General features: G+C 43.8%; 4 protein-coding genes and 1 long non-coding RNA gene across 18 annotated transcripts; 2 read left to right on the top strand and 3 right to left on the bottom strand.

Annotated features, from left to right (window-relative positions):
* Positions 1-18,067: 18,067 nt before the first annotated feature.
* MYCBPAP (MYCBP associated protein) lies at positions 18,068-99,125 on the bottom strand. 3 transcript variants are annotated; one of them, XM_056549427.1, is made up of 19 exons: positions 99,019-99,125; positions 94,321-94,448; positions 86,849-87,008; positions 85,532-85,638; positions 83,840-84,014; positions 82,993-83,108; positions 82,170-82,320; positions 81,969-82,078; positions 71,263-71,378; positions 71,069-71,177; positions 61,471-61,663; positions 58,354-58,541; positions 49,880-50,023; positions 46,847-47,050; positions 43,166-43,287; positions 40,960-41,075; positions 27,744-27,883; positions 19,704-19,892; positions 18,068-18,269 (listed from the first exon to the last, which is right to left on the bottom strand). In XM_056549427.1, exons 1-19 carry the CDS (start codon positions 99,053-99,055, stop codon positions 18,138-18,140), a joined length of 2,637 nt encoding a protein of 878 aa, XP_056405402.1. In that variant the 5' UTR covers positions 99,056-99,125; the 3' UTR covers positions 18,068-18,137. The 3 variants fall into 3 exon arrangements, with proteins under 3 accessions (XP_056405402.1, XP_056405401.1, XP_056405403.1); XM_056549426.1 differs by having other exon boundaries at positions 98,882-99,019; XM_056549428.1 differs by lacking the exon at positions 18,068-18,269 and adding an exon at positions 22,385-22,493 and having other exon boundaries at positions 19,758-19,892; positions 98,882-99,019.
* LOC130297226 (uncharacterized) lies at positions 99,032-149,907 on the top strand. 9 transcript variants are annotated; one of them, XR_008849455.1, is made up of 6 exons: positions 99,032-99,129; positions 106,092-106,191; positions 127,679-127,822; positions 145,338-145,467; positions 147,148-147,229; positions 149,665-149,907. It is a non-coding gene; the product is annotated as an uncharacterized LOC130297226 (long non-coding RNA). The 9 variants fall into 9 exon arrangements; XR_008849453.1 differs by lacking the exon at positions 99,032-99,129 and adding an exon at positions 99,136-99,334; XR_008849449.1 differs by lacking the exon at positions 127,679-127,822.
* RSAD1 (radical S-adenosyl methionine domain containing 1) lies at positions 102,137-142,211 on the bottom strand. Its single transcript, XM_056549432.1, has 9 exons — positions 141,960-142,211; positions 138,991-139,124; positions 136,652-136,856; positions 127,720-128,085; positions 124,842-124,905; positions 114,247-114,394; positions 110,629-110,683; positions 106,075-106,178; positions 102,137-102,627 (listed from the first exon to the last, which is right to left on the bottom strand). Exons 1-9 carry the CDS (start codon positions 142,089-142,091, stop codon positions 102,498-102,500), a joined length of 1,338 nt encoding a protein of 445 aa, XP_056405407.1. The 5' UTR covers positions 142,092-142,211; the 3' UTR covers positions 102,137-102,497.
* A 10,233-nt stretch (positions 149,908-160,140) lies between the features above and the next one.
* Positions 160,141-234,226, bottom strand: ACSF2 (acyl-CoA synthetase family member 2). 3 transcript variants are annotated; one of them, XM_056549422.1, is made up of 16 exons: positions 234,070-234,226; positions 220,339-220,534; positions 211,033-211,161; positions 207,764-207,817; positions 205,506-205,624; positions 200,437-200,599; positions 199,731-199,829; positions 199,500-199,648; positions 196,599-196,687; positions 195,100-195,176; positions 168,098-168,205; positions 167,868-168,019; positions 165,231-165,372; positions 165,037-165,147; positions 161,569-161,637; positions 160,141-160,503 (listed from the first exon to the last, which is right to left on the bottom strand). In XM_056549422.1, exons 1-16 carry the CDS (start codon positions 234,159-234,161, stop codon positions 160,453-160,455), a joined length of 1,800 nt encoding a protein of 599 aa, XP_056405397.1. In that variant the 5' UTR covers positions 234,162-234,226; the 3' UTR covers positions 160,141-160,452. The 3 variants fall into 3 exon arrangements, with proteins under 3 accessions (XP_056405397.1, XP_056405398.1, XP_056405395.1); XM_056549420.1 differs by lacking the exons at positions 160,141-160,503; positions 161,569-161,637 and adding an exon at positions 164,503-164,706; XM_056549423.1 differs by lacking the exons at positions 160,141-160,503; positions 161,569-161,637; positions 234,070-234,226 and adding an exon at positions 164,491-164,706 and having other exon boundaries at positions 211,033-211,157; positions 220,339-220,461.
* On the top strand, positions 176,781-185,981 carry CHAD (chondroadherin). 2 transcript variants are annotated; one of them, XM_056549425.1, is made up of 4 exons: positions 176,781-177,949; positions 179,290-179,453; positions 179,543-179,688; positions 185,197-185,981. In XM_056549425.1, exons 1-3 carry the CDS (start codon positions 177,173-177,175, stop codon positions 179,682-179,684), a joined length of 1,083 nt encoding a protein of 360 aa, XP_056405400.1. In that variant the 5' UTR covers positions 176,781-177,172; the 3' UTR covers positions 179,685-179,688; positions 185,197-185,981. The 2 variants fall into 2 exon arrangements, with proteins under 2 accessions (XP_056405400.1, XP_056405399.1); XM_056549424.1 differs by having other exon boundaries at positions 179,543-179,728; positions 185,197-185,977.
* Positions 234,227-257,099: the final 22,873 nt, after the last annotated feature.

Raw genomic sequence — 257,099 nt, 5'->3', positions numbered from 1 at the left:
ACTATATTCCACTATTTAAATTAGAAAAGAATCTATAAGAATGCTATTGATCATCTGGTACAGAGCTAGTACAGACCATTGTTATCCATAGTTTGGGGACACACTCCTCGCTGTGCCGCCAATTGCACAAATCAAATTTCCCGTCCTACGACACATGACATAATACCAGTATCCCCCCCCCTTTGTGCCCCATTATTCTCCCCCCCCCAATTTAATTCCCCCCTTCATCAGTCCCTGTCCCACATCATTACACCCTTCATCCTCTCCTGTGCCATTTCATCCCCCCTCTTGACCACCCCCGTCCTATGCCAAATCATTACCCCCTTCATCCTCTCCTGTGCCATTTCATCCCCCCTCTTGACCCCCCCCCATGCCAAATCATTACCCCCTTCATCCTCTCCTGTGCCATTTCATCCCCCCTCTTGACCCCCCCCATGCCAAATCATTACCCCCTTCATCCTCTCCTGTGCCATTTCATCCCCCCTCTTGACACCCCCCCATGCCAAATCATTACCCCCTTCATCCTCTCCTGTGCCATTTCATCCCCCCTCTTGACCCCCCACCCATGCAAAATCATTACCCCCTTCATCCTTCGATGAATTGTGAGATCGAGCAATACCAGGTGTGTTATGCCCTCTGATTTTCAGGGCCGCAGGCGCGCTCCACTGAACGGATTAGCGTGTCTCTATCTTTCATCGACCGGTGCTGGTAACCCGCTAACTCCCGGAAAGGTAAACTGCCACGAAGCAGGTGGTCTCCCCCGGGCACGTTTGGCTCCAGAATTGGCTGACTGCCAACCGTGCTACCGCCTTGCTGACTCAAGGGTAACTTGCAACTCTCTTCTCCCGATGATGAACCCCCTTCTCCTGAGATCGAGCAATAACAGGTGTGTTATGCCCTCAGATGTCCGGGGCCGCAGGCGCGCTCCACTGAACGGATTAGGGTGTGTCCATCTTTTTTTGTAGCACCCGCAATCCAAAAATTTTAAATTCCCAGACCCAGGCCCCTCCTCTGCGGCATCAGGAACCCATTTATTGCCTGAAGGACAAAGCCTGGAGTTGGCTGATGCACCAGTACACACAGGGCTTCACAATCCGCCCCAAAATCAACAAAATTGTATACATTGTTTTTTTAAATTGACAACTTTGTGTAAGCACAAGCGCATATCCAACATTTCAGAAGACTCTATAAGGCAGGACGGTGGACCACCCAAAGACTTTCTTCTCAAAAATAATGAACCACACAATTGCTGAATTTTTTTTTTTTTAAATTGAAATTCCTAGACCCAGGCCCCACCTCAGCTGCATCAGTAACCCATAGATTGCCTGAAAGACACAGCCTGGAGTTGGCTGATGCACGAGTACACACCCGGGCTTCACAATCCACCCCAAAAAATGCAATTTTTTTTTAAATTGTCTGACAAAATACCTTTTTGTTAAAACAAGCACATATACAGCAGTTCAGAAGACTCTATAATGCAGGACGGTGGACCACCCAAAGACATTCTTCTATAATATAATAAACCACACAATATGTTCAAATTTTTTTAAATAATTGAAATTCCAAGACCAAGGCCCCACCTCTGCTGCATCCGTAACTCATATATTGCCTAACGGACACAGACTGGAGTTGACTGATGCACGAGTACACACTACACACCCGTCACCCGGGCTTCATAATCCACCCCAAAAAAACGCAAAATTTTATCAAAAATTGTCTGACAAAATACCTTTTGTTAAAACAAGCGCATACACAGCAGTTCAGAAGACTCTATAATGCAGGACGGTGGACCACCAAAAGACATTCTTCTCTAATATAATAAACCACACAATATGTTCAATTTTTGGCATTGGACCACCCCATTATTCCCTTCATTACCCCCTTCAAATCATTACCCCCTTCATCCTCTCCTGTGCCATTTCATCCCGCCTCTTGACCACCCCCTATGCCACATCATTACCCCCTGGGCCATATAATTTGCCCCTTGGTCCTCCCCTGTGCCATTTCAGCCCCCCCCCCCTTGACAATCACCTTTATCTCCCACTATGCCCCTGCATTCTCACCTGGCCTGTGTCCCTCGTTTCGCTCTGGCAGGCTCAGGTAAAGGCTCGGCTGGTCTGGTGAGTGACGACCTGCACGGCTCCTCGGCGCAACATCAGGGGTGTCACTTAGGCCCCTTTCACACTACAGGTATCATCCTGTAAAAAACCTCCATTATTCCTCCCGGCAAAAAGTCCTGAAAACGTCCGTGAAGAATATATCCAGATCTGAAAAATGCTGCAAAGAGTAAGAACATTGCTTTATGGTAAAAAAAAAAAAAAAAAAAAAAAAAAAAAACTGTAATGTGACTAATTCTGGAGCAGAAAAAAAACATCCAATTCAGGTGAATGGGATTTATTGAACATCCTTTTGCATCAGGCCATGTCCGTTTTCGATAATGTCAGTTATTTTTGCCGGCAAAAAAGACGGTGCATGCACTAATTTTTGGTCCGGCAAAAAAAAAAATGGTGAAAAACCGGATGTTAAAATTTAACATTGAAGTCTATGGGTACAGGATGTTTGAAAAAAGAAAAACATCAGTTATCATCAGTTATTGTCAGGTTTTTCAACATCCGTTTTTTGTACTGAGCATGCTCAGTACAGCTTTACAAAAAAAAGGGTTAAAAACCTGATTTAAAAAAAAACGGATGTAACTGGTAATAACGGATGATAACAGATTTTTAAAGAAAAAAAACATTAAAGATAACGGATGATGGTCATCAGTTTTCATCCGTTATTGTAAAATAGCAGCAGTAAAAAAAAGCAGGATGATACCTGTAGTGTGAAAGGGGCCTAAGGTGGGTGTTAGTCCTGGTCTAGTATTAGGGGTCAACAGCTACAGTCTCCTATTAACCATCAGTTCTGCCCTTATAATATTTCTGTATTTATTTATTAAATTATTTTGAAAACATTTACATATTTATTAAACAAATGCCAGCATAGAATACAATGTCATGTACAGTAAATTTCAGAGCATGTGTTTTTACATCAGAGGAAAGAATCAGTATGTAAATGATCCATTTAGCAAAAGATCCATAGGAAATTTCGACAGATTTTATGCCATAAACATAGCTCAATTAAAAAATAGGCACAACAGGTCAATTTCCATAAGATTGGCAAAAAGGACATCCATCTGCCCGCTACTGTAATCTGCTGCAGAGTTTATGTGCAAAATAAGAGGAAAAAATCCACAGCATTTCTGCTACATGTGCCCTTGACCTTGGGCACCCTTTAGGCTGGGATTCCACACAACTTTTGTGTCTTTTTTTTTAACCTGAAAAAAAAAAAAAAAAAAAAAAAAAAAAAAAAGCACAAAAAACCTGCCGCTCTTCTTGCACTAACAAGATTTTAGTTTTTGTGGTGTTTTTTTCCAAAATAGTGGCTTTTTAGTATAAATTGTTTTTCTGTGGCATATTCCGTTTTCTTTTTTCTATCATGTGATTCATTCATGGAATTTAAAGGGGTACTCCACTGCTCAGCATATGGAACAAACTGTTCTGAACGCTAGAGCCGGCGCCTGGAGCTCGTGACGTCATAGCCCCGCCCCCATGATGTTACGCCCCGTCCCCTCAATGCAAGTCTATAAGAGGGGGCGTGACGGCCATCACGCCCCCTCCCATAGACTTGCATTGAGGGGGCAGGACATGATGTCATGAGGGGGCAGGGCTATGACGTCACGAGCTCCCGGCGCCGGCTACAGCGTTCGGAACAGTTTGTTCCAAATGCTGAGCAGTGGAGTACTCCTTTAAGGCTTTTTCAACGGCATATAATGATCCGCAATTGACTATTAGTCCGGCACTTGTGATAAAAAAGGCAAAGTCACTTGATGGACTGATGTAGAAAATGCTACCCACAGTTTTTAAACAAATGCAAAGTTCAACCTCACCCTGGCTACTGGTCCCGTTCTGCGAGGGGCCGATGGATGGAATTCTATATTAGCCGCAGCGATCCCGGCGTGAGAGCCTAGATGGACAAATGGCTCCGGCAGAAGACTCTCTCGGGAGCGGTCCGTGGTATCGGCAAATACCTAAATGTATGTGGGACCCTCGCTGGAGAGATCGTGGCTGGGTTCTGGTAGTGCAGGCAGCAGGTTGGTAATGCGCTCAGTAGGAGAGGATGTTTGGTGAATGCAGCAGGTGGTGCACAAAGTTCTGGGCCGGCTTCAGTCTGGGTGGTGCGTGCAAATTGTGCTCTGTTCAGATTAGATATCAGCCTAGATGCGTTTCAGGGTGCTAAGAATGACCCCTTCCTCAGTAGGCGAACATTAGCCATAGAAAGTAGACAACAGCAAAGTAGTGTAAGGTTAGGGTCACACGTGACATATTTCATATTTTGCTGCTGCGTATTTTCCTACCCATTGAAGTCAATAGGTAGGAAGATACGCAGCTGATTTTGCTACTCAATGACTTCAATGGGTAGGAAAATAGGCAGCAGTAAATACGCCAAACGTGACCATCCCTTAGGGTGCATTCACATGTGCATATTTTTGCTGCAGTTCTGCTGCAGATTTGGTTGAGCAGATTTTGCTGCCCATTGAAGTGAATGGGCAGCAAAATCTGCAGCAGCAAATCTATCTACAAAATCTGCAGCAAAAATACATATGTGTGAACGCACTTTTAGGGTACGTTCAGACGAATGGATCCACAGTGTATTTTACACTGTGAATCTGCCGCCGAAGGACCCCTACAGGGTGCCTCAGATGTGCCTGCTTGGAGCGGCAATAAGCTGCTACGAGCAGACACACTGCTGGGATGTGCTGCGCATGCGCGGTGTACTCGCACACATTGCGGACGCTCCCCCTGCTCCCTGAACTAGGCCGAGAGCAGCCACAATGTGCGAGTATACTGCGCAAGAGCGCGGCGACTCACACATAGCAGTGTGTCTGCTCGTAGCAGCGTTCCGAGCAGGCACATCTGAGGCACCCTGTAGGGGTCCTTCGGCGGCGGATCCGCAGCGTAAAATATGCTGTGGATCTGCTCGTCTGAACGTACCCTTAGGGTACGTTCAAACGGGCGGATTACCTGCGGAAATTTCACAGCGCATCTGCTGTGGAAAATCCTTAGCAGATTTTGCTACCATTGACTTCAATGGGTCAGCAGAAAATCTGCAATAGAGGCAGATTTGCAGATTTTCCTCCAGACCCATTGAAGTGAATGGTAGCAAAATCCGCAGCTGATTTTCTGCAGCAAATATGCTGCGAAAATTCTGCAGCTAATCCACTGCGTATTCGAGAGTGGGCGGGCTCTTCTCAGCTGTCCGCAGCAGATTTTCTGCGGCAGAATTTACGCTGCGGAAAATCCGCCACAGTCCCTACTGACTTCAATGGGGCTTGCGGCGGATTTTCCGCAGCATAAATTCTGCTGCGGAAAATCTGCTAGGGACAGCCGAGAAGAGATCGCCCCCTTTCAAATACGCAGCGGGAAAACCCGCAAAAAAATCCGCCTGTGTGAATGTACCCTTAGGGTACGTTCAAACGGGTGGATTACCTGCAGAATTTTCGCAGCGTATTTGCGGCGGAAAAGACGCAGTGGATTTTGCTACCATTGACTTCAATGGGTCCAAAGGAAAATCTGCAATAGAGGCAGATTTGCAGATTTTCCTCCAGTCAATGGTAGCAAAAGCCGCAGCTGATTTTCCGCAGCAAATACGCTGCTGAAATTCCGCAGGTAATCCGCCCGTGTGAACGTACCCTTAATGAATAAACGTCCTAAATACCCGTCTTGTAGGATACAACTGCAGGGCACATGGGAAGGGCATCACAGCGGTATGACAACTAGTTTCCTGTACTGTAGTTATGGGTGGAAGGTTTCAGCTGGATCCAGATTATGGATGGGTTGGACAGGTCCGTCCCGTTCTTGTTTCCACATTTAGACCATGTGTCACAAGACGAAATTCTTGTCATTTCACAACACCGATGGCGGAGCACACAGGAGCGAGGAGCTTTTCTTCAGAAACATTCACCTCACAGGTCAAGCCAGCTGGAAGCATTTACAGGCGCAGACAAGTGCCGATTCGGGCCTAAGGGTCTTTTTCTCAAAATATTCTTATTTACATTAGGATTTATGGCTTCACCTTACAGGGCAGTGTTTTCCAAACAGTGTGTCTCCAGCTGTTGCGAAACCACAACTCTCAGCATGCCTGGACAGCCTTCGGCTGTCCGGGCATGCTGAGAGTTGTAGTTTCGCAACAGCTGGAGATACACTGTTTAAGAAACACTATTGTAAGGGTTATTCAGGCATAGCCCCCTCAGACATGAAAATAAGCAACTAGCAATATTCCATATACTGGCTTAAAGGGGTACTCCAGGGGAAAACAATTTATTTTAAATCAACTGGTACCAGAAAGTTAAACAGATTTGTAAATTACTTCTATTAAAAAAAATATTAATCCTTCCAGTACTTATCAGCTGCTTTTCTTTTTGAATTTCCTCTCTGTCCACAGTGCTCTCTGCTGAAACCTCTGTCCGTGTGAGGAACTGTCCAGAGCAAGAGAGGTTTGCTATGGGGATTTACTCCTGTTCTGGACAGTTCCTGACATGGACAGAGGTGTCAGCAGAGAGCACTGTGGTCAGACAGAAAAGAAATTCAAAAAGAAAAGATCTTTCTCTGTATTATACAGCAGAAGTTGTTTACACATCTGTTTAACTTTCTGTCACCAGTTGATTTAAAAAAAAAATTTTTTCCACCGGAGTACCCCTTTAATGCGGGCAAAAAAGAAACTTCTCTGGCCTCTTTTAGGCTAATGAAACCCTATATACTCATTAAGCAGTCAGCAAAAATGCTAAATGTGGATGAAAAAAACCTGGAACTTTCTGTTGTTAGTATTTAAAGGGGTACTCCGGAGGGAAAATATGTTTTCAAATCAACTGGTGCAGGAAAGTTAAACAGATTTGTAAATTACTTCTATTTAAAATTCTTAATCCTTCCAGTACTTTTTAGCAGATGTATGCTGCAGAGGAAATTCTTTTCTTTTTGAATTTCTTTTTTGTGTTGTCCACAGTGCTCTCTGCTGACACCTCTGTCCCTGTCAGGAACTGTCCAGAGTAGGATAGGTTTGCAATGGGGATTTTCTCCTGCTCTGGTCAGTTCCTGATAAGGTGTCAGCAGAGAGCACTGAGGACAAGGCAAAAAAGAAATTCAAAAAGAAAAGAATTTTCTCTATAGCATACAGCAGATTAAAAAGTACTGGAAGAGTCAAGATATTTTAATAGAAGTAATTTTCAAATCTGTTTAACTTTCTGGCACCAGTTGATTTAATAAAAAATTTTTTCCACCGGAGATCCCCTTTAAAGGGGTACTCCGGAGGGGAGAAAAATGTTCAAATCAACTGGTGCCAGAAAGTTAAACAAATTTGTAAATTACTTCTATATAAAAATCTTAATCCTTCCAGTACTTATCAGCTGCTGTATGCTCCCAAGGAAGTTGTATAGTTCTTTCCAGTCTGACCACAGTGCTCCCTGCTGACACCTCTGTCTGTGTCAGGAACTGTCCAGAGTAGTTGCAAATCCCCATAGTAAACCTCTTCTGCTCCAGACTGCTCCAGTGTTTTTGACTTTTTGACCACCTCCAGCTATCGCAAGGAGGTTGGACAGGGTCAGGCGACCATTGTTCTCAGGATTGGCGCGGGACTAGCATCTATCAGACATTTAAAGGTGAAGTCCCCTTTAGGAAAATGCTTTGGATAAGGGATAAATGTCTGACCACTGGGACTCCCCACAAGCACACCAGCTCGTGTATCTCTGGCTCTCCCATAGAGATGAATAAGGGGGCGAGTCAAAGCTCTGTGCAGGAAATTGCGTAGGGATCCCAGCGGTCGGACACCTCGTGATCAGATAACATGCTTCTTCCCTGAGTCTGCTGTGCTGGGTCTCTTTATCCGATCACTGCAGGTTGTTCTGTAACCCCTTCCTCTCTGTTTTCATGCTGACGTCTGATAGGACAGGAGTAAACACAGAGGAGTGCTAGTCCTGACCTCACGTCCTAGACTTTGTCTCTGCCTGTGCTTCAGCTTGGACACAGATGAAGCTGCAGCCGGACAGGATTATGTTCCAGATGGTGTGGAGACCCCTAGTGGTGTTTTTATAAGCCATGATTTCTATAAAAAGGAGATAAAATTTCCTTATGAAGTCTATTAGAAATATTAATGTTTTGCCAAGATGTACAACATATAACAAGTTTTTGAATCGGACAGTGGTGTAGTTTTTACTCTAGTAAATTTTTTGTTTGTTATTTTTACATGGCCTATCATTTAGTCATCTACTCTGAGGCCTGTGCTTGATCTTAAACAATTTCTCTTAAACAAACTAGCAGGATTGGTTTGGTTTGCAACCAATTGTTGACTTAAAGGGGTACTCCGCTGCTCAGCGTTTGGAACAAACTGTTCCGAATGCTGGAGCTGGCGCCGGGAGCTCGTGACTTAATAGCCCCGCCCCCTCATGACATCACGCCCCACCCCCTCAATGCAAGTCTATGGGAGGGGGCATGACGGCTGTCACGCCCCCTCCCACAGACTTGCATTGAGGGGGCGGGGCCATTACGTCACGAGCTCCCGGCGCCAGCTCCAGCATTTGGAACAGTTTGTTCCAAACGCCGAGCAGTGGAGTACCCCTTTAATATTCTGTCTTACCCCATAAAGCAGACCTCTTGACCGTCTTGGATGCAGCACGAGAGTCCTGGTACCACACCAGGAATGATGGGGCCATTGCAGAGGTGAACAACAGCAATGCAGACATGCACTGCAGTTTGGCAGGTAACCTGAGCACTGCTGACCACCCATGTTGAGAAGGAAAAAAAAGGAAGACCAGAGGGCAGCACCTTGTGTATTACCCTTGGTGTTACTGACCCTGTTCAATGGTCACAAATGAAGGATAGGTAGTCAGGGTGGTCGCTCATCTTGACCAAAGAAAGATTACGACTATGGCCCCAACTAGTGGGGTAGAAAGTTGAAGAGGAGAAAGCTGCTCAGCCCGTGAGGTTACAGGAGATGGGGGCTACTATGTTTATTAAAGAGTAGAATAATAAAACAATAACGCGTTTCAGTGGTTTAGTTCCCCTTCAGATTGTCAATCTGAAGATGAGGGACTAAAGGCCCCAAAATGCGTCATTGTTTTATTATTATTATTATTATACTCTTCAATAAACATATGCCATAGGTAGAGGAATACCATCTATGGATTCAGCTTTCTTATTGGAGCAAAGCAGCGCATGATATAGAGGCTTTTTACTTCATTCTCATCTTAGACCTACCATGTTCTCCTGTATAAACACTTCTTCTCCAACATCAGATCAACATACTGCCAGTCTTAGCTGCCTCCCTAAAATTGTAGCCCCCATAGTAGTGTACCAGTCACAGATGTTATCAACACGGTTTGTCATTTACACGTTCTCATGAGTCATCCATAGATGTCCCCAAATAGTGTCCCATCAGGTCCCTGGCTAAGAGAGGAATACCCTCTCGAAACGCGTTTTCCTGAGCACCCAGCTGTGTAACTAATTTGCCTCTGTATAACTTATACTCTGGTGAATAAAAAGTTTTCACAGTAAACTGTTTGCGAGAACTACTTCTATATCCCGGTGAAGCGCCAATACCGCAAGTCGGAGTTGAGATCACCCCTCGCCTGGGATTCCCGCAACCTGCATCCAGCTGCCTTCCTGACCGCTGCCATTGGTACCGACGATCGGCGGCTCCCGGACTGTGCCGCAACCTACACAAAGCGATTCCCAGTGTTGTGCTTGCCAATAGCACAACTGGTTAAGGTGAGCGGCATTTCTGCTATTCTATTTAAAAAGTTAAATTGCGCCATTCTCTGTCTCTTGTTTTCTTCACCAAAGGATAGGGGATAAGATGTCTGGGGACCCCCGCGATCTCCCTGCTGCACCTGGCATTTGTTTAGAGCATCGGGTGCAGCACCAGAGGCTCGTGACGTCACGGCCACGTCCCCTCAATGCAAGTCTATGGGAGGGGGCGTGACATCCGTCACGCCCCCTCCCATAGACTTGCATTGAGGGGGCGTGGCCGTGATGTCATGAGCGGGGCATGGCTGTGACGTCACGAGCCTCTGCCCCGCATCACCAGTCATTCGGCATGGAGCGAAGTTTGCTCCGTGCACTGGATGTCTTGGATGCCACAGCCGAGATCATGGGGGTCCCCGGCGGCGGGACCCCTGCGATCAGACATCTTATCCCCTATCCTTTGGATAGGGGATAAGATGTTTAGGGGCAGAGTATCACTTTAGGGACTTGTGTAGAATGTAAACAGCAAGCCAAATGCCAGCACTCATGAGTACAGGAAGAGGCTGTCTACGGTAAGGGAATGTCTCAGGACAAGAGGTAGTGATGGGGAATCAAAGTCCTACACGTGCCATATTATGAATGAAGCTTCAGGCATTAGTTAGAAAAGAATTATGGAGAATTTATCTGACTGGAAGTGAGGGATTAATGTCTCCTTTCCATATTGGGCAAGTGGCCAACTTTGAAGGAGAACTCTGGTGGGAGGGCTTTTTTCTTCTAATTATTGCCATTGTGTTGGATCTAAAAAAATAAACATCTGCCTCTCGGGTGCCTCCTGTGTCCTGCTCCGATCCAAAGTTCTTGAAGCTGTAGGATGACTGTCGTCTACAGAAGCATCCAGGCCCAGTGTGTCAGGCGGCAGCTCAGCAAATCACTGGCCCCACTGGGCCCGGACGCTTCCATAGACGACAGTCACGTCGCATAGGAAGACGATCACTGTGAGTGACCAGAGCAGGACACCGGAAGCACCCAAGAGCATTGGAGGTAAGAAGATCACAATCGCCTCAATTAGAAAAAAAATACTCCCGCCAGAGTTCTCCTTTAATGTTTTCAGATTTAGAATTGTTGTGTGGTTTATCCTGCCAAACCAGAAACATCAGGCCAATGGTCAGGAGCTACTATGTAAATGGTGGCTTTTTATCAGAGGCCTACATTGACATATGAGTATACAGTATGTGTCTGGTCACCGAAATTGTTGCGCACGTGGTTATGGAGACAGTGGGGTACATATCCAACAAAAAGTTTGCACGATGTGCTCCAGTTTTGGAAAAGTGGACGTAGTGTTGAACTTTTCACTATTGTGCCTGTGATGCCAAGTTATCTCTCAAGTGGTTTTCTTGCCTTTCATGTGTGGGGTGGATCAAACCCTTTTTCAAAGGGGGCTTGGCTTCTTCTTGTCTTTCCTGACAAGCGAGCCCCCTGATAAGGTGTGCGGCCACTGCCCGTGATCAGCTGTTGTCTCGAGCTGAAAAGGATCATGGGATAGGCAGAAATTGGAGGAATGCTGAACCTTAGGGGACCATAAAATTATAATAAATTTAGTCTATCCACCCCCCACACAAGTAAGGCAAGTAAAGCACTAAAGGAGTACTCCACTGGAAAAAAAAACATTTTAAATCAACTGGTGCCAGAAAGTTAAACAGATTTGTAAATGACTTCTATTAAAAAAATATTAATCCTTCCAGTACTTATCAGCTGCTGTTATGATCCACAGGAAGTTCTTTTCTTTTTTAATTTCTTTTCTGTCTGACCACAGTGCTCTCTGCTGACACCTCTGTCGATTTTGGACAGAAGTGTCAGCAGAGAGCACTGTGGTCAGACTGAAAGGAAATTCTAAAAGAAAAGAACTTCCAGTGGAGCATACAGCAGCTGATAAGTACTGGAAGGATTAAGATTTTTAAATAGTAGTCATTTACAAATCTGTTTAACTTTCTGGCACCAGTTGATTAAAAAAAAAATGTTTTCCAGTGGAGTACTCCTTTAAGTGCTTTACTTGCCTTACTTGTGTGGGGTGGATAGACTAATTTTATTATAATTAAATGGTCCCCTAAGGTTCAGCATTCCTCCAGTGAAGTATCCCTTTAAGACATCACTTGGCATCACAGGCATGATCGTGAAAAGTTAAACCTGGATAACCCCTTTATTTTAGACCAGACGAAGGAAACCATTGGCTCTGCAGATGTTATAGAAAAATCCCCCATGATGCTCTTATAGCCAATATCTGCATTTTCCGTTTTTGTAGATGCACTGGTTTTCCTCATGGTGACAGCTTGACATTGATTTTTCATACATTTTTCAAGCATTGCTGTCATATGAGTAGGAACTGCTTATTCCGTTTTTCTAGTATCACCTCCTTAGCCATGTTTGACCTGTATGAGGTCTCTGAAGAATACATTAATAATATCTCACTAGTCACATCTATTTACGTGTGATTTGCATTCCCCTTCCTAAATTTTTTGAGATTTCCCAATGTTAATTTTTTTTCCCGCAAAATAGAAAAAGGTAAAGCGAAATGGAAAAAAAGTGATGCAAAACTGTAACCTCATATATTTTTTTAAAGCAGCACAAGTGAACTATGGGGAAGATTTATCAAAACCTGTCCAGACTAAAGCTGCTGAGTTGACCATAGCACCAATCAGATCGCTTCTTTCATTTTTGAATAGACCTCTGAAAAATGAAAGAAGCAATCTGATTGGTTGCTATGGGCAACTCAGCAACGTTTCCTCTGGACAGGATTTCATAAATCTCCCTCTACAAAAATGTGGTTAGATAAAAAAAAAAAAACCTGGAATACCCCTTTAATCTTTATTTATTTGACTATGCTACAGGGGCTGTAAAGTTAGTATAATCCATAAAGATGAAATGGATTATAATGATTCTGATGACAGATCAATATATTAATACTTATATGCAATTGCTAATGCTGCAGAAAGATATTTGTTACCCTTAACCTATATATCAGCTTGCTATTTGCTTGTAAGGCTGGGTCCACACTACGTTTTGTCCCATACGGGAGCGCATACGGCAGGAGGGAGCTAAAAGCTCGCGCTCCCGTATGTAACCGTATGCGCTCCCGTATGTCATTCATTTCAATGAGCCGACCGGAGTGAAACGTTCGGTCCGGTCGGCTCATTTTTGCGCCGTATGCGCTTTTACAACCGGACCTAAAACCGTGGTCAACCACGGTTTTAGGTCCGGTTGTAAAAGCGCATACGGCGCAAAAATGAGCCGACCGGACCGAACGTTTCACTCCGGTCGGCTCATTGAAGTGAATGGCATACGGGAGCGCATACGGTCACATACGGGAGCGCGAGGTTTTAGCTCCCTCCTGCCGTATGCGCTCCCGTATGGGACAAAACGTAGTGTGGACCCAGCCTTACTAAGATGAAGACCTTGGGATGAGGCCAAAAGACACAAGATGAAGAAGTTGGAAGTTAGAGACAAAACATCTTAAGAAATATAGACTGTGCAGAAGGACGGATACATCCGGAATTTTCTGGTACAATAGGGGAATGGCATCATAAGTGACCTATGGTTAAGAAACAAATAAATGCTAAAAATGCTAATATATACCGACACAATACTCAAATAACCAATCAAATTATAACTTGATGATTTTAACGTGATAACTAACCTCCCCTTTTTGTCAACTGTAAAAACCAATGTACTTCCGTGTAATAAACAGAACTCCTTGGGACAGCTCCTTAGCCAGTATGCTGAGAAGGAGATATATACCAACATTTTGTCTGGTGTGTATTTCTTGTGTCGACACTCAGCAGTATACAGCGGCAGTCACTCACATTTTAAGTCCTAACCAGCAGCCAACCTTTACAATAATATAGTGTCTTTACCTGTGTGTGACGGTTTTCTCACAATTATTCTGTGATTTTCACCCCAATATTAATTTTTAACAGCATACAAAATGACTGTTTTCTCAGATTTTTCCCAGCTTGCAATGCGGCCGAGACCTGATTCACTAGTCAGCTGATGACAAAGAACCTGTCTGCTTCAATGGGTGGAGGGATTGCTTGTTGGGAGAGAGATTAATCTGCAACTAATGCAACAGCTGTAGGCACACTGATTGAAAACCACAGGTCTTTTGAATGAATGAAGCTCATTTATGTTTCAATGGGTGGGGTGGCTGATGTGCGGGAGGGAGGCAAATGAAATTATGGGATTTGTAGGCAAAAAAGAAAACTCAAACAGGAAATACCTGTTCACAAAAAGCTAGCCACAGTGTTATGGAAATCTCACAACATGGCCATTTAGCCCCACAAAAAGCGCAGATCCTTGCTAAGCATGTCCATTACTGTCTGGCAGGTAGGTACTAAAATCTCCTAATGGTGGAGAACCCCTTTAATATTACCGTAAGATCATTCTACAGGTTTCTGATCATGTCCCTCGGTATGTTCTGTGCATCATGCAGAAAAAGGAAAGAGTCCAGCGTCCGATAACTCAGAGGATAATATTTAATTCACCAAGTAGTGCATACAGGAACACAGGTACAGTGACGCGTTTCGGCCTTAGAACAAGGCCTTGTTCTAAGGCCAAAACGCGTCACTGTACCTGTGTTCCTGTATGCACTACTTGGTGAATTAAATATTATCCTCTGAGTTATCGGACGCTGGACTCTTTCCTTTTTCTGCATTGTTCTGGGGCGAGGTCCACGCCCTGTCCGTGCGCACCTGGGGTGAGCTGAAGCACTCTTCCATTTTCTTCATTCTGTGCATCATATACAGTAAAAACCCTGACCCTTCTATGTGAAAGTGAATGAGCCATCCTGTGCCTATAAAATGTTATTAAACTATAGAACTGACTAATAGAAATGCGTCAGTATATGATAGAGCTGGAGTTTCCTGCCAAAGACATCATGTCATTGTATGAAGCGCCAAAATTCCTTGTCTTATCACTTAATAGTTCTAAATGTCAAACAAATGCTTCATCCAGGTGTACATGTCTCCTGTAGATTCTGCTGAATGTGAGTGTTGCCTTAGACCAGTGTTTCCCAACCAGGGTGCCTCCAGCTGTTGCGAAACTACAACTCCCAGCATGCCCGGACAGCCGCTGGCTGTCCGGGCATGCTGGGAGTTGTAGTTTCGCAACAGCTGGAGGCACCGTGGTTGGGAAACACTGCCTTAGGCTATTGGCACATGTACACAACTTGTTTGTCTAGGTCATAACCTGTTTTCCCTTTGGAAGCAATTATTACTGTTGAAAAGACTCACAAATGTTTGGGAGCTGAAACTAGAATGAACCTTCCACAGAATCTCTTTGATCCCCATACTGCAGAGTTTAATTTCTACCACTTAAATATCTATAAATATTATTTTTTTGGTAGAACTGTAGTTGGACACTCTTTACAATACCCCAGTATGTTCAATCCCTGCAGTGAAAGTATTTGGCTTGAACTAATAGATTAAAAGGGTACTCCGGTGGAAAACATTTTGTTTTTAATCAAATGGTGCCAGAAAATTAAACAGATTTGTAAATTACTTCTATTTAAAAATATTAATCCTTCCAGTATTTATCAGCTGCTGTATGCTCCACAGGAAGTTTTTTGAATGACCACAGTGCTCTCTGCTGACACCTCTGTCCATGTCAGGAACTGTCCAGAGCAGGATAGGTTTGCTAAGGGGATATGCTTCTAATCTGGACAGTTCCCAAAATGGAAGCAGAGAGCACCGTGGACGGAAGAAAAAAAGAAATCCAAAGAGAAAGGAACTTTCTTTGTAGTATAAAGCAGCTAATAAGTACTGGAAGGATAAAGATTTTTAAATAGAAGTAATTTACAAATCTGTTTAACTTTCTGGCGCCAGTTGATTAAAAATTTTTTTTTTTACACCAGAGTACCCCTTTAACTAACAAATATTGGTAGGATCTTTTAGGCATAGCATGAACTATCTTGCATGGGACTTATTCATCATCACCAGTCTGGTTTTGCCTCCGCAGCCCTCGCTAACTGTTCTAATTGGAATCTGAGTGAGAGGTCCATAGACGGGCCACGATTTACCTTTTTTCTGTTGTCATGGCCGTTTGGTTAACAATATATGTTATTTATTTGACTATGATCCATTTTTCTGCCCCCCTGATGAACCCAATGATTGAAAGCGGGAGAAACATGTCGGGGTTTCTAGCTATGTTACATGAACTAAGCTGGGGGATCGCTGTGCTGCAGAGACACTAGCGGATACATCATTGTGCCCAGATATTTTTGGTGTTATTTTTCTGCTCATTGCATGTCTAGTCACACACTTTATTTTTGGCTATCATTTTCGGTGGATAGTGTACCCCCAGGTTTTCTATACACATCTGTAGTTATTAAAGACTTTCTTGAATATATATATATATATATATATTTATTTATTTTATTTTATTTTTTATTATTTTATTTTTGTATAAATATTGTTTAAACTCTTTTTTTGCCAAAATGCATGGCAACAAAATCTGTCAAGTGTGAATCCACACCAATGGTTTACGGTCCGTACCGTACATGGAAAATCCTCATCCTTAGTTGTCATCTTTGTAGTTCAGTATAGAACAGAAAAAAAGACTGAAGACTGTAGCACAAAATATTGTTGTTTTATCTTGTACCTTTCCACTGCATGTCCATTTATATAGTGTAATAAAGCCAGACAGTTTAATGCCTTTGGCTGTCCGAACATGCTGGGAGTTGTAGTTTGACAACAGCTGGAGGCACGCTGGGAAACACTGTTCTATACAATCACTCTCCACTCAGCAAATGAGAATCCTGTACTATTCCTCTAGTAATTCACAGTTCCCTAATAGAGTACATGCCAAACTGGACAACTCCCTTAAATGGGCACTGTCAGATATAAAAACTTTTGATATGTTGTAAAGCATGCCAAACCAATAGGTTTTGCAGTTGCTTTTATAATTTTTTTTTCAGTATTTCATACTAAAAAAGCCAAACAACTGCCCCCCCCCCCCCCCCCGCCTCCTGGGATACATACCAGCCTGGCTGTGTCCACTCGTCATCACCTACGTCATGGACTCACTTCATGACTGACAGGTCTACAGATCTAAAGCTGCTGTGATCGGCTCCCTCACTGTCTGTGTTTACTTCACAGTCTCCTGTGTGAGGAGAAGGGGGGAGGGGCGGGAGTACACTGCTGCCTGTGAGCAGATGATGAAAGAAGCTGGTGATTGAAGATGGGGACTGAATGGAGGATTTTTAGTTTAAAAAGTAAGTGTCCCTGCATTTATATATGTATGTATATACATATATATATGCCTCCAGCTGTTGCAAAACTACAACTCCCGGCATGCCTGCACAGCCAAATGATGTGTGGGCATGCTGGGAGTTGTAGTTTTGCAACAGTAGGAGGAACACAGCCTTGCGGCAACACTGTTGTAAATCTGAGTTTTACAAAACGATGCCTTCAGCTGTTGCAAAACTACAACTCAAAGGATGTGTGGGCATGCTGGGAGCTGTAGGCACACAGTGTGTGTGTGTATAGCATAAAACCAGAAAGGAAAGGGTTACAGATGCTCACACTCAAGACCAGTGGACTGAGGAGAGTGAGGGAGGGGGAGTGGTTATCACCTGAGGAGAAGAAAGGGACCCGCCCCCCTGCTTCTGGTCGACAACATTAAAGGGGTATTCCAGGCAAAAACTTTTTTTTATATATATATATCAACTGGCTCCGGAAAGTTAAACAGATTTGTAAATTACTTCTATTAAAAAATCTTAAACCTTCCAATAGTTATTAGCTTCTGAAGTTGAGTTGCTGTTTTCTGTCTAACTGCTTTCTGATGCCTCACGTCCCGGGAGATGTCCAGCTCCTATGGGGATATTTTCCCATCATGCAAGGGATATTCTCCCATCATGCACAGCTCCCGGGATGTGACATCATCATTGAGCTGTTAGACAGAAAACTTCAGAAGCTAATAACTATTGGAAGGATTAAGATTTTTTAATAGAAGTAATTTACAAATCTGTTTAACTTTCCGGAGCCAGTTGATATATAAAAAAAAGTTTTTGCCTGGTATACCCCTTTAAGGTAATTCAGAAATAAAGCTAATTCTGAGAGAAATATAGGTCATAGACACATAAAAATGATATGTTCATGATTAGGATGAGATACTGAGCAACAGTTTTTCTTTTTTTTTTGGGTGATCTGACAGGTACGCTTTAAGTATAAAAAATATAAAAATACTGTTGCAACTGACCAGCATTTATATACAACTATAACACACACTACAATGCAGCAAAGTACCGGTAATTCTTTCCATTTATTATCGAGCACATAGGAGATATTTATATGTAGCATTTTCGGCAGGAATGAAAGGCTAAGGACTATAGATAAACTCATAGCTTTCTGCTGTGTTTTGGTTGCCAGCTTTAGACACAGATTTTCCCAATTTCAAGTCTTCTGCAATAAGCCCCATCTTGTCTACTAATGTTTCCAGTATTCCATTCATCTGTAATACACAATATGTATTTTAAGGAGGGTTAACAAATATTCTTGGTACAGTACACACAGTGTCCTAAAAAAGTAAAATTAAGCTCTTCTTCGTCCAAATATTGACAGTTTTGGACAAAGCCCCCAGGGTAACGGACACCAGCAAGGATCCATAGGCTGCAGTCTGATCTATATTTGTGTATTGACATTCTTTTGTACCTGAGATGACTTCTCAAGGACATCACTGGATTGTAAAATCAGAAGATCATATATTATTTTAATCTGATTTTTACTATAACCATATACCATAAAACCATATACCATAAACGGTATTTATTCTTGTTAAAAATCTTGAAATATTGCAGTTTTCACCAATAGGGCAGACACAATAACTTAACATTTTCTGTTTTCTGCAGCTCACTATGTCAGATTTGCTATATAGACTGGGACAGAGTCAGCAGAGCATGGCGAATTTACTGAACGGCTGGAGACCTATTTAAAGGGGTACTCCACTGCTCAGTGTTTGGGACAAACTGTTCCGAACGCTGGAGCCGGGAGCTTGTGACGTCATAACACCGCCCCCTCATGACATCAATCCCCGCCCCCTCAATGCAAGTCTATGGGAGGGGGCGTGACATCCGTCACGCCCTCTCCCATAGACTTGCATTGAGGGGGCGGCGTGTGATGTCATGAGGGGGTGGAGCTATGACGTCACTCCAAACGCTGAGCAGCAGAGTACACCTTTAAAGGGGTATTCCGCCCCTAGACATCTTATCCCCTATCCAAAGGATAGGGGATAAGATGTCAGATCGCTGCGGTCCCGCTGCTGGGGAGCCCTGGGATCGCCACTGCGGCACCGCGCTATCATTACAGCACAGAGCGAGTTCGCTTTGCACGTAATGACGGGCAATACAGGGGCCGGAGCATCGTTACGTCACGGCTCCGCCCCTCGTGATGTCACGGCCCGCCCCTTTCAATACAAGTCTATGGGAGGGGGCGTGGCGGTCATCACGCCCCCTCCCATAGACTTGCATTAAGGGGACGGGCCGTGATGTCACGAGGGGCGGAGCCATGACGTCACGCTGCTCCGGCCCCCGTATCGCCCATCATTACGTGCAGAGCGAACTCGCTCTGTGCTGTAATGAGAGCGGGGTGCCGCAGCGGGGATCCCAGGGCTCCCCAGCAGCGGGACCGCGGCGATCTGACATCTTATCCCCTATCCTTTGGATAGGGGATAAGATGTCTAGGGGCGGAATACCTCTTTAAAGCAAGATAGTCACAGTACATACTACATACAGGAAGTGCTCTATGTGCATCTTCCTGTTCCCTCCCTGGCCCATAGGGGGCTTTTCTCTGATATACCCACCAATAAGGATGTTTTAAAAAATAAAGCTAACTAGCTCCAACTTTTTTTTTCAAAAGGTTAGAGAACGATATATAAATGAATACGCACCACAGTACACAGGTTCTCCTTATATTTTTCTTGTATAATTGGATCCACTTGGCAGAGCCGGGACTCTGGAGGAGTGAAGTCCAAACTTTCTCCTGAGGACATCAGCTCCTTGTTCTCTCTGGAGATGGTCGATGGCTTCGATAGTTTTTTGTCATCCTTGCCCTTTAATTTCCTACTGTTTGGACGTTCCTATTTGACGGAAAAAAAACGAGAATTAAAAAAAAATATATTTAGTTTATTGCTGAGTACATTAAATGTCACTGTTCCATTAGCTATGTTGGCAAAATAAGAATCTAATACAATCCCGATTTTCTTAAACAGGGTCAAACGCTGACAAGGGGACTAAAAGGAGCCAAAAACTGGTGTGAGTTTCCAATAACAACCAATCACAGCTCAGCGTTCATAACTTAAAGGGGTACTCCGGTGGTTAACATTTTTTTTTAAATCAACTGGTTCCAGAAAGTTAAACAGATTTGTAAATGACTTCTATTAAAACATATTTACCCTTTCAGTACCTTTTAGCAGCTGTATGCTACAGAAAAAAATCTTTTTTTTATTTTTATTTATTTCTTTTTTGTCTTGCCCACAGTGCTCTCTGCTGACACCTGATGCCTGTATCAGGAACTGTCCAGAGCAGGAGAAAATCCCCATAGCAAACCTATGCTGCTCTGGACAGTTCCTGACATGGACAGAGGTGTCAGCAGAGAGCACTGTGGACAAGATAAAAAAGAAATTCAAAATGAAAAGAATTTTCTCTCTAGCATACAGCTGCTAAAAAGTACTGGAAGGGTAAAGATTTTTCAATAGAACTCATTTACAAATCTGACACTATATAGCTACTGAAGAAAATGTCCGTGACATTGAAACGCGTCTAGCTTGCCACAGCCTAAACGCTATTGCACAAAGACTATTACTATTGCCATCATTTGATTCATTTGACTTACTATCATTTTGAACTGTTGGATGCCCTTTATTTGGAGACCACTGCAGCCCGCGCGCACATAGTGCCGCGTTCACACACGTGGAACGCTCTCTGCAAATCCATCCTCACAGCCCCGGTTTACCTACGTGAGTCCCGGACATCTTATCCACAGGCCGGACGCCTGCCGTGCCAGCCCAGGACCCACGAACCACCGGAGAACCACTCACCCATTACACAGACGGCTCACACAAGACGGAGCCGTCCCCAGCACAGGACGCAGTCGTGATAGCCGCACCAGCTGTAGCAGTGGGTGAGTGGTGCTGTGCACCGTAGATCATTACTAGCGATACACAATCAGTACGCTTCCAAGTTACCGTCATAATCGGCACTATATCACCAACGAACTGTACCTATGAACTGCATCCACTTAATATAATTCTACGAACTGTATCATACGGATTTAATTCAAATGGACTAAGTGCAATAGCGAGTGTGAATAGTTCCACATATAGCCTATCTATTCAAGCGCTATTTTATACATTTTATAATACTTTTTCATATTTTTTAATTTATTAATTATTATTAATATATACTATCCATATTTTTGTTATTAATTAATATTGCCGTTCACCCCACGCAAGGGCCCTGCTAAAGGTGACGACATACATCATTTGATATAAATAAAATTTGCATTCATTTTACTATTTGTTCTCTCTCTTTATCTGTTTATTCTTCGCTATAATCACTCTATTCCACTCTGTACCTGCAGTACTTTTGAGGACTGGTATCTGTAAATATATTTTATATTTACAACACACACATTACATCATTTACAAATCTGCTTAACTTTCTGGCACCAGTTGATTTAAAAAAAAATAAAAATTCCACCGGAGTACCCCTTTAATGAGCTCTAGTAAAATGATTGGGTGTTACTGGCAAATCTGGGCCTGAATATGTGGTGGAAGATAGTCATCCACACACTGACTGAATCTGAATAAGCATAGCTGGAGTATAAAGCATGGAGGATGGACAAAGCAGTAGTCTATGGCAGTGATGACAGCGGATTTCAGATTAGCACAGACTCTCATTAGACAATGCAGTCACTCATTAGACATGAATGGAGGGGGCGGGGCTATGACATCACGAGCTCCCGACTCCAGCGTTCGAAACAGTTAGTCCCAAACGCTGAGCAGCTGGAGATGGGAGCTTGTGATGTCATAGCCCCGCCCCCTGATGTCACGCCCCACCCCCTCAATGCAAGTCTATGGGAGGGGGCGTGACAGCCGCCACGCCCCCTCCCATAGACTTGCATTGAGGGGGCGGGGCATGACGTCATGAGGGGGCGGGGCTGTGACATCACGAGCTCCCGACTCCAGCATTCGGAACAGTTAGTTCCAAACGCTGAGCAGCTGGAGATGGGAGCTTGTGACGTCATAGCCCCGCCCCCTGATGTCACGCCCCACCCCCTCAATGCAAGTCTATGGGAGGGGGCGTGACAGCCGTCACGCCCCCTCCCATAGACTTGCATTGAGATGGCGGGGCATGACGTCACGAGGGGGCGGGGCTATGACATCACGAGCTCCTGGCTCCAGCGTTCGGAACAGTTTGTTCCAAACGCTGAGCAGCGGAGTACCCCTTTAAGTCTGAATAAGAAACAACTAGAGGAAATTTTGACCTTGTTTTTTTCTAATATTTTGAAAGGTAAAGTCTTAAATGTTAGACGGTAAATAAGCCTCCACTTATTATGCCACTAAAATACCTATTTTAATCCTCTCTCTCTCTAATTCAGTCAATTTTCCTGCTCACAAATAGCACCTGAAGCGGGGACTTCTGAAATTAAAATGACATGCTGTCGAATAGAATCTCCTCTGTAATTAAACAAAAATGTAGAATGATGTAAAGATGATGTCAGGAAGGGGATTGACGCCTGTAATGTGCCCAGCAATTTGTGCCAGGGAAGAACATACTGTTACACATTACGACTTATTGATTTATTTATAAGGCACCTGATACATTTTGCACATACTCCGTTTTCAGATTAACCCCGTAAAAGGGTTTATCTGGCATATGTCTTTCTGCCAGTCCATTATTGATTGTGCATAGGTATCTGTCAGGCCGTACCTAGTATACCGGGCAGCTCGAGGAGCCCTACTGAGGCCCAAGGCTGTCTAAGTCATATGGTGAACCCTAGTATTTATGATGCAAGGGAAACCCTTCCACAGTTAAAGGGGTACTCCAGTGGAAAACTTTTTTTTAAATCAACTGGTGCCAGAAAGTTAAACAGATTTGTAAATGACTTCTATTACAAAATATTTACCCTTCCAGTACTTATTAGCAGCTGTATGCTACAGAGGAAATTCTTTTCTTTTTGAAATTTTTTTTTGTCTCGTCCACAGTGCTCTCTGCTGACACCTAATGCCCGTACCAGAGCAGGAGAAAATTCCCATAGCAAACCTATGCTGCTTTAGACAGTTCCTGACACGGACAGAGGTGTCAGCAGAGAGCACTGTGGACAAGACAAAAAAGAAATAAATAAAAAAAGAAAGAATTTCCTCTTTAGCATACAGCTGCTAATAAGTACTGAAGAGATTGAGATTTTTAAATAGAAGCAATTTACAAATCTGTTTAACTTTCTGGCACCAGTTCATTTAAAAAAAAAAATGAACTGGTGAGTACCCCTTTAACCTAAGTTGCTGGTTACCACACATGTCAAGCCTCAGAATGGCCCCAAATAACGCAAACAGTTGTCATGACAGCGAGGGGGTCTTTGGATGGCTTCATGGCTGCCATGTTTTTGCTCCTATTACACCATGCTACAGGCAGGGTGCAAGAGGAGCTAGTGGATATGACAGTACAATGAAATACATTTGTATTGCAGTGTACTGAACAAGCAATCAAGTAACTAAACATTTTTTTTTAATCTTAAAAATTTTAACAACCCCTTTTACCATTTTATATAATAACACCATGTGATAAAATGTTTGAACTAACAAAATATAATGGTTTATTATCTGCATGGTGAATGCTGTAAATGACAAAGAATACCCATTGTCAGTTTTTTGATCATCTACCAGATCACCCCACAAGAGTCCTCAGATCGCTCCATAAATCACCAAAAAAATTAAAAAAAATTATCTAGGGCAGAATATGGCGATGCAAAGGTACACTGCTCAAAAAAATAAAAATAAAGAGAACACTTAAACAACACAATATAACTCCAAGTCAATCACACTGTGAAATCCCACTGTCCACTCAGGAAGCAACACTGATTGACAATCAATTTCACATGCTGTTGTGCAAATGAAACAGACAACATGTGGAAATTATAGGCAATTAGCAAGACACCCCCAATAAAGGAGTGTTTCTGCAAGTTGTGACCACAGTCCACTTCTCAGTTCCTATGCTTTCTTGCTGATGTTTTGGTCACTTTTGAATGCTGGCAGTGCTTTCACTCTAGTGGTAGCATGAGATGGAGTCTACAACCCACACAAGTGGCTCAGGTAGTGCAGCTCATCCAGGATGGCACATCAATGCGAGCTGTGGCAAGAAGGTTTGCTGTGTCTGTCAGTGTAGTGTCCAGAGCATGGAGGCGCTACCAGGAGACAGGCCAGTACAACAGGAGATGTGGAGGAGGCCGTAGGAGGGCAACAACTCAGCAGCAGGACCGCTACCTCCACCTTGCTGGGCAGGAGGAGCACATCCAGAGCCCTGCAAAATGACCTCCAGCAGACCAGAAATGTGCATGTTTCCACTCAAATGGTCAGAAACAGACTCCATGAAGGTAGTATGAGGGCCCGACGTCCACAGGTGGGGGTTGTGCTTACAGCTCAACACCGTGCAGGACGTTTGGCATTTGCCAGAGAACACCAAGATTGTCAAATTCGCCACTGGCGCCCTGTGCTCTTCACAGATGAAAGCAGGTTCACACTAAGCACATGTGACAGACGTGACGGAGTCTGGAGACGCCGTGGAGAACGTTCTGCTGCCTGCAACATCCTCTAGCACAGTGGTTCTGAACCTGGGTTCGATCGAACCCCAGGGGTTCGGTGAGGCAGTCTCCGGGGTTCGGCGGGGAGGCCCGCCGGGTGTTTTTGCCTCGGGACATCCCTGTGTTCCGAAAGATGCTTTCGGAACACAGGGATGCCTCTGTTAAGTCCCTGCGGCCCCGCGTTTACTTTAAAAACGCGGGGATCGCCGGGAACTAGCGCACGCAGGGACGTCACGTCCCATGCGTGCACCCATGGCAACGGAATGCGGAGAAGAAGCAAGAAGGATGCGCGCTGGCAGTTGGTAAGTGTTTACCAGCGGCGCGTCAGCTTCGGTGTTCCGACCACCGATCCTCCGGTCCTGCTATGGCTGGACTCGAGGAGCGGTGATCGGAACATTGAAGTGGGGCAGTACACAGGCATACAGCCTCCAGCCATACTGTATGGCTGGAGGCTGTTTGTCTGTGGGGGAATATACTGCCAGCCTAATGTGGGGGACTATACTGGCAACCTAATGTGGGGGAACATACTGCACCTAATGTGGGGAACTCTACTGCCAACCTAATGTGGGGGACTATATTGCACCTAATGTGGGGGAACACACTGCCGGCCTAATGTGGGGGAACATACTGCCAGCTTAATGTGGGGGACTATATTGCACCTAATGTGGGTGACTATATTGCACCTAATGTGGGGGAACATACTGCCAGCTTAATGTGGGGGACTATATTGCACCTAATGTGGGGGGACTATATTGCACCTAATGTGGGGGAACATACTGCCGGCCTAATGTGGGGGACTATATTGCACCTAATGTAGGGGAACATACTGCCAACGTAATGTGGGGGACTATATTGCACCTAATGTGGGGGACTATACTGCCAGCTTAATGTGGGGGACTATATTGCACCTAATGTGGGGGGACTATATTGCACCTAATGTGGGGGAACATACTGCCGGCCTAATGTGGGGGACTATATTGCACCTAATGTGGGGGAACATACTGCCAGCCTAATGTGGGGGACTATATTGCACCTAATGTGGGGGACTATATTGCACCGTGCACCTAATGTGGGGGGACTATACTGCACCTAATGTGGGGGAACATACTGTCGGCCTAATGTGGGGGACTATATTGCACCTAATGTGGGGGGACTATATTGCACCTAATGTGGGGGACTATATTGCACCTAATGTGGGGGAACATACTGCCAGCTTAATGTGGGGGACTATATTGCACCTAATGTGGGGGGACTATATTGCACCTAATGTGGGGGAACATACTGCCGGCCTAATGTGGGGGAACATACTGCCAGCTTAGTAAATACAGTGGAAAATAAATTGTAGGGAATTAAAACCCACAAAGAAACCTACACAACCCTTTTAGTAAATGAGGGCCATAATGTAGATATAATATTATTATATGTATATTTGTAATATACTTTGGTTAAAAAATGTGTATATTTTTGACCCTGTAGCTATTGCCTGTGTGTCCATGAGGAGCTCAAATACAGGAGGTGAGGGTGGACAAGCAGGGCTCTGTACACCGAGGACAAGCGGGGCTCTGTACACCGAGGACAAGCGGGGCTCTGTACACCGAGGACAAGCGGGGCTCTGTACACCGAGGACAAGCGGGGCTCTGTACACCGAGGACAAGCGGGGCTCTGTACACCGAGGACAAGCGGGGCTCTGTACACCGAGGACAAGCGGGGCTCTGTACACCGAGGACAAGCGGGGCTCTGCACACCGAGGACAAGCGGGGCTCTGCACACCGAGGACAAGCGGGGCTCTGCACACCGAGGACAAGCGGGGCTCTGTACACCGAGGACAAGCGGGGCTCTGTACACCGAGGACAAGCGGGGCTCTGTACACCGAGGACAAGCGGGGCTCTGTACACCGAGGACAAGCGGGGCTCTGTACACCGAGGACAAGCGGGGCTCTGTACACCGAGGACAAGCGGGGCTCTGTACACCGAGGACAAGCGGGGCTCTGTACACCGAGGACAAGCGGGGCTCTGTACACCGAGGACAAGCGGGGCTCTGTACACCTAGGACAAGCGGGGCTCTGTGCACCGAGGACAAGCGGGGCTCTGTGCACCGAGGACAAGCGGGGCTCTGTGCACCGAGGACAAGCGGGGCTCTGTGCACCAAGGACAAGCAGGGCTCTGTACCCTGAGGACAAGCAGGGCTCTGTACCCTGAGGACAAGCAGGGCTCTGTGCAGTAAGGAAAAGCAGGGCTCTGTACACTGAGGACAAGCAGGGCTCTGTGCAGTAAGGAAAAGCAGGACAGTGTGCACTGAGGCTCTATAACATGCTCCTGGCTCAGACATCAGGATGATTGACAAGCCAGGAGCCTGCACAGATCCCTGCTTGTCCTACCCTCCCTTTCTGTTTTTGGACTCATCATAGAGACACACAGACAATCGCAGCAGGGATAGCACTTTTTTCACCCAAAAATATACACATTTTTTTAACCAATGTATATTACAAGTATACATATAATGGTAATATCTACATTATAGAAAAAGTTTTTGTTGACGACAGGTGCACTTTAAAGGAGAACTCCAGCGAAAATTAACTTATCATTGTGGATAGGGAATTAGTAGTTGATCGCGGGGGTCTGACAGCTGGGACCCCCGCTATCTCGGGGACAGGACCTTGGCTCTCTCAGTGAGGAATGTGTGTCGTCTACCGGTAGACAGCACGTGCTCCATTCAGATGGGATAAGTTAATTTTCCATGGATATCTCCTTTAAGACTTGTTTTTCTCCATCTGGTGCTGTTTAGGGAAGAAAACTGACAAATCCTCCTAATCCTGGACAACCAATTTAGGGTAGGTTCACACATACAGGATCCTGCGCAGATTTGATGCGCAGGATTTGTAACTGACGATTAGAATCTGTGCTCAATCATTTAGTTTACATTGAAATCTGCAGCAGAAAATCCTGCGCATCAAATCTGCGCACGCGTGAACGTACCCTTAAAGACATTTATTATTAATAGTCTATATTAAATAACATCATTTTTATGGTTTTATGGTAAGTCATAGTATTACACCTTATGGATGGCCAGATTAGGTGATGAAGATGGGCCCTTTATTTATTCCATTAGATATGTTTAGCCAAATTCATACCTCTTTCTCTGATTTGTCCTTTGTTGTCTTTCCAGCCTTTTTCTCATCTTTTTCCTTTCCACCGGGGGTCCGTTTATCTTCTTTTACGCCTCCTCCCCTTTTTTCTTCCTTGCCTCCTTTTACACGTTTTTGATCTAATGCTAGAAGCAAGGTGTTCAGAAATTTTAGGTTTCTAATTATTATCTAGTAACATGGCAACGCTACTTATTTACTTTTCATTTGTGACCTTTTTGAACAGACAAAACGTCATACAGAAGTCACATTACAAAACAGATTTAACTTAAAGATAAGATAACTTAAAGGGGTACTCCGGTGGGGAAAAAAAAATGTTTTCAAATCAACTGGTGCAAGAAAGTTATACAGATTTCTAAACTACCTCTAATTTAAAATCTTAATCCTTCCAGTACTTATCAGCTGCTGTATGCTCCAGTGGAAGTTGACTTGAGGTGCACATATTGTTCAGATTATTTGTGGATTTCCCCATTGGCTTTAATGAGAAATTCATGATTTTTTTTATGATCTGCTGGAAAATCCACAGTGCCATAGCCACAGGATTAGGTGTGGCTTATCTGACCTTCCCCTTATGGTACCCTTACCCCCCCCCTACCCAGCCTACTAAAGATAAAATAGGAGGTGCCGCACTGTGTACCACATCACTGCCTGCTTTCCCCGCAAAAACTGCATTTCTCAGGCACAGGGGGGTTGGTCCGAATACACTTTTTTGACACACAAAGTGAAGGCTACTGTTCGAATCGGATGAATTTTGTCTGTGTGCACATTTTGTAATAACTGTAAGTTGCCTTAAAGGGGTACTCTGCTGCTCAGCGTTTGGAACAAACTGTTCTGAACGCTGGAGTCGGGAGCTCGTGACATCATAGCCCTGCCCCCTCATGACATCACGCCCCACCCCCCCTCAATGCAAGTCTATGGGATGGGGCGTGACAGCATATATGCAGAATTTCTGCAGAATTAATGCAGAAATTCCTCGTGGATTTTGCATGAATTCTCCGTGCATGGAAAAAGGTGCTTTTCACTCATTGCTTTTGGTAATTTTAGTGCGGAATCTGCATGAATTCTGCACGAAATTCGCTTGATTTCCGCATTTTGCGAAGAGAAAAAAAGCCCCATTCACTTCAATTGGCTTCCACATCCGTTGTCCACAAAAATTTAGGACAGGACCTTTCTGTTTTGCAGAATGCAGAATTTCTGCAGAAGAAAGATTTATGCGGAAATTCTGCAGTGTAAATGGGACTGCGGAATCCCATTGAAGTTCATAAGGCTGTAAACATATGCAGAATTTCCATGTGGAAATCTGTGCGGAAATTCTGACGTGTGAACAGGTGCATGTGCAAGCATTCACTAAGGGTATGTTCAAACAGGCGGAACTTGTTCGGAATAGTCGCACGGAATATTCCAAACAAACATTCCGCTGCAGCAGAGTTCCAATGACTTTAAAGGGGTACTCCGCTGTTAGACATCTTATCCCCTATCCCATGCGGCCGGCCCCCTGCGATCCCCCCTGCAGCAGCCTGGTACCTCAGATGCCCGGAGCAAAGGCCGATGACGGGCGGTGCAGGGGACGGGGCATTGTGACGTCACGGCCCGCCCCCTCGTGACGTCATGTCCGCTCCCCTTAATGCAAGTCTATGGAAGGGGTGTCACGCGCCCTCCCATAGACTTGTATTGAGGGGGTGGGGCATGAAGTCACGCAGGGGGTGGACCGTGACGTCACAATGCCCCGTCCCCTGCACCGCCCGTCATCGGCCTCGGAGAAAACTTCGCTCCGGGCTGCTGAGGTACCAGGCTGCTGCAGGGTAGGGGATAAGATGTCTGACAGCGGAGAACCCCTTTAATGGGATTCTGCTGCACTGTGCACATGGCGGAAATTCTGATTCCGACGTCCGTAGAAAGAATAGACATATCTATTCTTTCTGTATGTTCCGCAAGGTAATGCATTGCCATCTATGAGATGGCACCTTTCCGAGCGGTCCTAGCGCCTGCCAGATCGGGAAAACATGTGTTTTCATGTGTGGACACTCCACATAAATTCCGCTGTGTGAACTCGGCCCAAAGGTATGGACTGCGCATGCTCGGCCTGTGCTGTTAGGACGGTGCAATGCTGCATGTGTTGTTTTGAACACCTCAGATACCGGAAGGGAAATAGGTTGTCTTTGTACGGCCCCTTTCACACTGCCGTTTGCTCCCCGTCGGGAACGGCCGTCAAAGCCTCTTTTCTTTTATTTCTGACTTTATCGTCCGTTCTCATGACGAGGAGCAATGGCAAACAACAGGTCCTGGCGGCTCCCATTTACTATTATGGGGGCCGCCGGGTGCCGTTATGAATAGCGGGAGAAAAAGACGGCACATGCAGTAATTTTTCTCCCGCTATTCTGCCCGGCTCTCCCGCCGGCCGTCACACTGGCAGTGTAAAAGAAGCCTTAGACAACTCCTGCAATATCAGGATTATACAGATTGATCAACAGATTATGGGGGAGATTTATCAAAACCTGTCCAGAGGAAAAGTTGCTGAGTTGCCCATAGCAACCAATCAGATCTCTTCTTTCATTTTTAAAAAAGGCCTCTGAAAAATGAAAGCAGCAAGCTGATTGGTTGCTATTGGGCAACTGGGCAACTTTTCCTCTGGACAGGTTTTGAGAGATCTCCCCCTATATCTCCTAACAATTTAGAGAATTTTCAAAGCGTATCTGGTTATGCCTCTAGAGCAGTGTTTCCCAAGCAGTGTGCCTCCAGCTGTTGCACAACTACAACTCCGTGCATGCCTGGACAGCCGAAGGCTGTCCAGGCATGCACGGAGTTGTAGTTGTGCAACAGCTGGAGGCACACTAGTTAGGGAAACACTGCTCTAGAGGTATAACCAGGTCCACAAAGCAAGATATTCTAATTTCTGATCTCAGCCTGGGTCTCTTAGGGGGTCTCAGGTGACACTGAAATGCGGGCAAACCTCTTTGAGAAGACCACACTAACTTGCTATGAAAAGTGGTCTTCTACAGGAATTCTTGTTTTTACACATTTGTTATGCAAGTGTTGGTACGAATATCTGTGAAAGCTATGTAAATTTCTCTTCCTTGAAAGACGTTGCTTTCTTGTTATATGTTCTATAGTCTAAAGTAGGGGTGTGAATCGCCAATAATTTGGCGATTCGAATCGCGATACCAGGGTGGCGATTCGATATATCGCGATATATCGAGATACTGTCATGTTGGCGGTTTATTGTAGAATCCAAAATGAGTCCAAATGCCCGCCTTATAATTCCCCGGCGCGTCCCGGATCTCTTTTTTTTTCATTGCCAGCCATGTTGATGCAGCGTTCACTCTTCAGCAGCTACCGCGAGACTACAGACTCAGACCAAACAGGAAGGAGAACGTACGCACTCACAGGACAACTCTCGCGGGATCTTGTTCTTTCTCAGCTGCGACTCGCAGCTGAGAAAGAACAAGATCCCGCGAGAGTTGTCCTGTGAGTGCATACGTTCTCCTTCCTTTTCGTTCTGAGTCTGTAGTCTCGCGGTAGCAGCCTGCGAGTGGGACAGAGCTGATAACAGGTACACTGCCAACTAGTGGTCAGGAGTTTAAGTGTTATAAAAAAAAAAATAAGACAGACAAATAGGACTGTGAGTGAAATACAGTAAATGTTAATTATAATAATTTATAAAAAAAAAATCGATTCTCAGAATTTAAAAATCGATTCAGTATCACAGAACAAAAAATCGCGATAATCGCGCAAATCGATTTTTTCTTACATCCCTAGTCTAAAGCCTTTGAAAAAAAGAGAAAAAAAAATTAGTTGAAAAAAAAAAAAAAAAATTCTAGGCATAATGTATGGTGGACTAAACATCTGTCACATGGTCTGGATAAGGGGTGGCCTTCTCAAGGGTTTGATCTTTTGGGGAGGCTTTACTGTAAGTTCCCCAAATGGTAGGTGTTCCTAAAATGTTGCGGTTAGCGATAAGCTACACGTTGGCAGACATGACAACCTTGCCCATACGATGAGTCAAGTTCGTGCTCAGCTTAACCTGCTCACGTGAAGAGTCTGAAAGTAATTACAGTGCAAGATTAATATCAACTGATAATGACAGGAAAACAGCTGATGTATGAATAATATCACAACAGACATCTACTACATAAGCCACGTGGTGAACGTATTAAAAGGGGTACTCCGGCGGAAAACATTTTTTCTTTTTAAATCAACTGGTGCCAGAAAGTTAAAGGGGTATTCCAGGCCAAAACTTTTTTTTTTATATATCAACTGGCTCCGGAAAGTTAAAAAGATTTGTAAATGACTTCTATTAAAAAATCTTAATCCTTCCAATAGTTATTAGCTTCTGAAATGTTCTAACTGCTCAATGATGATGTCACGTCCCGGGACGTGACTCATCAGAGAGCAGTTAGACAGAAAACAACTCAACTTCAGAAGCTAATAACTATTGGAAGGATTAAGATTTCTTAATAGAAGTAATTTACAAATCTGTTTAACTTTCCGGAGCCAGTTGATATATAAAAAAAAGTTTTGGCCTGGAATACCCCTTTAAACAGATTTGTAAATTACTTCTATTAAAAAATCTTTACCCTTCCAGTACTTTTTAGCGGCTGTATACTACAGAGGAAATTCTTTTCTTTTTGAATTTCTTTATTGACTTGTCCACAGTGCTCCCTGCTGACACCTCTGTCCGTGTCAGAGCCGCATAGGTTTGCAATGGGGATTTTCTCCCCAGGTGTGAGCAGAGAGCACTGTGGACAAGACAAAAAAGAAATTCAAAAAGAAAAGAATTTCCTCTGTAGCATACAGCTGCTAAAAAGTACTGGAAGAGTAAAGATTTTTTAATAGAAGTCATTTAAAAATCTGTTTAACTTTCTGGCACCAGTTGATTTAAAAAAATGTTTTTTCCACCAGAGTATCCCTTTAAGAAACACATAAGGCACTGACTGATGGCTACTTTTACATCTTCCCATCTACAAGACTTCTAAGGCCATGTTCACACTACTGAATGTCCGCTTAGAAAATCTCTGACTCTTAGAATGCAGGCACCAGCACAATATGCCAGCACAAGGAGCGCATGGGAATTTCAAGTGGAATTCTGCAAGGGCAATTCAAGGTGTGAACATGGCCTCATAGTTTAAGTCCAAGGTAAACAAACTATAGAAAAAATATAAAGAAACAAAATAGTGCTCAGCTGACCACCCACAATGGATACAAATGCAGAGGGACTCCGGCTGTATTGTAGTTTCTGGAGCACGGACTGTGTGGGCCACTTCCCGTATGCAGTAGTAGGATGGAGGGGGAGGTCCAGATCTCAGGTAAGTTGCTGTTAAAACATAGCTTTTACTGTCTTAGATTAAAAACATGGAAAGAAAAAGAAAATAACACCTAAAGTGCATTTAAAACAGCATGCCGACGCATTTCGAGCTTAAGACAAGCTATGAATAACAGTTTGTCTTAAGCGTCGTTGTGGCGTGCTGTTTTTAATGCACTTTAGGTGTTTTTTTGTTTCCATGTTTTTAATCTAAGACAGTAAAAGCTATGTTTAAACAAACTATAGTAAAATTACAGGAAACCTGTCATCACTTTCATGCTGCCTGATCTACGAATCATTGGGGTGGTTGCAGGTGGCTTCTCCCTGCCCCACCAACCTTGACTCATTGGGTATAGGGAGAAATCTATCAATCAAGGTTGGCTGGGTGGGGAGAAGCCACTGGGGGCATACCCCAATGACTCATGGTTCGGGCAGCATGAAAATGATAACAGGTTCCCTTTTTAGGGTATGTTCACATGGTGGAAATTCTGCAATTCCGCAAAAATTCTGTTTAGCCTCGGAATTCCACAATATAAGACTGATCATATGGAATGCAGAATTTCTGCAGGCGAACGACCTTCACGGAATTTAATGAATGTCTGAAGGGAACAGCAGAAGACCATTGAAAGTAATGGATAGTAAATTCTGGTGGAATTCCCCCCTGTGAACATAGGCTACTTTTTTTTTCTTTTTAGCACAGTCTACCTATGTATATACCTGTGTTCAGGTATGATATCAGCAAAGATAAACAAACCTCTGCCATGCTAGTATAAGGGTTAATCATTAAAGAAAAACAGAGCTGATGGATCTGTGCCCAAGAGCTGTGCCAGGCTACAGCTACAGAAACAGCAGATGCCAAGGTCATAAATGTGACAGACGGGAAACCTCCCTGTAATTTCTTACTTGGATCTATGGAGTGGGGTAACATGGACTCCGTCTTGGTGGAGTATTTCTGCACATTACAGTCAGTGTTTTTCTGGCAGTAAATGATCAGATCACCAGCAGGGAAAACAAACACCGGACTGAAGTGGTCAACATTATTGGCATGGTACAGGGCAATGAGAAAAAAACATTTGTAGCAGCTTTGTCCCAAGATTATAACTTATCTCTTTCTACAGGACAGATTGGTGGTGGGCCCACACATCACCAGAACGGGGTCCCCCAAGTGAACAGAGCAGGGGCACGATCAACTACTACTCCATTCCATGAAGACAGCCGAGCGATGTACATGACTACCTTTGACAGTCCCGTATCGAGTGAAAGGGGCGGTTTAACAGATATGTCATCACTTAGCCAGCTACATGAGATCACTTAGCCAGCTACATGAGATCACTTAGCCAGCTACATGAGATCACTTAGCCAGCTACATGAGATCACTTAGCCTTAAAGGGGTATTCCAGGCAAAAACTTTTTTATATATATCAACTGGCTCCGGAAAGTTAAACAGATTTGTAAATTACTTCTATTAAAAAATCTTAATCCTTCCAATAGTTATTAGCTTCTGAATTTTTCTGTCTAACTGCTCAATGATGATGTCACCTCATGGGAGCTGTGCATGATAAGAGAATATCCCCATAGGAACTGGACAGCTCCCGGGACGTGAGTCATCAGAAAGCAGTTAGACAGAAAACAGCAACTCAACTTCAGAAGCTAATAACTATTGGAAGGATTAAGATTTTTTAATAGAAGTAATTTACAAATCTGTTTAACTTTCCGGAGCCAGTTGATATATAAAAAAAAGTTTTTGCCTGGAATACCCCTTTAATTTTATTTTACAGAGGGAAAACATTTCACTTCTTAGAGCTAAATGTCACCAGCATTTGGACAACAACATTTGGAATTTATTGCTAATACCCTGAATCACTGAGAACCTCCTTATCGTCCATACTGATCTGTCCTGTATGTGCAAAGATAACAACAAAGTTTATGATGCTATTAAAAGTGGATAGAGAATGGCACATCAAACTTATATGGCGGGTGGGCCCAAGGAACCCCAGTTCAATACGGCCTATAAGCTGTACAATGTGAATTTCCTAAAGGGATATTCCGCCCCTCGACATCTTATCACCTATCCAAAGGATAGGGGATAAGATGTCTGATCGCGTGGGCCCCAAGCGGCGGGCTCAATCCACACAAAACCTATAAAGTACCAAAAGAGACCAAAGAGACCAAAATCACCAAAATTATATAAAACCTATAAAGTACCAAAAGAGACCAAAGAGACCAAAAACACCAAAATTATAATAATAAACAAATCTTTATTATACAAAACACATTCTGTAAACACTAGAAATATTGCACTTGTGGAGGAAATATATAAAAACAATTAAAATTGGCTCAGGAGGAGCCTAAGCACAACCCTAGGGAGGGGCCATGAACCTCCTCTCCTAGAAACCAGCACCCGTCCTTTAAGATGTTATAGATTTATCATACTCCGTACAGAGATATATCGTACCATTAAAGTGATAAACACACTATAGGAATGAGACAATAGGGAAAACAATGATATAATACTAATAATGTGTGTCAAGAATAGTCCCAATAATATAATTCATTAGTCCTGTTCCCCACTATAAAGCCACAATTCTATTAATACTTGCAAAAGATATAAAAGAAGCGAGTGTCCCAGACTGGATGGAGCAATCAGATGAGGATGATAAAGAGCAAGGGCGGGGCCACAAGGAACCCCATATGTTCCGTCGCTGCTGAGCGGACTTCCTGAGGCTACCCCTGAGGAAGTCGCCTCAGTAGAGACGAAACGCGTGGGATGCCTTGTGCCCCGTCCTTGCTCTTTATCATCCTCATCTGATTGCTCCATCCAGTCTGGGACACTTGCTTCCTTTATATCTTTTGCAAGTATTAATAGGATTGTGGCTATATAGTGGGGAACAGGACTAATGAATTATGTTATTGGGACTATTCTTGACACACATTATTAGTATTATATCATTCTTTTCCCTATTGTCTCATTCCTATAGTGTGTTTATCACTTTAATGGAGTACTCCGCTGCTCAGCGTCTGGAACAAACTGTTCCAAATGATGGAGCAGGCGCCGGGAGCTCTTGACATCATAGCCCCACCCCCTCATGACATCATGCCCCGCCCCCTCAATGCAAGTCCATGGGAGGGGGCGTGACGGCTGTCGCGCCCCCTCCCATGCTCTCTGCTGACACCAGTGCTCTCTGCTGCGGAAATTCTGAGGTGAGAACATAGCCTAAGGTGCATGTGCAAACAGGCAGAACTTGTTCGGAATATCCGCACGGAATATTCCGAACAGACATTCTGCCACAGCAGAGTTCCAATGACTTTAAAGGGGTTCTCCGCTGTTAGACATCTTATACCCTATCCCCAGCGGCAGGCCCCCTGCGATCCCCCCTGCAGCAGCCGGTACCTCAGAAGCCAGGAGCGAAGTTTTCTCAGAGACTGTTGACGGGCGGTGCAGGAAACGGGGCATTGTGACGTCACGGCCTGCCCCCTTGTGACGTCCCGTCCGCCCCCCTCAATGCATAGACTTGTATTGAGGGGGTGGGACATGAGGTGGCAGGCCGTGACGTCACAATGCCCTGTCCCCTGCACCGCCAGTCAACAGTCTCGGAGAAAACTTTGCTCCGGGCTGCTGCAGGGTAGGGGATAAGATGTCTAACAGCAGAGAACCCCTTTAATGGGATTCTGCTGCACTGTGCACATGGCGGAAATTCTGATTACGACTTCCGTAGAAAAAATAGACATATCTATTCTTTCCGCAAGGTAATGCATTGCCATCTATGAGACGGCACGTTTCCGAGCGGTCCTAGCGCCTGCCAGATCGGGAATCCACATAAATTCCGCTGTGTGAACTCGGCCCAAAGGTATGGACTGCGCATGCTCGGCCTGTGCTGTTAGGACGGTGCAATGCTGCATGTGTTGTTTTGAACACCTCAGATACCGGAAGGGAAATAGGTTGTCTTTGTAAGGCCCCTTTCACACTGCCGTTTGCTCCCCGTCGGGAACGGCCGTCAAAGCCTCTTTTCTTTTATTTCTGACTTTATCGGCCGTTCTCATGACGAGGAGCAACGGCAAACAACGGGTCCTGGCGGCTCCCATTTATTATTATGGGGGCCGCTGGGCGCCGTTATGAATAGCGGGAGAAAAAGACGGCACATGCAGTAATTTTTCTCCCGCTATTCTGCTTGGCTCTCCCGCCGGCCGTCACACTGCAATATCAGGATTATACAGATTGATCAACACATTATATCTCCTAACAATTCAGAGAATTTTCAAAGCGTATCTGGTTATGCCTCTAGAGCAGTGTTTCCCAAGCAGTGTGCCTCCAGCTGTTGCACAACTACAACTCCCAGCATGCCTGGACAGCCTTTGGCTGTCCAGGCATGCTGGGAGTTGTAGTTTTGCAACAGCGTGAGGCACCCTGGTTAAGGAAACACTGCTCTAGAGGCATAACCAGGTCCACAAAGGAAGATATTCTCATTTACCGATCTCAGCCTGGATGGAGTATGATACATTTACAACATCTTAAAGGGGTACTCCCATGGAAAACTTTATTTTTTTAATCAACTGGTGCCAGAAAGTTTAACAGATTTGCAAATTACTTCTATTAAAAAATCTTAATCCTTCCAGTACTTATTAGCTGCTGAATACTAGAGGAAATATATTTCATTTTGGAACACAGAGCTCTCTGCTGACATCATGACTACAGTGCTCTCTGCTGACATCTCTGTCCATTTCAGGAACTGTCCAGAGCAGCATATGTTTGCTATGGGGATTTTCTCCTTCTCTGGACAGTTACTAAAATGGTGTTGCTTTTGTGTTTTAGAGTTTACACCTTTTTGGCAACTATTACGACTAATAACTTTTTAATCTTTCCGTTGACAGAGCCAAAGAAGACCAATTTTTTGCTTTGCATTGCCCTATTGTGACCTCGATAGCTTTTTCGCTTTTCTATCTGCAGAGCTGTGTGGAGCGTCATTATTTGCGCACCCAGGTGTAGTTTTTATGGGTAACATTTTGTGGTAGGTGGGTCATCAAAAAAAATTCAGTTTTGGCACTATTTTTTTTATTTTTTTTTTTACTTGCAAACAGTATTCACTTCATTTCTGAACACAGTAATATCAATTATGGTAACAATTTTTTTTATTTTAGAAATAGGAAAAAGCAAATGTATTTAATTTCTTTTCTTTTCTTAAAGGGGTACTCCGGTGAAAAAATATATTTTTTTAAATCAACTGGTGGCAGAAAGTTAAACAGATTTGTAAATTACTTCTATTTAAAAATCTTAATCCTTCCAGTACATATCAGATGCTGTATACTACAGAGGAAGTTCTTTTCTTTGTGAATCTGTTTTCTGTCTGACAACAGTGCTCTCTGCTGACACCTCTGTCCATTTCAGTAACTGTCAAGAGCAGGATAGGTTTGCTATGGGGATTTGCTACTGCTCTTTAAAGAGGCACTGTCATTAAGAAAAACATTTTTTATATTTTGTAGTACTACTGATAAGATGACTTTTTTTTTTAAATATACATTTATTTATTTTTAAATTTTACTAAAAAATAAGGAAATTTAAATAGCCACCACTAGGGGTCATCTGTCTTTATGCAGACAGACTACTCTGTATTTTGCAGCATACTGGATACCGGCCGTAAAGTGTGTTGGTATCCAGTATAGGAGATCACCATTGCACCACTGCAGCCTTCAGCTGTTCCTAAACTACAACTCCCATGATAGGAGTTGCAGTTTTGCAACAGCTGGGGGTGCAATCTGTGTAAAACTCTGTTTTAGAGCTGTGTATTCTCCAGCTGTATGCCTCCAGCTCTTGCAAAACTACAGACAAAGGATGTGTGGGCATGCTGGGAGTTGTAGTTTTGCAACAGCTAAAGGCAACACTGCTCTAACACAGTGCTTTACAAACTCCCAGCATGCTTGAACAGCCAAAGCTTTCTCTGACTCCTGAATGACAAAGAAGCTGATCAGACATTCAGGAGTCTGTGAAAGCTGAATGACCCACATAGTGACAGCAATATTGAATAGCATCCAGCTTTACTAGGAACAGATAGAAAATGTATGCATAAAATCTATAGTGTTTTTATCACTAAAATCCTTGCACTAATTTAGAAAGATCTATTTTTATATTTACACATTTTATATTGTTATAAACTCACTATAATGTCTTAGGAATATTGCAGGCAAACTCCAATAATCTTCCTCTCTGTGTAACATGTACAGCATAAAACTAGAGAGGAAAGGGTTACAGAGTACAGTGATTTGCAGACTGCCAGGCTGCTCCCAGACTCAGAGAACGTAAGTCATCCACAGTGAGGGAGACATGTGGACACGCCCCCTCCACAAGGCAAGAAGATAATGCAAGTGAGCAAGATATAAATGTTATTTGCTCGGGATATATATGTCCTAGACACATGTTTAAAATGTGTTCCCTAGCATCCCCCCGACGTTTCGCTGGAAAGACCCAGCTTTATCAAGGTATAGGTCCTATACCTTGATAAAGCTGGGTCTTTCCAGCGAAACGTTGGGGGGATGCTAGGGAACACATTTTAAACAGCAATAATAGGGATTGGTAAATTAGATAGAGGAGGTGCATGTTATGTGGACTATAAAGATTGGAATCTTAGGATCCAGATTAATGGAATAAAAGAGTCCCTAACATAGAAGCCCTAGTGAAATAGAATTAGTGGAACCAGTAATGGACCAATCCAATTCCTATATATTGTGTTTTTAAACACCTTCGTTTGTATTATTCTTTGCTCCTCATTTTGATCTTAACAAATAATAAATAAAAGTGAAGTTTTAAAAGGGTGACCCTAGTCGGGGGTCTTAGTCCCGGAGGGGTTGCTAACCCTGAAGGGAATTGGAATTTATGAATTTCATAAATTTGACACACTTCAGCACTTTTACAGCAGACTGTAAAACATGTCTACCACAGACAATAATAATAAATTCCCCCTATGTGTCTTCCTTTCTCACCATGCGCTGTATTGAATTTGGAGCCCAAGTATTGAACTGATTAAGGACTTCTTTGGTCCTAGCAAAATTACTTTTACTTAACCAATGAGCCACTGTGCTGCCTAATGGCAGACATTCAGAACATTGATCCAGGGACAGAACTTTGATCCAGGGATTTATTCTGATGCCATATTGGAGTGAGGAAGGAATTTTTCCTCTGTCATGGGGCAATTGGCATCGACCTTATGGGTTTTTTACCTTCCTCTGGATCAACACAGTACTGAACTGAATGGAATCTTGGCTTTTTCATGCTTATAATCTATGCATGGACCAAAATAATAATAAAGGGCTCCTAGTGTCATACTCTATACTTAAAGGGGTACTCCGCTGCTCAGGGAACAAACTGTTCTGAACGCTGGAGCCGGCGGTGGGAGCTTGTGACGTTATAGCTCCGCCCCCTCATTGCATCACACTCCGCCCCCTCCCTTAGACTTGCATTGAAGGGGCGGGGTGTGACGTCACGAGCTACAGGCACAGTCTCCAGCATTCAGAACAGTTTGTTCCAAATGCTGAGCAGCGGAGTATCCCTTTAAATGAGATGCACCTACAGTGGCTGAAATTTCAACCTGCTTCTGAGTATGTCCTGTCCTGGCCCTCAGTTATGCGGCATCTTTGTGAATATTCAATAAAACAGCTATGACCTATATGTTATAAAGATATGACAGGATACATATTTCACACCGCTGAAAGGCTGAAAAGGAACTAATTTAAGCCAAAAGAAAAGGATTCTTTATTCAAAACTAAGCTGAATTAATGAAATGTAGCAAAAAATAAATAATGCTTAAATATAAATAATAAAAGTTTAATTATTAATAAGAAATACAAAAAATAAACAAATTTAAACTATAGGTATTTTGCTTTATTTTAATAGCGCAACAATAAAGACCCACAAACCTGGATCGTCAATGGTTAATTCCACTGTCATATCCTTATCTGGCATTCCCAGTACATATCGTAGTTCCATGGATTGTTCTACAAGCTCATCTATAGCGTCCCGCCAGAGCTGCAAACTAAGGGCAAATATATCAGTACACTGTCCAATCAGGTTACATAAATAAGCAATGGTTATTGAAGCAGAAACCATGTATTCTTATTTGTTTTCAAAGAACTTTTAGTATTATATACACGAAGCAGAAAAAATTGAGCTGCAAACTCCAATTAAAAATTTCACAAATTCTATTTATCATCATTTTAAAATGGTAACATGAGGTATAACAAACAATGACACTCCAATAAAACCACTCAGTGGGGTGCTGGACACACTATAATACAGATTATAATAATAATATAGTATACATAGAACGTTGTGTTACCTAATATAGACTGCAGACTAGACATATACACTGTGGGTAATAACCCATCTCCTGTCTATCTACCTTGGATCTGCACCACAATGTATACTCAATAACTGTGCAAACATAGGATAATACTACCGAGCATACTGGGATCCTGTGTACACTCACCCATGTTGGTTTGTTGCCAGTAAACCACTGGCGTACGCATCCCCTTTCCTTAGGGGGAGCACATGCCGGCATTACTAGATTTAAAGGGCGCTGGGCGGACCCTATTAGTCCGGCACCTCCCTAGTGTGGTGCCGGATCTTCCTGCCTTGTGCCTAAGAGAAAGCTTTATGTGTGCCATATAGTGGTCCTGACCTCTCGCTTGTGACCTGACCTTGTTCCTTTGCCGCCTGCCTCCTGACCTTGTGCCTGTGACCTGACTACGCTTCCTTGCCGCCTGCCTCCTGACTTATTGCCTGTGAACTGACTACGCTACCTTGCTGCCTGCCTCCAGACCCGTGCTTTGTCTGACTCTACTTCTTCTGTGCCAAACATCACCTGGGCAACCTGTATGGACGGATCATGCCAGGGCTAGTGACCTGGGTGCCGCCTGCCGCAGCAAGTCCATCCCGCTTTGCGGCGGGCTCTGGTGAAAACAAGCGGCACCTTAGACTCCGCTCCCTGGTATGGTTCAGTCATAGTCTACACAGGGCAGCGGATCCAGTACTACTACTCAGCCGTTACGGTAAGATTTTTACAATAGAAAAGGAGATAAAAGGCAGAAGCAGCGCTAATAGTGCAGTAAATCCCAGGTATATTGGGATGATATCAACTGTTAGAGGTAACCCAAGTGGTAGAAGCGGCACTCCAGTATATGTAATATAAAAGTCTTTATTCACCCATCAAGGTGCAAGGTGCCTTGGAAGTGGCACATGCCCATTAGGCACTGACAAAGAGCATGGAGGCAAAGGAATGAAATCAATATTGATGAGCCGACTGATCGCTGAAAGAACGGCGCTGACGAGTTAGAGATTGTAACCCCGTCCGCAGCCAAAGCTGCTAAGTGGTATAACCGGAAAAAGAAGAATAACGCATGCCGCCAATGACCGACCCTGGAATGAGCCGCTGCTGCGAGCAGACATGCAGGGAACTGCGTGACTGTAGTAAACCGTGCATGCAGTTTACTCATAGACATTGCGGCCGCTCCTCTGATCCCTTCAGTTGTGCAGCTCCCTGTGTGTCTGCTCGTAGCAGGGGACTGCTGGTACGAGCAGACACACAGCCACAGGCAGGGGGCTCATTCCAGGGTCTGTCATCAGTGAATCGGCAGCTTAAAATACACTGCGGATCCGTTACGTGTGACCCTACCCTTAGGGGAACATTTCAAAACCTGTACAGAGGAAACGTTGCCCACTTGCTATGGGCAATTTTTCCTCTGCGCAGGTTTTGATAAATCTCCCTCTTAAGGTCCACACACAAGCGTGTTATGGCTGCAAGTTTCACAAATTCTGACTGTGGGTCTCAAAACCGAAAATGCCATATATATATATATATATATATATATATATATAAATAATTTTTTTTTTATTTACTAGGCAGGGCACACATTGTGTACAGGTGCAAGGGGAACAGGTGAAAGCTCTGGTCACACCTTACATCAGTGCCTAAATGAATGAGGCAGAAATAGGGAAAGCTGGCAGATTGCAAACCCAATTTTGTTTCACTGAACAGAGTTTCTCTCTCATTTCCATATTTCTCTACCCTAAAGTAAAATACATTCTTAAGGAACCCAAGGAATTCACACACATAAAAATCCTCACCACGCTAGATGTAACAGGTCTAGAGGAGCTTCCTGGACTGGCTCAGTCAGTTCAGTGATATTTTTGTTTAGCTGTAGAAGGAAAGTTTCTCTTGCTTCATCATCAGGAATAGCCATTGCGGCCTGAAATAAAATGTACAAATTAGGGAAAGACATTCACCTCCTTCCATATTTGAGGTGGACTACAGGATGCGATGTACAGCGGCTGAAAAGATGTAAATGGGACATGCACTTACAGGCCATTATAAAACAGTCTGACTGCCAACCTTTTTACAGCCTGATGAAGAATCCAGTACAGGTTCAAAACGCGTTTAAATACTAAAATAAAATTTATATGGTAGTTTGTAACTTGGACTCCATGTGGGGACAAGCGCAGACCAGATGTCCTATTGGCAGTCATCTATATCCGCCTTCCAACCTTTTCACAGTGGCCTAGTGCAACCTTTTTAGAACAGAATAGTGGCTGCTCTAGAGAAATGTAGCATTATATACCAGCTATTCACATAAATGGTCGACCAAGCAGATGCTCTTGGTCCGTCAGCTCAGGACACACAGGACAGAACAGTGGGCTAAAGAAAAGGGTTGTTGTTTTGAGACAACCCCTTAAGAAGACCTTTAAATCAGTAGAGGGCTGCAGATACAGGCAACTCACAGCAACCTCAATAATCATGGTGGATGCTTTACAGCACACACGGGCAATGGATTTCTTATTTGTACAATGAGATGCTTAAAGGGGTACTCCTCTGGAAAACATTTTTTTTAAATCAACTGGTGCCAGATAATTAAACAGATTTGTAAATTACTTCTATTTAAAAATCTTAATCCTTCCAGTTTTTATCAGCTGCTGTATGCTGCACAGGAAGTTCTTTTCTTTTTGAATTTCCTTTTTCGAATGACCACAGTGCTCTCTGCTGACACCTCTGTCCATGTCAGGAACTGTCCAGAGCAGGAGAGGTTTGCTATGGGGATTTGCTTGTACTCTGGGCAGTTCCTGACATAGACAGAGGTATCAGCAGAGAGCACTGTGGTCAGACAGAAAGGAAATTAAAAAAGAAAAGAACTTCCTGTGGAGCACATAGCAGCTGATTAGTACTGGAAGAATTAGGATTTTTAAATAGAAGTAATTTACAAATCTGTTTAACTTTCTGGCACCAGATGATTTAAAAAAAATGTTTTCCAGTGAAGTATGCCTTTAAAAGGGGTACTATCCAAAAGGATAGGGGATAAGATGTCTGATTGTGGGGATTCTACCACTGGGGACCCCCGCAATCTCCCTGCTGCACCTGCCATTCTTTTAGAGCGTCGGGTGCAGTGCCAGAGGCTCCTGACGTCACGGTCGCACCCCACTCATGATGCCACTCCCCGCTTGTGACATCACGGCCACTCCTTCTCAATGCAAGTCTATGGGAGGGGGCGTAAGGATAGGGTCTGACTGCTGGGGCCCCCCGCGATCTCCTGTACGGGGCCCCGACAGCCCGTGGGAAGGGGGCGTGTTGACCACCGCATGAAAAAGCGGCTGACACGCCCCCTCAATACAACTCTATGGCAGAGCCGGAGCGCTGCCTTCGGCAATCTCCGGCTCTGCCATAGCGATGTATTGAGGGGGCGTGTCAGCCGCTGCTTCGTGCGGTGGTCAACACCCGCTATCTGGCCAGCGAGCCTGGCCCCTGTACAGAGAGATCGCGGAGGGCCCCAGCGGTTGGACCCCACCTTGATCTGAAACTTATCCACTAGCCTTAGGATAGGAAACAAGTTTTTCCCCATTGGACTATCCTTTTAAATGAATCAAAAATGATTTACTGGAATCAGGTTCCAAATACACCAAAAAGTAGCCATGTTATTTTTTTTTAGGTCACCTATCTGTATAAGATGCCAATGCCTCAGTGTGGAGACAATGATTTGTAAACTGCATGTTCCGCAGCTAGAATGTAATAAGAAGTGGTAAAACGCAAGAGAGACTGGAGTGACTACACGGTGTGATAGAGCCTGGCCTGCTACGCTATGACTAATCCTGCTAATGAGAAAGTGAAGACACTACTTTCTTCATAATGCGGGTTATTCATTGAAGCGCAGTATCTAGTCCACGCGTTTCCACTTTGGCATTTTACAGCTACACACAGCACCCCTCCTAACCCAAATAGCAGTGATTAAAAAATGAAAGGTTTGCAGGCTTATACGCTTTAAATACTTTCCTACCTGAGGAAACCACTTCATCTGAACATGCATGATAGCGCCGCGCCAGGCACTACAGTCTGATTCATACAGGACACCAACAGAGTTTTGGTTTGGTTTGTAGGCAATCTATTATTTCCTCTGACAGACAGGTAACTAACTCGTAGATAAATACTGTGTCTACCCACCTAGATGAAGGAGACTCCCAAAAATGACTGTATTGGCAACCCTAAGTTATTTTCTTTGACATCTATTATCTGTATTTTATATAGGACAGATTGCATAAATATACTGTCCTTACTTGTCTTGGACACACATTGTGAAGGGCCCCTGATGAGGTCACCAACTCAGGTGAACCGAAACGCGTTGGACATTGTGTATGGTCCGATTGTTGGATACTGACTTTTTGCCGTTACAATCTGTTTGGGCACGATGATTGGTCCTATTTTTGGTTGTTATACGGCGAGCTTTGATATAAAATTTGGCAGTGTATTTTATTATATACTAACAGTGAGTCTCATCTGCATCTATATTGGTCAGAGGATCACCATCAGTATCCTCTGTGATTACAATATTCACTATATATATATATATATATATATATATTTCTTAACATCATTTATTAAAAGTTACGTTTTTTCACATCTCCCCTGTTTCATACCTCTGACAGACAGGGCCATATTTACTATTAGGCCTGTGCCTAGGGAGGCAGTGTTGAAGGGGGCAGTAAAAAAAAAAAAGCTAAATACTTGATATCATTGCTGCTGTATTGCTATGACCTTGAGAAAAAATAAAAAAATACATTTTCCCTTTTTGGTTGAATTCACACAAGTCAGACATTCAGCCACTGCATGCTCAATATGTTGGGGATTTGTGATTGATTTCACCACTTTCTGTGCATAGGGCTGAGACCCACAGATCTGTATAAAGAAGTTTTGACACGTGGAATCACCCTAATGGGGTGTATTCAGTCCGAATGCCTAGGGCAGCATGTGCTGTTCATACTTCCCTGCTGACATACTGTTACTGCCCCATCTTCAAACTAAAGGGGTACTCTGCTGCTCAGCGTTTGGAACAAACTGTTCCAAACACTGGAACCGGCGCCAGCAGCTTGTGACATCATAGCTTCGCCCCTGATGATGTCATGCCCCACCCCCTCAATGCAAGTCTATGGGAGGGGGCGTGACGGCTGTCACGCCCCCTCCCATAGACTTGCATTGAGGGGGTGGGACGTGACGTCAAGAGGGGGCGGGGCTATGACATTACGAGATGCCGGCGCCGGCGCCAGCGTTCGGAATAGATGGGGGGCAGTAACAGTAACATTCGTCACGCCCCCTCCCATAGACTGGCAATGAGGGGGCAGGGCTATGATGTCACAAGCTGCCCTCTCCAGTGCTCGGAACAGTTTTTTCCAAACGCTGAGCAGCGGAGTATCCCTTTAAGTACAGAAAAGCCAAAAGGTTTCTGCATCCCCGGTCCCCCTATGACCTTGTTCACACACTGATCTTACCTTTTTCATCTCCACAATTGATAAATTCCATGTATGTTCTAACTTTTCTCCATCTTCCAGCTCATCACTTTCTACAATATTTGCCGTTTGCCCAAAATGATCCAGAACCCCTTGGGCTAAGCTGATGCTGTCGTGGATATTGGGGGAGATGTATTCCTTCCATAACTGATGCAGCTCCTGAACAGTTTCATGCTTGTAGTGTAACTGTAGAAACGTCACAAAAAATACTTCATAAGAATGTGGGCAAAGACAGTAACAAACACAAGAACAAAGTTATTGCCAGGTTTTAAAGGGGTATTCCAGGAAAAAAAAATGTATATATCAGCTGGCTCCAGAAAGTTAAACAGATTTGTAAATTACTTCTATAAAAAAATCTTAATCCTTCCAATAATTATCAGCTGCTGAAGTTAAGTTGCTCTTTTCTGTCTGACAACAGTGCTCTCTGCTGACATCTCTGCTTGTCTCGGGAACTGCACAGAGTAGAAGAGGTTTGCTATGGGGATTTGCTTCTACTCTGGACAGTTCCTGAGACAGGTGTCATCAGAGAGCACAAAGAACAGCTCAACTTCAGCAGCTCGTAAGTACTGAAAGGATTAAGATTTTTTTATAGAAGTAATTTACGAATCTGTTTAACTTTCTGGAGACAGTTGATATATATATCAAATTCCCTGGATAACCCCTTTAATCTCATCTACAGGTGTTTTCATTTTAAAGGGGTATTCTCAACTCCAAAAGTTATCAACAAGCTGATTTGTGGGGGTCCAACCGATGGGACCTCCATGGATGTTGTAGGAATACAGGAACCACCACCTCCATCCAGAGATATTCTGCCTGGAGTGGGAACCCCCAAAACAAGCCAGCGCTAGGACCGATCTGAAATGCGCCGTCTTAATAGACAGTAATGCATTTCAGAGTGGATTCTGTGGAAATAAAGAACGTGTCTGGAATTTCAGTAGTGTGGATGGTGCAGAAAAATCCCACTGAGAACAAGGGGAGGCTGCTGCACCGGATTTTCCAAACTGAATGTAAATGAGGCCACTCCAGCTTGTATAGTCCTATGTTACCCCCTTTTTATACAATTCCATAGCTTCACTTTAAAATAGAGCATCCTAAAGCCCACAGATGTAGTTTTTTAGTATGTATCTATATATATAATTTGCATCATGATCCCATACATTGTATAAAGTAAGCTTAAAGGGGTACTCTGGTGGGGAAAACATTTTTTGCATCAACTGGCTCCAGAAAGTTAAACAGATTTCTAAATAATTCTATTTAAAAATCTTAATCCTTCCAGTACTTATCAGCTGCTGTATACTACAGAGGAAGTTGAGTTGTTCTTTTTTGTCTGACCACAGTGCTCTCTGCTGACACCTCTGTCCATGTCAGGAACTGTTGTTAGGAACTGTCCAGAGTAGGAGCAAATCCCCATAGCAAACCTCTCCTGCTCCAGACAGTTCCTGAAACAGACAGAGGTGTCAGCAGAAAGCACTGTGGTCTGACAGAAAAGAACTACACAACTTCCTCTGGTGCATACAGCAGCTGATAAGTACTGGAAGGTTTAAGATTTTTTTAATAGAATTAATATACAAAGCTGTTGAACTTTCTGGCACCAGTTTATTTGTATAAAAAATGTTTTTCCACCAGAGTACTCCTTTAAATCTGAATTTTTGCACTTCATACACATTCTGTCTCCAGCTCCTCTCTCCCCACTCCTGAACAAACTTGTAGGCTGATTTATGACCAGGTCAAAGGTCAACTTAGTCTAGAAGAAGGCATGTCCATAGCTTTTGAATGGAGCTGTGCTGCAGTTCCCCTGCGTAGTGGGTAGACAGCGCTGCAGCGCTGAATCAGTGAGGGTGTTAGAGACCAGACCCCCTCCAGTCCTTAAAGGGGTTATCCACCATAAGATGACTTTAGTACTTACCTGACAGACAGTAATAAACATCTTAGGAAGAATTCGTGCTTGTCTTGGAGCTAAATGGCTGTGCTGTGAGTCTACCATAACGCTGCTTTCTTTTTGTGAAATGCCCATTTCCTGTTTGAGTTCCTTCCCTCCAACTACAAGTCCCATGATCCCTTGTTTGTAAGTGAGGTCCTTTTCCCCCCTCTCACACTTCAGCTACCTTACCCGTTGTAGTACAGCGGCAGCCCTGCAGAAAATGATCTCCATCCCACCCAGTGGTCGCTCCACCCATTGAAGCAGACAGGCTCCCTTTCAACACCTGACTAGTGATGTAATGTCTGAGGCCGCACTGCAACCTGGAAAAAGCTGACACAACACTCATTTTGTATGCTGCTAAGAATGAACATCAGGGCAAAGATCACATAAGAATTGCGAGACCGGCCATCACACACAGGCACAGACACTATATTATGAACTACACTAACTTTACAGCACCTGTAGTACAATCAAAGAAATAAAATCCCGGAATACCCCTTTAAGTGAATGCATATTCTAGTGATATTTCATCACTCTAGTTGTTGCAAAACTACAGCTCCCAGCATGCCTAAATAGCCTTCGGCTGTCCGGGCATGCTGGGAGTTGTAGTTTTGTAACAGCTGGAGGTGCACTAGTTGGGAAACACTGCTTTATGAGATGGGAATTCCCCCATTACATAAAACTTTTCAAATTGCACAAAAACATTTGGAGGTCTTCCTATTCTTTCATAGGGGAAATGCATATTTTAAATGCATTGCTGAATAAATGTCTAGTCAATGAAATTCTTCCTCCGAATTTCCCAGGAACCAGAAAACGTGTACAGAAATGTTGTAATCGCCTTGTAATTATGCGGAAATAAAAGAGTGCAGCTATTGTCGCGGGTAAAACGGTCTTGTAAAAGTAATCACAATACATCGCCTACATTTCGTCCATGAAATGGAAGATAAGAGTGCCCTCTAGTGGCCGACGAGGAATACAGCCGCACGTGGCGAGCAATGTGAGAGGGGAGTGAACGGGAAAAGGTGGACTGAACAGCAAATACAATAATTATGAGCAGATTGCTGCGCCCTACTAGAACGTTATGGCTTAAACACCTTTGGGTTCACGATGCAGAACATCTCTTCTTCGGTTAACTGTGTTACTGGTGATAGGGGGCGCTCTGGGCTCCGGACTCCTACCAGGATGTCTTCAACCATCTTCTGAGCGATGAATAAAGCCTCCCGTGACTCCAGCTCCCTCTGTAACAATATGAAAATAAGTAATAAGTAAAAGCTATAACCATACAATCTAAAAATATGCAACGAAAGCTGTTGCAAACTACAACTCCCAGCATGCCCGGACAGCCGAAGGCTGTCCGGGCATGCTGGGAGTTGTAGTTTTGCAACACTGAAAGCACTGAAAGTTTTGCAACACTAAAAGCATGAAAAGTTAAACAGATTTGTAAATTACTTCTATTTAAAAATCTTAATCCTTCCATTACTTATCAGCTGCTGTATGCGCCACAAGAAGTTATTTTATTTTTGAAAGAAAACAGTCAGCCTGTTCACCCACACTAAACCTTATACACTGGGTTATAGTGTGGGTGAACAGGAGTCCAACGAGGGGTCACTTACTTAAAAGGGGTATTCCAGGAAAAAACTTTATTTATATATATATATATATATATATATATATATATATATATATACACACACACACACACAAGAACAAAGTTATTGCCAGGCTTTAAAGGGGTTATCCAGGAAAAAATAATTTTATATCAACTGGCTGCAGAAAGTTAAACAGATTTGTAAATTACTTCTATTAAAAAATCTTAATCCTTCCAATAATCAGCTGCTGAAGTTGAGTTGTTCTTTTCTGTCTGGCAACAGTGCTCTCTGCTGACATCTCTGCTTGTCTCGGGAACTGCACAGAGTAGAAGAGGTTTGCTATGGGGATTTGCTTCTACTCTGGACAGTTCCCGAGACACGTGTCATCAGAGAGCACTTAGACAGAAAAGAACAACTCAACTTCAGAAGCTCATAAGTACTGAAAGGATTACGTTTTTTTTTTTTTTTTTTACAAGTAATTTATAAATCTGTTTAATTTTCTGGAGCCAGTTGATACACAGGGTGGGCAATTTACATGGATACACCTTAATAAACTGGGAGTGGTTGGTGATATCTTCCTGTTTGTGGCATATTAGTATATGTGAGGGGGAAACTTTTCAAGATGGGTGGTGACCATGGTGGCCATTTTGAAGTCGGCCATTTTGAATCCAACTTTTGTTTTTTCAATAGTTAGAGGGTCATGTGACACATCAAACTTATTGGGAATTTCCCAAGAAAAATAATGATGTGCTTGGTTTTAACGTAACTTTATTCTTTCATGAGTTATTTACAAGTTTCTGACCACTTATAAAATGTGTTCAATGTGCTGCCCATTGTGTTGGATTGTCAATGCAACCCTCTTCTCCCACTCTTCACACACTGATAGCAACACCGCAGGAGAAATGCTAGCACAGGCTTCAGTATCCGTATACACTGCTATATACTACTATATACACCGCAGGAGAAATGCTAGCACAGGCTTCCAGTATGCGTATACACTGCTATATACTACTATATACACCGCAGGAGAAATGCTAGCACAGGCTTCCAGTATCCGTATACCTACTATATACTACTATATACACCGCAGGAGAAATGCTAGCACAGGCTTCTAGTATCCGTATATACTGCTATATACTACTATATACACCGCAGGAGAAATGCTAGCACAGGCTTCCAGTATCCGTATACACTGCTATATACACCGCAGGAGAAATGCTAGCACAGGCTTCAGTATCAGTATACACTGCTATATACTACTATATACACCGCAGGAGAAATGCTAGCACAGGCTTCCAGTATCCGTATACACTGCTATATACTACTATATACACCGCAGGAGAAATGCTAGCACAGGCATCCAGTATCCGTATATACTGCTATATACACCGCAGGAGAAATGCTAGCACAGGCTTCCAGTATCCGTATACACTGCAATATACTACTATGTACACCGCAGGAGAGATGCTAGCACAGGCTTCCAGTATCCATATACACTGCTATATACTACAATATACACCGCAGGAGAAATGCTAGCACAGGCTTCCAGTATCCGTATACACTGCTATATACACCGCAGGAGAAATGCTAGCACAGGCTTCCAGTATCCGTAGTTTCAGGTGCTGCACATCTCGTATCTTCACAGCATAGACAATTGCCTTCAGATGACCCCAAAGATAAAAGTCTAAGGGGGTCAGATCGGGAGACCTTGGGGGCCATTCAACTGGCCCACGATGACCAATCCACTTTCCAGGAAACTGTTCATCTAGGAATGCTCGGACCTGACACCCATAATGTGGTGGTCACCATCTTGCTTACATTATGGGTGTCAGGTCCGAGCATTCCTAGATGAACAGTTTCCTGGAAAGTGGATTGGTCATCTTGGGTCAGTTGAATGGCCCCCAAGGTCTCCCGATCTGACCCCCTTAGACTTTTATCTTTGGGGTCATCTGAAGGCAATTGTCTATGCTGTGAAGATACGAGATGTGCAGCACCTGAAACTACGGATACTGGTAGCCTGTGCTAGCATTTCTCCTGCGGTGTATATAGTAGTATATAGCAGTGTATACGGATACTGGAAGCCTGTGCTAGCATTTCTCCTGCGGTGTATATAGTAGTATATAGCAGTGTATACGGATACTGGAAGCCTGTGCTAGCATTTCTCCTGCGGTGTATATAGTAGTATATAGCAGTGTATACGGATACTGGAAGCCTGTGCTAGCATTTCTCCTGCGGTGAATATAGTAGTATATAGCAGTGTATACGGATACTGGAAGCCTGTGCTAGCATTTCTCCTGCGGTGTATATAGTAGTATATAGCAGTGTATACGGATACTGGAAGCCTGTGCTAGCATTTCTCCTGCGGTGTATATAGTAGTATATAGCAGTGTATACGGATACTGGAAGCCTGTGCTAGCATTTCTCCTGCGGTGTATATAGCAGTGTATACAGATACTGGAAGCCTGTGCTAGCATTTCTCCTGCGGTGTATATAGCAGTGTATAGCAGTGTATACGGATACTGGAAGCCTGTGCTAGCATTTCTCCTGCGGTGTATATAGTAGTGTATAGCAGTGTATATGGATACTGGAAGCCTGTGCTAGCATTTCTCCTGCGGTGTATATAGTAGTATATAGCAGTGTATACGGATACTGGAAGCCTGTGCTAGCATTTCTCCTGCGGTGTATATAGTAGTATATAGCAGTGTATACGGATACTGGAAGCCTGTGCTAGCATTTCTCCTGCGGTGTATATAGTAGTATATAGCAGTGTATACGGATACTGGAAGCCTGTGCTAGCATTTCTCCTGCGGTGTATATAGTAGTATATAGCAGTGTATACGGATACTGGAAGCCTGTGCTAGCATTTCTCCTGCGGTGTATATAGTAGTATATAGCAGTGCATACGGATACTGGAGGCCTGTGCTAGCATTTCTCCTGCGGTGTATATAGTAGTATATAGCAGTGTATATGGATACTGGAAGCCTGTGCTAGCATTTCTCCTGCGGTGTATATAGTAGTATATAGCAGTGTATACGGATACTGGAAGCCTGTGCTAGCATTTCTCCTGCGGTGTATATAGTAGTATATAGCAGTGTATACGGATACTGGAAGCCTGTGCTAGCATTTCTCCTGCGGTGTATATAGTAGTATATAGCAGTATATATGGATACTGGAAGCCTGTGCTAGCATTTCTCCTGCGGTGTATATAGTAGTATATAGCAGTGTATACGGATACTGGAAGCCTGTGCTAGTATTTCTCCTGCGGTGTATATAGTAGTATATAGCAGTGTATACGGATACTGGAAGCCTGTGCTAGCATTTCTCCTGCAGTGTATATAGTAGTATATAGCAGTGTATACGGATACTGGAATCCTGTGCTAGCATTTCTCCTGCGGTGTATATAGTAGTATATAGCAGTATATATGGATACTGGAAGCCTGTGCTAGCATTTCTCCTGCGGTGTATATAGTAGTATATAGCAGTGTATACGGATACTGGAAGCCTGTGCTAGCATTTCTCCTGCAGTGTATATAGTAGTATATAGCAGTGTATACGGATACTGGAAGCCTGTGCTAGCATTTCTCCTGCGGTGTATATAGCATTGTATACGGATACTGGAAGCCTGTGCTAGCATTTCTCCTGCGGTGTATATAGCAGTATATAGCAGTGTATACGGATACTGGAAGCCTGTGCTAGCATTTCTCCTGCAGTGTATATAGCAGTGTATAGCAGTGTATACGGATACTGGAAGCCTGTGCTAGCATTTCTCCTGCGGTGTATATAGTAGTATATAGCAGTGTATACGGATACTGGAAGCCTGTGCTAGCATTTCTCCTGCGGTGTATATAGTAGTATATAGCAGTGTATACGGATACTGGAAGCCTGTGCTAGCATTTCTCCTGCGGTGTATATAGTAGTATATAGCAGTGTATACGGATACTGGAAGCCTGTGCTAGCATTTCTCCTGCGGTGTATATAGTAGTATATAGCAGTGCATACGGATACTGGAGGCCTGTGCTAGCATTTCTCCTGCGGTGTATATAGTAGTATATAGCAGTGTATACGGATACTGGAAGCCTGTGCTAGCATTTCTCCTGCGGTGTATATAGTAGTATATAGCAGTGTATACGGATACTGGAAGCCTGTGCTAGCATTTCTCCTGCGGTGTATATAGTAGTATATAGCAGTTTATACGGATACTGGAAGCCTGTGCTAGCATTTCTCCTGCGGTGTATATAGTAGTATATAGCAGTATATATGGATACTGGAAGCCTGTGCTAGCATTTCTCCTGCGGTGTATATAGTAGTATATAGCAGTGTATACGGATACTGGAAGCCTGTGCTAGTATTTCTCCTGCGGTGTATATAGTAGTATATAGCAGTGTATACGGATACTGGAAGCCTGTGCTAGCATTTCTCCTGCGGTGTATATAGTAGTATATAGCAGTGTATACGGATACTGGAAGCCTGTGCTAGCATTTCTCCTGCGGTGTATATAGCAGTGTATAGCAGTGTATACGGATACTGGAAGCCTGTGCTAGCATTTCTCCTGCGGTGTATATAGTAGTGTATAGCAGTGTATACGGATACTGGAAGCCTGTGCTAGCATTTCTCCTGCGGTGTATATAGTAGTATATAGCAGTGTATACGGATACTGGAAGCCTGTGCTAGCATTTCTCCTGCAGTGTATATAGTAGTATATAGCAGTGTATAAAGATACTGGAAGCCTGTGCTAGCATTTCTCCTGCGGTGTATATAGTAGTATATAGCAGTGTATACGGATACTGGAAGCCTGTGCTAGCATTTCTCCTGCGGTGTATATAGTAGTATATAGCAGTGTATATGGATACTGGAAGCCTGTGCTAGCATTTCTCCTGCGGTGTATATAGTAGTATATAGCAGTGTATACGGATACTGGAAGCCTGTGCTAGCATTTCTCCTGCGGTGTATATAGTAGTATATAGCAGTGTATACGGATACTGGAAGCCTGTGCTAGCATTTCTCCTGCGGTGTATATAGTAGTATATAGCAGTGTATACGGATACTGGAAGCCTGTGCTAGCATTTCTCCTGCAGTGTATATAGTAGTATATAGCAGTGTATACGGATACTGGAAGCCTGTGCTAGCATTTCTCCTGCGGTGTATATAGTAGTATATAGCAGTGTATACGGATACTGGAAGCCTGTGCTAGTATTTCTCCTGCGGTGTATATAGTAGTATATAGCAGTGTATACGGATACTGGAAGCCTGTGCTAGCATTTCTCCTGCGGTGTATATAGTAGTATATAGCAGTGTATACGGATACTGGAAGCCTGTGCTAGCATTTCTCCTGCGGTGTATATAGTAGTATATAGCAGTGTATACGGATACTGGAAGCCTGTGCTAGCATTTCTCCTGCGGTGTATATAGTAGTATATAGCAGTGTATACGGATACTGGAAGCCTGTGCTAGCATTTCTCCTGCGGTGTATATAGCAGTGTATAGCAGTGTATACGGATACTGGAAGCCTGTGCTAGCATTTCTCCTGCGGTGTATATAGTAGTGTATAGCAGTGTATACGGATACTGGAAGCCTGTGCTAGCATTTCTCCTGCGGTGTATATAGTAGTATATAGCAGTGTATACGGATACTGGAAGCCTGTGCTAGCATTTCTCCTGCAGTGTATATAGTAGTATATAGCAGTGTATAAAGAAACTGGAAGCCTGTGCTAGCATTTCTCCTGCGGTGTATATAGTAGTATATAGCAGTGTATACGGATACTGGAAGCCTGTGCTAGCATTTCTCCTGCGGTGTATATAGTAGTATATAGCAGTGTATATGGATACTGGAAGCCTGTGCTAGCATTTCTCCTGCGGTGTATATAGTAGTATATAGCAGTGTATACGGATACTGGAAGCCTGTGCTAGCATTTCTCCTGCGGTGTATATAGTAGTATATAGCAGTGTATACGGATACTGAAGCATGTGCTAGCATTTCTCCTGCGGTGTTGCTATCAGTGTGTGAAGAGTGGGAGAAGAGGGTTGCATTGACAATCCAACACAATGGGCAGCACATTGAACACATTTTATAAGTGGTCAGAAACTTGTAAATAACTCATGAAAGAATAAAGTTAAGTTAAAACCAAGCACATCATTGTTTTTCTTGTGAAATTCCCAATTAGTTTGATGTGTCACATGACCTTCTTCCTATTGAAAAAACAAAAGTTGGATTCAAAATGGCCGACTTCAAAATGGCCGCCATGGTCACCACCCATCTTGAAAAGTTTCCCCCCTCATATATACTAATGTGTGACACAAACAGGAAGTTAATATCACCAACCATTCCCATTTTATTAAGTTGTATCCATATAAATAACTCAAAATTAAGGTGAGGGGTGGACTAAACATATGTTTATTTAATACCTCAACTCAGCCCAAAAGGACTGAGCAAAAAGTCCACTTTTTATCCCTCACTTTATTAAAACTTAACTTTTAATTAAACAATAAGGTGAATATTCAGAGCTATAAGTGATTTTAAAAGATCCAGCATTTTAGCACCACATGTATTGTTATACTTGTTGTCCCTGGGGACCAACTGGATTTGGGAATCTACTCAGCGCATCTGCAGAATGCGCTAATAAAGGGTGCGTTATGCTGATATTTAAAATGCTAACACATTGTGGGAGGGACAGTGTGTTAGCATTTTAAATATCAGCATAACGCACCCTTTATTAGCGCATTCTGCAGATGCGCTGAGTAGATTCCCAAATCCAGTTGGTCCCCAGGGACAACAAGTATAACAATACATGTGGTGCTAAAATGCTGGATCTTTTAAAATCACTTATAGCTCTGAATATTCACCTTATTGTTTAATTAAAAGTTAAGTTTTAATAAAGTGAGGGATAAAACTGGACTTTTTGCTCAGTCCTTTTGGGCTGAGTTGAGGTATTAAATAAACATATAAATGGCCCACCCGGTATATAAAAAAGTTTTTTCCTAGATAATAGGGATCGACCGATTATCGGTATGGCCGATATTATCGGCCGATAATCACGATTTTGGGCATTATCGGTATCGGCAATTACCTTGCCGATAAGCCGATAATGCCCCGCCCTGCCCCGCACCGCCCCGCGACCTGCATGCCCTCATTCATTTTACTATCTGAGCTCCGATCTTACTTCTCTCTGCACATGCAGTTGTAAACAGAGAGGAGAAGATTCAGAGCTGCCAGCTGAGCTTGTCTGTGTCCCGGCTGCAGTCTGAGATTTAGGACTCCAGCATGAGTCTGAAATCTATAAAAAAGGGCTTGCGGCCAGGACTGGTAGGGAGACCTCTAGTGGTCATTTTTTCAAAGTGGAAAATGAAATAGAAAGAAGCATATTTTTTTATAGTTATTCTGCATACATTAATCTATAATATATCAAAAGTTTTTTTGATGAAAGGTACCCTTTAAACTATGCTCAATTGGTACTAAGGGGCCCAAAGTGTGACAAGGAAATGTCCCCCCTCACACCATTACACCCCCTTTACCAGCGTGAACCGCTGATACAAGTCAGGATGGATCCATGTTTTCATGTTGTTTACTCCAAATCCTGACCTGAATGATGATGTCACGTCCCGGGAGCTGTGCATGATGGGAGAATATCCCCATAGGAGCTGGACAGCTGCCGGAACGTGAGTCATCAGAAAGCAGTTAGACAGAAAAAAGCAACTCAACTTCAGAAGCTAATAACTATTGGAAGGATTAAGATTTTTTAATAGAAGTCATTTACAAATCTGTTTAACTTTCCGGAGCCAGTTGATATATAAAAAAAAAGTTTTTGCCTGGAATACCCCTTTAATTTGCTGCCATGTGATTGGCTGATTAGCTATTTGTGTTAACAAGCAATTAAACAGGTGTACCTAAAAAAGTGGTGAGTGAGTGTACATTATACCCCAGCAGTGATGGGGTACCCTATATAGCCCCAGAGTTCCCATTCACCCCAAATGTTTTCTACCAACCTGTAGAGCCTCCCTCATTGGAGCGGTCTTGTCTTCATACAATGAAATTCCCCATAGGGACACCTGTATCAGTGCGCCAGCCAGTAATACGGGGTGAGTACAGAACTCCCAGCTTTCGCTAAATATTCCTGCAGTAGGTGACTTGAAGTAGAAGGGGAAGGTCTGGGTTTCTCCTGGTAGGATTGCACCTGAAAAGCCATAGGACATCTAAGTGTAAATACACTAAAGAGTTGAAGTTTAAAGGGGTATGCCTGTAAAAAAAAAATGTTTTTCCATATAAACTGACTCCAGATAGTTATACAGATTTGTAATTTACTTCTATTAAAAACTCTTAATCCTTCCAGTACTTATCAGCTGTTGAAGTTGAGTTGTTCTTTTCTGTCTGACCACGATGCTCTCTGCTGACACCTCTGTCTGTCTCAGGAACTGTCCAGAACATGAGAAGTTTGCTATGGGGACTTGCTCCTACTTTGGACAGTTCCTGAGACAGACAGAGGTGTCAGCAGAGAGCACTGTGGTCAGACAGAAAAGAACAACTCAACGTCAGCGGCTGATAAGTACTGGAAGGATTACGTTTTTTTAATAGAAGTAATTTACAAATCTGTATAACTTTCTGGAGCCTGTTGATATAAAAATAAAAAAAATTGTTTTTCACTGGAATACCCCTTTAATAACTGTGCAAGCATGCCTTAAAGAGGTACTCCTCCCCTAGACATCTGATCCCCTATCCAAAGGATAGGGGATAATATGTCTGATCCCGGGGGTCCCACCAACCCCAGTGATCTCTATGCAGCACCCAGCGTTCATTTAGAACACTGGGTGAGGGCTGCGGGGTTGTGACGTCAGTGCCATGCCCCCTCAATGCAAGTCTATGGGAGGAGGCGTGACTCCGTCACGCATCCTCCAATAGATTTGCATTGAGGGGGCGTGGCATGACATCATGAGGGGCGTGACGTCACGACCCCCACCGCTCACTCCAAGTGTTCGAAAATGTTGGGGCAGCGCATGACCCCTTTTAGAAGAAATGCTTTGATTGCCATTAATGAATGTCATTGCTGAGATGTATTATCACGTCCGCTTCACCATCACACTTAGGCCAGGAAAAAACCCGTGGACATTCTGCACATTTAAATAATCCGGTGGGCACTAGGAACGCATGGAAATGCGCCATCTCATAGAAGGCAATGCATTTTTGAGTGGAATCTGCAGACCGGGGGGGGGGGGGGGTGAATGTGACAGGAGAGGGGGAATGTGACAGGGGGGGGGAATGTGACGGCGGGGGGAATGTGACGGCGGGGGGAATGTGACGGGGAATGAGTGTGACGGGGGGGGGGGGGGGGGAATGAGTGTGACGGGGGGGGGGGGAATGTGACAAGGGGGAATGGAATGTGACAAGGGGAGGGGGGAATGTGACTGGGAGGGGGGAATGTGACATGGGGGGGAATATGACATGGGGAGAAGGTGACATGGGGGGGAATGTGACATGGGGGGGAATATGACATGGGGAGAAGGTGACATGGGGGGGAATGTGACAGGGGGAGAATGTGACATGGGGGGGAATGTGACAGGGGGCGAATGTGACATGGGGAGAAGGTGACATGGGGGGGAATGTGACAGGGGGAGAATGTGACATGGGGGGGAATGTGACAGGGGGAGAATGTGACATGGGGGGGAATGTGACAGGGGGAGAATGTGACAGGGGGAGAATGTGACATGGGGGGAATGTGACATGGGGAGAAGGTGACATGGGGGGGAATGTGACGGGGAGGGGGGAATGTGACATGGGGGGGGAATATGATATGGGGAGAAGGTGACATGGGGGGGAATGTGACAGGGGGAGAATGTGACATGGGGGGGAATGTGACAGGGGGAGAATGTGACATGGGGAGAAGGTGACATGGGGGGGAATGTGACATGGGGGGGGAATGTGACAGGGGGAGAATGTGACATGGGGGGGAATGTGACAGGGGGAGAAGGTGACAGGGGGAGAATGTGACATGGGGGAGAATGTGACATGGGGGGGAATGTGACAGGGGGAGAATGTGACATGGGGGGAATGTGACAGGGGGAGAATGTGACATGGGGGGGAATGTGACATGGGGGAGAATGTGACATGGGGGGAATGTGACAGGGGGAGAACGTGACATGGGGAGAACGTGACATGGGGGGGAATGTGACAGGGGGAGAATGTGACAAGAGGGGAGAATGTGTCGGGGGGGGGAATGTGACGGGGGTGGGGGGGAATGTGACAGGGGGGGAGGGAATTCGACAGGGTGAATGTGACGGGGGGAATGTGACGGGGGGAGGAATGTGACAGGGGGGAGGAATGTGACAGGGGGGGAGGAGTGTGACAGAGGAGGGGGGAATGTGACAGGAGAGGGGAGAATATGACAGGGGAGGGGGGAATGTGACAGGGGGAGAATGTGACAGGGGAATGTGACAGGGGGAGGGGGGAATGTGACAGGGGGGAGAATGTGACAAGGGGGAGAATGTGACAAGGGAGGAGAATGTGACAGGGGAGGGGGAATGTGAGAGGGGGGGTGGGATGTGATATGGGGGGGAGAATGTGGCAGGGGAGGGGGAATGTGACGGGGGGGATGTGACAGGGGGATAATGTGATGGGGGGAATGTGACAGGGGGAGGGGGGAATGTGACAAGGGGAGGGGGGAATGTGACATGGGGAGAAGGTGACATGGGGGGGAATGTGACAGGGGGAGAATGTGACATGGGGGGGAATGTGACAGGGGGAGAATGTGACATGGGGGGGAATGTGACAGGGGGAGGGGGGAATGTGACAGGGGGAGAAGGTGACATAGGGGGGAAATGTGATGGGAGAAGATGTGACCATGAGGGGAGAATGTGACAATGGGGGAGATAGAAATTAAATGGGGAGATGTGAAATGGGAGGTGGGAATAAAATGAGTGGATAGTTGTAAAAGGGAGGAGATTGGACATGAAATGGGGGGATTTCTCCATTTATTTATTATATCGCATCGCATATTGAAATCGCGTTATTTAGGCCCATAATCGCAATCGCACATGTTCCCCATATCGTGCAGCCCTACTGCATGGATATTCCGGCGTGTGAACATACCCTTATACTGAATACTGTCTCACCAGCACTAGTGTTAAAATAGAAATGTTGTCCTCGTGGCTCTTTGTGGCGGTCTCCTAGGCTGGTGGCATGCGGTAAGCGTCTCCACTCATACCACACTGCTGCGCTTCCATTGTTCACAACCTCTAGGACTGAAGAAGCTTTTTCCCCTGCAAGGGCTTCAAAAGTAATGCGTGTAGAGATGCCAACTTTTTCCTAGGATAAGAAGATGGAATAAAAACAAGGAAGATTTTTTTTAAACGGAAATAAATGCCCGTTTCTCTAAAAGACAAATGCTTAAAGGGGTACTCCGGTGGAAAACTATTTTTTTTCGAAACAACTGGTGCCAGAAAGTTAAACAGATTTGTAAATTACTTCTATATCAAATCTTAATCCTTCAGCTGCTGTATGCTCCAGAGAAAGTTGTGTAGTTATTTCCAGTCTGACCACAGTGCTCTCTGCTGACACCTCTGTCCAAATCAGGAACTGTCCTAAGCAGGAGAGGTTTGCTATGGGGATTTGCTCCTCCTCTGGACAGTTCCTGACATGGACAGAGAGCACTGTGGTCAGACAGAAAAGAACAACTCAACTTCAGCAGCTGATAAGTACTGGAAGGATTAAGATTTTTTTTATAGAAGTAATTTACAAATCTGTTTAACTGGAGACAGTTTATATGAAAAAAAAAAAAAAGCTTTCCACCGGAGTACCGCTTTAATATTACCCACTAGTATAATTCCCATTATAGGATATAATCATGCGCACTCACCATCACTAGTCCTACATTACCTTTTCTTTATTCCAGTGCAGCTGCATCTATGTATTGTGTTTACACATTGCATTTTTTTTTATCTGATTCAGCTGTGATGTTGGCATAAATAATGTATATTGCAAATTATGGTAAAAATTTGTCATTTTAACTGTATTTTGAAAAATCACAACAGGAACAGTCAAAATGTATGAAAAATGCAGCCTACAGACTTTAAATCTTCATTACACCTCTGAATTAAACCACGTTATCCTCAAGGCAATATATGAAAAAAAAAAAGTACTTTGAATAGCAAAACACATCAAAACTGTACAGTGTGAACTAAAGAGTTCCCCTGGCTGATCTCCAGTGCCAGCAGCCTGATGAGATGACCAGCTGCAGTAATCAAACACCCCAACACAAAGCCAGAGGATTTATGGGAAATGTAGGCTGCATTACAGAATCAGTTCAGTAAAGAAATTGCCAACCAAAATCTCATGCCTGCTACATTAGCTAAAAGAAGTAAGCACAAGGCATACACAAGAACCTCTACATTATCATCTAATAATTACCTATGCTGCCTATATAAACAAAACAAAAAAAAATTCCAGAGTGCTTCTTTAAAGGGGAACTCCACTGGAAAACTTAGTTTTTTAAATAAAATGGTGCCAGAAAGTTAAAGGAGAACTCCGGAATAGGAAAATTGTCCGTCATACTCCCGGCAGTAAAAAAATAAAGATGTACATTCCTTCCTTCGCTCCCCCAGTGCCTCCGGTAACCTGCTCCGGTCTCCGCCACGATCCTCTTCCTGGTTGCCGGTGGTCGGCGAGTAACCGGCCACAGCGAAGTCCCGACTCGGCCGGCGATAGGCTGAGCGGCAGTGTGACGTTTTTTAGGCACCGACACCTGCTGAGACCGGAGCGGGTTACCAAAGGCACCGGGGGAGCGAAGGAAGGTATGTATCTCTTTATTTTTTTACTGCTGGGTGTATGACAGGTAATTTTCCTATTCTGGAGTACTCCTTTAAACAGATTTGTTAATTATTTCTATTAAAAAATCTTAATCATTCCAGTACTTATCAGCTGCTGTTATGATCCACAGGAAGTTCTTTTCTTTTTGAATTTCCTTTATGCCTGACCACAGTGCTCTCTGCTGACACCTCTGTCCATTTTAGGAACTGTCCAGAGTAGGAGCAAATCCCCATAGAAAACCTCTCCTGCTCTCGACAATTCCTAAAATGGACAGGGGTGTCAGCAGAGAGCACTGTGGTCAGGCAGAAAGGAAATTCAAAAAGAAAAGAACTTCCTGTGGATCATAACAGCAGCTGCAAAGTACTGGAAGGATTAAGACTTTTTTTAAAAGAAGTAATTTACAAATCTAATTTCAAAAAAGGTGCAACTCACAACAAAAAGTGTGAGGTTTTTAAAGCTATAACCGATCCCCACCGGTGTCAAAGGAAAAATATAATTCAAATTTATAGCTTTTACCTTAAGAACCTCACCATCTAAGGTGCATAATGATATGTGTGGAAAGAATTAAATAGAAAACAGCATCACTGATATAAAAATGTAGTTCAATAAAATAAATGATAAAAGTACACATATAAAGGCACTGATAAATACCCCACTGGGCCCTAGTGGAGTAACAATAATGAATATATAACTATAAAATGCTGGTTTAGCATATATGTATTTTTCCAATAAAGCGAAAGGGAACCTTATATTGCAGATATGATTAAAACTTCACTTTTATTAGTAGCTAGTAAAATAACCCAAAAAAAAAAAAAAAAAAAAAAAAATATAAAAATCTAGTGCACAAAATATTAACGGACCGCCACCATTAATAAGAGATATCGCTAGTAGAAGCTCAAATATCTGCTTTTGGGCAGTCCTAGAAAAATGAAGGAGTACTGTAGTCGTAGGGCTACTATGTATAAATAGTCACTAGATCACTACTGCTGATCTTCCTTCAAAGGTGCATGTTACCATAATTCATATGCATAAGGTGCGTCTTCCAGCATAGATAGTGGTTGTCATAGTGCAGTAATGACTCTGCTAGTCAATATATCCCAGTGGTACAAGGCCTTGATAGCAGCATACATAGGCAGCAATAGATAGCACATATCTTAGCAGCATATCATCATAACACTCCGTTCTGCAGCAATTAGTATTACACTTTCCAGCATAGTAGCAGAAATCCTGGTAGCAGCGTCAACAGGCAGCAATAGATAGCACATATCTTAGCAGCATACCGTCATTGTACTCAATTCTGCAACAGTAGGTATTGCACTTTCCAACATAGCAGCAGAGATATATAGCAGCAGATTATAGAGTTGGCACCAAAGCAAAAATTGATATCATTGCACTTAGCCCTTCAGTTGTGCAGCAGTTATATATTGCACTTAATTCAGTAGCTGCAGATAACTTGCAGTAAGCAGCAGTGCAAACTATTGGTTCCAACATCCATCCATAGTCATTGCACTTAGCCCTATGTGCTGCAGCTGTCCTTCATCTAATCCAATAACAAATGCATTAATAAAGCAGCATAGTTACATATCTTATGTATGTATGTATCTGCAGTCTAATAGTCCGGCACCTGGTTTGAAAGTCCCGTTTGTGGAGCGGATGAGAACGTGCACTTGATAGAAATATTATAAAGTCAGACTCCAGGTGGTCAGTAGGTTAAATAATGAAATATAATAGTAGTGTTTGTCACCCCCTGCAGCCGCCTGGTTCTCACTGGCGTGGACCGATGTATTGCGGCTGTTGTAAGTTCTCCCGTATGTAATGGTCTCGCACTGGGTTGGCAACCCCGATGGTAGTGGGGTGCGACGCGATGGTCCGGGCAATAGCCTGTGGCCGCTCCACAGAAGTCAGCTGGCAGTGACAGAGCCGACACTCTGGCAGGAGTGTCAGCGCACACGGGAGCGGCGTCCCACGTGGAGATCTCAAGTCCGGGAGATGTGGAAGGTGAGATACCGCCAAACAAAGCCGGAGACTGGAGTCTGGATTAACTCCTCAAATACCGGGACATCCACAGTTAGGTGCGGATAATGATGGTTTGGTGCGCACCAGTAAATCATGTGAATAGTGCCAGATGCTAGACGCGTTTCAGGGTACTGGGAATTGTAGTCCTCCGACCCCTTCTTCAGTAGATAAATGTTCATCGGTCCACACCAGTGAGAACCAGGCGGCTGCAGGGGGTGACAAACACTACTATTATATTTCATTATTTAACCTACTGACCACCTGGAGTCTGCCTTTATAATATTTCTATCAAGTGCACGTTCTCATCCGCTCCACAAACGGGACTTTCAAACCAGGTGCCGGACTATTGGACTGCAGATACATATATGCTCAACCAGCATTTTATAGTTATATATTCATTATTGTTACTCCACTAGGGCCCAGTGGGGTATTTATCAGTGCCTTTATATGTGTACTTTTATCATTTATTTTATTGAACTACATTTTTATATCAGTGATGCTGTTTTCTATTTAATTCTTTCCACACATATCATTATGCACCTTAGATGGTGAGGTTCTTGAGGTAAAAGCTATAAATTTGAATTTGAATTTACAAATCTGTTTACCTTTCTGGCACCAGTTGATTTAAAAAAATTTTTTTTCCTGTGGAGTACCCCTTTATAGAAAGTAAAAAGCCTGAAGGAGCCTTAGGGTCGCCTCACACGGCAGAATAATTAGTAAATTTTCCCTCCCTGCTTTCAACTTTTTGTCCAAATAAGGCTCCAATAAATTTATATGTGAATATTGTATATACAAATATGCGAAAATTCGCGAATATATCGGCACTTCCAGAGGACACTGATCCCTCCCTTCTTTTAGCTTGTGGGCCAATGAGAAGGATGCAAATACAGTTGTCAGAGGTTAGCAACATCCCTAGCAACCAATAGGAAAGTTGCCCACGCATGCGCACTGTACGAATTTCATTCTGAATTTCGCATGGAAAAAGAAAGTGAACGAATATGGGAAATTTGCGAACATAGGACGAATATTCCTCTACCGTGTTTTTCCAAAAATAAGACCGGGTCTTATATTAATTTTAGTCACAAAAAACACACTAGGGCTTATTTTCAGGGTAGGGCTTATTTATTTACGGTATGGGGGGCTGCAGCAGTGTGGAGGATGGGAGGCTGAAGGAGTGTGGAGGATGGGGGGCTGCAGGAGTGTGAAGGATCGGGGCTGCAGGAGTGTGAAGGATGGGGGGCTGCAGGAGTGTGAAGGATGGGGGGCTGCAGCAGTGTGGAGGATGGGAGGCTGTGTGGAGTCTGCAGGCATTACTGTGGTGGTCAAGTGGGGTCTGCGGGCATTACTGGCGGCCGCGGTCCGGATCTGGACTGCGGTCCACCAGCTGATTACCCCTGGACTAGGTCTTATTTTCGGGGTAGGGCTTATATTGTAGCCTTACCCTATAATCCTGCTAGGGCTTACTTTCGGGGTAGGGTTTATTTTCGGGGAAACACGTAAATTCGCAAATTCGAATATGTCCTATGCCGCTCATCACTAGTCATCAATAATGGATCAGTGGGGATCCAACTACCACTAGCCATGCTGATCAGCTGTTTGAAGGGGCTACAAAAGCTTGAACAAGTTCTGCAGCCTCTTCAATGTTAAAGGGTACCTCTCATCAACAAAACTTTTGATATATTATAGATTAATGTATGCAGAATAACTTTCCAATTGCATGTTATTAAAAAATATGCTTCTTTCTATTTAATTTTCCACTTTGAAAAAATGACCACTAGCAGGGAGCAGTGCTGAGCTTGTCTGTGTCTCGGCTGCAGTCTGAGATTTAGGACTCCAGCATGAGTCTGAAATCTATAAAAAAAAAAAAAGGCTTGCGGCCAGGACTGGAAGGGAGAACCCTAGTGGTCATTTTTTCAAAGTGAAAAATTAAATAGAAGGAAGCCTATTTTTTAATAACATGCTATTGGAAAGTTATTCTGCATACAGTCTCCCTACCAGTCCTGGCCGCAAGCTCTTTTTATAGATTTCAGACTCATGCTGGAGTCCTAAATCTCAGACTGCAGCTGGGACACAGACAAGCTCAGCACTTGTATAATATATGAGATGATGTTAGTTTGGGACATGAGGCATTATCCTGCAGGAAGTAGCTATTAGAGCAATGTTTCCCAACCAGAGCGCCTCCAGCTGTTGCAAAACTACAACTCCCAGCATGCCTGGACAGCCAAAGGCTGTCCAGGCATGCTGGGAGTTGTAGTTTTGCAACCGCTGGAGGCACCCTGGTTGGGAAACACTGTATTAGAGGCTATGCCCACTGTGGTCATAAAGGGATGGACATGGTCAGCAACAATATTCAGGTAGGCTGTTGAGTTTAAAGAGTACCTTTTATCAAAAAAACTGTTGATATATTATAGATTAATGTATGCAGAATAACTTTCCAATTGCATGTTATTAAAAAATATGCTTCTTTCTATTTAATTTTCCACTTTGAAAAAATGACCACTAGGAGTCTCCCTACCAGTCCTGGCTGAAAGCCATTTTTATAGATTTCAGACTCATGCTGGAGTCCTAAATCTCAGACTGCAGCCGGGACACAGACAAGCTCAGCACTGCTCCCTGCCTGTCAATCAGACAGGCAGGAGCCAGCACTGTGCTCATAGCACAGTAGAGCATACTCCAGACTCTGCCTTACTGCACGCCCTCATTCATTTTACTATATGAGCTCCGATCTTTCTTCTCTCTGCACATGCAGTTGTAAACAGAGAGGAGAAGATTCAGAGCTGCATGCTGCTGTGTTCACAGCCTCTATGCTGGGCCACGCCCCCTTTCTCCCTCACACTAGGACAGATGAATATGCAGCCAAGAAGACAATTAAAGGGGTACTCCCGTGGAAACCTTTTTTTTTTTTTTTTTTTTTTTTTTAAATCAACTGGTGCCAGAAAGTTAAACAGATTTGTAAATGGCTTCTATAAAAAAATAAAAACTCTTAATCTTTCCAGTACTTTTTAGGGTCTGTATACTACAGAGGAAATGGTTTTCTTTTTGGAACACAGAGCTCTCTGCTGACATCATGACCACAGTGCTCTCTGCTGACATCTCTGTCCATTTTAGGAACTGTCCAGAGCAGCATATGTTTTCTATGGGGATTTTCTTCTGCTCTGGACAGTTCCTAAAAAAGAGCTCTGTGTTCCAAAAAGAAAACCATTTCCATTGTAGTATTCAGCAGCTAATAAGTACTGGAAGGATTAAGATTTTTTTAATAGAAGTCATTTACAAATCTGTTTAACTTTCTGGCACCAGTTGATTAAAAAAAATAAATTTTCCATGGGAGTACCCCTTTAATCAGGTAGAAAGAGGGGGTTTTGAATGAAAAGAAAGACAGGGATAGTGTCAGTGAGAGTCAGGGCCAGATTGGGGGGGGGGGGGAGGATTAGGTAGAGTTTAGATCATGATAGGTACTCTTTAACCGGCAGTGTTTCCCAACTAGGGTGCCTCCAGCTGTTGCCAAACTACAACACCCAGCATGTCTGGACAGCCTAAGACTGTCCAGGCATGCTGGGAGTTGTAGTTTGGCAACAGCTGGAGGCACCCTGGGTGGGAAACACTGGTTTACCGGCACTGTGCTTTTAGTACCAGTGGTTCAAGGCTCTGCATGAGGCACTATGAAAAGTACAGCGATGAAGCCACAATAAACAGTGCAGCGCTCGTAGGAGCATCACAGCCCCATCAAACAGCCTCCTGAGGATAGGCCATCAATATTATAAGGCTGGATAACCTCTAACAACCTGGACTGCAGAATGATACAATGTAGCAAACTATCAACCAGATCTGACAGATCTAGCTCAGACAACACCGACTAGACTGGATGCAATGAAAACTAGCTGTGCGCAGGGTTATTGCATCCGGTGGATGTAAACAGCGCTGTCCTCATTCCCTCACCTCAAACTAATATATTGAGACCTGTGAGGAATTGGGACATGTATATTTGAATGTTTTACAAACCGAATAAGCTTTATTAAAGAAGCAGTCTGTGAATTATTTTGTTTTTTGCTTATATATTGCAGCATAGGTTATTATTAGGGAGTAATGTAGAAGTTCCCCACACGTATATGCCTTTTGCTTACCTGTTTTAGCTAATGTAGCAGGCACGGGTTTTCAGCCATTTCTGACTGCAAATCCATCACTGAAATGACTTGATAATGCAGCCTACATTTCCCATGGCTTTGGGTGGGATGTTTGATCACTGCATCTAGGTCTCCCATCAGACTGCTGGAGGTCCCCCAGGTGAACTCATTAGACTCATAAGTGGCTTGTACCAATTCATGCTACATCAGTTTTTATATATTTTCTTATTTAAAGTGTGTTTTTTAGAGAAATGTTGCTATCAGGTCAAAGATTTGACCTATAATCACAATTTAGGGGTTTTATGAAGATTTGAAGCATTTAGGTTACGTTGATACATTGAATCTTTACTGTAATTTTCAAATTTTTATTGCTGCGATTTTCCTAAAACAGGGTAAAAATGACTAGTTTTTACTGTGATTTGCACAATTGTGGTAAAATAGCACTTTTTTTTTGAGCAATTTTGGAAAGTCAGACACAATAAAGGAGTACTCCACCCGTAGACATCTTATCCCATATCCAAACGATAAGGGATAAGATGTCTGATCACGGGGGTGGGGACCCGGGACCCTCCCTCCCAATCTCCCTGCTGCACCCGGCATTCGTTTAGAGCGAGTTACAATATTAATCGGTTCCAGGACGACCATTGTATGTTGAGACCATAACTCTGTGGAAATCTGGTAATTGGTTCTGAAGCCCAAAAGGTCATCCAAAAATAGTAAAAAGTGAGGATTAAAGAATATTAAAGGGTTACTCAGCTGGGAAACTTTTTTTTTTTTTTTTTAAATCAACTGGTGCCAGAAAGATGAAACCAGATTCCTAAATTACTCCTATTAAAAAAGCTTAATCCTTCCAGTACTTATGAGCTACTGAATACTACAGAGGAAATTATTTTCTTTTTGGAGCACAGTGCTCTCTGCTGACATCACAAGCACAGTGCTCTCTGCTGACATCTCTGTCCATTTTAGGAACTGACCAGAGCAACATATGTTTGCTATGGGGATTTTCTCCTACCCTGGATAGTTCTTAAAATGGACAGAGATGTCAGCAGAGAGCACTGTGCTCATGATGTCAGCAGAGAGCTCTGTGTTCCAAAAAGAAAAGAATTTCCTCTGTAGTATTCAGCAGCTAATAAGTGCTGGAGCGATTAAGATTTTTTAATAGAAGTAATTTACAAATCTGTTTAACTTTCTGGCACCAGGAAAAAAAAAAGTTTTCCACCAGAGTACCCCTTTAAGTAGATAACTAGTACAGATAAAGTAAGTCCTTACATAGAAAATGAATAAAGATCTGCTGGGAGCTGTAATCACTGACTATGTAGAGGACAGGAGCTTCTTCAGGGTCCTGTACAGTACACGAAATGTCCTAAAAAATTTAAAATGGAATCGTCCTCACCTGTTGTCCAAAGGAGCAGCTAACCCTGGCACAGGTAAAGAGTAGTACAGAACATGTGATACCTCCCTGTACTGTAGGGGGCGCTACCAGACACCAGTTAGTGCATACACTTCAGTAATACAGGGGTTTTACCAGTGAATGCACATTCTGGTTGGTCGGCTCTTCCAGCCATTGACACATTTTGCAGATCTGGACTGTCTGTAGCATTGTATGATGAGTCTGGCTTCAAGTTACAATGGTCCAGAAAAGACCATTGTATGTTGAAACTATTGTATGTAGAGGCCATTGTAAGTTGAGGAATCACTGTATTTTATTGACCCTGTTCTTGCCCATGTTTACAGCTTATCAAGGTATTTCTCTTATACTTTAGTTTACCCTGTAAGACAAAGGATTTTCTATCCAAACTGCTGGCTGACCACAGAAGAGCAATGAGGGACCCGAAACATAATCTGGAACAACATCTGGAAAATCGCTGAGTGGATTCCTGTAAAAGACAAGTTTGGCGCATCCTTGTAATACATCGCCACTCACCGCTCGGCCATCATTCCTTGCTCTGCGCTCATACTCACTGGTTTTCTTTATCTTCGCTTGGAGTTTCCTGAAGTTCATCACTTAGTGAGACGTGTTCAGCAGAGACAGATGTAAACGGACGTCCTCGCCCAATGACCTCCAAACCAGCTATATCCTGTAAAATAGGTCACAAGGCTTTGTTATTGCTTCAGTACTAGTTAAAAGGGTACACATCAACTGGTGCCAGAAAGTTAGACAGATTTGTAAATTACTTTTATTAAAAATATTAATCCTTCTAGCACTTATCAGCTGCTGTATGCTCCTCAGGAAGTTCTTTTCTTTTTGAATTTCCTTTCTGTCTGACCACAGTGCTCTCTGCTGACACATCTGTCCATTTTAGGAACTGTCCAGAGTAAGAGCAAATCCCCATAGCAAACCTATCCTGCTTTGGACAGTTCCTGACATGGACAGAGGTGTCAGCAGAGAGCACTGTGGTCAGATAGAAAGGAAATTCAAAAGAAAAGAACTTCCTGTGGAGCATATAGAAGCTACTGTATGTACTGGAAGGATTAAGAATTTTTAATAAAAGTCATTTACAAATCTGTTTAACTTTATGTCATCAGTTGATTTAAAAAAAAAAAAATGTTTTCCAGTGGAGTACCCCTTTATAGAGGTTCTCCAATCCCACATATTAGAGATGAGCGAATTTACAGTAAATTTGATTCGTCACGAACTTCTCAGCTCGGCAGTTGATGACTTTTCCTGCATAAATTAGTTCAGCTCTCAGGTGCTCCCGTGGGGTGGAAAAGGTGGATACAGTCCTAGGAGACTCTTTCCTAGGACTGTATCCACCTTTTCCAGCCCACCGGAGCACCTGAGAGCTGAACTAATTTATGCAGGATAACATCAACTGCCGAGCCAAGAAGTTCGTGACGAATCGAATTTACTGTAAATTCGCTCATCTCTACCACATATGAATGGCCTATCCCAGTGTTTCCCAATCAGTGTGCCTCCAGCTGTTGCAAAACTACAGCATGTTGAGGCTATGGCTTTTCCTTGGACAAAATCTTGTCCTTTCTGTCCCACAGAAGTCTATGGGAACAGTAGAAAAGAATAAAATGACTTATCATGGTAAAAACGCAGGAAAAAAAAAAAAACATGAAGACTAAAACCCACTATTTTTGAAAAGAAAAAAAAAACGCAACAAAAACTGCATCTTGGGGGTGCAAATAAACAAAAACTTAAAGGGGTACTCCACTTCTCAGCGTTTGGAACAAACCGTTCCGAACGCTGAAGCCGGCGCCGGCAGCTCGTGACCGCTGTCGGCTCCAGCGTTCGGAACAGTTTGTTCCAAATGCTGAGCTGCGGAGTACCCCTTTAAGAGTGTTGTCCCACCTCAGCTCTTTTGAGTTTTTCCCAGAGTTACATAAACAGCACAGCTCGTGGGTTTCGCAGGGGGTAGATAAAGTTAGGCAAATTATAATTCTTTGAAGAAATGAAGGTAGAATTCGGCATTACAGAAAAAAACAGCAGGTACAGCGGGAGAGCGGGTAGACAGACATGCGGGGGGGGGGGGGGGGGGGAGTGGCGACGGACCGTTGCGTGCTCACAGCACTTCCTCAGGCCATCCAATGGGCACGCAACGGTCCATCGCCACTCCCCCCGCATGTCTGTCTACCCGCTCTCCCTGCTGGCGTCTTATCCTTATGAATAAAGAAGACACTATGGTTGGAATTCCTGGTGAGTGCAGCGTTTTCATTCTTTGAGAAGTTTAGATTTGTAAATTACTTCTATTAAAAAATCTTAATCCCTACAATAATTATCAGCTGCTCCAGTTGAGTTGTTCTTTTCTGTCTGGCAACAGTGCTCTCTCCTGACATCTCTGCTTGTCTCGGGAACTGCACAGAGTAGAAGAGGTTTGCTATGGGGATTTGCTTCTAAACTGGGCGGTTCCCGAGACAGGTGTCATCAGAGAGCACTTAGACAGAAAGGAACAACTCAACTTCAGCAGCTCATATGTACTGAAAGGGATCAATTGGATATAATTGCAATTAAGTGGAGGGGAAAGATTGACGGAGAAAGAGAAGATTTTTGGAGTGAGATCTGTAAAAATATTGACACAATCTCCATTAATATGCAGAATAGACAAAATTGAGGATTATTTGGAAAACATATATCTCCCCTCTGGATAGGATTGTAGGATGTCCTAGGTGTAAGGTAGAGAAAGTGGATTTTGACCATCTTATATGGGGTTGTAGGTATTTCCAAGAGTACTGGACGGAGGTTTATGATATCATCCAGAATAAAATAGGATATAGACCTCCCTGTATTCAGTGCAGTACTGGGTGAGAAAGTACTAAAAACAACATGCGCATTACTAATTATTAAAGTTCAATTCTATGCTAGATTAATAGTATTAAGAGTCTGGTACTTGCAAAATAAAAATTAAAAACCCTCAGTGTTAGAATGGTTAAATTATTGTAAAGAAGATCATAAATTATGAATGGGTATTTAGCCAAAAATAGAGTTAGTGGTAGAGATGAGCGAACTTACAGTAAATTCGATTCGTCACAAACTTCTCGGCTCGGCGGTTGCTGACTTTTCCTGCATAAATTAGTTCAGCTTTCAGGTGCTCCTGTGGGCTGGAAAAGGTGGATACAGTCCTAGGAGACTCTTTCCTAGGACTGTAACCACCTTTTCCAGCCCACGGGAGCACCGGAAAGCTGAACTAATTTATGCAGGAAAAGTCATCAACTGCTGAGCCGAGAAGTTCGTGACGAATCAAATTTACTGTAAGTAAGTGGGATAGAGAGGTTCCAAAAAGTATGGAGAATTTGCCCAATGGATTGATGTAAGGTATTAATGCTGTTTTTTTTTTTTGTTTTTTTTCATATGGGAAACTGGGAGGGTTGGGGAGAGGGGGGGGGTGCAATTTTGTTAGTCTGTTTAATATATTTAATTGATCATTTATTCAACTATTTAATTCTGGTTTGTATGTTTTGGATGTTTTATTGAAAATTGTGTTTTCTTTTCTGTGCACAATTTTATGGACTAAAAAAAGAAGAAAAGAAAAAGGCACAAAAGGGACACAAACTATCTATGCACAGATTTACATTTTATAACTGAAAATCTACAACTTTCAATTAAAACAGATTTTGCACTGACAGATGAGGTGCAGAACACTCTCTGCTGCTTTACTACAATTATCATATGTGTGTGGTCCTACTTCTATCTGTGTTGTGCACTGCTTAGTGTTCCTTACTGAGATCTTCTAAATCTTTAAAAAACAAACAAACAAAAAAAAAAACAGCACAGCTCGTAGGGCTATGCCGTTTGCTCAACTCTAATAAAGTCAATGGGAGTTACGCCTAATGTGCAACATTTCCGCTTCGGCCTCTTTCGGCTCTTCTGACCACTTCAGCCGCTGCAAAAAAGCAGAAGCCGGCCGTAAAACACAGACGAGCCAATGATGTGAAGAGGGGGGAGCTCATATTACTGCTCATTTGATTTAAAGGCAGCAAGAAGCTTTTCTCAGTCACAGTAGTTTCCCTCAGAACAGACTCAATACTCTCTTATTTAAAGTGTACCTATCATCAACAAAAACTTTTTATAAAATGTAGATAATAACATTATATGTATATTTGTAATATACTTTGATTAAAAGATTTTTATATTTTGGGGTGAAAAATGCTGTCTCTGCAGCTATTGTATGTGTGTCTCTGTGAGGAGTCCAAATACAGGAAGTGATGGCAGGACAAGCAGGGATCTGTGCAGGCTCCTGGCTTGTCAAACATCCTGCTGTGTGAGCCAGAGGCATGTCATAGAGCCTAAGTGTGCAGAGCCTTGCTTGTCCTCAGTGCACAGAGCCCTGCTTGTCCTCACTGCACATAACCCTGCTTGTCCTCAGTGTACAGAGCCCGGCTTGTCCTCAGTGTACAGAGCCCTGCTTGTCCTCAGTGTACAGAGCCCTGCTTGTCCTCAGTGTACAGAGCCCTGCTTGTCCTCAGTGTACAGAGCCCTGCTTGTCCTCAGTGTACAGAGCCCTGCTTGTCCTCAGTGTACAGAGCCCCTGCTTGTCCTCAGTATACAGAGCCCGGCTTGTCCTCAGTGTACAGAGCCCGGCTTGTCTTCGGTGTACAGAGCCCGGCTTGTCCTCGGTGTACAGAGCCCCGCTTGTCCTCGGTGTACAAAGCCCCGCTTGTCCTCGGTGTACAGAGCCCTGCTTGTCCTTAGTGTACAGAGCCCGGCGCTTGTCCTCAGTGTACAGAGCCCTGCTTGTCCTTAGTGTACAGAGCCCTGCTTGTCCTCAGTGTATAGAGCCCGGCTTTTCCTCAGTACACAGAGCCCTGCTTGTCCTCAGTGTACAGAGCCCTGCTTGTTCTCAGTGTACAGAGCCCTGCTTGTGCCTCAATATACAGAGCCCTGCTTGTCCACCCTAACTTCCTGTATTTGGTCTACTCATAGAGACACACAGGCAATAGCTGCAGGGACAAAAATATACATATTTTATAACCAATGTATATTACAAATACGCATATAATGGTATTATCTACATTGTATAAAAAGCTTTTGTTGACAACAGGTATACTTTAAGAAATGCTTTCTGCTGTAAAATCTAATGAGCAGTAATTTGAGCTCCCTTCTTCACATCAATGGTCTGGTTCTCAGTAGACAGGAGGGGAGGGGGGAAAACAGTGGCAGAGCCGACTAATTTCAGAGATTGTGACCGGACACCACAACTACAAGCCTGACAGCTCAGCTTACATGTAGAGATCCGTACAGTATGGATCATAACATTATATTAGTAAGTCGCTTTACTATATTGACACATATACAGGTTATTTCTTTCGCCGGACAACCCCTTAAATAGGAGGACTTCAGGGGCGTGAGGAGGGGCATTCAGTCACACAGAGAGGTGCCGCCACCTTTAAACTGTACTTGTGACTTCTTATGAAGTTTTACGTTTACAGGGAAATTGTGGTTTTCGGCAAAGAAAGATTATTTATTGTGTAATGAAAAGTTACATGTTGTGCAAAACTATTTTTAACATTCTTGCTTTCTGTCACTATATGGCACACTCATTGGCTTATTTCAGGGGCTAAAAATCTGTCCCATGCATATAATAAATACATAGGTGCTCAGCTTGTTGGTGCACCATCTCACATAGCAAAAGCCATGTGACCTGTAAAGGGGAAATAAAATACCGTATTTATCGGCGTATTTCCCATTTTAATAGGGAAATTTAAGTTAAAAAAAATACATATAAGATAAATGACAAACTAAATTCCATATCATCCCTGTAACTTTGATTTCACCTGAACTTCAGTTTGGTCCCCCCTTCCAGTGCCACATCATTCCTCCCCTTTTATCAGCCCCTGTGCCACATTTACACCCATCCCCCCCTCTCATCATTCCCCCACTGTCTTATCATTCCCCCACCCCTTTTCATCATGCCCCGTCTCATCATGTCCCCCTCTCATCATGCCCCCTCTCATCATGCCCCTTTTCATCATGCCCCCTTTTCATCATGCCCCGTCTCATCATGTCCCCTTTTCATCATGCCCCCTTCTCATCATGCCCCCCTCCATCATGCCCCGTCTCATCATGTCCCCCTCTCATCATGCCCCCTCTCATAATGCCCCCCTCTCATCATGCCCCCTTTTCATCATGCCCCGTCTCATCATGTCCCCTTTTCATCATGCCCCCTTCTCATCATGTCCCCCTCCATCATGCCCCGTCTCATCATGTCCCCCTCTCATCATGCCCCCTCTCATAATGCCCCCCTCTCATCATGCCCCCCTCTCATCATGCCCCCCTCTCATCATGCCCCCTTTTCATCATGCCCCCTCTCATCATGCCCCCCTCTCATCATGCCCCCCTCTCATCATGCCCCCCTCTCATCATGCCCCCTTTTCATCATGCCCCCTTTCCATCATGCCCCCTTCTCATCATGCCCCTTTTCATCATGCCCCCCTCTCATCATGCCCCGTCTCATCATGCCCCCTTTTCATCATGCCCCCTTTTCATCATGCTCCCTTCTCATCATGCCCCCCTCTCATCATGCCCCTTTTCATCATGCCCCCCTCTCAGCATCCCCTCCCCCCCCCCTGTTTTCTATATATATATTTTTTCCCATCTTCCTTACCTAGCCGCGCTCGGCAGGCCAGGTCCGGTGTCGGGTCTTGCCGGCTGTGGTCAGTGAAGCAGGATGAGTGACGTCCTCTGCCGGCTGCACAGCATCAGGGACGTCACTCATCATTCGCTGCAGCCGCCGCTGGTCAGTGTGGCCACGGCGCCGGCTGCTTGTTTAACTTCAACAGCCCAACAGCAGCCACCTTAGAATAGTCACAGCGACAGAATACAATAAAAAGCAGGGGGGAAAGGGAGGAAAATCAAATAAAAAGCAAAGCTGGAGTCGTGCGCTGGTCACTGATTTAAAGTGGCCGCAGCCAGGCTGCTAATCCTTAACAAGCAGCCGCTGCTGCGGCCACTTTAAATCAGTGACAGCAGGCAGACTTTTTGCCTTGAATTTAAGATTTAAAAGTGCGTGTTATAGTAATACCAAGGGAACAAGCATTTTTCTTTTTATATTTTTTATGTCACACAGAAGAATGTCATATTCACTTACGTCTATGTGTGTCTCAAAGTAATTAAAGGGGTACTCCGCTGCTCAGCGTTTGGAACAAACTGTTCCGAACGCTGGAGCTGGGAACTCGTGACATCATAGCACCGCCCCCTCATGAAATCACGCCCCGCCCCTCGATGCAAATCTATAGGAGGGGTGTGACAGCCTCACGCCCCCTCCCATAGACTTGCATTGAGGGGGCGGGGTGTGACATCATGAGGGGGCGGGGCTTTAATGTCACGAGCTCCCGGCTCCAGCATTCAAAACAGTTTGTTCCAAACGCTGAGCAGCGGAGTACCCCTTTAAGTAACATTATCTTGATTTTATATACCACAGAAATGTATTGAACCAAGCCTAAAATGTGATCCAATTTCAATGGTAACATTCTTAGACAATGTTATAAAAGCACAGCAGACATCCCGGATGAGAATTCTGCCAAAATCGGTCACGACGACTGTGGCCCTTGTGCTTGTAAAGACAGAAAACATTCACCATCCCCCAAGCCGCATGTGTTCATCCAATGACATTTACATATCCCTTTTAGTTATTTTTCAGGTATCCCGCAGCATTTAGAAGAAACTTACTACAATCTGCCTCTACTAAAATACATCTTAAGGCATCATTTCTCTTCCTCACGCTGTATAAAATCTGCTAAAGCTGCGGCTAAACGGCTCAGTCATTTTCAGACACAATCTACACAGTGGGGCCAAAACTGTCTCTAATGGAGCAAAATTACGTCTAAACCTAAAGTAAACGTAATGAAGATTAAATACTGATGAATCATAAACTGCACAATGCTATACAAGAAAATGATCTGGGGAATCTAAAGTGGAAGGTTGACATTTGTACCAATTATTTCATTGTTCTTACACATTTAAAATGATGTAACTTTGAAAGTCTTCGTTAACCCCTTGGCGACCTATGACGGTTCTAATCCGGTAAGGTGCCGCTAAGGGTATATAGAGGGGCCTCCTAACTCGAACCAGCTCCATAACCCAGACCCCCAGCTGATTTCAGTAGTAGTAATAGCTGGCGTGCAGCAAGCCCCTCAGCTGGCTGTTAACACTTTAAATGCCGCTGTTAAAATCAGTTAAAAATCTCCCATCATATTGTGTTTACAATGATTACGCAGACCTATATGTTTCCGTGGTAACAGACTACAAATATACCCTGTGTAGTCTGAAGTCCTATCTTATAATCAATTCCATTTGTCCAAATAACTTTACTAAGTTAGGCTAGATGTCTGTTTGTTTCTGTGTTATTATCTTTAATTTTCCTGTATACAAAAGTGTAGTGGACTATGTGGTAAAGAAAACATATAGGGGGAGATTTAGCAAAACGTGTCCAGAGGAAAAGTTGCCCAGTTGCCCATAGCAACCAATCAGATTGCTTCTTTCATTTTGCAGAGGTCTTGTTAAAAATGAAAGAAGCGATCTGATTGGTTGCTATTGGCAACTGGGCAACTTTTTACTCTGGACAGGTTTTGCTAAATCTCCCCCCAAACACTTCATTGTGGTTATATTTTATATTTATTTATGTAAGGGAATGGGAAACAGATTCTGATGTATGGATTCGTTTTTATTCCCTTCAAAAATATAAAACATATACGTTAAAGGAAAACTGTCAGCTTTCTCCCCCCCCCCCCCCCACTAACCAGCGGTACTGGCTGGTAGTGTGGGGGACGCTGATCAGTTTGATCCTTACCGTGCCAGGATCCACCGCGCCGTTCGGCCGCAATCTTCTATTTTCGGTATATTCAAATGAGGTGCTAAATGCCACTCTGACGTCAGTGCCGCTGGCCGCAGCGCCGCCCTGCTCATCAATATTCCAGTTAGCACCTCATTTGAATATACTGAAAATAGAAGATTATGGCCAAACAGCGCAGCGGATCCGGGCACGGTAAGGATCAAACTGATCAGTGTACCCCGCACTCAGCCAATACTGCTGGTTAGTGCGGGGGAGAAAGCTGACAGTTTTCCTTTAAATGTAAACAAAAATGCAGTGTGAACATAGCCTGATAGCTTTGGTAGAAAAGATTGATGCCAATACTTTGGAATAATTTAGGCCTACATAGGAGCTTGTAAACACCAAAAATATGTGTTATCGCCTCCTATGCAGGACATCCTATCTTGTTATGGAGAAGATGGAAGGGTGAACTTTTGTGATCTGTTCACTTGGTGGTGGTGCTGTGTAGCGGCCATTGTTATTGTGGTGCTGCACTTGTGGGGTGGTGTGTCCCAGAGTCAGGGGGGCTAGTCTGCCAGCAAAGGTGCTGAGCTCTCCCCCTGCAGTTGCTGGTTTGCAGTGCTACACCTATTATAACAGGGACCAACTTAAGTATCAAGTGGGCAAAAGTGTACTAATTTTGCTTAGTGGCAATAATTAAGTGTATGACATGTGGCTATGCAGTCTATATATATATATATATATATATATATATATATATATATATATAAATGTTGGCACCCCTGAGATTTTTCAAGAAAATTAAGTATTTCTAACAGAAAAGGATTGCAGTAACACGTGTTTTGCTATAAACATGTTTATTCCCTTTGTGTGTATTGGAACTAAACCAAAAAAGGTAGGAAAAAAGGCAAATAGGACATAATGTCACACCAAACTCCAAAAATGGGCTGGACAAAATTATTGGCACCCTTTCAAAATTGTGGAAAAATAAGATTGTTTCAAACATGTGATACTCCTTTAAACTCACCTGGGGCAAGTAACAAGTGTGGGCAATATAAAAAATCACACCTGAAGCAGACAAAAAGGAGAGAAGTTCACTTAGTCTTTGCATTGTGTGTCTGTGTGTGCCACACTAAGCATGGACAACAGAAAGAGGTGAAGAGAACTGTCTGAGGACTTAAGAACCAAAATTGTGGAAAAATACCAACAATCTCAAGGTTACAAGTCCATCTCCAGTGATCTAGATTTGCCTTTGTCCACAGTGCGCAACATTATCAAGAAGTTTGCAACCCATGGCACTGTAGCTAATCTCCCTGACGTGGACGGAAAAGAAAAATTGATGAAAGGTGACAACGCAGGATAGTCCGGATGGTGGATAAGCAGCCTCAAACAAGTTCCAAAGATATTCAAGCTGTCCTGCAGGCTCAGGGAGCATCAGTGTCAGCGCAAACTATCCGTTGACATTTAAATGAAATGAAACACTATGGCAGGAGACCCAGGAGGACCCCACTGCTGACACAGAGACATAAAAAAGCAAGACTACATTTTGCCAAAATAAACTTGAGTAAGCCAAAATCCTTCTGGGAAAAACATACTGTGGACAGATGAGACCAAGATAGAGCTTTTTGGTAAAGCACATCATTCTACTGTTTACCGAAAAGGAATGATGCCTACAAAGAAAAGAACACAGTACCTACAGTGAAATATGGGGGAGGGTCAATGATGTTTTGGGGTTGTTTTGCTTCCTCTGGCACTGGGTGCCTTGAATGTGTGCAAGACATCATGAAATCTGAGGATTACCAATGGATTTTGGGTCACACTATACAGCCCAGTGTCAGAAAGCTGGGTTTGCATCCGAGATCTTGGGTTTTCCAGCAGGACAATGACACCAAACATACGTAAAAAAGCACACAGAAATGGATGGCAACAAAGCGCTGGAGAGTTCTAAAGTGGCAGCAATGAGTCCAGATCTAAATCCCATTGATCACCTGTGGAGAGATCTTAAAATTTCTGTTGGGAAAAGGCGCCTTCCAATAAGAGAGACCTGGAGCAGTTTGCAAAGGAAGAGTGGTCCAACCTTCCGGCTGAGAGGTGTAAGAAGCTTATTGATGGTTATAGGAAGCGACTGATTTCAGTTATTTTCTTCAAAGGGTGTGCAGCCAAATATTAAGTTAAGGGTGCCAATAATTTTGTCCGGCCCATTTTTGGTGTGACATTGTGTCCAATTTGCTTTTTTCCCCCCCCTTTTTTGGTTAAGTTCCAAGGGAATAAACATGTGTATAGCAAAACATTTGTTACTGCAATCCTTTTCTGTGAGAAATGCTTAATTTTCCTGAAAAATTTCAGGGGTGCCAACATTTACGGCCATGACTATATATATATATATATATATATATATATATATATTTTTTTTTTTTTTCTACAATTGAAACTAGGTGTAGTATTGTCACTTACAGGCTGGGTGAAGTTCAGCTCCTCCATGACAGCTTTAAGTTTCTCCTTGCGGTGCTGGAGATACAAGCTTTTATCCCATGTGCAGTGAAATGGGGGCCTTTCGGCAGAACCTGAGGAAAGTTGTATAAATGACAGGAATCAGGAATATTTTAGCCAGGATACCAGGAAGTCAAACTTGACAGATAAAAAGAAGACTTGTACCTGTCTCCTGCTGGATACTACATGGCTTTCCTATGTGAGTGACAGGTGAGGGGTAACCCCGCTCAAACTGAGTAAGTGTTAATGTCAGGCCAGTCAGCTCATCTCCAATAAGTTCAGACGTGTTCCAGAATTCACTTCCAATGCGCTGGCCCTGAATGAAAAAACATATTTACAGGATCCCTGACATTTGAAACAACTTTTGATATGTCACAAAGACATGTCAAAGGTTGTGAATGGTTGAGGTCTGGACGTTAGGACTCCCTCTGACTGGTAAAATACTCAGCTGAGCACTTATATTCCCAGCTCACTTCTATCCCAGTCTTGCTACAGCAGACATATTCTATGGTAAGTCCATGGAGCCGTCTTCTGAACAAATGACAGGGACACTTTAAAGGGGTTCTCCATTGCTAGACATCTTATCTCCTATTCAAAGGATAGGGGATAAGATGTCTGATCGTGGGGGTCTGGCGATCTCCGTGCAGACACCTGGCGTTCTGAACATTATGTTCTGACCACTGGGTTCGGGAGGACGTGGCCTTTATGTCATGCCACGCCCCCCCCATTCATGTCTATGGGAGGGGGCGTGATGTCACGGCCATAGACATGAATGGAGGGGGCATGCCGTGACATCACGAACACGGCCTTACGAACCCAACATTCCGAACATAATGTACAGAACACAGATTGTCAGCATGGAGATCGCATCCCAGCAGCTGGACACCCGCAATCTGTCATCTTATTCCCTATCCTTTGGTTAGGGGATAAAATGTCTAGCACCTACCTAAACCAATTTTCTCATGCCTTCAACATGCCCTAAACCCACCTTGCCATGCTCCAGAGCTGGGATACAACGGTCTATCAAGTGTCTCTCCTCCCGGACTTTGCGGAAATCTTCACACACACTCATTAAAAGCTGTTCCTTGGGTTTGCAGAGCTGACCTGCCTCGAGAAAGACATATATAGTGAGTCAACTATAGAAGAGAAGCGTTCATTTTCTATGTTTTAAATGTATTTATACAATGCTTTAAAGGGTACCTTTCATCAAAAAAACTTTTGATATATTATAGATTAATGTATGCAGAATAACTTTCCAATAGCATGTTATTAAAAAATATGCTTCTTTCTATTTCATTTTCCACTTTGAAAAAAATGACCACTAGAGGTCTCCCTACCAGTCCTGGCCACAAGCCCTTTTTATAGATTTCAATCTCATACTGGAGTCCTAAATCTCAGACTGCAGTCGGGACACAGACAAGCTCAGCACTGCTCCCTGTTAGTGGTCATTTTTTTCAAAGTGGAAAATTAAATAGAAAGAAGCATATTTTTAATAACATGCTATTGGAAAGTTATTCTGCATACATTAATCTATAATATTTCTATAGTGTTTTTTTGATGAACGGTACCCTTTAAATGACAAAAATTAACATCACAAAAATTTAGGCATCAAATACCCGTTGAGTTCTGTCTCCCTGTTGTATGGAGGTGTAGGGCACCTATAAAGTGCATTACTGCACTAAAGGGCTTTTTTTGTTTTTAGCATCTGTACAGGCCCGACAGGAAACAATCTATGGCTTATTGCCTAACAACTACCGTACAGCTCTTAGGTATAAAACCTCTCTGTAAAGAAAATTTTAATTTATAAAAAATTTTAAAAAATACATATAACTAACGGGATAATGCGTCCAGTTGCCTTTTCCTCAGATTCATATGGTACTGCCAGTTATTCAGCGCATTGTCCTGCTTCTGTAGGGGTGTGAAGGCTTCTTTCTTCTGCTGAAGTTCCCCCTCTTCTTCATATGTTCCAAGAATGTCAAACAGAGGTTCATCTGGGATAAGCTCGGCAACCTAACAACAAGAGTATTCAAAATAATAATCTATTCATTTATACACTCTCCAGCATTTAGCCTGTGTACAGATACCCAAGATGGAAATATCAGGTGTCCAGAAGGAGGGGTTGTCTGTTTTAAATATGTCTTATTAGTCCCCCCTACTATCTTAAATCTTACTCACCGATATGTAAACAGCTGTTAGAGTTCTTACCCCTGATCTTTTCAGGGGCTGGAGAAATATCTTAAAGGGGTACTCCCTTTAGGCTGTTATGAGATAGTTGGAGGAGAGCAGATTTATATACTTTTTTCCCATGGAGCATTGCTTCCAAGAGCAACATTTAAAGGGGCACTGCGGTGGAAAACATTTTTTTTTTCTAAATCAACTGGTGCCAGAAAGTTAAACAGGTTTGTAAATTACTTCTATTAAAAAATCTTAATCCTTCCAGTACTTATCAGCTGCTGTTTACTACAGAGGACGTTTTTTTTCTTTTTGAATTTCCTTTCAGTCTGACCACAGTGCTCTCTACTGACAGTGTCAGGTACTGTCCAGAGCAAACCTATCCGGCTCTGGACAGTTCCTGACATAGACAGAGGTGTCAGCAGAGAGCACTGTGGACAGACAGAAAATAAATTTAAAAAGTAAAGAACTTCCTCTGTAGTATACAGCAGCTGATAAGTACTGGAAGGATTTTTTTGGGTATCATTGTAAGCATATGGAGCAACAGAATAAATATATGGTGTCATTTTTACTGAATAGTGCACTGCATAGAATCGAAAGCCCCCAAAACTTACCAACTTTGCCCCACAAATATTTTTTTTCTGGGTTAGCCATAAATTTTCTGGTGAAATGATTGATGTAATTACAAAGTACAATTGATGGCGCAAAAAATAAGCGCTTATATGAGTCTGTAGGTGCAAAATTGAAAGCGTAATGATTTTTAGCAGGTGATGAGGAAAAAAATTAAAGTGCAAAAACGGAAAAACCCGTGGTCCTTAAGGGGTTAAATTTCAGAAAAATTCTGTGTTTTGAGCAAACAGAAATTCCGCTCAAATTCCGCAAAACTGCAATAATTTCTGAAAGCTAGCTTTGCAAAACGTTATCTGAGCTAAGTAGCAGAATTTCCGCCGTGTGAACATAGCCTTAGTTTTGATTTTGCCTTCACGTATGCCCCTGTAGGGAGTCACACCATGCCCCCCTCAATGTAAGTCTCTGGGAGGGGGCGTGGCCCCTCCCTTAGACTTGCATTGAAGGGGCGTGGTGTGACGTCACTAGGGGCATGTCCCATGACATTACGACCCCCGCTGCCGACACCCAGCATTTTAATGAACACCGGGTGCTGTACAGAGATCGCAGGGGTGCAAGCGGTGAGACCCCCACGATCAGACAGCTTTTCCCCTATACTTTGGATAGGGGATAAGATGTCTAGGTGGGGGGAGTACCCCTTTATGTAAGCAACGAGTATACGCAACTTGTAATAAGCAATACGTTTTTTTTCTGTAGCCATAATGAATTTGTGATTTCATGACACTTGCCTGTAAGTCTCCTCGCGCAGTAGCTTCTCGACTCAGCTCCTGTAAAGTCCCTAGAATGTTGTGCGGCAGTAGACGACCCCGCGTGTCACACAAGGGAACTTCTACCCCTGAAACAATACATGCATTATTTCTAAAAGAACATACGTAACACATTTCTCTTTGTATCATTTGTACTTTTCTTAAAGGTTTTGGATGTACATTAGATTCCATTTTTACACAACTTGATGGACTCAATGGTCTCCTATCAGGAGTCTCTTCAACAACGCAGTCATTAAAGGGGTACTCCGCTGGAAAACATTTTTTTTTAAATCAACTGGTGGCAGAAAGTTACAGATTTGTAAATTACTTCTATTAAAAAATCTTAATCCTTCCAGTACTTATCAGCTGCTATATGCTCCACAGGAAGTTCTTCTCTTTTTGATTTCTTTTCTGTCTGACTTCTCTGCTGACACCTCTGTCCATTTTAGGAACTGTCCGGAGTAAGTGAGGTTTGCTATGGGGATTTGCTTCTGCTCTGGACAGTTCCTGAATTTACAAATCTGTTCAACTTTCTGGCACCATCTGATTTAAAAAAATGTTTTCCAGTGGAGTACCCCTTTAAAACATACCTGTTGTTTTAAGTGACTTTTCATGATGTGCTGCCCGTGTGTGTACATGAGGAGCAGCTCTATTTCTGGTCATTCTATAACTTACTCAAGTACAGGTATTTTTCTGCAGATATCTGCTCTGCAGGCTTCACCTCTAATCTGCAGTTCTCCCAGAGCTGGTGGGGGAAGCTCCCTCCTTCCCCCTACATAGACTTATATTGGCTTGTCTTGCAAACACAGGACAAAGCTAAACTGATTTTCGGAGTGGAATATAGTCTTACAGGAGAGGGTGGAGAGGGAAGAAGCCTAATAACAGGAGAAAGATGCATTTCAGATATATTACAAAGTTACATATCTATTTGCTTGTACTATCGTTCAAATGCCTTTTACTGCAATGAGAAAAACAGATGTGAAATTAAAGAAATTATTTGTGGCAATTTTTGCTGCTAAGGATGGTGTCAGTATGGCAGATAATATTATATAACTTATTTATTAATATTCTAGAACTTATTTATTAAAGTATATAATATGAAGTATCATGCATAAAAACCTATCCCCTATCGGACCCCCCGGGACCTTAAACTTATCCCTTATACTTAGGATAGAGTATAAGTTTTTCTCCTTTAAAATCTCAGTAATAATTCAGTGTATTTATTCAGAGTCACATGATCTTATAATAAAGGGGCAGATACTTTTTCTCATTAGTACTTGGATTATCACTGTGGCATACCAGAAAAAGCCTGGCCTTGGCTTGCTGACCCCGATGGCACTGGACGAGCTACAAGCAGTCGCTTCTTTCTACTCTGCTCTTGATCCTGATGCTTCCGAATTAGGATCTGTTTTCTTACAGACGATTTTGGTTCTTCTTTAGGCTGCCGAGGAGGGTGAAGCTATAGGAAGAAAAAGGTAACAATAATATGATCTTCAATGTGACAAAACAATAGATATTGGTCTCCCCAACCTTCCTCAGATACTTTACATTCACTAGGGCAAAAAAGTATTGTCATCCACCAATTGTGCAAGTTCCTCCACTTGTCCCCCTGCTTAAGCCAGTACATGTCCAGGTCCGTCTGAAGTTTGTTAGAGAGCATTTGGATGATCCAGAAGAGTATTGGGAGAATGTAATATGGACAGATGAAACCAAAGTAGAACTTTTTGGTAAAAACTCAACTCTTCATGTTTGGAGGAGAAAGAATGCTGAGTTGCAACCGAGGAACACCATACCTACTGTGAAGCATGGGGGTGGAAACATCATGCTTTAGGGCTGTTTCAGCAAAGGGACCAGGACCACTGATCCGTGTAAGGGAAAGAATGAATGGAGCCATGTATCGTGAGATTATGAGTGAAAACCTCCTTCCATCAGTCAGTGGCATTGAAGATAAAACGTGGCTGCGTCTTTCAGCATGACAATGATCCCAAACACATCAACCTGGCAATGAAGGAGTGGCTTCATAAGAAGCATTTCAAGGTCCAGGAGTGGCCTAGTCAGTCTCCAGATTTCAACCCCATAGAAAACCTTTAGAGGGAGTTTAAAGTCTGTGTTGCCCAGCAACAGCCCCAAAACATCACTGCTCTAGAGGAGATCTGCATGGAGGAATGGGACAAAATACCAGCAACAGTGTGTGAAAACCTTGTGAAGACTTACAGAAAACGTTTGACCTCTGATATTGCCAACAAAGGGTTTATAACAAAGTATTGAGATTAACTTTTGTTATTGACCAAATACTTATTTTGCACCATCATTTGCAAAAAAATTCTTTAAAAATCAGACAATGTGATTTTATGGATTTTATTTTCTCATTATGTCTCTCTTAGTTGAGGTATACCTATGATGAAAATTACAGGCCTCTCTCATCTTTTTAAGTGGGAGAACTTGCACAATTGGTGACTGACTAAATACTTTTTTGCCCCACTGTATGTCAGTAACCTACAGTACATGGTCACCTGTGGCTATGCAGCAGTGGGTCAATAAATCCCTTCTACCCTGCTATCCACCCACCCACTGCAGCATAGCCACATCCCCTGAAGACCATGTGATTTATGACATATTGTCTCTGGCCGCATGGAATGCTGGGAAAGGTCAGAGAAAACAGTAAAATAAAAAGACTTGCACTGCAGCACTTCTGGATGTGGGTCCTGTGCATGAAAAGGAGACAAAGTGGCGCACGGAGGAAATGGAAGCAAAAACAATGTATTATATCTTGGCACCATGGGCTCAAGGGCTGTAAAAAAAAAAAAGATTCCAGATGCTGTATGCGGTCACATGAGGTATCAAATGTACAAACAATGATGCGGCTACAGGTTATATGGATCTACTTCCTGGATAACCCCTTTAAATGGGCACTGTCATATTTAAAAACTTTTTATGGTTGTACATCCTGGCAAAACAGTAACCTGTCTAAGGCTGGGTTAACACCACGTTTTAGGCAATACGGGACCGCATATGGATGGGGGGAGCTTAAACCGGGCGCTCCCGCATGCGGCCCGTATGTAATGTATTTCACTGAGCCGACCAGAGTGAAACGCTGACTCCGGTTGGCTCATTTTTGCCCCGTACGCGGTTTTCCCACCGGACCTAAAACCATGGTCTACCATTGTTTTAGGTCCGGTGGGAAAACCACATACGGGGCAAAAATGAGCCGACCGGAGTCAGCGTTTCACTCTGGTCGACTCATAGAAATGCATTACATATGGGCCGCATTACATTACATACGGTATAGCTCAAACCAGCCGTATGCGGTCCTGTATTGCCTAAAATGTGGTGTGAACCCAGCCTAATATACTTGTTAAAAAAAATTTATTTCCTTTCAAAGAAATCATGACTTATAAAAAAAAAAAAAAAAAAAAAGTCACTGGGGTCCCCATATAACATTCAGAACATAATCCTGTCCGGCTGAGGCATCATCTTTGTACAAGCTGAAGCAAATGCAGGGACAAAGTCGAGGAAGTGAGGGCGAGACTAGAACTCCTCTGTGCTCACTCCTGTCCTGTCTATCAGATGGAAGCATGCTGCCGTCTGATAGACAGGACAGGAGTGAGCACAGAGGAGTGCTAGTCCCGCCCTCACTTCCTGGACTTTGTCCCTGCCTGTGCTTCAGAGAGGAGTGGGTTACAGAGCAACCTGCAGTGACTGGATGAAGAGATCCAGCACAGCACAGCAGACTCAGGGAGGAAGAGCAGGTTTCCTGTTTGCAACTAAGTCCCCCTGTGGTCCTGTCACAACTCTGAGCAGATCAAGACTCCTAACAGAAGATCTCAACCTCTATAAAGGATATCTAGCCCTAGTCTTTATCGCAGGCTGGAGTACAGCCATTTCACTATTTTATATACAAGTACATGAATCAACGTGAGGGGCTTCAGGACCATCTGGGATACAGGCCCGCTCTTAATGTCTTTGAAGGTGAGTAATATTCTATATTTTCTCTGCAACAATATTATAAAGCAGCTGAATAGTTACACTAAAAACTAAAATGATACCATGCAGATATATTATGGAAAGTTACCTAAATCATTTGACACATCCTATAGAACTTATCGCTTCCTGGGCTCTGTACTCAATCTCTGAACACGATCAATGGCTGTTCCCGGGATCCTTAGGGGGCCCGGTCTATGACTCCATCGTACAAAGAAGCGATTGAAATGCTATTTATAAAAATGCTTATTATTATTGGGGAATTATTCTCCAGCTGTGGGGGAAATGACAGCACAGGGTAGGCTTCTAGTCCTTAAGAGGAACCTGTGGTTAGATCTGATATGCCGCATTTCCTCCACACATCATTGATGGATACTTAATAACGTACACTAGGAATTTTGGAAAATATATTTACTGACGTCTATAATAAAAATAATCGTGAAGAGATCGTACTAGTCCATCAGAATAATATTTCACAATAAGAATAAAGTGTAAGGTCACCAGGGTAGAATAGCTGCAGATAGAACTTTATGAGTTTTTTTTTTGTCTCCTTAAAGGGGGACTTTGCCCCTAGACATCTTATCCCCTATCTGAAGAATCTGGGACCCCGCACGATCACTGTGCAGAACCCGGTGTTCATTTTGAATACTGGGTGCCGGGGTTTGTGACATCACGGCCACGCCCGTCACAATGTCACGTTCATGCCCCTCTATGCAAGTCTATGTGAGGGGGCGTGACGGCATTAAGGGGCGTGGTCATGACATCACAATGGGCGTGGCCGTGACATCATGAAACTCCCCCATACCCCGCCAGCTTATTTTTTGTGGGACAATTTGTAATGGCATCCTTTATTTTATCATATAATGTATTGTGAAGTTAAACTTAAAGAGGAACAAAATCTTTTTCCATTACGAGATATAAGTGACATGTTATAATTATTTATATCATTTTTTGTTCTGTTCAAATATAAAAATTGCTTTGTATCGCTAAATTCTGACCCCTATATCTTTTTTATTTTTCTATATCTTGAGTTGTATTAGAGCTTTTTTTTTTTGTGCTGTGTTTCGGGTAGATGGGACGTCCTTGACACTTTTCAAATACCCTATACCCTTCAAATACCCTATACCCTGGTATAAGGTTTTTTTTGTTTATGTCTTCATTGTGCAGGATAAGTAATGTTATATGTTAAAGGGTACCTCTCATCAAAAAAACTTTTGATATATTATAGATTAATGTATGCAGAATAACTTTACAATTGCATGTTATTAAAAAATATGCTTCTTTCTATTTAATTTTCCACTTTGAAGAAATGACCACTAGGGGTCTCCCTACCAGTCCTGGCAGCAAGCATTTCAGACTCATGCTGGAGTCCTAAACACTCAGAGCTGCCAGTCTGCTTTGTTCACAAAGGAGAACACTCAGAGCTGCCAGCCTGCTTTGTTCACAGCCTGTTTGGCTGTGAACAAAGCAGGCTGGCAGCTCTGAGTGTTTAGGACTCCAGCATGAGTCAGAAATGCTTGCTGACAGGACTGATCGGGAAAAATACAATAGAAAGAAGCATATTTTTCATTAACATGCTATTGGAAAGTTATTCAACATTCATTAATCTAAAATATATCAAAAGTTTATTTGATGAGAGGTACCCTTTAATAGTTCAGACATTTTTACACATGACAATACCATAATAACTTTTTTTGCAGTTTAGATTTATTTGTCGATTTAAGAAATTGGAAAATGGGGGGATTTGGATTTTTTATTGGGGAGGGGCTATTTATATTATAATTTAACTTATTTGTATTTGTTTTAAAGTTCCTTGTACAGTACATTGCAATATTATTGCATTTCAGTGTACTGTCATGTACGGGCTTGCTTTATCAGCATTAGCTTTCTGCTTATTGTTTTAATCTTTTTTATTTTTGTCTATTTAGTTGAGTGGCTGTTTTTATGTAGTGTTTGCTTTATATGTCAGCAGCCTAGAGATAATGTTAAAAGATGTTTTACAGCAGAGTATCCCTTTAAAGGGGTACTCCGGTGGAAAAAAAATTAAAATCAGCTGGTGCCAGAAAATACTGTAAATTACTTCTATTTCAAAATCTCAAACCTTCCAGTACTTATCAGCTGCTGTATACTACAGAGGATGTTATTTAGTTCTTTCCAGTCTGACCATAGTGCTCTCTGCTGCCACCTCTGTCCATGTCATGAACTGCCTAGAGCAGTAGAGGTTTGCTAGGGGGATCTTCTTCTACTCTGGACAGTTCCTGAAATGGACAGAGGTGGCAGAAGAGAGCACTGTGGTCAGACTGGTAAGAACCACACAACTTCCTCTAAAGCATACAGCAGCTGATAAGTACTGGAAGGAACAAGATTTATTTATTTTTTATATATTTTTATTTGCGTTTTCAAAGTTTACAAACACGTTCACGGGGCATACCCCGAGCGTGAAAACATGAACAAAGGACAATCTAGTGTTATTAAGAGAAGACACAAAATGTATACAGTCCCAAGTGTTAATCATGAGCACCCTTCCCGCCCAACAACAAATTCCCCAACAAAACCAAAACCAGCCCCCTCCCCATTCCATAGAATTATAGTGCAAAATAAAATGACCGACAGCAAAATGACTTCAAGTAGGACAGTAGTATAGGTTAAGCATTTCGATATTGTCACAAAACAGCAAAAAAGGGGAATGATGAGGTCTCCCAAGGGGCAACACTAATTACAAGCGTGTCACCACGTTATAGTGTGTAGAAGCAACGTTAGCGTTACATTGCCAAGAGCAACGTGAATCAAAATAAGGAAGGGGTCGACTGGTAAAGTAATAGGTAGTTTGTGATAGGAGACTAAATAAGGAGGACCAACAGGCAGTCGATTTACTACAAGTCACCAGTCCATGCAACAGGTCAGCACGGTAGTCCCCACAATTAGGGCAGTGTTCTAACCTATCTGGCCTGTCTGGGGTTTTAGGTAAAGTGAAGCCATAGGTGGCGTGGTGTATGATCCTAAACTGGATTTCCCTCGTTAATCACGGCTTTACGTACTTTAGCCCTTTCTTCCAGAATGGGATAGCCAAGTCCTCCTTCCCTAATTTACCCTCCCAGTAATGGAACATAGAGGGCTGAGCTGGATCACTCCCCTGCCTATGAAGATAGCGGTAGAGACACAAGAGAGAGAGTGGTAAGGGTTGGAAGAGGAAATGAAGCTATCAAAAGAAGTGTGTATGCATTCCCTAGATGAGTCTGACAGACGTAATTTAAGGAAAGTCAAAACTTGACCGTAAGATCGACATTGATCAATGAAATGGGACGGTAGCTCCCTGGAGATAACAGGTCCTTCGCGGGTTTATGCAATATCTTCAAATACGCTGTGTTAGAGGTAGATGGGATGGATGACCCTGTCAAGTAAGAGTCATACAGCGAGAGTAACGTAGGTGAAATCTCCGACTGCAGAATCTTATAGAAGTCCCCGGAGTACCTTTCTAGGCCCGGAGCCTTACTGGACTGAAAACCTTTGATTACCCTAAGTTCTTCACGCTGGATCGGGCATCCCAGAGAATGCCTCTCCTCGTCTGTCAGAGAGGGAAGGGAGTCTCCAGTCAACCAGCTACCAGACATGACTTCCCCAGAAGGTGTGTGGGCATAGAGATCTGGTAAAAATTTCGTAGTATATTATTAACCTTTTTGGGGTAACAGTGCAGATGACCGGAAGAGTCCTTAAGGCCTGGAATATTAGTAGGGGGGAAAGCTCCCTTGGCAAATCTTGCCAACAGCCTACCCGGTTTGTTGCCAAAGCGAAAGAGGGAAGCCTCAAAGTGAGATTGTTTCAAATTGTCACGTTTGGCCAGCCAAGTATCATAAGACACCTTGGCTGTGACCCAGGATTGTTTAGTATGCTCATTCAGCGTGGCAACAAAGACCATATACGCTCTTTAATGAAAAGCGCAGAGTCTTAAGTTGAGTAGCTATTTTCTGCTTAAGAGAGCTCACATACGCCATGATATGTCCCCTTAAGACTGCCTTAGCAGTATCCCGGTAGAGTGGGCTGTTGCTGACATGAGCTACATTGTCCCCAGAGTACTCTAGCCGCCACCCTTTGAGCATGAAATGAAACTGTTCATCCCTTGCCAAGCTGGAGGGGAACCTCCAAAGGAAATCAGTGTCATGGGCAACAGAATCAGTCAGATTAAGAAACAGGGGGGCATGGTCAGATATGACCAAGTCTTCAAGGGAGACTAAATCAACCCTAGAAGTCAAGGAGTCAGGAAGGAAGCAATAATCTAGACGTGACCATGAGTCATGGGTTTGGGAATAGTGGCTATATTCTCTCCCCTCAGGATGTATCCTTCTCCATATGTCAACCAGGCCCAGTCCAGTCGCCCATTGCTCCAACAACATGTCATGACGTCGGGGATGGGGTTGTGACGGTCTGTTACTCCTGTGGTCTTTTAACATGTGCATCACCATATTGAAATCCCCAACAACAATCTTGTTAGTAAATGGAGAGGAAGCCAGTCTACCAGCTACATCGTCTAGAAAGGGGCCCGTATTTGGTCCATAAATTCCCTCAATACAGCCAGGGAACTGCAGAGGATGATATCTCAGGACCTACTGAACCAATTTAGGTAAGTGACCCCTCTATGGAATCCTGTTCACCCACACTATAACCCAGTGTATTGGGTTTAGTGTGGGTGAACAGGCTGACAGTTTTCCTTTAAGTCACAACACAATGTACATCCAAACCACTATGGACCCCAAGACTACATTTAACCTTATGTGCCCACAACCGAATGTTACCTTCTCCAGATCCTCCAGTTTTATAGCCAGAGCCTGGATTTCATCTCCTTTCAGCACTGTGCTTATGGCTGGCTCTGTCTGTTCTGGTACAGGTGAGGTAGACTGCTCAAATGGCTTCAACTTCTTCTCTGCAACATAAATACATCTACATAAAACAGCCCATCACATGGAATAAACAGGAAAGCATGACACTTCTCCTGGCTTCTGCTCACTACATTTATATCTTGCTATTTTTTTTTATGGTGATCAATAGTCCTTAAAGGGGTAGTCCAGTGGTGAAAAACTTATCCCCTATCCTAAGGATAGGGGATAAGTTTGAGATCGCGGGGGGTCCGACCGCTGGGGCCCCCTGCGATCTCTCTGTACGGGGCCCCGGCTCTCCGCCGAGATAGCGGGTGTCGACCCCCGCACGAGGCGGCGGCCGACACGCCCCCTTAATACATCTCTAAGGCAGAGCCGGAGATTGCCGAAGGCAGCGCTTCGGCTCTGCCATAGAGTTGTATTGAGGGGGCGTGTCGGCCGCCGCCTCGTGCGGAGGTCGACACGCCCCCTTCCCGCGGGCTGTCGGGGCTCCGTACAGGAGATCGCAGGGGCCCCAGCGGTCGGACCCCCCGCGATCTGCAACTTATCCCCTATCCTTAGGATAGGGGATAAGTTGCTCACCACTGAATCACCACTGGACTACTCCTTTAATAAAGATTTCTTGCACAAATGCCATATACGAATCAGAAGTCAGAACTTGATACAGTATTATGGGCTTTTACATTTTTTTATGCAAGAGCAAAATTACAATAAAGAAAAAAAAAAAAAAGACTTGCATTGAGGGGGTGGGGTCTGACGTCATGAGGGGGTGGGGCTATGACATCACGAGCTCCCGGCACCAGCTCCAGCGTTTGAAACAGTTTGTTCCAAATGCTGGGCAGCGGAGTACCCCTTTAAAGAGTACTTGTGGCAAAAAAAAAAAAAATAGAACCAGCATGGCATGCAACTCCCCACACTGGTGCTAAAGATTGCGCAGCATTGTAGTATGGGATGTCATATGACAAGGTCGCCTGCCAAGGGCTGGACAGCAAAATTGGAGCTACTACTTGGTAGCATGGAGAAAAGTAAGGGAAAGGAAGTTCCTGGCACTATGCTGGTGAGTGTCATGCTTGCAAGGCACTGCCCCCTAGGATAAAAAGGACTGTTATGAATCATGCAAGGCAAGCAGGGTACCTGGATTCAGCTTATTTAGAAAGCATAAAACACTGGTTAAAACTACTGGTAAGCTATAAAGGGGTGGTCCGGAGAAAAACAACTTATGCCTTATCCACAGGAAACTTATGCCTTATCCACAGGATCCGCTAGGACCCCGCAATATCCTAAACGGGACCCGGCTCTTTTAGAGGAGTGCGTGCTACAGACAGCATGCGATCTGTTCATTTCTGTGGGAGCACTAGAGATGACATTCAGGACATGGGTATTTCATACAGCGGTCTTAAAGCGTACCTGAAAAAATAAAAAAAGAGAACCAGCTCTGTATCTATGAGACCTGGATGGCCCCATAGACTTACACTGCAAGTCCGTTCAGGTCATGTGACGCATAGGTGGGAGTGAACACACTATACTTCTCCCGGCTCATTCTTGTGATCGGTCGGGGTCCGAGTGTTCAGTGAAATATCAAATCATCTTGATAAATCCAGAAACAACTTTGGCTGCCCCGTCCACTTCTCTGAAATCTACAACAGCTCAGGGTTGTCGTAAATTTCAGCTAAAACTGAAAGGGGGTACTCCGCTGGAAAACTATTTTTTTTTTTTTAAATCAACTGGTGCCAGAAGGTTGACCAGATTTGTAAATTACTTCTATTAAAAAATCTTAATCCTTCCAGTACTTATTAGCTGCTGAATACTACAGAGGACGTTCTTTTCTTTTTGGATTTCTTTTCTACCACAATCACAGTGCTCTCTGCTGACACCTCTGTCCATGTCAGGAACTTTCCAGAGCAGGAGAAAATCCCCATAGCAAACATATTCTGCTCTGGACAGTTCCTAAAATAGACAGAGGTGCCAGCAGAAAACACTGTGGTCGTAAAAGAAAAGAAATCGCAAAAAGAAAAGAATTTCCTCTGTAGTATACAGCCGTTAATAAGTGCTGGAAGGATTAAGAATTTTTTTAATAGAAGTAATTTACAAATCTGTTTAACTTTCTGGCACCAGTTGATTTAAAAAAAATAAAAATAAAAAAGTTTTCCACCGGAGTACCCCTTTAAGCCTGTGTGCAGGCATAAGGTTCAGTAACTCTGGCGGGCTCACAATGCCCCGTCCCCTTTTTAAAAGGTGTCACAAACAGTGTAAAATACCATAGTAGTCACATATTGTGCACAAACCAGAGGTTTGCAGACCCCCAGATGTTGTAAAACTACAACTCCCAGCATGCCTGGACCCAGCTCGGAGTTGTAGTTTTCCATCCTCTGGAGGAGCACAGTTTGGCGACCACTTTAATAAAGTCATGGTAAATGACTAGACTGTTCTATGACTCCATGACCAGTGGGGCTGACCTCTGAGACCCTCTTAGATCCTGAGAATGAAGGGGCTTGGTGCCGTAGTTTTCCCTGCAGAGCAGAGCACGGTGCAGTCAGCGCAGATAAATGCTGCAATTCCGCCATCACCAAAATGCCAAGGATCCTTCACTCTCAGGCAGGGCTGCCACCAGGCCGGTATTTGACCGCACAGCCGGTAATTTGGCCACCCTGTCGGTATTTTTATATAAAAAATACCTGCAATGCAATGGCCGGTATTTATCCAAGCAATCCTTCAAACTCCCGGAATGTTGCACCATATACTATACCAGTGTTTCCCAACCAGGGGTGCCTCCAGCTGTTGCAAAACTACAACTCCCAGCATGCCCGGACAGCCGTTGGCTGTCCGGGCATGCTGGGAGTTGTAGTTTTGCAACAGCTGGAGGCACCCCTGGTTGGGAAACACTGACCTATACTATAAACTACTATATAGTTCAACATTCTGGGAGTTGTAGTTTTCATTTGGGGCAGCTGCTGAGCCACAGGCTGTACCAGGGCATGCTGGGAGTTGTAGTTAGTAACTAACTGCAACCCCTGAATTTCATTAAAAAAAGAAAGCGATCCAAAAATTTCATCAAAACAAAAAATGGTTCTATTAAAAACAACAGATCTGGGCGCAAAAATTTGGCCCTCATACAGTCCCGTATATATATATATATATATATATATATATATATATATATATATATATATAAAGTTATAATGGTCAGAATATGACAACATTTTCCCCGCATATGTGTATCCTGTGATGTTACACATACATAATTAATTATGCAAATTAGCATGGTCAGCATTTTTTTTTAAAGAAAGGTGGCAACCCTACTCCCAGGAGGTCTCAGAGGTTGGACCCCCATTGGTCATGAAGAGAAAACATAGCCATATACTGCAACACTACAACTCTCAGCATGCCTGGACAGCCAAGGACCTCCAGCAGTAGTAAAACTACAACTCCCAGCATGCCTGGACAGCCAACAAATGTCAGATGTTGGAAAACTACAACTCCCAGCATGCCTGGACAGCCGAGGACCTCCAGCAGTAGTAAAACTACAAAACTACAACTCCCAGCATGCCTGGACAGCCAACGAACATCAGATGCTGGAAAACTACAGCTCCCAGCATGCCTGGACAGCCAACGAACATCAGATGCTGGAAAACTACAACTCCCAGCATGCCTGGACCGCCAACGAATGTCAGATGTTGGAAAACTACAACTACCAGCATGCCTGGACAGCCAACGAACATCAGATGCTGGAAAACTACAGCTCCCAGCATGCCTGGACAGCCAACGAACATCAGATGCTGGAAAACTACAGCTCCCAGCATGCCTGGACAGCCCAGGACCTCCAGATGTTGGAAAACTACAGCTCCCAGCATGCCTGGACAGCCAACGAACATCAGATGCTGGAAAACTACAACTCCCAGCATGCCTGGACCGCCAACGAATGTCAGATGTTGGAAAACTACAACTACCAGCATGCCTGGACAGCCAACGAACATCAGATGCTGGAAAACTACAGCTCCCAGCATGCCTGGACAGCCCAGGACCTCCAGATGTTGGAAAACTACAGCTCCCAGCATGCCTGGACAGCCCAGGACCTCCAGGTGTTGGAAAACTACAGCTCCCAGCATGCCTGGACAGCCCAGGACCTCCAGATGTTGGAAAACTATCACTCCCAGCATGCCTGGACAGCCAAGGACCTAGAGGTGTTCAAAACTACAAATCCCAGCATGCAAAGACCTGGAAGTTGTAGTTTTGCAACAGCTGGAGATCCTCAGTTTGGAAACCACTTTTCTACAGAGTTCCCCTGACTGTAGTGTGGGGGCTTGACCCCCTATTCCCCCCTTAGAGGGGCTTCTGATGTCCTGTGTTCTACATTACAGTAATTCCCTTTTATAACTACACATCTTGGCTTAGTCTTTACCAATGGGCACAGCAGCCTCCACACAATGTAAGATCTGCCATAGCCACAGTGAGGAAACACATGCACATATACATAGATTACCGGGAGTCCTGCTACGAGACTCTCTTTTCCCAGCTTTGTTCGCCATGCTGTCCCGGAGAACACGTATCTATGGTAACGGTACACAGATCAGCCATAACTACAAGCCCCATAAGTCTGTGCGCTCACACGCTGCTTACGTCGTGATGCGAGCGCGCACCCGGAAGGAATCTCCATGGAAACGAATGAAGGCGTGCGCGCACCCGGAAGGAATCTCCATAGAAACGAATGAAGGCGTGCGCGCTCGTGAAGTGGAGTGCTGAGACGCGGACGGGCAGTGGGAGAGATTTTTGGCTACATTGGCATCATTTGCCCTCAGGGTCACAACTGCTCCATTGTGTAGGAGACGCTGGACATGAGACTCCATAGAGCGCCCCCTCTGTTACCTCAACATATAAACCCATGTATTCCATGGACTGAAAGGACATCTGGGAATAGTAAGCCATGCATAGAAAGGTGGCCGAGTTTTTCTACTTGGAAGGGTCATAATTATTTTATTTTTCCACCTAGAGTAGTGTTTTCAAACCAAAGTGCCTCCAGCTGTTGCAAAATTCTCCCCCATCACAGATAGTGTTCTCCCCCATCACAGATAGTGTTCTCCCCCATCACAGATAGTGTTCTCCCCCATCACAGGTAGTGTTCTCCCCCATCACAGATAATGTTCTCCCCCATCACAGATAATGTTCTCCCCCCATCAGATAATGTTCTCCATCACAGATAATGTTCTCCCCCATCACAGATAATGTTCTCCCCCCATCAGATAATGTTCTCCATCACAGATAATGTTCTCCCCCCATCAGATAATGTTCTCCATCACAGATAGTGTTCTCCCCCATCACAGATAATGTTCTCCCCCATCACAGATAATCTTCTCTCCCCCATCACAGGTAATGTTCTCCCCCATCACAGATAATGTTCTCCCCATCACAGATAATGTTCTCCCCCATCACAGATAATGTTCTCCCCATCACAGATAATGTTCTCCCCCATCACAGATAATGTTCTCCCCCATCACAGATAATGTTCTCCCCCCATCAGATAATGTTCTCCCCATCACAGATAATGTTCTCCCCCATCACAGATAATGTTCTCTCCCCTCATCACAGATAATGTTCTCCCCATCACAGATAATGTTCTCCCCCATCACAGATAATGTTCTCTCCCCATCACAGATAATGTTCTCTCCCCTCATCACAGATAATGTTCTCCCCATCACAGATAATGTTCTCCCCCATCACAGATAATGTTCTCCCCATCACAGATAATGTTCTCCCCCATCACAGATAATGTTCTCTCCCCATCACAGATAATGTTCTCTCCCCTCATCACAGATAATGTTCTCCCCATCACAGATAATGTTCTCCCCCATCACAGATAATGTTCTCTCCCCATCACAGATAATGTTCTCTCCCCTCATCACAGATAATGTTCTCCCCATCACAGATAATGTTCTCCTTCATCACAGATAATGTTCTCCATCACAGATAATGTTCTCCCCATCACAGATAATGTTCTCCCCCATCACAGATAATGTTCTCTCCCATCACAGATAATGTTCTCTCCCATCACAGATAATGTTCTCTCCCATCACAGATAATGTTCTCCCCCCCATCAGATAATGTTCTCTCCCCCATCACAGATAATGTTCTCCCCCATCAGATAATGTTCTCTTCCATCACAGATAATGTTCTCCCCTCATCACAGATAATGTTCTCCTCATCACAGATAATGTTCTCCCCCATCACAGATAATGTTCTCCCCCATCACAGATAATGTTCTCTCCCCATCACAGATAATGTTCTCCCCCATCACAGATAATGTTCTCCCCCCCATGAGATAATGTTCTCTCCCATCACAGATAGTGTTCTCCCCCATCACAGATAATGTTCTCCCCTCATCACAGATAATGTTCTCCCCTCATCACATATAATGTTCTCCTCCATCACAGATAATGTTCTCTCCCCCATCACAGATAATGTTCTCCCCTCATCACAGATAATGTTCTCTCCCCCATCACAGATAATGTTCTCCCCTCATCACAGATAATGTTCTCTCCTCCATCACAGATAATGTTCTCCCCTCATCACAGATAGTGTTCTCCGCTCATCACAGATAGTGTTCTCTCCTCCATCACAGATAATGTTCTCCCCCCCATCAGATAATGTTCTCCCCTCATCACAGATAATGCTCTCCTCATCACAGATAATGTTCTCTCCTCCATCACAGATAATGTTCTCCCCTCATCACAGATAGTGTTCTCCGCTCATCACAGATAGTGTTCTCTCCTCCATCACAGATAATGTTCTCCCCCCCATCAGATAATGTTCTCCCCTCATCACAGATAATGCTCTCCTCATCACAGATAATGTTCTCCCCTCAACACAGATAATGTTCTCTCCTCCATCACAGATATTGTTCTCCCCTCATCACAGATAATGTTCTCCCCCATCACAGATATTGTTCTCCACAGCGGCGTGTGACGACCGGCCACCGGAAGCTGGCCAAGCCCCCTCCATATAGTCTCCTCCGTACTCCACTTCCTGGTGCCAGGGGTCAATAGTGCCCCCTGGCAGCTGCCACCAGTTATTGGCTGAGCAGCAATGTGAAGCATTGACTCCCAGAACCAGGATGTGGAGCGTAGCAAAGACTAAGTGCTGAGGTTGGCCTGAGACATGGCCCCTCAGCCAATCACTGGCTGAGGCGGGACAGAGCTGTGGCCAGTGATTGGCTGAGTGACAATTTGCCGTATTGACCCCTGGCACCACAAAGTGGAGTGTGCGAGATCAGGAACAATGATACCGGAGGCAGCGCGAAAGTTAAGGTATCACATTTTTTGTTTAAAGGGGTATTCCAGGCCAAAACTTTTTTCTATATATCAACTGGCTCCGGAAAGTTAAACAGATTTGTAAATGACTTCTATTAAAAAATCTTAATCCTTCCAATAGTTATTAGCTTCTGAAGTTGAGTTGTTGTTTTCTGTCTAACTGCTCTCTGTTGACTCACGTCCCGGGAGCTGTGCAGTTCCTATGGGGATATTCTCCCATCATGCACAGCTCCCAGGACGTGACATCATCATTGAGCAGTTAGACAGAAAACTTCAGAAGCTAATAACTATTGGAAGGATTAAGATTTTTTAATAGAAGTAATTTACAAATCTGTTTAACTTTCCGGAGCCGGTTGATATATATATATATATATATATATATATATATATATATATATATAAAAACGTTTTGCCTGGAATACCCCTTTAAGTACTTTTATAGAAAAAAGGTTTTCACCGGAGTACCCCTTAAGGCATCTAATAGAATTCTAAGTTAACCCCATAGTACTGACTGTTTTGGGACTTTGGCACTTTTTACTGAGGATTTATGAACGAACTCCTTACCATAGAGCACAGAAAGAATAAAAAGAATAAAAACTTGATGGATTTGTGGATGGCCTTTTAGAACTATAAAATCAATATCTTTACGAACATACAAAGGCCCCAAAGTAAGGTATTGCTAAATATAAAGGGACTTGTCGAGCTAAAAAAAAATGTATGAAATAACTTTATTCGGTATTCATTTACGGGTTTATACAGTATATTTTAGATACTGTGGATCCAGTGTTGTTGTTTCTACACAGTTGTCTGTGGCCGATGAGATTTCATGTTCTCAGACTGATTCCAAGAATCCTGGAACTGGTTTAAGATTGGGAGCAGAAGACTGTCCAACACCGCGAGCCCCCTCCAAGTGCAGCGCAGACCACTAGACAGAGGAAAGAGCAAGCATTATTTACTTGTATTTTATACCTTTCACACTCTCGTCTATTTATATAGTCTTTAACCCCTTAACGACGCAGGACGTAAATGTACGTCCTGGTGAGGTGGTACTTAACGCACCAGGACGTACATTTAGGTCCTGAACATACCCGCAAGTGATGCCCGGATCATGCGCGGCAGGTCCCGGCTGCTAATCGCAGCCAGGGACCCGCCCGTAGTGGTGGACACCCGCGATCCCGCGGATGTCCGCCATTAACCCCTCAGATGCCGTGATCAATACAGATCGCGGCAGTGCGGTCACTAAAATGGATGATCCCATCGCCCGCAGCGCTGCCGCGGTGATCCGATCATCCAGCACGGCAGCCGGAGGTCCCCTCACCTGCCTCCGCTGCCTTCCGGGAGTCTTCTGCTCTGATCTGCCTTCCCGCAGACCAGAGCAGAAGATGACCGATAATCCTGATCAGTGCTATGTCCTATACATAGCACTGAACAGCATTAGCAATCGAGTGATTGCTATAAATAGTCCCCTATGGGGACTATAAGAGTGTAAAAATAAAAGTAAAAAAAATTAAGTAAAATAAATGTGAAAAACCCCCTCCCCCAATAAAAACGTAAATTGTCAAATTTTCCCTATTTCACCCCCAAAAAGTGTTAAAAAAATATTTTACGTACATATTTGGTATCGCCGCATGCATAAATATCTGAACTATTAAAATAAAATGTTAATGATACCGTACGGTGAACGGCGTGAACGTAAAAAAAAAAGTCCAAAATACCTGCTTTTTTATAACATTTTATTCCAAATAAAATTAATAAAAAATGGATTAAGTTTTATATAAGCAGATATGGTATCAATATAAAGTACAGATCACGGCGCAAAAAATGAGCCCCCATACCGCCGCTTATACGGAAAAATGAAAAAGTTATAGGTCTTCAAAATAGGGGGATCTTAAACATACTAATTTGGTTGAAAAGTTTGCGATTTTTTTTAAGCACAACAGTAATAGAAAAGTATCTAACCACGGGTATCATTTTAATCATATTGACCCAAAGAATAAAGAACACATGTCACTTTTACCATAAATTGTACGGCGTAAAAACGAAACCTTCCAAAATTAGCAAAATTGGAGTTTTCTTTTTAATTTCCCCACACAAATAGTATTTTTTTGGTTGGGCCATACATTTTATGGTAAAGTGAGTGATGGCATTACAACGGACAACTGGTCGCGCAAAAAACAAGTCCTCATACTAGTCTGTGGATGAAAATATAAAAGAGTTATGATTTTTGAAGGCGAGTAGGAAAAAATGAAAACGTAAAAATAAAATTGTCTGCATCCTTTAGGGGTTAAAGGGGTATTCCGGCTTTATACATCTTATCCCCTATCCAAAGGACCCCGGTGATCCCGGTGCAGCCCCCGGTATTCTGTGCTGGGTGTTGCCTCCGAGACGGGGACATGACGCCACAACCCCTAGTGACGTGATGCCACGCCCCCTCCATTCATGTCTATGGGAGGGGCCGTGACGATAGTCACGCCCCCTCCCTTGGACAGGAATGGAGGGGCGTGGCATGATGCCACTAGGGGGCGTGGCATGATGGCACTAGGGGGCGTGGCCGTGATGTCATGTCCCAGTCTCTGAGGCATCACCTGGCATAGAATGCCAGGGGCTGCACCGGGATCGTGGGGGTCCCCAGCGGCGGGACCCCTGCGATCATACATCTTATCCCCTATCCTTTAGATAGGGGATAAGATGTATAAAGCCAGAATACCCCTTTAACTTCATAGACCCACATTAAGTGTAACTTCGTCATTGTGACACCACGTGACCGTGTGGATTTCTTTGGTGCCAGTCAGGTGCATTCTGAAAGATCTGGTGCTAAATTTCATTTTTCGGAGCTGCAGTCATTCTGAGAGACCACAGTATAACTAAATAGGTGCCATCGGGAGTTTCTGAGGTGAGACATAACTAGAACAGTGTTGTGGTTTCCGTAATGAACAGATACCACAATGCTGGTGTGAACAGAACCTAAGATAAAGAAGTTCTCAATAGGCATGAAAGGGTTACTTCATTCTGGATATTGGAGGGAGTCACCCTTTCATGCTCAACAGAGATTTTACAAATACAGCATCTAAAATACAACACTTCTTATGAACCCCTTTAAAGGGGTACTCCAGTGGATAGAAAAAAATTCAAATCAACTGGTGCCAGAAAGTTAAACAGATTTGTAAATGACTTCTATTAAAAAATCTTAATCCTTCCAGTACTTATCAGCTGCTGTATACTACAGAGAAAGTTGTGTAGTTCTTTCCAGTCTGACCACAGTGCTCTCTGCTGCCACCTCTGTCCATGTCAGGAACTGTCCAGAGCAGGAGAGGTTTTCTATGGGGATTTGCTTCTACTCTGGACAGTTCCTGACAGGATCAATTCATTAGGGATATAAATACAATTTATTGTATTTATACCCCTAATGAATTGGTTCGGTATGCATATTCTGTATACTTACAATAAAACTATTTTTTAACCATATTTTACAGTTGATTTTATTTCTTCTGTGTGGGGTTTCACATTTCGGGTGTGGTTTACATACCTTTAGGTGATATTATTTGTGTTTGTTCCTATGAACCCCTATATATTTTATATTTATTATTTTTATTGGAGCCTACATATAGGAAAGATTTTTTTTCTGTGTCAGTTCCTAACATGGACAGAGGTGTCAGCAAAGAGCACTGTGGTCAGACCGGAAAGAACAACACAACTTCCTCTGGAGCATTTAGCAGCTGATAAGTACTGGAAGGATTAAGATTTTTATAAAAGAAGTCATTTACAAGTCTGTATAACTTTCTGGCACCAGTTGATTTGAAATCATTTGTTTTCCACCAGAGAACCCCTTTAAGACACTACTTAAAGGGGCACTCCTCTGGTGCCAGAAAGTTAAACAGATTTGTAAATGACTTCTATTAAAAAATCTTAATCCTTCCAGTACTTATTAGCTGCTGAATACTACTCAGAAAATTATTTTCTTATTGGAACACTGAGATCTCTGCTGACATCATGACCACAGTGCTCTCTGCTGACATCTCTGTCCATTTTAGGAACCGTCCAGAACAACATATGTTTGCTATGGGGATTTTCTCTCTGGACAGTTCTTAAAATGGATAGAGATGTCAGCAGCGAGCTCTGTGGTCATGATGTCAGCAGAGAGCTCTGTGTTCCATAAAGAAAATAATTTCCTCTGCAATATTCAGCAGCTAATAAGTCCTGGAAGGATTAAGATTTTTTAATAGAAGTAATTTACAAATTTGTTTAACTTTCTCGCGTCCAGTTGATTTAAAAAAAAAAAATTTGAAAAAAAAGTTTTCCACCGGAGTACCCCTTTAACCCATGTGCTGTTGCCATTTTCTCTATATTCCACCTTTTCATAGACTTTTCTTACTTCTGATCCAACACCAGGAGTTGATTCTTCTGTAGATCCCTCAGTTCCGGGGACGCCTTAAACAAGCTGTGTAAGCTGACTGTATGGCAGAGCTTGTGCCAGTGCTGTAAAGTAGAAGTAAGTCAATTTTTACAAAGTATTTTTTTAAGCAAACATAAAAATATGTTTAACCCTTACCATCTACCTGTTTGAGACATAATAAACAAGATATTCTTGCATTCAAAGCCATACCATTTTTATTTTCTGTTGCCGTAGCTTTATGACAGCTCGTTTTTTATGGGACAAGTTTTTGTTTTATTTTGTGTGTGTGTGAGGGGGTGGGGGGGGGGGAGGTTTACAGAGTGTACCGTGCAGTGTAAGAGTGTAAGTAATAATTTATCTAAGGGTTTTTTACAATTATTATATCTGTATATTTATATTACATTACCCCTTTGGGACACAGCAGGCCTTGAGGACACCTGTAGCCTCCCCAGACATTATGATTTTTTTGAAACTGTTCCAAATGCTGGACCTGGGAGCTTGTGATGTCATAACCCCACCCCCTCATGATGTCACGCCCCGCCCCCTCAATGCAATTCTATGGGAGGGGGCGTGACGGATGTCATGCCCCCTCCCATAGACTTGCATTGAGGGGGGGGGGCGTGACATCATGAGGGGGCGGGGCTATGACATCACGAGCTCCTGGCGCCGAACAGTTTGTTCCAAACGCTGAGCAGCGGAGTACCCCTTTAAGTATGCTTAGATATTCAGTTTTTCCACATCATCCTCTAGAACTTCTCCCTCATTACTTTTTAAAGGGCCAACACTTTCAGTTTTAACCTTTCTGTAATTTATATAGTTAAAGAACATTTTCGGGCTAGTTATACTTTCTTTGGCAATGAGTTTCTCTGTCTTTATTTTTGCAGCTTTTATCTGGTTTTTACAAATTTTCTTTTTTCTCTATAGCTTTTTAATGCTGCATTACTGCCATCCTGTTTTAGAAGCTTAAAGGGGTATTCCAGGAAAATACTTTTTTTTTCTTTATATCAACTGGTGCCAGAAAGTTTAACAGATTTATAAATTACTTCTATTAAAAAATCTTAATCCTTTCAATAATTATCAGCTGCTGAAGTTGAGTTGTTCTTTTCTGTCTGGCAACAGTGCTCTCTGATGACATCTCTGCTTGTCTCGGGATCTGCACAGAGTAGAAGTGGTTTGCTATGGGGATTTGCTTCTAAACTGGACAGTTCCCGAGACACGTGTCATCAGAGAGCACTTAGAAAGAAAATAACAACTCAACTTCAGAAGCTCATAAGTACTGAAAGGATTAAGATTTTTTAATAGAAGTAATTTACAAATCTGTTTTACTTTCTGGAGCCAGTTGAGATATATATATATATATATATATATATATATATATATATATATATATATAAAAGTTTTTTCCTGGATAACCCCTTTAAATGCTTCCTTTGTGTAATTTATTGCTTCCTTTACATTTGTATTCACGTGAGTTTTTTTCTGTTCCTGACCCTTTTATTCCTATAAAAGGTATGTACCTCTCAAAGTGAGAATGTAAAGGGGTATTCCAGGCAAAACCTTTTTTTATATATATCAACTGGCTCCGGAAAGTTAAACAAATTTGTAAATTACTTCTATTAAAAAATCTTAATCCTTTCAATAGTTATTAGCTTCTGAAGTTTTCTGTCTAACTGCTCAATGATGATGTCACGTCCCGGGAGCTGTGCATGATGGGAGAATATCCCCATAGGAACTGCACAGCTCCCGGGACGTGAGTCATCAGAGAGCAGTTAGACAGAAAACAACAACTCAACTTCAGAAGCTAATAACTATTGGAAGGATTAAGATTTTTTAATAGAAGTAATTTACCAATCTGTTTAACTTTCTGGAGCCAGTTAATATATAAAAAAAGTTTTGGCCTGGAATACCCCTTTAAGATATTTTTAAAAATCCCCCACTCAGTGTCTGTATCCCAACTTATAATGGTAAGGGCCTCTCTGAGCTGATCAATCGTAGCCTTCCTAAAGCTCATTGTTCTTGTGGTTCCTCTACAGAACACCTTATTGAAGGACAATAGATGCAGCATGGTGGCTCAGTGGTTAGCACTGTGGCCTTGCAATGCTGGGGTCCTTGAATATTGTCCCTGCATTTGTGTGGGAAAGCCTTAGGGGACAGGGACAGATTTGAGTGATGACAAGCTTTGTACACTTGTATATGTATACTTCCCGGTTGGGGTCTCTCTCTGATCCCCTTAGTTGTAGAAGGAGCCCGACATAAACTACTGTAGGTACACTGGGCAGTTCCACAATGCTATGCATTCTTAAAGGGCAACTCCGATGCTCAGCGTTTGGAACAAACTGTTCCGAACGCTGGCGTCGGGAGCTTGTGATGTCATAGCCCCACCCCCTCAATGCAAGTCTATGGGAGGGGGCGTGACGGCTGTCACGCCCCCTCCCATAGACTTGCATTGAGGGGAAGGGGAGTGACATCATGAGGGGGCGGGGCTATGACATCAAGAGCTCCCGGCGCCAGCTCCAGCGTTCGGAACAGTTTGTTCCAAACCCTGAGCAGCGGAGTACCCCTTTAAGGGGTCAATAGTGTTGAAGTCTCAGCCTTCTGTGCATGTCCCCAAATAGCTTTATTACCCAATTTCCATGTTCAAGGGCATCATAAATATGTATACCACTAAATTTATGACTTTATACCGAATTATAAAAATCCAACCCTCAGTGTTCCCGATATCGGCAAGGATGTCAGCACAGGACTGGAGTTACACTTACAGACATAATAAATAAAAAATAACAAATGCTATTCTCAAAGGAAACATCCGCATTGTGTATAAGGCAGGGTTCACACCACGTTTTTGCAATACAGTTCAGGTTTTTGATAAAAAACGGATTTCTCAAAACCTGACTAAACTGTATCAAAACATGTGTACACAATTTAATCCGTATACGGTTTGAAAAATAATGTCCGGTTGCATCCGTTTTTTAAGAAAAAAATATACGTTTTTAATTTTTCACTCCATTATGAATAAAGTTTCACTTGTTTGATTGAAATTCCAAGAAAAAAAAACTGTGCACAGTAAAAAACTGGATGGTGAAAACCGGTGGAACCATACGCACATATTCCCATTGACTACCATGTTAAAAAAAAAAACATATATGTTTCAATACGGTTTTTCACCCGGACCAAAAACCGTGGTAGGCTACAGTTTTGGGTATGGGAAACAAACTGGCAAAGCCGTATAGGATGCAAAAAGTACACAACTGGATGCATCGTTTGGCATGCGGATTTCAATGGAGAGTCAATGCATACGGTTTTCAATACGGTTCTGTACAGTTTTCAAATTGAAAATGTACACGGGAAATGTATTCCAAAAACGTGGTGTGAACCCTGCCTAAGACAAACCCAAATTGTTCCTACACATACTATGCTAAGACAGGGGACAGCAAAGCGCAAACCAATGGCACTATCACCCAACTATGGCCAAGTTCACATTGGCATTGAACTCTGTTCAGGGAGCTCCATTGCAGAGTCCATTCTAGTGACAAACATCAGACCTGGACTGTCCATTGCTAAACAGACATCAACGGGTCCCACTGACCTTAAAGGGGTACTCCGGTGGAAAACTTTTATTTATTTATTATAATTTTTTTTTTTTAAATCAACTGGTGCCAGAAAGTGAAACAGATTTGTAAATTACTTCTATTAAAAAAATCTTAATCCTTCCAGTACTTATTAGCTGCTGAATACTACAGAGGAAATTATTTTCTTTTTGGAACACAGTACTCTCTGCTGACATCATGACCACAGTGCTCTCTTATGACATCTCTGTCCATTTTAGGAACTGTCCAGAGCAGCATATGGGGATTTTCTCCTACTCTGGACAGGTCTTAAAATGGACAGAGGTGTCAGCAGAGAGCACTGTGCTCGTGATGTCAGCAGAGAGCTCTGTGTTCCAAAAAGAAAAGAATTTCCTCTGTAGTATTCAGCAGCTAATAAGTACTGGAAGGATAAATATTTTTTAATAGAAGTAATTTACAAATCTGTTTAACTTTCTGTCACCAGTTGATAAAAAAAAAAAAAAAAACCTTTTCCACCGGAGTACCCTTGGGGTCCGTCAGGTTTCGGCTAGGTGTCAGTTGTTTCGCAAGGGTTGAGCGGAGAAAATTTTGTAATTTTGAGGTACTCGGAGAACGGAGCTCAAGCCTGATGTGAACCTAGCCTTATTCCCCGAGCTATTGAGGGGATGTTGTAAGGTAAATAGCAAGAGCAGACAGGGAGTTAATGGAGCAAATGTACAAGGTTATTAAATATAATTCATTATTTTTATTACTATCCCCCTTTCTTTGTCTAAGACAATTACAGATTTTCAGTGTCAGAGAAGAGGGGTCGCCTTCTCCCCATCAATATAAGGATTTTCCCTATTACTAAGTTTTTTAATGCTAGCTATACCTAGAATTTTGGAACTCGCAAATTATTATTATTTTTTTATTGATGTCTAAGAAAGTTTTGAGTGCATCACCGCAAAGAAACCAAAAGCATCCATACCTTATGTGATATTCCAATGTCTGTCCGTAAACCCAATACTAACAGTTCTGATAATCTGGAAAAAAAGAAAGCGCCAGAGAAAACTAAAGTACAAAATAGCAAAAAGAAAGAAAGGATTCTTGGTCTGCTTAATGGGGTACTCCGGTGGAAAACTATATATTTTTTTCAAATCATCAGGTGCCAGAAAGTTATACAGTTTTGTAAATTACTGTATGCTACAGAGGAAGTTGTGTTGTTCTTTCCTGTCTGACCACAGCGCTCTCTGCTGACACCTCTGTCTGTGTCAGGAACTGTCCATAGTAGGAGCAAATCCCCATAGCAAACCTCTCCTGCTCTGGACAGTTCCTGACAATAACATAGGTGGCAGCAGAGAGCACTGTGGTCAGACTGGAAAGAACTACACAACTTCCTCTGGAGCATACAGCAACTGATAAGTACTGGAAGGATTAAGATTTTTATATAGAAGTAATTTACAAATCTATATAACTTTCTGGCACTAGTTGATTAGAAGAAAAAAAATGTTTTCCAAGGGAGTACCCCTTTAATAAAAAATGCTATCCTCTTTGTTATAAAAAGGTCAAGAAGATATGGATCTCCGTACACATCAATGTTTTATGCTAAGTAGATGGAGACTTGGCTGTTGATTCTAAACCCCTCGGCAATTAAATTACAACACCAAGAAGTATAAGTCTTGGAATTATGGAAATTACAAATTGATAGATATTTAGGGGGAGATTTATCACGGAGTTGTCCTGTATGTCATTTTAAAGTCATTTTTGTAAGTTAAAAAAATGTGCAAATTAGACCGAAAACAAGTAAAAAAAAGATTCATAATTCTTCCTCCTAGTCTTTCAGCACTTCTATTACCTAAATGGCCCAAACATGTTTTTGTGTCAATTTGCCTACTAGGAATACAGACTTTTTTTTAAATTTTTTTTTATTATTGTTGGCCTATCCTTAATATCTGATCAGTGGGGAGCCAACAACTGGCACCCCGCCGATCTGCTGCTTGCATGAGCCGAAGCACCTGCATGTACAGTAAAATAATGATGTATTCAGATGGCTCTGTACATTGTGCAGTGGGTGTGTTAGGTTACTGCATTGACGTGTAGTGTTTCTGCCTCTGTTTTCTGTATTGTGGCAGTGTGGCAAGGAAAGGGTGTATTTCCTTGGCTCACCCTGCAGAATCTCTCACCTGCTTCTTAAGTAATGAGGCAGGAGGGAAGGGAGTTGTGTATATGAGATGGAGACTCAGTCTAATGTGGGCTCTTCCTAGGAGACAGCATGTGGGCTGTAGGAAAGAGACAGAGCCTGCTGAGGAGTACACAGCCCGAGCTATGAGTGGCTCAAAGAGAGTGACATGAATTGTGAGTAGAAGGTTGCAGGGGACATATGTTTAACCGACTGAGGGAAGCTCAGCGGTTGTTAGTCAGGACAAGCTGATCTGTTTAGTCAGTGGCCAGACGGTCTAGGATTTTGTTTGTTCCTGCTTTTTGTTTATTTCTTTCCCTGCAACCTGTCTAATAAAACTGGCAAGGTGCCAGATTTGCATTATAAGCGTTTGTTTGCTGGTTTATTGAGAAGAAACGCATCCTGTGGCGTGGTCCAGGACGATCCCAGAGCTAATCCCCAAGATGGATCGTCACAGTATATACAGACACTGTAGCTCTGGAAAGAAGCCGATCAGCGGGGTGCCAGATGGTGGGCCCTCAGTGATCAGATATTGATATTTTTAGGATCGTTTATTAGTAGGGTTGAGGGAAATCCTTTTTTGAGTGTGATCAGGCTTGGGTGAAAATAACCACAGGGACTCACCTGCCCTGATCTCCTATGGTGCCTGATCCCACTGTGCAGTACTTTATGGTCTCCATATTGAAACAAAGAAGTGCCTACTCATTAAATAAGTTCCCATTGCAGGTCGCAGCTACGGCCACTAAATGGCTAAGTAGGCCCTGGCCGGTGTTGAGATCAAACCCAGGACCAGGCACCATTGTAGTGGTGGGGGATCAGGGCTGGTGAGTACATTTGTTTTTTTTCCAGACTGAAAACCCAGCTTTAAAGGAGTAGTCCAGTGGTGACCCAGTGGTGAGCAACTTATCCCCTATCCTATATAGGGGATATAGGGGATAAGTTGCAGATCGCGGGGGGTCCGAACGCTGGGGCCCCCTGCGATCTCCTGTACGGAGCCCTGACAGCCCGCGGGAAGGGGGCGTGTCGACCTCCGCACGAAGCGGCGTCCGACACGCCCCCTCAATACAACTCTATGGCAGAGTCTCCAGCCCTGCCATAGAGTTGTATTGAGGGGGCGTGTCGGCCGCCGCTTCGTGCGGGGGTCGACACCCGCTATCTGGCCAGAGAGCCTGGCCCCCGTACAGAGAGATCGCAGGGGGCCCCAGCGGTCGGACCCCCGCGATCTCAAACCTATCCCCTATCCTTAGGATAGGGGATAAGTTTTTCACCACTGGACTACCCCTTTGAAGGTCAAAAACATACTACACATTCTCTTTCAAGGAAACCTAAAAACAAGTTGTCTCCAAACTGTGGACCTCCAGATGTTGTCCAGGCATGCAGGGAGGTGCAATGATTGAAGGCTCACAGTTGCAAAAGTGGGGCCTCCAAGGATTGGCCTTGTTTTCTAAGCTCACAGATTTACTCTGAATTCCTTTTATCCAAAATGACACCAGTCAGGTTTAAAGGGGTACTCCGCTGCTCACTGTTCCTAACTCTGGAGCCGGCGCCGGGAGCTTGTGACTTCATAACCCCGCCCCCTCAATGCAAGTCTATGGGAGGGGGCATGACGGATGTCACGCCCCCTCCCATAGACTTGCATTGAGGGGGTGGGATGTGATGTCATGAGGGGCGGGGCTATGACGTCACAAGCTCCTGGCACCTGCTCCAACGTTCGGAACAGTTTGTTCCAAACTCTGAGCAGCGGAGTACCCCTTTAAGGGAAAATAAAGTAGTCACAGTCCCCAAGAAACGACTAAGTAACAGCATAACTATACAAATTGTCAGTGAGTAGATCTGTTGTTGTAGGTGAAGTATATAGTAAAACATAGGATTGCTCTGTACCCTGATACATTTTGGTACCATGGGAGTTTTACAACATAAGAAATAAATGTTTTAAAGGGGTACTCCTCTGGAAAATATTTTTTTCTAAATCAACTGGGGCCAGAAAGTTAAACAGATATGTAAATTACTTCTATTTAAAAATCTTAATCCTTCCAGTACTTATCAGATTCTGTATGTTGCACAGGAAGTTCTTTTCTTTTAGAATTTCCTTTCTTTCTGACCACAGTGCTCTCTGCTAAACCTCTGTCTGTGTCAGGAACTACAAATCCCCATAGCAAACCTATCTTGCTCTGGACAGTTCCTAAAATGGACAGAGGTGTCGGCAGAGAGCACTGTGGTCAGACAGAAAGGAAATTCAAAAAGGAAAGAACTTCCTGTGCAACATATAGCAGCTGATAAGTACTGGAAGGATAAAGATTTTTGAATAGAAGTCATTTACAAATCTGTTTAACTTTCTGGCACCAGTTGATTTAAAAAAATAATGTTTTCCAGAGGAGTACCCCTTTAATGTATAAAACAAGAAAAATATTCAAAGATGGCACTCACATATCAAAGTCATCCTGAAGAGTCACTTTGCGTGTACCATGTCCATTACTCATCACTTCCTTCATCCACGGTTCTGGTTCCAGCGTCTGAATGCGAGCTTGCCTCTGTTTCCCCAGACTAGTGTGGACTACAAACCTTCCATGGGCTCCTGTCACCAATAAAGAGCAGTCAGAGAACCACATATGTGTCTCCGCACTATTGTTCAGCTACATCAACTGTACTGTCAAAGCGGTGGCTAGGTTATATCTAGAGATGAGCAAACTTACAGTAAATTCGATTCGTCACAAACTTCTCGGCTCGGCAGTTGATGACTTTTCCTGCATAAATTAGTTCAGCTTTCAGGCGCTCCGGTGGGCTGGAAAAGGTGGATACAGTCCTAGGAGACTCTTTCCTAGGACTGTATCCACCTTTTCCAGCCCACCGGAGCACCTGAAGGCTGAACTAATTTTACGCAGGATAGATCATCAACTGCTGAGCCGAGAAGTACGTGACGAATCGAATTTACTGTAAGTTCGCTCATCTCTAGTTATATCTTATCTATCTGATGGAGGGGTCTGGTACCCCATTATCATTTAGACATACAATAAAGTCTACTCTACTTTTATTATACCGCAAGCGCGTGTGCTGGAGGCTTTAAAGGGGTACTCCACTGGAAAACATTTTCTTTTAAATCAACTGGTGCCATAAAGTTAAAAAGTTTGTAAATTACTTCTATTAAAAAATCCCAATCCTTCCAGTACTTATCAGCTGCTGTATAATACACAGGAAGTTCTTTTCTTTTTGAATTTCCTGTCTGCCTGACCACAAGTGCTCTCCGCTGACACCTCTGTCTATGTCAGGAACTGTCCAGAGTAGGAGCAAATCCCAATAGCAAACCTCTTTTGCTGTGGACAGTTCCTGACGTGGACAGAGGTATCAGCAGAGAGCACTGTAGTCAGGCAGAAAGGAAATTCAAAAAGAAAAGAACTTCCTGTGTATTATAAAGGAGCTGATAAGTACTGGAAGGATTGGGATTTTTTAATAGAAGTAATTTACAAATCTGTTTAACTTTCTGGCACCAGTTGATTAGAGAAAAGGTTTTCCAGTGGAGTACCCCTTTAAGGCGTTTTATATCTGCACATGCTGCTTTCACTACAACAAGGCAGCTTGAAAGACAATGGCCCTGATTTACTAAAATCCGAGTGTTCTTTCTAGAGTGTTTTAGATTTCACTCTTCTTTTTCTGGGAGCTGATTTACTAATTAGTCGGCACGTGTCGGTCCATTTTCTGCCGCGTGGGTTATTTGTGTCGCACGGGAAAATGTGACGCACATACCGTATATACTCGAGTACAAGCTGAGTTTTTCAGCACGATTTTTCGTGCTGAAAACACCCCCCTCGGCTTATACTCGAGTGAACTCCCCCACCCGCAGTGGTCTTCAACCTGCGGACCTCCAGAGGTTTCAAAACTACAACTCCCAGCAAGCCAGGGCAGCCATCGGCTGTCCGGGCTTGCTGGGAGTTGTAGTTTTGAAACCTCCGGAGGTCCGCAGGTTGAAGACCACTGCGGCCTTCAACATCATCCAGCCCCCTCTCACCCCCCTTTAGTTCTGAGTACTCACCTCCGCTCGGCGCTGGTCCGGTCCTGCAGGGCTGTCCGATGAGGAGGTGGTCTGGTGGGATACTGGTTCCGGGCTGCTATCTTCACCGGGGAGGCCTCTTCTAAGCGCTTCGGGCCCGGCCTCAGAATAGTCACGTTGCCTTGACAACGACGCAGAGGTGCGTTCATTGCCAACGTACTTCTGCGTCGTTGTCAAGGCAACGCCTCTATTCCGGGCCGGAAGCGCGGAGAAGAGGCCTCCCCGGTGAAGATAGCAGCCCGGAACCACTATCCCACCGGACCACCTCCTCACCGGACAGCCCTGCAGGACCGGACCAGCGCCGAGCGGAGGTAAGTACTGTACAGAACTAAAGGGGGGTGAGAGGGGGCTGGATGATGTTGAAGGCCGCAGTGGTCTTCAACCTGCGGACCTCCGGAGGTTTCAAAACTACAACTCCCAGCAAGCCCGGACAGCCGATGGCTGCCCGGGCTTGCTGGGAGTTGTAGTTTTGAAACCTCTGGAGGTCCACAGGTTGAAGACCACTGAGGGCGAATGATGAGAAGAGGATGATGAAGGATGAAGGAAGTGTGGGGATGATGAAGGGGGCTGGGGATGATGACAAGGGGATGATGAAGGGGGGATGTGTGGGATGATAAGGGGATGATGAAGGGGGGATGTGCGGGATGATAAGGGGATGATGAAGGGGGGATGTGTGGGATGATGACAAGGGGATGATGATGAGGATGTTAATGACGGGTCTGGATGATGACAGGGGGGGATGAGGTATTTCCCACCCTAGGCTTATACTCGAGTCAATAACTTTTCCTGGGATTTTGGGTTGAAATTAGGGGTCTCGGCTTATACTCGGGTCGGCTTATACTCGAGTATATACGGTACTCCGAGTTAAAAGAAAAAAAACGAAAAAACATGGGTATAGAATACAAATCATCAATAGCATGTGCCAAACCAAACAAGCAAAACACAAGATTTAACATGAATTAAGCAACAAAATAGAACTAAAAAAATGTAATGGACTTAGACCATCTAATATAGGGGTTTAACACCCCCCCCCCACACAAAAAAAAAAAAAAAAAAAAAAATATATATATATATATACACACACACATACAAATAAAGGCATATTTTAAAGTTTAAAATGCATATTCTAAAAATCCTTGTGTAGAACAATGAAAAAAAAAAGAAAATAGTTGAAGCACTCCCCACTACGTTTTCAAAAGTGTAGGTTGTGCGGTGTAAATTTGGGGAGCAGAATTAGTCGCACGGATGGTGCGACAAAAATTAAGGTGCATAAAACCGAGAAAAAAAGGTCGGTTGGACTTTAGTAAATCAGGTCCAATGAGGTTGTGTTTTCATGTTGCAGCTGAAATGCGTATTGTAATGCATTTCATGACGGCATCAGTTACATGTGCATTACTGAAGCATTGACCTATCAATCCTTATTAAAGTAAAACTGTCAGCCTGTTCAGCCACACTAAATCCATTACACTAGGTGATAGTGGGGGTGAACAGGAGTACAACGAGGGGTCACTTACTTAAATATGTCCAGTAGGTCCTGAGATATATCCCCCAGAATATCTTCTGCTAAATTCAGTGAATTGTGCATAAGGGGGAGGGCTTCACAGGGGGTGGGGCTTCATGACTCCACTTCAATAGGATGTGGAGTCACAGACAATGAATATGTAAATTAAACTGGCGAAGCCCCGCCCGCTGTGCGCGATTCACTGAGACGATCTTATTGAGGACATATCTCAGGACCTACAGGACATATTTAAAAGGGGTACTCCAGTGGAAAACAATTTTTTTTTAATCAACTGGTGCCAGAAAGTTAAACAGATTTGTAAATTACTTCTATTTAGACATCTTAATCCTTCCAGTACTTATCAGCTGCTGTATACTACAGAGGAAGTTGTGTAGTTTTTTTTAGTCTGACCAGAGTGCTCTCTGCTGACACCTATGTCTGTGCCAGGAATTGTCCGGAACAGTAGAGGTTTGCTATGGAAATTTGTTCCTGAAGAGAGCACTGTGGTCAGACTGGAAAGAACTACACAACTTCCTCTGTAGTATACAGCAGCTGATATATTTTTAAATAGAAGTCATTTACAAATCTGTTTAACTTTCTGGCACCAGTTCATTTGGCAAAAATAAATAAATAAATGGTTTTCCACCAGAGTACCCCTTTAAGTAAGTGAACCCTCATTGAACTCCAGTTCACCCACACTATAACCCAGTGTATTGGGCTTAGTGTGGGTGAACAGGCTGACAGTTTTCCTTCAAAGCAAACAATGCAGTAGTGTTTTATGTTTGATGGGTAATTGCCTGAGAATATGCACAGGCTATTGTAATAATTTAATTAATGTTACAAGATTGTTTATATTTTAGGCAATTAAAAAGTTGCAAGCAATAACCAATACAGTCAAGAAACCCCATTCAACTGCAACATGAAATCACAGAGATAAGAGATTTTTTCAACCTTATGAACTATGTAACAGCCTTAGGCCATGTTCACACCATGTATTTTTGCCTGTATTTTTGGGGTTGTTAAAGGGGTACTCCGCTGCTCAGCGTTTGGAGCAAACTGTTCCGAACGCTGGAGCCGGCAGCTCGTGACATCATAGCCCCGCCCCCTGATGACATCACACCCTGCTCCCTCAATGCAAGCCTATAGGAGGGGGCATGACGACTGTCACATCCCCTCCCCTAGACTTGCATTGAGGAGGTGGGGCGTGACGTCATGAGGGGCAGGGTGTGATGTCATGAGGGGGCGGGGCTATGACATCACGAGCTCCCGGCGCCAGCTCCAGCGTTCGGAACAGTTTGTTCCAAACGCTGAGCAGTGGAGTAACTCTTTAACAACCCCAAAAATACAGGCAAAAATACAGAGTACCCCTTTAAACACCCCAAAAAATTGTGTTTTTAATGCTTAAAAATTATGCAGAAATCGGCTGCATTCTACAATTGATTTCAATAGTAAAACAGCTGTTAGTAAACACCAAAAATTATTTTACGGCTGATTTTGGTATTTAGGTTTTTCAAGTAAAAACTGCTGAAAACTGATGTCTTTGTCTCCATTTCTTTTTTTCATGAAAATTGGTCTATTTTTCCAGCTAAGTATACGAGCCGTACACATCGTTTAAGCATATGCCTTGTATTCACATGGCAGGATTTCCGAGCGATAATTTCGTTGCAGCAGATTCCCATTGTTTTCAACAGGATTTTGCTGCACCTTGCACCTGGCAGAATTTCTGGAGCGCTGTCTCTCTGCGGCCCTGATTTATCAATCTGTTCCAAAACCAAAACTGTCAAGTATCACACAACCATGGCAGGGAGCAGTGCTGAGCTTGTCTGTGTCCCGGCTGCAGTCTGAGATTTAGGACTCCAGCATGAGTCTGACGTCTATAAAAAAAAAAAGGACTGGTAGGGAGACCTCTAGTGGTCATTTTTTCAAAGTGGAAAATTAAATAGAAAGAAGCATATTTTTTAATAACATGCTATTGGAAAGTTATTCTGCATACATTAATCTATAATACATCAAATAATCTAGGCCTGCGTCTGCGTTTTTTTTTTGGGGGGGGCTCGTTTTTTTTTTTTTTTGGCAATGTATCCTAAATTGGAAAGCAGTTTATGTTCTAAATGAGCCTGAGGGTTATATATCGATGCTATAAATATGAAGAGCCAAGCCCAAAGTGGACGTAATTATGGATTAACTTGTAGAATCATGAGGCAAATAAAGTGATTTTATGTTGGACACTTTACCTCAGAACCTAGGAAGGTGGCTAAGATTTTATAGGTTTGATACATACTAAGGGCTGCATTCTGCAAATACCTTCTTTTCTTTGGATTTGAGACTATGCCTCAGTAGTTTGCATTGAATTTGACATGGCCCAAGGACATTATCTGTGTGTGGTTTATATGTTCTCTCCATGTCTGCATGGTTTACCTCCATGTATTCTGGTTTTCTCTAAGACCCCAAAAAAATACTTTAGTGTAGAGCTGGGCGGTATGACCAAATATGTGTATCACGGTATTTTTGTAACTTATGGCGGTTCCACGGTATATAACGGTATTTCTGTACGCTGTATCCCTATGTCCAGGCTGCAAAAGATAAAGAAAATAAACTTTAACTCACCTACGTCGGCCTTATGCTGGGGACTGGAACGTCGGACAGCCGTCAGCCTATCACCGGCCGCAGCGATGTCCCGCCCCGGCCAGTGATAGGCTGAGCCCACTGTCATGTAAGAAGCCGGCTTCTTACATGACAGTGGGCTCAGCCTATCACTGGCTGGGGCAGGACTTCGCTCCGGCCGGTAATGGGCTGACGGCTGTCCGACGTTCCAGTCCCCAGCGTAAGGCCGACGTAGGTGAGTTAAAGTTTATTTTCTTTATCTTTTGCAGCCGGGGCATAGGGATACAGCGTACAGCAGTGGTCTCAAACCTGCGGACCTCCAGCTGTTGCAAAACAGCTGGGGGTCCGCAGGTTGGAGACCACTGGCGTACAGTGAGTTCCAGTGCCGGCGGCCCCCAAAAAAGAGGAGGAGGGCAGTGTTTGCGGGTGACATATGGGAGTAGTACCCCGCTGGGCTGATAATTAATTGGGGGGAGAAGAACAGCGCTGGCGGGTCACATGATTTGGTGGGGGGAGTAGAACAGCGCTGGCAGGTCACATGATTTGGTGGGGGGAGTAGAACAGCGCTGGCGGGTCACATGATTTGGTGGGGGGAGTAGAACAGCGCTGGTGGGTCACATGATTTGGTGGGGGGAGTAGAACAGCGCTGGCAGGTCACATGATTTGGTGGGGGGAGTAGAACAGCGCTGGCGGGTCACATGATTTGGTGGGGGGAGTAGAACAGCGCTGGCGGGTCACGTATGATTAGTTACCCGATGTGGGGACAGCACTGCGCTGAGCTGATAATACATTCCCAAGGGGGAGGAGCCAAACTGGTATTGCGGTATGGGAAAAATTAATATCGTGCAGCCCAAAAATTTCGGTAAGCGGTATGAACTGGTATACCGCCCAGCCCTACTTTAGTTTTATATGCATGAAAACTGCTCCCCTTCAGGGACAGGGATTGATGTAAAGAGTGACAATATTTGTACATCTTTAAAGTATAAAAATAATAGGTTTAATTTAATGGGTTAGATGGCATCATTATGAATGACTGACTGTGTGCCAGGTTCATTGTAGAACATACGTACATTCTTTTTGAGGGTATATTTCTTTTTACATTTAACAAAATTCAAAAATGAAATATTTTTAGTAGGACTTTTTTTAGTGCCCTAATATTAAAAAAATTTAATAAAATCAACCACAATACATACGTATACATGCAATTTCATGTAACCCCCACAGGAAAACATAAAATAGGATATTCGGATGTGATTCATCACTGTGAAGCCCTGGCCTTAATAGTTATGTACATCTAACAGAATCTGGGTCAGATGAAGATCCTGAGGAAGCTGTCACTGCAAGAACTATAGTGTCACCGGCAATGTCACCATGCATGATTCAAACAGTCCATTTCCTTAAAGCCCATTAGTCACGCAGACAACTATACATCAAAGAAACCGGCTGCAAATTTGTTATTTCGTGCAAATTATTCAGGGCAGCAACGCGTTACACGAGAAGCGCCTGCTATGAAGGAGTGAGGACCATGTAGAATAACCATAACCCATGTGAAATCCATAAGAAAGGTGCATCCTTATGTGTAAGGAGAAATAATGCAGAGAATACATCAATTTATATATCTTTATATGAATCCGGAAAAATGGCAAACAGCAGCACTCCAGCAGTTATAAAAGGTGAGGTATAGTTTATTCACCCATCCATAAAGTGCAACGTTTCAACCCTCTCAAAGGGGTCTTTCTCAAGCATTCAACCCATTGAGAGGGTTGAAACTTCGCACTTTATGGATAGGTGAATAAACTATACCTCATTTTTCATAACTGCTGGAGTGCTGCTGTTTGCCTTTTCTCAGAATTCCTGGTTCCACTTTGCCTGTGGTCAAGGTTTGGGCTGGCTGAGCACCTGCATTTTACAATTTTTTTGGCTAGAAAAATGAATGGTGCCACTATGTTCTTTGCTATTTTGGGTATATATATATATATATATATATATATATATATATATATATATACACACACACACACACACACACACACACACACACATATATATCTGCATATTATTCATTTATTTATTTTTTAACCTTTTAAAGGGGTACTACGCCCCTAGACATCTTACCCCCTATCCAAAGAATAGGGGATAAGATGTCTGATCGCGGGGGTCTCGCCGCTGGAAACCCCCGCGATCTCTCCTGCAGCACCCCATGTCATCTGCTGTGGGGAGCAAACTTCGCTCCATGCCTGATAACGGGCGATACAGCGGCTGGAGTATCGTGACGTCATGGCCCCGCCCCCTCGGGACTTGTATTGAAGTTCGCTCCGCGCAGCAGATGACACTGGGTGCTGCAGGAGAGATCACGGGGGTTCCCAGTGGCGGGACCCCCGTGATCAGACATCTTATCCACTATTCTTTGGATAGGGGATAAGATGTCTAGGGTTGGAGTACCCTTTTAAGGAAGAAGGGATTTTTCATTTTTGCACTCTTAGATTTTTCCTCCTTGCCCTTTAATAGCCATAATGCTTTCAATTTTCCACCCATAGACCAATATGAGGCTTGTTTTTGTGCCACTAATTGTACTTTTTAATCACATCAATCATTTCACCACATACTCTATGGTGAAACAAAAAAATAAATTGTGTGTGTGGGGGGGGGGGGGGCGGAGGTTGGTCAAAACTGAGGAAAAAAAAAGGTATTTTTCAAGTCTTGGGAGCTTCTGTTTCTACACAGAGCACTTTATGTTTATTCTGTAGGTCCACAACATTACGATACCTAATTTATATACTTTTAAAAATGTTTACATTTTTTTGTGTGAAAATATTTACATACATATATACATTTATAAAAATAAATAATCATGGAAATTCCTTAAAGTGGTGGCGCACTTCAGTTATATAAATATTCTGTATATTCTCTTGTTGGGGTTTTCTAAATCTCTGTCTGGAGTCATTGGAAAGGAGCCTTCATTATTTAGTATCCGGGCACATTCATCTGCTGCGGATTTCACGCTTTGGATTTTATTCTGCTGATTTCAGCAATTTATATTGGTTAAATCCACTACATCATATTTACATAGTGAAATCTGCAGCAGATGATGTACGTGATCTTCTGCAGTATTGCTTTTTTTTTTGTATATAAAAGTTATATTTTAGTTTACAATTCTGTGATACTGGTTATATGGTGTTCACACAACTGCATGGCTTGTAATATTTAGGGGAATATCCACCCAAAGACATGCGCCGCCCCCATTGATGGCATTGCAGTCTGGGTGTTCATTATTTTGGCGGGTCCAGAATCCGGAAATTCTGCACAGTGCTGCAGAATCCCATTAAAACAATAGAAAGCGGAATATTCCTCAGTGTGCACATATCCTTACAATACAGTAATCTGAGCTCTACATTGTAAATACAGAGACTGCAATCCTCAAAATGGCCACTAGCCTTAATTTCTGGATGCCTGCAGTCCCCCTTATCCCTCGTGGCTGCGGTATAATAATAGTGCCTTTCATAGTGGACACTCATCCAGTTACCCAAATGCTATCTATGTCCAGCACTTGGTTTAAAATTTGCCTTGAACATCTGCAACATAGATGTCCTATTTAGAGGACTTAACCCCTTAAGGACCCGGGGTTTTTCCATTTTTGCATTTTGTTTTTTCCTTCTTACCTTTAAAAAATCATAACTCTTTCAATTTTTCACCTAAAAATCCATATGATGCTTATTTTTGCGCCACCAATTCTGCTTTGTAGTGACGTCAGTCATTTTACCCAAAAATCTAAGGCAAAATGGAAAAAGAAATCAATGACACCTTCTCTTTATTCTGTAGGTCCATACGATTAAAATGATTCCCTACTTATATAGGTTTGATTTTGTCGGACTTCTGGAAAAAAAAATCATAACTACATGCAGGAAAATGTATACGTTTAAAATTGTCATCTTCTGACCCCTATAACTTTTTTATTTTTCCGCATATGGGGCAGTATGAGGGCTTATTTTTTGCACCGTGATCTGAAGTTTTTAGCGGTATCTTTTTTTGCATTGATAGGACTTTTGGACTTTTGAATGGGCAGCACATTGAACACATTTTATAAGTGGTCAGAAACTTGTAAATAACTCATGAAAGAATAAAGTTACGTTAAAACAAGCACATCATTGTTTTTCTTGTGAAATTCCCAAAAAGTTTGATGTGTCACATGACCCTCTTCCTATTGAAAAAACAAAAGTTGGATTCAAAATGTCCGACTTCAAAATGGTCACCATGGTCACCACCCATATTGAAAAGTTTCCCCCCTCACATATACTAATGTGTGACACAAACAGGAAGATAATATCACCAACCAATTCCATTTTATTAAAGTGTATCCATGTAAATGGCCCACCCTGTAAATTGTAACCCAGTGTTAAAGGGGTATTCCAGCCAAAACTTTTTTTTATATATCAACTGGCTCCAGAAAGTTAAACAGATTTGTAAATTTCTTCTATTAAATTAATCCTTCCAATAGTTATTAGCTTCTGAAGTTGAGTTGTTGTTTTCTGTCTAACTGCTCAAGGAGGATGTCACGTCCCGGGAGCTGTGCAGTTCCTATGGGGATATTCTCCCATCATGCACAGCTCCCGGGACGTGACATCATCATTGAGCAGTTGGACAGAAAACTTCAGAAGCTAATAACTATTGGAAGGATTAAGATTTTTAAATAGAAGTAATTTACAAATCTGTTTAACTTTCCGGAGCCAGAAGAATTGACACACAGCCCATATTAACCTCTTATTGAATTCTTCACCCCATGTGGAATACGCTGCTTTTATAGAAACTGGTAACAGCCCTAAGGCACATATAGGCAGTTTTAGCAATCCTGGCTTTTTTTTTCTATAAACTTACCTGGTCCTATACCAATGTACTGTTTTCCCAGCCAGTATGAGAGGTTGTGTTTGCTCACTGCACCCTATGAAAGTAAAAGTAAAAGAGGTATAAACACAACAAAAGCTTCTTTTATGATATCAGAACGTGCCCCAATCTGGAAAAATAGTACATTTCATCAAAGTGTCTAAATCAAATCTTCTACTAGAGCTTTATGGTGATTATAAGAGTAGCTGTCCCTTTTATTCTGGAACTTTTTAATTCACGACAGGATAGGCCATCAATATCTAATCAGTGGGGGGGGGGGGGGGTTACCTGAGTGGGACTCCAAAAACTCTAGGCCCCAAACTAGGCGGTAAGGCTTTTACAGCTATAGTTGCGCCCTTGTGGCTGTGTGCATAAGGCCTTGATGCTGATGACAAATGTAAAAGAGGTACTCCGGTGGGGAAAAGAATTTCAAATCAACTGGTGCTAGAAAGTTATACAGCTTTGTAAAGTACTTCTATTAAGAAATCTAAATCCTTCCAGTACTTATCAGCTGCTGTATACTACAGGGGAAGTTGTGAAGTTCGTTTCTGTCTGACCACAGTGCTCTCTGCTGACTCAGGAACTGTCCAGAGTAGGAGCAAATCCCCATAGCAAACCTCTTCTGCTCTGGACCGTTCCTGAGACAAACAGAGGTGTCAGCAGAGAGCACTGTGGTCAGACAGAAAAGAACTACACAACTTCCTGTGGAGTATACAGCAGATGATACGTGCTGGAAGGATTACTTAAAGGGATATTCCAGTGAAAAACATTTTTCTTTAAATCAACTGGCTCCAGAGAGTTAAACAGATTTGTAAATTACTTCTATAACAAAAAATCTTAATCCTACCAGTACTTATCAGCTGCTGAAGTTGAGTTGTTCTTTTCTGTCTGACCACACTGCTCTCTGCTGACACCTCTGTCTGTTTCAGGAACTGTCCAAAGTAGGAGCAAATCCCCATAGCAAACCTCTCCTTCTCCGGACAGTTCCTGAGACAGACAGAGGTGTCAGCAGAGAGCACTGTGGTCAGACAGAAAATCACAACTCGACTTCAGCAGCTGATAAATACTGGAAGGATTAAGATTTTTTTTAATAGAAGTCATTTACAAATCTGTAGAACTTTCTATAACCAGTTGATTTGAAAAAAAATATAAATGTTTTCCACTGGAGTACCCCTTTAGGTCTCTTTGCAAGTAGGCACTTGGGCGGTCAAAAAAAAAAATACAATTATGTGCTAAATAATAAAATATTAGGAAAAACTTCTATTGAAAAGGACTTGGGGGTACTGGTGGACCGTATGCTCAACTTTAGTTATCAGTGCCAGGCAGCTGCTGCCAAGGCTAACAAAGTCATGGAAAAGATCGAGAGAGCCATAGAGGCTTATGATAAGGACATTGTTTTGCCTCTAGATGAACCATTAGTCAGACCACATATGGAGTATTGTGTCCAATTCTGGGCTCCTGTATATAAGGAGGACATGGCTGAACTGGAGAGGGTACAGAGGAGGAGGACAAAGATAATAGTATGGGGAGGATTACAGGATCAAGACAGGTTATCAAATTGGGGTTATTTAGTTTGGAGAAAAGACGTCTTAGGGGGATCTGATCACAATGTACAAATATATGAATGGACGGTACAGAGATCTTTCTAGTGATCTTTTTATACCTAGGCCGGTAACCATGACAAGGGGACATCCTCTATGTCTAGAGGAAAGAAGGTTTCACCATAATCACAGACAGAGATTCTTTACTGTAAGAGCAGTGAGACTATGGAACTCTCTGCCACATGATGTTGTGATGTCTGACTCAAAAAACAAGTTCAAGGGGGGCCTGGATGTTTTTCTGGAAAATATAATATATAGGTTGTGGATACTAGATTTATGTGGATAGAACGTTGATCTAGGGATTTATTCTGATGCCCTATTGGAGTCAGGAAACAATTTTTCCTCTGTCCTGGGGCAATTGCCATCAGCCTCGTGTTTTTTTTTGCCTTTCTCTGGATGAACACAGTAGGGATATAGGTTGAACTTTATGGACTTTTGACACATCGATGAGGATCCAGGTGGCTGAGACCCTCACTAATCGACAGAATGGTGGAGGTGAGGTGCTAAGCTGAGTGCTGTGCCCCTTCAGTTGGGATCAGCTTTGCACACTGAGGGTCTTAGCACCCAAAGCCAACGAGATGTCACTATACTATGTCAAACGTTTTTTAAAATGATATATCACTTTAAAGAACATTTGGTGTTGGCCATCAAGCAAAAAAAAAGTAATTGTGGATGTAATTGTAGTCACTGAATATACAGCCAACTATGTTCTGACTAAGCACGCACATATATATGTATTTACACACACACACCGACCTGACCACTGCTTCTAGAGTGGAGCGGTGGTCTGTAACATAGGCAACAAGCTATCAACAAGGGGAGGAAAAGGGCAGGAATATCAGGAGAAGAAGGCAGTTTCTAAATGAAAGTATTTGCAAAAATAGTGACATGCCCTACAAGTTTAAAGGGGTACTCCGCTGCTCAGCATTTGGAACAAACGTTGGAACCAGCGCCGGGAGCTCGTGACGTCATAGCCCTGTCCCCTCATGACGCCACGCCCCACCCCCTCAATGCAAGTTTATGGGAGGGGGCATGATGGCTGTCACGCCCCCTCCCATAGATTTGCATTGAGGAGGTGGGGCGGGACGTCATGAGGGGGCAGGGCTATGATGTCACCAGCTCCCGGCACTGCCTCCAGCATTCGGAACAATTTGTTTAACTATGTTAGCTGAGAAGGAAATACTGCTTTAAGTTTGACCTACTGACCATTCAAATATTGGTTTTATTAAGATTTCTAACCTCGCCCAAAAGTCTGCCAAAGATATACGTACATTTCTGGCAAAATTTGACACTTCATACTGCCGGAATCCAGCTTGTCGTAGAATGCACCTGGCATCCTCATACATCTGGGCAGTAAGTTCTTGATCAGGAAAAGTAAGTTGTGCTTTCTCCTTCCATTTAAACATGGCAGTACCCCTCTCCAAGGTGAGCTGATATAGAGAAACATGGTCATCACACAGATTCAACAGCCGGTGTAACGTGTTGTGCCATGATGCCAGGCTTTGACCTGGAAGACCAAACATTACATCCACTGAAGTTTGACCAGGGAAGATGTTGCGTGCTTCCTCTACTGTGCGTTTTGCATCGGAGGCTGTATGAGTCCTTCCAAGGAGCAGGAGGTCATGATCATCCAGGGACTGGAACAGAAGCACAAGCAGGATAGATTTAAATGGGTATTCTGGTGAAAAACTAATTTTTTCATATCAACTGGCACCAGAAAGTTAAACAGATTTGTAAATTACTTCTATTAAAAATATTTTATACTTATTAGCTGCTATAGTTGAGTTGCTCTTTTCTGTCTGACCACAGTGCTCTCTGCTGACACCTCTGTCTGTCTCAGACACTGTCCAGAATAGGAGTAAATCCCCATAGCAAATCTCTCCTGCTCTGGACAGTTCCTGAGACAGACAGAGGTGTCAGCAGAGAGCACTGTGGTCAGACAGAAGAGAACAACTCAACTTCAGCAGCTGATAAGTACTGGAAGGATTAAGATTTTTAATAGAAAAATTTAAAATGTTTAACTTTCTGGAGCCAGTTGAGATGAAAAACATTGTTTTTCACCGGAATATCCCTTTAAATTTAACATACTGGAAAGAACAATTATGAGCAGATAAAAGACAAAAAGGGCAAAGCAAAATGACAAGGAATTAATTTATGTTTGTCATTGTACTTTTCATAAGATTTGTGCAGGTCATTCACAGTGTACACTAGCTACCATGTCATTCTGCTGTGTGTGAGGTCCTTACATAGGCCTAATACGAGAACCATCCATACAAGTGGCTGGACAATTGGCACCCACCCTCAACATTGTATACTGTACGGTCTGCTGTCAATAACCATAAATTTTACATTAATTATCTATTAATTGATCTATTTACTCAATTTATTACTATTGATTTATTTACATTTAGTACTATGTCTGAAGACAATAGATCATCTAACAAGGACATCTGTCCTCAATCTTTAGTCTCTGAGTCCATCACTCATGAACATCTACAACACCTAGTTGATGACTGTCTCAAGATCTGTCAATTTAGCATCCATTCTGCAGTTTCTTCTCTCCATGACAGTATTAATAGGTCCATTACCATGGCCTTATCCCGATCCAATACAGCAGATCCTATTGTTCTTGGTCCATCCACAGCCTCCGACCAATACTGGTCTCAAAATCTTCGGCAAAAGGGTTTGCCACGATCATACCTATGCACTCCAAACCCTCTGCCCCTGAGGAAGCACATAATAAATGGGCTCATAAATCTGCTTAGTGAACAAAACCTGATTCTTTCCAAGAATCGTCTTCAGATGAATCTTTAGATTCCCAAGGTGAGGTCATGGAGGATAATGACTATTACTCTGATGAGAGTGGTGAACTAATTGACGACCCTGATGATCAGGACGTAATTATTGTTGGGGATTCTGGGAATCCATTCTTCAATCCCTCACTCATACGCCATCCTAGATCCAGAGAGTGGCTTCCCAATCCCAAAGTTGCCAAGTACTTATACTTATGGATAAAAAAGGGCCTTGATAAATCAGCCCATAATAAACTTAAGGCCGAGTGCCCAAGACCCACCCTTCCTCACAATGCTTCACTCACCCCAGATTTAGATCCGATTTTTACTAAATTCCTAATGAAATTGGGGAAAAAAATCCAAAAAAGGGTATAGATAGAAGCTTTAAAGCATGCCAAGATAAACTTATGGACATACTTGGTCCACTTACCAAAATCTTGGACTTGGACCAGTTGACACGGAAGATTTGAGAGGATGGGCTAAACATGAAATTCGACCCCCAATTGAACAATCTGGCCTCTAACAAGCCTGAAAACCGGGGAAGAATTTATTACAGAAATGGGAAAATACATGGGCCTCTTCTCTTCCATCTCAAAAGCCCAGACCTCCTTTAGAAAAGTCTTCCCAAATAAGGTTTTCGGGAGGGCCGGGAGAGGATGGAACCGCTTTCCTGGCCAAGCCCATTCTTACAGACAACAATACAGAGGCTCTTATCAACCAGGACAATCCTCATACCCAGGTCCTTCCACTACCACCCAGGGCCGAACTGGCCTACTGGGATAACGGGAAAATTCCCGAGAGACCGACCGCCCTGTGGGCTGACAGTGTCTGGAGGATAGGCTGCCTGAGTACAGACAAGTCCCTTTGTCAGCCTGTCAGGAGTGTCAGGACCGCAGCTGCAGCATCAGACACAGGTCCTGACACTCCTGACAGGCCGACACAGTGAGTGGAGGTCCAGAGGCTACAGAGTCTGTACTTGGAGCTGTACAGACAGGACACTCACCTCGGCCTCTACTCTCTGCCTTCTCACTGCTCCTGGCCCCTCCTCTCTTCAGCACACAGTGAATGGAGCTGCTCGGGGGAAGATCTGCAGCCCCGGGTGAGAGGAAAGGGGAACCTAATGTGTGAGGGAGGGGGGTGAGAATGCTTTTATGTGGTGTGTGTGTATTTGGGGGGGGGGGAGGAAGAGACTAGTAAGGGGGAGACCCGTTATGGGAGGGGGGGGGGGGGGTTGCTGGAGAAGGGATTTCTTTTTGCAATTAAAGTTGTTTATTATTTTTATTTAACAATTTTTTTTATATTAAACTACAGTTAAAGGACAAATCTCACGCGATCTCCTGTATGGAGCCTCTGTGCTGTAGCGGAAACGGAGGTCGCCACGCCCTCTCAATATAGTTCTACACTATGAATTACACTGAGACACTCGGTCATTCAGAGTAATCTTAGTTTGAAAATGCCCCTGGAACCCCAGCAATTAGTCCTTGGGGCGGGTCCAAGCTGGGCGGGTGATACATCTCTCCCAATGGTTTCCAAACTGTGGCTCCAGCTGTTGCTAAGCTAAAACTCCCAGTAAAACTACAACTCCCAGCATGCCCAGACCATAGTTGAAACAGCTAGCAGTTCACAGTTTGGAGACCTAGGGGGAAGATTTATCAAAACCTGTCCAGAGGAAAAGTTGCCCATAGCAACCAATCAGGTCGCTTCTTTCATTTTCTTACAAGGCTTCTGCAATCTGATTAGTTGCTATGGGCAACTCAGTAACTTTTCCTCTAGACAGGTTTTGATATATCTCTCTCCCTAGTTCCTATACACTCCTGCAATATAAATCATGGGAAGCACTCTCTGTGCAAATCAAATGCCAGGCTGCCCTGTCTCTTCCCTGCAGCCGGCGGCTGCCACAGTGACACAATTCTGTGGGGCTGGTTTTTAGCCCCAGTCCTGCCCTGCTACCACCCAAACTTTCTTCCCATACCGAGGAAGACTGTGGCATTCCAGAGGGCAGAGAGGATTCCCTAATACCAGACCATCTTCAGGTAAGACATTAACCCCCTTCCCTAAATTATCCACTGGGCGGAAGACTCGGATAGAATTCATATCTCAGCCAAAGACTCGGATAGAATTCATATCTCAACCAATTCAACTTGTACTCCCGCCACCAATACATTTTTCTCAAATGGACAGAGATATCGTAGATTGAGAAACACAAGATCTACTTACAAAACAGGCTATTACTCCTGTAAACCCCAATTGTCCAGGTTATATCAGCAACATTTTCATAGTAAAAAAGAAGGATGGTGGCCACAGACCTGTTATCAACCTGGTTTATCGCTACTTCAAAATGGAAGGTATCCATCTTCTTTGAGATATACTTTTAAAAGACGATTGGTTAATAAAAATAAACCTAAAAGATGCCTACTTGACAGTTCCAGTTCACCTTTCTTCCCAACGGCTCCTTCAACTCATTTCCATTCGGCCTATCTTCAACCCCTTGGTGTTTCACCAAACTTTTAAAGCCGGTTGTGGCATCTCTTAGGAGTCGAGGTGTACGCCTAGTTGTCTACCTCGACGATCTTCTCATTATGGCCCAATCCAAAGATTTAATTCTTCATATGGAATGGAACCTCTCTCTCTTAACCGACCTAGGTTTTCTTATCAATTACAAAAATTCTGTACTTTTTCTTTCCCAAGAACTGGAATTCCTAGGTTTCTTGATCAACACCCAGTTGACCACTCTGAGTCTCCCTCCCAGAAGGTTGAAGACTATTCGCAAGAAAATTAGTCAAATACTCCGCAAAGATCTTATCTCTTTGAGAACCATAGCTCGAGTAGTAGGTCTTCTTTCGGCATCCATTCAGGCAATTTTTCCAGCCCCTTTTCACTATCGGGCTCTCCAAAGACTAAAAATTCACCATTTCTGAGAAGGTCTAAATTATTCAGATGAAGTTAGTTTGTCATCAGACGCGAAAGAAGAACTCCACTGGTGGCTTTCTCACATTCAACTTTGGAATGGCAAAAATGTTTTCATCCAAATTCAGATAGTCATAGAATCAGATGCCAGTCTGATCGGATGGGCACTCTTTCTACTGGAGGGAAATAGTCCCCTTCCGAATCTCTCCTACACATCAATTGTTTAGAACTTTTGGCAGGATATTTTGTTCTCAAGAGCTTTGCAAAATATTCCTCTCATTGTTGCGTTCTATTACGCATGGACAACATATCTGCTGTCCAATATATCAATCGCCTGGGAGGGACCACTTCCAAAACCCTTGCAGAAATGGCACTTTTGTCTGGAGAGACACATAATCCTGAAGGCAGAATATCTTTTAGGAATTTCCAACTCTATTGCGGACGAGCATTCCCGATTTCTAACGGGTTACAACGACTGGAAACTCCATCCTCAAGTCTTTCATCAGATCAATCTTTTATGGGGTCCACTACATCTGGACCTATTTGCCTCTCATCTCAATCACCAGCTTCCTCACTTTTCCAGCTGGAGACCAGACCCGGAGGTTTCCGGAGGGGACGCTTTCCTTCAATTTTGGCCTCTGAAAATTCTATACGCATTTTCCTCCATTCAATCTCATCCCTCATCTTCTTTTTCAGGTGACAAATCGTAAATCCACATTGGTTCAGATCACTCCATGGTGGTCGACTCAATTGTGATTTCCCCAGATATTACATCTCCTCAGACTTTCCTCGGATTCTTCCTTAAATTCCAGATCTCCTCCAAGATCCTCTAGTGAACTCACATCCTTTAACCCCTTAAGGACCGGGGGGTTTTCCGTTTTTGCATTTTCGTTTTTTGCTCCTTGCCTTTAAAAAATCATCGCTGGATGAAGGAACCAGGAGGAGTGCAGCATAAAATCAAGCTGGATTTATTAGATGCAACGCGTTTCGCTGCGCATGCGCAGCTTCATCAGGCCTGATGAAGCTGCGCATGCACAGCGAAACGCGTTGCATCTAATAAACCCAGCTTGATTTTATGCTGCACTCCTTCTGGTTCCTTCATCCAGCGCCGATATCTCCTACTACACGGTCAAATTGCTTATCTATTGCCTCTGAGGAGGGCTGCGAATGAGGACACAAGCACTTACAGGCGCTTCCCATTGTTGTGTGTCTGCACACAACCAACTCTGGTAAGCGGCGTGGGATAGATCGTTTCCCTTTCCCTATGGGCCTGACCTGCTGATCCCGCACATGGAGCGCCTTCTGCTTTCCTTTTAGATCATTTAAAAAATCATAACTCTTTCAATTTTGCACCTAAAAATCCATATGATTGCTTATTTTTTGCGCCACCAATTCTACTTTGTATTGACGTCAGTCATTTTGCCCAAAAATCTACGGTGAAATGGGAAAAAAAATCATTGTGCAACAAAATTGAAAAAAAAAACCCGCCGTTTTGTAAATTTTGGGGGCTTCCGTTTCTACGTAGTACATTTTTCGGTAAAAATGACTCCTTATCTTTATTCTGTAGGTCCATACGATTAAAATGATACCCTACTTATATAGGTTTGATTTTGTCGTACTTCTGGAAAAAATCATAACTACATGCAGGAAAATTAATATGTTTAAAATTGTCACCTTCTGACCCCTATAACTTTTTTATTTTTCCGTGTATGGGGCGGTATGAGGGCTAATTTTTTGCGCTGTGATCTGAAGTTTTTAGCGGTACCATTTTTGCATTGATAGGACTTATTGATTTATTAATTTTTAAATGATATAAAAAGTGACCAAAAATGCACTATTTTGGACTTTGGAATTTTTTTCGCACACGCCATTGACCGAGCGGTATAATTAATGATATATTTTTATAATTCGGACATTTACGCACGCGGTGATACCATATATGTTTTTTTTTTTTTATGGGAAAAGGGGGGTGATTCAAACTTTTAATAGGGAAGGGGTTAAATGATATTCATTCACTTTTTTTTTTTCACTTTTTTTTTGCAGTGTTATTGCTCCCATAGGGACCTATAACTGATCTTTATCATTGATCACTGGTTTCTCATAGGAAACCAGTGATCGACGATTCTGCCGCATGACTGCTCATGCCTGGATCTCCGGCACTGAGCATTCATTCGGCGATTGGACAGCGAGGAGGCAGGTAGGGGCCCTCCCGCTGTCCTGTAAGCTGTTCGGGATGCCGCGGCTATCCCGAACAGCCCACTGAGTTAACCGGCAGCTTTCACTTTCGCTTTTAGCACTGCGCGCTATTAGCGGCGGGTCCCGGCTTCACTATGACGCCGGGCCCGCCGTGATATGATGCGGGGTTACCGTGTAACCTCGCGTTATATCACCGGAGCAGGACCAAGGACGTACAGGTACGTCCTTGGTCCTTAAGGGGTTAATGCAATCGTACCAATTGCCTCTAGTGGCATGGTTAATTTTGGGTCGTCCAGATCGTTCCCATCTCTCTCTCTCTCATCTAGAGAAGTCCTTTCTGACGCATGGGCTCCAGGTTCCAAGATCTGCTTATAGATCAGCCTGGAAAATTTGGCTTCATTGTTGCGCTCAACGGGATCTATCACATTATAAACTTCCTTTCTTATTGTTTTATCAAGGTAAAGCTTACCGGACTATCAATTTATACTGTTCGGCCATTTCTTTCCAACATCAACATATTGATTACTTACTCGTTGGTAAACATCCATTGGTCTGCAATCTCATGAAAGGTATTCGCTTTCAACGTCCTCCTTTGCCCAAATATAACTCTACTTGGGATGTTAATATCCTTCTGAATTTATTTTTGAGACTTGAAGACAATGATTCTTTGTCTCTCAAATTTCTTTTTTTCAAACTAACGGTTCTTCTCTGCCTCATTTCTATCAAACGTGTTTTGGACGTCAGAGCCCTTGATATTTCAAAAAGACAATATTCTCCACAAGGGGTTCATTTTTCTATTTACCAACGTACTAAAACAAACTAAAGCAAACCCTATAATCCTGTTTCTTCCGCCACCCTTGCTAGATGGGTAAAACAAACTATGGACTTAGCCGGAACAGAATTAACTAAATTATTCCAGTCGGGAGCTTCTCTCTCAGACATTCTTAAAGCAGCTAATTGGTCCTCCGATTCCACTTTTAAAAGATTTTATTTCAGACCTGAATCTCATGTGTCCATGGTTCTATTGTAGTATTTTATATTATTTAACTGTACTGATTAATATTAGCTTTGAACTAGCATAATAGGATTGTCTTGTCTTGTTATAAAATTAAAGCTTTTCCTAGCCTTGGTAAAGGGAAATATAGATTTTATTAAAGACAAGACCTGAGTATTATCCCTCATCTGTTAACCCAACCCTTTTACATGTCATTCAGCTGTCTAAAGGAGTATTTACCATGGTTATCAACTTACCGTGTCAAACGTTCCTGTTCTTCTGTTGGTGAATGTTCCATTACCTTCATATTCACAATATCGTGTTTTTTTACAGTTTTTTACTACAGAAACTGTTTACGAGTCAACTTCTTCATTCCTATCCAAGTGGGACTGTATTCTGGTTATTTGGATCATTCCATATTTCCGCAAAGAAGAAGGATTTGATTTATATGTCAGTTATCTTTACTGTGTTCGTGCTGATCTGATTGGTTATTGGTGACGTAACAGCATGTTTGGCTGCATCATACCATATGTGTTCAAAGTTTTTCTGTATATATATAATTATTTTATTTTTTTTGCTTTGCTGCTGAGTTCAGTAAACGAAGTTTTAAGCATAATACTCGCTTCTTGGCTTTAATAAAATCTTTATTTTCCTTTACCATGGCTAGGAAAATCTTCAATTATATACACAGGTAAATAGGTAAATACGATTATCTTTGGGTAAGATAAAACAAAATAAATTTACTCACTAGTGAGAGTTATTAAAACTAAGGAAAAACAGAACAGTTGTCTATAGCAACCAGATACAAGTTCCTGAAATACACACTAAACATGTCCATAGGCTCTAATTGCCAATAGTAGACGGTCAAAAGAGCATAGTCATGTCTGGCGCCAGGACAGTTAATACTGGATCCCTCAGTGCCTGCAATGGAAACTATACTGACAAAGGAGACCCAGGAGTCTCCCCTACAAGTGACAGCCACAATCTAGCAGAGATCGTGGTTCCCATGATGGAGAAGAACCCTCTGCTCATTCTTTGGACAAATAGGGGGCCCTAAGTAAGTTGCACATGCTCATTTTGGTAAACAATCCATTGCTATGAAGCCCACAGCTAATACTTTCTCTGCAAAGAATAAAATGTGACCAACATCTGATTTAATACAGGTTTTTGTATATGGCAAAAAATACCTCAGTTTCTGGTAGTGAGGCAGAAGTTGAGCACACAGACCTACTGTAGACTCTACATCACTTTAGAGACATCCAGGATAAATACAAAGGGGACACATATTACCCGATAGTAGTGAAATGTACTTACCTGTACACCAATAGAGAGACGATTCACCCCCACTTCCCGGAATCTCTGCAGTTTGCTCTTCCTGGATGATGTGGGATTGGCCTCCAAGCTGATTTCAGCATTTTGTGGTAAATATGCATACTTAGATATCGCCTCCAAAATAGCACCTATGGTGGATGGGCTGGCGAGGCTTGGGGTGCCCCCACCAAAAAATACTGAAGGTACCCTGTATGGAAAGAAATATGGAGTTACTGTAATGGGATTTCTGGTTCAGGTTTTGATACATCTCCCCCCATATTATTAGAAGGGGTCTTCCAACTTTATACATCTTATCCCCTATCCAAAGGCTAGGGGATAACATGTATGATCGCAGGGGTACCGCCGCTGGGGACCCCTACGATCTCGGTGCAGCCCCCGGCATTCTGTGCCAGGCGCTGCCTCCGAGACTGGGACGTGACGTCACGGCCACGCACCATAGTGACGCCACGCCCCCTCCATTCATGTCTATGGGAGAGGGCGTGACGGGAGTTGCAAAACCACACCCAACCTGCAGAAAAATTGTGCTGTTTTTGGAAGCAGTTAGCTCTTTTTCTAATGCTGGATAATCCCTTTAATATTACCCCCTTTTTTAAAGTGCTCCATGAGGACCTACAGAAATGGTCAGGACTGGGAGTTTCTTAGTTGGCAAGGATTGCTTTCCTTAAAAAAATATTGTGCCATGTGCACTTTATGCTTTTCGGACTCTCCCAATTCAGAAACCTCTGAAGGACCTCAAGTGGATTGAAAACCTGGGGCTTTAAGGGTCCAAGAGTGAGTTTGGCTACGCTGTACATGTTGAGACACCAGGGGCGCTTGGGAATGCTGAATCTTAGAAATACCATTGGGTTGCTTGCCTATCCCAACTTGATTAAATTCATCAGGGTTCCCAAGCTCCTTCATAGGTCTCAATCTTATAGGTCTGTTGCCATGGTCTGTTTTAAAGGACAGGCCTGCAATACTTTGCCTATCCTAGTCTAATTCTCTCACCTTATGAAGCAGGTTAAGACATAGCTTTTCTCTTCAGTCTTCCCATAGGGGATTTTCAGGATAGGGCATTTCATGTGTTAGGTCCCTTTTTTCTATTTTTAAACTGTCCACAAACTTTCAGATACTAAGATCTTACATTAATTATAACAAGTTAGATAATTTTCCTTAAAGTGTACCTGATGTTAACAAAAACTTTTGATAAAATGTAGATAATACTATTATCTGTATGTTTGTAATATACATTGATTAAAAAAATTTATATTTTCAGGTGAAAAATTGCTGTCCCTGCAGCTATTGCCTGTGTGTCTCTATGAGGAGTCCAAATACAGGAAGTGAGGGTGGACAAGTAGGGCTCTGTGAAGACTCCTGGCTTGTCAGTAATCCTAATGTGTGAGTCGGGGGCATGTCATAGAGCCTCAGTGCACAGAGCCCCGCTTGTCCTCAGTGTACAGAGCCCCGCTTGTCCTCAGTGTACAGAGCCCCGCTTGTCCTCAGTGTACACAGCCCCGCTTGTCCTCAGTGTACACAGCCCCGCTTGTCCTCGGTGTACAGAGCCCTGCTAGTCCCCGGTGTACAGAGCCCTGCTTGTCCTCGGTGCTCAGAGCCCTGCTTGTCCTCAGTGTACAGAGCCCTGCTTGTCCTCAGTGTACAGAGCCCTGCTTGTCCTCAGTGTACACAGCCCTGCTTGTCCTCGGTGTACACAGCCCTGCTTGTCCTCGGTGTACAGAGCCCTGCTTGTCCTCAGTGTACAGAGCCCTGCTTGTCCTCAGTGTACAGAGCCCTGCTTGTCCTCAGTGTACAGAGCCCTGCTTGTCCTCAGTGTACAGAGCCCTGCTTGTCCTCAGTGTACAGAGCCCTGCTTGTCCTCAGTGTACAGAGCCCTGCTTGTCCACCCAAACTTCCCGAATTCGGACACACACAGACAATAGCTGTAGGAACAAAAATATACACATTTTTAACCAACGTATATTACAAATAAACATATATTGGTATTATCTACATTATATAAAAAGTTTTTGTTAACGACAGGTACACTTTAAAGGCCACAATATCAATATAATGACAGAAAAAAAATTGAAAATATATATATAAAATCAACTTTTATTGGTGTTCATAAAAAATCGCACATCCTGGCAGTGGAGAAAGAGCGCATCAGCCGAAGCTGGGCACAGCAAAGACCACAGAGCTGTTTCGCGGTTACCCGTTTTCTATGACCCCTGACATACTCTGAAGAGGATATTGCACAGCTAGGAAGGTTTCTGGGTTTCCCTAACTCTTCACCAGGCAGCCATTGTCCCCACCCCAAATGTCTTGAAGCAGCCTCTTTGTCTCACCTGTGCACCTGGCCCAGCTGGATCAAAGTGCGTGTTTCCTGCACCAGACAGGAGCGGATGGTTTCCTCATTGTCAGAACGAGCAATGTATTTGTTGAAATTGCAGTAAGTGCAGCGTTTCTCACAGTACGGCCACTGAGGAAAGAGGAGACAGTCCGACAGAGGTCAACAATTTGGAATATACATAGTCTAAGCACAACTCTTAGTGCTGGTTTTGGTGCCCCCAGCTGTAGCAAAACTACAACTCCCAGCATGCCCGGACAGCCTTTGGCTGTCCGGGCATGCAGGGAGTTGAAGTTTTGCAACAGCTCAAAAAACGTAAAAAAGAAAATCTAAATTCCTGATGTCCACACTACATGTTGACTAAACACTGGGGAAGGGGGGGGGGGGGTGTATCATTATTATGTATTGGGTACCTCTGTTAATTGTCACAAAATTTTGCACTAAGCACGGCACAAAAGTTAGCGACTTCTTGTTACAAATGTGCGTGACCGATGCTGGATTTTAGCTATTTCATAGGATCTATATTAAAGGGGTACTCCACTGGAAAACATTTTTTTTAAATCAACTGATGACGGAAAGTTAAACAGATTTGTTAATTACTTCTATTAAAAATTAGAGATGAGCGAACTTACAGTAAATTCGATTCGTCGCGAACTTCTCGGCTCGGCAGTTGATGACTTTTCCTGCATAAATTAGTTCAGCTTTCAGGTGCTCCGGTGGGCTGGAAAAGGTGGATACAGTCCTAGGAGACTCTTTCCTAGGACTGTATCCACCTTTTCCAGCCCACCGGAGCACCTGAAGGCTGAACTAATTTACGCAGGATAAGTCATCAACTGCCGAGCCGAGAAGTTCGTGACGAATCGAATTTATTGTAAGTTCGCTCATCTCTATTAAAAATCTTAATCCTTCTGGTACTTATAAGCTCCTGTATGCTCCACAGGAAGCTCTTTTCTTTTTGAATTCCCTTTGCCTCACCACAGTGCTCTTTGCTGACACCTCTGTCCATTTCAGGAACTGTCCAGAGTAGGAGAAAATCCCGATAGCAAACCTATTCTGCTCCGGACAGCAAAGAGCACTGTGGTCAGACTGAAAAGAAATTAAAAAATAAAAGAACTTCCTCTGTAGTATACAGCAGCTGATAAGTACTGAGAGGATTAAGATTTTTTTAATAAAAGTAATTTACAAATCTGTTTAACTTTCTGTCATCAGTTGATTTAAAATAAAAATGTTTTCCAGTGGAGTACCCCTTTAAGTGCTGAATACAATAAATGTGACTTTTTAAGTATTACTGCAGAAAGGTTCCGGATTCCGATGCCCCAGAGGGGGTGGTTTATTTTTAAGCTTAAATCCAGAGACGGTGGATGATATGGTTTATGTATCGGTGCACAAGCCATTAAATAGAGTTGGGGGGGCCGACTGATGGTGAGTAACACACTAAGAAAAGTACTAACCCCTTAAGGACACAGGGCGTACATTTACACCCTGTACCCACTACTCAGGGACTGAACGCTTCAGCAGCCAGGCCTCACCGTGCCAGACATCAACGATCATACGGATGGCTCAAGAAAGTTAAACATGTTTTTAAATTACTTCTATTAAAAAATCTTAATCCTTCCAGCTGCTGTATGCTACACAAGAAGTTAAGCTGTTCTTTTCTGTACGACCACAGTGCTCTCTGCTGACACCTCTGTCCATGTCAGGAACTGTCCAGAGCAGGATAAGTTTGCTATGAGGATTTTCTCCTACTCTGGACAGTTCCTGACTTGGACAGAGGTGTCAGCAGAGAGCACTGTGGTCCGACAGAAAAGAACTATACAATTTCCTGTGGAGCATACAGCAGCTGATACGTACTGTTAGGATTAAGATTTTTTAATAGAAGTGATTTACAAATCGGTTTAACTTTCTGGTAGCAGTTGATTTGAAAAATAAAAAATAAAAAAAAGTTTTCCCCCGGAGTACCCCATTAACCCTATAGATCGTGTAAAATACAACTGCCGGTTTGCTCCGGGGGGTTCATCGGGACCTCCATATTGCATTTGCGGGTTTTCGATCAGCTAAGACATCTCCAGCCTAATTCTGTGATGCTATGGGGACTAAAAAATTGTGAATAAAATAATTTCAAAAATGTTAAGAAATGTTAATAAGTTTTATACCCCCCCCCCTTTTCTCATTTTTCAGATAAACAATGTAATGTCCGAACTATTAAAATATAATGAGAACAGAACCAAGCAGTGAATGGCGTAAACCTTAAAGGACAAGTCTTTGGATAGGGGATAAGTTGTAGATCGTGGGGGGTCCGAGCGCTGGGGCCCCCCACAATATGCTGTTTGGAGCCCTGGTGCTGTAGCACAGGAGCGCGTCATGACCTCTGCCCGAAGACCCCCATAGAGCTTAATGAAGGGGGCGTGGCCTCCGCTTCGTGCAGAGGTCGTGACGTGTTCTTGTGCTGCAAATCGCGGGGGCCCCCAGTGTTTGGACCCCCCCTCCAATCTAAAATGTATAACAAGTGATTAAAAGGCCCCATAAAAAAAATGGCGCAAAAAATTACAAAAGAAATGATAAAGGGACAATTGTAAACATATACTAATTCAATTACAAAGTCTTTTTATAAATGAGGTATAGTTGTACTGGAATTTACCTCCAGAATAAAGAGAACATCTTATTGTCACCATAAAACATATGCCAATAAAACAAGCCTCATAGGCCCTGTAGATGGACAAGTGAAAGACTATTGAAATATATATGTAAATATGAGAAATCTCTTTGTTCGTAATGGGTTAATATCTTTAGGAGGGATTTTTCAATATAACAAGGCACCTCCTCCAAAATGTCACTATGTAACCCCATAACTTCCCTCTGTAAACATAATAACTTCATGTCAGCTGTAATGTGTCAGCTCCGCCAGCAGAGGGGGCGCGCAGCCTCACATCCCGTATAGAAGCGCTGATGACAGCCGAGCATACTCACGTGCACGTACACGGCCGCGGCTCCCTCTGTATACGGCTCCTCCGCACTATGCACGTCCTGGCTGTGGGACCTACTGCTGCACAACACCCTCCGTATTACAGCCGCACTGGGGCGCAGGGTGATCGGGAACATTGTATTCTTACATAGGACAGCATTGCCTCCTATCTATACGAGGTGACAGGCACATGTGTGACTTCCGGCCCGCCCCCTGCTGGAGGCTGGAGGTAACAACATGAAGTGTGAGGCCAGAGACAGAACCTGGAATAGAACAAGAGCAGAATGTGTAGTCACCAGCCTCATGTGTCAGTCAGAGGACCAATCATAGACAGTGCCAGCAGATGATCCATCACAGTGTATTATCATACTGTGTCCCCCATCATAGTGTACTATGGGCATTATACTGTGTCCCCCATCATAGTGTACTATGGGCATCATACTGTGTCCCCATCACAGTGTACTATGGGCATCATTCTGTGTCCCCATCACAGTGTACTATGGGCATCATACTGTGTCCCCATCACAGTGTACTATGGGCATCATACTGTGTCCCCATTCACAGTGGACTATGGGCATCATACTGTGTCCCCATCACAGTGTACTATGGGCATCATACTGTGTCCCCATCACAGTGTACTATGGGCATCATAGTGTGTCCCCATCACAGTGTACTATGGGCATCATACTGTGTCCACCATCACAGTGTACTATGGGCATCATACTGTGTCCCCATCACAGTGTACTATGGGCATCATAGTGTGTCCCTATCACATTGTACTATGGGCATCATAGTGTGTCCACCATCACAGTGTACTATGGGCATCATCATAGTGTGTCCCCCATCACAGTGTACTATGGGCATCATAGTGTGTCCACCATCACAGTGTACTATGGGCATCATCATAGTGTGTCCCCCATCACAGTGTACTATGGGCATCATAGTGTGTCCCTATCACAGTGTACTATTGGCATCATAGTGTGTCCCTATCACAGTGTAATATTGGCATCATAGTGAGTCCCTATCACATTGTACTATGGGCATCATAGTGTGTCCCCCATCATAGTGTATTATGGGCATCATAGTGAGTCCCTATCACATTGTACTATGGGCATCATAGTGTGTCCCCCATCATAGTGTATTATGGGCATCATAGTGAGTCCCTATCACATTGTACTATGGGCATCATAGTGAGTCCCTATCACATTGTACTATGGGCATCATAGTGTGTCCCCCATCATAGTGTATTATGGGCATCATAGTGTGTCCCTATCACAGTGTACTATTGGCATCATAGTGTGTCCCTATCACAGTGTACTATTGGCATCATAGTGTGTCCCGATCACAGTGTACTATGGGCATAATACTGTATCCCCATCACAGTGTACTATGGGCATCATAGTGTGTCCCCATCACAGTGTACTATGGGCATAATACTGTGTCCCCATCACAGTGTACTATGGGCATCATAGTGTGTCCCCCATCACATTGTACTATGGGCATCATAGTGTGTCCCTATCACGGTGTACTATGGGCATCATAGTGTGTCCCCATCACAGTGTACTATGGGCATAATACTGTGTCCCCATCACAGTGTACTATGGGCATCATAGTGTGTCCCCCATCACAGTGTACTATGGGCATCATAGTGTGTCCCTATCACAGTGTACTATTGGCATCATAGTGTGTCCCTATCACAGTGTACTATTGGCATCATAGTGTGTCCCCATCACAGTGTACTATGGGCATCATAGTGTGTCCCTATCACAGTGTACTATTGGCATCATAGTGTGTCCCCCATCACAGTGTACTATGGGCATCATAGTGTGTCCCTATCACAGTGTACTATGGGCATCATAGTGTGTTCCCCATCACAGTGTACTATTGGCATCATACTGTGTCCCCATCACAGTGTACTATGGGCATCATACTGTTTCCTCATCACAGTGTACTATGGGCATCATAGCGTGTCCCCCATCATAGTGTACTATGGGCATCATAGTGTCCCCATCACAGTGTACTATGGGCATCATACTGTGTCCCCATCACAGTGTACTATGGGCATAATAGTGTGTCCCCATCACAGTGTACTATGGGCATCATAGTGTCCCCATCACAGTGTACTATGGGCATCATAGTGTGTCCCCCATCACAGTGTACTATGGGCATCATAGTGTGTCCCCATCACAATGTACTATGGGCATCATAGTCTCCCCATCACAGTGTACTATGGGCATCACAGTGTGTCCCCATCACAGTGTACTATGGGCATCATAGTGTCCCCATGTATTAACCACAGTTTTTTCTATACCAAGGTAGTATGGGCATCATAGTGTGTTCTGCTGCTCTCCTCTTATAGGGCTCTCAGGAGAGAATGAGCTATGATAAGGATATACACTTACAGCCATGGGCTCCAAAGTGCCAGCTAAAGAGTTCCCATAAATGTAAGGCTTATCTGCCTGGAACATTTTTTCCTTAGTGCCAGTCACAGAAATGTGTTATTTTAATGGAGCTTCCCACCAATAACCCTGATGCCATATTAGTTAGCTGTACTATCACTGCTTTATCTGCAGGGGACTGACCTTCCATGATCCCAAAAACATAATATTAATTTAAAGCACCTGTCAGGTCCCACAGAAGAGCAAACAAACTGTTATATGTTACTCAGTACCTCATCCTTATCATGTACATGGAATTTTTATGTCTCTATCACCTATATTTCATTATAAAATACCATATTACAGCTGCTCACTGTCTTTTCCATCTTGTCAAAGGGAGCTGGCGTGTCCCTCTCTTACCTGCACTGTGATGACTCCTACCCCTCCCTCACTCTGCTGACTCACTGCTCACGGGAGCCTGTCAGCTCTGCTCTGTAACCCTTTCCTTTGGTTTCATGCTGCACACCCACACAATGATTATTGTAGATTGCCTGTACGCTACCACCAAAGCCAATATGGTGAGTGTATAACTTACATCTTCTTAGGTCATGTGTCATCCTCAGGTAGTCGTGTAATGCTAGGACTTGTAGTTTTGGAATAGTTGGAGGTACAGTGTTTGAATAACTCTTTTTTACAGCAGTGTTGCTTTCAGCTGTGTTGCCTACAGCTTTTGCAAAACTACAACTCCCAGCATGCCCAGACATCCTTTGACTGCCCAGGCATGCTTGGAGTTGTAGTTTTGCAACAGCTGGCACACAACCTGCACATCTGGCGCACAACCTGCACATCTGGCGCACAACCTGCACTTCTGGCGCACAACCTGACAAAACATGTCGGATTTGTAATAATAAATGAGGGCCAATAAGTACTATAATGCTGTGGTGTTAAAAGTTCCAAAATGTAGAGGAAGTATCTGTAAGAGAAATTCCTGTTTATGTCATTTAGTTTCCTGACACGTGTAAGTGGTTTATGGGGCCGTCCCTGGGTTTTCCAAAAAAGAGCTGTCTGTATATATAAGAGGAACCAAGAGCAAGAATTCCAATGAGATATACAATGAAGCGCCAGAAAGCGACAGGTGAGTAGCGAAACATCTTATCCCGGCAGCTGAACTTCACCTATGTAGGGATGCAGGCTATGCTGAACTTCACCTATGTAGGGATGCAGACTATGCTGAACTTCACCTATGTAGGCTATGCTAAGCCAAATCTCTTTTTACCCTAAAATTAATTAAAGGGTACCTCTCATCAAAAAAAATGTTGATATATTATAGATTAATGTATGCAGAATAACTTTTCAATTGCATGTTATTAAAAAATATGCTTCTTTCTATTTAATTTTCCACTTTGAAGAAATGACCACTAGGGGTCTCCCTACCAGTCCTGGCAGCAAGCATTTCAGACTCATGCTGGAGTCCTAAACACTACGAGCTGCCAGTCTGCTTTGTTCACAAAGGAGAACACTCAGAGCTGCCAGCCTGCTTTGTTCACAGCCTGTTTGGCTGTGAACAAAGCAGGCTGGCAGCTCTGAGTGTTTAGGACTCCAGCATGAGTCAGAAATGCTTGCTGACAGGACTGATCGGGAAAAATACAATAGAAAGAAGCATATTTTTCATTAACATGCTATTGGAAAGTTATTCAACATTCATTAATCTAAAATATATGAAAAGTTTATTTGATGAGAGGTACCCTTTAAGATATCTATTCTTATAATGCCCTGCAAACTATATACAGCATCTGCCATTACTAGAACTGTTATAGAATTACACAAGAATGAGACAACTAGCTGGGTGACAGACGGCAGTGTAGTGGGAAGAGATTTAGGGAGGATAGTCCTGATCTGGAACACCCCAATAAGGGGAATCCGTTTGAATAATGGGACAGTAAAAAACACTACATGCAGTATTTCTTTTTTGCCTGTTAAACTCTTGAAAAATGACAGACACAAGCAGAAACCCTGACGGACCTCTTTAAAGGGGTTCTCCGGTGCTTAGACATCTTATCCCCTATCCAAAGGATAGGGGATAAGACGCCTGATCGCGGGAGTCCCGCCGCTGGGGACGCCCGTGATCTTGCACGCGGCACCCCGTTTGTAATCAGTCCCCGGAGCGTGTTCGCTCCGGGTCTGATTACCGACGACCAGGGGGCCGACGGCGTGTGACGTAGCAAGCCTACTGGAGGGGGCGTGATTAGCAGCTGTATGCTGTACTTATTAGCAGCTGTATGCAACAGAGGAAATTGTTTTCTTTTTGAATTTCTTTTTTGTCTTGTCTACAGTGCTCTCTGCTGACACCTAATGCCCGTATCAGGAACTGTCCAGAGCAGGAGAAAATCCCCATATCAAACCTATGCTGCTCAGGACAGTTCCTGACACAGACAGAGGTGTCAGCAGAGAGCACCGTGGACAAGACAAAAAAGAAAAGAATTTCCTCTGTAGCATACAGCTGCTTAAAAGTACTGGAAGGATGAATATTTTTTAATAGAAGTCATTTACAAATCTGTTTAACTTTCTGGTACCATTTGATTTAAAAAATAAATAAACATTTCCACTGGAGTACCCCTTTAACTAGTAATGACTTGGGGGTACTGGTGGACAGTGATCAAGGACATAGTTTTGCCTCTGCATACATCTTTAGTCAGACATGGAGTATTTTGTCCAATTTTGGGCTCCTGTATATAAGAAGAACATGGCTGACCTGGGGAGAGGGTTCAAAGAAGGGGGCGAATAATGATGCTGACATTTTTTCTCCTTTTTACAGTGCTTCAGAACAGGGCAGATTGCCTCCATCCTGTGATTTCCAGGCTCAGGAGCTACCTCCAAATTGGAGAACCCATTATTAGGTATGATACACTTTTCATATAAAAACATATTTCTGCAAAATGGCCAATTGGCATCAGCCTCATAAGTGGTTTTTGCCTTTCTCTGGATCAACACAGTATGATTTTGAGATGTTAAACTTAAATCAACTGGTGCTAGAAAGTTAAACAGATTTGTAAATTAGGTGAAAAACTTGTAGAAAAAGCCTGCTCTTCGGATAAAACAGAAACATCCAGTAAAAACCTTAAAGGTGGCATTAAAGATTTTTTTCATTAAATATTTTTCATGTTTTATCCAAAGTCCTGGCTTTTTCTACAAGTTTTTCACCTATTTTCTGTAGATTTGTAAATTACTATTTAAAAATCTTAATCCTTCCAGTACTTATCAGCTGCTGCATGCTCCAGAGGAAGTAGTGTAGTTCTTTCAAGTCTGACCACAGTGCTCTCTGCTGACACCTCTGTCCATGTCAGGAACTGTCCAGAGTAGGAGCAAATCCCCATAAGAAACCTCTCCTGCTCTGGACAGTTCCTGACACGGACAGAGGTGTCAGCAGAGAGAACTGTGGTCAGACTGGAAAGAACTACACAACTTCCTCCGTAGTATACAGGAGACGATAAGTACTAGAAGGATTAAGATTTTTTTTAATAGAAGTGATTTACAAATCTGTTTAACTTTCTGGCACCATTTGATTTGAAAGGCCTGATTTGGGAGGCCTAGCTGTGAAGATAATTCCATCTGTCTTAACTCAGTAAAGCCTCCATGAAACCATAACTGGTTGTGGACTCTCCTTTCACTAACTAGCCATTGGAATAGCGGAGATACCACTCGTGTGGTTCCGTTACCAGAAAACCACTCTGGCGTCACGAACACTAGGGGTCTGTAGTAAAGAAATGGGGGGCTCACCATATATTTACATAATACAACAGGTGCTACTACTCAGTAAGAAAAACACCTCCAACAGCCAAGAAAAAGAATACTGTATAGAGTGCACACCGCAAAAATAATAATATACTCATATAATGTACAAATTTATATCTTTATTAATAACATGATTTTATGAAACAGCACAAAACAAGGGCTAAAATCAATTAGATAGCTCAACAGAGCATGACCCAACATGGGAGAGGGGCCATGAACCCCCTCTCACCAATGTCCCGTCCCTGGATATGACACACTAACTGTGGTTCTAAATATACACAAATAACGCAGATATGCCTACTGATATTGCACTAAATACATTCCAAGCAATGTCAATATATACTAAAACAGCATCACCACATATTAGGCAATAAATAAAGTGCAGAATAAATAGCAGGCAATATCACCATTTGGCAGCAACCACAGACAGAGAATCCAGTTGATACAGTGTAGGGACGGGACGCCAGAACCCCATTGGAATAGCGGAGATACCACTCATGTGGTTCCAGTACCAGAAAACCACTCTGGCGTCACGAACACTAGGGGTTCACACCATCTTGCCCCACCACCTACACCGCTACACCCCTTGGTCCACCACATTTATCTTGTCATAAACTGAACAAATCATCAAGAAGGTCTAATAGGGTATTTGTAAATCAACCTGTAAGAATTGGTCCTAGTAGCAAGTCACTGCCTGCTAAAACTTAGGCCGTCTTCGTCTTCACCTTTGAGGCCCATTATGTTAGAGCCTGAGCCCAGTGGAAATATTTTGGTACTGCTGGGCCTAGTTATAGTTTTCTGGTTCTGGTGTCCAACTATTGCACAAAAGATTATCCTAGTATATGTGTAGTGCTTGTCTATGATCTTTTGTTTCTATGTAATGGAAAATTACCTTAAAGGGGTACTCTGCCCCTAGACATCTTATCCCCTATGCAAAGATCGCGGGGGTCCCGCCACACCCTCAATCTCCCTGCTGCATCCGGCGACCGTCTAGAGTGTTGGGTGCAGTGCCGGAGGCTCGTGATGTCATGGCCGCGCCCGCTCGTGATGTCTCATTCACGCCCCCTCAATGCAAGTCTATGGAAGGGGGCGTGGCAGCCATCACACCCCCTCCCATAGACTTGCATTGAGGGGGCGTGGCCGTGACGTCACAAGCAGGGTGTGACCATGACATCACGAGCCTCTGCCCCGCATCGCCAGTCATCCAGCACAGAGCGTCTGGGGTGCCACAGCCAAGATCGTGGGGGTCCCCAGCGGCGTGACCCTCGCGATCAGTCTAGGGGCGGAGTACCCCTTTAACCCCTACCTTCTGCGTATTTGCTGTACACATTACTTCATAGCCAAATTCAGCCTTGCAGCACTTGTAGCAAAAATAAGGGGGAAGCATTATACCCAGGGTAAGAATGGGTTAGAACCTGCAGACCCCTTTAGGGACAGATACTCAGAACTCCACCTATTCAGGTATTTTTCACTACATCGAGAAGGGTTGGTTCCAAATTGCCATTTACTGTCAATTGACTTTTGTATTTCTACATTTCAGGAGTGCAGATGGTCACATTTTTGTTCCATCTACTTCCATGGGTAGACCTGCCAGGTGTTGACACTAGGGTTTTGAAGACTAAGAAAATAAACCATACATTTCGGTGATCTCTTGGAGCCCAAGTGTGGATAACGAAGCCAGGACAGTGGTTCAGTGTGTGGTGCCCACCTCATGCTTAGCCTTCATGGTTGGGAATGTGTTATCCTTACACTCCCGTGAAAATAAACAGGACTATTTACCAGATGTTATTGCGTTGTTACTGATCAATTCCGTGTCTTAGGGTACGTTCAGACGAGCAGATCCACAGCGTATTTTACACTGCAGATCCGCCGCTGAAGGACCTCTATATGCTGCCTTTAGATGTGCCTGCTCGGAGCGGCAAGACGCTGCAACGAGCAGACACACTGCTGCGATGTGAGAGTTGCCGCGCATGCGCAGTGTACTGGGACACATCGCGGTCGCTCCCCCTGCCCCTGCTCAATGAGCTAGGCGGAGAGCAGCCGCCATGTGAGAGTATACTCGCACAACGCAGTGTGTCTGCTCGTAGCGGGGTATTGTCGCTCTGAGCAGGCACCTGTAAGGGCAGCATACAGCGGTCCTTCAGTGGCGGATCCGCAGCGTAAAACACGCTGCGGATCCGCCCGTGTGAACGTACCCTTATTGTGTCTTGTTATTTTAGTCAACTTATATAGGCATTGTTATGATGGCTACCAAGTGACCAAATCAAGTAAGAAGAAACAGACAATAGACTTTAACCCCCTATTCCTCTAATAAAAAAAACTAATAACACCCCCTTTTTCCCATAAAAAAATAAAATAAAAACAAAAATCTGTCACATGACATTTAAACACAGTTCTGGAAAATATTTTTTTTCTAAATCAACTGGCACCAGAAAGTTAAACAGATTTGTAAATTACTTGAATAAAAAAATCTTAATCCTTCCAGTACTTATCAGTTGTTATATGCTCCACAGGAAGTTCTTTTCTTTTTGAATTTCCTTTCTGTCTGACCACAGTGCTCTCTGCTGACACCTCTGTCAATTTTAGGAACTGTCCAGAGTAGAAGCAAATCCCCATAGCAAACCTCTCCTGCTCTGGACAGTTCCAGATATAGACCGAGGTGTCAGCAGGGAGCACTGTGGTCAGACAGAAAGGAAATTCAAAAAGAAAAGAACTTACTGTGGATCATACAGCAGCTGATAATTATTGGAAGGATTAAGATTTTTTAATAGAAGTAATTTACAAATCTGTTTATCTTTCTGGCACCCGTTGATAAAAAAAAAAAAAAAAGTTCACCAATGAAGTACCCCTTTAAAAAAATGTATCAGTACTCGTACCCGGTCTGAAAAAAAATGGTATCAGGACATCCCTTTTTACAGCATGTCAAAAGTTTTTTAAAGTGACAGCACCCATTTAATGACTGTGTGCTGTCTGGTCTGCAGCAACAACGGTGAAGCTACAAGCCAAGTATCAGTTTGTAAGTGACACCTGGATTCCCAACAGAGATGGCAGAGGCATTTTTTATGCTGCTAATGTTTTAAATGGGGGTTCCGACCTCTAAAACTGACCTTGGAGTGGCTAGTAGAGAGAGGACAGCTAATTTGAATACTAAAAACTTATATATATTCACTTTTGTAAATCCGGTGTTGTTTCCTGGGGTTCCCCGCTGTCATTACAGCACAATGAAGTGGCGTCCTTTATCTCTTCTAGAGATGAGCGAACTTACAGTAAATTCGATTCGTCACGAACTTCTCGGCTTGGCAGTTGATGACTTATCCTGCATAAATGAGTTCAGCTTTCAGGTGCTCCTTTGGGCTGGAAAAGGTGAATACAGTCCTAGGAGACTCTTTCCTTGGAATGTATCCACCTTTTCCAGCCCACCGGAGCACCTGAAGGCTGAACTAATTTACGCAGGATAAGTCAGCAACTGCCGAGCCGAGAAGTTCGTGACGAATCGAATTTACTGTAAGTTCGCTCATCTCTAATCTCTTCACTGGACGCATTGATCCTTGTATGACAAAGAAATCTTTTCTGTTTTTAAATATCCATAAAATAGTGTTTTCCAAACTGTGCGCCTCCAGCTGTTGCAAAACTACAACTCCCAGCATGCCCGGACAGCCAACGGCTGTCCGGGAATGCTGGGCGTTGTAGTTTTGCAGCAGCTGGAGACACACTGTTTGGAAAACACTATTTTATGGATATAAAAAAAATAATTATTATTATTACTCTTAAAGGGGTACTCCACCCCATATGCGGGGGGTCCCGTGATCTCCGGAACGCCACCACAATGTTCTGAACATTGAAGCTTGGAGCTTCCGTGTTCGTGACATCAAGCCACGCCCCCTCTATTCATATCTCTGGGAGGGGGCATGGCAGCACAGATATGGCCGTCATGCCTCCTCCCATAGACATGAGTGGAGGGGGCGTGACGGCTGTGGTCACCTGTCATCCAGTACGGAGTAGAGTTCACTCTATGCACCGGATGACTAGAGTGCCGTGACAGAGATCAGACATCTTATCCCCTATCCTTTGGAAAGGGGATAAGATGTCTAAGGGTGGAGAACACCTTTAAAAAAATAAAAAAGTTTGGGAAAAAACTACCATACAAAAACTAGAAAAACACCAGTAGGTGGCAGTGGAACATTATCCATGAACTTTGGAAATAGGGTTTTTATAGATAAGGTTGTTTTCTAAATTTTGGGGATTTTCCCTCAAAGGCCACTCATCACCTATTCTAGGAATAAATCATGAGTGTCTGACCTAAAAAGCCCCATCACTCATGAAAACAGGGCTCCTGAGCCCCCCTGGTTAAACACAGTACAGCACTACTCTATAGGAAGAAGGATTAGGCCAGCGTGGAAAGTGCAAAAAGATCCCTTTATTAAATAAAATCGAAATCACAGGACAAGGCAAGCAGAAATGACGCGTTTCAGGCGTGGACCGCCCTTAGTCATATGACGTCTGCAGTGGCAATGTTCATGACATCACACCACGCCCCCTCAATTCATGTCGATGGGAGGAGGCGTGATGGCTACTTACTAGCTGTTACGCCTCCTCCCATAGACATGAATGGAGGAGGCGTGGCGGCTGTAGTCACCAGTCATCCGGCATGGAGCAGAATTCGCGGTGGGACCCCTGCAATCAAACATCCTTCGGATCGGGGATAAGATGTTTATCGCCGGAGTACCCCTTTAACTTTACTGCCTTAAATGGCCACTGTCACAAAAAAAAAAAATTTTTAATACAATATATATATATATATTTTTTTATAGAAAAGATTTTTTAATACAATATGTGCTATAAAAGAAGTATATTTGTAGATTCATTCAATTATTTTTTTTCATTAATTAAACTTACAAATCGCTTGTATAAAAGCGGCCACTTAGGGGTCCTCACAAAATAGGCCCACGCAGATCTCTGCCCGTTGCTATATGAAAACCGACAGTGGCAACACTCCTGGTCCGTCTGAATACAGGAAGTGAGGGCGGGCTTTAGAGGGCTCTGTGCGCACTCATGGCCTGTCACTTAGCAAAGGGAGAAACAGAGGGCGCCGTGCTGCAGCTGCTCATCTGTCACAGGTACTGCCTGGGGCTATAGCGCTATCCCAGTCAGAGTACACGACTGGCTGGGATTTGTAGTCCCATTATGCAATATGTAAGAGGAGCATATGTAAGAGAGAGAAGCAATATCTTATGCATATTGCATAAGATATTGTGTGAAGGGGACTACAAACCTCAGCCAGTCGTGCAATATATATACACACCGCTATCCCAGTCAGAGTCACTGCATGACTGGCTGGGATGTGTAGTCCCCTACACACATTATCTTATGCAATATGAAAGAGAGGAAAGGGTTACAGAGCAGCCTGCAGTGATTGGCTGACTGCCAGGCTCCACAGTAAGGGAGGAAGTTTAGTCACATAGAGAGTGAGGGCAAGAGAGGGTCACGACCCCTGCCTGAGAAGATGAGAATCCAGACTGCAAGTGATGTAAGCTGTTTTTAAAGGGGTACTCCACTGCTCAGCATTTGGAACAAACTGATCCGAATGCTGGAGCCGGCGCCAGGAGCTTGTGACGTAATAGTCCGCGCCCCCCCCCCCCCCCCCTTGATGTCACGCCCGCCCCCTCAATGCAAGTCTATGCATTGAGGGTGCGGGCGTGATGACATGAGGGGGCGGGGCTATGACTTCAAGAGCTCCTGGCACCTGCTCCAGCGTTTGGAACACTTTGTTCCAAACGCTGAACAGCGGAGTACCCCTTTAAAAGGAAAACTGTCACCAGTTTCACCCGCACTAACCAATGGTATTGGCTGATTGCGGATGACACTTATTAAAATGATGCCTACCATGCCCAGATCAGTCGCTGCATTCCTCTGTTATCCTTGTATTCTAAAAATATGCAAATGAGCCACTTGGGCACGGACGGGGTTAGGATCTTGGCTTTGGGCACGGTGACGTCAGCCGATTGGCCCGACTCATCAATATTCACTTCATTGCTTCACCTCCCTGCTCTGTCTTAGCGCCTACTGCTCGCGTGCCGCTTTCTGAGTACACCCGGAAGCAGCGTGTGGCGCAGCTTCAGAGCCGCGGCCATCATGGTGTACCCAGGCACGTACGCAGCAGGCGCTAAGAGCGGAGAGGCGGAGGAATGAAGTGAATACTGACTTCACCGGGCCGGAGGCTAAGATCCTAACCCCGCCCGCGACCCAAGCTGACCATTAGCATATCTGAAAAAAGAAGGATAACAGAGGAATTAGAGGTTAGTGCGGGTGAAACTGGTGACAGTTATCCTTTAAAGGAGATCTCCGGTGAAAATTAACTTATCCCCTATCCACAGATTAGTAGCTCCAGCAGTCGGACCCCCAGCGATCTTCTCAGTGAAGAGCGTGCGTTGTCTACCAGTAGAAGGCCCGCGCTTCATTCACTCCTATGGGCGCGCTGAAAAGACCCGAGTGCAGCTCATCATCGGCGCTCCTATAGAAATTAAAGGGGAAGGTTTAACAGATTTGTAAATTACTTCTATTAAAAAATCTTAATCTTTCCAGTACTTATTAGCTGCTATATACTACAGAGAAAGTTATTTTCCCTGCTGACACCTCTGTCCATTTCAGGAACTGTCTAAAGCAGAAGCAAATCCCCTTAGCAAACCTATCCTGCTCTGGGCAGTTCCTGATACGGACAAAGGTGTCAGCAGAGAGCACTGTGGACAGAAAAAAAAAATAATCCCCCCAAAAAAAGAACTTTCTCTGTAGTAGAAAGCAGCTAATAAGTACTGGAAGGATAAAGATTTTTAAATAGAAGTTATTGACAAATCTGTTTAACTTTCTGGCACCAGTTGATTAAAAAATAAATGTTTTCCACTGGAGTACCCCTTTAATGGAGTACATGCCGTCTAATGGTAGACAACACACGCTCCTCATTGAGAGAGCTGGGATCCAGTCCTGAAGATAGTGGGGGGGGGGGCATCGGTCAGACCCCACGTGATCAGCTACTTATCCCCTATCGTGTGGATAGGGGATAAGTAAATTTTCGCCAGAGTACTCCTTTAAGATGGTTAATTAACTGGTGCCAGAAAGTTAAACAGATCTGTAAATTACTTCTATTAAAAAATCTTAATCCTTCCAGCTGCTGAATACTAGAGCGGAAATTATTTTCTTTTTGGAACACAGAGCTCTCTGCTGACATCATGAGCACAGGGCTCTTTGCTGACATCTCTGTCCATTTTAGGAACTGTCCAGAGCAGCAAATGTTTTCTATGGGGAGTTTCTCCTACTCTGGACAGTTGCTAAAATGGACAGAGATGTCAGCAGAGAGCACAGTGGTCATGATGTCAGCAGACAGCTCTGTGTTTCAAATGGAAAATAACTTCCTCTGTAGTATTCAGCAGCTAATACGTATTGGAAGGATTAAGATTTTTTTAATAGAAGTAATTTGCAAATCTGTTTAACTTTCTGGCACCAGTTAATTTAATTTTTTTAATTAGTACCCCTTTAATGGGACTTTAAGATGGACAGAGGTGGCAGCAGAGAGCGCTGTGTTAGACTGGAAAGAACTACACAACTTCCTCTGAAGCATATAGCAGCTGATAAGTACTGGAAGGTGTGTTTACATTATGCATCTAAACCATATTCAAATGCACTGTAAAATCCAAATGCTGTTTATTCGCTTGTGTTATTTGGCTGTGCAGTCTTCAGCTGTGTTTTGTTCAACAGTATAAACCACTTACTGGACAAAGTATAAAAGAGTATAAAATACACAATCGGAGACGAGGAGGAAAACACTCTGGATGCAGCACAGTAACAACAGCGAAAATAGAGAAAAAAAAAAGAATACAAACGAAAAACGGAGACTGGATAAATGAATCATTGACATTGGAAACGCTCCATTAAAAAGACATTTGTTTGCCATCGTGGCGTAACCAGTGCAAAACAACATTACGGTTTTACCTTCAAACAGGACATTTATTAAAAGACTATACAAATCATTAAAATGTTAAACTCTAAAAATACAGCAAGTATTACTGATCGGTGCCAGATCCAGAGGGTTGGATGGTTGTTCCTCCTACGGTTGCCATCTCGCTGGTATTTTACTTTCAGTCCAATAAAAATATGACCCAATTCCAATAATAAGTCTATGGCAGGAAGAGGTATGCCTTTTTTTCCACAGTAGGCAGCGAGGGAATTTTCCTCTGTCTTGTGCATTTTGGAAATAGAAGTGTTAAATGGCTTTCAGATGTCATAGCTGTGCTTGCGGAGCACAGTGTATGCTAAGCAGGGTGCCTCCAGCTGTTGCAAACCTACAATTCCCAGCATGCCCGGACAGCCTTTGGCTGTCCGGGCATGCTGGGAGTTGTAGGTTTGCAACAGCTGGAGGCACACTGCTTGCCAAACACTGCCATAGCACATCCACACAAGAGAGTTTTCTCCTTAGATCTATCTGACATAAGACACATAGTTGGGGTTACCCTGAAAAAGACCCCTAGCCCACCATCAGCTGATGGCCCAATCTTCTCTAACCACTTTGATCGACAGGGAAAACCATGCCCAGCAATTTATTAGTAACTAAAATAGTAACAGTAAACTAGTAAATGGAGGGGCCATGACATGCAGAGTAACAGAGTTTTTAAGTGAAGGGCTCCTTGTGGGGTTCCCAGATATGTATATATCCCATTAGGACATATTAAAGGGGTACTCCACTGCTCAGCGTTTGGAACAAAACTGTTCCAAACTCTGGAGCCGGCGCCAGGAGCTCATGACATCATAGCTCCACCCCATTCCACAGACTTGCATTGAGAGGGTGGGGTTGTGTCGTCATGAGGGGCCGGGGCTATGAAGTCACGAGCTCCCGGCACCGGCTCCAGTGTTCGGAACAGTTTGTTCCAAACGCTGAGCAGCGGAATACCCCTTTAAATCACATTAATAGGGGAGATTTATCAAAACCTGTCCAGAGGAAAAGTCCATAGCAACCAATCAGATTGCCACTTATTTTTAACAAGGCCTCTGAAAAATGAAAGTAGCGATCTGATTGGATGCTATGGGCAATTCAGCAACTTTTCCCCTGGGCAGGATTTGATAAATCTCCCCCATTATGTTGTCATAAGACATCCCCTTTAGGGTAGGGTCGCACGTAGCGCATTCTTAGCGTATTTCATGCAGCAGATGCACCGATGGCAGGGACAAGCTCCCTGCTGCGGCTGGGTGGCTCTGTGTGTCCACTCATAGCAGTGGCTGTAGACACAGTGCCTGCTCGTAGCAGATGGGCAGCAGGAAATCTGCCGCTACGAGCAGACACACTGAAGCGATGTGCGAGTTGCTGCGCATGCACGGTGTACTTGCACACATCGCGGCCGCTCCCCCTGCTCTATGAGCTAGGCCGAGAGCTGCCGTGATGAGCGAGTATACTACGCATGCGCGGGGTAAATCGTACATCGCAGTGTGTCTGCTCGTAGCAGCGTATTGCCGCTCCTGTAAAGGCAGCATACAGTGGTCCTTCAGCAGCGGATCCGCAGCGAAATACGCGCTGGGGATCCGCTCGTGTGAACGAACCCTAAGGGTGCGGGAAATCCACTGCAGATTCTGTCACGAGCAGACACACAGGGCCATCACAGCAGCCATGTGTGTGCAGTAAGGTTTGAAGACTTGTTCTTCTGGCCATTGACACGTTTTGCTGATCTGAACAGTCTGTAGCATTGTACGTTAAAAATATTGTAACCTGATGCAATTTTAAGTTGAGGGGATCACTGTATACACATAACATTCTAAAGGAAATACATAAACAGCAAAGAAAGTGGCGCATAGGGCAGCCTTTCCCGGGACTTATTTAGCAGCATTTACAGATGAATGCATTGGCGTGTACAATACATTTACCAGAGTACATGAAATGTGGCTGAATAAAATTTACATTCAACTTTTAAAGCACAAATTTACTTTAGTCGAACCTACACTTATACATTCAAGAATGGCTTAAACAGCTATTTTCTAATGTACACTTATTATTGGATTCTCTCCCTTTACCAGCGGGACTGTAGAGAGTTCACATTCCCAGCTGTCGCCTTGTATTCTGTATACGTGCCCCTGCCTCCTCCGCCGAATGCCTACACATGACTGAATAAAGATACGTGGATGGTGAGTGCAGTCTTTGCTTTGTTCTGTTCTATACTCTACTATATTGTTGTCCAAGAATCAACTACTCCACCACCTAGATACGGGAGTGATGGGCGCTTATGGTACCTGAAGAAGGAGCTGAGTGGCTTGGAAACGCGCTGTATGTTTTTATACTAAAATACATTTTATGGCTTAAAGGGGTTATCCAGGAATAAAAAAACAGACATAATTTATTTAAAAAATCATCCCTTTCTGTCTCCACTTTGTGTGTGGTATTACAACTTGGCTCCATTCACTTCAATGGAACGGAGATGCAGAACCACACCCAACCTGGAAACAGATGGGAAGAGGTTTTTGAAAAAAATTGGCTCTGTTCTTCAATTCCTGGATAACTCCTTTAACTTTATCAGATCCTGGCACTGCCCGTTAGCAACTTCCACCTATTACAAGGCAAACACTAATTTGAATTTTGATGAATAGACTGTGAAGGGTTTCAGACACATGATAAAATAAAACGTGAAGGATTAAATCTTGGGAAGGGTTTGGCTGTTGGGATTGTTTTTGTAATGTTAAAGGGGTACTCCCCTAGAAAACTTTTTTTTTTTAGCAACCGGTGCCAGAAAGTTAAACAGATTTGTAAATGACTTCTATTTAAAAATCTTAATTCTTCCAGTACTTACCATCTGCCGTATGCTCCACAGGAAGTTCTATTATTTTTGAATTTCCTTTCTGTCTGACCACAGTGCTCTCTGCTGACACCTCTGTCCATGTCAGGAATTGTCCAGGGTAGGAGCAAATCCTCATAGCAAACCTATCCTCCTCCGGACAGTTCCTAAAATGGACAGAATTAGAGGGGCAAAGGTTTCTGCAGTAATATGAGAAAGTATTACTTTACTGAGAGAGTAGTGGATGCATGGAATAGCCTTCCTGCAGAAGTGGTTGCTGCAAATACAGTGAAGGAGTTTAAACATGCATGGGATATGCATAAGGCTATCCTTCATATAAGATGGAGATAGGTATAAGGCTATCCTTCATATAAGATAGGGATAGGTATAAGATAGGGATAGGTATAAGGCTATCCTTCATATAAGATAGGGATAGGTATAAGATAGGGATAGGTATAAGGCTATCCTTCATATAAGATAGGGATAGGTATAAGGCTATCCTTCATATGAGATAGAGATAGGTATAAGGCTATCCTTCATATAAGATAGGGATAGGCATAAGGCTAGCCTTCATATAAGATAGGGATAGGTATAAGGCTATCCTTCATATAAGATAGGGATAAGCATAAGGCTACCCTTCATATAAGATAGGGATAGGTATAAGGCTGTCCTTCATATAAGATAGGGATAGGTATAAGGCTATCCTTCATATAAGATAGGGATAGACATAAGGCTATTCTTCATATAAGACAGGGATAGGCATAAGGCTATCCTTCATATAAGACAGGGATAGGCATAAGGCTATCCTTCATATAAGATAGGGATAGGTATAAGGCTATCCTTCATATAAGACAGGGATAGGTATAAGGCTATCCTTCATATAAGATAGGGATAGGCATAAGGCTATCCTTTATATAAGATAGGGATAGGTATAAGGATATCCTTCATATAAGATAAGGCCAGGGACTACTGATAGGATTCAGATTATATGGCAGACTAGATGGGCCAAATGGTTCTCATCTGCCGACACATTCTATGTTTCTATGACAGAGGTGTCAGCACTGTGGTCAGACAGAAAGGAAATTCCAAAAGAAAAGAACTTCCTGGGGAGCATACAAGAGCTGATAAGTACAGGAAGGATTAAGATTTATTAATATAAGTAATTTACAAATCTGTTTAACTTTCTGGCACTGGTTAATTTAAAAAAATTTTTTTCCAGTGGAGTACCCCTTTAAGCATTAAAATTCTAATACAAGTATCTGTTTAAAAATAATACAAATAAAATATAATAAAAAAAAAAAATAATAAAAACTTTATGGACATTCTAACGCTACAAATTTTGGGATGTAACAGTCTGTAGAATCTGGCTCATTTTTACAAACCATAACATCTCAAAAAGGGTAAAAAATAGAAGGTAAAGTTTAGCATGATAAGAGGACGGTCACGAAGTCTGTACTGATAAAGAGTAAAAGATGGTGGAAAAAGTAGACGGCTCATCATTTCAGCTCTTTTTTCTATCCTCCTTATAAGTTCAGCTGTTTCTCCATTAATTCTCTCAGTTTAAACTTTTGTACCTGAAATTAAGATCAGATGGAAGAAGAAAATATTACCGGAGATATTTATATTTATATAAAAAATAAAAAAACACACACACATACAAACAGGGATTCTTTTTCTGGTGAATGTTAAAGTGTCCATGTGATTTTGAAATGACCGTGTTGAGGCCCCCACTGATCATTATAACAAGGCGGGAGAAGCATGCTTAAAGGGGTACTCCACTGCTCAGCGTTTGGAACAGTTGGAGCCGGCACCGGGAGCTTGTGACGTCATAGCCCCGCCCCCTCAATGTAAGTCTATGGGAGGGGGCGGAACAGTTTGTTCCAAACACTGAACAGCGGAGTACTCCTTTAAGCACTTCACCCCCTATCTCCCAGCAATCTCAGTTCATCCGGGGAGTGAAGCACACTACCGCTTGTTGTAATGATCAGTTTGGGTTTCGGCACAGAGACCCCCACTGACCAAAATTTCTGTCACTCTGAGAATACAGGCCCATTTAAATATACCTCAAATACTGTAGTAAGTCCAGTTACACTTTACTTTATTCTTAATTCTCTTTGCTTCCCTACAGGTTTCTTCACCTAAATTGTCATCGCCTGTGTATGGTATTGCAGCTTCTCCCCATTCAAAACAATGTGGTGCTAAGCTGCAACACCAGACACTGTCTTTGGGGAGGGGGGTATTTGAGGAAAGGCCCTTTTGGCATATCCTGGATATGTCTTTAAAGGGGTACTCCACTGCTCAGCATTTGGAACACACTGTTCCGAACGCTGGAGCTGGCATCGGGAGCTTGTGACGTCATAGCCCCGCCCCCTCATGATGTCACGCCCCGTCCCCTCAATGAAAGTCTATGGGAGGGGGCATGACAGATGTCACGCCCCCTCCCATAGACTTGCATTGAGGGGGTGGGGGCGTGACGTCATGAGGGGGCGGCTCTTTGACGTCACGAGCTCCCAGCACCAGCTCCAGTTCCAAATGCTGAGCAGCGGAGTACCCCTTTAAGTCAGCTGCATTTGTATATGCCCGCAAAAATACTGTAGGCCTTATTTTAACGTGGGGTAAATCTTGGTGTATCCACTTACCTTTCCAGAAACTGTTAGAGGGTAGTCATTTACAAAGACAATGTAACGGGGAATCTTAAAATGAGAGATCTGTTGAGAAGAAAACCAAGGGTATGAATGACATTTTAGTTTACTGTGCAACTTCAAAAACGCTAAACTAGTGCAACCAGAGTTCTGATTCATTTTTGGTGGTATTTTCACTGGTGCCGTCTAGTGATATCAATGCATGTAAATGGCCAAAAGGAATCAATGCCATTGGGCAACATGAGAAAACAAAGAAGACATTGGGGTCCACAGTATTCATGAACTGTCTCTCGCTGCCTTTCTCCCAGTAACCAATTGACTTCTGCATTTTTCGATACACAGCCACCAGGCACTGCTGAGGGCAGGGAAATAAGGGGCACAATAGATAGAGGTTTTGCCATTTACCCTGCTGCCCATGATTCATATATCTCTCCCTATGCCCAAACAGGGGAGAAGCTGTCCCAAACTACCCAGTATGATGTATTCCTGTGTACATGTATGAGGGCGACTGTCTTCACATGTACAGTAGACTTAAAGTGTACCTGTCGTCAACAAAAAAAAACTAGATAATACCAATATATATATATATATAAATATTTGTGATATACATTGGTTAAAAAATGTGTATATTTTTGGGTAAAAAAAAACCTGTCCGCTACAGCTATTGCCTATGTGTCTCTATGAGGAGAACAAATACAGGAAGTGAGGACAGGACAAGCAGGGCTCTGTGCAGGATCCTGCTGTGTGAGCCGGGGGCGTGTCATGGAGCCAGGGGGGTGGAAATGTAATAAACAACTACTTGTCCACGGGACTAAAACGGAGCAAACTCTACTTGTCCCTCATGACGATCCACTTGTCTTTTACACATGACAATTTTCGCTTTTACGCTCTCATTTTTTCCTCCTCACCCTATAATAGTCATAACTACCTACTATAATGACACCTTTTAATTTTTCCATGACATATGCTCCGAAACAAAACTATATACATATTGGTGAAGTGAAATTGAAATAGTAAAAGTTAATTTAGCAAATTTGGTGGTTTTCTTTTCTACGCCACTTACTTTGTGGTTGAGATAACATGTTATTTTGATACTTTAGGCCGGCCTGATTACAGCAATACCAGACTTGTATAGTTTCCGTCATGTTTTACTAATTAAAAAAGATCTGAACTTTAAAAAAAAAAAAAAAAAAAAAATCATTGCCATTTTCTGACCCCTGTAGCTTTTTTTTCCATACAAGGCTGTATGAGGGCTCTTTTTTTTTTGCACCATAATCTGTTATTTTGTATTCGATCCACCCCACTAGCACACCAGGGAGCATTCACATCTTTAGATGGAGTATGGAATGGGCTGGAGTATGGAATGGGCTGGAGTCAGGAGCCCGCTCTGTACACCCCTCTGAGCACCTCTGCGCTTGTCGGGGGCTTTCAGGTCCGGCCCTGCTTGCCTGAAGCAGGGCTAAGGGCCTGAAAAATTCACCTGCCCGGCACCCGGAACTGTATGTCCAGGGCGTCGGGCGATAGGAATTCCACATCCCTGAGAGCCTTAGGATGCATGCACACCACATTTTTGTTATACAGTTCCTGTATACAGTTTCAAGTTAAAAACCGTATGGAACTGTATAGAATGCATTGACTAAAACTGTATGTCCGTTTTGCATCTCATACGGTTTTATCCAGTTTTTTACCCGTATCCAAAACTGTAGTCTACCACGTTTCTTGGTCCGGGTGAAAAACTGTATTAAACCGTATACGTTTTTTTTTTTAACATGGGAGTCAATGGGAACCGTACAGAACTGTATGTGCATGCGGTTCCATCAGGTTTTCACCATACGGTTTTTGACTTTGCACATTTTTTTTTATTGTAATTTCAATCAAACAAGTGAAACTTTATTCAAAATGGAGTGAAAAGTTAAAAACGTATACGTTTTTCTCTTAAAAAACGGATGCAACCGGACATTATTTTTCAAACCGGATAAGGTTTTCAACCGTATATGGGCTAAAATTTGTACACACTTTTTGATACAGTTTAGTCAGGTTTTGAGGAATCCGTTTTCCATCAAAAACCTGATACAGGAACTGTATTGCAAAAACGTGGTGTGCATGCACGCTTAGTGTTCACAGCCCTGCTTGTCCTCAGTGTACAGAGCCCTGCTTGTCCTCAGTGCACAGAGCCCTGCTTGTCCTCAGTGCACAGAGCCCTGCTTGTCCTCAGTGCACAGAGCCCTGCTTGTCCTCAGTGCACAGAGCCCTGCTTGTCCTCAGTGCACAGAGCCCTGCTTGTCCTCAGTGCACAGAGCCCTGCTTGTCCTCAGTGCACAGAGCCCTGCTTGTCCTCAGTGCACAGAGCCCTGCTTGTCCTCAGTGCACAGAGCCCTGCTTGTCCTCAGTGCACAGAGCCCTGCTTGTCCTCAGTGCACAGAGCCCTGCTTGTCCTCAGTGCACAGAGCCCTGCTTGTCCTCAGTGCACAGAGCCCTGCTTGTCCTCAGTGCACAGAGCCCTGCTTGTCCTCAGTGCACAGAGCCCTGCGTGTCCTCAGTGCACAGAGCCCTGCGTGTCCTCAGTGCACAGAGCCCTGCTTGTCCTCAGTGCACAGAGCCCTGCTTGTCCTCAGTGCACAGAGCCCTGCTTGTCCTCAGTGCACAGAGCCCTGCTTGTCCTCAGTGCACAGAGCCCTGCTTGTCCTCAGTGCACAGAGCCCTGCTTGTCCTCAGTGCACAGAGCCCTGCGTGTCCTCAGTGCACAGAGCCCTGCTTGTCCTCAGTGCACAGAGCCCTGCTTGTCCTCAGTGCACAGAGCCCTGCTTGTCCTCAGTGCACAGAGCCCTGCTTGTCCTCAGTGCACAGAGCCCTGCTTGTCCTCAGTGCACAGAGCCCTGCTTGTCCTCAGTGCACAGAGCCCTGCTTGTCCTCAGTGCACAGAGCCCTGCTTGTCCTCAGTGCACAGAGCCCTGCTTGTCCTCAGTGCACAGAGCCCTGCTTGTCCTCAGTGTACAGAGCCCTGCTTGTCCTCAGTGTGCAGAGCCCTGCTTGTCCACAGTGTACAGAGCCCTGTTTGTCCTCAGTGTGCAGAGCCCTGCTTGTCCTCCTACACTTGCTGTATTTGGTCTCCTCACATAGACACACATGCAATAGCTGTGGGGACAAAAATATACACATTTTTAACCAATGTATATTATAAATATACAAATAATGGTATTATCTACATTATGTAAAGGACAGGTACACTTTAATTACTCCTTTATTATATCTACAATGCCTACCTTTCAACAAAATTTAATTTAGGACTTTTTCAAATATAAATATTAATTTTAATATACAGAGCATATAATAAACAATGCTGAGTCTGACATTCAATTCAGGAATCTTCTCTTCCTTCATGGTTGCAGAACCTTTAATATATAACTTTTATATATGTGTATTCTACTATACAGGCTTTTCCTATATGTTAATATCACCGCTCACCTGTCCTTTGCAGAATTGTTTGATCTCTTCTGCAGTAATATTTTCATTTGATTTGATCCGGATAGCAGCACATATCTCCTCCCCCATCCTTTCATCTTTCACCCCAACCACCTAAAACAGCACAATTGTTAAAATGTGACTTTTAAAAAAAACCTGTGTAAATGACCTTTGCTTTGTAATTTTCCACCATTTACCTGGGCTTCCAAGATTTTGGGATTCGTGTGCAAGAATTGCTCAATTTCAGCTGGGTATATATTTTCACCCCCTCTGATAATCATATCTTTACAGCGCCCAACAATCCGACAGTATCCATATTCATCCATTGTGGCTACATCTCTGGCAGAGAGAAGACAACATCACATTAGACAGTCATTACATGACCTAACTTTATTGGTCATTTTAAAGGGGCTAGGCCATCAACATTAGAACAGCAGCGGTATGACTCCTGGCATTGCTGCCAACCAGCTATTACCAGTATAGCTGTACTATAAATGAAAAAGATTAAATTCATAAAGAAAGAGGCGTCAAACAGGACATAAATATCACAAAGTATACTTTATTAACATGAATCCAAAATGACAAAACATTTAAAATGATTTAAAAGAATACATATATAGTAATAAACATAAATCCAAAAAGTGCTGAGAGAGAAACGGGGGCTATGCTTGTCTGCCAGGGGAAGGGTTAAATAGTTGGTACACAATAAGTATTGACTCCCGTGGATTAATGAGGGAGGCTACTGCTCATAGGTTGTGGATTAAATATTAGAGTCTGATCCGGCAAATATGCTCGGATCGCGAGTAAATACAAAAAAGTCAAAGAGCAGACAAAAAAGTCTCAGGGGATCAATAACACATTATGAGTAGGACAAAGCCTGAACTAGACAGAAATAACAAAATACTTTACCAAGTGGAACAAGGAGTACAGCGCTACAGCCACCCGCCACCCAACGTTTCACCAATGAAGGCTTCTTCCGGGGTGTGGAACCCTTCCCCTGGCAGACAAGCATAGCCCCCGTTTCTCTCTCAGCACTTTTTGGATTTATGTTTATTACTATATATGTATTCTTTTAAATCATTTTAAATGTTTTGTCATTTTGGATTCATGTTAATAAAGTATACTTTGTGATATTTATGTCCTGTTTGACGCCTCTTTCTTTATGAATTTAATCTATGTCTTGTGGCGTAGGACCTACTGTGTGGGAATTTTTTCTTTTGGTATCTCTGTACTATAAATGGCAGCAGTGCCCTGTTCACTTGAATGGGGCAACACTGCAGGACCTTGCACTATTGCTACTAATAAAATGGTGATGGAAGGACAAGCAGAAATTAACAGTGAAGAGGCTGCAGCGCTTACATGAGCGCCATGGCACTTGATCAGCATGGGTGCCAGGAATCTGGCCCCATCTAATACTAAAGGGGTGGTCCGGCAAAAAGCAACTCATCCCCTATCCACAGGATAGGGGATAAGCGTCTGATCGTGGGGAGTCTGACCACTGGGACCCCTCGCAATCTCCTGAATGGACCCGGATCTCTGTGAGGAGCATGTGCTATAAACGGCACACGCTCCATTTATTTCTACAGGGAGCGCTGGAGGTGTCAGAGTTCAGCATTTCGCCGCTCCTACAGAGAATGAATGGAGCGGGTGCCATCTGTAGCATGTGCTCCTTACAGAGAGCTGGGCCCATTCAGGACATTGCGGAGGGTCCCAGTTGCCTGACTCCCTGTGATAACACTTTTATTTTGTTAGAAAACATAAAGAGTATTACGCTCACCTTATGTTGTTGTGCAATGAACGAGGCACAACGCTCACAGGGCTTAATAGAGATCACACCAACAGTATGGCTGCTGCAGACTTCCCACGCCGGACTGGCGTGCAATGGATACCGGACCAAACACAATGGAAATTCTTCCCCGCTGCCGAATCTCCCAGGAACAAGGTAGGAACAAAAAGTGGATATAATGCAAACTTTTATTAATACATACAACGCGTTTCAGGGCCATCCCAGCACTGAAACGCGTTGTATGTATTAATAAAAGTTTGCATTATATCCACTTTTGGCTCCTACCTTGTTCTTGAGAGATTCGGCAGCGTGGGAAGACTTCCAATAATTTCCATTGTGTTTGGTCCAGTACTCTTATTTTGTTGACTTCTAACTTGGTTTCTGAAACCTTTATACCGATGGAACCTGTGGACAGTGTTCAGACGCCTTTAGGCTGTGTTCACACGTTGAATTTTTATTGCACTTTCACAAAAATTTTTTTTTTTGCACTGATTTTCCAAAATCACGGTATAAACAATTTAACATATTTACCAAATTTGTGCCATGATTTGGGAAACATCACAGCAAAAATAGAAAAAAACAAAAAACAGCAAGAAATGTTATGTGAGAACACAGACTCAGGAGAGGTGTGTAACTACTATATATCCTGATCCCATAGAGATAGATAGAGCTGGAGGGGTCTGGGAGCTAGTAGGAGGGATCTGGTAGGTGATGATATCATCCTGTAATTTATAGGAAGTCAGAGTCTGACATCCTTTTGGAACCATTAGGCACTGGAAGATTTAGGGAGTCAGGAATGTGATCACCTGACCAAATTAGAGTAATAAAACACATGGATGCAGCTGTGCTGGAATGAAACAAATGGCGCTGTAGGACTAGTGATGGTGAGTGCACATGATATAGGCAAAAAAATAACAACACACAGTTAATTTCATTACTGCCCTAGATTACCAGGGCTGCTGACACGAGTTTTGGTGTCACAGACCACTAGTCATAAAGATATGAACCCCTTCATTGGGATAGACCACATCCTGCTGACATTACTCACCCAGTTTTGTACCATTTGTCTGCGGTAAACGTCTCTCTGGTTTTCTCCTCATCTGCCCAGTAGCCCAGCATCACACAATAACTTCTAATCTGTAACTCACCAGGGCTATTCAATGGGACTATTTGGCCTGTGTTGGTGTCCACTACTCTTGCCTGGAAGGAACGATCAGTGTTACTGAAGAGAAGGCTCAGACATCAAAGGCTTACTAAAAGGTTTAGAGCCAGCCTCACCTCAGTATGGGGCATAACATGGCCCACAGTGTCACATTTTCGAACAAGTTCATCATAGAGAAAGCCTGCAAAGGTCACTGGGCTGTTTTCTGTTGTGCCATATCCAATCTGTAATAAAAATATATATATATACTAAACACCACAAGAATGGTATAGTGGTTGCATGATCGCACATGTGAAGAGATTACAGTTTTGAGATCCGAACCACTCTGACCTGCAGGAGTTAAACATCAGCCCACAGACTGTGTTTGCGCATATTTTAGGGGCTGCTCCCTTTCACTCCAAATATAAATTCCTGGATCATTGCCAGATGGACCACCTTTATCTCATAAGCAAGAGACATGTGGCAGCTTCACGAGAGGTAGAAGGGATTTTCCAAAACATGTCTAGTCGGACAGATTTTGAGAATAGCAGGACAAGTGAGATGATTCGGGTCAAATCAAGAGGCAGGAGGGTGTTAAAACATGAAGACCCCCAGAAATGTTGTCCTTTAGAGGATCATGAAATCAGAGAAGGTGTAAGTACTGAAGTAATGCAATTCATTCTGACTTAGATGACAAGTCAACATTAAGAAAGAGAATCACCGAGACAGTCATCTAAACACCGAGATCCAGACAGTTAGCCCACAAGCTGCCTTTAATAGAGAATATAAATACATCTCATGCCAAGAAAGTGTCTCCTGCTGGCCAAGCATTGGCTATACCCAGCTCCTACATAAACAGCAGGAAGACATTTTGCCAGGGCACTGCAATACATCAGGTCCCTCGGACAGTCTCCTGTTCCAAGTGCCATCTCCATGAAAACAAGATTCCTTCTCATTAACATATAAAGGAATGGTGGTCTTAGGGCCCAGGGCAAACGCCGACCGCATGGTTTGAGCCTGCAAAACAAAAATCCTCTTTCGTCTGCCACACAATGCTCTGTGTCTGATCAATGATAGAAGGGGCCACAGGGCTGATCCAACATTTGTTCTTGCTTCCCTGCCCCTCCAATAAAGGAGCCATGTAATGGGTTAGTATCGTGCAGTAGTCGAGCTTAGTCTTCGGGATTCTGACTGAAGCCAGTAATAGGATTGTTGACAAAGGAAAACATATTACATATTAGCTGTTTAACATATGGAGGTCATAGAGGGTCCCCCCCCCCCCCCCCTCATATCATCCTCAGGAGAGAATGCATGCCTTGAACTTCTAAAGGGATCAGAAAGGATGGGCTTCAATGAAGGTATCTGGCTCACACGGCGCTGACCGGCCAGGACACGATATGGAGGATACAAATGGTGTTTAATAACCAAGATTCAATGCGTTTCGCATCTTGGTCGATCAGCGCTATGTGAGCCGGTTACCTTCATTGAAGCCCATCCTTTCTGATCGCTTGCCATTACAGTGATCCCCCGACCTACGATAAGAGGCCATCACATGTTGAATGCACCATCAACATACGATGCTTTTGTATGTCGGGGCCATCGCATAAATGGCAATCCGGCAGCACAGACCGCTTCAGCTGCTGCCGGATAGCTGTTTAATCTGCCCTGTGTGGTCTGGTGAGTTTCATCACCTATCCCCGACATTCCGGACCATCCTCTTCAGGCTCCCCTGCATGGCCATCACTCTCCGTCGTCATCACGTTGCCACACACACTGTCCTATCATCCAATAGGAGTGGCGTGCGCAGCGACGTGATGACGGCATGGGAGAGCGATGGTCCAGGGCAGCGGTGACGGGTCCGGAGCGGAGGGGACACGGGAGTATAACTTTCTATATTATTATTGCACGGATCCCTCAACATACGATGGATTCAAGTAACGATGGTTCATTTGGAATGAATTACCATCGTATGTTGAAGGATCACTGTATTCACCGGAGGGCAGCAGACGACCTACCATCTTTTGTGCCTTTGTCATTGTTGTGTATGAATCTACACAACCACCCAGGGTGAGCAGTTATCTATTTCTTCTCTCACACCGGGTATCATCATTATTACCCCATGGAGCACTTGTTCTTTTACTTCTTTAACTTCTAAAGACTTCAGACTTTCATCAAAAATTTTGTTTTTGTTCCCCAATAATACCAGATCACAGTCACAGGAAGGCCAGATTAATACTTACTGAACATATTCTCACTGAATGTGTGAAATTGAGTGACTTTAGGGGAGATTTAGTAAAACCTGCCTATAGCAACCAATCAGATCGCTTCTTTCATTTTTTAAAAAGGCCTGTGAAAAAATTAAAGAAGTGATCCAATTGGTTGCTATGGGCAACTGGTCAACTTTTCCTCTGGACGGGTTTAGATAAATCTCCCCTTTTATACTTTTGTGGCCAAGCCACGAGTTGACTCGGGTGCGATTGTGTGGTGTAGGGGGGCAGATGTTGTAGTCTAGGGGCAAAATGTTATTAACCCCTAGATGTTCGTGACGCAAGAGCGTGGTTTTCCCGGTAACCACCCGAACGGTAGTACCGCTATCCCAATGCTAGGCAAGGCAATAATAGTCCAAGACCAGGTAAGGGTTAATGGTAGCTTTACTGAGGTAGATAGATGGAAATAGTGTTTACAGCTAGGCCAGGATCCCAGAGAGGTGGCCAGTAACACAGAAGGACCTCGCAGCTTGCTGGGACTTGTAGTAATTCTGATAGACTTTAGTTCAGCCACGCAGACTATAATAGACTTGACTAGGTTGTAGGTAGTGACAGCAGACATAGACTTGACTTACTGGCATATGGCTGTAGGTGGCTTGAGGCCTCCAGATATGCTGGACACTAGCACTGAGACATCTGGTCTTTACTGTTCCTCAGCAGGAGTGTGGTGGAAGAGAGAGATTGTAATGGCTGCCCCTCTTAAAAAGGGGGCTGAGCCAGAAGCCCATAGGTCAAGCTGCAGGTCCCCTGGTTAGCTGGTGCTCTCTGGGTAATAAACACATCATGTGAACACATTATCATGTGACTAACTCAAAGGTCCTTAAAAGGTCCTTAATACATAACACCATACACTATATATATTACTATGGCGGGGAGACCCTGCAGGAGGGCCCCTAGGACACAGAGGGACTCAACCTGACAGGGCCTAAGTACTGTAAAGGACTATATCCCATACTGGGACATCACACTTTGTTAGACCTAGGCCTTAGATAGGCCTATCAAACACATAGGTAAACTATCCAACACCCAAATCCCTTGTGGTTCTACTAAACTGAAGCTGCACCATAGGGATCTACAGGGAGGCATTACTGTGTCTAAGAGACAACCTCTTATTCAAGATACTCAGAAGGTAAAAAAAAATATTGCAGTCATCCTAAGTTAACAAGAACTTCTGCCAGCAGTCACTCCATGTAGAGGAAGCAAACAAGCAGTAATACAACATTTATATCACTAGTTTGTTTTCGGTTTACAACATTTCGTATGAGAAGATTTGCTCAACTAAACATCTTTTGGAAGACCTCAAAACCCATACAGCATTTTTCAATTTTTTTGAAGAGCCTTTGGTGGGATTTTTTTTATTTTATTTACAGCTATAAAAATGCTATTAAAAGAAAAAACAAAAAACAAACCCCCAAAACACTGTTTAGAAATTGCAAAAATTTACTATAGATTTAACTATCAGGATATACCATTAAAAATACCAATAAAAAAGTAGTGTGAATAACACTGAAAGACCATTTGTGGGAATGCAGGCTTTTAAAGGGGTACTCCACTAGAAAAAAAATTTAAAAAATTTTATCAAGTGGTGCCAGAAAGGTAAACAGATTTGTAAATTACTTTTTAAATGTTTCTATTAAAAAATCTTAATCCTTCCAGTACTTATCAGTTGCTGTATAATACAGAGGAAGTTCTTTTCTTTTTGAATTTCTTTTCTGCCTGACCACAGTGCTCTCTGCTGACACTGCTGTCCACGTCAGGAACTGCCCAGAGCAGGAGAGGTTTTCTATGGGGATTTGTCTCCTACTCTGGACAGTTCCTGACATGGACAGAGGTGTCAGCAGAGAGTGCTGTAGTCAGGCAGAAAGGAAATTCAAAAAGAAAAGAACTTCCTGTGGATCATACAGCAGCTGATAAGTACTGGAAGGATCAAGATTATTTAATAGAAGTAATTTACAAATCTGTTTAACTTTCTGGCACCAGTTGATTAAAAAAATATATATATATGTTTTCCAGTGGAGTACCCCTTTAATGGGAAAGTCTTTTCAATAAGATGGGTGGTAGACAGTATATAAACTGCAAATCTGTAACATAAAATACATGTTTTTCTATGTAATGGGACCTCATGCAATGTAAGATTTATATACATTAAAGGGGTACTCCGGTGGAAAACTTATTTTTCTTAAATCAACTGGTGCCAGAAAGTTAAACAGATTTGTAAATTACTTCTATTAAAAAAAATCTTAATCCTTTCAGTACTTATTAGCTGCTGAATACTACAAAGGAAATTCTTTTCTTTTTGGAACACAGAGCTCTCTGCTGACATCACGAGCACAGTGCTCTCTGCTGACATCTCTGTCCATTTTAGGAACTGTCCAGAGCAGCATATGTTTTCTATGCGTATTTTCTCCTACTCTGGACAGTTCTTGAAAATGGAAAGAGATGTGAGCAGAGAGCACTGTGCTTGTGATGTCAGCAGAGAGCTCTGTGTTCCAAAGAGAAAATAATCTCCTTGTAGTATTCAGCAGCTAATATGTAATGGGTGGATTAAGAAGTAATTTACAAATCTGTTTAACTTTCTGGCACCAGTTGATTTAAAAAAAAAAAAAGTTTTCCACAGGAGTACCCCTTTAAATTGTCACTGTCTTTAAAACAGCTTCCCTTCATGTGACAATCTATGTGATCTGTATCATATTTGTTTATCATGTCCTTTACCAGAAATAACAACTTACCCCCAAAAAAACAACTCTTAACTTCTTGGCCAATAGAGTCTTCCTTCTCCACAATCTGCTTGCCACTGCCTGTTAAAGGGAAGCTCTGGTGGAAAACAAATGTTTTCAAATCAACTGGTGCCAGAAAGTTAAAAAGATTTGTAAATTACTCCTATTTAAAACTCTTAATCCTTCCAGTACTTAGCTGCTGTATGCTCCAGAGGAAGTTGTGTAGTTCTTTCCAGTCTGACCACAGTGCTCTCTGCTGACATCACTGTCCATGTCAGGAACTGTCCAGAGTATGAGCAAATTCCCATAGCAAACATATGCTGCTCTGGACAGTTCCTGACAAGGACAGAGGTGTCAGCAGAGAGCACTGTGGACCGATTGGAAAGAACTACACAACTTCCTCTGAGGCATACAGCAGCTGATAAGCATTGGAAGAAATATGATTTTTAAATAGAAGTAATTTACAGATTTGTATAACTTTCTGGCACCAGTTGATTTAAAAACATGTGTTTTCCACCAGAGTTTCCCTTTAACAGGCAGTGGCAAGCAGATTGTGGAGAAGGAAGACTCTATTGGCCAAGAAGTTAAGAGTTGTTTTTCTGGGGGTAAGTTGTTATTTCTGGTAAAGGGCATGATAAACAAGTATGATACACATCACATAGATTGTCACATGGTGGGCATACATTATCTCTTCCGACTTCCCCATACACATAAACGTTAGACATGGCCAAACATTTATGTATTGTCTTTGGGGAGGGAAGGGGTAAGCTGTAGTCATACAGCTCTGGCATTGGCTTATCTCTCCTTGAACAAAAGGGTCGGGCGGAAAACATCCAATACATTCGACCCTTCTTGTGAGGTTGCCATACACCTTAAAGGGTAGGTCAACCTGCCGGTAGCAGCAGGTTCAGCCAACTTTATTATAAGTTGTATGGTCACTTTTAGTAACATACAGCAAGATAGAAAACAGAAAGTAGGGGCAGGGCTTAGTGCTAGGTCCAGGAGACTGGGGCAGAGTGTTCCTGGGCTGTATGTGTGAAAGCTGTTGATCTTTGTCCTAAAGAGTAGCTGCACTGTTCCTGAAAGGTAAATCAAAGCTTCCCTCTCATCTCTGCAGCATTTCAGTGCTTAGTGTAACCACTTTCTTGCTGTGCTGCTGCTGTTTCTTTTATTTCTACTTGCATAGCAATTTGCAAACCCAGTGCATCCGTAACCCAATCTGCCTCCACATGCCAGCTATAGTAGTGTACTGTAATTCATCCCTCAGCACAGTGCTGCCTGTTCAGTCCACTTCATTTTCATCAGAACTATGTTGTAGCATAGCAGAGTAGAGTAGAGTAAATGCGATGCTGTGATTGGTCAGACAAGTCGGGGAGGAAGTAACTGTGTGGCCTCTTTAACCTCCGTAAATAGTTTGAGAGTTTTCTAAGAGATGCTATATTGGAGTATTTCAATAAAAAAAAGTATGACTGCATATCAGCATGGGTTTATGGGGGATCGCCCCTGTCAAACTAACACCTGATCAGCTTTTTGAAGTGGCAGATGAGGTTCAACACTGATAAATGTAAGGGAATGCACATGGGGAGGAAAAATCCGGGCTGGGATTATGTATTAAATGGAAAAACACTTGGGACGACTGACATGGAAAAGGTCTTAGGAGTTTTAATCAACAGTAAATTTAGCTGTAGTGACCAGTGTCGGGCAGCTGCTGCCAAGGCTAATAAAATCACGGGGGGCATCAATAGGGGCATAGATGCCCACGACAAGGGAATAATTCTACCGCTGTACAAATCACTAGTCAGACCACACATAGAATACTGTGTACAGTACTGGGCACCAGTGTACAAGAAAGATATAGTGGAGCTGGAGAGGGTTCAAAGGCAATTCAGTTTAGAAAAAAATGGCTTAGGGGTGACCTAATAAGGGGGCACAGACAGAAAGATGGTTTCTACACCAGCACCGATGGGGGTTCTTTACTGTAAAAGCAGTGAGACTATGTAATTCTCTGCCTGAGGAGGTGGTCATGGTAAACTCAATAAAAGAGTTCATAAGTGCCTAGATGGAGAGTAATAACATTACAAGTTATGGCTACTGGATTTATAGGGACAGAACATTGATCCAGAGATTTATTCTGGGGTCGGGAAGGATTTTTTTTCCCTCTGGTGTGGGGAAACTGGCATCAGCTAGCTCAGCGGCTCATAGTGTGCAGACGGGCTGACACATTCACTTTCTTTATAAAAACTGTTAAACAACTGTTTTTATGCTACTGTGTTATTTATGCATATAAAAAAAAAAAAAAAAAATGTAATAACTTTACAAATAAACAAAATTCTACAGTTATTCTACTTATGGTTTTTAAGGTTTTCAGATTAGAACTTTGTATAGTCTGATCCTGCAGTTATGTGTTGTTTTCACCCCCATCTCCACTGTCTGTAGGTTACCAAGAAGAGAAAGAAGTACCATGTAAACGGCATGAAAAGTGTTTTTTAAAGGGGTACTCCGCCCCTAGACATCTGGGGCCTTAGCTGGGGACCCCCCGCAATCTCGGCTGTGGCACCCCAGACATCCGATGCATGGAGCGAACTTCGCTCTGTGCGGATGACTGGCGATACGGGGCGGAGGCTCGTGACGTCACGGTCACGCCCCGCTCGTGACGCCACGGCCTCACCCCGCACAATGCAAGTCTATGGGAGGGGGCGTGACGGCCATCACACCCCCTCCCATAGACTTGTATTGTGGGGGGTGAGGCCGTGGCGTTACGAGTGGGGTGCGGCCGTGACGTCACAAGTCTCTGGTGCTGCACCCGATGCTCTAAACGAACATGTAGACATAAAACTAAACCTTTATTCAGACAATTTGCAAAGTTGCTTCAATTTATTTTTTTCAATTTTAAAAACATTGCAGCAATAGGAAATTATTACTGCAAAAGTGTATACACTCTATAAACATTATAAATGTTACATGGGAAACAGTGATGTTGGCGGAATCCTCTTAAGTTCCATTGGAATCACCAGAAAGAAGACTGAGGCTCGGCCTCAATATGTCACACTACTGCTAGGCCAGTCACTGGCTTAGCTGAGCTGCAGTCTGGCGTGACGACCCCCAGCACCAGGAAGACGATCGCACCAGTGGCAGGTACAGAGATACCAGAGGCTTCAGGAGAGTGGTGGGAGGTAAGTAAAGGTTTTTTTTGCTTGTTTGTTTTTTAAGCCAGCAACCTCGGCATGATTTTGGAAAAAAAAAATCTAATGCGGAGTACCCTTTAAATTGACTTTTTATGTTTTTTTTTTTTTTTAATATCTATAATTCCAACATGTCTACATCTATGTGGAAAAATGGATGTCCAGCACCGGGATCTCAGATAAAAATTGTAAGTCTTTAATGAAGTAGTCCCAGGATTCAAAAATATCACAGAACACACTGCCGGCCATTTTTCCACATTGTCTTCTTGAGGGGAGGCGCTACCCTCTGGTCGGAGCACGGGTCCTAATGTGGGGATTGGAGCTGCCTGAATTTCCCTTGTGCAACTCATGTCTACAGCTATGTACTGCATATATTCCTAATAAATACAAATAGGAGGAGATTTATCAAAACCCGTGCAGGGGAAAAGTTGAAAAGTTGCCCATAGCAACCAATCAGATCGCTTCTTTCATTTTTCAGAGGCCTTTTTTAAAATGAAAGAAACGATCTGATTGGTTGCTATGGGCAACTCAGCAACTTTTCCTCTGCCCAGGTTTTGATAAATCTCCCTTATAGTGTATAAAAAGCCTTAAAATCATAAAAGGCCAAGTCCACCTAGGTTAGTACTTGTTGGTGACGATAGAATACTTAAAAACATAAATAAACGAAGGAAAAATGATTGTATATTTCTCTCAAGTCTAACAAAAATAAGGTTAAAAGCGGACCCGAGATCAGATATCCAGAGGAAAGGGCGGGAACGAACAAGCTCTGAACGTTGTTAGCTTTGCAATGCTAAAATTCTTCAAACATTTTTAAGCCTCTCGAAGAGAACTTCTTTTAACAGGTACTTCTCAGTTCACCACCTTGGGATTCAAAAGGTTCACATTCTGCTTCTCATAGTGGGTTAACTTCACACTCACCTCCCAAAATCTGCCTAGTCCACATCACTGTTTGGCGCAGACTCTTTTTTTTATTTTTTTATTTAATATGATATAAATAGGCTTGTGTGTGAAGGTCTCGCTCACACTGCCAGCGCTCTGTGCTCGCTATGGAACACCTCCGTTTCTTTCTCGTTCTAAGCATACTAGCTACGGCATTCCCATTTCTGAAGGCATGTCCCACAAACTGTCACTGTCATGGAGGAGACCTGCAGCATGTCATTTGTTACAGCTCGGGGTTAACTAAGCTTCCAAAGATATCGGAGCAAACTCGTCTGCTAAACTTACAGAAAAATTCCTTTCCGGTTCTAGCTCCCAACTCATTCAAAGAAATGAAAGGTCTGGTGTCCCTGCACCTGCAGCACTGTCAAATACGAGAGGTTTCCAATGGAGCATTTCGAGGTCTTAAGAAGTTGGTCTATCTGTATTTATCCCACAATGATATCAGTGTGATAGGTACTGGTGCCTTCGATGAACTGTCTGAGCTCACCTATTTATATATGGACCACAACAAAATCCTCGAGATACCCAAAGGACTGCTGTCGCCACTTTTAAATCTTTTCATCTTTCAAATGAACAATAACAAGGTGCGGGAAGTGAAAGCAGGGACCTTTACTGGTGCCAAGGACCTGCGGTGGCTGTACTTGTCTGAGAATGAGATCACCACCATGCATCCAGGGTCTCTGGATGAAGTAGAGAACCTGGCCATCTTCCACATACAAGGAAACCAGCTGAGTACTTACCCACTAGCTGCTGTTAGCAAGCTGAGGGTAGTCGAGGACTTCAAGATATCGCGAAACCCAATTAAAGTCATCCCTGACTATGCTTTCCAGTCCTTTGGCCGATACATGGAGTCGCTGTCCTTGGACCACATGGGTCTGGAGAAGGTGGGTTTCTTAGCATTAAGATATTATTGTAGAATTAGTGAACACATATCAGCATTATATAAAAAGGATCACGTACGTGCACTCACCGCTCGGCAGAGCTAGACGTGTATTGGGGTCCTGTTCGCGGGATGCTGGATCTCAGCATGGATGCAGGTGGATGGTGCTCGGAGGCGCTTGGAGGCAACCCTGGCAGTTTTGCACGTGAGTGCGTGCTTCTTCCTTCCTCCAAGGAGGCCGGAAGAAGCACGCACTCGCGTGCGAAACTGCCGGCGTTGCCTCCAAGCGCCATCCACCTGCGTCCATGCAACCAATAAAGAAATCTCGAAAGGGAGACAGTCATTAAAGAGGTATCCTGACTGTATGACTAGAAGACAGCTAGATTAAATGGTATGTGGTTAGTTATGGTGCTCGGAGGCAACCCCGGCAGTTTCGCACGTGAGGAGGCCGGAAGAAGCACGCACTCACGTGCGAAACTGCCGTCGTTGCCTCCGAGCGCCATCCACCTGCTTCCATGCTGAGATCCAGTGAACCGGACCCCAATACACGTCTATCTACTTTACCTATTGTATCTGCACCCCGCAGGAGGCATTGGATTAGGTCGCCATGCACGCTGCATATCCTATACAGGTGAGGATACCTTTTAGTGTGCCATCTCCTTTTCGGTCTTACTTTTCATCTACATATCAGCATTAAATCATTTTAACCCAAGCCCATTACATAGGTTACCAAAATCATATGAATACAACATTCAAGCAGAAAAGATATGCCATACACTATAGACATGCCAAGATGTAAAGACAGGGTTAACATTGGACTATCTATATACTCTCCTTCGTACTGCTAAGGAAAGGACATTTTTTACCCTCCCTAACAGTCTGTTTATTGACAAGATGTCTCATAGGCATCTGTCTCTTTCCGATTCACAAAGCAGTCCCTGTCTGTGACTCCAAGGCTAGGAGGAGGGGACCGGCATGGCTCATTTCAGACGAGTAAAAAAAAAAAAATCACAGGGAACATAGAGCAGCTCTCAGTAGAAGTTACTGAATTCCATAACATGCTATGTCAGGGAAAGAAAGAGCCACCAATTACGAGTGGGCAGGTTGGTGTATGACTCTTTACTTTTCTAACTACGGGTATGCCAGAGTTTACTTCTAAGTAACATCACAGGGGCAGCCCACAATCGAGGGTGGAAATTTCCAGTGAGATTCCTGTTGAAGTCAAGAAAAGGTTGGGAGTCCAAGGAGTTGGTAAGAGAAGGATGTGGCCATTTGTAATGAGCAGGGAAGAGGTGGAATGTTTGTTCCTCAACTAGTAGCCAAACCAACATATTTCTGCTTTAGTTTTCAGAAAAAGCATTCGTTGGAGTTACAACCCTGAAGACGATTAATATTGAAGGAAACAAGCTAAGCCAGCTTCCTGCCAACACCCCATTTTCTAACTTGCAAAATTTGACACTGGCAAATAATCCTTGGCACTGTTCCTGCCAACTGGCAGCTGTGAGAAGGTGGGTCTGCGTGACATGCTTGAGTTTATTAAAATACCAAGAGTCTCGAAATTCTAACCTAAACCTAAACACTATTTATTTGGAAACAGATGGATGGACGGTAGCCGCTCCCGCCCAGACGCCACCTGCGCAAGCCCAGCCCAGTTTCGGGGACAACAGATAAAAGACACAGGAGCTTTTCGTGGCTGTAAACAACCAACAAAGAAATCTCGAAAGGGAGACCGTCATTAAAGAGGTATCCTGACTGTATGACTAGAAGACCGCTAGATTAAATGGTATGTGCTTAGTTATTCTTAGCATTAGTTCTGTATGTCATTAAAAAAAAGCTTTTCTTCACCTTTTATAGATCTAACAATTTTATCCAGAGGAATGGAAAAGAATATTAGGGCAACAGCGACCAATTTGTCTTGTAAATTATTTTCTGGGACTATAAAAGATATTTTACCTAAATCAAAATGATCTCAATATTTACTTTTAATTACAATACGGTTATCCTGCTATTAAAACTTATTTCTTATCCACATGATAGGGGATACATGTCTGATCGTGGGGGAGGCAACCACTGGAACCCCTTTATCTCCAGAACTGGGTCCTTCTCTTACCACTGAGCGCTCCAGCACCCCACCTTCTGAAAGATACTAGCCACGCTGATCGCTGCAGCCCCCCCCCTTCTAAAACGTACTAGCTCCGCTGAGCGCTTCAGCCCCCCACCTTCTGAAAGATACTAGCCACGCTGAGCGCTCCAGCCCCCCACCTTCTGAAAGATACTAGCCACGCTGAGCGCTCCAGCCCCTCACCTTCTGAAACGTACTAGCGACGCTGAGCGCTTCAGCCCCCCACCTTCTGAAAGATACTAGCCACGCTGAGTGCTCCAGCCCCCCACCTTCTGAAAGATACTAGCTCTGCTGAGCGCTTCAGCCCCCACCTTCTGAAAGATACTAGCCACGCTGAGCGCTTCAGCCCCCCACCTTCTGAAAGATACTAGCCACGCTGACCACTTCACCCCCACCTTCTGAAAGATACTAGCCATGCTGAGCGCTTCAGCCCCCCACCTTCTGAAATATACTAGCCACGCTGAGCGCTTCAGCCCCCCACCTTCTGAAAGATACTAGCCACGCTGACCACTTCAGCCCCAACCTTCTGAAAGATACTAGCCACGCTGACCACTTCAGCCCCCCCCTTCTGAAAGATACTAGCCACGCTGACTACTTCAGCCCCCACCTTCTGAAAGATACTAGCCACACTGACCACTTCAGCGCCCACCTTCTGAAAGATACTAGCCACACTGACCACTTCAGCCCCCACCTTCTGAAAGATACTAGGCTAGCCATGCTGAGCGCTTCAGCCCCCCACCTTCTGAAAGATACTAGCTCCGCTGAGCACTCCAGCCCCCCACCTTCTGAAAGATACTAGGCTAGCCATGCTGAGCGCTTCAGCCCCCCACCTTCTGAAAGATACTAGCCACGCTGAGCACTCCAGCCCCCCACCTTCTGAAAGATACTAGCCACGCTGACCACTTCAGCCCCCACCTTCTGAAAGATACTAGCCATGCTGACCACTCCAGCCCCCCACCTTCTGAAACGTACTAGCTCCGCTGAGCGCTCCAGCACGCCACCTTCTAAAAGATATTAGCCACGCTGAGTCTCCAGCCCCCCACCTCCTGAAAGATACTAGCCACGCTGAGCACTTCAGCCCCCCACTTTTTGAAAGATACTAGACACGCTGAGCGCTTCAGCCCCCCCACCTTACGAGATTTACTCTTAGGTACTTTAGATCATGGGGGGGTGGAGTCAGATACACCAAGTTTCTGACGTAACCTCATGGAAATACCTCACAGGGTGTTAGATCTGGCAATCATGAAGCCATCTGAACATTTGTGAATCCTTGTCTTTAAATATTCCAGTACACTTTCATGTAGACATCGGAAAACATCCAAATGGAAATGTGGAAGTTTACCATCCTGTCCTCTTCCAATTGGCCTGTTCTTGCAAATTCAGACACAGAAAAAAAATGTCTTTTGATTTTCAGTCACTGGTCCCTTACCGCTGATGTTACTTTAAAAGGGGTACTCTGCTGCTCAGCATTTGGAACAAACTGTTCCGAACGCTGGAGCCGGCAGCTAATGACGTCATAGCCCGGCCCCCTCATGATGTCCCGTCCCGCCCCCTCAATGCAAGTCTATGGGAGGGGGTGTGACGGCTGTCACGCCCCCTCCCATAGACTTGCATTGAGGGGGCGGGCGTGATGTCATGAGGGGGCCGGGCTATGACGTCACAAGCTCCCAGCGCCGCCTCCAGCCTTCGGAACAGTTTGTTCCAAATGCTGAGCAGTGGAGTACCCCTTTAACTACAGGCCTTTACTTTTACCCCATCCTTTTTAAATCAATATACATCCATTCAGCATAAGTACCTCCAGAACATGCTGCCCTTTGTACACACTGAATGGGTTAAGGACAGACGGGGAAGGGGGGGATCTTTCAAAGCCAATCTTTGTGTAATGCTCTAAAAAATGTTTCAGCCAAAATAAGGCTTGTATAGAAATTGTCAACTTTTTTTCGCCAGTTTTTGGTAAAACATTAATAAAAATCTCCCCTATCACTTTGGCAGAGGAATAACTTGAAGCTTCTAGGCCTTAAAAAGGGGATAATCCAGTATACATTAGCTGACCTGCTGTGAAGCTAGGAAGTCTAATATATAAATCAAAGTCATCAATCTAAAGTAATGAAATCCTTACTAGTTTCCTACATAATCCCTCACCACTTGCTGCCCCAAAGTATGATGTGTATAGCGGATTGCCTAATATACGGGATCTATTAAAGAAATAAAAAAACACCGGGAGGACAGCATCTCGTATATTACCCAAGGTAGCGTAGTCCCTGCAGGGGACAGGACAAGGTCGGCTCTATAAGATGGCTGCTCGTCTGACTACGGAGAAAAATGCGCCTATCACCCATATGGGGTATGGATGATCCTCTGGAGCTGAACTGCTGGGCCCAAGGTGGAGATGGGACTGAAGGAAACTTCTCCCATAAGAGACGGGTGGAATAGTAGAAATGAAACCTTTTTAGCGGGCGCTGCTCAGAGTTCCAGAAGCATCACAATGGAAGCCAAGATAGGGTTAAAGTGCTATGGAGCACTATGTTTATTGAAGTACATAACCAATTTGACACGTTTCCGAGGGTCAGTCCTCCTTCCTCAGTCTGAGGAAGGAGGACTGACCCTCCAAAACGTGTCAAATTGGTTATGTACTTCACCAAACATAGTGCTCCATAGCACTTTAACCCTGTCTTGGCTTCCATTTTGATGCTTCTGGAACTCTGAGCAGAGCCCGCTAAAAAGGTTTCATTTTTCTACCATTCCGCACGTAAGATAGGGGATAAGATGTCTAATCGCGGGGGGCCAGCCGCTGGGGACCCCCACGATCTCCATGCAGCTCTAGTCTTGGAAACCTGTTTCTGGGACTGGAGACGTGACTTCATGCCACGCCCCCTTGTGATGTCACACCACACGCCCTCCATTCATGTCTACGGGAATGTAGATGTTGCACAGAGGTCGCGGGAGGTCCCAGCGGTGGGTCCCCCCGCGATCAGACATCTTATGCCCTATCCTTTGGATAGAGGATAAGATGTCTATGGCCAGAATACCTTTCATTTAAATATTATCACAAGATTCCTCTAAATTATATGGAATATATGTAGCTAGGAGCAATGTAGAAAGTTTATTAATGAAAATCTATTTCATAGGTCCAGAAGAGGGACATTTAATGAGCAAATTGGGACAGAGGACTTGGGTTAAAAGTAGGGATTGTCCCTCTAAAAGTGTCTACTACATGAATACGCCAGACATACCGGGAGGGGATCTCATCTTGTTCCCTTCACCAGGAGATACTTTTATATTGACCAGTTAAAGTTATCCCTTTTATGTTTGACCAAAATAAGCCAATTAACCTGATAGGAATCGTATATGTGACAAGCAACACTAAGGACCCGTTTGTTCTTCTAACCCCTTGCTCCCTCCATAAGAGGGACACTTGGGAGGTATGGGCTTACTGTTAAATTGGCTTTTTATCAAATCCATCCTCTGAAGCGTAAACCAAGGACCCTATTGTTATGACCAAAAACTTCCCATTACTTTTATTTTTAATTACTTCTATTTTTAGACATGTTACTCTTATTTAATTCTTCTACCCCAATTTTGGCAATGTACTTTCAACAGTGGGGAGCCTAAGGGCCCATGCACACTACGGAAATTCAGCAAGGAATTTTCTGACTGAATTCAGTCAGCGGATCAGTGTCACCAGAAATCGTGGTTCATTTTGCGCAAAATTTTTCATGGAAATTAAAGGGGTTATCCAGGAAAAAAACTTTTTTTTATACATCAACTGGCTCTAGAAAGTTAAACAGATTTGTAAATTACTTCTATTAAAAAATCTTAATCCTTTCAGTACTTATGAGCTTCTGAAGTTAAGGTTGTTCTTTTCTGTCTAAGTGCTCTCTGATGACACGTGTCTCGGGAACCGCCCAGTTTAGAAGAGGTTTGCTATGGGGATTTGCTTCTAAACTGGGTGGTTCCCGAGACATGTGTCATCAGAGAGGACTTAGACAGAAAAGAACAACCTTAACTTCAAATTTTTTTTTTTTTCAAATCAACTGGTGCCAGAAAGTTAAACAGATTTGTAAATTACTTCTATTAAAACATTTAAGACTGCTTTCACACTATAAAATGTATCCGTTATAAAGAATCCGTTCAATGTTCCGTTATAAAAAAAACCCTGAAAATCGGCCGTTAAAAAATCCCATTATAGTCTATGGGATTTTTAAATTATCCGTTTTATCCCGTTATAGCCAGTTATTAATAATGGGCTATAACGGGTTAAAACAGATAGTGTAAAAATCCCATAGACTATAATGGGATTTTTTAACGGCCGATTTTCAGTTTTTTTTTATAACGGAACATTGAACGGATCTTTATAAAGGATACATTTTATAGTGTGAAAGCAGCCTAACCTTTCCAGTAGTGATCAGCTGCTGTATACTACAGAGGAAGTTGTGTAGTACTTTCCAATTTGACCACAGTGCTCTCTGCTGACACCTCTGTCCTAATAGGAATTGTCCAGAGTAGGAGCAAATGCCCAAAGCAAACCTCTCCTGCTCCGGACAGTTCCTGACATGGACAGAGGTGTCAGCAGAGAGCACTGTTCTTTTCTGCCTGACCACAGTGCTTTCTGCTGCCACCTCTCTCCATGCCAGGAACTGTCCAGAGCAGGAGAGGTTTGCTATGGGCATTTGCTCCTACTCTGGACAATTCCTAACATGGACAGAGGTGTCAGCAGAGAGCACTGTGGTCAATATGGAAAGTACTACACAACTTCCTCTGTAGTATACAGCAGCTGATAAGTACTGGAAGAGTTAAGATTTTTTAATAGAAGTAATTTACAAGTCTGTTAAACTTACTGAAGCTAGTTGATATGAAAAAAAAAAATACAAAAAAAAAAAAAACTCTTTCCACTGGAGTACCCCTTTAAGGATTTAAAGTAAAGTGTTTTAATAATGTGAAAACACTACTATTTTAATAAACAAGCAGAGTATGAATGTTTACAGGATTTGTGAGCCCCATTCTTGTCTGGGCACTTATGATGTTCATATACAATACACCCTGTTTATACCAATGTCAATAGAAGAAACCATGTTCTAAGAATATGCACTTAAAGCTAGAGAAATCTAATACCTGTACCACTCACACAGGCACCTAATGGCGATCTTGATGACTGTGATGCGGATGACCTGCAAACTACTGACATATAGGACCTTCAAGAACTCTTCTCATTTTGACTGGAGTCCTCTCATATGTCTACATCTGCCATTCTGAACCTGCGTTTACCAAGCCACACCATTCTGTCTGCATGTACTAATGTGATCAGCTAAAAACCATTCTAATTGTAAACTACATACAATATATAAACATTTATCACAGATAATCAATACATTAAAGCTGAGACATTCTAGAAAAATCAAGCATACATGTTACAAACTAAAAGTAAACCTAATCGCTAATAATCATAATAATATATAGAAAATGTAACAGTACTGGCGTATGAGCCATATATACGACAAACACGCTATAATAACAACTATAAGTAACACAACTAAAGTCCAACGACTATTGTTCATCATTAATACAATTAACTATATTGAAATGCTGACTTGAGAACCCAGAAATGGAAGGGTGCTCCAAAGCTACATCATGTACAGTGAGTAACCTAATACATACATACACACATATATATATATATATATGTATACACATATATATATATATCTATATCGTATGTCAAAGTTTCTGAATATGGTCTGTAAAATGTAAAGCTGTTTACTATAAATGAAAAAAAGGATTTGAGTGAGTTGAAATGAGAAAAATAAAGGTTTTGTGTGTCTCATATCCATGTTAAGTGCATGTTAAACCTTATATGATGTGTTTTTTCCTACTGGATCCATTTGTGTTATTAGGAATAAAATACATTTCCAGATTCTGGGAATCAGGTGTATCTAGAAAGATTTAGCTTTTCTCTTTACGGTAAAAATCCCTCAAAATGGACGCACTGGCTATAACAAGCAAATTTGTTCCCATCCAAAAAGAAAATCTCATGGCAGCCAACCAAGGGTCTCCTTTAAAAGACTCACCCGTCTGTAAACAGCAGTTTTTAGGTACTTTTGCCTTGTCCGTAAATAGCAGGGTACTGGTTGGTTAAAGAGAACCTGTCATCAAACTATATTTTCTAAACAAACTCAGATTATATTCCCTAACTACTCCTAACTCCCCTTAAAAACATTTTTTCCAAGCTTTAAATGGGCACTGTCACCAACTTTATTTTTTGATATGTTGTAGTACTTATGTACTACAACATATCTCTAATATACTTTTATTATTATTATTTTTTATAATAAAAATTGTTTAATTTACATTTGAAAACCGGCCACTAGGGGTCTCCCTCCTAGTGGCCGGCTGCAGCCTGCCGGGCATCGGTCCTTTTTCATTCAGCCTGCGCTCGCTCCCTGCCTGTCAATCAGACAGGCAGGGAGCGAGCGCATTGGCTCCCCGGCCACTGGCTGGGAGGCCACTCCTCCCGCACATCGCCGCCGCCACCGCCTCGTCGCCGCCGCTGTCCCTGCACGCCCGCTGCCGGACTCTGCAGTAAGTGTAATGGGGGGGGGGGGGGTTGTGATGGAGGGAATGGGGGAGGGAGACGGAGGGGACGGGCTAGTGCCGCATGTAACTAACTAATAGTTTATCTACACAGGGTGCCTCCAGCTGTTTCAATACTACAACTCCCAGCATGCCCTGACAGCCAATAGATGTCAGGGCAAGCTGGGAGTTGTAGTGATGAAACAGCTGGAGGCACCCTGTGTAGATGAACTAAGGGCGGAAGTCGGCCCCAGCAGGCATCAGTGACGTGGTGCCTGCTGGGGAAGTCTGCCTGGTAGTGAGCACACTGCCAGGCAGACCAAAAGCATTTTTAATATAGTAAAAATAAAAATTAAAAGCAGGGAGGGGGTTAGGGATAGATTGGCAATAGGCGGGGACAGAAAAAAAAATAGGATGGTGGGAGCTACTCTTTAAAGAGCTTTGTATCATACCTTCCCCCTTGCTCACATTGTGTGAACTCCTGACAGAAGAAAGTGGGCATTCCCCAGCAGGTGCGACATCACTGAAACCTGCAAGAGCTGTGCCTCCCCATGCCCCCCACGCGCTTCCTGAGTTTGGTCTCCTGCCAGGCCGGGAGGAGACCAAACTAACTGTTTGACTTGCACAGGGAACAGACAGTCTCTTATAATTACATAGGGAAAAATATATTAAAAGCTTAGTTTGGTGACAGGTACTCTTTAAGTAGAGAGATAGAGGCCTTGGCATCTCAAGTGAGGGCCGACTGATTTTCACCGAAGAGATCCAGCGGGGTATGAAGACTTTTTTTCAGGCAATGGGAAAAAGTAAGCAAGTTTGTTTTTTGTTTTCTGGAGGAAAGTTTCCACTAGCCATGTCAGAGTCTCCCCCAAAAGGAAGAGTAGCCCATCTGAAGTTTTATTTTTTTTAATCCCCTATCACACTCTAGTTGGGTACCATGTGGTAGTTCCTTCCTTATGGAGGACAGCACATCAGTATATGTTTTGCCATGAAGCGCTGCTTGGAAAAAATCTCCATATGCCACTGAATCTCTACAACGAGAATCAGATTCCTAAACTAAATGTCGTACAATTTAGTTATTCTTATAATCCACTATGGGCCATCATCTTTTATAAAACTCCTATAAATTCCCAACAGTATTCTTCCTTTTATGAATGCTTATGAGTTTTGGACTGTATATTTATTGCTACTACACCGCCCTCCCCTGCAAGCGCACATACACTCCCCTGCAATCGCACATACATGGACCACTGCTGGTTAAAGGGATGCTCCAGGAAGTTAAGAAAAATAAAAATGCCCCGAAGCCACCACAATACCTGTTCCCTGTAGTTATCCATGTGGTTTTGGCAGCTCTTGCGGCCCCTGTAGTCTCCTTAATATTCTTTTTCCTTGCTTGCAACCCAGACAATTGCTTTCACTATCTGTGTGCAGTCAGCAGCACACACTGTACTGGTCTTTTCTTTTAAACTATCCCCCCCCCCCCAAGCAATAAATTATGCTATGCTCTGAATGGCAGCAGTCAGTGATAAGATCTACAGCAGGCAAAGATCAGAGTTATGTGCTCAGTTGTGACTGAGAATCTTCACTGGGCTTTTCTACTGGCACACAGGGAGGAAAGGGGGAAATGAGGTGTGCCTGTGAAGGCAGAAATCACGTGGTGTTTGTCTTACAGGAGGGTGGGGGCTAGGTCTCAGTGAAGGGTTTACAAAAAGACAAGCAGGATCTGAATATGACATCGTTCTCTCACTCCCTACATGAAAATGACAACTGAAAGAGGGAAACTGCTCTATAGCTAAGGAATGATATTTAGACAAATAAACAGGTTAGCAAGAGGGAAAGGATGGACTATGGGTTTAGTTCCCCGGAGTACCCCTTGTATACCCATCCAATGGTGCTGGTATTTTTCCTCTTCATAAAGTTACATAATGGACACATTACAAGTCCACCTATATGCAAGGTTGTAAGCATCATAAGGCTGCCTGGAAAGAGTAAGTCCGGCTCTGTTTGCTCCTGTCCCCATTGGTTTGGCTGGTTATTTGTGAAGGACACCTCTTGCAGTCAAACAGTGGTGATCTAAAGTGGAAACAGAAGGTGTCCAATGTGAAGAGTAACACCATACAGCAGTAAGAGGAATGATTAAAACCGCTTACCGAACGGGGTTGAGTAACCACATACACAACAATGGATTGCGTGTATATGGCAAAAAGGATCCGGTCTGCAGCCTTCCTTCGTGAGGACGATTTTACCAAAGGAACTTCAGAGTGAAGGAGAGAAACAGGAATTCCAACGCAAAACGCGTTGCATGTTGGTTAAATAAAATCACTTACCTGTATCACCGTTCATGTCCTACTCCTGGGCAAGGCCATTGGAATTCTGGTTTCTCTCCTTCGATCTTTAAAGGGGTTAGCCACTATAAAGGTGAATTTAGTTTGTACCTGGCAGACAGTTATGGACATGCTTAAGAAGGATACGTGCTTGTCTTGGGGCTAAATGGCTATGTTGTGAGATTACCATAACACTGTGGCTAGCTTTTCGTGAACTGGGTATTTTCTCTTGAAGTTTGTTCTCTTAAACTACAAATCCCATAGTCCCTTGTTTGTAAGTGTGAGGTCAATTTTCTCCCTCCCACACATCAGCCACCCTACCCATTGAAACAAAATGACCTGCATTCCATTCAAAAGACCAGTGTTTACTAACCAGGGTGCCTAAGCTGTTACAAAATGATCTCTCTCCGACCCAGCAGTCGCTCCACCCACTGAAGCAGGATAGGCTCCCTTTGCACATCTGACTAGTGATGTCATGTCTCAGCCACACTGCAACCTGGGAAAACCGGAGACCTGAGAACTTTTGGGGCGAAAATCACAGAAGAATTGTGAGACCACTGTCACACACAGGTACAGGCACTAAATTACTGAATTACACTAACTTTACACTCCCTGTAGCATAGTCAAATAAAAAAAAAATCCTGGAATACCCCTTTAAATTGTAAGAATCTAGAATATTAGATAGTGACATCAATGTTCTAATATAATGAATGATAACTCCTGCAGCTGAAAGGGCTGATCCAAAGAGCAGATAATACTCCAGGTGGCTGCACTGTTATACTCTCTGTACTCCGTGAATTAAACCCAACCCAAACTAGGATACAGCGAGCGTTAAGGTTAGAGGCTGACCGCTGAGCCATCAGGGAATAGGACTCTCTACCATCCCTGAGCCACAAATGGTGCCAGGAAGGAGCAATTGACATGTGATCATTTTATTTTAATGGCTTACAAGTTTATTTTGGCTTATTCAACAAATCCTAGTTCTAATCTACACACAAGGTTAAGAAAGTTTGCAAACTCTTAATACATTACTTATTGTGTACTAGTATTGAGCTACATAGTGTTCATAGCCACAATTCTGCTGACTCCAGGAAGAACACAGCAGTTCATTTCCACTTAGACTAAGCTGTAACATACTATCAACCCCAATAATACCATGCTGTCTACCTCAATAATACCCTGCTATCCGCCCCAATAATACCCTGCTATCCACCCCAATAATACCCTGCTATCCACCCCAATAATACCACGCTATCCACCCCAATAATACCACGCTGTCCACCCCAATAATACCACGCTGTCCACCCCAATAATACCACGCTGTCCACCCCAATAATACCACGCTGTCCACCCCAATAATACCACGCTGTCCACCCCAATAATACCACGCTGCCCACCCCAATAATACCACGCTATCCACCCCAATAATACCACGCTATCCACCCCAATAATACCACGCTGTCCACCCCAATAATACCACGCTGTCCACCCCAATAATACCACGCTGTCCACCCCAATAATACCACGCTGTCCACCCCAATAATACCACGCTGTCCACCCCAATAAGACCACGCTACCCACCCCAATAAGACCACGCTACCCACCCCAATAATACCACGCTACCCACCCCAATAATACCACGCTACCCAGCCCAATAATACCACGCTACCCAGCCCAATAATACCACGCTACCCAGCCCAATAATACCACGCTATCCACCCCAATAATACCACGCTATCCACCCCAATAATACCACGCTATCCACCCCAATAATTCCCTGCTATCCACCCCAATAATTCCATGCTACCCACCCCAATAATACCACGCTACCCACCCCAATAATACCACGCTATCCACCCCAATAATTCCACGCTATCCACCCCAATACTACCACGCTATCCACCCCAATACTACCACGCTGTCCACCCCAATACTACCACGCTGTCCACCCCAATAATACCACGCTATCCACCCCAATAATACCACGCTATCCACCCCAATAATACCACGCTATCCACCCCAATAATACCACGCTATCTACCCCAATAATACCACGCTGTCCACCCCAATAATACCACGCTGTCCACCCCAATAATACCACGCTGTCCACCCCAATACCACGCTATCCACCCCAATAATACCACGCTATCCACCCCAGTAATACCATGCTATCCACCCCAATAATACCATGCTGTCCAACCCAATAATACCATGCCGTCCACCCCAATAATACCACGCTATCCACCCCAATAATACCATGCTATCCACTCCAATAATACCATGCTATCCACCCCAATAATACCCCACCAATAACTAGAACAAACTGGGAGCAGTGCTTTCTCTTCCCACCGTCTCCTCATTGTAGGAGACAGGCTAATAGACTTTCTATAGAACCCAACTCCTGCTGCCAGGAGACTGTGGGGAGAGGAAGGGCTCCCAGTTTATTCTAGTGATCAGTGGGGGTCTTAGCGCCCAGACTACAACTGATCAAACCTTTTGACATCACCTTCTATGACACATCAAAATGCCATTTTTATGACATGCCCCCTCCCATAGACCAGAAGGGGGGCATGGCATGGCCCAACGTCACAAGGGCATGGACATGACATCCTGACCACTGCCGCAGCAACCAGACGTTTGTTTAGAAGGAGATCGCGGTGGGCCCCAGCATCAGGACATCTCGTTCAGACATCTTATCCCCTATCCTTTGAATAGGGGATAAGATGTCTAGCAGCAGAGTACCCCTTTAAATTGTTAAAAAAGCCAAGTATTTGCTATGCTACATAATGTAAAACCCTGTATATGTTACAACCAAGTCTTTCTTGCAGTGATAGTAGACACGTATCATGAAGCATTATAAAAGGTTGAAAAAAAAAATCTATACATGTTGTAAATTAAATACAATTACCATACATTCCACACTGCAGCCGAGAAAACCACGCCCAGGCGGAACTACCAGCAAAGTTGTGCAGCCATTGGCTACTGCATGTGAATATGAACTGTACCATGATAGTTAAATTTTCACTACTACTGTATTTCTAATGTATCAATGACATGACAATTAAAAAAAAATAACGGTGGCGCCAAACAACCAGCACCTGTTTTGTTAGAAGCTTTTTTTGGGCAAGCCAAAGCACCCATGGTACAGCAGCATGATATTTTGAAATGTAAAATTGATAAATGTTCAGCTATAAAAGGGTTAAAGAGAACCTGTCAGGCTCTCAAGGCCTTACACACTGGCCCCAGGACCTGACAAGTGTGGAGAACAGATTCCCAACACTTTTCTCCTTAGCTCTCTGCGATGCCATAGAGAGGTGAAAAGTAACTTTTTTCGTAGGGCCCAGTGACCGGACAGGTTCCCTTTAAAAACTCTGTTTTTCAATACAAATGCAATATAATACCATGACCGGCGCTGGCCAAATACTCCTTGTGCATAAACCAACTGCTTTCCATATAATGATTTAATCTCCAGATGCAAAGTCTATATAAACCTGAGAAAACACTTGGCTTAGAGAACAGCTCCGGTAATATTGCCATCAGAATATGTTTGCTGCCTTTCTTACCAGGCAGGTGGTAACTTGCTAGAATTTAGCGTATACTGTCTGTACAGGAAATGTAAAAAGCAGTTCTGTGCAGGACTGTTTATATAGCCAGAGGGACGCAGCATCTTTTTCTTCTTTGGTCACCTGCTGCCAATGGACTATGAGAGTTCACAGTGAACGCGAAACCGCAAACAGCGCTGTGGGAACTGATAGATAAAATCCAGGCAGTGGTGCAGTTCAATATGTAATACCACAGCAAAAAAACATGTCTGAGGTGTCTTTGTGGGCGACTCTGCTGGCGTTATGAACAGAAATCTTCCTGCTATTCTCTTTTTTAGCTGTCCATCTGTTGAGGCAGGCAAATGTGTCATAGCCTGTAGCCTCTTTAAAACATCCATGATGTGTCCTCCGTGCAAAGTCTTGTTTAGTTTGTGTCACTGCGAGGTTCTGAGGTGCAGGTTTTGTTCAGCTTGTGTTTTTCTAGGTGTCTTATTTTTTTGCTATGGTTAAATTTACAGTGTAGGGCAATTGCAGGAATACTGCAGGGACAGTGAGATTTAGTGTGTCTAGTGTTAGTTTAGGGAAAGATCAGGAAAAGTTGGATAGGGCCAGTACCTGTATTTGTCATTCATCACTCAAGCTGGCTGGATGGTAAGCAAATGCCGGGACCCACCAGGGGAACTAGTTACGCAGGTCTTGACAACATTAATCTAATACCCAGCTCTTTAATACCACCTTTTGGAGGAGATTGTCAGCCAAACCAAAATCTGCTCCATAAGGAAGAGGACCTGGAGACATGCAAACAGATGTTTTGGGGTTCTTGGTCACCACTACAGAGGAGGGCGTGCTGATTAAGTGACAGGTCTTTGATGTGGGTCTCAGGGGTAGACTTCCTCAAGGTGGTCTAGTGAGTACAATTCCTAGGACTATTACAATAGGAAACTACATTCCCAGTACTACATGCACACAGTTACAGTGAAAACTCCCCCCAAAAAATTACAGATGGTCAATGCTGCTTCTGTATAAGCAAACCACGCCTTTATGCCAACCAAGTCCATGGGCAAGAAAAAGAAGATCCAAGCTGTGGAGTAGGAATATGATGGAGAGCCATTCTGTGGAATAAAAATGGGATGGGGAGCCATGCTGTGGACTAGGAATGAAATGGGGAGCCCTGCTGTGAAATAGGGATGAAATAGGGAGCCATGCTGCGGACTAGGAGTGAAATAGATGTAGACTAGGGATGAGATAGGGAGCCATGCTCTGGACTAGGGATGAGAAAGGGAGCCATGCTCTGGACTAGGGATGAGATAGGGAGCCATGATGTGGACTAGGAATGAGATAGGGAGCCATGCTGTGGACTAGGGATGAGATAGGGAGCCATGATGTGGACTAGGGATGAGATAGGGAGCCATGCTGTGGACTAAGAGTGATATCGGGAGCCATGATGTGGACTGGAAATGAGAAAGGGAGCCATGATGTGGACTAGGAATGAGATAGGGAGTCATGATGTGGACTAGGAATGAGATAGGGAGTCATGATGTGGACTAGGAATGAGATACGGAGTCATGATGTGGACTAGGAATGAGATAGGGAGTCATGATGTGGACTAGGAATGAGATACGGAGTCATGATGTGGACTAGGAATGAGATAGGGAGTCATGATGTGGACTAGGAATGAGATAGGGAGTCATCATGTGGACTAGAAATGAGATAGGGAGTCATGCTGTGGACTAGGAATGAGATAGGGAGTCATGATGTGGACTAGGAATGAGAAAGGGAGCCATGATGTGTGGACTAGGAATGAGAAAGGGAGCCATGATGTGTGGACTAGGAATGAGATAGGGAGTCATGATGTGGACTAGATATGAGAAAGGGAGCCATGATGTGGACTAGGGATGAGATAGGGAGCCATGCTGTGGACCAGGAGTGATATCGGGAGCCATGATGTGGACTAGGGATGAGATAGGGAGCCATGCTGTGGACCAGGAGTGATATCGGGAGCCATGATGTGGACTAGGAATGAGATAGGGAGCCATTCTGTGGACTAGGAATGAGAAAGGGAGCAATGATGTGGACTAGGAATGAGAAAGGGAGCAATGATGTGGACTAGGAATGAGATAGGGAGCCATGATGTGGACTAGGAATGAGAAAGGGAGCAATGATGTGGACTAGGGATGAGATAGGGAGCCATGATGTGGACTAGGAATGAGATAGGGAGTCATGATGTGGACTAGGGATGAGATAGGGAGCCATGATGTGGACTAGGGATGAGATAGGGAGTCATGATGTGGACTAGGGATGAGATAGGGAGCCATGATGTGGACTAGGAATGAGAAAGGGAGCCATGATGTGGACTAGGAATGAGATAGGGATCGATTTTGTTTACCAGGAAAGGGCGTACCATGCTGGGGACCAGTAATTCAACACATACACATTCACTATAGTGGCTAGTGACAATACATAAGCAGTCATTCTTCTGCTGTAGAATGTGGATCAAACACCTTGTCCTCCAGATTGTTGAGGTCCCAGCAGTCATTCTTATTAACAAGCCAAACACCCTGATTAAACTTAGCCTTATAGAATACAAGTTTGCAAAACTCACCAAAATATTTCTCATGGCCGTCTCAGTAGCAAATTTCTTCACAAGCTCAGGAGGTGCAATGGACCCAGCAATAACTCCTGTAATAATGAACATAGACAATTTTTTATATAAAATTACTTTTATTACAGACGTAACCGCACCACGGCATCCCGAACATAGATGCCCGAGGCATCAGTGTTCGTGAGGTCATGCCACACTCCCTCCATTCATGTCTAAGGGAGGGGGCATGACTGCTAGCCATCACACCCCCTTCCATAGACATGATTGGAGGGGGTGTGGCTTGATGTCACGAACATGGTAGCCTGGGGATTCCATGTTTAGGGTGCCTTGTTGCCAGCCTGGAGATCCATGCAATTGCATAAACTTCTCAAAGTAGTGTAAAAATAACTATATTTTGGTTAGCAACCTCTGAATGAAAACAATGACAGCAATTATCTTTAAACAGACTTGTTATAAAGCTAGAGTTACATTTATCTGGTGTCCGGCTCTGGCAAAACTTGCCACAACTGATGCCAGAAATGCATCAGTTGTCATCAGTTGTGTATCATCCGGTGTCCTTTGTTTGTGATCGCCGGACGGGTAACACATCAAGATGCCTTACCCTATCTGTGCCAGTGCGGCGAGTCCAATCATCCAGCGTCAAAACTGAGACGCCAGATGATTGTGAACTGTCCCATTGAAATAAATGCAGACAAAGAAGTGTATAGTCCAGCTCACTCCCTCAGCCCGTCGCCCCAGGACCGGAGTGGGCAACACCGACTGGAACTGACAAGTAAAAGCAAAATGTCCAGCGCGAATGTGAAGGAACTGGATGTTTATTCCAATAGCCAAAAAGACAAGGAGAACATGACAAGGTGACGCGTTTCGGTCCTAAAGCTGGACCTTAGTCATACCAATGACTAAGGTCCAGCTTTAGGACCGAAACGCGTCACCTTGTCATGTTCTCCTTGTCTTTTTGGCTATTGGAATAAACATCCAGTTCCTTCACATTCGCGCTGGACATTTTGCTTTTAATTGAAATAAATGGGATCAGTTCTTGCTTCATTTTCCCTCCGATGCATTTTTTTTGCAGTGCTGGAGGGAAAAAAAACTGACGACGCAAATATGTAAAGGAAGCCTAAAACATTATATTTATACATTGACTACCTCGATCTCGTCACGTAAAGGTTTTCGCTGTTATTCTTACACATATACTCATGTGACTGCTTGAAAAATGTCTGGTTCAAATTAACAACAGCTGTAAAGTAGGGAATGGAACTATATGGGAATTATGTATTTTGGATGGAGGTGCTCCTAAAGCTTGGAACAAGGGCACATCATGATGAGGAGTTTGCATTCGTTTTATTCCAAAGAAAACATGCCAGAAATACCCGGCGCGGTTCCACAGACATGGACCCCACAAATATCTGAAGAGGTAAACAACCTGCAAACTCCTAGCAAGCCTAGAATTTACATGAATGGTAGAGCTAGTGCCTTCCATAACCAATACAGCCACATACCAGAGGTGAGAGTAGAAGAAAGAGAAGCATAGTCTGGCTGTCCCAACAGATCTATAAACATGGTAGGAGTCCCATACATTGTCGTGCATCTGTAAGACATCAAGAGAAGCACAGAAAAGTCTTATACACACAGGTAGCTTTAATATTGGGCAGAGATGTATTCGTAGAAATTATATAAAATGGAAATATTTTTGGACTTCAGTATATAAAAGAAAAAGTGTATTTGAAGTCAATTCATTTAAAGGGGTACTCCAGTGGAAATTTTTTTTTTTTTTAATCAACTGGTGCCAGAAAGTTAAACAGACTTGTAAATTACTTCTATTAAAAAAATCTTCATCCTTCCAGTACTTTTTAGGGGCTGTGTACTAAAGAGAAATCCTAAAAAAGAAATGCATTTCCTCTGATGTCATGACCACAGTGCTCTCTGCTGACCTCTGCTGCCCATTTTAGGAACTGTCCAGAGCAGCATATGTTTGCTATGGGGATTTTTTCCTGCTCTGGACAGTTCCTAAAATGGACAGCAGAGGTCAGCAGAGAGAACTGTGGTCATGACATCAGAGGAAATGCAATTCTTTTTGGGATTTCTCTTCAGTATACAGCCCCTAAAAAGTACTGGAAGGATTAAGATTTTTTAATAGACGTGATTTACAAATCTGTTTAACTTTCTGGCACCAGTTGATTTAAAAAAAAAAAAGTTTTCCACGGGAGTACCCCTTTAACTTTTATCCACATGGGATTTTTAGGCCAAAATTCTGGGGGTTAGATTATCTATAGGAATCACTTTGGCATCTGATCAATGCCCCCATTTTCAATGATTTATGGGTTGCCAATTGGTTTTCATGGCAGCCAGAGGCCTTCTGAAGGCCTCCATAGATGCCATGACTGCGCTCCCAATTACACCCTGCCATAGACGGATGACAGAGGTGACAGATCATTGCAATGTGTTAGAATTGCAGTGTAATGGCCAAGTAATTACACAGTCAAGTACTCTGCCCCATACAAATGCAAATCAATTTGTCTTTTACAAAATTACAAAAAAATCTAAAACTACAAAACAAATAACCTAAAGACAAACACGATCGGTATCACTATGCACTGAAATGTCCAAACTATTAAAATATAATGTTATGTATCCAAGAAGGTTAAAGGGGTACTCCGCTGCTCAGAGTTTGGAACAAACTGTTCTGAACACTGGAGCCATTAAAAAGTAAATCTGGCTCTGTAAATTACCAATCCCTCAGATGGCTCTGTCAATGGACAAAAATAATGGTACAAAATAATAATGGATTTAAAAGGAAATCTGTCATCAGTATCACCCGCACTAACCTGTCATACAGGCTTGTAGTGCAGGTGATACTGATCAATATTATACTTACCACATCCCGAACGGTCGGTCAATTCCAACACAATTCCTCTTTTTCAGTATATGCAAATTAGTTGCTTGGGGCACAGGCGGAGTTCCGAACCCTGTTCCGGGCAGTGTGATGTCATCTTCACCGGGGGAAGGGGGGGGGGGGGGGGGGGGGGAAGCTGTGCCCGGCTCCTCCATATTCATAATCCCTCCTCTCCGCTCGCTCGGCCTGTTACTGTACTGCACATGCTCCACTTCCTCGGCACACCTAGAAGCGGCGTTCGTCTGAGATAGGCTCCCGGCAAACATTACGTCACAGTGCCCAGAGCAGGGTTCGTAGCTCCGCCCCATACCCCAAGCAACTAATTTGCATATACCGAAAAAGATGAGTTACGGCAGAACAGAGCGACGGTTCGGGGCGCAGCAAGTATAGTTTTGATCAGTATCACTCGCACTACAAGCCTGTGTGACAGGTTAGTTTGGGTGATACTGATGACATATTTCCTTTAAAGGAAAACTGTCAGCTTGCTGCCCCAGCACTAACCAGCGGTACGCTGATCAGTTTGATACCTACTGTGCCAGAACCCGCCCGGCCGTTCTGCTGATATCCTCGTTTTTCCTTATATGCTAATGAAGTGCCAACTGGCGCAGGCTGCGGTAACTGGCACTCTGACGTCACTGCCGCCAGCCGCAGCGCCGCCCAGCTCATCAATATTCCTCCCCTCTCCCTCTTCTCCCCGCTCTGTAATGAAGAGAGAGGCAGAGGGAGGGGAGGAATATTGATGAGCTGGGCGGTGCTGTGGCCACCGGCGGTGACGTCAGAGTGCCAGTTACCACCGCCTGTGCCAGTTAGCACTCCATTAGCATATAAGGAAAAATTAAGATATCGGCAGAACGGCCGGGCGGATTCGGGCACAGTAAGTATCAAACTGATCAGCCAGTAACGCTGGTTAGTGCGGGGGCAGCAAGCTGACAGTGTTCCTTTAAAATATAAAGAGTTATGGTTTTCTGAGAAAGCAATGAAGGTGTTAATTTCTTAAGAAATATAAAAAAGAACATTCATCACTAAATGGAACACAGGTGCTTACTAAATACAATCTGGAAACTGAGTGGAAGCACAGAAATGCCACTGTTTGAACATAGCCTTAGGGTTCACACGATGAGGGTGGAGGCCCATGGGGGAATGATTAAGCGGGGAGGGGAATGATGAGGCACAGGAGGAGAATGATGAGGCACAAGGGGAGGGGAATGTTGTGGCACAGGAGGGGAATCAGTCTGAAGAACAGGGGGAATGATATGACATGGGGGGGATTAGACTAACGAGGAGGGGGAAGGATGTGACAAATGGGGGAAATTAAAGTTATGGGAATGATGCTGCATTAGGTTTAGAGCTTCCAAGTAATTTATATTTCTTTTTTATTTTACTTAAATTTCCCTGTTAAAATGAGGATGCATGTTATAAGCCATTGCATGTTATATGCCAATAATTTCGGTACATAAAACAAAACCACAAAAAAAAAAAAAAAAAAAAAAAAAAAACAACAACTTACCTCTCCTGTGAAATAGCCTGCAATAAGGCTCGAGCCTCAAAGCTTGGAGATGGAAAAACCAATGTTGGCCCATGGACAGCCATAACAAGACTGCCTAAAACGGAACCCATACAGTGGTACAGAGGCACCGGAAGCGCTACCCGGACTCCCTTAAAGTGGGTAAGAAGAGCAGTTACATCTGTAGAGTGGGCTAAACACAATTTTGTGTAAACTTTATAGATTCCCTCTCACCTTCTTCCATGTAAAGCCTATTCTCAGTCCTACCATAGCTGCATTGTTAACAATATTGTGGTGGCTCAGAGTTGCTCCTTTTGGATATCCAGTTGTTCCCTAAAAAGGAAAAAAAAAAAAATCAAAGTGGAAGGTTGGTGGTTTCCAAATTGGGGCAGACAGTTGAAGGGGTACTCCGCTGCCCCAGTGTTCGGAACATTTTGTTCCAAAAGCTTGGTGCAGGCGGCGGGGGTCGTGACATCATGAACACGCCCCTCATGATGTCACGCCTCGCCCTCTCAATGCAAGTCTATGGGAGGGGGCGTGGCGATCCCCCAGTGCCGGCTCTAACGCTGAGCAGCGGAGTACCACTTTAATGTAAGACATGTATTGCTTGTCTTTTCTCGTATAATATAATGGTCTCTGTGGTATCACCAGCAACATGACTCCTCATTTTCTCAAGAGATGCTCCACTCTCAATACAAACCAGACAACACATGTAAAGGGGAGCATGGCTTGTGTTATCTTTGATGACTCCAAATATATGAAAATTAGTAAATAACATCTAGGTTTGGCAAGACAGGTCCTTCATAAACATTTCAGTATCCTCCATTTAATAACAAGACCCCTAGAACATTACGACCTGGTCATCCAGTCCTCAGCAGCCACAGTGAACCGCTGTCACTTCCAGTCCCTATATGTTACAACAGATTACAGGTTAACTTACAGACGTAAACTGGATGTTGACAGGATCATCAGAGAATATGGTCTTCTGTAAATCATGCAGTTGCTTTACGAACTGAGTACTTCCAGCATCCATCACTTCTTGAAACTGAAAGGCTCCTGGATATTTCTTGTCCAAGACTATCGCGATCCGCAGATCAGGGAGTCTGAAAGGCACCAAATAAAATTACTTAAAGGGGTACTCTGGCCCTAAGACATCTTATCCCCTATCCAAGGATAGGGGATAAGATGTCTGATAGCGGGGGTCCCGCCGCTGGGGACCCCCGCAATCTAGCATGCAGCACCCACGTGTGAGCACTGCAAGAAGCGCTGGAGGCTCCAAGTCTTATGGCTCCCGTCCATGGGGACGGAGTATCGTGATGTCACGACTCCATCCCTGTGTGATGACATGCCCCACCCCCTAAATGCAAGTCTAAGGGAGGGGTTGTGAGATCCATCATGCCCCCTCCCATTGACTTGCATTGAGGGGGCGGCGCGTGACGTAACTCGGGGGGAGTATTGGCTGGGAGTATTTCTGACATCTTATCCCCTATCCTTTGGCCAGAGTACCCCTTTAAAATGCACTTATTTCACTTTAGACTTGTAATGACTGGTTCTGTCCGCACCCGTAGGGTTAATGCTGTTTAGCCTTGTTGTTTATTCTGGTTGCTGTGGCTATGCCCTAGCTATCTGGGCTGGTCAGCTGACTATGCTGAGATTACACCTGTGTATCTGGCTATTTTAACCTGCAGTGTGCTTCTAGTCCTCGCCACCATTGTTTTTTTCTCTGTCTTTTGGATATTAATCATTGGCTTTTCCCTTGACTCTACTCTTGCTCTGGGTTCCTGTACTCCGCTATCTCCTGTTACCGACCTCCGCTAGACTGACATTGATTTGACTGTGTGTGTGTGTCTTAGTGTATCTCTGTTATTTTATTTGCCTCCAGCTGTTCACTGACTCCTACTGTTTTTGTATTTTATTATTTTGACAACGCTGAGTCAGCACTTAACAGGGAGGGTTTGTCATCATGGTTGTCGATCCGTCACTTAAGGTAAATAGGCAGGGATAGTTGCTGTGGGTGAGTTAGGGCTTCAGTGTTCCCTGCCCATACGTGATGTTTTCATTGGCTCACATACTTTGCTCCTGCAAATGCAAAGCCTCACTCAGCTGGTCCAGGATTTAGCTGGGAGACTTCAGCAGCATGAGTCTTCTCAGTCCCAGAAAATTTACTCCCGAACTTGACTCAGAGACTGCAAGACCAGGAGCAGCTAATTCAGGGGTTGCTAACCAGAATTCAGGAGCTGGAATCTGCCCGTACACTGGTGTAATCTGTTCCCGTTTCAGCTCCTTTGGAACTGCAGGTTAATCTCGTATTTTCCCTTGATCCTGATGCCCTTGGGTTGTTTGCCGGTTTGGGACTTTTGTATGCAGAACCTGACAGAGCTGTGTATGCCGAGTCTCAGTTGCGTACGTTAAAACAGGGACGCAGACCTGTGGAGGAATACAGGAAGTGGTGTGTGGCCTCCAAATGGAACACCCCAGCTTTGATTTGCCAGTTCAGAGTGGGGTTATTTGACTCCTTAAAAGACATGCTGGTTACTTACCCTTCTCCTGAATCCTGACACCCTGACACCCTGACCAAGCAATGACATTAGCCGTTGTGATGACTCGCTCTTGCAGATAGGTGCGGTTGCAGTATAGAGGCACGGAAACAGGACTTTTCAAATCAAAGTTCAGTGTTTTATTCACACTTGGCAAACAGCAAACAGTCTTAAATGCAGATCAAAGAAAAAGTAACAAAAGTCCATCTGCATTCCTTAGATGTTTGTTCACACCTGAGTTCATGCCATGCGGCATCAAGCAAGTCTTTTCCAAGCCTCCAGGCAGTCTTCTCACCAGCTTCCACACTTCACAAGGAAGATCTCAAAACCTAGCTCTCTGGCAGTGTGAGCTGCAACATGCAAATCCCCCTCAGCTGGTGAAGCAGGCTGCCTTTAAGGCCAACAAAAGGCGACCTGAATTGTGGGAAATGGCCCCCACCCAACACTTAACCATTCCCAGTAAGAGCTGCCCCAGATTGGCTTTCCAGCCATACTAAAGCAACAGCGTCAGTCTGCATCGCAGCACAGACACTGGACAATTATCGGCTTTTACTTCACCAAGGCCAGGAGCCTTGGTGACACATACCGACCATCAACCTCAATGCCCTTCACCTTCTCACACCATGCACTTGGATGAATGTCTGAGAATGCAAATGGAAATGTTCTTCCTCTATTTCTCCTTTTCTACCCGACTCTTCTCCTGTTTCTCCTCACCAACCTGTGCCCAAGGTGGAGGCCATACAGATAGGGTCCATTTGTATCCCGGAGGAGCACAGGAGATTTCCAACTCTACAGGTTGTGTTTCTATTATGGAGAGGACACACATTTAATCAGGTCCGGTCCTGTGTCAAGTGTCCGCATCCAAGTAGTAATAGTGGGCGCACAGGTAGGTCTTGCCTCACAAAGAACTACACCTGGCAAAGTTCATCTGGGGGGCAATGGTCCATCTACTGTTCGATCTGATTTAACATCTAAGAGTGTTTTAAAGACAGTTTTGCAGCAGCCTCTGGTGGAGTCAGCGTGTTGCGGCAGTATGGGCAATAAGTGTATTGAGAGTGCTCATGCGGACTTGGAGTCTGAGAGAAATGATAAGGATTTGGAGGATGTTTGTAATAACACCAATGCCTGGTGTGATATTGAGGATGAACACATGATTGAGGACATTGATGGTCCATCCAAGGTTAAACCTGTACTTCAGCCCTCTCAAATTTTTGTGCGTCCAGTGGCCCGTCGTAAAAAGGGGTGGTACTGTAATGACTGGTTCAGTCCGCACCCCTTTGAGCGCTTTCGCCCCGACCTTCTATGATGAACTGGGCTTGGCAGTGACGGCCCAATCAGCTAGTCACTGACTGAGGCAGTACACCGATGTGGCCCTTGCTTTGTCTCTGCAATTCATATTTGTCCCAAAAATATCATTTTGGCACATGCAATATGCAAATAGAGTATCTGGAGTAACTGGGGTGGGCAGTAAGAGTTCCCAAGTCATGATGTCACTGCTGTCAATTACAGCTACAAACACGCCTGCTCCGCCATGATGGACATGCCCCGTGCTGATGTTACATGCAGAGGGGAAGGTGCATGATCCCAGAGCGGCCATGTCTTGAGCTGTTAAAGCATGACAGAAATTACACAGCGTCTCAAGAGCTCTTGCAGACCATCTCTGCTATAACCATGTCATTATGCTCAGTACCATGGCTCCATCTGGTGTCCAAAGTGTTTGCTACAAGATGTACTTTAGTTTGCAGATCTTTGTACAGATATTGTAAAAGGTGCACTGTAAACGCATTGTGTTAGTCTTGTCTTCAGTTATAGCTATACACAACAGTGTAAGGCGGAAAATTTGCCGCAGCTCAAACTTGAAGCAGGAAATTCACTATAAACCCGCCCGTGTGAATGTACCCTGTACATTAACATGGGGGGGGGGGGGGGGGGGGGCAAAACTACAGATGTTGCAAAACTACAACTCCCACCATGCACTGACAGACCATGCATGCTGGGAGTTGTACTTTTGCAACAGCTGGAGGCACACTGGTTGGAAAACCTTAAGTTAGGTTCTGTCACCTAACTCAGTATTTTCCAACCAGTGTGCCTCCAGCTGCTGCAAAACTACAACTCCCAGCATGTACTGATCAACGTAGGGCATGCTGGGAGATGTAGTTATGCAACTTCAACTCCCAGCAAGTCAAGACAGCCATTTGCTGTTCGTGCATGCTGGGAGTTGTAGTTTTGCAAGATATAGAATGCCACTGTTTAGAGGCCACCGCACAGTGATCTCCAAACTGTGGCCCTCCAGATGTTGCCAAACTACAAATCACAGCATGCCCAGACAGCAAACAGCTGTCTGGGCATGCTGGGAGTTGTAGTTTTGCAACATCTGGAGGGCTACAGCTTAGAGACCATTGTAAACTATGGCCCTCCTGATGCTGCTAGGCAACAACTCACCTGGCAGTAGCAGGATCCCAGCCATCGCCGCAGCACACAGATGATTGCCATCCCGGCGCCGCACAGAGGAGGATCGCTGCAGGCAATAGACCTTTGGTGACGGTCCCAGCGCAGTTCCCCCACTCTGCCCGGACTACCGTGGGTGGTCAGAGCGGGGGAACTGAACTTTAACCCCCCCCCCCCCTCTCGATCTGATACTGGTCGCTTCTGACCGATCAATAGCAGGAATAGGAGGGGTGGCAACCTATCCCTTCAGGGGGGTAGGGGGGGTCTTGGAGACCCGTAATCACCACAGATCGCCCAGGCGTTGGCACAGCAGGCATCCCGATCCGATCCCCGCCCAGCGAGTGGCGGGGACCGAAATTCCCATGGGCGTACCTGTACGCCCTGGGTCCCCAAGTGGTTAAAGGGGTACTTTAGTGGAAATTTTCTTTTTTTTTTTTTTTAAATCTACCTGTGCCAGAGTTAAACAGATTTGCTAATTACTTTTATTTAAAAATATCAATCCTTCCAGTACTTATCAGCTGCTGTATACTACAGAGGAAGTTGTGTAGTTCTTTATTGTCTAACCACAGTGCTCTCTGCTGACAACTCTGTCAGGAATTGTTCAGTGAATGAGGTTTTCTATGGGAATTTCCTTCTTCTCTGGACAGTTCCTGACCAGGACAGAGGTGTCAGCAGAGAGCACTGTGGTCAGACTGGTAAGAACTACACAACTTCCTCTGTAGCATACAGCAGCTGATAAGTACTGGAAGGATTAAGATTTTTAAATAGAAGTAATTTAATAATCTGTTTAACTTTCTGGCAAAAGTTGATTTAAAAAAAACATTTTTTTCCACTTGAGTACCCCTTTAATCTTCTGATGAATCCAATTCTATGTTGGACATTTGACCTCCATGGTGTGAACTGTGCAGCCAAATCCCATAGAGATGACTAGAACTGCTCCTAGCACAAGGTTTTATACATTTCCCCCAGAGAGTTAACACACACAATAGTGAGGGAGATACCCCACCATGTTCGCCCCACTTACGCCTTGCTCTTGATTCCTCCAGCTGGAGAATTATCGATCTCTGGACAAATCCTCTTCACCATTTCATAATATTGCTGAGTTTTAAACTGGGAAGGGAACGCAAGGGCAGCACAGCCAACCTATGAAAGAACCCCGAGACAGTCAGAGCAACACACACAACAGCAATTTAGTATATAGATATGATTCACTTACAATGTATACATTTTATTATTGTAAATTGCAAAGGGAATAAATATTATAAATATTTTATGAATAGCAACGTCAACTAATATACATGGATAAATATAAAGTATGGGGAGAATTTATGTTCTGCTATTTTCTGTAGAGATGAGCGAATTTTTTAAAAATTCGATTCGGCCGATTCTCCAAATTTTGCCCCAAAATTTGGTTTGGTCCGAATTTTTTTATGGCGAATCCGTATTAAAAATGGCTATTTCTGGGATACAGAGAGCCTCAATAGGGGTATAGAACACTTTGCCTTTCTGTAACACGCATAGAGTGTGTGCTGGGGTAGTGAAATAATACGGATATTCAGTATGACATGCAGATTAGAGACGTCGCTATTAGAATCACCATCGAAGAGCGGCACAATGACAGAGCCTGGAGGTGGCATCAGTATGATGAGACCATATAGTGGCTGAATGATGCAGCGTGGAGGTGGTGGCAGCATGAGGAGACCATATAGTGGCTGAATGGCACAGCGTGGAGGTGACAGCAGCATGAGGAGACCATATAGAGGCTGAATGACACAGCCTGGAGTTAGTGGCAGCATATAGTGGCTGAATGACAGAGCCTGGAGGTGGCGGAAGCATAAGGAGACCATATAGTGGCTGAATGAGACAGCCTGGAGGTGGATGGAGACTTTAACAGCAACAAAATAGTACACCACTTAGATGTATGTATGTGGGTATGCACTTATGAGGGGAGGACAATGCGCTCCAGTATGCTTAAAAACAGTATTTGTTTACAACACCAGCAGGTGTGTACTTTTGGCTGGCCTTTCACAGTATCTAGGCCCTTAAGACTTTAACGGGAACAAAATGGTACACCACTTAGATGTACGCACAGGTTATAAGTAATAGAGGACAATACGCTTTTAGTGCTCTGCTCACTCAAACCAGCTGGCTACTATTAGCTTTTCAGTTGTTGTACACACAAGTGCTGCAGCACACAGTCGCTGGGTACTACACCCAAAATTGTACTTTCTCTTTCAATCTCACTCCCTTCCTTATCAGTGCTTCTAGGCTGGATTTGGGCTTGAGGTGAATCGCTGCTGTAATACACCCACAATTGCTCTCTCTCAATCTCATTCTCTTTCTCTCCGTATCACTGCTTCTAGGCTGGATTTGGGTTTGAGGTGAATCACTGCTGTAAAAGCTTTTCTGTGCAACACATACTGCTGTCTGTTCCTCTCTCTCTGCAATAGCATGCTGATGTGTCCACAAGATGGCTGACCATTATATAGGGCTGTGACATCACAGGGGTCAACAAAAACTTTTAATATAATGCAGATAATGCCATTATATGTATATTTGTAATATACATTGGTTAAAAAATGTGCATATTTTTGTCTCTACAGCTATTGCCTGTGTGTCTCTATGAGGAGTCCAAATACAGGAAGTGTGGGCAGGACAAACAGTGCTCTGTGCAGTAAGAAAAAGCAGGGCAGTGTGCACTGAGGACAAGCGGGACAGTGTGCACTGAGGCTCTATGACAGGCTCCTGGCTCATACATCAGGATGATTGACATGCCAGGAGTCTGCAGCGGTCCCTGCTTGTCCTGCCCTTACTTCCTGTTTTTGGACTCCTCATAGACACACAGGCAATAGCTGCAGGGGCAGCATTTTTTCACCCAAAATATACACAATTTGTAATCAATGTATATTACAAATATACATATAATGGTATTATCTACATTATATCAAAAGCTTTTGTTGACAACAGGTACACACTAAACTGCTGGGATATGACTAATCGGTAAAGAGGTTAAATTGCTGCATAGACTGATAGTTTAAGCACAACTGCAGAGAAAGTCTGTGACTCCTAAAAGCAACGTGAGGCTTTGTTCACACGGTGGAATTACCGAGCAGAATTCCGCAAAATTTACTGCACTTACGTGCACTGGGATCTCATTCGCGCAGCAGACATTCCGAATTCCGTATACCAGCAACTTCTAAGCCTTCAGAGCAACATTTATCATTATCTGATTTAGATTATAACCATAGCATATAAGTAATAGTGATATAAGTTATAACATACTTTCCTCAGCACATATTCCACCTCGTTCTGTTGATACGCTGGATTTACAGATACCTGAAAAAAAAGAATAAAATAATTATACATGGAGAAGGTCCAAAACAAAGTAATGTGAATGTGGTATAGGGCAGATCAATATGCCTCCCCGAATAAAATATTTCTAAAAGAAGACACTTAAAGGGGTACTCCGGTGGAAAACATTATTATTTTTTTTTTAAGTCAACTGGTGCTAGAAAGTTAAACAGATTTGTAAATTTAATCATTTGCCAGATCTAAGGCATCCATCACAGTGAACCATCTTCTGAGCGCGCGACCTTTGCACGAGGAACGCCGCCGATTTACTCACTCTGCCTATCGCATGCAACGACCACTAGCGAGAAGCCAATCGGGCCATCTGCAACAAAGACTTGAGGTCTCCAGACCACCCTCATTCTAAGTTGGTCAGACCAAGGGGCTCCGCTTGACAGCGCTGCAGTCCCCCAAACGGTGCCCACCACCAAGTGCCGCGATTTTAGGAGTTGGCCGAGACTCCAGCAGCACGATCCCGGACAGAGGCAAGGCACCGGCCACAAGACGTTATACAGCCGGCCCCAAACTGAAGGGAGATCCGTGATATCTCGGAGTGGTGAGCATTATATGAAAAATATTGCAAACTGGCTTCTATGCTTAAAGAGTGATTCTGAATGACTGTTCACTGCTCACAAAGTGCCACATTGTATCACTGTGTTGGTGAGATCTAGTTGCCAAGGTTTGGATGGATACAGCACTACCGCATCAATTGATTATTTGTAGCGGATACATATTATCTTATTGAAGATCTTTTGGAAACAAGAGTTGTGGAATGAACTTTTATATGGTGCTGTTCCTCAAGATCAGAAGATCTACATATTGATATACAGGCTCAAATTGCATTTTATAGTTGTTATTAATTTTATAGTTAATTTTAGTTTTTTATATTGGGATTATCATATTTTATTTTGTATTATTTAATTAATTAGGGTAGTACAAGGGCCCTGTACATCCCTATTTAGTTCTTTTTGTATTTTATATTAATAAATACCAATCAACTTAAACCAGATATCTTTGACCCTTGAGCCCCATTTATTTTTTCCATATTGATCTTAATTTTATACACCGTGGGTATAGGTGTGTGTTGGGTTGCTCGGGTCCTTGGTGATTGTTAGACAGACATGAGCCTCTCCGTTCTGTTTATAAGATTTGTAAATTAGTTCTATTAAAACATCTTTACCCTTCCAGTACTTTTTAGCAGCTGTATGCTACAGAGGAAATTCTTTTCTTTTTGAATTTTTTTGTCTTGTCCACAGTGCTCTCTGCTGACACCTCTGTCCATGTCAGGAACTGTCCACAGCAGCATGGGGGGGGGGGGGGATTTTCTCCTGCTCTGGACAGTTCCTGATAGGGGCATCAGGTGTCAGCAGAGAGTAAAGTGGACAAGACAAAAAAGAAATTCAAAAAGAAATAATTTCCTCTATAGCATAAAGCTGCTAAAAAGTACTGGAAGGATAAAGATTTTTTTTAATAGAAGTCATTTACAAATCTGTTTAACTTTCTGGCACCAGTTAATTTAAAAAATAAATAAATGAGACCTCAACCGGAGTACCCGTTTAAATTCTGCACTGTGAAAGGCCAACTTGTCTGGGATGCTATATTTCCATGTCTAATCCAGTGTTTGCAAACCAGGGTGCCTCCAATTGTTGCAAAACTACAACCCCCAGCATGCCAGGACAGCTGGAGGCACCCTGGTTGGGAAAGACTGGTCTAATCCTTCTGTTCTCTTTGGAGATAAACCACTGGCAAGAGCCTGCCTGAACCTCTCTCTCTCTCTCTCTCTCTCATCTCCCAATTGAAAACACATGCACGCTCGGCTAGGCTGAGTGTACATGTCTAGGGGGGAAATCTGGATTTAAGGGCTATTCCGATAGGGGGAAAAAAAAAGTTTTCAAATCGTACTTAAAGGAGTATACCCGAAAAAAACTTAAAGGGGTATACCAGAAAATTACTTCTATTAAAAAATCTTAATCCTTCCAATAACTATCAGCTGCTGAAGTTGAGTTGTTCTTTTCTGTCTGGCAACAGTGCTCTCTGCTGACATCTGTTTGTCTCGGGAACTGCAAAAGAGTAGAAGAGGTTTTCAATGGGGATTTGCTTCTACTCTGGACAGTTCCCGAGACAGGTGTCATCAGAGAGCCCTTAAAGGGGTATTCCAAGCCAAAACTTTTTTTTTATATATCAACTGGCTCCGGAAAGTTAAACAGATTTATAAATTACTTCTATAAAAAAATCTTAATCCTTCCAATAGTTATTCGCTTCTGAAGTTGAGTTGTTGTTTTCTGTCTAACTGCTCTCTGATGACTCGCGTCCCGGGAGCTGTGCAGTTCCTATGGGGATATTTTCCCATCATGCACAGCTCCCGGGACGTGACATCATCATTGAGCAGTTAGACAGAAAACTTCAGAAGCTAATAACTATTGGAAGGATTAAGATTTTTTAATAGAAGTAATTTACAAATCTGTTTAACTTTCCGGAGCCAGTTGATATATATAAAAAAAGGTTTTGCCTGGAATACCCCTTTAACAGAAAAGAACAACTCAACTTCAGCAGCTCATAAGTACTGAAAGGATTAAGATTTTTTTAATAGAAGTAATTTACAAAATCTGTTTAACTTTCTGGAGCCAGTATGTGTGAGCAGCAGAACAGAGGGATTTGTGAGCCAAATACAGACGCTAGCAACATGTAAAGCATCCTCACAATTTAGTGAGTAACATATAGAAGAATAAAAAAGTCTAGCCCATGGAGAACGTTATTAAAGGGGTACTCCACTGGAAAACATTTTTTTTTAATCAACTGGTGCTAGAAAGTTAAACAGATTTGTAAATTACTTCCAGTACTTTTCAGCTGCTGTATGCTTCACAGGAAGTTATTTTCTTGTTTGAATTTCCTTTCTCCCAACCACAGTGCTCTCTGCTGACACCTCTGTCCATTTTAGGAACTGCCCAAAGTAGGAGCAGAGAGCACTGTGGTCAGACATAAAGGAAATTCAAAAAGAAAAAGAACTTCCTCTGTAGTATACAGCAGCTGATAAGTACTGGAAGGATTAAGATTTTTAAATAGAAGTCATTTACAAATCTATTTAACTTTCTGGCACCAGTACCCCTTTAAGTAATGAATCAGCACAGCATTTAGCAAAATAGTCAATTATTACACATATTCATAAGTTCTACTAGGGGTAACAAAACACATCTTTATCATACCAGAATAAGTCCGGCTTGAGCGGTTGCATACTGCATAAGGACCCATTCATAAGAATTTGGCCCCCACATTCCCACGCGTTCTCCTTTCTTCAGGCCAAGAGCTAAGAGCCCAGCAGCAAGGGTCTCTACCTGAGGAGAGAAAGGAGTCAGTGTCGTGTCTAGTGCATTTATTATCAGCAATTTTGATGCCATCTTACCCCTGTATTTAGAGGTTTTGGTAGGCATTATAAACAATAGAGACTTTTGGCTGTCCGGGCATGCTGGGAGTTTTGTAACAGCTGAAGGCACAATGGTTGGGAAACACCGTTCTAAACAGTACACTAAAGCATTAAAACATTTTCCTGACTGAGAGATGCCAAAAAAAGACAAAAAGGTGGCCGGAAGGTTTGGTCATATGCACCAAAGTAAAAGTACAATTTAACTCCTAACCCACTGAGCCCTTTAAAGGGGTACTTTGCTGCTCATAGTTTGGAACAAACTGTTCCGAACGCTGGAGCCGGTAGCTTGTGATGTCATAGCCCCGCCCTTCATGATATCATGCCCTGCCCCCTCAATGCAAGTCTATGGGAGGGGGCGTGACGACTGTCACGCCCCCTCCCATAGACTTGCATTGAGGGGGCAGGACATGACATCATGAGGGAGGCGGGGCTATGACGTCACAAGCTCCCGGTGTCGGCTCCAGCGGTCGGAACAGTTTGTTCCAAACATTGAGCAGCGGAGTACCCCTTTAAGGCTGTGATGGAAAATAATGGTGGCCACACAAAATATTGGCACTTTGGGGCTTGGAGCAATCAAACCCCGATTGGACGCCACGGACACAGGTAAGGAGACCTCCGCCTGTGTCCCAGCTGATCGGAACATCGCGATAAAATCAGCCCGACTGAGCTGCCGGGAAGCGTTTACTTTTGTTTTCAGACGCGGCGGTCAACTTTAATCGCCTGAAGGGTTAACAGCGCGCGGCACAACGATCGGTGCTGTGCGCTGTTAGCCCAGGGTCCCGGCTATGATTAGCAGCCGGGACCGACCCGGTGTGATGCGGCGTCACGACGTGACCCTGTTTTTAACACCGGGAGCGGGCTCAGGACGTACTGGTACTTTAAAGGGGCATTCCAGGAAAAAAAAAATTTCTTTCTTTCTCTTTTATATCAACTGGCTCCAGAAAGTTAAACAGATTTGTAAATTACTTCTAGTAAAAAAATCTAAATCCTTCCAGTACTTATCAGCTGCAGAATTTAAATTGTAATTTTTTTTCTGACAACAGTGCTCTCTGCTGACACCTCTGCTTGTCTCAGGAACTGTCCTAAGCAGAGGTTTGCTATGGGGATTTGCTCCTACTCCGGACAATTCCTGAGACAAACAGAGGTGTCAGCAGAGAGCACTTTTGTCAGACAGAAAAGAACAACTCAACTTCAGAAGCTGATAACTATGGGAAGGATTAAAAAAAAAATTAATAGAAGTAATTGACAAATCTGTTTAACTTTCCAGAGCCAGTTGATATATGGAAGAAAATGTTTTTGTTTTCCTGGAATACCCCTTTAATGCTTCATCCACTACTACAACTTGACGGGCAAGTAAGTTATTAACCCGGCTGGCTCAAATTTAGCTGCAGAGGTTCATAAGTGATAGGAGAATAAATAGAGAGCAATGGAGATATATATATATTCCGCCGTTCTATCGGGTAGGTGAGACCGGCGGGCCATTATCATTGCTTCATCTCACATATCTCTGAAAAACTCAAAAAACTTCCACACACAGTAGTAAATGATAAAAGCAATGACAGCTGCTGGTTATAAGCTCTAGTTTTATAAGCTGCAATCCTTCTGCTTTAGCATTTCTCTAAGTGAAGTTTACACAAGAATAAGCCACCTGCCAAAACAGAAGACTGGATGGATTCCAAATCCTCTGTTGGCAGAATGACAACTTGTTCTGGTGCAGCGTAGTGAACTTATAACTAGGCCAAACGATCACCTGACATCTTGTGCCCAATAACACGCGGTGACCGTGTCCCAATTTTCTCTAATATAATGTGTTGACCTCTCATGTGCCAAGGTGGTAAGTTGAGGGTCTTTGGCTGGAGGCATACCGTTGGGGCTCGATGTGTGGTGCCAGTTTTTCTAAAACAGACACATGTTGGCTGCCCCCAAAACACTGTATGAAGAGTTCCCAAACAGGATAGTATTAGCTCTCGTTGCTGTAAGGACAGGTTCACATTTAAAAATTTTCAGTGGGACAAAATAGAGCTGGGCGGTGTGACCAAAAATGTATATCACGGTATTTTTCTAAATTATTGCAGTTTCACGTTATTTAACGGTATTTGTGGTCGGGGGGGGGGGGGGGGGGTTCCTCAGTATAGTTACAGGTGTCCTCACCATGATACTCGGGGTCTTGGTCAGGACTGCTGGTAACTCTCCTCCATGTCTCCGTAGTTCTGCTCGAGTTTCCCAGTGGTCGGGGGTCCTCACCATGGTACTCGGGGTCTTGGTCAGGACGCCCGATAACTCTCCTCCATGTCTCTGTAGTTCTGCTCAAGTTTCCCGGTGGTCGGGGGTCCTCACCATGGTACTCGGGGTCTCTGTCAGGTCACCCTGTAACTCTCCTCCATGTCTCCATAGTTCTGCTCGAGTTTCCCAGTGGTCGGGGGTCCTCACCATGGTACCCAGGGTCTTGATCAGGACGCCCGATAACTCTCCTCCATGTCTCCGTAGTTCTGCTCGAGTTTCCCAGTGGTCGGGGGTCCTCACTATGGTACTCGGGGTCTTGGTCAGGACGCCCGATAACTCTCCTCCATGTCTGCATAGTTCTGCTCGAGTTTCCCGGTGGTCGGGGGTCCTCACCATGGTACCCAGGGTCATGGTCAGGCCACCCGGTAATCCTCCTCCATGTCTCCACAGTTATGGTCGAGTTTTCCGCACCTGCCCGGAAGTCATGTGCCCGCCGGGAGTTGTTGTCCCCTCCCATCTCCTCACAGTCAGTTTAGTGCATCTCGGACTATACTTAGAAGCTGTGCGGCCGGTCGTTTCTCTACGCCATCACACATTGGAAGTGGTTGCTATGGAAACGGTATTGCGGTATGTGAAAATTCATATCGTAAGACAAAAACACACCGGTATTCGGTATGAACCAGTATACCGCCCAACTCTAGGACAAAATCCGACCAGATATTCGGAGTGTGGGCAGCACCAACTGAACTGGTCGGGTCTAGAAACGCACAAACATTGCCCCCAATGTCTGCGGAGTGGATATCTGTAAGAACACTGAACGAGTTACATTTTTTGGCAAAATATTTTTGAGGGTATTTTCCAGGTGAAAAGTCTGCCCCAAAAACTCTGCAGTGTGCACTGTGCAGCGGAATCTTATTGCCAACAATGGGACTCCATTTCTGAGCAGAATTTCAAAATGGAATTCTGCTCCGAAATTCGTCAGTGTCAAGTAGGCCGAAGCCTCCTTCCAAACCGCACTAAGCACTCACAGGTGCAAAGAGTAAAAGCACAAGACAAATCAGGAACAATCCAGCGTTTAGTCGGTAATTCTGTATAAAATCTTCCTTTATTAGAAATCCATTAAAAAGCTGCAGCAGACTTCATACAAGAATACTTGCTTTACGCATTTTGGAGATTACCCCGTAGTCACAAGCCATAAATTACATTGTTTAAAGCCCCTTATATACCCCCTCTAAGCACACATAGAAAAGTTGTATAATGCTTACAGTGGGGCAAAAAAGTATTTAGTCAGCCACCAATTGTGCAAGTTCTCCCACTTAAAAAGATGAGAGGCCTGTAATTTTCATCATAGGTATATCTCAACTATGAGAGACATAATGAGAAAAAAATCCATAAAATCACATTGTCTGATTTTTAAAGAATTTATTTGCAAATTGTGGTGGAAAATAAGTATTTGGTCAATAACAAAAGTTCATCTCAATACTTTGTTATATACAATTTGTTGGCAATGACAGAGGTCAAACGTTTTCTAGAAGTCTTCACAAGGTTTTCACACACTGTTGCTGGTATTTTGGCCCATTCCTCCATGCAGATCTCCTCTAGAGCAGTGATGTTTTGGGGCTATCGCTGGGCAACACAGACTTTGAACTCCCTCCAAAGGTTTTATATGGGGTTGAGATCTGGAGACTGGCTAGGCCACTCCTGGACCTTGATTGAAATGCTTCTTACAAAGCCACTCCTTAGTTGTCCGGGTGGTGTGTTTGGGATCATTGTCATGCTGAAAGACCCAGCCACGTTTGACAAAAACTCCGCTCGTCGTGTTTGAAGGAGAAAGAATGCTGAGTTGCATCCAAAGAACACCATAGCTACTGTGAAGCAAGGGGGTGGAAACATCATGCTTTGGGGCTGTTTTTTTGCTAAGGGACCAGGAGTACTGATCCGTGTAAAGGAAAGAATGAATGGGGCCATGTATCGCTAGATTTTGAGTGAAAACCTCCTTCCATCAGCAAGGGCATTGAAGATGAAACGTGGCTGGTTCTTCCAGCATGACAATGATCCCAAACACGCTGCCTGGGCAACAAAGGAGTGGCTTTGTAAAAAGCATTTCAAGGTCCTGGAGTGGCCTAGCCAGTCTCCGGATCTCAACCCTGTAGAAAACCTTTGGAGGGAGTTGAAAGTCTGTGTTGCCCAGCGACAGCCCCAAAACATCACTGCTCTAGAGGAGATCTGCATGGAGGAATGGGCCAAAATACCAGCAACAGTTTGTGAAAACCTTGTGAAGACTTACAGAAAATGTTTGACCTCTATCATTGCCAACAAAGGGTATATAACAAAGTATTGAGGTCAATTTTTGTTATTGACCAAATACTTATTTTCCACCATATTTTAAAAATCAGACAATGTGATATTATGGATTTTTTTTCTTATTATGTCTCTCATAGTTGAGGTATACCTATGATGAAAATTACAGGCCTCTCATCTTTTTAAGTGGGAGAACTTGCACAATTGGTGGCTGACTAAATACTTTTTTGCCCCACTGTATGTGTAGATCGATCTTTTTTGATAACTTTAATCCTGTGTGTTTATCAGGAAGAAAACTTTAATACAGTTTAGTCTGTTGCTTGGGAATCTATATAATGTAATGTTTTTTCATAAATGATCCATTAGACCAGTCCACACTGTTCTTAGGGGTTAATATATGCCCCGCTTCTTCCTGAATAATACATGTATGATTCTAATTTATTGGCCCATTTTCTATCTCGAGGTAGCCATTTTTATGGTATTAGACGGGTGGATTTTCTTAAAGGGCTTATGATTAGAGGCTAACCCCCTGAAATGCATCAGAACTATGACATCTGCTGTAACGTTTTAATGGATTTCTAATAATCTAAGATTTAATACGGGCCTCCGACTAAACGCTGGATTGTTCTTGCTTTTCACTATATTGTGTGCCAAGACTTTATGATCCATGGACAGACATCCAACAGAGATCACACAACAGCAAGCCACGTGTGGTGGATCCAAGAGGCAAGCATCAGGTGGCACATTTGGTGTCTCAGCACCAAGGTACCACAGTGGACCAATTGATCCAGCAGTAGAATAGTGGGCAAGTCAGACATATCTCCACTATAGCCATAAGTGTACCAAGGGGCTCAATAGCTTAAAGGGGTACTCCGGTGAAAACCTTTTTTCTTTTAAATAAACTGGTGGCAGAAAGTTAAACATATTTGTAAATTACTTCTATTAAAAAATCTTAATCCTTCCAGTACTTATTAGTTGCTGAATGCTACAGAGGAAATTCCTTTCTTTTTAGAACACTGATGACATCACGAGCACAGTGTTCTCTGCTGACATCTCTGTTCATTTTAGTAACCATGCATAGCAGATGTATGCTAAGGGCAGCATGGTGGCTCAGTGGTTAGCACTGCTGCCTTGCAGTGCTGGGGACTTGGGTTCAAATCCCACTAAGGACATCAATAAATAAAGCGATATTATTATTATAATAACGTCAGCAGAGAGAACTGTGCTCGTGATGTCATCAAAGAGCATTCCAAAATGAAAAGAATTTCCTCTGTAGTATTCAGCAGCTAATAAGTACAGGAAGGATTAAGCTTTTTTAATAGAAGTAATTTACAAATATGTTTAACTTTCTGCCACCAGTTGATTTAAAAGAAAAAAGGTTTTCACCAGAGTACCCCTTTAAAGGGGTACTTGGGTGGAAAACGTATTATTATTATTATTTTTTTTTTTATGAACTGGTGCCAGAAAGTTAAACAGATTTGTAAATTAGTTCATGTATGGATACAACAAACGTCAGCTCACCCAATACTCCACACGGCAAATTGAAGCCTCCAACTTGAGAAGAAAAGTGCAGAAGCCAGCAGTATGATAAACTTCACCTTTTATTATATTCCAACATAAAACGTCAACATGAAGACGTCTCAAATCACAAACGATAAAACCTCCTGGATAAGCAACATGACGCGTTTCAGGTCATGTGACATTTCATCAGATGCATGATCAAGTTTTATCTTGGAATAGAATAAAAGGTGAAGTTTATCATACGCTGGCTTCTGCACTTTTCTTCTCAGATTTGTAAATGAGAAGCATAGGTTTGCTATGGGGATTTCCTCCTGCTCTTGACAATTCCTGATACTGGCATTAGGTGTCAGCAGAGAGCACTAAAAAGAAATTCAAAAAGAAAAGAATTTCCTCTATAGCATACAGCTGCTAAAAAGTACTGGAAGGGTAAAGATTTTTTAATAGAAGTAATTTACAAATCTGTTTAACTTTCTGGCACCAGTTGATTTAAAAAAAAAAAAAAGTTTCCACCGGAGTACCCCTTTAAGACCAAGAGGGGTGTGTTAAAATAGGTATCACTGTGTTTAAATAAGAAACCATTTTATCCTCCTTAAAAAACATGTAAATTGAAGTTTGCAGTTTGTAGATAAGGTAATGACATTATTTACAACCATGATAATAACGCTAGGGGAGTATTGTTAGAGCATGTAAGAGTTAAAGGAGTACTCCGCTGCTCAGCGTTGAACAAACTGTTCCGAACTCTGGAGCCGAGTGCTTGTGACATCATAGCCCCGCCCCCTCATGACAATACACCCCACCCCCTCAATGCAAGTCTATGGGAGGGGGCACGTCACAAGCTCCCGGCACTGGCTCCAGCGTTCGGAACAGTTTGTTCCAAACGCTGAGCAGCGGAGTGCCCCTTTAATGGATGTTTAATAGATAACTTTGTCTTGTTATGGTACAAAACTGAAGGCAGAGGTCCATTGAGGGCGAGGGAGAGATTTCCACATTAAAAAACGTTTCTTTGTCAAGAGAGTCATATCTAATACGATAATTCATGTATTCATGCAGCATCCATATCATCCATCTGTATGTGGATAGCTTCACAATAAAAGTATATATATATATATACACACACACACACACATATATACACACACTATATATATCTATATATACACACACACACACACATATATATATATACACACACATACATATACACACACATATATACACACACACACATACACACATATATACACACATATCTATATATACACACACACACATATATACACACATATACATATATATCTATATATACACACACACACATTACACACACACACATACATATACACACACACACTATATATATATATATATATATATATATATATATATATATATATATATATATATACATATATATATACCTGACACGGCCAATAGAGCAGAGAATTCTTTTCCACTTAACCCTGTGTGAGCCTGAAATGCTTCTCTCCAGCATGCTGTAAGATTCTTCACGTGGGACATTACTAAAATACTTGGCAGATTGTGCTGTCCCAAACTGAACTGAAGGCTACTGAACGTCATGTGGAGTGTTACGTTCCATTTCCTGTTGAACCCTACGACCGAATGAGTTTACATCTGGTGTATACACAATAAAGCCGTATCCTCTGGGTGCATCATTGAGGTTCAACAGGTCAGAAACACTTTTTTTTTGCAATCCCCATGACTGTTCGTCATCATGCTACAATTCTTGAACAAGACTTTAAGGACATGTTAGATGACCCTCAGCACTATCTTCAGGAAGTCCTTCCTAATCACAGTGCCATGTTATAACAGGACAATGATCCCTGATATCAGACTCAGATAACTAGAGGGGTAGTTGGGGGAACAGAATACATTCTCCATGCTGCCTTTGCCCCCAAACTTAAAGGGGTACTCTGCTGCTCAGCGTTTGGAACAAACTGTTCTGAACGCTAAGCCGGGAGCTCGTGATTGAATAGCCCCGCCCCCTCATTACGTCACGGTCCAACCCCTCAATTCAAGTCAATGGGAGAAGGGCGTGACAGCCATCACGCCCTCTCCCATAGACTTGCATTGAGGGGGTGGGGCGTAACATCACAAGGAGGTGGGGCTATGATGTCACGAGCTCCAGGCGTTCCAAACGCTGAGTACCCCTCTAACCCTACTGAACAGGTTTGGGATACTCTGAAACAGGCTGAATGATGTGCTCTCACTCCTCCCAAAAATGTGCACCAACTGATGGAGCTGCTGCAGCAGATATGGGCTGAGTTCACGGAAGTTATTCACCACCTCCTGGAATATGTTCCTTAAAGGGGTACTCCGCCCCTAGACATCTTATCCCCTAACCAAAGGATACCTGGGGACCCCTGCGCTGGGGACCCCTGCGATCTTGGCTGCGGCACCCTAGACACCCAATACACAGAGCAAACCTTTCTCCGTGCCGGATGACTGGCGATGCGGGGCAAAGGCTTGTGATGTCACAGTCACACCCCGCTCATGGCCGTGCCCCCTCAATGCAAGTTTATGAGAGGGAGTGTGGCCATAACATCCCGAGCGGGGCGTGACCGTGACGTCACGAGCCTCCGGTGCTACACCCGACGCTCTAAACGCACGCCTGGTGCAGCAGGGAGACTGCGGGGTCCCCTATCGGCAGGACCCCCACAATCCGACATCTTATCCCCTATCCTTTTGATAGGGGACAAGATGTCTAGGGGCGGAGTACCCCTCTAACAACTACAAGTGGTGATGGCCCAAAGAGGTGGACCAACCTGTTTTTGAGTAGGTGTTCCTAATGCAGTAAAGTTTAAATGGCTACATTACAGATGGAAACCTTTATTACGACAGCTGGTTTTATATACAGTAGAGACCTCAGCACAAAAAACAGAAGAGGTCCCTCCACACCCCACTTGTCATTTCAAAATCCTAGCTGGTCTAGATAAAGAGTTCATGCCCAGTTGCCACCCACACAAAACTGATCCAGTCTCATACACCATCGTAGCTTCTTACATTACTTTAACCCTTCACATACATCTTTACTTAGCTGGCTGAAGGTTTTCCGTGTGGCGGAATGAACCACCACAATAGCCTCTTCATCTGGTATGCGCTGGGCTGTGTCCATCAGACACTGCTGCATAGTCCTGCTGGTAAGCGGGACATCACTAATTCCATGGACATAACTAGTGGAAGTGACAGGTCTCGGAGGAGGAGTTTCTCTTAGCAAACGGCTGTGAAATAAATAGTAGAGCGTTAATCGGTACATAATTTTTAATAAAGACATTTGTACAAAATAGGACAACAGTTTTTATATGAAGTTTGTGCCCAGGCATCTCTCATATGTGGAATGTACAAGAGTCCAGGAAGCAGAGATAGTGAGAGCCTGTGCTGATGTTGTACTGGGGGTCCTTTCTGTGACATGGAGTGAATATGTAGTCATTGCCAATGGACCCTGGCGACACTATTTTATTTTAGTAAGGTACAGAAACTTAAAGGGGTACTCCGCTGCTCAGCGTTTGGAACAAACTATTCCGAACGCTGGAGCTACCAATGTCATAGCCCCTCCCCCTCAATGCAAGTCTATGGGAGGGGGCGTGATGGCTGTCACGCCCCCTCCCATAGACTTGCATTGAGGGGGCGGGACGTGACGTCACAAGGTGGCGGGGCTATGACGTCACGAGCTCCCGGCGCCGGCTTCAGCGTTCGGAACAGTTTATTCCAAACGCTGAGCAGCGGAGTACCCCTTTAACACAGTTAACCCCTTAAGGACCGAGCACTTTTTCACTTTCCTTTTTACCTCCTTACATTTTAAGGTAACCCTTCCAATTTTGTACCTAAGAATCCATATGATGGCTTATTTTTTGCGCCACCAATTCTACTTTGTAATGACATCAGTCACTTTACCCAAAAATCTAAGGTGAAACCAAAAAAAATAAATCATCATTGTGCGACAAAATTGAAGAAAAAATACAATTTTGTAACTTTTGGGGGCTTCCGTTTCTACGCAGTGCATATTTCGGTAAAAATGACACCTTCTCTTTATTTTGTAGGTCCATACGATTAAAATGATATTCTACTTATATAGGTTTGATTTTGTCTTCTTAAAAAATCATAACTACATGCAGGAAAATTAATAAGTTTGAAATTGTCATCTTCTGACCCCTATAACTTTTTTTATTTGTACTTGTACGGAGCAGTATGAGGGCTCATTTTTAGCAACGTGATCTCAAGTTTTTAGCGGTATCATTTTTGTATTGATCGAACTTTTTGATCGCTTTTTATTCATTTTTTTCATGATATAAAAAAGTGACCAAAAATGCACTATTTTGGACTTTGGAATTTTTATGCGCGTACGCCATTGACCGTGCGGTTTAATTAACGATATATTTTTATAGCTCGGACATTTATGCACGCGGCGATACCACATATGTTTATTTTTATTATGGTTACATATTTTTTATATGGAATTTGGGAAACGGGGGTTGATTTAAACTTTTAATAAGGAAGGGGTTAATGGGTGTTTTTTATTTTTTTTACTTTTTATTAACTTTTTTATTTTAATGTTTTTATTTTTTTTATTTTTTAACACTTTTAGTCTTTGGAGGAATCATTAGATTCCTCATATAGATCAATGTGGTTTAACAGAACCATATTGATCTGTGTTCTCTGCACTTGATTGATAAAGCCTGGTCCTGCCAGACTTCATCATTTTCAGCGCAGCAGCCAGCATAAAAAAATCTTTATCCTTCCAGTACCTATCAGCTTCTATTTGCTCCACAGAAAGTTTTCTTTTTGAATTTCCTTTCTGTCTGACCACAGTGCTCTCTGCTGACATCTCTGTTCATTTTAGGAACTGTCCAGAGTAGGAGCAAATCCCCATAGCAAACTTATCCTGCTCCAGACAGTTCCTAAAATGGACAAGGTGTCAGCAGAGAGCACTGTGGTCAGACAGAAAGGAAATTCAAAAAGAAAAGAACTTCCTGTGGAGCAAATAGAAGCTGATAAGTACTGGAAGGATTAAGATTTTTAAAATAGAAGTAATTTACAAATCTGTATAACTTTCTGGCACCAGTTGATAAAAAAAAAAATGTTCCAGGGGAGTACCCCTTTAAGGCTATATTCACACAACAGAATTTTTGAGCTGAAAGAATATTCCGCTCAAAAATCCCTCTGCAGCAGAGTCCTCTTGATTTTAATGGGACTCTGATGCACTGTGCACATGGCAGAATTTCTGCGGCAGATGTTTCCCATTGCCCAAATCTGGAGAAACATTAAAAGGGTGCAAGAAAGTGAAACAGATTTGTAAATTACTTCTATTTAATAATCTTAATCCTTCCAGTACTTATCAGCTGCTCCAGAGGAAGTTCATTTTTTAAAATTTCTTTTCTGTCTTACCACAGTGCTCTCACCCGACACCTCTGTCCATGTCAGGAACTGTCCAGAGCAGGAAAGGTTTGCTATGGGGATTTTCTCCTGCTGTGGACAGTTCCTAAACTGGACAGAGGTGTCAGCAGAGAGCACTGTGGTCAGACAGAAAAGAAATTCAAAAAGAAAAGAACTTCCTGTGGAGCATAACAGCAGCTGATATTAGAAGTACTGGAAGGATTAAGATTTTTTAATAGAAATAATGTACAAATCAGTTTAACTTTCTGGCACCAGTTGATTTAAAAAAAACAATTTTTGCCACTGGAGTACCCCTTTAAACCTGTTGGAAATGCCATTGCAGTCTATGGAGACGGCACATTTTTGAGCGATCCTAAAGCCGCCAAATCAGGTAAATAAGGGAGTTCGTTAAAGGGATCTGCTAAGTGAAGAAAGACATATTTTTCTTTATATAAAGATATATGAAAATCGTTCTTGCCTTCGCTTGTACTATTAGTTTATGTAAAGTTGTTTGTAATCAGACATTAATATGTCACTGCTGGGGGCCGGCATAATGATATCAGTGCGATTCTGGGAAATGTGAAAGGGTATTTTTAGGTTCCCGGATTAGTTTGCAGCCTCCGCTTATTCTTACGTCATGGCCACATTAAAAGGGACACCCAACAGCAACTGATATATTCCAGAAATGTTAGATACATAGTGCGAGTGTCACAGGGGTAAGAATGCGAATAGTAATTTGGACTCTCTAATACATTTCAATTGATTACAACTATATTACAGATAACAAGCTGACCAGTGGGGGGGGGGGGGGGGAGTGGGCGTTCTGACCACTGGGACCCCCGCCAATCACATGAACAGAAAAAAGTGCATGCACACCACGTTTTTGCTATACAGTTCCCGTATATGGTTTCAAGTAAAAAAAATAAAAAATGTACGGAACCATATAGAAAACCGTATGCATTGATTTAACATTGTAAACCGTATGTCAAACGCATCATCCTGTTTAGTCCATTTTGCGTCTTTGAAGGTTTTGTCCGTTTTTTTTTTTACCCGTACCCAAAACCGTAGTCTACCACGTTTTTTGGTCCGGGTGAAAAACTGTATTAAACCGTAAACGTTTTTTTCTTAACATGGGAGTCAATGGGAACCGTACAGAGCCGTATGTGCGTACGATTCCATCCGGTTTGCACCATGCGGTTTTTGACTTTGCACAGTTTTTTTCTTGGAATTTCAATGAAACAAGTGAAACTTTATTCATAATGGAGTGAAAAGTTAAAAACGTATACGTCTTTTCTTAAAAAACAGATGCAACCGGATGTCATTTTTTAAAGCGTATACGGGTTGAAATTTGTACACCCGTTTTGATACAGTTTAGTCAGGTTTTGAGGAATCCGTTTTTCATCTGAAACCTGATACGGGAACTGTACTGCAGAAACGTGGTGTGAATGCACCCTCAGCAAGACCCCGTTAGAATCAGTCCCCGGAGCGTGTTCGCTCTGGGCCTGATTACTGGCGATCACAGGGACGGAGCATAGTGATGTCACGGCTCCGCCCCTGTGTGACGTCATGATCCACCCCCTCAATGCAAGCCTATGGGAGGGGGCGTGACAGCTGTCACGCCCCTCCAATAGACTTGCATTGAGGGGGCGGAGCATGACGTGACACGGGGGCGGAGCCGTGGCGCCACTATGCTCCGTCCTCGTGGTCGAGATGGACTCAGCCTGAGGACCTCCAGCGGTTCCGGAAGCCGCTAAAGATGGGTGCTTCATGGTAGACCCCGGGGTCCCCAGCAGCGGGACCCTGGCGATCTGACATCTTATCCCCTATCCTTTGGAGTACCCCTTTAATATCATCCAATTGCATCCGTTTTTTCAATCAGTTTTTTGATCCGTTTTTACTTCTGAGCATGCTCAGAACAAAAAAAAAATTTGGGGGGGGGGGGTTTGGGGGTTTATTAACTGAACAATAATGGATCCAAACATAACATCCGTTTGCATCCGTTATTGTCCTTTCTTTTTGACAGGAGAAGAACGGGACGGGTCTAGGCGGCCGTGTGAATGCAGCCTTAGTATAGGTGAAAGAGCTGAACAAGTAGAAATATAAAGATCCTGACAATAATAACTACTTAAACATATACAATGGCAAATAATCTATCAATGCTGATTATTTATTTAAAAATAAAAATAAAAAAACAAACACATACAGGTAAGAGGTCTGCCATAAGAGCTAGGTAAACATGTACCTCGGAATATGTGGTGTACATGACTATTTGTCCCTGCGGATCAGTCTACATCGGTGAGACAACGATGAAAATAAGGGTGATGTTGTACGCTTCATTTTTGCGTCTGTAAACATGGAGCTATAGTTTTGTGTCATCTGTCCAAAGGACAAGCCACAAGGCTTCTGGGAGAACGTCCTATGGACATCAGCATCAGCTCCATGTTCACAGATGGAAAAATGAAGCATACAAAGAAAAGAAGAGTGCACCTACTGTGAAGCATGGAGGAGGCTTGGTTATGTTTTAGGGCGGCTTTGCTGCATAAGACACTCAGGGTGTCTTGAGTCTGCACAGGGTACAATGAAATCTTAAGACTTTCAAGGCATTTTGGGGGGATATGTGCTGCCCAGTGTCAGGAAGCTTGGTGTTAGTCAGAGGTCATGGGTCTTTACACAGGACAATGATCCAAAACACAGCTAAAAACACCCAAGAATGGCTAAGAACAAAACAATGGACAATTCTGAAGCTGTCGTCTACGAGCACTGATCTGAATCCTACTGAACATCTATGGAAGGAGCTGATGCATGCAATCTGGAGAAGACACCTTTACACCAGAGAAAGCTGGAGAAGACACCTTCACACCTGAGACAGCTGGAGAAGACACATTTACCCCTCAGACACCTGGAGCAGGATCTTATGAAGAATGGGCCAAGATACCTGCAGTCTGGAGAAGACACCTTCACACCTGAGACAGCTGGAGCAGGATCTTATGAGGAGTGGACCAAGATACCTGCAGTCTGGAGAAGACATTTACCCCTGAGACACCTGGAGCAGGATCTTATGAAGAATGGGCCAAGATACCTGCAGTCTGGAGAAGACACCTTCACACCTGAGACAGCTGGAGCAGGATCTTATGAGGAGTGGGCCAAGATACCTGCAGCCTGAAGAAGACACCTTCATACCTGAGACAGCTGGAGAAGGATCTTATGAGGAGTGGACCAAGATACATGCAGTCTGGAGAAGACACCTTCCCACCTGAGACAGCTGGAGCAGTATCTTATGAGGAGTGGGACAAGATACCTGCAGTCTGGAGAAGACATCTTCACACCTGAGACAGCTGGAGAAGACACCTTTACACCTGAGACAGCTGGAGCAGGATCTTATGATGAGTGGGCCAAGATATCTGCCGTCTGGCGAAGACACCTTAACACCTGAGACAGTTGGAGCAGAATCTTATGAGGAGTGGGCCAAGATACCTGCAGTCTGGAGAAGACACCTTCACACCTGAGACAGCTGGAGCAGGATCTTATGAGGAGTGGGCCAAGATACCTGCAGTCTGGAGAAGACACCTTCACCCCTGAGACAGCTGGAGCAGTATCTTATGAGGAGTGGGCCAAGATACCTGCAGTCTGTAGAAGACACCTTCACACCTGAGACAGCTGGAACAATATCTTATGAGGAGTGGGCCAAGATACCTGCTGTCTGGAGAAGACACCTTCACCCCTGAGACAGCTGGAACAATATCTTATGAGGAGTGGGCCAAGATACCTGCAGTCTGGAGAAGACACCTTCACACCTGAGACAGCTGGAGCAAGATCTTATGAGGCGTGAGCCCAGATACCTGCAGTCTGGAGAAGACACCTTCACACCTGAGACAGCTGGAGCAGGATCTTATGAGGAGTGGGCCAAGATACCTGCAGTCTGGAGAAGACATCTTTAAGACATAACGTTCCATCACCAGCACAATAGTGAAAAGTTATGAAAAACTGGATAACCCCTTTAAGTTCAGGGACCATCATTTTGTCCAGTTTCATTATTTTGCTTTTCTGAATTATTCTGTTGAACCACAAAGTAAAACCATTGAGTGATTTTCATCCGTTAATTCACAGTAAATATTTATTCATTGTTATTTTTTGGCAGTTTCCAGTTACTTCAGGGAGCACTGAGGGGTCTTCTGTCTTTAACAGAAGGGTACCACCAATTTTATCCACATCTGTAAAGTCGGAAGTATTCTATTTTTGTATGTTGTTACTCCATTGCATATTCTGTATATCAGATCAGATCCATTCTAAGTACACGAAATAAAAAGGAATTAACGGCTGTGAAGGGAGGGGGTGGTCTTTGAGTGGAAATTTCCGCCCTCTCGAAATGAGTAACTTGATATGTAACTTGAGGTCTAGGGCGGACTGGGATGGTTCACCTATTTGTCAATGCTGCCCAGCCCCACACCCCAAACAAGTTGGTCGGGGGGCACCCATTGGGTGTCTCTGTCTTGCACCACAGGGTTGGACCCAGGTTTTACATCATGAGTGGGACTTATACCCTGTGTCCTCTTTCAAGTATTGTGGACCTTGGTTTATACCAAAGTTCCATCCAAAATAGGTTGAGGAGATTCTCTTATTTAAAAAAAAAAAAAAATATATATATATATTTTTTTTTTTGTGATATTAGTGGTTTGGCTCGGGGTCCAGATAAACGTTCACTCAGAGTGTGACTACATTCGATCTTGTATGGGCTGATTTTTAAAATGGCTTAGTAAAAGGGAAAGCTAGTTTTCTTGGTTTTGTTCCATCTTGAGAAACCTTGGCGTTGGTGCGCGGGCTCTGGTATGTCCTTCATATAAGGATATACTGGCGAATGTCTCAATTTTAACATCAGTGTTGAGGGATAGCCAATTTCATTGTATACATCTACCACAGTAGTGCACCCATATTCCTGTATTGTATTCTAATTGTTACACATCCACACCGTCTATCTGGTGTAGGATTCTATTGTGGCACTTGTAGTCCGCTGCAGGCATCCTCCATTGTATGCATTTTTATGCTGGGGATCGCCCCTAGCAACGGACTACAAGGGCAGGATCTGCTCCCCCAGTATAAATGCACAACCGCATTTGGGGTTGAGCACCTCCAGCCATTTGAGACCAAGTTTTTTGTTGTTTGTTTAAATTTTATACTTGGAGGTGTGTAAACTCCAAAATTAATGCGCCTTGAATATCTACCAGGCAGCATTAAGGTAGCACCTGTGAGGCCAGGCACCCATATTAGCCAACTCAGGTGGGGCTTGCAGCTTGCCTCCCTCCTCCCATTGCATGTGTGCTCAGTCACGCTGGAGGGTATCTGGGAGGAAGTTGTGAGTCAACCGAATGCTGCCGTAATTGCCCACTGGCCCCTGTTTTGCTTATCAAGCACAGGTAGGATTAGCGTAGGTACAAAAAAAAAAACCTTTGTTTTGTTTATTTTTTAACCCATTCAGATGTGGACATGCTGGTGTTTTTCACGGTCCTGCTGTAGAGCCCAAGTGCGATTCAGGTCACAAACTGATGTCTGGCCGTTCTCCTTCAAGATCTTTTGTTACAGAACAGAATTCATGGTTCCGTCAACCACAGCCAGTCGTCCAGGTCCTAAAGCGGCCCAGACCATCAGACGACCACCACATTTGCCAGTTTGTATAATGTTCGGTTTCTGAAATGCTGTGTTACTTTTCCTCCAGGTGTAATGGGAAGTATACCTTCTAAAATGTTCAATTTTTGTCTTTGTCAGTCCACAAAATATTTCCAAAAAGTCTGCGGGATCATCGAGATATTTTTTGGCAATAGTGAGACAAGTCTTTATGTTGTTTATGGTCAGTGATGGTTTTGGCCATTTTTGCCAAGTACTTTTCTTACAGTTAAGTCATGAACACTGACCATAAAGGGCACTCTGCCCCTAGACATCTTATCCCCTATCCAAAGGGGACCCCCGCGATCTCGGCTGTAGCACCCTAGACATCCGATGCACGGAGAAAACTTCGCTCTGTCCCGGACGACTGACGATGCAGGGCAGAGGCTCATGGCGTCACGGCCATGCCCCGCTTGTGATGTCATGGCCATGCCCCCTCAATGCAAGTCTATGGGAGGGGGGGGGGGTGACTGCCGTCACCCCCCCCCCCTCCCATAGACTTGCATTGAGGGGTCATGACCATGACTTCATGAGCGGGGCATGGCCGTGACATCATGAGCCTCCGGCGCAGCACCCAACGCTCTAAACAAACGCCGGAGGTCTGCGATCTCCCTGCTTTGGATAGGGGATAAGGTGTCTAGGGGCGGAGTACCCCTTTAACTAAGGCAAGTGAAGCCTGCAGTTCTTTAGATGGTGTTGTGGGTTATTTTGTGAACTTTTGAAGGAGCCTTCGTTCCACTCTTGGGTTAGTTTTGGGAGGGTGGTCACTCTTGAAGAGGTTTGCCACTGTTCCAAATTTCCTTTGGTGGATAATCACTGTGGTTTGCTGGAGTCCTGGTACCTCAACCAACTACCATGTGCATTTCTGCCCATTCACGGCAAAAAACAAAAAAACACACGGCCTTTATGCTTTTCTTCTTTATTATATAGTTTACCTTTCGTCGGGAAGCATGACATAGCTACAATAAAGACTTTTAGCACAGGTAAAATATGTTTATTGCTGCAATTCATAACTGAAATAGGAATATGTAGTAAAGGAAACAAAGGTAAACTTGGACAAAGTCTTCTCCATGGTTTCTAAGAACAACCTACATTAGTACTACCTGTGAATTGCTTATTGTAGGGTATGTCACTGTTAAAGGGGTACTCCAGTGGAAAACTTTTTTTTTTTTTTAAATCAACCTGTGCCAATAAGTTATAGGGGTACTCTGCTGCTCAGCGTTTGGAACAAACTGTTCCGAACGCTGGAGCCGGGAGCTAGTGTTGTCATAGCCCCGACCCCTCATGACATCAGGCCCTGCCCTCTCAATGCAAGTCTATGGGAGGGGGCGTAACAGCCATCATGTCCCCTCCCATAGACTTGCATTGAGGGGGCGGGGCGTGACGTAATGAGGGGGCGGTGCTATGATATCACAAGCTCTCGGCGCCGGTTCAAGCGTTCCAAACACTGAGCAGTGGAGTACACCTTTAAACTGATTTTTTTAATTACTTTTTAAAAGTCTTAGTCCTTCCCGTACTTAGCTGCTGTATGCTCAACAGGAATTTGAATTTCTGATTGGAGTTCCTTTCAGTCTGACCACACTGCTCTCTGCTGACACCTCTGTCCATGTCAGGAACTGTCCAGAGTAGAAGCAAATGCCCATAGCAAACCACTCCTGCTCTGAACAGTTCCTGACATGGACAGAGGTGTCAGCAGACTGGAAAGAACTATACAACTTCCTCTATAGTATACAGCAGTTGATAAGTGCTAGAAGGATTAAGATTTCTAAATAGAAGTAATTGATTTGAAAAATGTTTTTTTCCCCTGGAGTACCCCTTTAAGGTAAGGCCACATGGAATGGAAACTGCAGTGAGAAATATACAGTACTTCTGTGGGTAAATGCAGTGGTAGAACAAAGCTAAATCGCCCCCGGGTCCCGGTCCTGACAGCCGCAAGCTAAAACCTGGTAAATAGCGCAGCAGCGTTCTTCTCTCCCTGGTCAGCTGCCTGATCCGACTCATGTTCTCCATCATTATCTATGGCAGAGGAGGGGAACGTTTTCTCTGCCAATGCCCATTTTAACATTCATGCAGTCATTCTCTGGCGATACGATATGTATCACGATACATGTATGACGATACAATATATCCCGATATATCCCGATTCTGTCTCGAAGACGATATATTGCGGAGGTAGCTGTTTGTTTTGCGTTTACCTCTATGTCGCCATGATGCATGGCCATGTGGGCACGTAGAATTGTCGTGTTCCTGCAGTATTTGATTCTGGCGTGACATATTTTGCCCACAGTGTGACTCTTGTCGTAGTCATTACTCCCTGGTTTATTATAGAAGCCAAAATGAGTCCAAATGTCCGCTTTGTAAATCCCTGGAGCCTCTTGTATCTCTTTCTCATTGCCAACCATGTTTGAAGCACCGTTCACTCTGCAGCAACTACCGCGAGACTACAGAGTAAACAGGCGGGAGACCATACGCAGGACAACTCTCGCGGGATCTCGTTGTTTCTCTACTGCAGGTGAATAACAGGCTCTTGTGCGGTGCGCTGCCAACTAGTGGTCGGGAGTTTAAGTGTTACACAAAAGTAAGACGGTGAAATACAGTAAATGTTACTTATATATAGTTTATAAAAGATCGATTCGAACATATTTTGAAACGATACTAGTATTGTCTAATGAAATATCGTGATATTTGACAGAATTGATTTTTTCTAACACCTCTAGTATGTAGACTCCCCTGCAGGTAGTTTGCCCCCTGTATATCACACTGTGCACGTCACATAGGAAGACATACTTCAGCCTCTAGTGCCCAAAGGCAGGCTCACTAGAGGCCGGTGTTCATCGTAGGTGTCCTAGCGCACTCGGTCCCCATGTTTCCCTCCGGACTACCACGGTACCCCTGAAGGTCTCTCTCAGCACTCTGGTTGGGGGTCTGTGGCAGGTCGGATAGAATGATGCCTCGGGCCTTTTTTCAACACCTGGTCTATGGGTGATGTGAAGACAGCCGGGAAGCAATAAGCACTGCCACAAAGTTCACCGCTTCAGTCTAAACAGTCAGTCAGTTCAGTCTAAACTTTTGCTTTAAAGAGTATCTGTCATGATCTTGTTAAAAAGGGTATTCCAGGAAAAAAAATATATATATATATATATCAACTGGCTCCAGAAAATTAAACAGATTTGTAAATTACTTCTATTAAAAAAATCTTAATCCTTCCAATAATTATCAGCTGCTGAAGTTGAGTTGTTCTTTTCTGTCTGGCCATAGTGCTCTCTGCTGACATCTCTGCTTGTCTTGGGAACTGCAAAGAGTAGAAGAGGTTTGCTATGGGGATTTGCTTCTACTCTGGACAGTTCCCGAGACAGGTGTCATCAGAGAGCACTTAGACAGAAAAGAACAACTCAAATTCAGCAGCTCATAAGTACTGAAAGGATTAAGATTTTTTAATAGAAGTAATTTACAAATCTGTTTAACTTTCTTGAGCCAGTTGATATATCTATCTATCTATCTATCTATCTATCTATCTATCTGTTTTTTCCAGGATAACCCCTTTAAATTTTATAAACCTCCCAGGTCACTCACCCCCTGCCTTTATTTTTATAGTTTTTTTGTTTTCTACCTTGATATTGCTCTGTATTTTCTTCTCAGTCTCAGTCAGATTCACAGACTGGGAAGGGGCGTTCCTCCAGCAGGCATGACACCATCTGAAGCCATACAGGGGAGAGCAGTTCAGTGTGAGATGAGCTATGATTGGCTCAGGCTGCACACATCCCCCCTCAGCATTTCCTGCTTTTGGACTTTTGCCAGGCCACCAAAGTCTGTGCAAGAGATGGGGAGGGGGGGGGGGGGGGGCATTTGCTCTGGACAAGTAGGGAGGCACCTAGTGGCAGCTTTTTAAAACCCACATAAAACAGAAAACTTTTTTTTTTTTTTTTTTTTTTTAAATAAAGTACATGAGAAAAAGATATTTTTATTTACCAATAGGAAAAAATTTGTTTTAAAGAACAAAAAAAAAATGCTTTAACTGTATCTTGACTGTTTTACTAGTACAAACAAACACAAGCACTTAGGTAACAAAACTACTGGAGCAGAAATTCATTGGACTCTTCTACTCACTAGCAGCGCAATTACCTGTCAAGGTGAGCCAAGAAAATAAGTCACCGTACAAGCTTGTCTTTTATCGTACCAGCATAAAAACACCACTGCCCAATAAAAAAAAGAAAGAAAATAAAAAAAAAATAAAAAGAAACACTCCGGCAGCAAGTCCCTGCTCACGTTCACACCCTTCACATTAAAAAAACAATAATAATAAAAATAATACTACTACCAAGAAATCTGATCCAGAGGCGGGGATCAGCGATTGGCAGAGGGTTGTGTGGGCACATATCCTTGTCCAATATAGAAATAGATCTGCGGAGTGTTTCTCAGCAACCGCCGAAAACTATTTGTTCCACCTCGGCTTATCAGACATGTGAAGCTATTCGCTAGGGCGTATGAAGGATTCCCCGGTGGGCAATTACTATGGCAAGCACAGGGTAATTCCAGTTTGTTCTACTTAGGCAGGGTTTCCCAACCAGGGTGCCTCCAGCTGTTGCAAAACTACAACTCCCAGCCTGCCCAGACAGACCTCCAAATGTTGCAAAACTACAACTCCCAGCATGCCCAGACAGACCTCCAAATGTTGCAAAACTACAACTCCCAGCATGCCCAGACAGACCTCCAAATGTTGCAGAACTACAACTCCTAGCATGACTGTTGGCTGTCCAGGCATACTGGGAGTTGTAGTTTGGCAACATCTAGATCTCCACAGTTTGTAGACCACTGATCTCAACATTAGTATCTCCAAACTGTGGAGATCTAGATGTTGCAAAACTACAACTCCCAGTATGCCTGGACAGCCAACAGTCATGCTAGGAGTTGTAGTTTTGCAACATCTGGAGGTCTGTCCGGGCATGCTGGGAGTTGTAGTTTTGCAACATCTGGAGGTCTGTCCGGGCATGCTGGGAGTTGTAGTTTTGTAACATCTGGAGGTCTGTCCGGGCATGCTGGGAGTTGTAGTTTTGCAACATCTGGAGGTCTGTCTGGGCATGCTGGGAATTGTAGTTTTGCAACATCTAGAAGTTGGTTTGGGCATGATGGGAGTTGTAGGTCTGCAACATCTAGAGGTCCATAGTTTGTAGACCACTGATCTCAACATTACTGTCTCCAAACTATGGACCTCTAGATGTTGCAGACCTACATCTCCCATCATGCCCAAACCGACTTCTAGATATTGCAAAACTACAACTCCCATCATGCCCTGACAGACCTTAAGATGTTGAAAACTACAACTCCCATCATGCCCAGACTTCTAGATATTGCAAAACTACAACTCCCATCATGCCCAATCAGACTTCTAGATATTGCAAAACTACAACTCCCATCATGCCCAATCAGACTTCTAGATATTGCAAAACTACAACTCCCATCATGCCCAATCAGACTTCTAGATATTGCAAAACTACAACTCCCAGCATATCAGAATGCTGGGAGTTGTAGTTTTGCAACATCTGGAGGTCCACTGTATGGAGACCACTGATCTGGGATTACTGACTGGCATACACAAGGTGGGCATACCCCATTCCTGCACTTCAGTACCAGCCTTCACACCCTGGTGCCAAACTATAGGTAAACACTAAGGTAAAGCATGAAGTTATAATAAAGGAGCACTCTGCCCCACACTCCGTGCCCTTACCTCCCCCGGTGTATGCCCCGAATCCACATCCTCTTCACCCCAACACTGAGAACCTTCCGTGACAGGATCTGCACCAACCCTGAGGGCGCCATGGTCACCGATCACCAGAAGAGAACCGCGAAGAAACCGCCCGACAAATACCTAAGGGGACCTTTAATTAAGCCACGCCTGTGACTCAAACTCCGCCCTGTGGGCGGTGCAGTAACTGATTCCTGCTTAGCGAATATTTGAATAACCCCGCCCCCTGCTGGGTTAACGTTATTCTTTGAGGTCAGTTAGGGACCGTCTTTAAAGTTCTTTCCCGATGATTTCGGGGAGGTCGGTGGCCTCGGTCCAGGCTAATGAATTGTATAACAATGTATTCAAACACATAAATATACTAAATACCCATATTATTATTAAGTATACAAAATACCGCATCCAGATAGCATTGCAGTCATATCTCAGGTATGTGAGTGATTAGGGCTTGTTCACACTGGGCTTAGTCCCTTTTAGGGTTGGGCACCAAACAAGGAAGCTGAATGGACCCTTTGCACAATGGGCACCGCTGGGTCCCGATGGATCCCACTGAATGGGGCCCATCAGGTGTCCGGTATTACAAAGGTATTACTTAAAGGGGTACTCTGGTGACATTTTTTTTTCAATCAACTGATGCCAAAAGTTAAACAGATTAGTAAATTACTTCTATTAAAAAATATTAATCCTTCCAGTATTTATTAGCTGCTGAATACTACAGAGGAACTTATTTTCTGACCACAGTGCTCTCTGCTGACACCTCTGTCCATGTCAGGAACTGTCAAGAGCAGCAAAGGTTTGCTATGGGGATTTTCTCCTGCTCTGGACAGTTCCTGACATGGACAGAGGTGTCAGCAGAGAGCACTGTGGTCAGACTGGAAAGAACAGCTCAACTTCCTCTGGAGCATACAGCAGCTAAGTACTGGTAGGATTACGATTTTTTTTATAGAAGTAACACCAGTTGATTTAAAAAAAAAAAAGTTTTCCACCAGAGTACCCCTTTAAACGGGTTCAGCGACGTAGCTCCTTTTAGTGGAACTCAACATCAGTGTGAACCTTGCCCTACAGGTAGGGTCTGATTGGACACTGGGTCTTTGCACAAGAGGGCGTTACAAGCTTTCGTAGGCTCTCAGAGGCTACTTTTGCAAAGTGTACCTCTTGTTGACAGATCCACTCAAAGATGTTTCTGCCCAGTTGACCATGTCCATGATTAAGGTCATGCGCTGACTGAAACGCGACGGTTTAGAGTTAATGTTCCCCTGGATGTACAAGTTTTCAAAAATGTTTAATAAACTAAAGCTTTATTAAAGTTTCCTTTTGCTGGATCATTCTTTTTGGCAAAATGTGGATTAGTGGCCTGGACTCCAGGTTATACCTGCAAGGGGAACATCAGGAAGGATAAAGGCCGATGTGTTTGCTGTATTGTTAAATTTGTGTGGGGTGTGTGTGACAATGTGTGCAACTTTCTACTAATGTTCTCCACAGCCAGTTTTGTAAGCAAGGTCAGGGCTGGTGTAGATTAAAAGGGGTACTCCGGTGGACAAAAATTAACTGGTGCCAGAAAGTTATGCAGATTTGTAAATTAATGCTATTAAAAAAATCTTAATCCTTCCAGTACTTATCAGCTGCTGTATGCTCTAGAGGAAGTTGTGAATTTCCTTTCTGTCTGACCACAGTGCTCTCTGCTGACACCTCTGTCCATGTCAGGAACTGTCCAGAGCAGGAGATGTTTGCTATGGGAAATTGCTCGTGTTCTGGACAGTTCCTGACACGGACAGAGGTGTCAGCAGAGAGCACTGTGGCCAGACAGAAAAGAAATTCACAACTTCCTTTAGAGCATACAGCAGCTGATAAGTACTGGAAGGATTAAGATATATATTAGAAGTAATTTACAAATCTGTACAACTTTCTGGGACCAGTTGATAAAAAAAAAAAAAAAACATTTCCACAGGAGTACCCCTTTAAAGGTCAACTGCAGCCATAACAACTTATCGCCTATCCACAGGATAGAGGATAGTGTTTGATCACGGGGGTCTGATCGCTGGGACCCTACCCCCCCCCCCCCCCCAATCACTGAAACAGGCCCCGGCATTGCTCCTCAGTGAGGTCTACAGTGCACCCCTCCCCATACCACTCTAGAACACTGCCTCCCCGCCTCTCCTATAGAACTACATGGAGGAGGCGTGTCGGCTACAGTGTCATGCTGCGGCCGGCACGCCTCCTGCATGGGAGAGCCGCGCCCCCGTGCAGGAGATCATGGGGGGGCCCAGTGGTCAGACCCCCAGCGATCAGACACTTATCCCCTATCCTGTGGATAGGGGATACGTTGTTATGGCTGCATATGTCCTTTAAGACTGAATAACAGAGTGGAAGGGATTTACTGAAGTAATGTTATCCACCCACCCACTGCAGCATAGCCATGCCCCCTGGAGGCCATGTGACTTATGACATATTGTCTCTGGTCCCATGGAATGCAGGAAAAGTCTGAGACAACAGTAAAATAAAAAGGCTTGCGTCACATCACTTCCGGGTATGGGTCCTGTGCATGAAAACAGGACACAGCGGTGTTCTAACTTGGCATTAAGGGCTCAAGGTCTGAAGAAAAAAAAAACATGGAATACCCCTTTAAAGAGGTTTTCTGGTCATTTAACTTTTATAGCCTATTCACAGGAAAGTCTCCCTGATCTATTTACTAGTGAACAGGAGCCTTTATACACTGCTCAAAAAATAAAGGGAACACTAAGATAACACATCCTAGATCTGAATGAATGAACTAATCGTATGAAATACTTTCGTCTTTATATAGTTGAATGTGCTGACAACAAAATCACACAAAAATTATCAATGGAAATCAAATTTATCAACCCATGGAGGTCTGGATATGGAGTCTCACTCAAAATCAAAGTGGAAAACCACACTACAGGCTGATCCAACTTTATGTAATGTCCTTATAACAAGTCACAATGAGGCTCAGTAGTGTGTGTGGCCTCCACGTGCCCGTATGACCTCCCCTACAATGCCTGGGCATGCTCCTGATGAGGTGGAGGATGGTCTCCTGAGGGATGTCCTCCCAGACCTGGACTAAAGCATCCGCCAACTCCTGGACAGTCTGTGGTGCAACGTGGCTGTTACGCCGAGCGCTCCGGGTCCCCGCTCCTCCCCGGAGCGCTCGCTACACTCTCCTCACTGCAGCGCTCCGGTCAGGTCCACTGACCCGGGGCGCTGCGATACCGCCTCCAGCCGGGATGCGATTCGCGATGCGGGTAGCGCCCGCTCGCGATGCGCACCCCGGCTCCCGTACCTGACTCGCTCTCCGTCGGTCCTGTCCCGGCGCGCGCGGCCCCGCTCCCTAGGGCGCGCGCGCGCCGGGTCTTTGCGATTTAAAGGGCCACTGCGCCGCTGATTGGCGCAGTGGTTCCAATTAGTCTGATCACCTGTGCACTTCCCTATATCACCTCACTTCCCCTGCACTTCCTTGCCGGATCTTGTTGCCATCGTGCCAGTGAAAGCGTTTCCTTGTGTGTTCCTAGCCTGTGTTCCAGACCTCCTGCCGTTGCCCCTGACTACGATCCTTGCTGCCTGCCCCGACCTTCTGCTACGTCCGACCTTGCTTCTGTCTACTCCCTTGTACCGCGCCTATCTTCAGCAGCCAGAGAGGTTGAGCCGTTGCTAGTGGATACGACCTGGTCACTACCGCCGCAGCAAGACCATCCCGCTTTGCGGCGGGCTCTGGTGAAAACCAGTAGTGACTTAGAACCGATCCACTAGCACGGTCCACGCCAATCCCTCTCTGGCACAGAGGATCCACTACCTGCCAGCCGGCATCGTGACAGTAGATCCGGCCATGGATCCCGCTGAAGTTCCTCTGCCAGTTGTCGCTGACCTCACCACGGTGGTCGCCCAGCAGTCACAACAGATAGCGCAACAAGGCCAACAGCTGTCTCAACTGACCGTTATGCTACAGCAGTTACTACCACAGCTTCAGCAATCATCTCCTCCGCCAGCTCCTGCACCTCCTCCGCAGCGAGTGGCCGCTTCTGGTCTACGCCTATCCTTGCCGGATAAATTTGATGGGGACTCTAAGTTTTGCCGTGGCTTTCTTTCCCAATGTTCCCTGCACTTGGAGATGATGTCGGACCAGTTTCCCACTGAAAGGTCTAAGGTGGCTTTCGTAGTCAGCCTTCTGTCTGGAAAAGCCCTGTCTTGGGCCACACCGCTCTGGGACCGCAATGACCCCGTCACTGCCTCTGTACACTCCTTCTTCTCGGAAATCCGAAGTGTCTTTGAGGAACCTGCCCGAGCCTCTTCTGCTGAGACTGCCCTGTTGAACCTGGTCCAGGGTAATTCTTCCGTTGGCGAGTACGCCGTACAATTCCGTACTCTTGCTTCCGAATTATCCTGGAATAATGAGGCCCTCTGCGCGACCTTTAAAAAAGGCCTATCCAGCAACATTAAAGATGTTCTGGCCGCACGAGAAATCCCTGCTAATCTACATGAACTCATTCACCTAGCCACTCGCATTGACATGCGTTTTTCCGAAAGGCGTCAGGAGCTCCGCCATGATATGGACTCTGTTCGCACGAGGCGTTTCTTCTCCCCGGCTCCTCTCTCCTCTGGTCCCCTGCAATCTGTTCCTGTGCCTCCCGCCGTGGAGGCTATGCAGGTCGACCGGTCTCGCCTGACACCTCAAGAGAGGACACGACGCCGCATGGAGAATCTCTGCCTGTACTGTGCTAGTACCGAACACTTCCTGAAGGATTGTCCTATCCGTCCTCCCCGCCTGGAAAAACGTACGCTGACTCCGCACAAAGGTGAGACAGTCCTTGATGTCTACTCTGCTTCTCCACGTCTTACTGTGCCTGTGCGGATATCTGCCTCTGCCTTCTCCTTCTCTACTATGGCCTTCTTGGACTCCGGATCTGCAGGAAATTTTATTTTGGCCGCTCTCGTCAGCAGGTTCAACATCCCGGTGACCAGTCTCGACAGACCCCTCTACATCAATTGTGTAAACAATGAAAGATTGGACTGTACCATACGTTTCCGCACGGAGCCCCTTCTAATGTGCATCGGATCTCATCACGAGAGGATTGAACTTTTGGTCCTCCCCAATTGCACTTCTGAAATTCTCCTTGGACTTCCCTGGCTTCAACTTCATTCCCCAACCCTGGATTGGTCCACTGGGGAGATCAAGAGTTGGGGGCCCTCTTGTTCCAAGGACTGCCTAAAACCGGTTCCCAGTAACCCTTGCCGTGACTCTGTGGTTCCTCCTGTAACCGGTCTCCCTAAGGCCTATATGGACTTTGCGGATGTTTTTTGCAAAAAACAAGCTGAGACTCTACCTCCTCACAGGCCTTATGATTGTCCTATCGACCTCCTCCCGGGCACTACTCCACCCCGGGGCAGAATTTATCCTCTGTCCGCCCCAGAGACTCTTGCCATGTCTGAATACGTCCAGGAAAATTTAAAAAAGGGCTTTATCCGTAAATCCTCCTCTCCTGCCGGAGCCGGATTTTTCTTTGTGTCCAAAAAAGATGGCTCCCTACGCCCTTGCATTGACTACCGCGGTCTTAATAAAATCACGGTTAAGAACCGCTACCCCCTACCCCTCATCTCTGAACTCTTTGATCGCCTCCAAGGTGCCCACATCTTTACCAAACTGGACTTAAGAGGTGCTTATAATCTCATCCGCATCAGAGAGGGGGATGAATGGAAAACGGCATTTAACACCAGAGATGGACACTTTGAGTATCTGGTCATGCCCTTTGGCCTGTGCAACGCCCCTGCCGTCTTCCAAGACTTTGTTAATGAAATTTTTCGTGATCTCTTATACTCCTGTGTTGTTGTATATCTGGACGATATCCTGATTTTTTCTGCCAATCTAGAAGAACACCGCCAGCATGTCCGTATGGTTCTTCAGAGACTTCGTGACAATCAACTCTATGCCAAAATAGAGAAATGTCTGTTTGAATGCCAATCTCTTCCTTTCCTAGGATACTTGGTCTCTGGCCAGGGACTACAAATGGATCCAGACAAACTCTCTGCCGTCTTAGATTGGCCACGCCCCTCCGGACTCCGTGCTATCCAACGTTTTTTGGGGTTCGCCAATTATTACAGGCAATTTATTCCACATTTTTCTACCGTTGTGGCTCCTATCGTGGCTTTAACCAAAAAAAATGCCGATCCCAAGTCTTGGCCTCCTCAAGCGGAAGACGCCTTTAAACGGCTCAAGTCTGCCTTTTCTTCGGCTCCCGTGCTCTCCAGACCTGACCCATCTAAACCCTTCCTATTGGAGGTTGATGCCTCCTCAGTGGGAGCTGGAGCTGTCCTTCTACAAAAAAATTCTTCCGGGCATGCTGTTACTTGTGGTTTTTTTTCTAGGACCTTCTCTCCGGCGGAGAGGAACTACTCCATCGGGGATCGAGAGCTTCTAGCCATTAAATTAGCACTTGAGGAATGGAGGCATCTGCTGGAGGGATCAAGATTTCCAGTTATTATTTACACCGATCATAAGAACCTCTCCTACCTCCAGTCTGCCCAACGGCTGAATCCTCGCCAGGCCAGGTGGTCTCTGTTCTTTGCCCGATTTAATTTTGAAATTCACTTTCGGCCTGCCGATAAGAACATTAGGGTTGATGCTCTCTCTCGTTCCTCGGATGCTTCTGAAGTTGAACTCTCTCCGCAACACATCATTCCTCCTGACTGCCTGATTTCCACTTCTCCAGCCTCCATCAGGCAAACTCCTCCAGGAAAGACCTTTGTTTCTCCACGCCAACGCCTCGGAATCCTCAAATGGGGTCACTCCTCCCATCTCGCAGGTCATGCGGGCATCAAGAAATCTGTGCAACTCATCTCTCGCTTCTATTGGTGGCCGACTCTGGAGACGGATGTTGTGGACTTTGTACGAGCCTGCACTATCTGTGCCCGGGATAAGACTCCTCGCCAGAAGCCCGCTGGTTTTCTTCATCCTCTGCCTGTCCCCGAACAGCCTTGGTCTCTGATTGGTATGGATTTTATTACTGACTTACCCCCTTCCCGTGGCAACACTGTTATTTGGGTGGTCGTTGATCGATTCTCCAAAATGGCACATTTCATTCCTCTTCCTGGTCTTCCTTCAGCGCCTCAGTTGGCTAAACAATTTTTTGTACACATTTTTCGTCTTCACGGGTTGCCTACGCAGATCGTCTCGGATAGAGGCGTCCAATTCGTGTCTAAATTCTGGAGGGCTCTCTGTAAACAACTCAAGATTAAATAAAATTTTTCTTCTGCATATCATCCTCAATCCAATGGACAAGTAGAAAGAATTAACCAGGTCTTGGGTGATTATTTACGACATTTTGTTTCCTCCCGCCAGGATGACTGGGCAGATCTTCTACCATGGGCCGAATTCTCGTATAACTTCAGAGTCTCTGAATCCTCCTCCAAATCCCCATTTTTCGTGGTGTACGGCCGTCACCCTCTTCCCCCCCTCCCTACCCCCTTGCCCTCTGGTCTGCCCGCTGTGGATGAAATTTCTCGTGACCTTTCCATCATATGGAGAGAGACTCAAAATTCTCTCTTACAGGCTTCATCACGCATGAAGAAGTTCGCGGATAAGAAAAGAAGAGCTCCTCCCATTTTTTCCCCTGGAGACAAGGTATGGCTCTCCGCTAAATATGTCCGCTTCCGTGTCCCTAGCTACAAGTTGGGACCACGCTATCTTGGTCCTTTCAAAATTTTGTGCCAGATTAATCCTGTTTCTTACAAACTTCTTCTTCCTCCTTCTCTTCGTATTCCTAATGCCTTTCACGTTTCTCTTCTTAAACCACTTATCATCAACCGTTTCTCTCCCAAATCTGTTCCTCCCACTTCTGTTTCCGGCTCCTCGGACATCTTCTCCGTCAAAGAGATTCTGGCATCCAAAAAGGTCAGAGGGAAAACCTTTTTTTTAGTGGATTGGGAGGGTTGTGGTCCAGAAGAGAGATCCTGGGAACCTGAGGACAATATCCTAGACAAAAGTCTGCTCCTCAGGTTCTCAGGCTCTAAGAAGAGGGGGAGACCCAAGGGGGGGGTACTGTTACGCCGAGCGCTCCGGGTCCCCGCTCCTCCCCGGAGCGCTCGCTACACTCTCCTCACTGCAGCGCTCCGGTCAGGTCCACTGACCCGGGGCGCTGCGATACCGCCTCCAGCCGGGATGCGATTCGCGATGCGGGTAGCGCCCGCTCGCGATGCGCACCCCGGCTCCCGTACCTGACTCGCTCTCCGTCGGTCCTGTCCCGGCGCGCGCGGCCCCGCTCCCTAGGGCGCACGCGCGCCGGGTCTTTGCGATTTAAAGGGCCACTGCGCCGCTGATTGGCGCAGTGGTTCCAATTAGTCTGATCACCTGTGCACTTCCCTATATCACCTCACTTCCCCTGCACTTCCTTGCCGGATCTTGTTGCCATCGTGCCAGTGAAAGCGTTTCCTTGTGTGTTCCTAGCCTGTGTTCCAGACCTCCTGCCGTTGCCCCTGACTACGATCCTTGCTGCCTGCCCCGACCTTCTGCTACGTCCGACCTTGCTTCTGTCTACTCCCTTGTACCGCGCCTATCTTCAGCAGCCAGAGAGGTTGAGCCGTTGCTAGTGGATACGACCTGGTCACTACCGCCGCAGCAAGACCATCCCGCTTTGCGGCGGGCTCTGGTGAAAACCAGTAGTGACTTAGAACCGATCCACTAGCACGGTCCACGCCAATCCCTCTCTGGCACAGAGGATCCACTACCTGCCAGCCGGCATCGTGACAGTGGCATTGGTGGATGGAGCGAGACATGATGTCCCAGATGTGCTCAATCGGATTCAGGTCTGGGGAACGGGCGGGCCAGTCCATAGCATCAATGCCTTCCTCTTGCAGGAACTGCTGACACACTCCAGCCACATGAGGTCTAGCATTGTCTTGCATTAGGAGGAACCCAGGGCCAACCGCACCAGCGTATGGTCTCACAAGGGGTCTTAGGATCTCATCTCGGTACCTAATTGCAGTCAGGCTGCCTCTGGCAAGCACATGGAGGGCTGTGTGGCCCCCCAAAGAAATGCCACCCCACACCATTACTGACCCACCGCCAAACCGGTCATGCTGGAGGCTTTTACATGCAGCAGAATGTTCTCCATGGCGTCTCCAGACTCTGTCATGTCTGTCACATGTGCTCAGTGTGAACCTGCTTTCATCTGTGAAGAGCACAGGGCGCCAGTGGTGAATTTGCCCCTGGTGTTCTCTGGCAAATGCCAAACGTTCTGCACGGTGTTGGACTGTAAGCACAACCCCCACCTGTGGATGTCGGGCCCTCATACCACCCTCATGGAGTCTGTTTCTGACTGTTTGGGTGGACACATGCACATTTGTGGCTTGCTGGAGGTCATTTTGCCGGGCTCTGGCAGTGCTCCTCATGCTCCGCCTTGCACAAAGGTGGAGGTAGCGATCCTGCTGCTGGGTTGTTGCCCTCCTACAGTCTCCTCCACGTCTCCTGATGTACTGGCCTGTCTCCTGGTAGCCCCTCCATGCTCTGGACACTACACTGACAGACACAGCAAACCTTCTTGCCACAGCTCGCATTGATGAGCCATCCTGGATGAGCTGTACTACCTGAACCACTTGTGTGGGTTGCAGACTCAGTCTCATACTACCACTAGAGTGAAAGCACTGCCAGCATTCAAAAGTGGCCAAAAACATCAGCCAGGAAGCAAAGGAACTGAGAAGTGGTCTGTGGTCACCACCTGCAGAACCACTCCTTTATTGGGGGTTTCTTGCTAATTGCTTATAATTTCCACCTGTTGTCTGTTCCATTTGCACACCAGCATGTGAAATTGATTGTCAGTCAGTGTTCTTCCTGAGTGGACAGTGTGATTTCACAGAAGTGTCATTGACTTGGAGTTACATTGTGTTGTTTATGTGTTCCCTTTATGTTTTGTGCAGTGTAGGTAAATATATGATGTCAATATGTATTGTTGATTCAGTATTGCTCAGGGAAGTCATTACTAGGATCAATAAAGGTCAATGTTTATGTCATCTAATCCTTGGCTCCTGCCATCTGTTGTCCCCAGCACCGATCTCTGTCTCTATACAGATTGATATCCTGGGCTTCAACAATGGGGGATACACAACTTTGAGGCTAAGTTTCCCGGCAAAATACAACTTATCCCCTATCCACAATACAATACAACTTATCTCCTTTCCACAATACAATACAACTTATCTCCTATCCACAATACAATACAACTTATCCACTATCCACAATACAATACAACTTATCTCCTATCCACAATACAATACAACTTATCCACTATCCACAATACAATACAACTTATCTCCTATCCACAATACAATACAACTTATCCACTATCCACAATACAATACAACTTATCCCCTATCCACAATACAATACAACTTATCCCCTATCCACAATACAATACAACTTATCTCCTATCCACAATACAATACAACTTATCTCCTATTCACAATACAATACAACTTATCTCCTATCCACAATACAATACAACTTATCCACTATCCACAATACAATACAACTTAGCTCCTATCCACAATACAATACAACTTATCTCCTATTCACAATACAATACAACTTATCTCCTATCCACAATACAATACAACTTATCCACTATCCACAATACAATACAACTTATCCCCTATCCACAATACAATACAACTTATCCCCAATCCACAATACAATACAACTTATCCACTATCCACAATACAATACAACTTATCTCCTATCCACAATACAATACAACTTATCTCCTATTCACAATACAATACAACTTATCTCCTATCCACAATACAATACAACTTATCCACTATCCACAATACAATACAACTTAGCTCCTATCCACAATACAATACAACTTATCCACTATCCACAATACAATACAACTTATCTCCTATCCACAATACAATACAACTTATCTCCTATTCACAATACAATACAACTTATCTCCTATCCACAATACAATACAACTTATCCACTATCCACAATACAATACAACTTAGCTCCTATCCACAATACAATACAACTTATCTCCTATTCACAATACAATACAACTTATCTCCTATCCACAATACAATACAACTTATCCACTATCCACAATACAATACAACTTATCCCCTATCCACAATACAATACAACTTATCCCCAATCCACAATACAATACAACTTATCCACTATCCACAATACAATACAACTTATCTCCTATCCACAATACAATACAACTTATCTCCTATCCACAATACAATACAACTTATCTCCTATCCACAATACAATACAACTTATCTCCTATCCACAATACAATACAACTTATCCACTATCCACAATACAATACAACTTATCCACTATCCACAATACAATACAACTTATCCACTATCCACAATACAATACAACTTATCCCCTATCCACAATACAATACAACTTATCCCCTATCCACAATACAATACAACTTATCTCCTATCCACAATACAATACAACTTATCCCCTATCCACAATACAATACAACTTATCCCCTATCCACAATACAATACAACTTATCCCCTATCCACAATACAATACAACTTATCTCCTATCCACAATACAATACAACTTATCCACTATCCACAATACAATACAACTTATCCCCTATCCACAATACAATACAACTTATCCACTATCCACAATACAATACAACTTATCCACTATCCACAATACAATACAACTTATCTCCTATCCACAATACAATACAACTTATCCCCTATCCACAATACAATACAACTTATCCACTATCCACAATACAATACAACTTATCTCCTATCCACAATACAATACAACTTATCCACTATCCACAATACAATACAACTTATCCACTATCCACAATACAATACAACTTATCTCCTATCCACAATACAACTTATCCCCTATCCACAATACAATACAACTTATCCACTATCCACAATACAATACAACTTATCTCCTATCCACAATACAATACAACTTATCCCCTATCCACAATACAATACAACTTATCCCCTATCCACAATACAATACAACTTATCCCCTATCCACAATACAATACAACTTATCTCCTATCCACAATACAATACAACTTATCTCCTATCCACAATACAATACAACTTATCCCCTATCCACAATACAATACAACTTATCCCCTATCCACAATACAAAACAACTTATCCCCTATCCACAATACAATACAACTTATCTCCTATCCACAATACAATACAACTTATCCCCTATCCACAATACAATACAACTTATCCCCTATCCACAATACAATACAACTTATCCCCTATCCACAATACAATACAACTTATCTCCTATCCACAATACAATACAACTTATCTCCTATCCACAATACAATACAACTTATCCACTATCCACAATACAATACAACTTATCTCCTATCCACAATACAATACAACTTATCTCCTATCCACAATACAATACAACTTATCCCCTATCCACAATACAATACAACTTATCCCCTATCCACAATACAATACAACTTATCTCCTATCCACAATGCAATACAACTTATCTCCTATCCACAATACAATACAACTTATCTCCTATCCACAATACAATACAACTTATCCCCTATCCACAATACAATATAACTTATCCCCTATCCACAATACAATACAACTTATCCACTATCCACAATACAATATAACTTATCCCCTATCCACAATACAATACAACTTATCTCCTATCCACAATACAATACAACTTATCTCCTATCCACAATACAATACAACTTATCTCCTATCCACAATACAATACAACTTATCCCCTATCCACAATACAATATAACTTATCCCCTATCCACAATACAATACAACTTATCCACTATCCACAATACAATACAACTTATCCACTATCCACAATACAATACAACTTATCTCCTATTCACAATACAATACAACTTATCCCCTATCCACAATACAATACAACTTATCTCCTATCCACAATACAATACAACTTATCCACTATCCACAATACAATACAACTTATCCCCTATCCACAATACAATACAACTTATCCCCTATCCACAATACAATACAACTTATCCCCTATCCACAATACAATACAACTTATCCCCTATCCACAATACAATACAACTTATCCCCTATCCACAATACAATACAACTTATCCACTATCCACAATACAATACAATTTATCCACTATTCACAATACAATACAACTTATCTCCTATCCACAATACAATACAACTTATCCCCTATCCACAATACAATACAACTTATCCCATATCCACAATACAATACAACTTATCCACTATCCACAATACAATACAACTTATCCCCTATCCACAATACAATACAACTTATCCCCTATCCACAATACAATACAACTTATCCCCTATCCACAATACAATACAACTTATCCCCTATCCACAATACAATACAACTTATCCCCTATCCACAATACAATACAACTTATCCACTATCCACAATACAATACAACTTATCTCCTATCCACAATACAATACAACTTATCCACTATCCACAATACAATACAACTTATCCCCTATCCACAATACAATACAACTTATCTCCTATCCACAATACAATACAACTTATCCACTATCCACAATACAATACAATTTATCCACTATTCACAATACAATACAACTTATCTCCTATCCACAATACAATACAACTTATCCCCTATCCACAATACAATACAACTTATCCCATATCCACAATACAATACAACTTATCCACTATCCACAATACAATACAACTTATCCCCTATCCACAATACAATACAACTTATCCCCTATCCACAATACAATACAACTTATCTCCTATCCACAATACAATATAACTTATCCCCTATCCACAATACAATACAACTTATCCCCTATCCACAATACAATACAACTTATCCCCTATCCACAATACAATACAACTTATCCCCTATCCACAATACAATACAACTTATCCCCTATCCACAATACAATACAACTTATCCCCTATCCACAATACAATACAACTTATCCACTATCCACAATACAATACAACTTATCTCCTATCCACTATACAATACAACTTATCCACTATCCACAATACAATACAACTTATCCCCTATCCACAATACAATACAACTTATCTCCTATCCACAATACAATACAACTTATCCCCTATCCACAATACAATACAACTTATCTCCTATCCACAATACAATACAACTTATCCCCTATCCACAATACAATACAACTTATCCACTATCCACAATACAATACAACTTATCCCCTATCCACAATACAATACAACTTATCCCCTATCCACAATACAATACAACTGATCCCCTATCCACAATACAATACAACTTATCCCCTATCCACAATACAATACAACTTATCCCCTATCCACAATACAATACAACTTATCCACTATCCACAATACAATACAACTTATCTCCTATCCACAATACAATACAACTTATCCCCTATCCACAATACAATACAACTTATCCCCTATCCATAATACAATACAACTTATCCCCTATCCATAATACAATACAACTTATCTCCTATCCACAATACAATACAACTTATCCCCTATCCACAATACAATACAACTTATCCCCTATCCACAATACAATACAACTTATCCACTATCCACAATACAATACAACTTATCCCCTATCCACAATACAATACAACTTATCCCCTATCCACAATACAATACAACTTATCCCCTATCCACAATACAATACAACTTATCTCCTATCCACAATACAATACAACTTATCCACTATCCACAATACAATACAACTTATCCCATATCCACAATACAATACAACTTATCCACTATCCACTGTCACGATGCCGACTGGCAGGTAGTGGATCCTCTGTGCCAGAGAGGGATTGGCGTGGACCGTGCTAGTGGACCGGTTCTAAGCCACTACTGGTTTTCACCAGAGCCCGCCGCAAAGCGGGATGGTCTTGCTGCGGCGGTAGTGACCAGGTCGTATCCACTAGCAACGGCTCACCTCTCTGGCTGCTGAAGATAGGCGCGGTACAAGGGAGTAGGCAAAAGCAAGGTCGGACGTAGCAGAAGGTCGGGGCAGGCAGCAAGGATCGTAGTCAGGGGCAACGGCAGAAGGTCTGGAAACACAGGCAAGGAACACACAAGGAACGCTTTCACTGGCACTAAGGCAACAAGATCCGGCGAGGGAGTGAAGGGGAAGTGAGGTGATATAGGGAAGTGCACAGGTGTAACCACTAATTGGAACCACTGCGCCAATCAGCGGCGCAGTGGCCCTTTAAATCGCAGAGACCCGGCGCGCGCGCGCCCTAGGGAGCGGGGCCGCGCGCGCCGGGACAGAACAGACGGAGAGCGAGTCAGGTAGGGGAGCCGGGGTGCGCATCGCGAGCGGGCGCTACCCGCATCGCGAATCGCATCCCGGCTGGCAGCGGAATCGCAGCGCCCCGGGTCAGAGGACGTGACCGGAGCGCTGCCGCGGGGAGAGTGAAGCGAGCGCTCCGGGGAGGAGCGGGGACCCGGAGCGCTCGGCGTAACAGTACCCCCCCCTTGGGTCTCCCCCTCTTCTTAGAGCCTGAGAACCTGAGGAGCAGACTTTTGTCTAGGATGTTGTCCTCAGGTTCCCAGGATCTCTCTTCAGGACCACAACCCTCCCAGTCCACTAAAAAAAAATTTCTCCCTCTGACCTTTTTGGCAGCTAAAATTTCTTTGACCGAGAAGATGTCCGAGGAGCCGGAAACAGGAGTGGGAGGAACAGACTTGGGAGAAAAACGGTTGAGGATGAGTGGTTTGAGAAGAGAGACGTGAAAGGCATTAGGGATACGAAGAGAGGGAGGAAGAAGAAGTTTATAAGAGACAGGATTAATTTGACACAAAATTTTGAAAGGACCAAGATAGCGTGGTCCCAACTTGTAGCTAGGGACACGGAAGCGGACATATTTAGCGGAGAGCCATACCTTGTCTCCAGGGGAAAAAACGGGGGGAGCTCTTCTTTTCTTATCCGCGAACTTCTTCATGCGTGATGAAGCCTGTAAGAGAGAATTTTGGGTCTCTCTCCATATGATGGAAAGGTCACGAGAAATTTCATCCACAGCGGGCAGACCAGAGGGCAAGGGAGTAGGGAGGGGGGGAAGAGGGTGACGGCCGTACACCACGAAAAATGGGGATTTGGAGGAAGACTCAGAGACCCTGAAGTTATACGAGAATTCGGCCCATGGGAGGAGATCTGCCCAGTCATCCTGGCGGGAGGAAACAAAATGTCGCAAATAATCACCCAAGATCTGGTTAATCCTTTCTACTTGTCCATTGGACTGGGGATGATATGCAGAAGAAAAATTTAATTTAATCTTGAGTTGTTTACAGAGAGCCCTCCAGAATTTAGACACGAATTGGACGCCTCTATCCGAGACAATCTGCGTAGGCAATCCGTGAAGACGAAAAATGTGTACAAAAAATTGTTTAGCCAACTGAGGCGCAGAAGGAAGACCAGGAAGAGGGATGAAATGTGCCATTTTGGAGAATCGATCAACGACCACCCAAATAACAGTGTTGCCACGGGAAGGGGGTAAATCAGTAATAAAATCCATACCAATCAGAGACCAAGGCTGTTCGGGGACAGGCAGAGGATGAAGAAAACCAGCGGGCTTCTGGCGAGGAGTCTTATCCCGGGCACAGATAGTGCAGGCTCGCACAAAGTCCACAACATCCGTCTCCAGAGTCGGCCACCAATAGAAGCGGGAGATGAGTTGCACAGATTTCTTGATACCCGCATGACCTGCGAGATGGGAGGAGTGACCCCATTTGAGGATTCCGAGGCGTTGGCGAGGAGAAACAAAGGTCTTTCCTGGAGGAGTCTGCCTGATGGAGGCAGGAGAAGTGGAGATCAGGCAGTCAGGTGGAATGATGTGTTGCGGAGAGAGTTCAACTTCTGAGGCATCCGAGGAACGAGAGAGAGCATCGGCCCTAATGTTCTTATCGGCAGGACGAAAGTGAATCTCAAAATTAAATCGGGCAAAGAACAGAGACCACCGGGCCTGGCGAGGATTCAGCCGTTGGGCAGACTGGAGGTAGGAGAGGTTCTTGTGGTCGGTGTAGATAATAACAGGAGAACTTGATCCCTCCAGCAGATGCCTTCATTCCTCAAGTGCTAATTTAATGGCTAGAAGCTCTCGATCCCCGATGGAGTAGTTCCTCTCCGCTGGAGAGAAGGTCCTAGAGAAAAAACCACAAGTGACAGCATGCCCGGAAGAATTTTTTTGTAGAAGAACAGCTCCAGCTCCCACTGAGGAGGCATCAACCTCCAATAGGAAGGGTTTGGAAGGGTCAGGTCTGGAGAGGACGGGAGCCGAAGAAAAGGCAGACTTGAGTCGTTTAAAGGCGTCTTCTGCTTGAGGAGGCCAGGACTTGGGATCAGCATTTTTTTTGGTTAAAGCCACGATAGGAGCCACAATGGTAGAAAAATGTGGAATAAATTGCCTGTAATAATTGGCGAACCCCAAAAAGCGTTGGATAGCACGGAGTCCGGAGGGGCGTGGCCAATCTAAGACGGCAGAGAGTTTGTCTGGATCCATCTGTAGTCCCTGGCCAGAGACCAAATATCCTAGAAAAGGAAGAGATTGGCATTCAAACAGACATTTCTCAATTTTGGCATAGAGTTGGTTGTCACGAAGTCTCTGAAGAACCATACGGACATGCTGGCGGTGTTCTTCTAGATTGGCAGAAAAAATTAGGATATCGTCCAGATATACAACAACACAGGAGTATAACAGATCACGAAAAATTTCATTGACAAAGTCTTGGAAGACGGCAGGGGCGTTGCACAGTCCAAAGGGCATGACCAGATACTCAAAGTGTCCATCTCTGGTGTTAAATGCCGTTTTCCACTCGTCCCCCTCTCTTATGCGGATGAGGTTATAGGCGCCTCTTAAGTCCAATTTAGTGAAGATGTGGGCACCTTGGAGGCGATCAAAGAGTTCAGAGATGAGGGGTAAGGGGTAGCGGTTCTTAACCGTGATTTTATTAAGACCGCGGTAGTCAATGCAAGGACGTAGGGAGCCATCCTTTTTGGACACAAAGAAAAATCCGGCTCCGGCAGGAGAGGAGGATTTACGGATAAAGCCCTTTTTTAGATTCTCCAGGACGTATTCGGACATGGCAAGAGTCTCTGGGGCAGAGAGAGGATAAATTCTGCCCCGGGGTGGAGTAGTGCCCGGGAGGAGGTCGATAGGGCAATCATAAGGCCTGTGAGGAGGTAGAGTCTCAGCTTGTTTTTTGCAGAAAACATCCGCGAAGTCCATATAGGCCTTAGGGAGACCGGTTACTGGAGGAACCACAGAGTTACGGCAAGGGTTACTGGGAACCGGTTTTAGACAGTTCTTGGAACAAGAGGACCCCCAACTCTTGATCTCCCCAGTGGACCAATCCAGGGTAGGGGAATGAAGTTGAAGCCAGGGAAGTCCAAGGAGAATTTCCGAGGTGCAATTGGGGAGGACCAAAAGTTCAATCCTCTCATGATGAGATCCGATGCTCATAAGAAGGGGCTCCGTGCGGAAACGTATGGTACAGTCCAATCTTTCATTATTTACACAATTGATGTAGAGGGGTCTGGCGAGACTGGTCACCGGGATGTTGAACCTGTTGACGAGAGAGGCCAAAATAAAATTTCCTGCAGATCCAGAGTCCAAGAAGGCCACTGTAGAGAAGGAGAAGGCAGAGGCAGACATCCGCACAGGCACAGTAAGACGTGGAGAAGCTGAGTAGACATCAAGGACTGTCTCACCTTTGTGCGGAGTCAGCGTACGTCTTTCCAGGCGGGGAGGACGGATAGGACAATCTCTCAGGAAGTGTTCGGTACTAGCACAGTACAGGCAGAGGTTCTCCATACGGCGTCGTGTCCTCTCTTGAGGTGTCAGGCGAGACCGGTCGACCTGCATAGCCTCCACGGCGGGAGGCACAGGAACAGATTGCAGGGGACCAGAGGAGAGAGGAGCCGAGGAGAAGAAACGCCTCGTGCGAACAGAGTCCATATCTTGGCGGAGTTCCTGACGCCTTTCGGAAAAACGCATGTCAATGCGAGTGGCTAGGTGAATAAGTTCATGTAGATTAGCAGGAATTTCTCGTGCGGCCAGAACATCTTTAATGTTGCTGGATAGGCCTTTTTTGAAGGTCGCGCAGAGGGCCTCATTATTCCAGGACAATTCTGAAGCAAGAGTACGGAATTGTACGGCATACTCGCCAACGGAAGAATTACCCTGGACCAGGTTCAACAGGGCAGTCTCAGCAGAAGAGGCTCGGGCAGGTTCCTCAAAGACACTTCGGATTTCCGAGAAGAAGGAGTGTACAGAGGCAGTGACGGGGTCATTGCGGTCCCAGAGCGGTGTGGCCCATGACAGGGCTTTTCCGGACAGAAGGCTGACTACGAAAGCCACCTTAGACCTTTCAGTGGGAAACAGGTCCGACATCATCTCCAGATGCAGGGAACATTGGGAAAGAAAGCCACGGCAAAACTTAGAGTCCCCATCAAACTTATCCGGCAAGGATAGGCGTATCCCAGGAGCGGCCACTCGCTGCGGAGGAGGTGCAGGAGCTGGCGGAGGAGATGACTGCTGAAGCTGTGGTAGTAACTGTTGTAGCATAACGGTCAGTTGAGACAGCTGTTGGCCTTGTTGCGCTATCTGTTGTGACTGCTGGGCGACCACCGTAGTGAGGTCAGCGACAACTGGCAGAGGAACTTCAGCGGGATCCATGGCCGGATCTACTGTCACGATGCCGACTGGCAGGTAGTGGATCCTCTGTGCCAGAGAGGGATTGGCGTGGACCGTGCTAGTGGACCGGTTCTAAGCCACTACTGGTTTTCACCAGAGCCCGCCGCAAAGCGGGATGGTCTTGCTGCGGCGGTAGTGACCAGGTCGTATCCACTAGCAACGGCTCACCTCTCTGGCTGCTGAAGATAGGCGCGGTACAAGGGAGTAGGCAAAAGCAAGGTCGGACGTAGCAGAAGGTCGGGGCAGGCAGCAAGGATCGTAGTCAGGGGCAACGGCAGAAGGTCTGGAAACACAGGCAAGGAACACACAAGGAACGCTTTCACTGGCACTAAGGCAACAAGATCCGGCGAGGGAGTGAAGGGGAAGTGAGGTGATATAGGGAAGTGCACAGGTGTAACCACTAATTGGAACCACTGCGCCAATCAGCGGCGCAGTGGCCCTTTAAATCGCAGAGACCCGGCGCGCGCGCGCCCTAGGGAGCGGGGCCGCGCGCGCCGGGACAGAACAGACGGAGAGCGAGTCAGGTAGGGGAGCCGGGGTGCGCATCGCGAGCGGGCGCTACCCGCATCGCGAATCGCATCCCGGCTGGCAGCGGAATCGCAGCGCCCCGGGTCAGAGGACGTGACCGGAGCGCTACCGCGGGGAGAGTGAAGCGAGCGCTCCGGGGAGGAGCGGGGACCCGGAGCGCTCGGCGTAACATCCACAATACAATACAACTTATCTCCTATCCACAATACAATACAACTTATCCCCTATCCACAATACAATACAACTTATCTCCTATCCACAATACAATACAACTTATCTCCTATCCACAATACAATACAACTTATCCCCTATCCATAATACAATACAACTTATCTCCTATCCACAATACAATACAACTTATCCCCTATCCACAATACAATACAACTTATCCACTATCCACAATACAATACAACTTATCCCATATCCACAATACAATACAACTTATCCACTATCCACAATACAATACAACTTATCCCCTATCCACAATACAATACAACTTATCCCCTATCCACAATACAATACAACTTATCGCCACCCCCACCCCCCACCCCCCCCTGGATAGACCTAACTGGCATCTCTGGCATCTTTGGCACTCCCATATTGGTATCCACAGACTAGAGCAGCGGTCTCCAACCTGTGGACCTCCAGATGTTGCAAAACTACAACTCCCAGCATGCCCGGACAGCCAACGGCTGTCCGGGCATGCTGGGAGTTGTAGTTTTGCAACATCTGGAGGTCCGCAGGTTGAAGACCACTGGACAAGAGGATAGGTGTCTGTATGCTCCACAGAAAGTTGTGTAGTTCTTCCCAGTCTGACCACAGTGCTCTCTGCTGACACCTCTGTCCATGTCAGGAACTGTCCAGAGTAGGAGCAAAGCATCATAGCAAACCTATGCTGCTCTAGTCTAGACAGTTCTTGACACAGACAGAGGTGTCAGCAGAGAGCACTGTGGTCAGACTGGAAAGAACTACACAACTTCCTCTGTAGTGTACAGCAGCTGATAAGCACTGTAAGGATTAAGATTTTTTTAATAGAAGTAATTTACAAATCTGTTTAACTTTCTGGCACCAGTTGATTTGAAAACTTTTTTTTCCCTCCGGGGTACCCCTTTAAGTGTAAAAGCTCTGCGAATTAATGTATGCAGAGCCGTCAGAAGGAACAGGTTGTCACAAATAGAAATGTAAACTAGAAATATAAATCTTAAATCATGGAACCCTAAAAATCCATAGGCACATCACTTATATTAACTGTTGTGCTCCCAAATACGGAAGCTCTGCTTTCACATTCAGGCAGTAGCTAGATAGGATGTCAGTAATGATGTCACAAGGCTTCCCCTGAGGAGAGTGAACCTAAAGACGTCCAGAGAAGATACCTTCTGCCTCTGTTCCGAACGCTGTTTCGCACTGCGGGGGTTGGCCATGCCCCTGTGATGTCGCGGCCACACCCCCTCAATGCAAGCCTATGGGAGGGGTGGCGGGAGTGTGACCATGATATCACGAGGGGCATGGCCAACCTCCGCAGAGCGAAACAGCGTTCGGAACATTTCGTTCTGAACGCTGGCCAGTGGAGTACCCCTTTAATGGCTGCACAAAAGATGCGATTAGCTGATTACGCCATTAACCCTTTCCCGCTCCATGGCATATATTTACTTCATGGGGCTGGTAAGTACTTATGGAGCAGAATCCTGACTCCATCCCATTCCATACCAGTAGCCAGAGGCCACTGCTAATAGCTGGAATGCCACCACTGTCAGCTATTAACCCTTTTGATGACCACAAAAGGGTCTTTAAAACTGTCGTTGTTGGTGCAGTAAAGTAGTCCGGATCCCCCCTTTCCCCACAGGGCGGTCGCACGCGCGGGTAGGAGGTGGTTGGCTTTGGGGGTGCAATCCGTTGCCACAGCTTACCTGGCTAACGCTGCCGTGGCTCTTCTATCGATTGCCTGTGACAGGCTTTACCAGTGGAGTGCAGATGTGATGGATCAATGCAGGACATATGTGGCTCACACAGATACCCTAGGACTTAACCCCTTCCAAACTAAAATGTCAAATGGCGGAAATGTAAAAAATTCCAAATGCTAGAATTTGCTATGGGTCACATCACATCTTCACAAAAAATGATACCAATACATGATACCAATAAAACATGATACCAATAAAAACTACAGATCATTAAAAAAATGAGCCCTAATATAGTTATAGCGGTCAGAATACTGTGATTTAAGGCATACTTATTTACTAAACAAAAGTTACAATTTTATAAAAGTAGGATAATAACACAACACCTATATAAATTGGGTATTGTTGCAACCATAAATGACAAAAAATTATGGAAAGAAAATTTTTTTACGCAAAAATGGAAATTCGCGGTGTCAATATAGTCTAGTTATCCGGAATGAGCCTACCTATCATACTAATGCTTATTCGCCTGATAATCAGCTCATGGGCCTTTAGATTCTGGCATTGACACAATTACTGAATGATTTCGTGCTTCATTCCAGGTACGGAGAGAGACTTTAATCGCGTGCCTATACTATCTTATCTTTTAGGATATTGTCAGTAATGTACCTTTAAGAGCCACCTGTGAATTGTAATCGCTCTTATTGTGTAATATCACTAACACTTTGGACAAGGATCTACTTTTGTTACATGCTGTACTGCTCTGTTCTTTTCAATATGTTTATTAATGACCTAGTAGAC

The sequence above is a fragment of the Hyla sarda genome, chromosome 13, assembly GCF_029499605.1.
Source record: "Hyla sarda isolate aHylSar1 chromosome 13, aHylSar1.hap1, whole genome shotgun sequence".
In the NCBI taxonomy this organism is placed as follows: Eukaryota; Metazoa; Chordata; class Amphibia; order Anura; family Hylidae; genus Hyla; species Hyla sarda.
Note: the sequence above shows the minus strand (reverse complement) of the source record. Positions and strands in the feature narration are given on the sequence as shown.

Bases quoted from the DNA above. Each gene is read 5' to 3' on its own strand.
- MYCBPAP (XM_056549426.1), bottom strand. From the start codon at position 98,927: ATGGCGAACAAAGCTGGGAAAAGAGAGTCTCGTAGCAGGACTCCCG. The intron at 71,379-81,968 runs GTAAGTGACAAT...CCTATTTTACAG, and splicing joins AGCTGAACTTCACCCAGCCT to GATATAGCTGGTTTGGAGGT. The intron at 71,178-71,262 runs GTGAGTATGAGC...TGTCTTTTACAG, and splicing joins AGCGAAGATAAAGAAAACCA to GAATCCACTCAGCGATTTTC.
- RSAD1 (XM_056549432.1), bottom strand. From the start codon at position 142,091: ATGTTCCCGATCACCCTGCGCCCCAGTGCGGCTGTAATACGGAGGGTG. The intron at 139,125-141,959 runs GTGAGTATGCTC...CTCTTTCCTCAG, and splicing joins CCGCGGCCGTGTACGTGCAC to TGGCCGTACTGTGAGAAACG. The intron at 136,857-138,990 runs GTGAGACAAAGA...CTTTCCATACAG, and splicing joins CAGCTGGGCCAGGTGCACAG to GGTACCTTCAGTATTTTTTG.
- CHAD (XM_056549425.1), top strand. From the start codon at position 177,173: ATGGAACACCTCCGTTTCTTTCTCGTTCTAAGCATACTAGCTACGGCA. The intron at 177,950-179,289 runs GTGGGTTTCTTA...TTTCTGCTTTAG, and splicing joins ACCACATGGGTCTGGAGAAG to TTTTCAGAAAAAGCATTCGT. The intron at 179,454-179,542 runs GTGGGTCTGCGT...ATTTGGAAACAG, and splicing joins CAACTGGCAGCTGTGAGAAG to ATGGATGGACGGTAGCCGCT.
- ACSF2 (XM_056549420.1), bottom strand. From the start codon at position 234,161: ATGGCGCCCTCAGGGTTGGTGCAGATCCTGTCACGGAAGGTTCTCAGT. The intron at 195,177-196,598 runs GTATGTGGCTGT...TCATTATTACAG, and splicing joins TTCTTCTACTCTCACCTCTG to GAGTTATTGCTGGGTCCATT. The intron at 168,020-168,097 runs GTGAGGCTGGCT...CGTTCCTTCCAG, and splicing joins ATGTTATGCCCCATACTGAG to GCAAGAGTAGTGGACACCAA.